At 46.2% G+C, this 210,619-nt stretch overlaps 4 protein-coding genes and 1 non-coding gene across 5 annotated transcripts; 3 read left to right on the top strand and 2 right to left on the bottom strand.

The window, feature by feature from the left end:
* Nucleotides 1-2,431: 2,431 nt before the first annotated feature.
* On the bottom strand, nucleotides 2,432-58,616 carry LOC119431448 (uncharacterized). The gene is made up of 6 exons (XM_049657351.1): nucleotides 57,331-58,616; nucleotides 9,118-9,268; nucleotides 8,258-8,504; nucleotides 6,533-6,716; nucleotides 4,394-4,511; nucleotides 2,432-3,381 (listed from the first exon to the last, which is right to left on the bottom strand). The coding sequence occupies exons 1-6, from the start codon at nucleotides 57,340-57,342 to the stop codon at nucleotides 2,984-2,986; spliced, it is 1,110 nt and encodes a 369-aa protein (XP_049513308.1). The 5' UTR covers nucleotides 57,343-58,616; the 3' UTR covers nucleotides 2,432-2,983.
* LOC119431039 (U-scoloptoxin(18)-Er1a-like) lies at nucleotides 20,201-23,197 on the top strand. The gene is made up of 3 exons (XM_037698507.2): nucleotides 20,201-20,406; nucleotides 21,283-21,472; nucleotides 23,077-23,197. The coding sequence occupies exons 1-3, from the start codon at nucleotides 20,299-20,301 to the stop codon at nucleotides 23,106-23,108; spliced, it is 330 nt and encodes a 109-aa protein (XP_037554435.1). The 5' UTR covers nucleotides 20,201-20,298; the 3' UTR covers nucleotides 23,109-23,197.
* On the top strand, nucleotides 43,586-65,411 carry LOC119431038 (uncharacterized protein DDB_G0272530-like). Its single transcript, XM_037698506.2, has 3 exons — nucleotides 43,586-44,088; nucleotides 55,243-55,417; nucleotides 62,916-65,411. Exons 1-3 carry the CDS (start codon nucleotides 44,050-44,052, stop codon nucleotides 63,044-63,046), a joined length of 345 nt encoding a protein of 114 aa, XP_037554434.1. The 5' UTR covers nucleotides 43,586-44,049; the 3' UTR covers nucleotides 63,047-65,411.
* Nucleotides 65,412-71,102: 5,691 nt separating this feature from the next.
* LOC119432071 (U2 spliceosomal RNA) lies at nucleotides 71,103-71,287 on the bottom strand. The gene has a single exon (XR_005188138.1). It is a non-coding gene; the product is annotated as a U2 spliceosomal RNA (small nuclear RNA).
* A 1,908-nt stretch (nucleotides 71,288-73,195) lies between these two features.
* LOC119431117 (complement C3) lies at nucleotides 73,196-160,285 on the top strand. Its single transcript, XM_049657862.1, has 42 exons — nucleotides 73,196-73,384; nucleotides 80,192-80,355; nucleotides 80,946-81,146; nucleotides 83,162-83,232; nucleotides 84,690-84,827; nucleotides 85,409-85,451; nucleotides 89,666-89,753; nucleotides 90,204-90,306; nucleotides 94,849-95,085; nucleotides 97,867-98,034; nucleotides 101,554-101,670; nucleotides 104,420-104,485; nucleotides 105,332-105,526; nucleotides 106,007-106,156; nucleotides 106,977-107,106; nucleotides 109,378-109,431; nucleotides 110,999-111,184; nucleotides 113,600-113,753; nucleotides 116,792-117,020; nucleotides 119,448-119,657; nucleotides 120,730-120,829; nucleotides 121,029-121,130; nucleotides 122,768-122,956; nucleotides 127,824-127,899; nucleotides 127,980-128,136; nucleotides 129,676-129,762; nucleotides 131,334-131,502; nucleotides 133,142-133,308; nucleotides 135,171-135,320; nucleotides 138,515-138,625; nucleotides 139,734-139,830; nucleotides 141,548-141,586; nucleotides 144,308-144,365; nucleotides 145,897-145,984; nucleotides 148,187-148,258; nucleotides 149,681-149,786; nucleotides 151,508-151,597; nucleotides 154,017-154,064; nucleotides 154,102-154,131; nucleotides 155,859-155,942; nucleotides 158,193-158,337; nucleotides 160,073-160,285. Exons 1-42 carry the CDS (start codon nucleotides 73,308-73,310, stop codon nucleotides 160,212-160,214), a joined length of 5,088 nt encoding a protein of 1,695 aa, XP_049513819.1. The 5' UTR covers nucleotides 73,196-73,307; the 3' UTR covers nucleotides 160,215-160,285.
* The last annotated feature ends 50,334 nt before the right edge of the window (nucleotides 160,286-210,619 follow it).

The raw sequence follows: 210,619 nt of genomic DNA on the forward strand, positions 1-210,619 counted from the left end.
TTGTGCTTTTTACTTAGAAAAATAATAAATCCTGTGGTGCTACGTGCCCAATTATCACAATGTTATTATTGAGCGCAGTGGGGAATTCAAAATAATTTCAATAAGCTGGGGTTCTTTAACGTGCACCTAAACCTACGTACACGAGCATTTTTGCAGTTTGCAATCATTAAATTCCGGCAGCCGCGGCCATGATCGAAACCACGACCAGCTCATGAACTAGAATTGTGCTATCTGCCTTAGTAAACCTTTAAAACTTTTTTGAAAGTGTTAGCTGAAACACCCCGTATTTATGGCCTCTGCATGCAAGAGGTGATGTTTCAATCCCTGTTGCGTAAATGTTGGAAATAATTAGAAGAGCTTTTTTTTTGTTGTTGCCAGTCGTAAGCATTGCCTACTAGAAAGAATCATTATTGAGACACATATCACTCACGTGCTTTTCACACGCCGTTGATAGAAGACTCTGCCGAAAGGGTCACTGAAGTCTGCAAGTTCTTTTCAGGGTCACAAAAGCACGCAAAGTAATTTGAAGTGAGGTGAACATACATCAACATATTCATTCTCTAGGTATAGGCTATCCAATTGGTTGGCTACCTCCTTCTCTTTAAAAAATACAATAAACTTTGTTCTGTGTATATATTAAAATATATGGTCTGTGCATGGTGTTCTCAGCGGGGGGGGGAACACATGTTGAAGTGAGGAAACACGGATGAGGTAGCCACCGCTGGTGCTTCTAATGAGCTTGTGCTCCTATTGTCAGGATTTGCCGAAATAAAGCGAAAGTATAAATTAAAAGCCGTGCACGTCCGCGCCAACAATGGTGCTGTAAGCTTTTTGCCACAACAAAAGTGAAAAATGTAGAGGCAACGCAAGAGAATCCTCAAATTATGTGGGTAACAGAACTCCGGTAATGATACTTTGAGGCTACGGATTGCCGGGGTGGTGCTGTATTCAAGGGCTTCAAGGGACACTAAAGAGAAACAGGAAGTTCAGCTGGAATAAAAGAGGGACCTTCAGGAATGCATGCAGTCTTTGTTGGGTGCAAAAATATGAGTTATTAGCGGAGAAATTCGTAAGCAAAGACCAAATATCTCTTCCTCAATTTCTCTCACCCCAGATTTGGCGCTGAAGCAGTGTCGTCCCAGATTTCATTGCTCTCAGCGAATCGGAATGCGTCATGATACGTAACCGCTTGCATAAACGGCTAAGGCGCTGGCTGCCAGTGCATCATGGCTGCATGGCCGCTGCGTTTGCGTTCGCCGCGATGGATACCGGTTGTTGCCGCTGAACCTTGCAACGAAGAGCTCGCCAGGGAAGTAGGACTGCATTTCAGCGATATTCAGTGAAATGGAGCGCGAAATGATCCTCCGCGCTCGAGCGGTAGGTGTTTCCGCGTGCAATGGCAGTGAGCCGCCGGCCGCGCCGGTGGAAAGCAGAGCTTCGTTTTCGTCGACGGAAGGCGAGGCGTCCCGTCCGCCAGGCGACGATGTTACCGACAGAACAAAAGTAGAAAGTTACGCACGTACTCGGTATAGTTATTTCGTGGCTTTATTTAATGTCATTCAGCACTCGTCGAGCCGCCAGTTTGCTGCTGCAGGGGAGTGCACCGGTAGGGGATTTGATGAAGGCCGCATTGAGGGAACAGCTGCTCGAGAAAGGACTAGCCTCTGGGGCCCGCCAAGATACTTTCCGAGGGCAGAATTATATACATAATCCGAGGGCGAGAAATGCAGAGAGCACACCATCGGTTTCTCTGGCTCTTTTGCCGTTTTATCATCGGCAGAGCACTGAGCCATTGCGAACGCCGGGGAGCCGGGGTTCGTCGCGCGGCACCACATGAAAGGACACAATCGGGTCAACACTGCCGCTGCCCCTGAGCAAGCGCCTTGGACCATTTATACAGCCCTCAACACTACACACACGAGGCATTTTCTGGCTGTGTCCCGCGAAGTCAACGTTTTTCGAGCCACGCAACACGCAACCAAACGAGCGGAACAGGCGCGCGCGATCATGCATGGAGCAAAAACGAAACTACGAAACTATCACGACCGGATGTAGCGCCATGCCATTTTTTCTTATTTATCTAATTTTGCGCTAAACTTCTACTTCCTCGCTTGAAACGGTTTAAAAAGTTGGCAAATGCTGTTTATGTACGTTTAAGGTGTATTTCATTTTGCGTTTTATTAACAGCGATAAATCGCTCTCGACCAATCGCGACCGGCCTGCGTTTGTTATCTCCGACGTCACGAACATGTAGTGCGGGAAATTCGAAGGGGCGTCAGCACCTATCCTTCAGTTTTTCGCTATTTTCTTGCTTATTAAACATCTGTTCGCCGTAAGAATGGTACGACTGTGATTGTGATAGGATAATCTACCATTAAAGCTCAACTTCCGGTTTCTCTTTAGTGCCCCTTTCAAGGAGATCAGAGGAGCCTAAACCGACAGCTGGGTAGATATCTTCGCATTCTAATAAAACATGTTCCATCGTTTCCCTAGCTTTAGCGCAGCAAGCACATGCTTCTTCTTCATAGGTGTACTTCGCTTTATAACTACACATTCTAAGAGGGTATTGAGAGTGCCGGTATTCGCCGAGCACCACCACGTGGTCAAAACGGGCCCCACTGCGTTGCGGAGAAGCCAAAACTTCGCAGGCGATCGCAGGTGGCTTGACCAGCAAAACGGTTTGGTGACAGGCAGGCCGTGAGACGTGGTCCTATCCGTTTAGTAGCGTATTCGCGTCAGCATCTTCGCCAGGTCTATCGTTGCCGGAGTTTCTTATATATGCGTAATCACTATTTCTCCCTTCCGCAATCACTTACTGGCACCGTACCACTCGGTTATCAGTAAGATGAATCTGCAACTAAAAGAGGCCAGTGAATGGTTATCCAGCAGCACAAGACCAGTGAACAACAGAATTAACAACAGGATGAATCGTTAATGTCACAGAACACCATAAAGGACTTAGGTTGTCCGCATAAAGTCACTGTCAGGCTCGATCCGATTCTACGAGTGGCACCTTCTCGTCAGCGTCCTTGCCGTCATCGGGCTCATCGCCTGTAACCGACACTGTCGTCAGGCCGAGACGCTGGAAGCTGTCATGATGGCAGCGGTCCAAGCAGTCGGGCAGCGTGAAGCTCTTCTTCTCGTAAAGGTAGATGGCCAGCATCAGCACGCCGAACGAGACGAGGTAAACCGGCGTGACGCGGAACTGGTCCGGGAACAGGGCGGCCGAGGCGATCGCGTTGAGCAGGCTGGATGTGGCCGACAGGTGGTACTTGACCACGTTGTCGAGCCGCGTCACAACAAGCGCCACGCAGAGACCGTAGGCGGCGCTGAACACCACGGTGGCGACCAGGAAATTCCGCACGTGGCCAGTCAGCTCGTCTGTGCCAAGGAGAAAGCAATTGTGAAATCTGTGCACAAGTACTGCATGCTTGCGAAGCGAAAGGGCTCAGTCAAACAAGTGAACTTGTCGCTGGACATGTTGGTTGACACATAACGAGCGAGCAAACAGAAGCAAGAAGAACGGCAAGAGCAAGTTCAAGTCTATCGCAGGATGAAGTCATTACTAAGATATTTCCAATTACCCGGCCCTGCCCTGTGTCAGCTGTACTCGTCGTATGACTGCGAACTTCTATCACTCATCACAAGCGAGCAAGCAAAGCAGCAACAGCGCATTTACGTCTACTGCAGGACAAGTTTTAAGCTATCTCCAAAAGACCTTGAATTACCTGTCCTGCGCCAGCCAAAATTTCATGCGTCGCCTCCGCGATAGGGTGGAGCGACAGCTGCCTGATCTCGGAGGTGATATTTATGCCTGCTAACGTCATCACTCACTACTAGAGCAAACTCTGGCGCTAGTGCGTCTGGACTCTGCTACTATGGCGACGGCTCAGCAAGCATATAGGAATGATGGGTCGCACATGGATTTGCCGAAACTTCGTCCTTCTTACTTCAAAGGACTTTGTGATCCAGCAAATTTGCCATATTCATCAATATATTCCATTGTTAGTGCAACAATTCCCAATGATTGTGCGAATGCGTAACCTATTTGCCGTCATGCGTTTCGAAGAATACGATTTCTTGGAAACCTAAAAAGATAAAGCGTAATAAATAACGCTTCAAGAACGTTCGGAGCTACAAGCACGAAGATTACACAAATACACGCCCATCGGTCTTATGATAGCCGAGCGATCGCAGCGCCGTTTTTTCTCCAGTAATTTTTTGTAGGAAAACTGCCGTCCCGTCCACCGAAATCGGGCAGTGGGCGCACTGCCCGTTGTCGGTGGCCGTGCTGCAGCAGTTTACTAGAAAAGTGGTGGCCTCCAAGTTACGCGCACTGGGCAGGCATTACAAGAGGCTGTGCGAGAACACAGGGGCGCGGACTCTTTGTTACCTGTGCAGACGAGTTGCTCCGCGGAGAACAAGGCAGCCGCGCCGGAGATGAGGGCGGTGCCGAAGTAGATCTGGAACTGCTGCTCCCAGATTGTGCGACTGTCGTTCTTAAAGTAGTACTGCGATGGAACACGCAGAGATGGCACGTTGTCATGACACATAATGGAGCGAAGTAGTAGTAGCTAATGCATAACTATATATTTGTCATTAGCGTGCGCAGGATTGTATTACGTTGGTTTTAGAGGGGTTTAGGCGGGTTTTGGATGTGTGGTAGACGTATTTTGTGGAGGCGACAGCTACGAAAAGGTTTTTTTTATTTAAATTGCACAGAGGGAATAGGATAAACGGTTTCTATGTTCATGTGATCACAAATATAATCATATCTTGGTAACCTGCATAATGAGGCACATTCACGAGCGGTACCAGGCACTGTGTTAAAGGTATAGCAAAGTTAAGGCTCACGAACAGCCGATAACCGCTATCGAACCCACCGCAGTACAGACGGTAAAAATTAAACAAAAGCCCTCCGCTACGACGACTCTTATCCTGTGTGTTATTTTAATTGATAGGTTAAGCGAAATCACTCACTCAAACAAATCAGCAACTCTGAAAGTTATGGAGGTGTGTGGACTGATTTTGACTGACAGGCGGCTGTGGTGATCGAAGAAAATGTAGGTCGTGTGAATTTTCATTTATTGCAAGGTGCTACTGATCACCACGACAATGTCTGTCTGTCTGGTGTGGTCTGGTCTTGTTTTGTCTTGTCTTGTTTTGTCGTGTGTATCACGGACAGACAGACAATCTTATGGAAACGCATTGTGCAGAGAGGAAAAGGAATGCATAGAAAAGGAAGGGATGTTAACTGGAGGTATTTCTTTTGATTGCATGAGGGATGGTGTAATGTCACAGAGAAGTGGAGCACAGAGGAAGTAAGCGGCACACACAATCGAAGAACTTCACCAAAGTTTGTTATGTAGACTTGTAGACCTTACATACTTCAGCAGCACAGATATAGCCGTCTGCGTGAGGTTACTTAGGTAGCATTGGCCTAGAACTTTCTGATATGAGAGTGGACGATTCTCCAATCTATTAAGGACCGCGCACATCATTTGTCGCTCGGCACTATAGTGTGAGCAGACACAAAGAAATGTGTTGGAATGTGTCGTCGCAGCTGCATGTGTCGCGCGTGGAGCTGTCGGCAATTCCAATAAGGTAGACGTCAGCGAATGCGACGCCGAGCCACAAACGGTGGAACATGTTCTATCTGGTCGCGTCGTGTTATCCCAGCCAGCAGATGGCATTGTAGATCAAGGGACAATGAACGTAGACTAGACATGGCTAATTCTGCCTTGTGACGCCAACAGGCGTACAATGCGGATTTATGGGAGATCGAACGTAGTTCAGCTGCAGCGCGAGTTCGCGAAAGCGGAACAAAAAAAATTATCTAGATCCAACGCATATCTTGGAATCGTTGTGATGCAAAGCTCTCGTCAAGCGGTTAATCAAATGTTGTAGGACTTATCGTCTTCTGCAACGCTTGTTGCTGCATGTAGATTACGTGCCTTTAGCAAGACGTTGAGCCTCCACCACGCGGTCCACGTGATCCATGCGGCCGCCAGTTATGCACCCGGATCGGACCAGTTTTCCCTATCTTTAGGGCCGGCCCACCTTACTCGGCAAGAAGACTACCGAGCAGACGTGCCAAACCCAGGTAAAAATGCATTGATATATTACCTTTTATAACGGAAGTGTGCGATTGAAGGCGCGTATTGTTTGCAATGAGGATAATTACCGTTTGTTGCTTCACCGCATATAACGCCGTAGGGAATGGAACCGGCCACGGCGCGTTCTTAGGGCTAGTCTAGACGTACTACATATATAATCCGATTCGCTGCGCTATTCGGCATGAGAGCATCAGCAGTAGCACTCAGCAGAAGTCGCGGTCAGCAAAGTCCGGCAGGGGGCGCCATTCGCTTCAGATGCATCGACTACTCCCACTTGTAGGTCGGGTGGCTTTGCCGGTGCGGCCATTCCCCACTGATACCGCACGGTCGCGGAAACAATGGATTCGATCACGCTCCTGGCTGTGGCCGAAGAGTGCATGTGGCTCAACGTTTTGTGAAGTGCAAATGCGATATACCTCTGTATAGACAGCCGCCACAGTTGATAGCGACCCGCAGAGCAGTGCCAGGGCCAGGGCCGTGGCCACTGACGAGGAGCGCGCATGGCTGACCAGGGCGTCCGCCTGGCTGCCCACCACGGCCATCACGATGAGGGCGCCAGCAGTCCACTGCGCTCGGGTCACGTGTCTCCCGAACGGGTACCTGGAAACGGCATGGCGCAGGCAGGCAGCGCCATGTCCATTAGTAATCTGGCCATTAGGTCGCCGTTAAGTAGCACCATGGCCATTGGTAACCATGGTCATTAATTGGGTCGCCATTAGGTAATCATGACCATTAGAAATGAAAAACTGGTAATCTTATCACATAAAAACAGCTTTTTCAAATCGGTAATAGTTGGATTATGTAAATCTGTAGCAATGTCACTAAGATGATTTAATGTACGAGGAATGATCTTGGAGAAACTGTGTTTGCCATAACTGGTCCTTCGGCAAAAACTAATGGCCACATCGCCGTGTGTCAAACCTGTTCTTCTTCTTAGACAGGTTTAGATACCTATTATCAGATAAGCGTGTAACAGAGCAGATGGCCGGCGGTCTGTCAGGATAGCGATTGACCACCGCATAGGAACGTTTGGGGCAATGTCTGCACCACCGCCAATCCCCAACGGAGTTCCCTCATGAAACTTTGTTCAAGTAATATGAAAGAAACCTTGCCGAATACAAAACCTTACTGCCAATAGCAAAATAGCAGAAGCATTTTCCACCAAGTGTGTGAAAGTAAGGGTTTTGAAAAGGTATAATGCCAGGCTGAACCAATTTATTTTTGCTATTTAGTGAGCCTTTAAGACATGATGCCGCAAAGAAGACTTAAAGCGGTTCTAGCCTGTCGGAGTTCTAGTCTCCTTCTTCTAGTTTTTGCGCGCTTTTACGCTCAACCTGATAATTTTAGAGAACTTATTCCAGCGCCAACACGCCACAAATGCGAAAAAAATACCTTGAAATCTGTGGCGTTACATGGACGCGTCGGCACTGGGGTTTGGGCGCGAAATCTAAAAAGCGAATTTGGGCCTTCATAATTTCTCTGTAGTAGCAATGAAGCCTTTTCTACCGGGTGTGTGAAAGTAATAGGTTCTGAAAAGATATTATATCAGCCTGAACCAAAATGTTCTTGCCATTTTGTGTGCCTTAATTCAAACATGATGTCGCCAAGACGATTAACACCACTTAGCCCGTCGCCGCAGTTTCGCCATGCCCAACCGCCTCCGAAATTCGAAATGGACGCTTAAGGGAAAGTGTGGTTCTGAAGTTATCTGTAGTCATCCGACAAAAATATGTAAGCGTGTCACAACAGCAAGTTTCTATCCTAAGTGAACTCTACTACGGATTTTATGGGCTGCATCCATTCAGGTGCGAAAATTGCCGTCGTCATCTCTGAAAATACTGACCGTTTTACTGGCCGCAGTAAGATGCGAGACGACCAGCCTGGTAATTTAGAGTTTCTGCAGTGTGGAATTATGTGGACATCAAAATATTTTTTGTGGCACAAATTTCGCCCCGGTTTCACAAATTTGTGGACTCCGAGATCAGAGTTCACTAGTATCGCTTAAAAGTAGCAAGTGGTGTGAAAATGATTTTGGATGTTCAGACTTCACATGAATGTATTTAAGTTCGATTGACGTGCCTCGCAAGAGACCCTCCGAAAAATTCGGGCTGTAGAAAAAGCATGCATCGTCAGAGGCTCACTTGTAGACGAGCAGCGTGAGGAAGATCCGGCACTGGACAAACACGAGCCACACTGCGGGCGTGACGTAGTGCAGCGCGAAGAAGAATATGTTGTTCGTGAGCATGTAGATGAGCGAGGGCAGCAGGAACTTGAGTGATGGGCGCATGCGCAGAGAGCCGCTCGTGACCACGTGCACGACGGCCACTAGCACGCACTTGAGCACCTCGGTCAGCGCCACCACGAGCGACTGGTTCATCGGGTACGCACCTGCGTCACAAGAAGGCGCGAGGAAGCTTACAGACCCCCCTAACGGTCCCTCCGCCCTCCCCTTTCGCAACACCGTGGGTGCATGGCACTTTTTCTTGGTGTTTCGCAGGCTTTATTTCAGGCTTGGAACGAAACTTTCAAGTGGCATGCATTGAGCAACAGAAAGCTGGATCAGGAATTTTTCAGGGTGGTCTAGAATTTGGTCATTGACGTTTTTACTCCGAATATAACGTGTAGAAGTTGAATAATTAATATTAACTAATTATGTAGTTAGGTAAGTATAAAAATTGTCCGAATTGCTCTAAGGTGGCGGCAAAAAAATATATTACCTTGGTTGTGTCAGTTACGTGCTACTCGCGTAGTTTTAAATTTTGACACAAGTTACGTGGGACATCCAGTATATAAACTTTATGCAGCCACAAGGACAAGTCTGTAAGTAGCCAAAGCGGTCTACTAGAAGTCTATAGGCAAATTAGGCTGTGTACATTCGTTTCTATGAGAGCCGTAAGTCGTCCCCATCAGATATAGGACATATCTCCAAGACATCGCTTAGTCTATAGCACCGCTTCGCCAGACTTCTCGTTCAAGTTTTGCAGCGTTTATAAGGGCTTACCGTCGTTGTGGTAGCGAAGCGAGTAGCTGCAGACCATCTTGCTGACGTCCGTGAACGTCGAAGCGGCGAACAGCCCCAGCACGACGGGCAGCGACGTCCGCTCGCGGCGCTCGAGAGCCGACTTCGGCGAGGCGGTCTCCGCCTGCGGCAACTGCGCGTGAGAGAGAGAGAGAGAGAACGCTATAGTGAAGAGAGTGTAACCGGAAGAGAGGATCCGGTTAGCTACCCTACATATTGGGAACCAAACGCCAACAGACAAGGGACGAAGTAAGAAAGGACGAACACTAGGGCTATTCGCAACTAACAAACATTTATTAGATGAAAACAGTACATACGTATACATTCATCTTGCCACGGATTGTCTTCGAGATGAATGTATACCTTCTTGCCCAGGTTTCGGTTCTTTTGCCACTTTACACTTGGGGAGCTAGTAATGGAGGAATAATTTGTCGCAGTTTCACCCGAAAAGCGAAGCATCAATTGCGATAGCAAATTAGTAGAGAGCTATATGGAGTAAGGATAGTAGTTTTATCAGCTGTATAAACTTGGACATGCAGCAGCACCAGCAACGCGCAGAACTGTTGTCGACGCCGTCGGCGTTTTGCCCGCGTTCGCATCGAACGAGCGCGGCGTTAGTGACTGTTGCCGGTGCCTCTGGGGGTGGCTCGGAGGTTTTCGACGAGATCAGAATGGGACACTAGTCGAGCAGTGTCGGAAATCTTACCCACCTTCTCGCCTCGCAACGTTTTTTTATATAAAAAATCACAGCATATCCACGGGGTGAATGATGATGAGTGGGCGAAGCTCCGGAGGGAATCATCAGCTAAACGTCACAAACGCGTTAGAAACGTCCCTCTAGTAAGGGGGAGCTCTTACCAGCCATCCATGCTCCCACGGCCCTTTCGCGCTCCTCGACGAACTTGACTTGCCACCGCTTTGGGCAGCGCGTTCGAAACGTTGAAGGTAAGGCGGAGAGGCCACAGTTTACACCAGCTTCTCACGGGCCGTAACGCGCTAGTATGGTGAATGTTGGGTATGTAAAGCCGCGCGCTCGGAGCGAAAGGACACAACTTCGAATTTTTAAAGACGATAGTCTTAATTAAACTGCAACCGATTCCCACCCGGCCAAAGTTCCACTTGCTTACCGGGTAGCACGGCGCATCAAAAAGAACGCATATCCGCGTTTGTATTAGGAGGTGTGTTCTTTAATAGAAAATACTCCTCTAAAGACCCTAGTTTCTTAAGCGTTCGCTATGCCCCGTGAAAGCCCTCTGCGCGTCCCTCGCGCCCTTTCACTCGCACATACAGCGTCCGGAGCGCGGCGACGATTTCATCGCCGTTGACGTCATGCGGAACCTCACGGCGACGGCGACGACGACGCCGACGGCAGAAATCCGCTTTGGAGTGTCCATATAATTGCTATCGCAATAAAATGTCCGAGATCTCAAGTGATGCTAGTAACAAGGGCCACAGCACACAGTAGTGGAACATGCAAAACCATTTTGTTGGTCCCTCTTTCAGAGGAATTGGTCATAACAGGAAAGTGAAACGTGTATTCTAAGAAGCAAGGGCAGCTTTGTTGCACATGCACAAATATAAGTCAATAAATGTGCACAGTCTTCACGAGCAGAAAGACGCTCAAATGATACGCGATCTGGCTTAATGCTAGGTTCCCTCAATTGCAGCGAGTGTAGCGCTTAGTACAGCGAGCTGTAGCGAGTGGAGCGCTTATTCCGCTGGGAGCGTCGCAGGTCAAAACCAACCTGCAGTGCCAAACGCGCATAGTGAGACTCCTATGATCGAACTCTTTTTCGTATAGCTTCCGCAGCGTTACCTGCTAAGTATGAAACGGAGCATAGGGTCCTCAAGTCGCCGGTGTGTGGGTTCATCTATATGCGCCAACAAATGGCGAGCACAGTTTCGTCACTTTTTCGGGGAACACGCCGACGCGCGCGCTGCAAGAGAACCAGCAGCGACTCACCTCATCTGTGGCTTCCATGCCGAGTTCACACAAGAATTGATTCGATTTCCCTGTGGGCAGTGAAACACTGATGATGATGATGACGAACCTCTGTCAGGGCTCGTACCCACTGAGGGGCATAGGCCAAGAATCGGGCGGCAGGGGTAGCTCAAGAAAATTATTTGACAACGAGAAACGCAAAGTTAAAGAAAAAAAATTCGTCGGCCCTTCCACTCCGTGAAGAAGGATGACAAGCGAAGCTTGTCCTTTGTACAACTAACCCTCCCCTTTGCCATCAACTTTATGTTTACTGGAATGTGCCCTTGTTTTTCATGCTGCCTTAGAATCTCTTCATTCATTCATACTTGTGTCGATGTTCGTCGGAGCGCACCTTTCAGTAAAGTTTTGCTATCCATCCATCCATCACACTGGTGAGGGACAATTTGTTGTCGAACCACAAACGCTTACGTTCGATGTCTAGAGTTTCATCGGCGGCGTGGTTAGCAGCATACGCCCACCATTGCCGCTTGCGATTCTTCAAAATTATATCTGTCCGTCACGTGAGACAATGAATAGCTCATACCCCCTTAAGCAATGACTCATACCCCCCTAAACGCGGCCTCCCCATTACGACGACAGAAGTGAAATTCTACGCTGGAATGATGAGCGGCAACAGAGCCAGCTGTGGAAGAAGACGACGACGCTCGAGCTATTGCTGATGATGATAGTTCTCTGCGTACACGTACGCCACCGAAATCTGCACCTCATAACAAGCTTCCCTTGAAAATACCAAAGGAGATATTGGAATGAGTAGACTTGTATGCGAGCGAGCAGTTCGTCCAACTGAAGGGGGAATTTTAAAATGGGGTACAATCAAGGAGAGAATAAATACAATGTTAATTAAGAATTTGGAGAAACCAATTTCAGTGAAATGAATGCTGATCTGTTAGTTAGAATAATGCTACAATAATTAGCAGGGTAATCGTTTTGTTTCAGCTAAAAAGAAATCAAAACACTGCGCAACAAACGTTTCTGTGACTATAGCCTGGTCTGGAGGCCCGAAATGATAATATTACAGGCGCACCTTATCCTAATCCAATTTTGCAGAGTGAAGCTTGGAGTATTATCTTTCTCTGGTTTGAATATCGTCGGCATGATAAAAAGTAGTGGTCAGTTATTCAATTTCCTTACAATTGTGGCATAGAGGGGACATCGTCAGACCAGCTCTATGTAAATAAATCAATTGCGGTATGCGACAGCGTAATCTGGTGTATGCAATTTCCAACTGCCGAGAAGGACGGCACTGTTTATTCCAGCAGAAACCGAGATGCTGAAAGCCTGTTAATGGTATCGGCGATAATTTGTTTAAATCATTTTGTAAGCAAAATTTTCTGTATCCCGATGCAGTGGCGTAAGCTGCATCCGGTAAAACAGCAATCAAATGTCCACTTAAAGACGTTCTGGCTAATAAATCTGCCATTTCGTTTAAGTAAGAACCGCGGTGGCCAGGAACCCACAGCAAATTGATTCTTTGTAAAGTTGCAGGGACTAAATTTTGGAACGCACTTAAAGGGGTCGAGACACCAAATTTTGAGGCTATAAAAGCCTGCTGTAGGCTTCCTGTGTATGCAAGGACACTCAACTTGAAGTGTTGGACACAGCAGCCGTTTAAAATATATCTTAATTTGCTTCCAAAGAGTGCCTAAATGCTCGTTCTCGCGATCGAGACCCATCGCTAGCGCGATTGACACTGACGTCACTGTGTTGGAAGCGTAATGGAAGTTTTAGTGACGTCATACCGCGTTAGAGTGACGTAAAATGAGCGGTGACCCACAGCAACGGTCAAGCCTAGAGAGCCTCGAGTATAGAGCTGCATCGGACGCAGACGTAGAGTCGGAATCGGAGCTGCCGCAGCTAGCCATGACAACTATATTAAATTATTTACTGATACTATATGAATCTTCGAGCGTGTATCATGCTTCCTGGAGCAATAAGAAACGTTTGAAACAAAGAACGCGCAAACCACAAATTTGTTGTCTCAACCCCTTTAAGATAGCTGTATTCGTTGCATGTGGAAAGCGACGCACATATCGACAGAGAATCTGTAACTATGACAGCTGACGACTGATTCGCGGAAAGTATGCGCAGCGCTAGAAAAAAAATCGCCTATAATTCTGCTATGAAAATAGGCGTGTAATCCGGAAGGCGTGCCACACAGGCACATAAAATGACATTAATTTGCTAATGTCGATGGTGGCTTCTACGGGTACGGCTTGCGTTTAGGGTACGAGCGTAATGGACGTTACACACATGGACAAACCTAATGCCATTTGCCTTAATGTCATTCGTTATCTAATGCGTTCGCCTGAACTCATTTGACTGAGAAATGCGTATCGTCGACTCCATAGCTTGTGCAGTGCAGTATAAGTGAAGTATTTGAAACAGTCTCTACCACGTAAAAAATAACTTCGACATAACTTTCAACAATAACGCTCCTGCAAGGAGTTGTACTTGGAATAGCCGAAGTTGCTATGGTCGGTTGCAACGTTGCAAATGACAGCAACAGACTCGAGCTACCGGCAACGGTACTATAGTATGCTTGCTTTTATGATTCACTATTCATGAAGGCGCGAAGTAAACTTGTAAATGCATATTAATTTTTTGTTTACTACCTTAAAATTGCTAACTTCAGAAGCTGCTGTCATCGGCATCACCACACCCAAATGTCATTAAATTTGGACGTGTGGCAGCTCCGCTGGAAAGTAAAAAAAAATGTCGTTAGCGAAATAAGGCACTAACGAACGAATGTCATTTTTTTGTGTCATTTTTGTGTCATTCTTGCCTCATTTTTGCTTAGGCCAGCCTTCTCGTTTCACAGTGAAGCACCAGTCGCTATTATATTGCTTGCTTCCATGTGAGAAAGGTAATTTCAGGCTTGCTTGTTTGCTTCCTATATTATGGCGCGGACCCACCACGGAGGATTGGCCAAGAAACCGGTGACGTCGCAAGGCGTATCCACTTGGAACGAATTCTCAGGACTGAACCAGCTTCTAGATATTAATTTTCAAAGTGTCCGACGAAATGCACGGGCGTTCCAGTTAACTTTGTGCTTCAATGCATAAAACAGCGCTTTCCTAAAAAAAAATTAACTGGAACGCCCATGCATTACGTCGGACACTTTGAAAATTAATATCTCGAAACTGGTTCAGTCCTGAGAATTCGTTCCAAGTGGATACGCCTTGCAACCTCAGCGGCTATAATTCGTAACATGAAAGATGTGCCGTAAAATAATTAATTCGAAAGTTAATTAGCGTAATTATGTTAATTATTCAATTAGGCGTTTTGATTTATCATGGAAGTAATGGCCGCCTCATCGAGTAGTTTAGATCAAGCATTATAATTGTGCTATCTGCCACAGGCAACTTTTTAAAATTTGGTGCAGCTAAAATGAAACATCCTGTATAGTATACTTGGTCGTACTGTATTGTCACGTTTCCTGCTGAGCTGCTATGTGAATACACTGCTCTGAGCGGAACGGGCAAATAAACGTCAGCCTAACGTTATATCTTTGGATGAATCTGGAAAAGAAAAAGGAAAAAAAAATATCACCAGCCCTTCCCCTGTCGAGAAAATGTTGGTAAGCGAAGCTTTTCGTGTGTGTATCTGACCTTCCTAGTGATTTTCTTTCTTTCTCTATCTCTTTCTTTCTCTGTCTTTCCTTCTCTCTCTTTTTGTCCCTGGTATGTGCCGTTGAGCTTGGACCCTTTCTGCACTACCACCAGGATCGGCCCACTTTTCAGCGTGACGCCACCACCACCGCCGACACTTGTGAGCCTGTAAAGCTTCGCTTAAAATGGAGTTTCGATCGCCGTTTTCAAACGAAGCGTTTCTCAACACATTCGGATTGACTGGCGTAAACTGTTGCGTGCATCGCTTTTGTGAAAGTGGTAATTGGGCGTGTCTCATTTTCACTGTGCTCAGCTCTAGCGTTACGGTCGTAACTGTAATTAAAGCGGATTACTCGCCGCGGTAACTCAATGGCTATGACTTGTGCACTATGTCGCTAATTCGATCCCGGCCGCGCCGGCCGCATTTCGATGCGCTCGAAATGCAATAACTCTCGTGTATTTATAAATGTAAAGGTGCACGTTAAAGAACACCAAAAGTTCGCTGTCTCGGACCCCTTCTATACCCTGTTTTACGATCTCGCATTACGTCGAATATGAGTTCCTAAAGCCGAATGGCACGAATGAAAGAGGCAATGAAGCCAGTTAGAGCTTAGGAGAGCGTGAATATTATGTTTGTTTGAAATAGTAGAAATAGTAATTGCGAGAGAGAAATGAAAGAGGACGAGAAGAACTTGCCGCAGGTGGGCGTCGAACCCACACCCTTCCGCATTACGCGTGTGCGGTGCTTTAGCAATTAAGCAGTGGCCACCCGTCCATGTTCTCGGGTATCGAGATGCGTGTACGAGATTAGCCCCGACAGTGCTATAGAGCCAGTGCCACATGCAGCCTTAGTTCATGAATGGGCGCTTAGTTAATGAATCCACTTGTCACGTGTTTCGTCGTGAAACAAAGCAGTTGTTAGCAGCGTTTTTTTCGCTCATGTTTCGTTTTCCGGTTGTATACATCTCACTAATACTGTGCAGCGCTGTTCCCCAACAATGCTTTTACAACTATAGCGCACACACGAAAGCCTGAATTCAGCCAGAGCTATAGCAAGTGTTGCGAAACGGATTTGGAATGTTCTGTCTTCCCAACAAAGTATTTCAAGTTCAGTCGAAATAAAATCACCTCCCCCACACTCCAAGTAAATAAAAAAAAAAATTGATGAGTTTGGTGGCTGCATCAGCGACAGGAAGAAAGAAAGAAAAAAAAAAAAGGTGTAATTCGCCGCATAGCTATTCTTTCCAGCGCTACGCGATGTTTAGGAAGGACTGTGTCCTCTGGGCACTTGCCTCTGTGGCTTGTAGTCCTCGTAGCATGTCATCCCATATACTGCGGTGTTTTTCTTTAATCCTCGGGAAACACGTATACTAGACGTTCAAGCGAAATCTGGCCGCACGCAGAAGACGAGCAGGCTCACGTATCGCATACTGGCGTTGTGTCGCCTCCCGCGAGCCGTGCTGCCGAGTCGTCGGTTTGCGTTCACAGGTCGAACGCGTTTGGCTGACACACGGTCGTCCGGTCGTGACAGTCGTTGCTGCGCGCGCTCGGCTCGCAGCGCGCATTGTGTGCGACCGTGGCTCTTGCTTGTTTCGATTTTGTGGTTATTTTTTTGTTTTGCGTCTTTGTGGTAATTCTATACCTTTCGTCGCGCGCCCGGACGATAGTGCAATAACGGAAACCGGCGCCGTTGCCGCCTGTTGAGGGTATTTGGTGACGAGGGAATGTATGTTGTGACGGGCGCGTTCTGTTTCGATTGACGCCCAGCGCTCGATGTGTCGTCGGCTTTGCATATAGTTTGTTTTGTTTTCTTTTTTTGTTTGTTTGAATTTGTTCCGTTCATTCTACTCTGCTTCTCGCGGCGCGACGACCGCGTAGTGACTAAAGTCCCTATATAAGAAAAGTACCGCCATCCTTAGATAAACGCCGCTTCTCTCTCTCCTCTATCTCCGATTGGACGATGATAGCGCGCGCTTTTCACTTCTTTATATATATATTTTTTTTCCGCCTCAGAGCCATGTTGAAAGTCCTCTGCGCATCCGCAGTCGCCGGCGGCGGCGGCGGCGGCGGCGGCGCGCGCCCGGCCTGAAAGCTTCAACGTAGACTTTCTAGGTGCGCCACCGTCGACTTGGCTTTCGCAAGCAAAAAGTAAAGAAAAAAGCAAGCGCTTTAGGAGAGGAGGCTGCGGAGGAAAGAGTAGATGGCGGTACTTTTCTTATATAGGGATTTTAGTAGTGACGAAAGCGAAAACGATGCAGGTGCCACCTGTCGACGCAGCCTGGCGGCAACTGAATGCATGCTGTAACGTGCGCAATCTGTCTCGCTTTCTGCTTCGCCGTATAGGCTGCACTGTAAAATAATTTACACCCTTAAAAGCTAATAAGGATCTAAATCGGTCTATAACTAACACCCTTACACCCTTTGTGGGTGTAAGGGGTGCGAGTTATAGATCGATTTAAACCCTTATTTGCTTTTAAATGTGTAAACTATTTTAAAATGTGTGTTTATAAACTGACGGATACCTTTTTGCGACAATGCTACGTTGCTTCGCAGCTACCAAGTACAATTCTGATCAAAAGTGCAGCGTGCATGCGTTTTAGCTCCGCGTAGAGCTCTATACGTATTGGTGACTGCTCTGAGCGATAACCGTGAGTCGTGGTGTTATGGGGGCATATTTGACAGAGGCGTTAGCACATGCCATTGCATTTGGCGACGAGAAGTTCGAATGTTTCCAACAAGGACGCTGGCTACGGATGCCAGAATGGCGATCATTGCATAGGAGCTTATTCGAAAGGATAATAGACAATAAGAGAGACAGTAATTGCGACCCTGCGGGTGCCATCACTGACCAACTGCCCAATAAACGTGAGCCAGGAAGCCATTTTAAGGCGTGGATTCTATTGTTCACTTCAATTGACGCAGTCTCGATTGTGTCGATTCAGTACGTCACTCACTCACTCACTCACTCACTCACTCACTCACTCACTCACTCACTCACTCACTCACTCACTCACTCACTCACTCACTCACTCCTCACTCACTCACTCACTCACTCCTCACTCACTCACTCAATCAATCAATCAATCAATCAATCAATCAATCAATCAATCAATCAATCAATCAATCAATCAATCAATCACAGCTGCTGCTGCACGAAATCGTCGATGCAGCCAGTCTATCGTCTACAGGCTACACGCGCAGACACACACACACACACACACAACACACACACACACACACACCACAAAAAAACATACCTTCAAGCCGACTTCTCATTTTTCCCGCACCTTGCTTCATGTACTTTGACGTGGAGTTTAAAAAATAAAAATAAAGGCAGGGAGATCACGAAGCGTTTTGATGAACGGGCGCAGATGTCCGTAGGTGATGAGGCAGGCGCACAGTTCTAAATCAGTCACTGTTATACATTGGACACGACAGTGAAGCGCTGATCTTGGCAATTCCCGCTTACTTCGTTGCAAAACACTTGACCTTCCATATATAGTCTCCGGGACACCGTCGAGCCGAGAGGATCGCACAAGTATACTTCGCGCAGCTGCTCATCACGTTTCGATGAGAACACGGCTGCTGGCGGCGCTAGACTCACGCATAAAGGAAGGAGATTGCTGACGTATGCACAAGATGTGTGGCTGCTGTGTGATGCAGGCTTCTATGCTGCTTCACATACATCTGCGAGAACGTATGTTCGCTGCTGCTAGCGGGGTGGCCGCCGGTGGACGATGCACTTTGACGCGGAACGCATCGCTTCCTGCACATTCATCCGTGTGTATATATACGTATAGTGAGTGCGGTGAGCCCGGCCGCTAACACACTGCAGGCTTCGGCAGCCTTGCAGTATACATGTACATGCATATGTACGGGTAGGATGTACGATCAGACGCGTCCGGCTGTTTAAATACGTGCTCTGTTTGTACTTGCTTTGTCGACGGAGTAACGACCGCCCACATGCTCCTGACGTTCAATGATGTGCCTGTCAGGTGTCCGTATACGACGTCGTGCGCTTGCGTTGGGCGAAAAAAATGCCGTGTCGCGCAGTGACTGCATGGACTGCGTCTGGCATGGAATCTGTCCCAGTAGCCACAGTGTGGAGTGGGATATATTGCAGCGTCGTACAGTCTTATACAACGTCCGGCTAAAGTATTCGTGATGTATCTAATATGCGCTGCAGCATGTGTGATCCAAGCGTGTTCCTTTTCCCCGGAATCCAGACAATCGTTTCTTTTGCAGCGTCCCGCTCCATTGTCGGAGCACACGGAGTGACCGTCACGTTGAAGCACATCGTAGCCAGTACACCGAAAAAGAAAAAGGAAAAAGACAAAGGAAAGAAAATCGCTGTAAAACACTTTTTTTCCAGGCCACTTGAACCGTCTAAAGTCTAAAGCTTGGGCCGGTATTTTGTAGCGATGCCTTATGACTTATTCTATACTAGCCTTCTCCACCGCTCATGGCCGGCTGATCCCGTTGATAACGCGAGCGGACCGTCGCTCTGACCACTGACAAAGCGCGATAACCGCGAAAAGGCATTAGCACCGGAAAGGCATCGCTACAAAATACCGGCCTTCGTTTCGTTCTTTCTTTTGCAACATCACGGAGGCAGCTGTGTATGTGTTATAAATGTCCCCAGCACGTTTCGCAACTGAGGGCACGGAAAGGGCTATTGTACACCGAGGTCCAGACAGGTGGTCTTGGACAACTGCTCTCGTATCTTTCCGTTCACTTCTTATCTCTCTTCTTATCCGTCATTGTTTTTTTTTTTCCAGCCCCGTTTTTTCATCTGCGTAGATAGATAAACAGACATGCAACGCTAATTCCTCGAGATATTACCTCATCGAGCTTGCGACCTTTTGATCTATAAATGTCTGAACATCCGCCTTTTCTTTTTCTGTTCCACGACAGAAGGACTATCGGCGCATCCACTATCGAGGTGAAGTCATGTCCGTGGAAACGCTGCACTTCTCCTTGCAACCTGATGCGAAATACAAGCTTCTTAAAGTAGTCACGTAGGCCATATTTTTTTAAATGGAAACCTTGAAATAGATGAGTCATTGAAGCAATGTTCGTCGACTGAATATGCGCATGTTTTACTTATTAATTTAACGTTATCGTGCTTTTGTTAGCGCGCGACATAGACTTACGGCTGAGTGAGCATCGCCGCTCGTTTTGAGAGGACCCGCAAACAACAACAACAAAAAAATAAATAATTATAACCAAAGAGAACGGCAAAATTACACGACCTATTCACAATCCTCATCGCAGGCAGCTCAGATAGGAACTGTAATTACCTCAGATAATATAACACCGCAGCGCCATATGACTTGCCGCCGGTCGAGTTCGGGTGATAAGGTGTTATCAGCGTTTCACGCCTTAGCGATGGGTAGACAATGAAACGCAGCTGATTAGGCTTTTTCGCCCACCTGATTGACGAACGGCGTATTTAAGTGCGAAGCACGCGACACAGTCATCAGGCGAAGGATAGACTCGTATTAGCGTCCAACCGGGGCGGTGTTTTCGGCGCTACTGAACTAGGCGAGAAAAATGAACAAGACAATTGCCACCGCCGCTTTGCTGCTACTTGCCGCTGCCGCAGTATCGTCAGCATCCGGAGAGGACATCGGGCAAGTCCCCGTGGGCCCGCTTGCGAAGGTAAGAAATCAGCTTCATATCGCAGGTGCGAAGCAATTGCCATGAGCAGATGCCAATCATTGAGCAAAAAGGCTGCGGCCGTTTTTTGCGCGAAGTATAAATGCGATATTCTTTTTGCCTACCCCCACTCACTATCGTGAAACTGGCTGTCTAGCCTCGTAGCTGTGCCAGCGTAACCTCCGCAATAGACTTCTCGTTAAAATAATTCACCTTCATTGGGAGTTCGACACATTTTTTTATGGAAATATATTTGAATTGCGATACCAAGTGCAAATGCATTTATTTGCGCATCACCGTCAACTTTCCTGAATGTGACTAGCTGTCGGGAGTCAAATCTGTAACCAACAAAAGGTGTGAAATTAAATATTCTCGCCATTAATTTGGGTCCGAACGAACGATCCACGTGATTGCGATATGGCGTCGTATGACTGCTTCACGGCGGTCCTGAATTGCTCTCTATGCTACCCATCGCCAGAACACTGAGCCTGTGGCCCCGAGAAAATATTGGTCGCATGCCATTTCAGTCTAACATGCCGAGAAAAAGCGTGTTCCTAATTTGATTCAACTAGTAGGAAACCTCGTTTTAAGTTTTTCAAATAAATGTTAGGCGCGTCAGTGCGATCAGTGCATAATTTCTCGCACATATTACGGCATAATTGAGTTGTAAAAGTGTGATTACCTGCAGTGTAAAAGTGTTGAAAATCTGCCGGCGTAATGTTCCTTGCTGCTCGCAGTTGCTTTTCTTGCCCATCAAATTAAGCTCGCAATTTCAATCAGCAAGAGCCGAAGGGCCTATGGAAAGTTTGAAATTGGCAAGATATAGCTCGTCGGTGTTCGTTTAATAATATCCAGCTCACTATCCCTTTCGCGAAACAGGACGTAGAAGTGGGCGGCTTTTGCCGGTTTAGCGGCGAGTGCCGTTCGAAGTGCTGCGTGAAGGTGTTCCCCAGGGGCGACCAGGCCGGCAGTCCGAGGCAGTGCCGGCACTTCGCTGAACCAGGCGAGCCATGCAGCGACGAGCAGATCAAGGGAGGCGTCTACGTGAACGGATGTCCCTGCCGCGTCGGTGAGTATCGGGTGCTATTTTCTACAAAATTTATCGCGCCCACAAAATTGTACACTTCTAAGGGCGTCTGACATGACATGACAAGAACTTTATTTGAGTCCTGAGGAACTGAGATCTAGGCGAGCCGAAGGCTCCCCCAGATTAAGTCGGTGGCTCCGCCCACGATGGGACCGGGAGACCAAGTCCCGTCGCGATGTCGTGGGCCCTCTGGACGTCTCTCTCTTTTCTTTTTTTTGTCCCGTGGCCAACACCCTTACTATTGCGGCTATAAAAACTCATTGCACACGACAGTGAGCTCTGTAAGTACATGTGCAGTGAGAAAAGGCATAGATGAAAACTGTGCACTAGTTATGATCACCTGGCGGGGACATTGAATATTTGACAAGATAATTTGACAGCGATAGTTACGAAAGATTTTCATATGCAGTTTCTGTGTCGTCTTTCGGAGCTCTCGCCGTGTTTACTTGGCACAGAAAGTCGTCAAACAAGAGAACTTCATTTTATCCCTCCCCACCAACGATTCGATCTGGCCCCTTAAACGTGAGGTTGTTAGCCATGGAATAACCAAACACCCTTTGTACAACCATAAATGTGTGAAAATGTTTAGTGACTATAGCGTGTTTAGTGTGCTATGTAATCTCATTGATACGATCTTCACGGGAACCAGAAAATAAAACGTATAATCTGAAAATCGTATTATCTGAAAATAATGGTATATAAGAAATAAAAATCCAATATGAGAAAAAAAAAAAACATATGCTCCCGAAAAACGTATTATGCAGAATCGTATCAACGAGATTCCACTGTATTTACAGACTTTACAGGCTGACTGGCAATATATATATATTGCCAGTCAGCCTGTAAAGTCTGTAAATGAGTACGTTTATCTAGCTCAATTACTCACAGGGGACCCTGATCATGATAAGGAAACTTACGGAAGAATAAAATTGGCCTGGAGTGCATACAGCAGGCATTGCCAAATCCTGACTGGGAGCTTACCACTGTCATTGACAAGAAAAATGTACAATCATTGCATTCTACCGGTGCTAACATATGGGGGCAGAAACTTGGAGGTTAACAAAGAAGCTCGAGAACAAGTTAAGGACCGCACAAAGAGCGATGGAACGAAAAATGTTAGGTCTAACGTTAAGAGACAAGAAGAGAGCGGTGTGGAACAAAGTACAAACGGGGATAGCCGATATTCTTGCTGACATTAAGCGGAAAAAGTGGAGCTGGGCAGGCCATGTAATGCGTAGGATGGATAACCGGTGGACCATTAGAGTTACATAATGGATACCAAGAGAAGGGAAGCGCAGCCGAGGACGGCAGAAAACTAGGTGGGGCGATGAAGTTAGGAAATTTGCAGGCGCAGGTTGGAATCAGCTAGCGCAAGACAGGGGTAATTGGAGATCGCAGGGAGAGGCCTTCGTCCTGCAGTGGACATAAATATAGGCTGCTGCTGATGATCCATTTGGGTATGGTTCTTCTAAAACTCCTTAGTGTCTCTAATGTGTGTCGGTTTTCTTTCACGCAGTGTGCCGGTCGCTACTTTTCCCGTCGTGTTCTTTCACCAACACTCTTCTTTTTTTTTTTTCATTTTCAAGGCCAGTGCGGAAGGAACGGCTACTGTCAATGAGATGGGCAGAGACGCTCTCAAGTTTCTTGGGGCAGCTGAAGGCGATGCCACAGCCTGTGCAGACTTCGAAATGCGGAGGTTAATAAACGGTGTGCTTCTGAAAGCGTGAAAAAGTGGAATTCACTGTTTTACGACGTGGACGATTCAGGGATGTACCTAATTTTAACGATATTAGAAATCTTGGCGAACAGGACGATGAATATTTCCATGTTGTGAACCATGCAAATTATGCGTTTACACGCTTAAATGGGTGACATTATAGAGATTGCCGGGATACGAGTGTAAAGTCGTACCATCACTCTTCTTTTTGCATTAGAGTATAGATCGGCCGACAGATTTGTTTGTCGCTTCTTATTTTTTTCTTTTTCTTTTTACGCGAGATAATATTAAATCAGTGATTACGCGCTTGCGTATATTTATAGCGGTTATCGCGAACGACCACTTTGTTTCCTATAGTCGCGCGCTGGCTTTAGTGAATGTCAACTTGTATTAACGCGATTAGCATTCTTTGGGGACGTGACACACTTTCTGGGGACTATTTATCTGTTTTCGTCTCGAACCGTTTCCTGCCAACTTGGTGCACCGTGTAGCCCATCGTCTGATGGGTACGCCACTTAATGCTGCGCTGAGAAAAAAGGGTTCGAAGCTATACCGTCCGACAAATTTTGGTGACTGCGTATGTGTCACTGGGTGTGTGTGGCACTTTAATCAACCTCTTTGACCCCAGCCTGGGTCCAATGGCTATGTGCAAGTGGATATTTGATGCTCTTCAATTGACAAAGAAGCATTTCAAATTTCTCCGGTGGTAGGCGTAATCGAGCCTGCAGCGTATATATCCAGACAATCTTGTCTGATTATCATGTCTAAATATATATTCACACTGTGCCTATATAGCACACCGTGTAGCACAGTGTGTTGCCTGTGTGAACAAAGACCGATGCACCACACGCTCTCTAGACTGTTTCGTGCACGTGCAAGAGGCGCGCCTCGCCGTGCTCTTGTTTTTAGCAGATGCTCGTCTACGCTTGCGACAGTCGAACACGTGTTATGCCGGCAGCCATAAAAAGAGCCCTCGTTGGAAAGGGCTTGCGGTCTCCCGCGTCGCAGCCGGTACCGCAAAGACGACACGAGGCATTCCGCTTGACATTCGCAGCTTTCTACTTTTGCATGCTCGTCCGTTTGATGAATATGTAAAGAAGGAGAAAACACGCTGAGTGAGCGCCGCGGTCTCCTGTCGGACAGAATATGCGGACCGACGAAAGGCGTAGGGTGTATACGTGCGCGAATGATTTGAGGAGTTGGACGTCCCGAAGAAACACTGCGGTAATGTGAGACGCCGTAGTGGAGAGCTCCGAATTAATTTATGCAAGCCGGGGTTCTCTGACGTGCATCTAAGTGCACGAGCGTTTTACAGTGAAGCTGTTTATGGCTAGGGTCCCGTGAAATTTTCCCGCGTGCGAGCAAAAACGCCGGTCTCGTGGGCCGATCGCGGAGATAGTGCAGAGGGGTCCAAGCGCAATGGCGCATACCCCTGTGGACTTCGGGTGGTGGGCTCCGGGACCTGTAACGCGCCCTTGAACTACCCTTGTCACACCTGGGACCCAAAGATGTCCCAAGTACAAGGGTAAGAACAGATACCAGGATCGGATATTAGCCCAAAATGCCGACCTGCGTCGGCCATGTCTACGTTCGCAGCGCCCTCTCTTTGTTGGCGTTCCGACCGCTTGGGTATCTAGATTCCTGTCCTTCCGCTCTCCCGTGGTGGCGGTGCCGTCGAAACGTCAAGCGGTTCTAGTTTTCTTTGTCTCCTCGGGACGGTGGTCCCGTTGTCCACGCGAATATATATATAAACAACCAGAAATACAAGTTGTCGTTCGCTTCACGTTTTGTGCACAATCTTCACCGGTGGTGTTTGCCGCCCGCCGGTGACGATTGCATTCTCGTCTCTGTTCCTGCCTTCGCTCTTCGCAGGCGCGTTGCTCCTCGGTAGTCCGGACCATACGCGAATATGGTGGAATTAATATAATAATAGCAGAGGTAATACGAAAATGTGTGTGCGTACCTATCGTTACGATGACAACCGATCGAAACAATGAATGTGTTCGTACCTTTGTTCAAAATCCTGTGTCACCTCTGTGTGGTGTGCTAAACAGCTTCGCTGGTCATCCACCTTCCAAAAGTGGAATGGCTCATGATTTCTTTCTTTTTTTTGCATTCCGCCACCACCGAAATTGGGTCACTGCGCACTGGAGTTCGAACCCGCGACCTCCTTTAACCGCAATGGTCAGCGATCAGTTTTAAACATGGCACATCAACGCATGCATACTCAACCACATTGTGCATGTAGCGTATGCATTTAAGATGACTGCTGTACGCCTGTTTCTTTTTGATGGTGTCGTTATTTGCCCGTGAACTTTATTAAATATACGAACAACTGTTGGCATCTTAGTTAGCTATAGCTTATCAGCGCAGCGACATTGCCTCTCGGTTAACCCGGCGGGATTACGTATAAGATGTATTGAGTAAGTGTAGAAAGGTTGCTTGGGCCAACACCTCGACGATACAAGGCTTCTACACTATTTCGAATGAATTCATGCCATGGCTGGCCCAACTCGCATAAGTTCAAATGGGCACGCTCGAAACGCAGCCACGCCAATTATTACGTCGCTGCTTTCGTCACGCTGCCCTTGGCAGTAGAGGCTTTTCAGTCAGGTAGCATGACCTCACGAAACGGAATGTGAAAGCCTGCTATCTAGGTGGTGTTGCTTGGACCATGGAGTAACATGTCATTAGCAGCGCCCTCTTTGTTCTTTCTTAGTTCCTTCGTTTCTTCGTCGTACTAATATGGATCTCCTATAGACTTCAATAATCTTGCCCAGCAATATCTTCTGCTAACGCACCATTGCGGCGATCTGCTTTGGAAGCTTTAGTAACATCCATTAATGAAAGTAATAGTGTATCCATGTGTGAAAACTTAGCAAGGTTTTTATTTATCTTACCTTATCCGACTTACTAGGTTATTTTTACTTGTGTTTATTTACAGAAACTACAGAAGGTGCCGTTTGATTTAAACTGCAGAGCTCGCCTATTTATTTATGTAAATATTTAATTATTTTACATTCCGACGCATTTACCCGCTGTGGTGCTGTAATGGCTTCGCCGTTACGTCACTAAGCCCGAAGGCGCTAGATCAAATTACGTTCGCGATGGCGGCATTTCCAATGGGGGCGAAATGCGAAAACGCCCGTCTGCATGTTAAAGAGCCCCAGTTGGGCAAAATATAATCCGGAGTCCCTCACTACAGCGCGCCTCATAATGATATCGTGGTTATGGCTCGTGAAACCCCAGAATATAATACCCCAGAATTAATTTCGGACGCTTTTTCGCTTAGCATTCATACGCCCAAAACAGATGATTTCTTTCTTTGTTTCGTTCTTTCTGCTCCACTAAGTGAGCTCACGATGCTACCTCATCGAGAACAAGCTAAAGAAACGTCGCGAAAAATTTTTCGCTACGAAGCACTACACAAAATATCACAGGGCAGAGGAGAGAGCGTGCGTCAGCACTTACATCAGAAACTCTCCGACGTCGAGCAGAAGGCTGTACTTTGACGCCACTGACGGGAAGTCTGCGCGATTGTCGAATGCGCGAACAGTGGACTTTGCGTACAAGTTACAACGATCGGTCCACGTAACGCTTTCATGAAGAAATGAGTAGTGGTGAGCCGTGTTGGAAAAAAATGTATAACTTTGCAACTGCCTCTTGAAAGCGTGGCAACTCTTTCTGTTACTTCTGTTGTTTTCGTTTTACAGGGATAGCTGTTAAAAGGAAGTACTGATGACTGACGATTGGCGCTTAACGCATATATCACATGAAGCAATGTTAATTATTCAACACGCAACAGAATTGGAGTTGCCTTTCAACTCCTAACCAAAGGCGACAGAGAAGCGAAGCTTCACGTCGAGGAAGTCCGAATGGAGGTTGGAGTTGCAGTGTGGGGTTTAATCGATGCAGCCGTGTAAGTCTTGAGTTTGGCGAGTTCCACTCGGTCAGTGAGAGACTGCGTGCCGGGTGTCGAAGCTGCCTTGCGGCGTCTATCCTCGAAAGCGCAATTGGAACGCTGTGCTCTTCTTGATGTGACGTGCGAGCAGCGGTATCTGCGGAATCATTGCCACTGATTCCACAATTACCAGGTACGCATTGAAAGACAACCTCGTGGCCTTTTTACAGCGTAAGCTGTTATGGGCTCCTTCCAGTAGCCGTTTCGGGTTGCGATGATGCCGCCGCCGGCGTCCGCCGCGTAACCGCTATCGCCAGAAACGCGAAAAAAGTACCCGATTCCCGCCGGGATCGAACCCAGGGCCGCTGCGTGGAAGCCGGATACTCTGCCACTGAGCCACGCAAGCGCTTGCTATCGGGCCGCGGAAAATACCAAACGCAGAGTGAGACGACTCGAACCTCCGCCAGTATGGTGGCGCCATCTAGGTAAAATGCCTGCAAACGCAGCGTCCGCAGGCGCCGACGACGATATGCGATTTCAGGTGAGGCGCGCAATCAACGCGCTCCCGAGGGTGCCGACTGTTTTCACAACAAATCCGTGCAGGGGCGGGGCCTCGCCTCGATGACGTATCACCATTTTCTTTTCTTTTTTCGACGAAGACGCGACGACGCTCGAACGCAATCATGTGGTTCGCATGAGTGCATGCTCCGGAAGCGTGGCTTATGGCCTTTTTTTCCTGGTATTTATTACATTAACATGTAATAAAATAAAACACACCAATTTTGCATACTCATAGAACCTCCACCATATATACTGGCGGAGGTTCGAGTCGTCTCACTCTGCGTTCGGTATTTTCAGCGGCTCGATAGCAAGCGCTTGCGTGGCTCAGTTGCAGAGTATCCGGCTCCCACGCAGCGGGCGCGGGTTCGATCCCGGCGGGAATCGGGTACATTTTTTCGGGTGAGGTGCTTAGCCTTACCACACTTTTAAAGCGCAACAGTGCCTCTTCTGTTTTTCTGTGTGTGACTCATTGCGCCCGCCATTCTCTGAGTATGCAAAATTGGTGTGTCTTATTTTATTACATGTTAATGTAATAAATACCATGAAAGAAAAAAAAAGTGGCTGCATGGCCTAGTGGTTACGACGCTCGCTTTGGGACCGGGGGTCCCAAAGCGAGCGTCGAATCCCGCCTCGGCAAGATGATTCTTTTCTTTCTTGGTATCACCATTTTCTTCTTTTTTCCCCTCTCTGTTTGGCGGCGCGATCGGTTGTGTCCCGGTGCCGCGGCGGAAGCCGCGGTGCCGGGCGCCGACGCGAAGCGGCGTTCGTTGGGGTGTTGCTACGCTGCGCTCCGCAACACCCCAAATAAATAAATACTGCTCCAGTCAGGTAGACTGCTCCCTCCCTGATAGTGCGATTATATTTGGATCATCAAAACAGTCATGTGTTTATTTAGGAATAGCATCGATCCCTTAACAGCAGCCACAGTTGTGCCTAGTCACCAACAGCCCAGCGTGTTCTTCGTTTCAACTGTACTTAGATTTAGGTGCACGTTAAAGAACCCCAGGTGGTCTAAATTTCCGGAGTCCCCCACTACGGCGTGCCTCATAATGAGATCATGGTTTTGGCACGTAAAGCCCCATAATTTAATTTTTTCTTCGTTCCAACGCCGCCAAACATAGAGAAAAAAAAAGAAAATAGGCATACGTCATCGAGGCGAGGCCCTGCCCCTGCACGGATTTGTTGTGAAAACAGTCGCACCCCGCTCCCGAGCTGCCGAGCCTCCGCCATTATGGTGGCGCCATCTAGTTAAGGTGGCTGCAAACGCGGCGCGCCCGAGATGTAAGTTGTAGTTGTAAGGCTTGATCGGGCTCAGCAGACTGCTGTGGAGAGAGCATTACAAGCCGCAGCTCGCCGTCGACGCCGGGCGGACAGTTCAGATCCTTCTCGTCAAAACGAGGTGAACAGACTGCCGCGAACATAGAGTTTCTCACTATAACACCTAGAGGGGTAAACTGGCGCCACCGTCTATGCGAGTTTCTTAAAGGGCGCCGTGCCCTCATGGGAATGACGGGATATGTGTCTGCGAGGCTTGTGTTGGCTGGTGCTGTACGAGGCTTCGTCTAAAACGTGGCTATGGCTACACAAATAACGCGTTCTTAAAATAAAATCTACATAAAAGGCTTTCATTCACCCATATTACATCTCTCAATAAAGTTTACTCACCTACAATGCAGCATCAAGCGAAGAAAAGCAAGAACAGACGACAAGTTGTTCCAAAGCGAGCGATAATCTCGTCGTCTGCCCTCCAATTTTAGCGGCCAGCTGATACTTTTTACGTTTCATATAATTGTGCATCCAATAGTAAGTCCTCAAAATTAAACAAAACATATTTTTGTGTAATAATAAAGCTTAAGCAGTTTTTTACGTGCTGTTTTAGCAGGAAATGAATCATTGTGACAGACGGAACGGTGCTAGCCAGGCGCGTCTTCAAGGCGTTCTGGCTCTCGAAGAAAGATGCCAATCCGAAGTCACAATATACCGGCATTCGCATGGATACCACAGCGCAGCAGCGCCAGTTTTCCCTCGGGGAGAAACTCCCTGGCCGCGAAGACCCTGTTGTGCGTGGTGCCCAAATTTAGCTACTCTTGAGCCGCTCCACCACCTTACGCTGTGACATGTCCTGCGTGTGCCGCGCAGGCCTGTGACTTTATGTTGGACGCGATGGTGAAGTTTCACGGTTTCGTATGTCAGCTGTTCATGACATCCGCGTCGGAGAACTGACTGCGTGCACTGTAATGCCGGTTTTGAGTCAGAAAACACAGCCCATTTTTCTAGGTCTTTCAGAATGAATGAATTCCAGTGCACGACGCAGAGCCGTTAGTTCTGCCGCCGTTGAGGTCGTGACATGCGATGTCTTGAACCGCAGTGTTATTCCTCGCGTTGGTATGACCACCGCACCACCAGAACTGGACGACAAAGAGAGTCCATAGGAAGGAAACAACATGGTTGGGAGTCTTGCATATCCAAATGAGCACTCGCAAAGCCTGAGCTACGCGAGAATGCGTGTTTGTTATGCACAAGTAGTTCATACATTGCCACACACAAGTTCACAAGTAGTTCATAGATTATGGTCTGAGCTGTCTTATTGAGTAGAAAGTGCAACAAGCTCTAGCCGCGCTGCGTTTTTTAAGCGAAGCTTTATAGGCTCACAAGTGTCGGCGGTGGTAGTGTCACGCTGAAAAGTGGGCCGATCCTGGTGATAGTGCAGAAAGGGTCCAAGCTCAATGACACATACCCCTGTGGGCTCGGGGGCCTGTAACGCGCCCTTGAACTGCCCTTGTCACACGTAGGACTCAAAGAGACAAAGTCACCAGCGCTTCCCCTGTCGAGAAAATGAAGGTAATTGAAGCTTGTCGTCCGATTCTAGCGTGAGGGCTTTCGAAGCCCAGGCGAAACGTCAGTGAAGAGCCGCGGACCCCGAGTTGCGGGAGCACGATGTTGATGCCAAACGTCAACGAAGAGCCGCCGACCCTGAGTTTAGGGCAAACGAAGCGGAACGCCTGCGACAGTGTCGTCTTGTCACAAGCTTCGCTTACCCCCATTTTCTCGATAGGGGAAGGGCTCTAAATTTTTTCATTCACAGCGAGATCTTCATATCAAGAGCATTGCCAAACAAAGAGCAAAACACAAGTACTGTTGAAATTACAGAAAGTATAGCGTCTTTTATACCTTTAGTTTAAATACAAAATGCTGTTATTAAAGCCTGCACAAAAGGTGATGAAAAGTTGATATCAATATTAAAAACCAACAATTCTTTTTTTTTTGTATGAAAATTGTCCGCGTGACGGCCGCACAATTATGGGTTGAGAAGAGTTTATGCTGGACATACATAACTGCTATCCTAGTCCTACGTAGCCAGTGTTACTCAGAATTAAATGTTCGCTGTGTCTAGCACGAGCAACTATAGGACGGATATTAAGCGACGTCTTTGTCCCTGATGAAGAAGACGTATTACGTGGACGGCTTCGTTAAAGGGACACTAAAGAGAAACCGGAAGTTGAGCTTAAATGGTAGATTATCCTTTCACGATCACAGCCATGCCATTCTTACTGCAAACTGATGTTTAATAAGCGAGAAAATAGCGAAAAACTGAAGGATAGGTGCTGACGCATCTTCGAATTTCCCGCACTACACGTTTGTGACGTCGGAGATTACAAATGCAGGCAGGTCGCGATTGGTCGAGCGCTCTGGACCAATCGCGAAATCGCAAAACGCAAAATGAAATACACCTGAAACGTACATTAACAGCATTTGCCAACTTTTTAAACCGTTTCAAGCGAGGAGGTACAAGTTTAGCAGAAAATTAAATAAATAAGAAAAAATGGCATGGCGATACAGCCGGTCGTGATAGTTTCCTAGTTTCGTTTTTGGTCAATGCATCGTCGCGCGCGCCTGTTCCGCTCTACGGTGTTTGGTTGCGTGTTGCGTGGCTCGAAAAACGTTGACTTCGCGGGAAACAGCCAGAAAATGCCTCGTGTGTGTAGTGTTGAGGAGCTGTATAAATGGCCCAAGACGCTTGCTCATGGGCAGCGGCAGTGTTGACTCGATTGTGCCCTTTCATGTGGTGTCGCGCGGTGAGCCTCGGCTCCCCGGCGTTCGCAATGGCTCAGTGCTCTGCCGATGATAAAACGGCAAAAGAGCCAGAGAAACCGATGGTGTGCTCTCTGCATTTCTCGCCCTCGGATTATGTGTATAATCCTGCCCTCGGAAAGTATCTTGGCGTGCCCCAGAAGCCAGTCCTTTCTCGAGCAGCTGTTCCCTCAATGCGGCCTTCATCAAACCCCCTACCGGTGCCTCTGCAGCAGCAAACTGGCGGCTCGGTGAGTGCTGAATGTCATTAAATAAAGCCACGAAATAACCATACCGAGTACGTGCGCAACTTTCTACGCTTGTTCTGTCGGCAGCATCGTCGCCTGGCGGACCGGACGCTTCGCCTTCTGTCGACAAAAACGAAGCTGTGCTTTCCGCCGGCGCGGCCGGCGGCTCACCGCCATCGCACGCGGAAACACCTACCGCTCGAGCACGCAGGATCATTTCGCGCTCCGTTTTTCTGAATATCGCTGAAATGCAGTCCTGCTTCCCTGGCGAGCTCTTCGTTGCAAGGTTCAGCGGCAGCAACGGTATCCATCGCGGCGAACGCAAACGCAGCGACCATGCAGGCAGCCATGATGCATCCAGCACCTCGGCCGTTTACGCAAGCGGTGAGGTATCATGGCGCATTCTGATTCGCTGAGAGCAATTAAATCTGTGACGACACTGCTTCAACGCCCAATCTGGGGTGAGAGAAATTGAGGAAGAGATATTTGGTCTTTGTTCACGAATTTCTGCGCTAATAACTCATATTTTTGCACCCAACAAAAACTGCATGCATTCCTGAAGGTCCCTCTTTTATTGCAGCTGAACTTCCTGTTGCTCTTTAGTGTCCCTTTAAGTGACCAAATGAAACAGTGGCTTGCGCCACTTCTATTGCGTGTTGAATTATTAACATTGCTTCATGCGATATTTGCTTTAAACGCCAATCGTCAGTCATCAGTACTATACAATTCATATCAACGCAAACATAAGCAATCAGGCTGTGCCAGATGTGTGTGCATTTAGGATGGCGGCTGTCCGTTGACTCGTATTTTATAGTGTAGTACTTTGCGCGTGAACGTTGTTGAAGAGACGAAAACTGATGTATCTTCAGTGGAACTTCTAGATTATGAGGTGAAATTAAATAGAAAGACATACTATGCAGGCAAAATTGAAAGTCAATAGAAAAACGTAAATTTACTTCAGAATTGTGTTATCGTTTCGGAGTACTAAACAAAAACGACATTCAAGAACACGAGACGGGCGCTGCCAGATATCCGTGCGATCGTGTCAGCACCCTTTCCTGTAGCAATACGCATTGCAAGGTGACTTGTCAAGTGACGTATCTGGTGTCAAAGCAGGGAGTCTTGCGAAGTAAGGTTGCTTACAGGAAACAATCAACATCGGACGCGAAATCGAGACTGGCCACCCACAACTTCCACCAAAGCAGTTTCCTTTCTTTCTTTCTCTCTCCCCGTCCCCCCTTTCCTCATAAAGGGGATGACGCCGACAAAGTGCGAAAAAAAAAAAAGAAAAGAAACGACCGACTACTACTCCGGATGTTGCTTTATATCAAACCCGTGCCCTCCTCTTTCTGCCATCCTCCTTTCCTTTCTTTACGAGGCTGGTTGGGAAAGGGACGTGGAAAGAGTTGAGCTGTTGCGGCTTCTCGGCGGCTGCACTTGCTGCTGGGCCCTATCTCGAGGCCCCACTCTTCCGTCGAGGAGGTGGCGCATTGGGGCGACCATAGCACTAGAGAGCGTGCCTGCCGCAACCGTATCCCCTCCTTGACCGCCAACTCCTCGCCTACCGACAACTCAGGTGTTTTGCGCTTCATTCTCGCAAATATAACACACGCTCATACGCCCGAGAAGCTAGTACGACCGGAGTGCGATCGGTCGGCGTATCGGTGTGTGGCGAATTCTTCTTTGCCGGGTAGCTTTGCCGGGTAGTCAGCAGCGATCGCCGGTCTGAAGACATCGCGGTTTATCGGCAACCCGATCAGTCTCGTCCTGAAGAATCGCCCGTCAGTATAGCAGCGGCGTTCAGCGATGGCAGCTGGTCCGTGGTCCGTGATCCTGATCTGTGCCTACGTGGCGTTGGCGGCTGCGTTTGCGGCGGAGCTGCAATTTGAAGTTACGCCTGACGACGAAGAAAAAGGCAGTACGACGTTTCTTACCGCCAGCCCCCGAACCAGGTGGGCACAGTGAATACTGCGTTGCTCTGTTCAGTTGCAGCAGGGGTAGCTTGATTGCTGTCGCAGTGGTGTTGGTGTCTTCGTTGTTTACTCGTAGTAGTAGTAGTAGTAGTAGTAGTAGTAGTAGTAGTAGTAGTAGTAGTAGATGACATGGTAATCGTAGTACTGGCAGGAGAAGTAGTGACATGAATAGTGAAAATTGTGTTGCAAGTCGGCAGATTACTAATTGTAGTGACCGCATTAGTAGTAGTTGTGGAAGTAGTAACAGTTGTAGGAGTGTTGGTTGTAGTACTAGGAGTGATTATAGCGACAGGATCGCTGTTAAGAGTAGTTACCAGTAGTAGATATGATAATAGCAGTATTGGCAGACGGAGAAGTTGCCGTATGTAGTAGTACAACTAGTAACAGTTTTAGCATCAGTAGTCAGAGTACTAGACGAAGAATTACTTCTAACAGTCGCAGCGGTAGTAGTAGTATTTGTACCAGCGGTGGCAGTGTTGGAATAATAGTGTAGCGCACGGTGGTAGTGGTTACAACGCTTCCAGCAACAGTAGAAGTGTTTGTTATAGTTATGTGTCGCGTAGTTCTGAGAACCAGTTTGCAAAATTGTGCTACTAAAGATAAATGTTATAAGTTGAACGGGCGGCAATTACCACGGCGCAGTGGCAACTTTCTACCAGATTGTTTCGACATATATCATATAGCTGTAGGCAAATACAGCGTGGATCACCTTTCTTCAAGCGCACATTACACATATCTTAATTCGATTTCTGACCTAGGATTGTGCAATACAGTCCGCATCATCATCATCATCATCATCATCATCATCATCATCATCATCATCAGTCTATTTTTATGTACACTGCAGGACGAAGGCCTCTCTCAGCGATCTCCAATTACCCCAGTCTTGCGCTAGCTGATATCGGCTATCCCCGTTTCCACTCTGATCCACACGCTCACTTGCTGTCTCTTAACGTTAGGCCTAACATTTATTGTTCCATCGCTGTTTGCGCGATCCTTAACTTGTTCTGAGCTTGTTTGTTAACCTACATGTTTTCGGACGATATGCTAGCACCGTTAGAATGCAATTACTGTACACTTTTCTTTTCAGCGACTGTGGTAAGCTCCCAGTCAGAATTTGGTAATGCCTGCCGTATGCACTCCAACCTTTTTTTTTTTGTTCTTATTGCGCAGTCAAGGAGTACAGTAGGCGTACGTAAATATCTTGGGAAATATCTACAAAAATTGCACAGCTGCCTCGCTTCTCCACAGGAAAAGTAGAAAATTACCTATCAAGAAAGGGGTCAGGCAAGTAGATAAAATGGCTCAAATTGTATTCTCTGCATGCGTAGAAGAAGTATTTATGCTATTAGACTGAGAAGCCTTAGCAGTAAGGATCAACGGCGAATATCTCAACAACCTTCGGTTTGCAGTTGACATTTTCCTGTTCAGCAACACTGGGGATGAATTTAAACACATGATTGAGGACCTTAACCGAGAAAGTGTAAGAGCGGGGTTGAAGATTGTCCAGAAGACAAAGATGATGTTCAGTAGTCTGGCAAGGGAGCAAGAATTCATGATCGCGAGTCAGCGTTTAGAGTCTGTGCAGGGGTACATTTATCGAGGTCGATTACTCACATGGGGCCCTTATCATTAGAAGGAAATTTACAGGAGTAGTTAGCGGGAAATCAAAGTATGATAGGCCAAGCCACTTCGCGTGCATCAGGGAAAGGTTCACTTGAGTGATGTGACAACTCGTCGCCTATACACTAGTTCCGCGGTTGCGTCGTGACAGCGAATAATCCTGTTTACCAAATGTGGTGGAGAGAGATTTTCACAACGTTACTTTTTGCGCGCTATCTTATACATGTCAATGTTAGCAGACCAACTTTGTTTCTCGTCCAGCTACATACGGACGCAACGGTTTGATGTCCACCTGCAGAACCGCTGCACATTAAAACCACGGTGTGTTCTTTTGCGGCGCGCTTGCTCTTCTGCATAAATTTATTTTCAGAGGGCATCAAAACGTTCTGAGAGACTTATTGCGAGTTTACTGAGTCTCAATCTCAGCGAAACATTAATTAAATGCTGGGGTTTTACGTGCCAAAACCAAGATATGATTATGAGGCACGCCGTATAGCGGGGGGCTCCAGAAAGATTTTGACCACCTAAGGGTCTTTAACGGGCACCCAGTGCACGGTACACGAGTTGTTTTGCATTCCGCCCCCATCGAAATGCTGCCGCCGCGGCCCTGGAATTCGATACCACGCCCTCGGGTTTAGTAGCTCAACTCCAAAACCACTATAGGCCAACACGGCGGGTAAGCGAAACATTCCAACTAAGCGTTAACAGGTAATGACGATTGCGCCCGTAAACGTTTGTATTTCTTAACGCGGTACAAAAACTGGGCCTGCCCGACGGCTTACTGCGAAACACGTGCCAAGAAGCAAATGTAATTAGCGGTACATAAGTATGCATACATTCTCGCAGAATGTTGTTCGTGTTTGCTTGGGAGCGGAGCCAAGAACGGTCGTCCTCTTGCAAGTGGAAAGGAAACGACCATAAATGACCTGCTTTTATTGTTATTACACGGGAAATGGACACAGGTGAATGTGGTCTTCTTGCAAACAAAACGCAATCTAGCACGTTACACTCCGCAGAAATTGCGAAATCAATTTTATTGTAACAATTCTTTTTGCGCAATGATGCTGAGCAGGAGAACAAAGCACGTTAGTAATGCTAGATGTAAGATAACTTGCTCTTTTTTACGAGATAAGCCGATAAGATGATAAGATAAGATGATAGCTAATAGAAGGCAACAGATGGCAGCCAATGAACAAATAGATAGCCAATAGGAAAACCGTATGGCTCTCGAGGTGTGTTCATCCGCGCCGCGTCGTCTGCTCACCGCCACAGTAATTCGCGGTAAACAACGTGCATACGCAACGATCCTAACATGCTACTTATCGCTGTAACGTATCATGTGCAGCGATAATCACCGAAAATCAGATGTGCGGGTCAAGCGCGTCGACTTTCATACATGACTCGTCGAAGGTTAAAGTGTAATCGCTTTTGCAGCTTGGCTTCTAGAAAATACTTGACAATCGCGTCGCGCATACGATCAGATTACAAAACAATCGCAAACCATGACAATCGAAACAAGCGCGAACGAGACTAAACCAAGCAAACCAAACAAGCGCGAGCTAAAGCTGACGCCAGCAGACGATAGTACCAAACGAGCGGTTCGGCGTAGGGCGCTCGGGCGGGTCCCGCGCGGACGTCACTGAAGGAGCTGATCGCATTGGTCTCCGCCGCTCGCGGCTCGCGGCTCTCATCAGCCGCTCCGCGTTCGCTCTTTCTTCTTTCGCCGTTGTGCTCGTTCGCTCGGTTACGTCGTCGCCAACGCTCGTCCTAGGAACGGCCCATTAAGAGCTGCGCTCTAAGTACAAAACTCTCTAATCCCGCCATTAATCATGCAATTACGGCCGGCATTACATTCCGCTGCGCAAGGTTATTGCCTGTGCACCTTCGTACTTTCGGCAGTGCCGCAAACGACTTGTGAGAGGGAGTATAGAGCAAGTTTTGCAGGAGCATGCACCAAGTCAGACTCGAAAAAATTTTGAAGACGCTTAAGCTTCGCTTTTAAGAGTGCAACGCGATAGCATTCAAAGATCCCTGACTGCTTTTCATGCTTCCCGGCAGCGGCAGCTTTCTTATTTTTTCTCCACCTTCGCCTCCGCGTGCCGCTGCTGTGGATGCGTGGAGGCGAGCGCCATCTGGATGGTGTTGTTGCAGGGAACAGAGCAGGGCGCGCCGCTCTATGAATGGTAGATATGCTAGAAAAGAGGTTTGTGCTTGAGTTTTCGCGTAACAGAATGATGTTTTCTCGTATATTCAAATTACAGTCCGACGCTATCATGCCTATAGGTTGTGGTTATATCGTACTTTACGATTTTTTTGACGCATTTTACTTTGAGACATAAATTAGTTCACTAACGCCTCTGCGCCACGTGGAGGGCTTGCTGGTTCGGTATACGTGGTTCGGAATGATTTTTCGCTCACAAGACGGTCGGCGCCGTACGCCGACACCGGATTTTTTTGCGACATGGGGGCCCTTAACGCTAGCGCGTTAATAGTTGTAAAATATCCCGAACTCGACGCGAAAGAGAATTATAGTCCGCGCGAATTTTCCAGTGCACACACAGTCATGACAACGCATTGCCAATAAAGTGCAAGGAACACACTGGGCATTTCGACGCGTTTCGGCGCTCCATAAGGCGCAGATTCAAACAACGTTCTGTTTGTCCCACGTACATACCACATAGATGACCATTTTGCTACGAGATAAGCTCCTTCAATATACAATACAAGTCATCTTGACTTTCATGTTCGGCATGATGATCATGTTCTATTTATGTTCACTTCAGGACAAAGATCTCTCCCAGCGATCTCCAATCGCACTTCTCTTGCACCAGCTGACCCCATCTTACGCTTGCAAATTTCATGATTTCTTCGCACCGTCTAGTTCGCCTATGCATGGTATAAATAAGTAAATAGTGAAACTTCAACATTGTGTCTGATTGGCTTCAACTTCAAGCATCCGATCGTCCACCTACGTAGGCCCTTTTCAATGCCAGGCAATCTGCAATAAACGCAGTGTAACAGGCCATAACCTAATATCCGAAGAACTCGTACATCACCATCTCGAATCGAGTTCATAATCAATATAATCATATCCGAAATTTTGAGTATTTTCCCTGGCGATGCAAAACTATCGGTAAGTTGACTATCGATAGTATCGAAAGTTTTTAAATCATCAATAATAATGAAAGCCTATAGATAGTACTGACATAGTTCTCTAATGCTTGCTGTCGATAGTTTTCCAATTGTTGGTTAGATGTATTGCCAAACGTTTTTATATAACTGAGTATTAATACCACTAAGTTCATGCATTCTCGCAACATTTTTTTGGCGAATGAATTCAATTATATATGCCTTCGCTGTCGAAATCTGAAATATGACTATCACGAATCCATACCCGAAACTAACGAGCGTTACGTCAGACCAACACAATTAGCTGATGTTTTGATTATTTCGCAATCTCAACATGCAGTGAAATTTCGACGTATTGCAGTTACGCTCAATTGTGACGACTTCCTTTCCGCACTAACTGACATGTTTTACGCTTAAGAATGCCACGTGTCAGCGAGGCATTCTAATGCACTATATTACTATCGATAGTACACTATCGGTTGTACTAAAGACACTTTTTATCATCGATAGTTTCATAGTGACTCAAGCATCGATCGTATTGATAGTATGCCATTGAAAATTTTGCAACACTAATTCCCAACCCGGAACCATAAGTGCCCCAACGCTGTGCAGGAATTTTGCGATGGCTTGGTGTCACGGAGCGGCATATTTTCGAATGGTTTGAACGCTGATTAACGACACGCCGAATTACGAGCGTCAAAAACGTGGGCTCCTGACTGCAGCGTATAATGCATTCGACATCGACACGCCGAATTACGGGCGTCAAAAGCGTCGTGGCCGCTCGGGCTGCCATCTCGATTCCAGACGCGACACGCCGATTACGGACCCCGAGGTGTGCGTGTACGGCCACGTGGTAGTGCCGGGCTCGACCTTGGCCCTTGACATTGGGAGAGAGGATAATCTGCGGTTCTTCGTCCATAGTGAAAGGGCGCGGCCAAGATTGTTGGGAGCTAAGAGCCCTGAATTCGGAGAACGCTACATAGCGGCAGTTTCCCTACCTAGGGAACTAGGGAAAGGAGAGGCTATTTAAGCGCATGTTTTGGGCCCTGCTGATTAGTCTAGAAGCTGAACCTATGCGCTGCTGAGAAGCCGTTGGGGGGCTAGTGCCGTCCAGTATCGCCTGGGCCGCCTGGCCACGTCGGAACTCCGAGGAACTTGTTGACGTACGAGACGTCAAACCAGCGTCTGCAACGAAGCTCACGGTAGTTCGCCTCAAGTTAGCTCAACCTGCTTGAGAGAAGACGTCCAATCTAGACTCCCGGGAAACCCAGCCCAGCAATTCGCATCCACCTCGACGGGATCGGCCACCGGCATTCTTCGGGAAAGCTTTGTGCGTCGACTTCATGGTTTATGGACTTGCTGCTGCTGCCCGGCCACGCGTATGACATCGTTTGTTTCTTTTTGTTTTCTTTTGAACTTTGTTTAGTGAATTACTGTTAAGTGTTATACTTGTATATTTGATCAGCGCCCTGGTTCATATGTATATATGTACTGTTAATTACTCGCATTTATTTGTCTTCATCATTGTGTGATATTAAGTCCAGGTGTGTTAGTCCGTTTTGTGTTTTTCTTATTATTTTATTAACCTGTGTGTATTTATCAGCCGATAAATATCTTGTTTTTTTTGTTTACTCCCGACTCTGACTCCTTTCACTGTGCTCGCTTGCGTACGGAACGACCAACCAGCTTGTCTACCCCGTCGATTGACTTCGCGCCGACGACGAATCGGGGACAGCTGTGACACTTGGCTATGGGTCGACCGAGGTTAATGTCCGAATACGGCTATATGGAAGAGATCATCGTCTTGTATTAGTAGTCGAGGACCGGAGCAGTGGTAGAGCGTGCACGGTTTGCTGCCGTATCTTCGACGTGGGCCGCTTGAGGGCACGCCGTACAAAGACAGCGAGCTTGCGTGCCGTGCTAGTCGTCGTCCGGCCCGTTGTCACTGGTTTAGGTGGTACTGAAGTCTTTCTTTTCAAAGGCCATACAATGTTTTTGTTTTTATTATCAGAAAACCAGTTACACTGCAGCTGGATACGACTGCCAAACTCTCCCGATAAGCAGCCGAAGTCTGCGGGAATCGCGCGACTGCATTCTGCCCCAACTGGTTCCTTTAAAACCCCAGACCGGCACCGTCGCGTCGGAGCAGGTCCGTCGTCGTGACGTATAGTATAGAAAGCGGGGGGAATTAGATAACACGGCGAGGCAATAAATGCTTTAGCCATAAACGCTTTGGCCAATAAACAAGCCTTTTCGAGCATGAATCTCACTTCCGGATTGAGGATCGAGTATCTCATTTCTCCTTCCGTCTTCGCTCATAACAATCCGGACTCCGACGTTGCGGAGTATCGTACTTCGTTGGTAGGATCGGAGCACTATCACGTTCCCTCGAAAAACCCGTTTAAGGCGTACTCGTCTTTCACCGCTCGGCGTGTTGCGCCTGTACCCTAGACCATTGCCACGCAGGTCATGGTTTGCGGTGGCTCGATAGGGGGCGAACGGGAGTCAAAGCCGCGTACGCAGTTTTGCGAGAAGGACGGTCTCTTCGTTGACCCGCTGGGTGAGTTATGGCTTGTTTGTTGACTCGTTGAGTCACACGACCCAACTGGAGTTATAAACTGATGCGCACACACGGAGGGGCGCTGCATCGGTAGCTGTGTCTAAAGCACCATTCAAAACATGCACAGGGGAGTGGAGTTGGATTAGCTTGAACGTACCATTTTCCCAGGGACAGAAAACCTAAACGTGCACTGAAGTCGGCGACAATCTAAGAATACAATGGAGAATGCCGTACGTGGTGTTCAGCTAATAGAGAACTTGTAGCAGTGGTGCGCACAGTCAATTACGTTCGCCCATTTACCCAACTACTCCGTAAAGGAACCCATTAAATACGTATGTTTGGTGCACAACATTAAAAAAAGAATATATATCGGGAATCTGTGGATTCCTTATAGAATGTGGAGCATACAACAGGCAGTCAAAATAAAGTTTGCAGAAAGGAATAAACAAAATGTGTTGCGTTAGCTTTGTAGCAAATCATGCACGTGAAACAACGTTCAAGACTGAACACCCCTCGTGCAATGATAAGTTATGCTCGCGTGCAGAATAAGTCTGCGTAAATAACGTAACTCAGGAACGATGATATTCACCAGCTGACACACAACCTTTACGACAATACCATGCATTGTTTAGTCTCGTCTAGTGGATTTGTATTTTCACGAGCTACTCCTTCAAGTGACCCATGTTCGGCCCACAAGTTGCAACGTTTTTGTTCAGTAGAAACTACAACAAACTCTAGCCGCGTTATTTAATTTTTTTCAGTCCAAACAAGATCTTCATATCAAGAGCACTGCCAAACTAAGAGAGAGAGAGAAAAAAAAACAAGTACTACCAAAGTTAAAGAAAGTATAACATTTCTTATAGCTTTAATTTAAAGACATTATGCTCTTATTAAAAGCTTCACAAAAGGGGATATAAAACGTGTTATAAGGATAAAAGCCGACAACTCGTTTTTGTTTTCTCTTTTTGTCTGTGAATCGTCCGCGTTACAGCCGCACAATTAAGGCTTGAGGAGACTCCATGTTGGACGGACACAAGTACATAACTGCTTTCCCACGTAGCCAGCGTAACCCAGAAATAAACGTTCGCTGTGTCTGGCACGAGCAATTAAGACGTATCTTACACGATGCCTTTGTTCTTCCTGGAGTAGAGGTATCCACGTTGGCTTCTTCGTTAAACGACCAAGTGAAACATTGGCTTGGACCTCTCTGTTCACTGACGCATCACGTAATCTCACTCAAAAAAAAAAAAAAAGAACCAAGTGAATAGTTTATAGCTAGTCAACGTACAATCGAGGAACGTTGTACATGTTTCCTTTCAAATCTTGGGTGCATGATCACGTGTTCAAAATTAGCATTGATCCGTGTGATACGCTGTAGACTTAATCGTTTGACTGATTGATTCAAAGGGTTTAACGTCCAAAAGCCACGCTGTGGCTATGACTTGACGCCGTAGTGAAGGGCTCCGGATCAACTTTGACCACCTACATTTTTTTACGTGCAGCTAAATATAAGTACAGGACCGCTTTTGCATTTCGCCCCCACGAAGATATGGCCGCTGCGTTCGGGAATCGAACCCACGACGATTAAACACAATCGTCGACGACGACCAGTTCTAGAATGGCACATCAACGCACACGCAAGCAATGACACTGAGTCTATAATATATGCATTTAGGATTACTGCTGCCTGCTTATTTCTCTATTATGGTGTCGTTCTTTGCCCATGAACCTTGTTAGGGAGGCGAAAGACTGTTAGCATCTTTACTGGAATTCCGAGATTCTCGGATAGAAGTAAGCAGGGCATAAAATGTACCGGAAAGCCAGCAGAAACATTTGAATTGATTTCAGAATAGTGTTTACGGAGTGCTCAACGAAACCGACCAAATAAGTAACGAGACGGGCGCTGTCAGCTATCTGTGCAAATGTGTCGGCGCCCTTTTCTGACGCAATGCGAGCGTTGCAGAGCGATTTGTCAAGCGGTGCATCCGCCGTCAAATCACTCCGTCTTGCGAAATAAGGTTGCTTACGACAAACAATCAACCTCCTATGCGCAATCCAGCTTGATCCACCAACGACTTGCACCGAAGCCCCACTTCTTTATTATATTTTTTCCTTCGCCTTCAAGGTGACGCAGCCGACAGAATGTGAAAAAAAACCTCCGACTGCTGCTCCGGAAGTGGCTTTATATCAAACGCGTGTCCTCCTCTTCCCATCGTCCTCCTTTCCTTTCTTTAATAGGGGGCTGAGAGAGAGAGAGGGAGTCGTGGAAAGGGTTGAGCAGTTGTGGCCCCTCGGTGGCTTTGCATGCCGCTGGGCTCGGTCCCAAGGCCCCCTTCTTTCTGCGAGGGGACTGCTTTCTGCGGCGTCGGTTTCGTGAGAGAGCGAGCCTGCCTCAGCCCCCTCTTTGGCCGTCAACTGCTCGCCTCCCCGTGTTTTTTTCACGTCTTTCTCGCCCACCCACACCCACGAAGGTACTACGTCGGGAGTGCCATCGTTCTGCGTGTCGGCGTGCAGTGCCGTCTACCTTGCCGGATCGCTTCGAAGTCCGCTCGCTCTCCTCTACGTTTGACAGCAGCGAGCGCCGGTCTGAAGTCAGCACGCTTGATTGCCAAGCCGATCGGTCTCATCCTGAAGGATCTCCAGTCAGTTGAGCAGCGGCGTTCAGCGATGGCAGCTTGTCCGTGGTCCGTGATCCTGATCTGTGCCTGTGCGGCGTTGGCGGCTGCGCTTTGCGGCGGAGCTGCAGTTCGAAGTTACGCCCGACGACGAAAGATTTATGCAGCACGACATTCTGTTCCGTCAGCACCCGAACCAGGTGGGCGCAGTGGATACTGCGTTGCTCTGCGCAGTTGTAATAGGAGTAGCTTCATTGCGGTCGCAGTGGTAGTGGTGTCTCCATTGTTTACTCATAGTAGTAGTAACAGTAGTAGTAGTAGTAGTAGTAGTAGTAGTAGTAGTAGTAGTAGTAGTAGTAGTAGTAGTAGTAGTAGTAGTAGTAGTAGTAGTAAGATAGTAGCAGCATTTACAAAGGCAATATTATCAGTAGTGATAGTTACAGTTTATTGTATTAATGGTGCTGGTGGTGGTCGTAGTAGTAGTTATTACTTTTAGTACTAGTAGTAGTAGTAGTCATTCTTTTCGTGGCACGAACAACTTTTAGAAGTAGTAGTAGCAGCATTAGTGTACAAGATATTCGTAGTACTAGCAGAAGTAGGAGGATGAATAGTAAAATTGTGGTGCTAGTCGTTGGAATACTGATCGTAGTAACAATATTAATAATAGTTGTGATGGTAATAACAGTAGTAGGAGTATTGATGGTAGTACCAGCAGTGATTGTGGCCATAGAACTGCTATAATACCTACTTAGCAGTAGTATACATGATAATCGCAGTATTGACAGATGGAGAAGTCGCCATATTAGTAACAGTTATGTCGCACTAGTAGTCGGAGTACTAAGCGTAGTATTACTACTGATAGTAGTAGCGGTAGTAGTATTTGTATCAGTGGTGGCAGTGTTGGAATACTAGTACAGTGCACAATGGCGGTAACAACACTGCCAGCAATACTAGAAGAAGTGTGTTGGAATACTAACGTATACAGTGCACGGTGGTAGTGGTAACAACGCTGCCAATAACGCTAGACGGGTTAACTGTAGTCGCATGTCGCGTAGTTCGGAGTGCTAGTTTGCATGGTTGTGCGACTAAAGATAAAAGTTAGTATTTGAACTGGCGACAATCACAATGGAGCGGTGGGTATACGTTCCACCAGAGTCATTGGTAGTTCTACCCAAATACAGCATGGGCCAACCTTCTTCAAGCGCGCATTGCATGTTTCTCCATTCCCTTGACTGCCTATAAGGTTCTGTAGTTTAGTTAGTGGGAGGTGAAAATGAGATAGGTGAAGCCATTTCGCGTGCATGAATGGGAAGGTTTCACTTGGCGTCGTGGAAACGCGTTCCCTACACGAACACAGCGGATGCGTCACAACATTGAATGCGTCACTTTACCAACTGTCGCGAAAGATATTTTCACAACATTGTCAACATTGTCAGTATACCAGTTCCGTTTTCTCCTGCGGCAATGTTAGGACGCAGCGGTTTGAGGTCTACCTGCGTAATGGCTGCACTTTAAAACCAGTGGCGTGTTTTTTGCAGGTGTCTTTGCTGCTCGGTGTATACTTATTGCAATGTAGCAAAATCTTCTGGTATCCTTATTGCTAGAGTACTGAGTCTCATTCTCAACGAATCATTCAGACTAAGTGTTAATAGGCGGTAATGACGATTTCACCGGCGAAATCTTGTTTTTCGGAACGCTATAAGAACGCTGGGACTGCCCAGCAGCTTACTGCGAAGCATGTGCCAAAAACCAAAGGTAATTACAGATGCGCAAGTACTCATACACTCTCGCGGAATCTCGTCCATGCTAGCATGGAGTGGCCACAGGAACGGTCGTCCTCTTGCAAGCGGAGAGGAAACGACCATAAATCGCACGCTTTCGCTCATATTACTCGGGAACGGACACCGGTGAATATTGCCCCCTCTTGCAAACCAAAACGCAACCTATAGCACATTACACCCCGCAGAAATTGCGAAAGCAGTTTTGTTGTAACAAATATTTTGCCAATGACCCTGAGCGTGAGAGTGAGGGGCGTTAAAGATGTCAGATTTAAGACAGCCGCTCATGTTTTTGATGAGATTAGACATGTGCGGCTAGCAAATCTTGGAATTGCTCACTTGTACAAGCTAAAGATTCTAAACCCGATTGCTGATGCACTCTTCCGCCAACTACAACAATCACTACAAGTGACGAAACTGCGTAAAGAGATAGTACCTAACGTAAGCGTTGGTGACATGGGTGTAAAGCTTTCGCGTGCCTGGCGCAAGTGGACAGCGAGTTCAGAGAATTTCCTCGCCTTACTAGACGTGGTTAATCGGTGTGTTGTGAGTCTTGTTCCTCTCACCTCACGTCGTAAACGTACTCCGTAGTCGCTACACGCGTGCTGACGTTGGGTTTGAAGTTGGTGGTCTTCAAGGAAAAGCTATACGGTGCACTCTGAACAAGCACATAATGACTTTGTCGAAATCGAGAGTGTAGTCCACGGTGCCTAGGTAGGCCTGTAGACGTTTTGATACGCGGGCCTATCTTCTTGAAATAGACGCTAGTAGGCGTTAGTTAAGCGAGTGTCTTCACTATAGGTGTTCGTTAAGGGACACTCAGTAGGTGTGTGGAAAATCACCTTGGCTTGAAAACAGAAGTGGGCTAGAATGTGGTGCTTCAGACAGTCGAATACAAATGACGTAGTCTCTATCTTTACGGCCAGTGTGATGTCCTTGTAACAACGCAGTAGATGTAGCACACTCGGTCGTCTCCCGCACCCCTGCCGTGAGCTCTCTACCACCCCCCGACGCGGCATGCAAGGTAACAGCAGTGCAAAAGTCGAAGGAAGAGGCAAAGAAAGGTTCGCTGTAAAAAGAAAGAAAGAAAGAAAGAAAGAGAAAGAAAGAGAAAGAGAGAAAGAAAGATTTCATTGACGCCGTTTTCATGCAGTCGTCGACCACTGGGCTGCTGTCGTCATTACGTTTGAGGTCGGGCTAGCTACCGATGTTTCGTGTGTCATACGAGTATGAGGCTTTCATTTCACACAGACAAACCTTTTGTTTGTTTGTGTTTGTAGTGGTGGCGTGCTCTTTCAGTATACGTAAGCGTTTATCGTAGGCCGCCCACTCATTCAGACGTGCAATCTACATTCACATAGGGAACCTACATGCAGCGCTGTTGCATGTAGGCTCCCTACATTCAAAGGCGTTCGAGGATATAACGCAAGCTTCTCTTTTGGCTGTTTTGTTTCAATCTTCGCTCTGAGCACACAGGAAAGAATTCAGCGCGTGTATCTCAGTGTTCGTAAGTAGCACGCAATGCCGCGACGAACGCGGGCGCCTTGAATGCTTCGAGAGTTGGTGACCTGACGCACAGCAAGGGTAACTCATCGCGGCTACATTAAAAACCCCGAGCACGAAATGCACAAGTGAACCCGCTCTTCTCACATCAAAACGACTAAGGTAGGCGTAGGACTTGCAAAGCGACGCCTGACAGATGCGGTTAAGGATTTCGCAAGGCCAGCTGCGGCAAGCGTAGAGCACCTATGTGAAAGAATCCCACATGAGGAGTTACTTTAATGCTCTCCGTATGGGAACACGGCAGCTGGATGTTTGGCCAGATGCGCGCGAGTGAAACAAGATGTGATACAAGCGAATAACCAGGCGTGCTTTGAAAGACGAACAACTTTCTTTTGACGCGTTTCATCTATGCTTTTTCTTACTACTCATTTTTTTTTCGTCTGCCGTGGCCCACTAAGTGGGAGGTTGAAGTGGCGTTTTGCCTCTTTTGTTCGCAACGGAGATCACAATAAAGGTCAATTAAATTAATTTACAAGCCCACAGCAGAGATGAGGCCAACACCTTTAATAGATTAGTAGAGAACGTTATGGCTGCCATCAGCAATACAACTTTGCAATGAAGGGTAATTGTTCAGCGCCGACTGGATTTTTCAGTGACTACCGGGACACTGAATATAACTGCGGGCGTCGCAAATTCAACTTTGTCCATGACTGCGCATACGGGGTGATCATTTTTAAGTTTTCCGGAATTTTGAAAAATCGCCTGTGGCAGGTAGCATAATTCTTGTCCTTGAGCTGAATTATTCGAAGAGGCGGGCATTACTAGCACAAGGAAATTAAAACGCATATTCACCTAATTTACAAAAAATCACTAATTAACTTCTTAATTTATTACGGTACGGCAGATATTGAAATTTACGAATTCTAGCCGGTGAGATTTGCCCCCAAGATGTGCCCACTTGAAATAAACCTCTAGGATGATACCAGTTTCGAGATATTATTACGCAAAGTGTGGAACGAAATACATGGGCGTTCCAGTTACCGTTGTGCTTCAATGCATAAAGAGACGTTCTGCTATAAAAGTAAGTGGAACCAATAATGCATTTTTACAGCGAGTTCGATGGCGCATACTTCCAAACTGCAGGTGTCATTCTGGAAATTAATTCCAAGTGGATACGTCTTGCAAGCTCACCGGCTACAATTCGTAAATTGCAGTGTGGGCCTTAAAGTAATTAGTCAGTTGTTTTTAATTAGTTGAATATGTGTTTTTTTATTTCTGCTGAGAAGAATGTCCACCTCTCGGAATAACCCAACTCAAGGACTATAACTATGTAATTTGCGACAGGCGATTTTGAAAAATGCCAGAAAGCTTAAAGATGATCACCCCGTATTCTGCGCAGAGTAAGGTTGGGGCGAATATTCTAAGTTTCAAATACGAACTGAATATTCGTCTCTGAGTATTCGTATGTGTATTCGAAAATGAACTATTTGGTATTTTCGAATATCGAAACCAACCAAATATTTTGCGGAAGCCAACTGGTAGACTGGTTACTGTTCTCCGTCTACAAAAAAAAAAAAAGTATGGCAAATTATCGGAAGGGAAGTAACGAGAAAAGCTTTTGAAGCAATGCAGAAAGAAAATGGGTATACATGGCAAGCTGTGTTCTTGCTTTCACGGCTGAAGCGTATACATGAAAACGTGATTCTAGCTTGTCTGTCGTTTAGTGTTTGGGGTAGTCTAGTCATTATCAGTTTCATCTTTTACGCCAGAACCAGTGATGTTTTCCTTTCAACTGGCATTATTACATGTGTCTATGTCACACAAGTCGTTCAGCAGCTTTTAGTTTCCTTTTTCGCAACTTCAAATGTTTTTCCGGCAAGCGTTTACTTCGCGTTTTTTTTTTAAAGCTAATCATACAGCAGCCATTCATCTTTGGTAAGTTGGTTTGCAACCAGGTTCCAAAGACGTTGAGAGGCTCTTGCTGCAGTTTTTTAACGACAATTAGTTATCCTGTGTTTGAAACTGATCCTAATTGTTCCTGATAGTTAATTTACTTTTTTGACTATAGTGAGGTGAAGTATGGTATCTAACTTTATAGAATTAATATTCCTTTTGTAAATATATGCGTATGTGTTTGACTAATCGATATTCGATTCGCTATTCGACATTTACTATTCCTATTCGATTCGTATTCGAAAAAAGTTTATATTCTCCCATCTATAGCGCTAAGGCATGCTAAGCATTTCCGCGCGCATTTGTGATGGCATGGAAGCTATCGGTCACATTCTGTGGCAATGCTCCGTAGTACGGTGTGCAATGATGCTCACTCTCCGTTGTTCGCAGCGATGCACATTCACTCTGAAATATACCCTCTAGGGGCACACCCTAAAGAAAGAGGGAGTACCGACATTCCCTTTCTACTTAGCGTGAGCCCCCAGGGGGCATATTCTCAGGTAATCACATCCGGGTATACGCCGAAATGTTAACACCAGAGCACATTCTAAGAAGAAATAAAGTACCAGCACGCCCTTTCTTCTTAGGGTGAGCCCTTAGAAGTTACATGAACATGTATTTAGAAGCCGATTCACGCAAAAATATAACCTCTAGTAGTGCACCGTAAAGGACGGGAGTACCAGCACTCCCTTTCTAGTAAGGTGGGCCCCTAGAAGGCATATTTCGGTGCGAATATGCTTCCCACACGCAGGGCTTCAGCCATGTACCTTTAGTAGCTTTAAACAGTAGTCATGACTTCTGCCCGAAGCTCATTGACGCTGTCGGCGCATGGGGATAAGTAACGCTTATGCGTTACTTACAACGAGAGCGTCCTCCGTCACTCCGTTTTCAGGGAACCGTGTCCCAATAAAACCTTGTGGAGACCTTCAAGTCTGAACACGTGACTGTCGGCTGTGTTAGTGCGTGTTATTTCTGTGCGCATCCTTTTTTAGCTTAGCTGTCTACCTGAGGTAGGGTAGCGCTGTCCATACCTGAGGCCGATCAAACTTCTCTAGCTTCATCAGTTGAAGACATTTTTGTTTTTCCGACGACATAAGTATATCACATTCTTAGAGAGACGCTTCGAAGCTTATTGTCTATTGCGTGTACGTTCTCTAGCGTTCTTTTCTGGCCTTGTTCTTGTATTGATATTGATATGATATTGATATGATATTGGATCCTACACATCGTCCCACGTCTATCTCAATTTGGAACAACCCCGTTTATTCTCCTTTCGGCAATTGTGTCAGCGCGAAAGGTGTAAAAAGAAAATCCCGACGTCGCCTCCACTTGCATGCGCGTCACGCAGCCTCCCAATGAATAAAAGATAAACATTGACGAATAACAAGTCAACCTCAAGCTGCCCCTGAAATGAACATCACAGTGGAACGTCGAGTGTTCTGCGAGCATCAGGTGATGCGCAACATCCGAGCGGCATCCATCAATCACGAAGATTTATGCACCGGCGGCTACAACATTCGAAGGTGTTGCCTCGCTCATTAGGCAGCATTTTTTTGTGCGTGCATTTGCTTTCTTTCTGGCAGTGGGTCCTTCAAGGACGACGCGTCAATTATCGCCGTTTTATGCAAAAAGTAGCGCGTGCGGCGTATGAAGCGCCCGTACGTTTACACGCGTCTGTGTGGCTCGTGGCCTTACGCGAGCGCTTTCTGACACCTTCGCTGATTTAGCTGGAAGTGCGTTGGAGGCACGCAATGCACGAGCTTGACGGCGCACGTTCTAGCTCATATTACTTGGAGAGCAGGCGCTGCGTTGGCGTAGACACTTGGTTACACAGTGGAGATGCTCAAGGTCGCGCGTAACGAACACGTATAGAGGTAAGCAGAAAACCTGAGGTAAGAAAAAAGAAAGCTGTGCCACTAATAAAAATATCGTGGCACACAGTTACGAGGCTACTGAATGGAGCATCGCTAGGCCTGTACGTTTCCTGAACCGGTGTGTAATATTGCTTGCTACTAATGGTCTGCTGAATAGAACAATATACAGGGAGACGGAATTTAATCTGCTTACTTCGAGACGACAGTTGAGAAGGCTTCTTTTGTAAAAAAAAAATGAATAAAAGAAGTAAAAAAATATACTGCTGTCTTCATGCTACTCCTGAGCAACTTGATTTGGCAGAGCCGGTGGACACTATGCAACTGTCTACGACCCTATAGGAAATTTTATGTACTATCGGCCAAAAAGGTTTACGGACCACGGGATCTCAGAAAACGCTAAATATTCAAGCAGCATTTAAACGTAGCCAGTGAAACCGCACATCACAATGTTGTTCGCATATACCAGTAGAAGAAATGGAAAATAGAAGATAGATTGAAATGGGAATACCAGGCTGGCGTTTTGAGGCTGCGGAGATATTCAGCTTTTTGTCAGATCCTTTGGTCCGTAAACTTTCTAGGTCGATAGTACAATGCTGTGCGATTCCATAATATGTTATCCAAGTACAACACTCTACTATACATTCACTAAGGGAGCCTTACTTTTTTTCTCTTCTGGTTTTGTGCTGCCTCTTCCACGCCCTCTACATGCGTGAAAGCACAGCGCGGCGGTGACAATACTAGGAAAACAATACGAGACTTCCTAATTCAAACTGAGTAATAATTTTCATAACGTTCCTTTGGCTATGGGAAGTCACTACTTACTTCCTTTAATTAAGTGGTTTTGAGTTTTAATAACATTTAACTATACTAGTGCTTGTATGCAATTGTACATCTGTACCTCAACAAGAATTTTTCCCCCTTTTTTACCATGTGTACATTTTCGCATATAGGATGTAACCTGCAAGACATTTATAGACATCTTTATTTGCTTTCTGTGTTTTCGTATGTTAATGGCATGTAATATGATACATTTTTAACCTTCAGCAATTGAAAATAATTATGTATGTCTGTTATATACTGTATATTCATACATGCCATTTGTACTGAGTAAACACACTGCTTTGTAACACTGATTGTACATTTCACCATACACATTTTCACTTATACTCTGCCATTGGTCGTACATTGCACACATTAAATTGTACAAACTTTATTTTATTATGCCTACGTTGTCATGAATAGGGGCAAGGATCTTGTCAAGCTGCAAACAAGCAGCTTTTAGTTCTTGTCCCTGCGTTCATTTTTTGTGAATAAGTAATGCGAAATAATGATTGATTGATTAATTGATTGACACCTAACACCCCCTGAACGCAACAACGCGACACAGGCATCCGCAGCTGTCAAGAAAAACGCTCCAAACGCACGGGCCAATGTCCCAGTCAGTGCGTGCGGTGTCGAGGTCGATGAATCTTAAACGGAGAAAATTGATGTGTTACACCAAGAACGGTGTAAGGGTTGGGAGTTATAGACCCATTTAACTACGGAAAATTTGTCTGTCTGTCACCCGATTCAGTTGGACCACTTGCTTACCGACCCACACTACTTAAACTGGTACGGCTATACTTGTGAACGTTACGATCACAAAGTAAATATTACGCACTCTTACTAGGTAAGCCTTTATAGAATGATACGTAACTCTAAAGACCTTAGTTTCTTAAGCAAATTGCCGCTGACTGCTCTGCCATGGAGGAAGGAAACCCTCTGCACAAGCTCATGTTTCCCGATGTACGATGGCGTTACGCAACAAAGCCAGACTTCAACATAAAGTGTCTGAGGCAATAATGGCCGCTTGATGAAATAATGCAAAATAAATCTGAAACATTCACCACGGAAATGGTACTCACGGGTCTCAGGCACTTAACGGCCGGCAGAAGACTATCGGTTTGCAGAAGCAAGCGCGGCAATGTGCGCCGTGCTCCCTTATGAGAAGTTGTATAATCTCACATATGCTTGCAGCCCTTAGAGCACGGCGCAGAACGCGGTGTAAGGGTGGGAGTTATAGACCCATTTACCTACACACTAATTCACTTTAAGGGCATAAATGATTTTACAGTGCAATTCCGCTGCGCTCCGTGAGATAACGCTTAAACAAAAACTGTTAAATAATTTCAAAATAGAAACACTTTTCACACGCTTCTCGGACTTAATAGGTTGAGAACAAGCATGTATGAAAGTTGATTCTCAATTGCTTGCAAGATATTTTTGTTTGATGCTATAATTTGTCTCAAGATACCGGACCTGGCGTCTTCAGCGCTATCGTGACGTCACATGATGAAACAGGGCAACATTTGCTGACGTAGTGTAGCCATAAGGCTATGTATGATGCCTGAGCACGCGCGTGGTAGGCTTCAGCCGTGCCTCCGTTATCGCAGGATCAGAGCAAGCCGGTGTTTGATGACGTCATGACCACCGTGGTCACGACGAATCCGCTGCCTTGGCACCGAAACCTTAACTGGTTTCGTAGAAACGAGTATTACAGTAAATTATACAGGGTGCTGTAATGTACGCAAGTGTTCTTCTTTTCTTTTGTGTCATTTAGAGCTAGAAATTAAGTCGAAAATATCATGTCAGTACTCGTTTAACGTTACCGTAAGTCTCATGGTCGATGCATAACAGCGATACGGTGAATCTGATCTTATGAGGTCATGCCGGTTTGAGAACAATTTTTGGTGTCATGCGTACGGTGTGGTGGAGCTTCAATTCGGGCGACTGTGTGTCAGAATTGATGCGGATAATTTTGAAAGACAGCCTTTGCGTTAAACAAGCCGCCGTATCCAGCTGGTATCAAGAATTAGCGTAAGCACTGTGAACTACTCCTATCAACAACATGTCTTGGAAACCATCAGCATCGTCAGCCTCATTCATGTCAACTACAGGGCCAAAGCCCTTTCCAGCGACCTTCATATAGCCCTATCTATGCTTCGGATGGCTCAATATTTTAATTTTATCACACCACCTAGTCAGCCCTGTAAGGCTCGACTATGTTTCTCTATTCCCTTGCACCCATTTCTTACACAAAACATCGGCCACACCAGCTCTACGATTTACATGGCCGGCCCAGTACCATTTATTTCATCTTAATCTCAGCTTTATTATCGGCTACTCCAGTTTGCACTCTAATCCACCCCGCTGCTGGCCTGTCTCTTAACGTTACCCCTGCCATTTTTGTTCAATCATTCGTTTTCTGGTCCTTAGCTTCTTTTCAAGTGTCTATGTTAACCATCAAGTTTGTTTCTCATACTATAGGATGTCAAATAGCGCTCGACTAACAAGGATAGACATAAGAACAACAGCACACGGTACCGTGTGTTGTCATCCTTATGTATGTCCTTGTCATTCTAGTGCTATTTAGGTTCCCAGTATGACAAACTAGCCCACAATACCGCCTCTGCCACATAGGTCAATAAAAGCTTTCTTATCCAGGGCCGGTATTTTGTAGCGATGACTTTTCGATGCTAATGCCTTTTCGCGCTTTTCGTGCTTGGTCAGTGGTCAGAGCGACGGTCCGCTCACGTTATCAACGGGATCACCCGGCTGTGAGCGGTGGATGATAAGACTAGTATAGAATAAAGCATAAGGCATCGCTACAAAATACCGGCCCAGGATGACTGTAATGCTTGTCACGCACGACCTGAAGTGACCTGTCACATGGTCTCTAATCCATTCTTGGTCTTCGGTAAACTTCTTTCACATGATCCGTGTTCCACCGTGACAGATTAAGTGTAGTATAACCAGAAAAAAGAAAAAAAAAACAGATACCATACTCAATCTCACAAGTCGTTTGCAGCACTGTAGAAACTGGAAGACTCGATCCTTAGCCAATAGGAATGCCGAATGCCCCTCGAGTTGTGTTCATCCACGCCGCATTGTCTGCTCAGCGGCTGCTGAATTCGCGACATACGACGTGCATACGCAAATGTCCCAACGTGCCACATATCGCTGTAACGTATCATGTGCCAAACAAAAACCAAACCCTCTAAACCCGCCATTAATGATACAGTTACGCCCGGAACTATATTCCGCTGCGCAAGGATATTGCCTGTGTACGCCTCGTGCCTTCGGCAGTGCTGCACACGACTTGGGAGATGGAGCATAGAGCAAGTTTGTGTAAGCATGCCTCAAGTCGGGCTCGGAACGCTTTGTACACTGTACCGAACTATATTGTGTCACACCATGTTCTGTGCAGAGGAACGAAGTTGGCGGGCCGTGCCGCAACAGCAACCACTGCCGTCCACAGCTGTGCTGCCTCCTGGCTAGGAACCACACACGCACCTGCCAGCCACTGTCCAGGATCGGGGAAAAGTGCACCGAGGGCCAAGTAAAGGGCGGTGCCTACCCGGATCACTGTCCCTGTCTTCAAGGTATTACGTGCACCAGCACACGTGGCGAAGACGTATAATACGAGGGCGAATCAGAGAGTCGTTGCCCCAATTTTCTTGTTGGCCCAAATAAGGTACATAGAGGTAATTACAAGTATACGTACTATTCTGCGTACCTTACACTATTTTTTCCACGTAGTCCCCACACCGGTTCAGACATTTGTCCCATCACGTCACTAAATTTGAGATGCCCCTGTGGTAGAATTCGTCCGGCTGACTGTGGAACCACCGTCGGACTGCTGTCTTGGCTTCATCGTTGGACGTGAATCGCTGCACCACCACTTCACACTTCTGAAAGCGAGACACCTTTCCCCATAGGTAGACTGCATTTTAATGTGTTCGATGGGCCTTCGTCCCTCGCTCCATAGAAAACGAATCACACTTCGTTGCTCGTACGCCGTGGACGTTTCTAGTACAACCGCCACCTTCAACAACTGACAGCTGTGCCGTTACCCCGAGGGTATACCAGCAGATACGGCCGGGCCGGTCCAAGAAAGGTCCACCGCTGGAAATGGATATGTTGACTTCGCATGCACAGCCGTAATTTGGCTAAAAAAAAAAAAAAAAAAAAAAAAATAGTGGCAGACTTTCCGATTCGCCATCGCAGGAAAAGGCTGCAGAATTGCCAATAAAGATATTAACAGGCGTACGTACTATGTAGAAATATTTCATTTCACTTCTCAAGTGTACATCACGCGCAGTCGTAATAGCTATCTTTGGTTACGCAATCGATGACCGAAAGAGGTGTGAGTATGCGCCACTTAGTAAGTGCATGGTATGAAGTTTTAATTACAATAAGTGTGGCTGTTGGTACCGCGCTCATGAGAGTAAATTATTAGTCATTCAATGCATCAATCAATAAATCAATCAGTCAACTCGAAATCCTTATTTTCGCATTGTTACACAGGTGAAAAAAGCTGGCCGGTAATGAAAGCTGGTCAATTGTAGCTTGACGAAGCTCTGGTGCCCATTCATTAGCGACATACAGGGAACACTTTTGCCATAGCTTTATAACTGGACCTACTTTGAAAATTCACTATAATAGCGGGCTTGCAAGAAAGCATTATCACAATAACTGGCATATATTCTGTAGATAAATGAGCGAGATTGCTTTACCGTGAAAAATAACCTTTTTCAACCAACATTTTATCAAGAAAGAAAAGGGGAAGAAATAACAACACGACAGGCAGCTGTCGTGTCGGCTCGACTAAGTACGCTGACAAGAACTATTTCAAAAAGCTTTGGCGGCAAGATCTGATATCGCTGAGTACAAATATGATCGAACTGTAAAAGAAAAAAAGAAAAATTAAGCACATGTGGAATGTCGAATAGTTCAAACATCGTATCCACCTGTATTTCAGCAGATCTATCAGTAAAGAGGAAAACGAAAACAACCTATAGTAGGCACTCCGCAGCCGTAGTGTCACTTTTTGTGCTTGTGTAGCATAACTGTCAGAGTATGTGCGATAACTGTTCGACAAGTAATGCCCGTGCCACACGGGTATAGAAATGACACGAACTGCATAATACCTCAAACGTTAATGCTAATTATGTGGTGGTACATAGACATACGTAATTTTAATAAAACCTAATGCCATTCGAGGCGTACTGCGTTCTTCGGCCATATAAAGCGCGTTATTTCTTTTTTTTTAATATTAGGATTGCCAAACAAACTTGCAGCATTGACTTCAGCTATCGCCATCGCGATGTTCAATGCCATCAAAAGTGCGCATGAAGCAGTAACTTGAGATACAATAATATTAAGAAACGTGCGTCACGGGTATAACATACTGACTAATCAACTAAGAAATTTAGTTAGGCAGTTGTTTAAAGGTAAGATACCCAGCAAAGTAACGAAGTAATTAAAATTTTGGCGCGTTCCGAAAATTGCTTACCGCTCGCGGCATGTGGATCGTTGTTTACACGAAGCAGACGATGCCAGACGCAGCATCGAGACTCAACGGCAGTGGCTCCACCTCGCTGCGTTGTCGCGAACTCTCGGCTCGTTGGCGCTCACGGCGCGACCCACTTTCACAGCGTTGGCGGGAAAGTCCGGTTTGCATCCTCGGCTTTTCCTTTGCTTTTTACGTCGCACACTCGTTGAATGAAAAGCAACACGGCGGCTTTGCACACACGTGTACCATCAGAAAACCGGATTGGGGAGGTCGCACTCAGCTGGAAGCGGCGGTCCACCACGTAGCGGAACAACCGGTGAAGTTGCTCGTGTTTCAATACTGGCGCTTCCGACGGTCGGTTACAGACACTTGTAGCGCGGACAGGTGGTCGAGTGAAACGTCACTCACTCGCAGCTTGAAGATTACTTGGTTGCCGACTCCGCTCAAGCACTCATCGATTTCTTACACAGAGCATGATATGGGAGGCCCGAGCATCGACAACGAACTTCACAGTTCCGAAACCGCCTGTTGCCACAGTCTCAAATACTTCCCGTGTGTTTATTGGCGGCAAGAATCTTTCGAATCACGAAGCAGACAAACACAACGACACTCCCGCCTGACAAACTGTGTTTCGCGGTCAATGACACGTCCAGACTTAGCTCACATCAAAAGTCTAACTGGAAGACTCCGTTCTCCCAAGTAGAGAGGTTCCAGGGCAGGGGGCGGGCACGTCGACGACGATTCGACGCACTCGGCAGGCATTGTCAGGGAAAGTCGTTCATGGTTCAACGACACGCGGCAACGGAGATCACGCCTTGCACAGCGGCGCACCGGACACGCTCAACATTCAATAAGGATTCAAGCCTCGCTGAAATCAACTGGCGGTGCAGCTGTCACACGATTGATCGACGGGCGTTCCTTCGGTGGACTACAGCTTCTCGGGCGGGAACGTTGAAATCTCTTTAGCTAGGGAGGAGCTACCGTCTCTGTTGAACGCTCGTGAAACAGAAACAGTGTAGAAGCATGACGTTGCTGGCGGGTACTTGTCCCGGCAACTCTTGAGAAGTTCTAGCTGTTGTTGAAGTTAGGGACTCACGATAGGCGGCTTCGCGACAGTGGCGGCATAGACGCCGAGTGCTTGCATGGCGAGCTCTTTCCGCGTTGTGACCGGCGCCGTCGCGGCCACTGGAAATCCCGTTATACACCAACGCACGCTCCAGCGTGCGTGTGCCGCCCTTTAGCGAGGGTGACGACTCGGTCCGCCGTAGACCGTGAGAGACGCGCGGGTACCCTCCTTTCACAACTGGCAGCGCGCTTCGCTGGGCACATAATTAGTGCGGTCGCCTTCTATATGTACTTCATTTGCATTTTTATCTGTGTGAATGGAAGAGAGGAGGGGTTTCGTTGTTCCAACGGGACCCTGCTCTGGTGGTCGGCACGGCAGCTTCGCTTTGGGGACAGGTGTGGGAGGAAATGGACGTGAGTGCCGTGAAGTTTCGAGCGTAATTCGCACTCTTGTAAGTGCGACTAACACGAAGTCCTTATTCTTTTTTTTTAAATTTATTTCACAATACCCCTAAAGGCCCTTTAAAGGAAATTACATAAAGATGGAAGGAGGGGGGGGGGGGTACAAAACAAAAAGTGAGGTGAACTATATTTACAAAAGCTACAAGAATATATAAAATTAGGCGATAAAATGAGGTGCACAAGTGAAACAGATTGACAAATGAGGATGAAAAAGGTGCAAATGGGCAGAACTGCAACATACCAAGAACAAGCTGTGTACAAAATTGAAAAGAAAGATAGAAATATATGCTCATCAGCGACAATAATTATGTCATAATGGCGCAAACATACAGAATTTTTTTTAAAGTACAGGAAAAGTGGTAAAAAACACGATCTTACAATTTAGGCGATTGTTTGAACATAACAGTAAACCAGTAATTTATACACTCATATGTATGTGAACAAACGGTGAAGGTGTACATAATGAGCAGTTAAACTAATTCTTCGTGTAGGAGTTCTTGTAAAGATGGCAAATCTTTTTGAGTAGCAATGTGTAATGGCAGATTATTCTATTCGATTATTGTTCGGGGGATGAAGGAATTAGCATAAAGTGATGAAGGACAAGTTACACCTTTAATCTTAAGAGAATGACCTGTGCTGGGAAAGAAGGTTGTGGGTGGTTCGAAGATCCACTTAAGGTACGGGTGCTGATAACACTTACGGAGCAGCGAAAGGTGAGTGATTCCGCGGCGAAGTGATAAGTCGTAAAGCTGAGTGCGATCTTTTAGTGCAGAAATGTTATCGCAAGGTGAATCATTTATTTATTCATTTACAATACCTCAAGTACCCCCGTTGAGGGGGTTTTACATGAGGGTGGGCGAGCATACGAATTATCAGGACACAATACTACTGCAGTAAGCATACCTGCGGGTGTCGGACCGACTAAACCAGTTCGTTCGCAACGAAATCTGGATGTGTTTATTTTCTCTGTGAGGCGTTGAGCTGGGAGGGTGTTCTGTTGATCGAGATTGGCGCGTCGCTTGCAATCGCAGTTAATTGGATAACCACGCGTGCGGGAGCTACTGGTAACAGCAGAAACTGCTCTGACACACACACACGCACACACACACACACACACACACACACACACACACACACACACACACACACACACACACACACACACACACACACACACACACACACACACACACACACACACACACACACACACACACACACACACACACACACACACACACACACACACACACACACACACACACACACACACACCACACACACACACACACACACACACACACACACACACACACACACACACACACACACAGGCACGCGCGCACGCACAGCAAAAAAAAAAAAAAGAAAGAAAGCGCTGAACTCGCGGCTAGACACACAAAGCAGTGTCTATAGCCAAGGTCAGTAAAGCGTTCAAACACAATGAAGGGTTAAGTTATAATTGGAGTGGAAAATAAGCGGAAACGGGAACCTGCCAACCTTTGCGCACATTTGTCATGCGTAAGAAGGACGCTAATACGGGAAATGTACCACGAAGTGCGTGCCGTCGTGATCTCAACGTGGGCGCCCATTTATGTCTCTGAAAGGCAGGCGCGCAAACAAGGATGCTTGGCCGCGAATTAAAAAAAAAAAAATGGAGTTTGGCCTTGGTTTTCCCGGCTAATTACCAAACACGTTGCGCTGAAAATTTGTGAGATGTTGTAAAAGCAATCTCTCAGTCAAGAGTGGAAGCCATTTTTTCCTACAACTGTTTGGTTTGGGATTATTACGAATTTGGGAACATCTCCAACCAACATGTGGCGGCGGTGGCGCTGGGTACAAGAGGCTACTCTAATGCCGTGGTGTTGTTCTCTTCTCTCCTGAGGAACAAGCCGAGTTGGCTCCGAAACTTCGAATTTTCGTAAATCCACTATTTGGTTAGATACATTCCTAAATTCTCAATTTACCAGTATAGATTCACCATTTGTTATGTCTCTTCAGAGTCTTCTTGAATTGGAAAATTCTGGAAATTCTGGAAATCGTTTGCCCTGGCAAGATTTCAATTAATCTAAAACCTTTTCACTTTCCTTTTGAACCAGTGATACGTGTGATATTTTGTGTCATAGGTATATGTAACGTTTATGACCCTTTAGGACCTGTTCCTTTCTCAAACGTGACATTGGTACGCTGAGCAGTGGTATTTATGTAGACTTAGTACATGTTCTCTTTTTACCTTTGTGATGTTGTGTCACTTGGATATATATTGTTAAAGTGATTAGCTGGTGCAACATCCTGTGCCACTATGTCCTTTTTAGTCATGTCAAAAACAAAATGCTCTAGTCCACATAATACATTCTTTACCTGAAGCGTAGAGAGATTGGGTGTTGGGGATGGACAGGGTTGGTCCAAATGCGAGTACAAGGGAACTTGTCAGTATCACCGGCTACAATCGTTATTACTTTCTTATATCACACTCGTTACATGTACGACATGAAGGACTACCCGCACGCGACAAATACGGAGTGTACTGGGGCGACCCACGCACCATGTGCGATTATCGATATACTAAAGGCAAATTAAATGAAACCATAAAGAAAGCAGAACGTTCAACCACAAATACTTGAGGTGTGGTTGGCCGACTCACTGGCGAGCAGTGTTGTGGCTATGATTGGACTCATCACAAATCTCAATCTTGCGAAGGCCACATGTAGCCTGGCCACATATAGCCGGCTTAGCCACTGAAATCATCATCGTAATAATAATCATCATCATTAGCCTGTATTCATGTCCACTGCAGGACGAAGGCCTCTCGATCCCTGCGATCACCAATTACCCCTGTCGTGCGCTATCTGATTCCAACTCGCGCCTGCAAATTTCCTAACTTCATCACCCAACCTATTTTTCTGCCGTCCGCGACTGCGCTTCCCTTCTCTTGGTATCCATTCTGTAACTCTAATGGCGCACCGGTTATCCATCCTACGCATTACATGGCCTGCCCAGCTCCATTTCTTTCCCTTAATGCCAATTAGAATACCGGCTATCCCCGTTTGCTCTCTGATCCATACCGCTCTCTTCCTGTCTCTTCACGTTAGGCCTAACATATTTTGTTCCATCGCTCTTTGTGCTGTCCTTAATTTGTTCTCGAACTTTGTTAACCTCCAAGTTTCTGCCCCATATGTTAGCACCAGTAGAATGCAATGATTGTACACTTTTCTTTTCAAGGACAGTGGTAAGCTCCCAGTCAGGATCTGGCAATGTCTGCCGTATGCACTCCCGCCCAATTTTATTCTTCTATAAATTTCTTTGTCATGATCAAGGTCTCCTGTGAGTAATTGACCTAGATAAACGTACTCCTTTACAGACTCTAGAGGCTGACTGGCGATCCTGAATTCTTGTTCCCTTGTCAGGCTATTGAACATTAGCTTTGCATTCTTCAATCCCACTCTTACACTTTCTCGGTTAAGGTCCTCAATCATTTCTTGTAATTCGTCCCTATCGTTGCTGAACAGGACAATGTCATCTGCAAACCGAAGGTTGCTGAGATATTCGCAGTTGATCCTCACCCCTAAGCCTTCCCAGCCACTGATATATATATATATATATATATATATATATATATATATATATATATATATAGCTAAACTTACCATATTCCACATTAATAAACAACAAGAAAAAGAACAGGCAGATATCGACAGACCAGTACGCAACTACGAAATGCCAGTGAAGTAGGGCTTTTTACAAGGTATGAAAGATCTCGACAGGACTTTGAGACACAGGAGAAGAGTTCGAAATTAATGACGTTGCTTCTCTGTATCTTTCTTTCTGTTTCCTTTTTTCCTTTTTTTTTCTTGAAATTCGCGCATCGGGTTTTATCGCACACATACCTTTATCAGGCGCTCAGAAAAAAAGAAATCCTCCATTGCCATTAAGATCTCTTTTTTTTTCTCTCTTTGGAAGAGGTTTTCGGGGCGAACGATTTTCAGCCTTTCGCAAACCATTCATGTGCACGAAGGTTATCAGACTACTCACGTACAGTTTTTTTTTTTTTTTTGCAGGTATCTGCTCCCTGAAGCGTGATCGAGTTCACAACTTTGGCGACAACGGAGTATGCGTACCATCATCAAGCCAGGGTCAACGTCCCGTGACGTCGGGAACCCGCCAGAGGTCGCAGTTTTCTAGGCCCTAGAGGAACGCACCCAATCGAAGCGCCCATTACTAACTGGACGGGCTCTGAAGAGGCTGCTTGTCACACTGTATTCAATTAGATTCATTTTTGCATTTTTGTACTATCAGCTCCAGCGAACAATAAGACATCACTCATATGCCAGCTTTAATCTGTCCTCGCGCATTCATCAACAAGTGCTTACGACCGGTAGTTAGGTAACGACAATTTAGTGTTTTTTTCCCTCACAGAGTAATACACTGGGAACATAGACTTTAAAGGGACATTAAAGACAAAGATAAGTTGAGCTGTGTAGCAAATTACGCTTCTACAATGCCGCAAAAGCCACTCTTACAGCGAGAAGCGTCTTGTTAAGCCAGCAAACACGCGAAGCGCGGGAAACGAGTGGTGACGCCCCACACAAGTTCGCGCACCAGTTCGCCATTACGTCATAAATGTTGATGACGTTTGCTCGGGCTCAGTTCTCCTGGTGAAACGTAGAACACGTAGTATTCTGGGGGATCCACTGTCTGAATTTAGGAACTTTTGAATACTTTTAATGGCGCCGCAACGGGCCAAATGCGACAAAATACTTCAAAATTTATGACGTCACAGTGACGTACAGGCGGTAGGGTTTTGGCGGGAAATTCATAAGCTGCAAAGTCTGGCTTTCATTTTCTCTTTTCGTAATCAACCTCTCACCGTTCACATAAAAATTGTTTTTTTTTTTAAAAAGAAAGGACTTTTTAGATCTAAACTGACTCTGCGTTTGCATACACGTACATGCCCAAAAGAGATACAGTGGGTAAAATTAACTAATTTATGTACAATTGCGCTCATAATGTTTTAATAGCAAGACAAGTGAATGGAGTGGACGCAGTGGTAACAGAGCTACATTGATAATAAAATTTACAACGGTATAAATTTCGCCTCATATAATCATAAGCTCATTCATTACGGAAGTAAGATCGCGCACTTATTGTTTAGAACACGTCGCGTGAAGGTGCAAGACGCCTTGAACCAAGGTGAACCAGCACCACTTTTCAGTAGGTGGCAACAAAACTTTATTTTGAAATGTGTATGAGCCGAGATCGGTTATGGCAATGACCAAGTGTGACCGAATGAAAATAAAGGCACTAAGGCAAAGCCTTCAAACCTCGCAATATTACATCTAGACCAGCATCAACGTTGCAGGAACTTGAACAACTCCTTCGGACGGAGGCATATCACGCGACCTAGCACGGTATTTAGCTTGACTGACCTTCCATATATTTCTTTTATTTAGCGCTTATTTGTCATCATTTTATGCCATTACTAATCAGCGTAGTAGTGGTCCAAATAGCTAGTTTACGTAGTTTTTTGAGATTTCGGTACGCCGGAGATATCTCGGTGCAGTAGGAGCGGTTGCCTACTCTAGAGACGTGACGTCTGCTAGTGTACGGACAACCGCCAGCACTTAAAAGTGAGCTCTAGTTATCCGACTTTGCGGCAGGCTTATAAGGGTAGACAAAAACGCCGAGGACTTCAATCTAAGGTGTATATCTACATCCCAATTTGGAATGTTGGTACAGGATGAACAGTTTTTTTTATTTGGCACTTATTACCATAGATTTGATAACTGAAAAGCAATACGCTGTTCCTGAATATTCGTTGAAAAAAAATGAACAAAGCCAGTAAAGTTAAGTGTGAATAGCTCTATGGGCGCCAATTTTGTGTCATAATTTTACGTTTTGCACGTTTCGTGTCTTGGTTGCGCCTACTGCTAGATTTCAAGTTCTGCGACCTTAGGCCTCGCAAAGCTGGGAGCCCAATTACAGTGATTACGAGGTTTCACATATAACAAATAATTATTACGATTACAATACCAATGAACCATTTCGCTCACAGTGTTTGTCCATGAACTCACCAGCTCTCGTGTGCATACGACATATGAAGTGTGGATTTCGGCCACGTTTGTTAGCTTCCAGATGTGACGGGAAAAAAAATAGTTGTTGCTATGTCTTTATTTTCGTGCGCATCTTGTGAAGGCCAGACATAAGAAGAATGAAAAATGGAAGTCACGGGATATTCTAACTTCAATAAACACCAACTTCCGAGGTCTATACGCCAGCAGTCCTCCTAACCGTCCCGAATGAATTGGAAAAATTGACAGTTACATGTCACCCTGAGCAGTTCCTAGACAGCGTCTTCATCTATCTCAAGTCAGAAAACACCGCAGACACACACACACACACACACTCGCACAAACAGAAATTTGAAGAGCACATGACATTCAGAGTAACTTCACAGGCTCCGTTTTTCATTCTAGAATAGAAATCTTGCAGAGTGATAGCTTTTCCAGTGTTTGCCGTCTGTCATGCATCAATAAACAATTTTTTGTTTCTTTGTTTGTCTGGGTATGCTCAAGACCGGAAATTAGGGATATCGCTAAACAGCGCCTCTATAGCGGCCGCCACCTGCAGACATATTCTTCTTCCACGGAAAAAACGTTGTTCTTCGCGCTTAAGCAAATCACTGACGCAATATTGAAAAAAAATTATGCAGACTCTCCTCAGGGAGTTATCTGACCATAAACTCGTGACGCCTGCTACGAATGTGTAACCAGCGGCGCTAAGCGACCAAGCTAGCGCTGAAGTACGCTAGCTTTTTGTGTCTGGGGGCTGTCTTCAGTACCCGTAAAGAAGCCACGTTAAATGATAACGTCAAGAAAACCACTTCATTAGGTGTTTCTGAACACGCACAACTTATCAAGTAAACCATTTATGGCACAAGACGAACGTTTAAAATATCCATCATTAAACTTAATTAGCTGAAAAATAGGCACTTCGAAAATACTCTCATTACCTCAAGGCGACTACGAACAACATACTCTTGGTATGTAGCAAACGTTAGCTTTGCGCTGTGCAGAAGAAACATCGCCCTGGCAGCTATACCGGGCGTCTCACAACGCCGGCGCGATGAGGAGGCGCCGCCAGGGGCGCTGCAGGCGTCGCACGTCTAAAGCCCTTGGACTTTACGCACGTCGATCGTGCACGAGATGAGACCGATGGGCTAAAAAGTTAGATAACGTTAGCTTTACGTTTACTTCCCGTTCCACTCGTACAGCAGGAACGCGCACACAGTCTGCTTACAACGCTCGTGCCACCAACAGAAGGCAGAAGGCGCTGCCCTCGATATGGCATGCAGAGCCGTGCGAGTGGAGCGTGACGGTGGGTCCACTTGGCTTCGTCGCTTTTGCAGCCAAACGCGGTGCGCGTCTCTGGATACGCACGGGACGCGCATGCGCGTCGATACCGGGACAGCACGACGGCGAGAATGCGCCTAGAGCGTGCGTATAATTACTATCGCAAGATATAATTTGCGAATCAGTCCTTGAAGCCTTTTTTTTTTGTTTTCTCTTTGTTAGGCGTGGTAGGTATACGTCCTTCCTATTTTCTGCAACTGTTGTCTTATATCCTTGTTTTCTTTTGCAGTGTTATCTGTAAGCATGACAATTTCGGTGCGAACACTTTTAGGAGTCCACACGGCTTCACCGAAGATGTGCGTTGATGTTTTAGACAAAATTTATTTGGGCAATATTTATTCGGCGGTGAGATTAAAACCACTGACGTTGCTGGCTGTACGAGTGCACGCATACCATGCGTGCATACCATACCAATGCATACCAACGCAAACCGTTGCCAAATTTTTCGATTAATACATGGGCGTTCACAAATACAAACAACGCTAGCCCAAATTGAAATAAAGCCTTCTTATCTTTCCCACACTGCTGTGGCGTAGTGGTGCGGTAAATATCTGCCTTGTATTAGCTATACGTAGCTATGGTTTCGCAAAAAAAAAAGGACCTAAATGCAGCAACATGTATACTTATTTTAGAATCTCCGCAGCACGCCTGCAGGGCCTAGTGCTTTCACGACTATACAAGGGCGCTGACACGCGGCATCCACACGTGGAGCACGTATACGTTCATTTATATCGGCACTTTTAAGATGTCTGTCGCTTACTTTTCCATTCTCGCGGGGGTAGCCTCGCTGCTGGCACAACGGGACACAACACGGCTTCACCATTCTTGGCAACAAATTGGTGGCACAATTGACAGCGCGCGAGGGGGCCGCCGCGTTAGCGAAATGTCGCGCTATGTCACGTTAGCTGTCGCAGTTTGCGTCGTCTGCTGCCGCCGACCTAGCTAAACTTGCAGCGTTTTTCTTGTGGTTCGCATGTGCGGGAAAAACTGGGTCGCTATTACAGGTAACTTGTTGCAATAGGACGTGACGCGCGCGAGAGTAGGGGCAGAGTTGGCGATTATTCGCGCGTTCCACTTCTGCACCTGTGACCGTATGGAAGCTAGCGCGCGCGCAAGGGCTTTCGCTTTTCTATGCAAATTGTTGCCATTCGACGTGACGCCGGCGACAGTCGTCTCAAAGCGCTAGTTGGCGCTTGCACGAGAGGAGTATGCACCAGTCTGTGGCCTAGTACGGCAGCCCGGTGCTAATAGATAGAGCATAGCGCTTTTGGGCTGGGTATACCCTAGTTCAATCCCCCCGTCGGGATCATAACTTCTTCAAGGCGAAAGCCTTATACGCCCCATGACGCAAAAAATCCGGCGTACGGCGTTATCATCCGATGGTACCAGAACCCAAAAACAAAAGGCATTATGCAAATTATTCGCGAGGGTGCGCCAGTTGCGGCCTATGGTAAAGGTGGAAAAAAATTCTGGAAAGCGGGCGAGCACGTGACCACACAACCATAGGGCGCACAAGAGCTGGCGATTGAGAAAAAAAAAATGGCGGCCGAACTGGTGATAGCTGTGCGAGTAAAATCACGTTATTGTTCGTTTTGAGGGTGGCCACCTCGTCAAGCTTCTTAGTTCCGCAGATTTTACGCGGACCTCTTTCTTTTGTAATGAAGGAAAGAAAATTTGATTTGATTTGATGTGAAGACCAGGCAATGTGGCTGAAATCGCGGACAGAGAGATAACATCGATAAAGCCGCCTGGGGCCCAGTAAACAAGGCATCCATGTGCAAGAAATTACACAAGAGCAGACAAAAGAAGGCAACTTTCAGTTGTATATACACAATTGACACAAACAGTAATTATTATGCGACTTTAGATAAACTTCAACTATGGCAAATATTTATTATTCTGACTTATACTTTGGGCACGTTGCCCACCGAGAAATGGGCTAAACTATATTACCAAAACAAAATTAGACCCCGTTATCTTGACTTCATTCAGTGTTTCTGAATATATAATCTGCAGCTTATATTGCGATAGCAATGATATGGACACTCCAAGCGCAATTCTGCCGTCGTCGTCGCCGTCGCCGCGAGGTTCCGTATAAAGTCCAACGGCGATAAAATCGTCGCAGCGCGCCGTACGCTGTATGTGCGAGTCAAAGTGTAGCAAGGGTGAGCCGGCAATCATCGAAGGTTGCAGAGTAATCGCTCTGCCAGAAAGTACTCTGTGCGGCTCAGTGTAGCGCGAGGGAGGAAGGCAGGCCGGAAGCGCGCGGTCTTCGTTCGCGCGCGAGGCACGGGGACGGGGCGGGGCGGGGCGACGGAGAGGGAGGGGGGTGCGTTCTGAGCCGTCGGCTGCTGCTCACAGCGCGGCCACGCGGGCGCCGTATCTAGAAAGTGATCTGCGATGGGGACAAACTGCATGCGCCGAGTACCGGTAGCTTCGTGTGCGCTGTGCTTTCGACGTTTAGTTCGCGTTGAAACGAGACGAGAGACAGCACGATTGACAATTTGCCCGCTGCTGCTGGAGCGATTTCTCACTCCGGCGTTTTCACAGCGAGTTTCCGCGGTCATCGAGCGAGATGTGTTCATGTTTGCCGGTGCGTGCGTGACACTGTGCTTGTCTATTTAGTTAGTAAGTCGAATGTTTACAACTTTATGCTTTCATAGATTACGAAAAGGCATTTGATTCAGTTGAGATACCAGCAGTCATAAAGGCATTGCGTAATCAAGGAGTACAGTAGGCACACGTGAATATCTGGTAAATAACTGCAAATATTATTCAGCTACATTGGTTTTCCACAAGAAAAGTTGAAAATTACCTATCAAGGAAGGGGTCAGACAAGGAGACAATCTCTCCCATGCTATTCACTGCATGCTTAGAAGTATTCGAGCTCTTAGACGGGGAAGTGAGGATCAACGGCGAATATCTCAGCAACCTTTGGTTTGTAGATGGCATTGTCCCGTTCAGCAACAATGGGGATGAATTATAACAAATGATTGAGGACCTTAACCCATAAAGTGTGAGAGTGGGGTTGAAGACTAATATGCAGAAGACAAAGATAATGTTCAATAGCCCGGCAAGGGAACAGGAATTCAGGATCGCCAGTCAGCCTCTACAGTCTGTAAAGGAGTACGTTTATCTATGTCAATTACTCACAAGGCTGATCTCTGATCATCAGAAGGAAATTTACAGAAGAATAAAATTGGGTTGGAGTGCATATGGCAGGCATTGCCAAATCCTGACTGGGAGCTTACCACTGTCCTTGAAAAGAAAAGTGTACAACCATTGCATTCTACCGGTGCTAACATATGGGGCAGAAACTTGGAGGTTAACAAAGAAGCTCGAGAACAAGTTAAGGACCACACAAAGAACGATGGAAGGAAGAATGTTAGACCTAATGTTAAGAGACAGGAAGAGAGCGGTATGGATCAGAGAGCAAACGGGGATAGCCGATATTCTAATCGACATTAAGAGAGAAAAATGGAGCTTGGCAGGCCATGTAATGCGTAGGATGGATGGATAACCGGTGGACCATTAGAGTTACAGACTGGGCACCAAGAGAAGGGAAGCGCAGTCGAGGACGGCAGAAAACTAGGTGGGGTGATGACGTCAGGAAATTTGCAGGCGATGCGCGCTCGTCTTTGCGCAACCCGCGCGTGTAGGTTTAGTACTCCAGAGACGCGGAGTGCGCTTAGCTGCAAGAACTGCGAAGCTTATTCAGTGGACGCGCTCTTTCAGACTCCGTACGATCGGCTCTGCAGTGAAACCAGGGCAGCGTTCTGCCTTTGCACGAGCGTCGTGAGCGCAAACTGTAGCGTTCGTGCTAACCAGCTGTGTCCGCAACAAACCACGGCTGCCTGTAACGCTATCAGCCACGTGCGCCGCTGCTTTGACCTGAACAAGTAGCGTATGTCAGAAGCACCAACTGCCTGTTTTTTTTTTTCGTCTTTTTCTATGCCGGCACCGCTCGGCGGCTCGCCCGTCGTGCCATGGCGTTCTGCTACTCTTCTTGTCTTTATTAAGGCGAAAACCTTAGGCCTCTTGGCGAAACTGCGCCCTGACAAAAAATGGCTGACGCTGCAAAAAAAAAGAAAAGAAAAAAAAACGTCCGGTTTACATCACATTTCTCAGGGAGGTTCCGGTAAACAGAGTAAATTAGTGGCTTCGAAAAGAAAATTTGGTAAATTTCGTGTCTGGGTGGGAATCAAGCCCAGGCCTCCCGGGTGCGAGCCGAGCACACTTCCCTGAAGCCACGGCTACTTTTCCACGGTTCTGGCTTACTGAAGGTGTGCCTAGTGCTCGCGTGATTTCGCACGTCACGTTGCAACCGTCTCGCTGACTAAAGGTGCGGCCTAGTTCGTGCACTAATGTGTTGCACTTTAGGTACTACGGTAAATGTTCATATGTGGCGTTCAGGAGGGCACCTTAGTGCCGCACGTGTACTTCCCATTGCGACTCGTTATGTCTTGCAAGAAGTCTAACCCCGATTGTATAACTTCATGTATTACCAAATGTGCAGCAGCTGGGCTTTCGCCTCTTGTGTTATAAGAGTGTAACACCTGCCGAACGTTTTTTTTTATCGTTGTGCGCGATGCGTGGTTTTATTTCGCGTATATAGCCCACTGTTTGTGCGTAGACTGTCTTAGCAATTCCTGACATTCATGATAAAACATGTGCCAAGACAAAAACAATGAAGTCCAACTGCAGGCAAAAAACGTCAGTCGCCTTGTTTTGTGGACAAACGCAGACAGTACGAGATCAACACATATCGCCGGTTCCATACCTGCTTTTCAAATACACAAAATCGAAGCTGTACATGGCTAGTTTCCAGCGGATCGATGTCCGTAGACCAAAAATCCCGAAGACTGTGCAAAACCGGGAAGGCCCGCGACGGAGGGGAAGCAGGCTTCAAGCGCTCCGCCAACTTGCAAAAATAAGTTTAATATCTTGGGTCCAAATACAACCCGTATCAGATATTCAGCTGATAAGAACAGATACTACACTTTGACCATCGTCGGCCATGTCTACGTTCGCACCATACACGTGTACGCCATCCCGCGTATTCAAACTAGCGCCTACCAACCTGAGTGTCTTCTGTCTCCTGACGTCATGCTCTACGTAGGCTCCTTTCCTCAGTACTGCTCTGACTGTGAAATGGTAGGCTGCGTGTTGTACGGGCTGAAGAAGAACAGCGTGCCTACGAAGAACAACGGCGTGAACAGAAAAGGAAATGGGCGCAGCGGCGGCGGAAGGTGACCGCCGACGATGAGTGGGTCGCGGACGCCAAGCGTAAGCGTGCTGTCCGCCAAGAGCGCGAATTAAATGCGAACCGGCCATGTGGCCCCGATCCCGCAAACTTGGAACGTTTCACCGGAGCAACGGTAAATCATCACATACACAGCTTCGCTAGTCATCAACCTTCACGGAGTGGAATGGCACTGAATTTTGTTTTGCACAGCATCCATGACATACAACTAAACACACACAAAAAAAGTCACAGGACCTGCGCGGCAAAAGACTTTTATGCAACATGTATTTCGATTTCTCGTGCCAGTAATATCCGTCTCTCGACGGACGAGGCGGACATAATTTGCACAAGAAATTAAAATTCATAATGAACTAATTAAAATTAACTAATTAAGATTTAAACCTAATTACGTTATGGCACAGATTGCAATTTACAAATTCTAGCCAGGGAGTTCGCAAGGCGGATCCACTTGGAACGAATTCTCAACATGACACCAGTTTCGAGATGTCAATTCCCGAAATTTGCGGAGAAATGCATTGGCGTTTAAGTTACTTTTGTGATTCAATGCATTAAACGACGTTTTGTTAAGAAAGTAAGTGGAACGACAGTGAATTTTTATCGCAAGTTTGACAGCGCATTTCTCGTAAATGATGTCATCCACACAATTCTTTTCAACTGGATATGCATTGCAGTCTCACCCGCTAGAATTGGCAAATTGCAATATGTGCCCAAGGTAATTACTTAAAACATAATTACAGATTTTTTGTTATTTAGTCGATTATGCATTTCTATTTTTTGTGCAAGTAATGTCCGCCTATTCGAATAGACCAGCTCACGGACTAGAATTGGGCTATCTGCCACAGGCAATCTTTAAACATTTTTGAAAGTGTTCGCTAAAGCACGCTGCATATGTAGGGCATGTAGTGTACTCTTGCTGTGGAGCAGTCCAGCTCTCCCAAGTATAGGGAAGTAAATGGTGGGATGTTTGAGCGAGTTAAGAAATGTAGATAAGAGAGTGCATCCGGCCATTGCCAGTAAGTAAGGATTATGTTGGGGTATTTGCCACATGCTCGGCACGCGGGTTTGCCAGGTCTGTTCTCAGTGTGGTCTTTGACAGCATCGATGTAGTAACGTAAGTGTTTGTGCCTGGCCAATTAGTACAGTGTTATCTCAAGTGTTTCTTGGAGCCCCCCCCCCACCTCCCCCCATGAGTGACATATTTCAAGCACAAACATCAAGAACACGCTCACAAAAGCCGCGGAAACCAAAAAATAAGTCTGTAGTTCGGGAAGACTCTTTCTGTTCGACTCACAGAAAGCAATATCGGTAAAAGCAACGTTTGTCAACTTGGCCACGTCTATTACTCCTACCTGCCATAAAAATTCTGGCCACTATAAATTACCAACTTCATACTTCGCTGGCATGGAATGTGGCAGCAACGCCGCAGCACTTTCATGACGTCATGCCCTGCAGTTTGTCCTTAGATCGGCGATATACACTTTCACCATTCTTTCACTTCTCGGCAGTTGAAGGGTGAACGTATACGCTCCGAACGAAGGCGGAACTTTGTGTCCCATAAGATGATGCCCCAAGTACGGCTCTGCTTACATGGCTTGGAGGCGACAAGAAGCAACTAGATAACACAAAGCGGAGGAAGATGGAATGCCGACGTCTGCGAGATAGTGAGCAGAAGGCGGCGAGCAGACGGCTCGCGAGGGCCTCCAGAGCAACCATTGCCATCGGTGATGTCGGCCGCCTAGGTGAAACGAAACGGGTCGATCCTGGTGCTCGAAAAGATGATCCGGATTGGGTTTGGATCTGGCGCTTCACTGTGGTTCTACTGCATCTTCTTATACGTGCTGCAAGGTCTCACGTGAGTAAGCATGCATACCCTCGAACCCTCGCAAATTTTAAAAAAAGATTTTTGCTGGACAAGGGTCCGATCACAGAAAACAAAATTCCAGTACTCTGGTATTTGCGCGGAAAGCAACCCGAGCAGCTGTGAAGGCGCTGATGCGTTACCTAAACGACACCGGATTGCGCGACAAATGTGACTGTAAGACACTGTGCACGCAGTGCGTGATGTTTAAAGTCTCAGTGAAACTTTCACACTGTATGACTCGCCGTTGTAGCAAATGCATTGACCATGGCGTTGTGCTACAGAGCTGTAGATCGTGGGTACTATCCCGGCTGCAGAGGCACGCTGAAGCACTTCGTTTTCAGGAGAGTTTGCTCCTCTTGGGCTAGTTGATGCATGAAGTTTTAAAACAAGAATAACACTATAAATGGGACAAGTTCGTGTCTCTTTATTTGTGTATTATCGTTTGTTGGGCGCGTTGGTAAACTGACTTGAATAGCATGTTTAGTACCAGCGGACTAGGACAGAAAGCGAGACGCATTGTGGTGTCGTCTCCCGTTATGTCCTTGTCCGCTGGCGCTGAACATGCTATCATTTTTTTGTCCTGTTTTTATCGCTGTTTTTGTTCTAAAGTGAACTTTGCGTCACAACATGTCATATTAAATGTTTCGATTACTTCCCTTGTGATTCTATCGGCACTCGTACGTGAATTGTGCAGAAGCTTCTATTCGGAAAGGAAAACAACCGGTCGGAAGTCAGCGCGGTGCTTTTCGTGATTTTTTTTTTCTTTTTTCAAAGTTTGACCTTCACGTTCTTAATTTAAGCTCGAGGTCAAGGGTTCGAATACAGCCGCGGCGGCCACATTTCGAAGGAGGCGGAATGCAGGGACGCGCGTGTACTGGGGTGGTGCATTGGGTGCCGTCAAAGAACAGCAGATGATGAGAATCAATTCAGCGTGCCTCAGAATCAGATTGTTGTTTGGACATGTGAAACGCCAGATTTTTATTTATTTCGTTTAAGCTATGAGGTCTATACTGTATGTCAGCTAGCACCGAGCAAATTTTGGGGGAAAAAAGAAAAAAAAAAAGAAAGAAACCCACTGAGACATGAATAGCTAGCTGACAGATTTGGCCCGTGAGATCCGGTTTGAATTCGACCGACGATTATGTTCACTGCTATCATTGTTATTTTAGCGTTGCCTTCATTGCTTGGCAAAAGTTCGCCCAATGAAGAGTTAGATTCTACATATGCACTTTCTAGAAGTCTGATGCTGTACCTTCACTGCAACGTGAGAATACGCATGCGCAGTATGGGACCTATACCAATTTTAGCAAAGCTGAGTAAGCGTGACGTCATGCCATCCTGTACGATCTGCGGATCACCCTTTACGTCACAGCTCTGTACTCGTATCACTTCGCATGTGAAAAAAAAAAGAATTAAAAAAAAAAAAACACCAGCCCTTCCTATGTCGAGAAAGTGGGCGTAAGCGAAGCTTGTCGTGTGTGTACCTGACCTACTACTTTTCCTTCCCTTTCGTGCAACTTTTCCTTCCGTTGCGTTGCACAATTCTCTGCTCGTCACTGTTGTCGCTTGCGTTCGATGTCTCGAGTTTGCTCGGCGGCGTGGTTGGCAGCATGGTTGGCAGCACGCCGGATTTTCCGCTTCATGGGGCGCACATTCTGAAAAACGTTTGCACCCTTTAGGGCTTATCTTGTCCATAATGCTAATCGCCAATTGCTTGCTTGCGCTTCCTTTCTTGAAAACTCGGCGCTCGCTACTTTCCTGTCAAGAATGCTATGTCACGCTGATGACCTGAATGTCGTTCATGGCTTGAAAGTACCGGGAGCGCAGCGTTAAAGAAAGCAAAAACACGCAAGATAGATGACAACTATTGCTATGAAACAAGTTCAGCAGTAAAGGTGCACACCTTTTTAAAAGTGCATAATGATTGCGATAGGCGGATTTGATGTTTGTACCCGCCGTGGCTGCTCAGTGGCTATGGTGTTGGGCTGCTGAGCACGAGGTCGCGGGATCGAATCCCGGCCACGGCGGTCGCATTTCGATGGGGGGCGAAATGCGAAAACACCCGTGAGCTTAGATTTAGGTGCACGTTAAAGAACCTCAGGTGGTCCCAATTTCCGGAGTCTCATACTACGGTGTGCCTCATAATCAGATCGTGGTTTTGGCATACGATTTCACGTTTGTGACGGAGCCAAAGGTTTATTCCCAGTGAAACGCTCATCCCATGATACAAAACCTGACTCGTTCATCTGGGTGCTCGCGCAAAATTTTCTTCAGCTATTGCTAATATCTGGCGCGACGCTGACGGTTGAAAACCTAATCTGAAAAGCTTCATAGGCAGCGCATTCCTTTCAAACTAATGTTTTGAATACACAAAAAATCACCGCCCAAGCACTCCGTACAGATGGTTAACCAAGGAAGCTGAAACGTGCGGCCCCGGTGTTTATCACTGGGTGTATCCCGATGGTTCTTTAAAGTCTTTCTCAATTACTGGTTACGTCCGTGCGTTTCTTAATGAGGTTAAACCGAGGAGGCTTTAAAAAAGAAAAAGAAATATTTTATTTAGACCTCATTGGGTTACATGTTCGGCTCCGACGGAGAGAACAACGTCAGTGACGGTATACGCCCGCAGTCCGCCGTTGTCGGATTGCCGCTTGCGATTCTTCGAAATTAAGTTGTTTCAAAATTAAATCTGTCCGTTACGTAAGACAATGAACGGCGCATACCCCCTTACGCAATGGCGCATACCCCCTTACGCAATGGCACATACCCCCGTAAACGTGGCCTCCCCATTACGACGACAGGAAAGTGAAATTCTACGCTGGAATGATGAGCGGCAACGCAGCCAGCTGTGGAAGACGACGACGACGCTCGAGCCAATGCTGATGATGACAGTTTTCCGCGTACGCCGACCTCGACACAAGTGAGCCAATGCAAGCTTCCCTTAAAGAAAGAAAAAGAAACCGGCCATTATTTGACTGTGGGCGTGCTTACACCAATGTGATGTCCTTAACGTCATCGAATTTTTTACGTAGGTTTATCTGACTCGCAAACATCATCAGCCTGTTTTGTATTCACTGCCAAGACGAAGTCTTCTCCCACCAATCTCCAAATAACCCTGTATTGCGTCAGAAGACTTGATCACACCACTCAATGCCATCCTCGACACTGCTTACCTCCTCTTGGCACCGATTCTGTGGCTCTCATTGGCAGTTGGTTATATGCCCTATACTCATTACATGGCCTGATAAACGCCGTTTCTTGACTAGAATTTTGCCCTTTTCTTTCAAAAGGAACGCAGCACCAGGACCAGACCGCGTTACCAATGCGATGCTTCGCAATCTCAGTCACACGGCCATCGGACAGCTTGTGCATTTGTTCAACGATCAGGTCTGGAGGAAGGGAGGTCGGGTACCAGCGCCATGGAAACCGGCCAACATCATCATGATCCCAAAACCTGGTAAGCCGCGAGAGATCGGACAGCTGCGGCCCATCTCATTAACATCGTGCATGGGCAAGCTCTTTGAAAGAGTCGTGCACACCCGGCTGGAGAATCACCTCGAGCGTGACAGCCTTCTCCCCGACTCGATGTTCGGCTTTCGCAAGGGAGTCTCTGCACAGGACGTCTTCCTCATGCTAAAAGACGAGGTCCTCAGCCCTCCCCCGGGCAGCCTAGACAGAATCCTGCTCGCCCTTGACGTTCAAAAGGCCTTTGACACCATATCTCACTCCGCAATACTAGAAGGCCTTGAGGACGTCGGATGCGGAGAAAGAACATTTCATTACATTCAGGACTTTCTGCGTGACCGCACTGCAACAATTGCGCTCGGAGCGTCACGGTCACTCCCATATGAACTGCCGGGCCGCGGCACGCCTCAGGGTGCAATTTTGTCTCCGCTCCTATTCAATATTGGAATGCGCAAGCTCGCCCTACAGTTACAGGAAGACGAAGACCTCGGCGTGGCAATTTACGCCGACGACATTACGCTCTGGGTGACCAAAGGCTCATACGGGGACATGCAAAGCACACTTCAGCAAGCCCTAGACACGGTCGAATCATACACAAAACATGCCGACATGAAATGCGCACCGAGCAAATCAGAATACATACATATTCGACCACTAAGAACCCAAGCCAACAGAGCTCCGCCGTTACAACTACTTCTAGACGGAGAACCCATCCGAAAAGTCCAGTAGCTACGAGTGCTCGGAATGCATATACAGGAAACAGGCAGTGCCGGCATCGCCCTGTCCAAACTCAAGCGCACGGTTCGCAGTGTTACTAGCTTCATTAACAGAATAGCACCTAGCAGAGAGGGAATGACGCAGACAGACACCATGAAATTAGTACAGGCCTTCGTCATAAGCAGGATCACTTACGCTCTTCCTTTCCAAGCTGCGCGACAAACTGACATCGACCAAGCAAATCGACTGCTCCGGATTGCCTGCAAGGCGGCACTCGGCCTGCCCGAAAACACGAGCACTGACCGTCTCAGCGAGCTAGGCATGATGAACACATACGAAGAACTCGCCGCGGCCGCACTCATGGCCCAGCGCGAAAGACTAAACGCAACACCCCAGGGGCGCTCCGTACTAACACGACTACGATACCCTCTAACGCCACAGTTCTGCGGAGACGAGACCATACTTATGCCACCTGATCTACGAGCAAGAATCCATGTGAACCCCATCCCACGTCACATGAACCCTCACTTCCACGTGAAACGGCGACAAGCCCGAGCAGCCATCCTGCGCAAAAGGCAGGAGGACGCAGACACATACTTTACTGACGCGGGCTTATACCCCAGAGGTGAGACAGCGACTCCTACTTATGTGGCTGTCGCGACAAACCGGGGGAGACCGATCGTAGCAGCGTCCGTACGCACGACTTCAAGCGCCACGGCGGAATCCGCGGCCATAGCCCTAGCCATCCGAGACGCTGAGGCCAAGAGCCAGTCGGCTTATATACTCACAGACTCGCAAGACGCCTGCCGGCTCTTCCTTCGGGGAGTTCTACCGGCCGGGGTCCTTCGCATACTAGGACCAAGCCTCCAAATGGACCACGGGATAACCTGGTGTCCCGCGCACACCGGAGTGGAAGGCAACGATCGGGCGGATCGTCTGGCTCGAGGTATAACAGGCAGGGCCGCGATACATACCGCTCAAACGGACGCCTCTACGACACCCGGCAGCACGCCGAGAGACATACTTGAGGCACAACGACTAGGAAGACGAACCAAAGCTCCACCTCACCCCAAGCTCAATAGGCGACAAGCGAGGGACTGGCGCCGAATACAGACAAACACCTACCCACATTTACATAGACTGCACAAAATATTACCTAACAAACACAGCGACAGATGTCCATGGTGCGACTCCACCCCGACACTAGAACACATCACTTATCAATGCACGCAGCGTCCGGCAGACGCCGTCTCGCCGCTACTTAACGATACACTTAGCAATTGGTCGTGGGAGGCGCGACTCTCCGAACTGGACTTGGGAAGCCAATTGGCGACCCTCGACCAGGCCCGGCGCGTCGCAATAGCCAGTGGGGCCCTGGAAGAGGGGCTCCACCACAGTGACCAAGCACGATCTTAATTTAAATAAAGTTGTTTCTCTCTCTCTCTCTCTCTTTGATCTCGAGGATACACTGCTGTCGTTCCGTCTGTTAACGTTTCGCTATAATATTTTTCGTTCCAGCGCTTGTTGCGGTGGTGTTTAACTGCTATGATGCGCACCTTCGCCGTTCTTAGTTGCTTTGTTGCGTGACAGTATTGCTTGCAAGTGTCACGAGATGAGAAACATGAGCTTGTTCACCCTGTTTCGACAAACGTCGTAAAATATTAAAATATCGAGACATCGCCTTTTAACAGCGGAGCTGTTTATAATAAGGTCGAGGTTGATTCCCTACGGAGCGATGGTGTTCGCAGTTCCGAGCGAAGTGGAGAGAGTGAAATGAGGAGAGGAGGTGCAGAGAGAGAAGGAGAGACAGACATAGAGCTAGAGAAATAAAGAAATGATTTAATCATCATAAAATTTCTTGACGAGGCGGGATTCCAGCTTGGGTACCCACGGTCCGAAGGCCAGCGTCATAACCACTAGGCTATGCGCCCACGCTTGCAGAACATGCATTTATGGGAACCATATATGATTGCGTTGTACCGATGATTGTAGCAAAACTTGCTATGGACGAGAAAAAGAGAAAATGAGAGCAAGAGAGAGAGAGAGAAAGAAAAAGAAAGGAAGAGAAACACAGAGCTCGTAGAGCTCCGCTGTTTCACCGGATTTCGCAATCCTGAAACTGGCTGAATTTCTTTCTTTTATTTTTTTGAAAATAATCATGCTCTCCCTCCCAAAAGCTCTGTCATCGTGCAGAATGCTATCGTCCGTCTGAACGCATTTGTTATCACAAAACTGTGTACGCGACATAGATCACAAAACGGCGTATTTCGCGTCTCAACGGGACGATCTTTCTGCGAACGTCATCCTACGCAGCTGTGTTGCGCAATTCAAGACCACCATCGAATCATTATTGTGCCGACTAGACATTACCCACCCTCCACGTAAAGCCCCGAACACAATGGCGTCACTGAGCTATATATATATATATATATATATATATATATATAATTTATTTTTATTTATGGGCCTTCTGGATTACGAATTTCTCCTTCGGCTGTAAGTGAGGATATTTTATCATTGTAGAAGCGTAGTTTGCTAATATCATTTAATTTATTATTGAACTATTGGTGTCCATTATGGAGGTTCTTATTTATTCATTTACTCACTTTTTGGCAGTGAAGGGTGCATCGTGACCACTCCTAGCCTCGTCCGGCTGGGCGCTCAAGAAACGGTACTTGTCAGGAACACGGGAAACGCAACCAGGAATGTCACACTGCACGCTACCGACTACCCCGCTGAAGCTCGCCTTCTCTTTATGGAGTCGTTCCTTATGGGACATGGTAAGTGTCATCCCAGCTATAGGGAGACGCTTACTGTAACGAAACATACTTGGAGAGGACACTCCAGGCGCGCTGACGCCGTCGTCGTGCTGTTCTGCTATTCACGGTGTGTGTGTAGGCCGTCTTTCGAGTGCCACGTGATCTGCTGAGAATGTGAGAGCGATTGCACTGGCCGAAATTTGTGACGGCGAGAACTTTGTGTAAGCGAACTTTCTGTTTGCTTACAAACAGTTCCAGCATAAAAACGTTTTCTGTGAGGTGTGCGCTGCGATATATTTCTGCAGTGCTTCTTCGTGCGAAAACAGCGAAAAAGCGAAATAAACCTTCTTGCATCAATATTAAGAGTTCCGAGATGGGGTGTTCAGCTAATATCATTTTTGTCAGGGACTTTGCTTCTTACTCGTATTTTTATAACTATCTCTTTTCCCTTTGCGACGTCTATTTGATCATGAGGGTGTAGATAATAAACGTTATAAATGCTGTATTATTATAACTGGCTTCAACTGTACCTATCGCGCTCAGTATTCTCAAACATGAGGATTAACGTAACGCACTTCCACACACCGACGTTTGATTTTTCGTCGCAACAGGTGAGGAGAAACTCGTGTACCTGAGACTCGACGAGACAAAGTTCTCCAGCGAAGACCTCCAGTCAAATCGTTCGATGCTTGTTTCCCTGAGAGTCCACTGTGGTGACGCATTCAACAAGGCGGCAGTTTTGCTGCTGAAGCCAAGTTCGGGGTACATATTTTTACAGACGGACAAGCCCATCTACAGCCCAGGGCAGGACGGTAAGTGCGCATGTTCTTTAAGATCACTGCTCCCTTTCCACAATGTGTCAATGGACGTGTACGGAACCAGTAAGGCTGCGGCGAATATGTCCGGTATTTGGATGTTGCATGTACCTCGAGTGAGTGCGTGCATGTGAATGCGCAATAGTGTCAAGTGTGTTTGATGGATGGCATCAGAAAAAAAAATTCGGGGGGGCGGGGGGGGGGGGGAGGTGATTTAACGGTAAATGCGAGAGAAATGCGTCAGAATTACGACGCGACTCTTTGAGTTCCCGGATCGATGATGGAAATCGCGTTCACCACATTGCAATGTGTTGTGGCACGTCCTGCCTTTTCGAGGATGTAATGGACGGGGGTCCGGAGCAGACCACTGTCAGTTGCACTATATATATATATATATATATATATATACCTCTATCACGTGACCAGATTCCCACACACACCACTTTTTTGTCCAATTTGACACTCCTAAAATCGCACTAAAAGTTTCCAGGAAGCACTTCTACTTGGAATAAATTAAAGGCAATGTCAAGGTGGCATGAAATGAAGATTGGGTAAAGTAGTAAAAGTAGATAATAATAAAACAACATATAAATACACCAATTAGGTAAGGGCAAGATAATCTGTCACCTTTTTAAAAACAAAGCAATCCTCGCCTAACTCCGCGCACTGCAAAGGATGCTGCTGGCGCTGTCTGGCTCCGTAGTGCCACAGGGGGCCACAAGAGGCGCTCCGTGTCATGGAGCAGCTCTATGGGGAAAGGTGTAATGGTTGCAGGACTTGCATTTGGAAATGCCGTTGTTTGCTTCAAGTCAGGGGTACAATCAGGACTTGATGTCATCCAAAGGTCAGTGGGACTTCTCGCATTGGGCGCTCACGGGATGACAACCAATGAAGCTGTGCGGGGTGATATGGGCTCGACAAGTTTTGAAGTGTGGGAGGCTCAAAGTAAAATTGATTTTGAAGAACGACTGAGGAATATGAAAGAAAGTAAAGGGGTTGTGAGAGTGTTGAAGTATTTGTACAGAAAAAAGGAAAAGAACTAGGAAGCTTACCAGAAATACGCGACCGCTATAGTAAGCAACACGGCAAGAAAGAACGTAAAACTCAGAGAGGGTGAGACAATCTCCTGGGTGGCCGCAATGAAAAAAGAAAACCTGCTATGGAGTAACTACCTAAGAGGTAAAAACTAAATCAAGAAAGAAACAATCTACGATAACTCAAAGGGAAGCTCCTTACTTTTCGAAGCGAGATCAGGGTGCCTTGGAACGCGTAGTATATATAAAGCGAGGTACACCAAGGACGAAGACGCATGTGCTTGCTGCGGTAAAGCTAGGCAAATGATGAAACGTGTTTTATTGAAATGTGAAGAAAACTACCCAGCTGCCAGTCTAGTCTCTTCTGACCTCCTTGAAGCCCATGGGTTCAGGGATAGCAGAGGGACAGTGAACATCTCCACAATAGAGATTATTTAAAAGCGATTGGAGGTTCGGTGGCAGAAAAGTAGGGAAACCAAGAACAACGGTGGCGTACATAAACAAAGTCCCCAATAGTGGTTCAAGAAGTTTGATGCTCGGAATTCTGTTACTTTTTCTTAAAAAAAAAAAAAAAGGTACGACATTAGGCAAAATAAGAACAACAGCTTGGTGGCGCAACCCACCACCCCGTTTCAAAGGGGACACTGATAGCACCCATCCATCCATCTGCTTAGATATATTTGCTCAGTGCGAAGCAGGAATTGATGGCGTCGCGCAGAGCAGGACAGACTGTAGTATGCCGCAAGGCCTAAGGATGACGCGAGAGAATCGCGAAGTGATATTCGCGGAAAATTGTCAAATTCGCAGTAAACGTGGCTGAAGCCAGTAAAAGTATTCAAATACTTTAATATGTCACTGTTTTTTTCTTCGTAATGAGCGGCGAAGAATTGAATGAGACTGATAGGATGTTATCGAACGGCACAGACAGCTGCAATGGATGTATAGTGTGCGGCGATTAATTGTGCACTCATTTTTCAGTTTTGATACGAATTGTGGCTGTGGATGAAGCCTTGCTTCCTTCGACCGACAATGTTCACCTTGAGATTAAGGTATGGGCAATCATCTTGATACTTTACAAAAAGTTGTCTTATGTAGACGAATAGAAATATTAGCACGATCATAGGTCTTAACATTAATAAAGTATGTCACAAGAAATCTTTAATCATTGGAAAAGTGAGCGAAAAAGGCTTGCGTCGCCAGGTAAGGCTGATGAATTACACGTGTCGTTTAATAAATTATTGATCGGTATCAATTTCTGTTTTTTTAAGGCAAGTTTACTACAACTCTACAGGTTCAAGAGGCGTCGTGGTAGAAGGCGGTTGTTGAAAAAGCCTATTTAATCAGCAGTCAAGATAGACTGTTGACAAATGTACCGAAATTCCACGCTTTTAAACCAATGTGCAGCAGACTAGATTGAACGAAAGTCAAAGTAGTTGGGTGATCGTTTGTGTATATTCTATTCAGCTGTCGTAATTAGAATATTGAAAAAGCAAAATATAGTGCATTACATAACCTATTACGTATAGATTTACCTAACATGTTTACCTATTTACCTGTGATTTACCTATTATGCAAGACCAACTAGCCGGTTTTTTATTGTAGTAAAGTATACCTAAACTTGATATAGGGTATGCAGTAAGGTCATGCCGCGTTTTTGTCATGAAAATAATTGAATGACTTGTTCCAAGCACGCGTACAAGTTCATTATTGACTTCAAGCATTACGAAGAAAGAAGAAAACTTATTTCTTAATAATTGTTGACGGAACGCGGTACATCGAACATTCCGTCAAACACTGTTGTGCCTGCAGAATTGCAGTCGTGTGCATAAATGCACTGAAGTAGATTGGAATCACATTGGTTCAGCGCAGGGTTAGATTTACCGCAGCCTAATGTCCGCCGTTAGTGCCTGAGAAGTGCTGGGCAGAACTGGCGAAAACATGTCGCGTGCACATATGTATGTGTGCACGCTGGAAGAAACAAAAATAAAAGGAAGCACAGGTTGAAAATGACTCGTGAAACAGTCACTTACTGATGCAATCGGAAACGTTGGCAACGACACTGTCACCGGCTTCTAGACAAGCAACAAATTGTTGAGAATAAGGGTAAACGGAGCGAGTCGGTCCGTGTTCATGTTGAAATTTCAGTGCGCAAAAATACAGGGACGGATGAGAGACCACATGACGCGTGAGTGAGTGAGTGAGTGAGTGAGTGAGTGAGTGAGTGAGTGAGTGAGTGAGTGAGTGAGTGAGTGAGTGAGTGAGTGAGTGAGTGAGTGAGTGAGTGAGTGAGATAACTTTATTATGACGAGTTCGGGGGTGAGGGCGCGAACTCGTCGCGCACCCGGCTACTCCCAAGTCGGGACCGGCAGGCCTAGCCCACCGGCCCGGTCGCGGGCACGCCGGACACGTGTGCTTCTGTTCATTTTAAACAGTCTGTTCAACGTGACCTACCTCTTGACTGATTTGTCAGCCTCTACGCTTGCATATTTTCTTCAACGTGACGCAGAATCCGCAGGACATTGTGTCCTACACATGGGACGTTCTCTTAGAGAACCCGAACACCGGCCTGATCAGCCATACGTATCACCTGCCGAAGTACCCAATGCTCGGCAAATGGAAAGTCATCGTGACATATGGACGGCATGTGAGTTGGCTATTTTATCTCGTAGAGCAATCTGCTCGTCGATCACGGTCCGCACACGTTACGACAATAACTCATTGATTGGATGATTGATTCATTGCGAGGGTTCAACGTCCCAGGCTCCGCAGTTCACGATGCACTTTGTAATTCAATAATCATGTTCTTCAAGTGGTTGTCTCGATATCCATTGACAGTTGTACCTCCGACGTATCGTGTTATTTCCACGTTCCATTTTGCGCATTTTGCCTGTTTATGCATACATTTCTGCGTTCAGTATAATGAATAAGCTATTTAAAAACCGTGCCGTATTTCCTGTTCCTCTCTCTGTTTTGTTATATTGGCGGTGATTACGTACATTAGTTGACACCAACATGCCAAGGAGAGGTTATTCTGATGTGAATGATTTCTAGATTTTCTCGCATAAGTTAACCTGCCATAATATTGGCACACCGGTGCATCTTGATGTTGGTTCGTCTATAGTTCTCAGATACTCATGTGATCATCTATTCCTTTAGAATAATACGATTCATAGTCTTCAAATTACGTGTGAAATATGTCTGTGTGTTTTCTTTTTGGACGTGCAGAAGAATCTAAAATCCGAGGTCTCCTTTCAAGTGAAGGAATACGGTAAGGTTTCTGCAGCTGAAATTCAATTTATTCGTGCATGCTGCCTTCTTACGATAAATATTAGGAGATATTCGACCTCGAAACCATGTGCGGTGTTGCATGTTGGGGAGTTGTGAGGAATGAGCCCATGTATTAAACCATAGGGCAGCTGTAACACATTGGCGTAAAATCACTGGCATACAGGTGCATGGTCCTTTGTGTATGCTGGTAGTCAGTTTGAGTTGAAGGGGAAAAATGAATAGAAGGTCTTTCTGCAAGCGTGCTTCTACCCATCCTGTAATATCTAAGCTTTGCAGGTTTATGTTAAATTCGAGTTTCCTTAAGATAGGTCCTCCTATCGAAACGTTGGCCAGCCTTTCTGAGGCACCTTATCCCTGTTTATAATCCTTATTCCTTAAATTATGTTTGTAATTTAAGGAAACTCCTAAGGCAATTGATCCCAAATTATCTGCGTAGCTTTTTAATTGAGGTCATCTTCGGGATCATGCACTGACGCCGGCAATTTTACGACACTGAAACCCACTCCGCCAACTTGTATACGTTGTATTCCAGTTATTTGCCCACAAAGGAAGCCCAAACTCAGACAGTTAGCAACTTAGTTCAGCATGTGAAGAGCATGGCTAATGCGCTTTATAAACGTGGACATAATTCTAGAACGACGGGACGCACATATTGCTGGGTGTGTTTCGTCGGTTTACGCTTTTCTCCAGGTTTGTTTAGACTATCATGCGTCTCAAATGAAGCCCAAACAAAGACCGCAGTGCATACGCGGTCTCGCACGGGGTACTAACAATCGGCGGAGGCGACATGGTGCGACGCAGCAATCGAGACAACTGCCGCAGCCCAGCAGAAACAGCGTCGTCGCCGATTCCAGGCTTCTCACTGCGTGATGAGATACCAGGCTAGCGTGACGAGAAAAGCCGCCAGTGGCGTCAGAGGAGGAGGAGGAGGAAAGAGAAAAGCAGAAGGCAGGGAGGTTAACCAGAATAACGTCCGGTTGGCTACCCTACACCAGGGGAATGGGAAAGGGAAACACACAAGATGACAGGGAGAGAGAGAGAGAGAGGAGCGAAGGAAAGAAGGAAATTAGCGGTGAGTTCGCTGACGCGTGTGGTATTGCACCAATAGTCACAGACGTTCACACAAACCCCGTCGTCCTCAAGAAGCACAACAGTGCCTTCACCGCTTTATGGGCTGATGAGCGATGGGGGCGGTGTTCCAGCAGCACCTGCATGGAAAGCAATCGGATAGCAATCGGACAATCGGCAGTGGCGTCAGAGGCATCGCACTAGATGGTGCGTGAGGTGAGACCGACGGGAAACCGTCGGTGTGCGAGCGCCCAATGATAGTGTTACTTATATATTTAGCTCGACGTCTAATTTCCGTTCCGCTCAGACTAGTGTATGCAACACGGTGTGGTATGGACACAGCTGCTTACGCTAAAGCATGACGGTTCGTCCACTTGGCTTCGTCGCTTTTTCGGCCAAACGCGGCCGTGTATTTCTGGACACTTTCAACTCCCAAGTCGCGGGTTGAGCATGCGCGTAAATGCGGTTATAGCATGACGGCGACACCAACGCGCCCCGAGAATTCGGAAATTGTTATCTAAAAAAAAATAATTTAAAGGGCAATCTCAATACGACAGAAATCGCTACGAAGCATAATGCTAAGAAAGCACAAGTGACTTTTGTTTACGAATGGTTGTGCACCACCTCCAGCTTTCGCGCGATTGCTCTTAAATTGTAGCTATTTGGCATGATGAAAAACTTTAGGATACCGTGGTCCCGGCGTGCAGGTTGTATCGTCATTAATTAACATAACCATCGCAGTCATTATTGTTAAATTTGCCCATCTTGGTTTATTGACCCCTTAACCGTTTCGGACGAGCACAGCTCGTTTTTTCGAAACGGTCCCAAAACCGTTTTGCACTATAGTGTAGCTCGCCCGCTAGAGGTGATTTGAGCGTTTTGAACGAGAAACGCTCATTTGCGGGCTAATTGGTGTGTCGCTTCGCAGATGGCAGCATTGGGCAGATAATTTCTGTTTTTTTAACTGCCGTTTCACATTTCTTCGGGGGGGGGGGGGGGGGGGGGGGAACTCGTGTTTAAAGAAATGGTGTCCGGTGGAGGCGACGCATGTTTTTCTGGTCCGCCGTTGCAGAAACGAAGCATTGCGCCGTCGTCCAGCTCTTTGGACGATAATTATTCAGAAACCGAAGTTTACTTCATTTCTGGAAGCGAACCAATAGCGATGGCTTCGAAATTAGCAGTTCATCAGATGAAGAAGACTGCTCAGAAGACACTATCGCGAGTGCGCATCATTGGCGGCGCATCGATGTGAAGGACATCGCCACGAATGCTCCTCGTTTTCCGTTTTTGGGCGTCCCTGGCAAGGCGTTCAATATAGCATCACCTGATGACTTGATGAAACTTTCCGAACAGCCCTCTGGCTCTGTTTTTTTTTTATTGTTGATTACCAAAAGGTCCTCCTTTATCATGAGCTCCATCATGAGTACGTGCTTAAATTTTTTTTCAACACAGTAAACTTGATTTTTAGAACAAAAATATTCAATATCAAATTAAAAAAAATTAAGCAGTTTGGGCACCGAAATTGTCAAAATAATAAAACGGTTAAGGGGTTAATAAGCAAACTTGCAGAAAACTTATCAGCAGATAGAACACTGGCAAATCACTTCATCGAGAAGTTGTGCCTATGAACATAAAGCTTTTCATTCAATAAACAAAAGAAAGTTATCAGTTTGATAAGTTGCCCGATTTTTCCAGTTATACAATGAGCAGGATTGACGCTGGCCAAGTTGTCGCTACTACGAGCCGAAAGCGTGGTGCCATTTCACTAGTCAGTGGGTCTACTTTGTCTTCTCGCGATGAGCAAGAGCGAGATAGCGCAAGAATTTCGCTTTCCAAACGTTCGTTTGCGGTCTCGTGATTCGCCGACGCCGCACTTTCGTCAGAGGTCTTCAGCACGGCTGGGCAGGAGCGCCAATTGAACAACGTCTACTCAGTGACGTAAGAGGCAAAGTGACCGCTTAGAAAGCGAGATGCTTGCGCGATCTCGCCCCATGTGTAGCCCAAAACATTCACTGCTTTACGGATTGGCTTAGTGCGCATGCTTCAAGTGAGGCCCACCTAGAAACGTTGCGCTTAGTCGAACAAGCGCAACAAATGGTACGCATACTTCTACAAGATAACAAATATTGAATTCTGGGGTTTTACGTGCCAAAACCACGATTTGGTTACGAGGCACGCCGTAGTGGGGGACTCCGGATTAATTTTGATTTCCAGGGGATCTTTAACGTGCCCCCAATGCACGTGACACGGGCGTTTTTGCATTTCGCCCCCATCGAAATGCGGCCGCCGCGGCCGGGATTTGATTCCACGGACTCGTGCTTAGTAGCGCAACACCATATAGCACTAAGCCACCGCGGCGGGTATAAGATAACGAACATGTTCACATTATATTCCAAAAAGTTTGCCGCTACTAGGTAGTTAAAGTGCGGGCGGCAGGCTTTCCTATTCTGTGTCAACCATGCCTCTCTCCCTCTGAATGTGCAGTCGACCGCAAAAGGTTAGGGATACGGAATTAGTGAAAAAAGCTGAATATCACTGTGGCCTTACGACGCAGCCTGATATTCACGTTGCCAGCCTCTACTACTTTATGCGAACATCATTGTTTTGTACGGTTTCACCGGCTATACTGTTACAGGCAGCTCGGAAAACTCAGCTTGTTCTGATATCCCGTGGTCCGTAACTTTTGTGGTTGACTGTACGATTATATGCGAACCATACACAACTCAAAAATGCTTCAGAATACTTTAAAGCCTGTTTCGCATGCTGCGATTTTGCAATACGAAACGCTCCATAGAGTAACATAAGGACCGATAAGGGTTGATAAGGGTCGGGTCTAGTCCGATAAGGTTGACAACGACCGATAAGGGTTGATAAGTGCTTATACTGGTCGTCTCAAGTTTGATAAGATTGGTAATGATACCGACCTGCGTGGAGATGGGTAAGTGGCACAATGCTTACGCACACTTAGACAACTCCAGTGGAGTTTCTGCGTGATATTTTTTTTCTGGAACAAAAGGAGGTGTTCTAAGGCGATAGCTTTCAGTGGCCACTGAGTATCCACGACTCGGGGCACTACTAACACGTTCTATGTCCTTGTGTAAATGCTATATTTTTTGACAAACGCAGTTTTGCCAACGTTTTCTGTTCAACTGGGGATGCCGAATGTTATTCTGCCGAGTGTGAAAGGGGGCATCAGCGTCACCGTGAAAGCAAGGTAAATGACCGTCGGCCGACGCTTCTCTGCGAAGATATTTCAACTCTATATAGTATACGTTTTTGGTGTAATAGCGCACCCGTTAACGTTATTTCATGTGAGAGATTTAGCCTGCCTCTCTTGATAAATGATTGATGGCGCGCACAGTACCTTTAGTTTGCTCGAGCGTTCCTGTTAACACACGTGAGCTGTGTAGGTGCGTTGGCAATGTCTTCGCTAAGCAATGCAGGTCGCGGCGATGCATTAAAAGCAGCGAACGAAATTTTTAAATCTTCAACTTAAGCATTCATCTGTGCATTACTTGAATATGCAATTCGCTAATACCATGCAATTTGTTTGATTTTCACCTTCTAACACCTTGACGAAGTTGCCTTATACCTGCACACAGCTGTGATAACTTGGCTGTTATCGCCTACAACTGATAACTTAATCACTTTCTTAACGTTTCAGCTACGTTTACGGAAAGCCGGTGACAGGAAACGCCATTCTAACGTTTTCCGTGCGTAACGAAGTCAACCACGACGTGATGTTTGGTACCAAACTTGTGGATCAGGTAAGTGCTCCGCCTCGTAGTCATAATAAAGAAAATTAAATCTGCACGTCAAATCATGTTCCCGTTTACTGCACGCCGTAGTGGGGGACTCCGAATTAATTTTCTGACAACCTGTGGTTCTTTAACGTGTAGCCATGGCCACGGCACGCGAGGTTTTCTTGGAAACTTGGAGGTTAACAAAGAAGCTCGAGAACAAGTGAAGGACCGCACAAAGAGCGATGGAATGAAATATTTTAGGCCTAACGTTAATATACAGGAAGAGAGCGGTGTGAATCAGGGAGCAAATGGGGATAGCCGATATACTAATGGACATTAAGAGATAAAAAATTTGGCTGGGCAGACCATGTGATGCTTAGGATGGATAACCGGTTGACCATTAGAGTTACAGAATGGATACCAAGAGAAAGAAAGCGCAGTCGAGGACGGCAGAAAACTAGGTGGGGTGATGAAGTTAGGAAATTTGCAGGCGCAAGTTGGAATCAGCTATAGCGCAAGACAGGGGTAATTGGAGATCACAGGGAGAGGCCTTCGTCCTGGAGTGGACATAAAATATAGGCTGATGATGATGCCGTTCGTCAGTCACAATGTATCATGGGGTGCACCTGCGGCCGCTGCAAACGAAAAAACGACAATGCAGACAGGAGCGTGCTCTTCCAATGGCACAGAAAAAAAAAAGCGCAAAGAAGAAGAGGAACCGCGGAGTAAGTTATTCAGTGAGCATTATTCTTATTTCGTTTAAATCTAATCATCCGCTCGTTTGGTCTGACTTCTCAACTACACAACAGTCGTTCTAAGTTTTCACTTTCCCTGTTCCTCATTCGCTCTGGAATTAAATGTGCGTAAAAATCGCCCAAATCTTAGGCCCCTCGCCCACTCTGGGTATGTGCCATGTTTTGAAAGCTCATCAGCATCATCGTCGTAATCATCGCCGTCGTGATCGTCTCGTTGCGCGAGTCATCGTGAAATATTCTGTGGCGATTTAGCGGCAAATTTGTCAGAGCAGCAAATCGTCATACGGCAAATCGTCATACCTCTGACAACTGAACACCGTAGGTCTCACAATTGTATATTCCACGGTGTTTTTTAAATATTTTTTTTTCATTGATCAGCTCGGCTAACGTTATCTGGGACACACGGTATAAACCCATGCAATCTTATCGGGTAATTGTACGGGGGTTGTTTTCTTTTTACATATTTTCAAAATTTTTAATAAGGTGGCCTGTAGCTCCTGTTAAACGCCACGGTGTCTTATCGGCGGCTATGATGTTCTACTGCTGGGAACTATGACACGCGGCTTCAATTTTCGGCTGCGGCGACATAATTCTGAGGGGGACGCAGTCCACAAACCCACGTGTACGGTTCTTCGGCGGCTGTCGCAAGCGCTGGTGTGTATAGACACACCGCTGTAGCTTATACTCCGTTTCATACATAGCAGTTAACACTGTGAAAGCTACGCAAGAAGTTCGGTTCACTGCGCGCTTTCCGTCTGTGTTTCGCTGGGCGTTCCGTCCATGCTTCGCTGCGTGCCAACAGCGTTCGCTCGCGCGAGTATGCACGTGAGGCTCCTCGCGACGGGTTGCAAATAAAAAAAAAAACCCGGAAAGAACAACAAAAAATTGGAGGACGCTTAAGCTTCGCCTTTAAAAGTAGAACGCGATAGCGCTATCGGTACCCGTTCGCGTAGCATCGGTCGCATGCGGCAAGTAGGCTTCATTCACTGCAAAGCTGAACGTGGGAAAGCCAGCTTACAAAGATTAAACTTACACAGATCCCCTTATAATTGGCTTCACTTTTAAACTGAAATGCATTGCTGGAAAGACGTTTTTCCAGGGGCAATATGAGTGTTCTTATATTAAAACGTGAAGGCCCTAGCACCTTTTTTTATTATTTTATTATTTGTTTGCTATTGCACCGACGCGCGCAGGTCTCGTAGACATGCTGGAAAAGGGGTTTGTGTTTGAGTTTCCTCGTAGCAGAATTAGGTTTTCTCGTATATTCAAATTACAATCTGACGCCGATTGCTAAACAATCCGATGCGAATCCGATGTCGAATGGTAAAGTCGTACTTTACAATTTTTTCTGACGGATTTCACTGTGAGAAATTCAATTTTTGTTCACCAAAACCTTGCAACACGTGGAGAGCCTGCGCGGTCGATGTGGTTGGATGATTTTCTCCGCCACCTGCGATCACACGCCGGTTGCCGATGCCAGATTTTCTGCGACACCTAAACGCTATCGCGTTAAAATAAGAATGTTCTAAAATAACGCGTTAGCAGCCGTATACTACAGTGTCTTTATTTCTAAGGAATTAAACATGTTTCATTCAATGCTGAGACTATATAAAAAACAGTTGCGCACAATTGCAGAAAAAAAATCACAGCATATCCACGGGGTGAATGATGATGAGTGGGCGAAGCTCCGGAGGGAATCATCGGATCTCCCGCTTAAGGGGACGCTAGCACAAACGCGTTAGAAACGTGCAGTACTCTCTAGTAAGGGGGAGCGGCCACAGCGTCTTACGCAGCCATTTACACATGCCGGAACGTGCACCGCGTTTGCCGACGCCATCACATGACTTCTGAGAGAGTATACCCCCCGTATTCATAAACGCTCCTCGACTTGAACTTGACTTGCCACCGCTTTGGGCAGCGCGTTCGAAACGCGTTGAAGGTAAGGTGGAGAGGTCACAGCGTCTTACACCAGCTTCTTACACGGGCCGTAACGCGCTAGCACAAACGCGTTAGAAACGCGCTAGAAACGCGGCCTTTCGTTAATGTTGGGTATTTATAGCCATCGTGGTGCGTTTGTCCATGTCCGCTTCGTGGCGTAGTGGGCTAACGCCGCGCGCTCGGAAGCGAGGGGTCCCTGGTTCGATTCTGCGCTATGGACACAACTTCGGAATTTTTTTTCTCATTTTTCTCAGACTGGTTACACACTACTACTACTACTACGACGGGGACGGAACGGGTGCCGCTATAAGGAGCTTCGCCCCTAAAACTTGGAGCCTTTCCACTACTTTTAAGCTGTGACTATGGAGGATCTGCTATAGTGAATATTACTATAGTGTGTTTATGTGTTATCATTATTGACTATATTGAGCGTCTTCGGCATGTTCATCAAAAAGCAAAGACACCGGTGTCTTGTTTTCGCCTGGTGCGATGACCAAGTAATGCGTTTACTGAGCCAAGTCTGCCCCATCGTCATAGCCTAGCGTATGAGCCACAGCGTTCATAGCCACGGCAGACTGCACGGCATCGTCAGGATCCTGGAAGGTGTGGTTAAACGAGCGTCCGTCCCACAGCGAGTCCAAAGGGCAACTGCTGATAGCAGCGCTAGTGCGATCTCTACGTCATGAGAAAATGGGGCACAACGACTGGTGGGACGTGCCGCCGCCGAGTATCGCGACACTTGTGAAAGAGGCACCGGTGGAGGCGAGGGATATAACAGTGACTATCCATCATCCGTTTTGACACTTGTGCTAAGCACAGCTGGAGAAAACGCTACGCGCATGGAGCCAAACCACCACGCATATGGAGCCGAAAATTGATCTACTTCCGGTCTATCTGTGTACTTCCGTTGCCGGACGCGATTTCCTGGAACCTAGCCTATAACAGCTTCGCTATAAAAAACATCAAACTATACGCAAGTGCGAACGAAGCCACTTTAGAAAGTCTCTCTAGCCTCCACAACGTTGACCGCTTTGTATGGACCATGCAGGCGTTGCTCTGTGGACAGCTCGAGGTCGCGGGATCGATCCTGGCCATGGCTATGGCGTTTCGACGGGGGCGAAATGGACAAACACTCGTGTGCTTACATTTAGGTGCACGCTAAAGAACCACAGGTTGTCCAAATTATAGGCCAACTACAAGGACATTTCGCTTTTGCTAAATGGGTTTTAAATGAGTAGTACATACTACTGAATCAACCTTGGCAAAGCTTCAGGACTAGTAATCGTCTAATTTCCTTATTGGCAGCTTTTAAGTAGCGCCTATAGGCAGATGCGTGCACTAGCGGTTGGTGGGTAGGACGTAAGACCACACACACGGAACCATAGCGGCCATCTTAACGCGTATTTGGCAAGAACGTTTCGCAGTAAAAAACAAATAAAAAAAAGACACTGCATACGCGGTCGTATAGCGCAGAAGCTCTACACTGGTAATGCATAAGTTGCCTTACCAAGGGAATAAAAGCATGATGATCAGTTTTCGCGGAAGGGACTGACTGCTACGCCTTTTTGTAATGTTCCTTGTTATTTTTTTGCGGCATGAACTAACTGGTAATAGTGCCTTTTAGGACTTGAAGTAAGGTAGTTTGTGCTCTTAACTGTAAATCTTGCATGCCATACAAGTGCGCTAGAGAAGTGCGCATCCAGTGTGCTTGTTTTTATTTTTTACTCATCCCATTATTCCAAAATAAACGTTTAGTTGTCAGCCATCGTATCAAACAGTCCGCTTTCTGTCGTCATCCAAATTTGTTGTGCCGAAATCTAACACGAGTACGTACAAACTAAGTTTACGCTTCTTCCAAAACAATTTATTTCAGCTGGTTGGCGGAAAGGCATTTTTCACGGTTCCCGTTGACGAGCTTAAGAACGGAAGCGAGTGGAAAGACTGGGTCGATGGCAACAGACTTTCGGTGCGAGCCGTGGTGGTCGAGGAAGCGACGGCGAAGCAGGAAGCTGTGCTAGATGACTCGTCCCTCTTCAGCAACGCAGCTTACACTGTCAGTCTAGAGAACACTCGACGAGACTTCAAGCCTGGCACGCAAGTCGCGGTTGTGGTAAGTGCTCAGCAAATTGAGCTGCGTTGAATTGGTTGCGATACGAAGGACATTGTAGAATCGAATTGAACTCTTACTGATATAAGCTAACTGTGGCCCATGTTTGTATTAGCCTTTTGAGGCCAAGTGCTTCGAGGACAAGTGGGGGTGTCCGAATAGTGACATTTTTGATTTAATTCGGGTACAAATGTTCGTGAAGCCATGGCTTCAGATACTGAATCAAATACTAAACATTTCGTTTGGAACGGAAGAAGGAACACGCCAATCTATAGCGAACGTAATAATTTTCACTAAAGAATGTATTGCTTAACGAGATAAAATAAATTTGAAGGCAGCTTAGCGAAGAAATGTACTTGAACAGGTAACTAACAAGATATCATGGGGAAAAAAAACAACAACAAACAGAAGCGCTGCTTCACGAGTTACGGCCGTGTTAACGCTCGCTCGCTCGCTCGCTCGCTCGCTCGCACGCACGCACGCACGCACGCACGCACGCACGCACGCACGCACGCACGCACGCACGCACGCACGCACGCACGCACGCACGCACGCACGCACGCACGCACGCACGCACGCACGCACGCGCGCACAGACAGACAGACAGACAGACAGACAGACAGACAGACAGACAGACAGACTCACTCACTCACTCACTCACTCACTCACTCACTCACTCACTCACTCACTCACTCACTCACTCACTCACTCACTCACTCACTCACTCACTCACTCACTCACTCACTCACTCACTCACTCACTCACTCACTCACTCACTCACTCACTCACTCACTCACTCACTCACTCACTCACTTTTTACCAAATTGGCACTATCAAGCTCCATCACTGCATACTTTTATTTCACGGTAAAAGATAGACAGTTGTGAATGCGAAATTCTAGAACCAAGTGCGACTCGACTAACGAAGACCATATGATTAGCATTCACAATTGTGAATATTTAAACGCCCTAACATGACTGTTCTCAGCCAAATGAAATAACAGACACAGGTACCTTTTCAAATGAGTTGTTACTGACTAGTCGTGTACGCTCCTAGAAAACCCAGTGTTTGCGCAAATCGCATGGCTCGGTACACACGGCAGTGACGAGATGGGGGGAGCATTGATATGTTCCTGCTGTATCCAAATGTTCCACTAATATCACGGCGTCTAAAACTTCCTTATCAGCCGTGTCTCGTTGTTGTGGACGAATAATGAAACGTATCTGTGCTTTTGGTACAAATGGCCTGTTTTACATTCCAGAAGTGTACCTTCACACAACTACATTCTTTCATTGCCGTTACTTTAGAATGCTGCCTACCGGGTGCTTATTGAGCAAGTATCTCATCGTACATTTTACTGGTTCCTCCTATCCACTCCGACTATGACTGCGATGATGCGGACTCTGTTTGATATCGGAGCCAGAGGAAACGTAGCCAAGTCAAGCCTTCAGCCACATGCCAGGGAAATCGGAGACCAGCAGTGGAAACGCTCCAGCGCTGCCTTGTTGCCATAAACAGACATAGAAGAGGCATACAAACGCAATTCTGAAAAAAAAAAGTGCTCGCTCTTCTGTTCTCGGCAGTTTCCGCTCATGAAGCGGAAACTCCGGCGGCGTTCCCGGAGATGGTACAAAAAGTCACGTGGTCACAGCCGATCAACGGGAGGCGTGCGCCGCGTGGGCGCTGGGCTAGCATATGGCGTCTTTTGCTGCCTGTGGTGTTAGAAGAACAAAAGCGGTTGAAGGCGGTGGGCCGTCAACCGCTTTTCTTCTTCCGACAGTGCAGCGCGCTCAACGTCTGTCGCTACTTTTTGTTCTTGTCGCGTCGAAGTGGTCGGCTGCAAATGTGCGGCCAACTCACGGACCGCTGGCGTTGAAAAGAGTACAGGCAACCCAGTCTCAGCGCCAAAAGATGACACTCAAGTGTATGGTGCCCTGTATCTGCCTTTTAAACGTCACTATTGGAAATGACAAATAAAACTTAAGCGTACTAGGAGTCACAGCTTGAGTGATATTGTGAACAAACATTTGGAATAAATCGGAAGCAACATTTTTTTGTAACTTGTTTGAGCAGTAACTGGCGTATGTAATGCGGTCTTGAGCAAGGGTTGGGGGCCAGAGACTGCGTTTTCTAAAGTTTTGACTGGTTGCCCGGATGATTTTGTTTTGTTCTCGGAACGATGCCCGGGTGTTCTCGTTTGAGTGCCCGGATAACGGCTCTGGCTTATGACTCAATGCCACTTGAAGGTCGCCGGCAACCGGAGCTTGAAGCATTTCATGCTTAATACCGCGGCAGATGCTGACAACGGATGTTACAGCATGCACGTGACAAAGACTCTGTCACGCTACTGGCTCTAAGGTGCGAGGGCCTTCGGGCGCTTTGAGCTGGAGTGCGGCGTTCCGAAGGACGCAGGTGAACGTGTTCCGAGCGTTCAGTTTTGATGAGCCGAATTTGTAGCGCTGCTTTAGAGTGCTTGAAAGAGACCAGTCGGATTTATCATTCGTGTCAGCTCCGTATGTAGTATTTCTTTTCGTATTTTTTGATAAAACGCATGCGAAGCACCACTGTAAATTTATCGGTCAAGCGATCACCATAGCAGGGGAAGGACGTGAGCAAAGTAAATTATTTATTAAAGTGACAGTTGTTGCGCTATGTGCTAGTAGATAAGTGACGTCGAGTTGGGGTTTTTCACGCAAAAGTGACTTGTAGCTATGATGCAGACTCGAAGTGGCAACATGTTCACATGTTCATCGCAACATTATTGTTCCTTCTGTGCACAATCAGGCAGACATTCGCCATGCGGACGGCCAACCAGCCAGTGGTGTTGATGCAAGAATAACGGCTACCGATGAAAATGGCACTGAGGTAAGAGACCAGAAGAAAACGAATAAAGAGGGCAAGGCGCTGTTTGTCATCACGACGCGTCGAGGTCAGCAACGACTGAACATTGCGGTGAGTCGCTATCTCTGCTCTACTTCGTCTCAAGGGATCGCGTAGTCCTGAATCCACTGATGTACGAATTTTCCACAGTCCATACGACTTGGACCCTCACTGTTCTGTGCGAGTGGCATCACTGCAGCACTCGTGATGCCTAGACGCTGCTTGCTCGCTTATGCTTGTCAGTCATTAATGCGAAAGCGTTGCATGGCTCATGAAGCGGAAACTCCGGCGGCGTCCACGAAAATGGTATAGAATGTCACGTGGTCACAGCCGATCAACGCGCCGCTTGGGCGCTGGGATCGTTGAAGCACCACCAGATTGCGCTCACCTCGGCGGATCCGCGGCAGCGGCGGCGCCGGCCGTGCGGGGAAAAGAATAAAACAGAACCAGAAAGCCCGCCTTCGCGCATAGCGTTCACCGCAAGTGTTTCCCGGTAAAGATTACTGTTACATAAGCTCGGTGGGACTGGTCTATTCTCTGCTAATTGAAAAGCCTCTTGGGTGAGTCTTCATCCTCGCCGGGCGACTAGAATAGGATGATGATCACGATAATGAGGATCGGCGACAGCGTAAATGAACTGTTAACTAGGTTGACTCTTACAGAATACCCCCTCTCTCCCATAACTGACGCACACGAGGAACACCAAACGCAGCCTCCCTGCTGCTGTTCCCGTGTGTTGCTCAGCGCCGCGAAGCGCGGCGTTGTCAGGCGGTGCGGTGATGTCCTTTCTGTGAGTCCTGTCGTGCGCTCCGATAGACGAATCTTCGACCTCGAGTTCTCAGTATGCAGCTGTGCCCGGCTCCTCTAGAGGCCCACGCAAGTACGTCAACGAGGCCGAGGCGTCATCAAAGAGACGTCGCAATGCTTTCGCATTCATCCACGTAGGGATACCTAAGTGCCATTGAATTTTTACGTAACCTTCGTTGAACTTCAGGTTCAAATTGTCCTTCATCGAGCGGTCACTCCCAGTGTAGCGATATGAACTATTGTACGGTGTTACGGTCTTGCTTGGCTATCCTGCTAGCTGGAGACATCGGGAACAATAGGGGTCCGTCTACAAATAAAATGTTGAAACTCATTTTCGAAAAGCAACTACAGTGAGAAAGAATATTCACTCTCTTCGACGGGAAGGTCGGAGGGGTCGCACATACATTTGCTAAATTATTACCTCTTGAAACCACTGTGCGTAACTTTGAACATAAAGTACACAACAGCAACAATAAAAATTGAGTTAAGGGATTGGCATAGGCGCAAAAACATAGTTGTCCTTGGGGTTTTACAAAGTGGAAATAGTGCCGCCGTGCTCCTGTGGTCCATCTCGGCTGGCGGAGAAAGTTGGCTGAAAATCACGCTGCCGCCGGTTTCCCATGGGTGCCCGCATGGGCACAGTTGTCCCTACACTTGTCTTTCCTTAGGAGTGAATCGTTCTGGGGAAGGAGCCCGCACCATGCAAATATCGTCCAGCACTATGTGTGCAAGAAAACCTTGTAAAATGAGTCGCCTTACGTCTTTAAAAGCATTTGATTATCGCTTTCATGTGGCAGTGAGGTCGGCGAAGTGGATACCTAAAGTTGTTTAACGAAGGTCTTGCGCCAATGCAACCCACTCTATGATGTACCCTAGTCCATTTGCCTTTAGTTCTTTTTTATGAGCGTTTATAATGATTAAACCAGTGCAATGGGATAGCTACGGTTTCATTTAACAAGTTATCGACAACGAAGCCATTAGAAAATTACCATAGGTGCAGAGGAAGGCTCAGCTGCTACAGCTTTTAGGTGACCCATGGCTGTGGCAGTGAATTGCTAACTACGGTGCAAGGTGACAGTCTAGATCATACCAGTGCTGTTATTGGCATCTTTAGTTCGACAGCAGTTAAGGGGTGGAAGCTTATTCAGCTGCGTCCGTCCATTCACCATTTGCGTTATGCAGCCGTTATGGTTGTCGTCAGGCAACCTCCTGATGTTTAAGCTTTCTTTTTGCCGTATGGCAAAAACAAAGCTTTGCGTGCACCCTTTGCGTGCACCCTGCCAAACATGACAAAACATGCCAACACTTTGCGTGCATCCTGCCAAACATGAGCACCAGCCCATGTAGGGGCTCGAGCTCATGCTACTGCGTCTGGTGCAGTCAGAAACTGAACATGCCAAGCACTGCGCTGTCACTCAGCTTTGAAACTTACCAATTTGTGCGAGCTATTGTTTGTTACGCCGACTCCGAGACTAGCGGCACGTGCGCACGTATTTCGGGGGCCACAGCAGGTAATCGTGTAGCGGACAAAGATGAGCACTCTGTGCCCTTCATGAGCAAGGCGTTCTCAAGATAGCGGTGTTCTCTATAGCAGCCCGCTGCTGTCACAGAAATGCGTTCAAAGTGGGTGAAATCGCCGAAGTCCGTTGACTTGCCCTTTTAATTTCGGAAACTTAACATTCTTGTAGCATTGATCCTAATTATCGTGATCATCATCGCATTCTAGTCGCCTGGCGAGGACGAAGGCTCACCCAAGAGGATTTCAATGAGGAGTGCTCACCGTCAGGCGAACACGTTCACGTGCAAACCTGCATGAGCAGCAAGCAGCTCTTCCCTAACGCTTGACGCGGGTGTTCATCAGCGCTGTTTTCCATCTTCCCTGACCAACGTGCGCGTAATTAAAGGTGATGAACGACAAAACTGGCCACAGAGTACCGGGTCATGAGAAGAAAACTCCAAGACGAATAAATAAAATTGGGCAGATACATATAAGACTGCTTACCTGTGGGAATGCGAAATCATTGTAGTCGCTTTGGTGAAACGTTTTCGCTTAGGTATTCATCAGCATCTTGTCGTGTACGCTGTAAACTTGCACCGCGTTCTTTTTAAGACGTGATGGCGGTGGTACGCCTCATTTTGTACTCATAATTGGCGTCGAGAGTGCTGTTGTTTTTCTTTCCTGTCACGTATGTGACTATGGTGACATACACACATTGCCGTTGTGTATAATATTGGCCAAGAAATGAATACGCCGAGTGCAGCGGTGCCATTTCGTATTGAAGGATCGTTAGCGCGTGATGGAAGACTGGCTTTGATCGTAATGCTAATAAATTTAATAAATATGTTGTTAATGAGTTAAGAAAATATACGGTCATACTAAATAGAAGCGTAAACAAGGAAAACAAATTATATCTGGACGCTTGTCTACGCGTCTACATTGGAGTGCGATTTGCAGTACTCCTTAGTCGCTTTTGAAGCGCGGTGTATATTCTGAGGCATACTTTTTGGAGCCCAAACTGCACTACGTTTACAAACGCAGGTGAACCTTGAAACGAAATGATGCACTCTATTTATCTTCGACCTGTTCGCGTTTTAATTTACGCTGATAGCAGGTATGAGTTTGGCAGACGGCTGTTATCAGCCCACATAAGCATAGCCACCACGGCTACTTTCTTGGAAGGAGAACGTCCAGCGATTAGCCCCTCACTATCATTACTACAATCTTCCCGTGGTTCAAGGTAGCAGTGTCACCTGCAGATGTACACACATTACCGTTTGATGCAGGTTCGCACACTCGAGGGCCGTCAGTCGGAAGCCTCGGCGACATTGGTTAACTACACGTCACCGGTGAACGCCTTCATCTCTATAGACCACAAGTCCTACACCAAAGATGACCTCCAAGTGAGTGTGTCAAGCAATCCTGTTTGCTCGCCAACAAGGAGGAATTTAGATAGATTGAAGCTTCTCACCTGATGTCCACATAATTCGATGACTATAAAATTCAAATTACTAGAATTTAATAACCATAGATTTTGGTATGTTCGGTCATTTTTCATGAGCTGAAAACAACGGAAAGAGAGAAATCGGGACAAAAGAGATACGCGCGCTAAATAGGAAATAAGGCAGCTGTTGTAGATTATATTAGCGTGGTGTCCCAAGTACCGGCTGCGTTTTCCGCGCGCAAAATTGTCGAGCCTGTGCAAGTAGAGCCGGCCTAAAGGTCAGGGATGACTATAAAAGCCACTCCAGAAAATCGAGAATCATGTTTTATGATTGTGTTGTAGCTGCAGTTGACCAGTCTGTATGTGGGACAAACTGCCAGTTGTATTATTGAAACCTTTAGAGAAGGCAATAAAAAAAATGACGCTGTTGCTTTATGCTTATGGAAAATGCGCATAGCAGCCACTTATTTCATGCAGCAGAAATTAAAGGAAAGGTCTGCGTGAATCAATCGAAGCGAAAAAGGTCTACGGGCTAGGCGCGCAGCTCTGCATTTCCTATACTATAGGTATGATAACGAACTTTCTTTTTCGATCAAACTTCGGACTCTGAAACCCGATTATTGTGTTGACATACTCAATGAATAGTTTTGTCATTAACATGTATATGTTGCAACGGGCTGAAATGGCAAATATACGGTTTGAGAAAGAAGCTATGGGGAGGAAGATAAAAGATAAAAAAAGACGCGCTCGAAGATAAGGAAAGGTGTCTAGTATGCAGATTAACGCAATGTTCAAGGTGGCATGACATGATCTGTTGCACTTTGGGGGCAGCGGTGGGATTCGAACCCATGGCGTCGAAGACCCTGATGCTACGGCGTGCTTCACAAATATCGGCAACGTTTCGTTTGCTGGTCATGCGTGACAGTTACTTTTCAGTCTCGCTTCTTCCTCTCTCTTCACTGCACGATAGCTCCCGTTCATGCATGTTTATCTTCTGCTCCAGGACAACCCGTAACCATATACGTGGGGTCTATTTTTAATTTTTACGAAGATTTTTAAAAATCACCTGTGACAGACAGCATCATTCTAGTCTTTGATGTGGATTATTCGAAGAGACAGACGTTACTAACGCGAGAAATCAAAATCCATACTCATTTAATTAAGGAAAATTCACTAATTACCTTTGAACTAAAGGAGCGGTACATATTGCAATTTACGCATTGTAGCCGGTGAGCTTGCAAGACGTATTCACTTGAAATGAATTTCTAAGATGACACCAGTTTCGAAATAGTTTTTTCCGAAGTGGGGGACAAAATACATGGGCGTTCCAGTTACTTTTTGTGCTTCAGGGCTTAAAAGTGCATTCTTGATAAAGAAGTAAGTGGAACAACAGTGCATTTTGACGGCTAATTTGATGGGGCATATCTCCGAACTGATGTCATTCTGGAAATTCATTCTAATTGGATACGCCTTGCAAGCTTACCCGCTACAATTCGTAACTTGCAATATGTGCCGAAGAGTAATTATTCAGGAAATTCGTTAGTGAATTTTTGTCAATTATTTGAATGTGTTTTGATTTCTCGTCGAAGTAATGTTCACCTCTCTGAATAATCCAGCTCAAGAACTAGAATTATGGTATCTGCAACAGGCGACTTAAAAAAAAAACTTCTGTAATACATGAAGATGATCACCCCGTATATTGCGCTGCTATCAAATAAAACTATGCTGTGCTGTCGTGTGTGTCCCCATTCTTATGTGTATGCTGTTTCTCCTCCGCGTTTTAGAGGAGGCAACAACTCGAAAGAACGAACTCCATCTTGCCTACTCAGATCCATGTGGCAGGAAAAAAGCTGTCGTTGGACAACTACTTAACCTACTTAAATGAAACTTTGTTGCACTTTAGTGAGTAAGCGGAATTCGACTGTTTGAAGAATTTTTGTTTTACGGTCTCATAGTTAAAAAAAAGAGTATTGCCGAGAATCCATAATCCAAATTGAGGATAAAAGTTTACGAATAGGCAACACAGTACTAACACAGATATTGGAGTTTTGGAAACTGTACTTGTCGGAGCGTCTAAAAGGCATAAATTTGGTATATGAGATTGCAGTTCACGGGAAATTGTTACAATATTCTCGAGGTTTTCAAAAGTTCGACTGGTAACTTAGTGTTGAATGCCAAGTTCTGCGTAATCCAACGATTGGTGCAACGAAGCTGGTGCAACTAATAGAGTTGCTAACCTATTTTTTTTCGATTTCTTAATTCTTGACAATTTTTGTAAAACAGCAATTGCGGAATTTAAACACCTGTTCCCTATAGTCGGCATTGTGTGACATTTTTTTTGAACTGCATCAAACATTACTAATTTTGGTGCAGGGTATGCCGAGTAAAACTTTTTCTCATCCTCATGTGTCCAGGTAACAGGTCATGAGGTAAAGATTCCTTTTAACGCATGGCATGGTCCTACCCTAAAATATCATCTGATTTATTTGTTATCGCACTGCACGCTATTTGGGCAGCAGTGGAACTTAAGTAATGTGTTACATTACCTTCATAGCACTACCAAAGTGCTCTCAGAACGACCAGTTGAATATGCCGTTGGATTAGACCCAGTTATCATGTTTCTTTGCTAACACCCTCTATCTGTCTGTCATTGATTGATTCACTATATATTGAATTATGTCATTCATTTATTCAATGGACACTTCCAGGTGGACAACCACTTTAACAGGTACCTAACAGTGGACCCAGACGATTTCTCAGCAGTGTTTTACCAGGTAAGGCGCGGCTTGCAAGATAATGGCTTACGGAGCCGCATAGAAGTACTAAGTAAAATTTGTGCAATTACAGTGATCCTTGCTATTTAAAGCAAAGTAATCTTGTTTTAGTAACCGTTGATGATCCTGGCGCGCAGTCTGCCAGCTCTGGCGTGAATGCCGTTCATATGAGCATTTGTCAAGAAAAATAGTTCGCACTTATGACACAAATGTTTTTTTTTTCATATCAGATTTCGGATAAAACGTGTTGTCATTTTCGATCGGGCGGTCAGCTTACCGGCAGATCTGCTGAGATATGCTGCTGGGGACACCTGTTGTTTATCTCTACTGGCTAACGCTGTTATGTCCGCCTCTTCGAAAAAATCCAGCTCAAGGACAATAATTATGCAATTTACCACAGGCGATATTTAAAAATTCCATTTTTTTACGTTTTTTGTTACAGAGAAAATGTATAAATGGAGCTCTGTCTGCTTGCAATCGCACTCTTGATGAAGGCCGGACCCCGGGCGAAACGTCGAAATTAAATGTTTTTGCTTTTCTACGTGCGCCTACACTTCTATATATATATATGTCGGTATGTTATCCATAGTTCCACGGAGATACGGCGCATGCGCCGAGGTATCACGCAACGCATGACGCAATTAGCCAATTCGACAATTTCCAGAAATGCACACACTGTCTTACCACGTATTCTAAGGCCCTGTTACGCTGTTCTAGTCCAATCCGAACCAAATGCGAGGTCCTGCATATGCAGCTGCAGTGCTCCATCAGGTCAACTCGGTTACTACGTTAGCAGCCTTTTACAGTTACGTTAAGGTTATTTCGTAATGGTGTTCGGCCGCGCAGGTCATGACACGTGGCAAGATTGTGGCGCACGGAACAGCGCATCACCCGGGCCAGAATAAATATGAGGTGAACTTTAGGCTCACAGAAGCAATGGCTCCCAAGTTTCGGCTGCTGGTCTTCGGCTTCCGCCAGGGACACGTGGTAGCCGACTCGGAAGACTTCGAGATCGGGGAGCACTGCTCCTACTTGTCTACGGTGAGTCTGCGTCCGTTCAATATCGCCTAGGCAACGCAAGGCTCTTCCAAAGGAAGCATTTTATTGAAACCAGCGTCACTTGCCGCGGTAGCTGATCGGCTATCGTGTTGCGGTGCTGAGCTCGAGGTGGCGGGTTCGACACCGGCCGCAGCGGCCTCATTCCGATGAGGGAGGAATGCAAAAAAGGCTCGTGTACCGAGCTTTGGGTGTAGATTTTGAAGAAACCCCGGAGGTCAAAATAATCCGCGGTCTCCCACTGCGGCAAGCCTCAACTCAAAGCGTGGTTTTGGCAAGTAAAACCCAAAAAGGTAATTTATTTGAAATAAGTGTCAATGAGAAACTTGCGAGGTGAGACGGTAGGCAGACAGACAATCAGAAAACCAATAGTCCCCTGAAAGTGCATGAAGTTCCCAAGCTGTGCTAATCGCCTCTAAACAGCGCTTAGTCGAGATCGTCTTTTCCTGTCTGCTGCCCGTGCAGATAAAACTGTACCCCAGTGTGGGCCACGCGGAGCCCGGTGAAGTGAAAGAGATTGGCGTCCAAGGACAGACGAGCACGATAGTTGGTCTACTCGCCGTCGACAAAGCTGCGTATCTCCTCGGCGACACCAGCCTGCTCACTCGCAAGAAGGCAAGTTGAAAAATCTACGCAGAATCATACATAGATAGCCAAATAGAAGCCTGACCCAGCTATTATTGTCTCTTGCAGCTGTCATCGATAGGCAGCGAGTATATACGCAACTAGTTCCAAACTAGCTTGCTCCATCTAGCACGTTTATTCTCGTCACGGTGTTAAATTGAATAAGGTATGAGAACCGAAATATATCAAAAGGATAGGAGAGATTAACATTAGAAGAAGCGTGGATAAAAAGAAAATTATATATAAGGCAACCAACCTGTAACTGCTGAGCATTGCATGCTGAGTCGCAGTATAGTGGTAGCCAGAAAAACGCAACTGCCATAAATGGGTACTAGGTGTAAGATTGAGTTTGACAAACAAGTACATATGCTCAGCCCGCTTAGCCCGTAAAGGACTGAACAGCTAAGCGTCCCACAATAGTCTCTTCACTAGCATCATCATCAACATAAAAGTAGTCCGAAGCTGTAAAGAATGAACTTATGATGGTTTCTCAATAGGAAAGTTTTGAAGTCGAATAATTTCGCTATGGTATCGGGATTAAACCCGGCTCACCATTTTCACGGCTCTCACGCAGAGGCTTGAGCTAGCAGACGATGCGAGTAGAGAGAGGAATAATTAATCACCAACTTGGAATGCAATATAGCTGATTAACCGGCATGTGTTGAGCCGAAATGCGCAAAGCCAAATAAAGATATCCTAAAGTAGGTCGTCATCCGGCGAATGGAAACATATTGTTTGGCCAATCTCTTTGCATCTGAAATGATTTCTGCAGAAAATTTGCTAGCAGAGTCTATTCGCACCTGTTTGACAGCTATTTGGGGCACTTCGCTCACACGACCCAAGTTGCGGCCCAGGCGGAGGTGTCACGGCGGAAGAGGTTCTCGCTAACGCTGGCGTCGTGATAATCTCGGCAGAGGACTCCACCGACAGCATCACTTCAGGTAAGCGAAAGAGAAAAAGTGCTCGCAGTTTCGCCTAAAGTGCGATGCGGTCACAACAACTAGCTGAAATATTATAGGGGGGCTTTTGTAAAGCCTGTAACCCTATGGTAAGTCTGGTTTGCGGCTGCCATTGTGAGGAATAAGCTCGCGTAGGCTCTAGTAGCCAGTCGCGTACCGCCATCACGTGCTCGCATGTCTTTTGCTGTTCATCCAGGCTACATTGATACACTGACCTTAATTCTCTTGCCGCTGTGCAAACGATGCATCTACGCGAAATGTTCAGGCTGAAAAGTATGCAATAAGCGCTCAACATTCAGTGCGGCATTCGATGCACTAACCTCGAATTTGAACCTGGCCCCTGCGCGGCTGTTCCGAACGCTTGTTTTACTCTAATTGTAGCATATAATTGCAGCTGCTTTGTTTCAGTCTCACTGTTTAATGGAATGTGTATAGTTCACGCATGACAAGTTGTAGGTTTTTTGCATTCGTTAGCTGCGTGGTGGATGTAGACGCAGCATTCACACTTGTTGAATCAAGGATGAGATACCGGGCAAGAGGGGGTCAGTAAGAAACTGAAGCGATCGTGTGACCTTATAGTCTAACGCTTACGAGGCCGCACATCGGCCGTCCAAAACGACCACGCGTGATAGCTGCACCAGTGTAGAGACAGCATCGCAGCATGACGCGCTTCTTGGTTTGCTTCTCCCCTTTCCTTGTAGTTTACTCCGTGTTGGAGTCCGGAACTACCCAATACTTGACGAAGAAGATCCAGCTTCTGTCAAGACCTCTCCATGTAACCATTTTCACTTTGCAGTAGCCCACGACGCGTTCATCGCGCAGGCGCCGTCCTGTTGCAGGGAACCAAGTTTGCATTTGCAGGGCCATATTAGGCGGCGAAGATGCTATAAATACGCACTGTATATTCTTTAAATCGGCTGCAAATGCGTAACCACAACTGTTCTGTTAAAGCTCTGTTTCGTACCGCAAATTGCCAAACCCTTGATCGAGGTGAGCTCTGCTCGCTGTTCATAAGAAGGCGCAAACACATCAATTCCTGCTTTTCACAACAGGTAGTCAGAATGACTTTATGAACTAACTACCTGTGCTAATGTTCCCATTGTTTACTGTCATTTAGAAAATTTTGACTTAGCTCAAACAGAAATTAGCTACATTACGACTGACGCTTCATCCCTATGTCTGCATTTTCTGCAGTGCTTTAGATGCAGAATGCTCAGGAAAAGAAGCGTGCATCATGCATCTATATATATGATATGTTACCTTCGATGTGTCCAAGTAATTGTTTTATTAGTGTTCGATATATATGGAAAATAGCGTAGCTTGCAGTGGAGGCGCAATGTTAGAGACAGCGGAGTTGATGGGCACCTGGCTAGTCCTGGCTTTTGGGCTAGGCTAAGCACTACCAAGTCACCCCCAGGATTTTCTGAAATTTATTCATTATTGATTGATTATCGATTAGCTATTGATTGGCTATCGCAAGGTATTGGCTACATATTTGAGCTATGCTAAGCACTACCAAGTCATCCCCAGTATTTTCTGGAATGTAGTGATTATTGATCGATTATCAATAAGCTATTGATTGGCTATCGATTGGCTATCGCAAGGTATTGGCCACGTATTTGGGCTAGGGTAAGCACTACCGAGTCATCCCCAGCAGTTTCCGAAATTTATTGATTATTGATCGATTATTGATTAGCTATTAATTGGCTATTGATTGGCCATCGATGACTAACTAAGCTTAAGTAATGCCAACGACGCTTAGCTAGACTTACCCCCGTATTCAGAAATGCAACTTCGCTTCAAGTCCGTGCTTGACTTGAGTTAAGTGACGTCTATTGTGAACGTGCCGAAGCAAACGCAATGAGTGTCCATGGCATGTTCACGCCAGGCGTCCTTTAAATCAAGTCAAGCATGGGCTTCAAGCTAAGTTGCATTTCTGAATACGGCGGTTAGCCAGGCTCAGCTTCGCTTAGCCAGGCTCAGCTTCGCTTACCCAGGCTCAGCTTCGCTAGTTCACAGGGGTGTGAGCCATTGCGCTTGGACCCTTTCTGCATTACCGCCAGGATCGGCCCACATGTTTTGTGGGCGACTAACGGAATTACGGCCGGTTTAAACAGCTCCGCTGTAAATATAGACTTCTACTGCATTTTGACGCATTTGGGCGTGTGGCTTGCTTGCGATGCGTTGAAAACAATCGCCACAACACTACACTTCACTGAGATGACTGTTTTCTCTCCTCTCCATCTGTTTCAGAAAACAGCTGCGCTGCCAGGGTTCATCGTCGCAAAAGAGACGTCCGTGAAGCACGTAAGAGCATCATCGCATGCGAGAAATGTTTGCGTATAATAAACTTTTCAGAGCAATCGCCATCATTATGAACAGGCGCCAAGTATTTGTACGTTGTTGAACATTCAACTTTTGAAAGTAGTTGGCTTCAGAAGCACGCCCCACAAAGTCGGGGGACGTATTCTGAAACGATCCACTTCGGCGAATGGGACGTGGCACTGCCTAGTTTTACATAGTATCGCTGGTGCCATCTAAAGGCAGGTGTACCTATCTGCACCTGTGAGATAAGGAAAGTCATGATCAGTCTCTGCTCTAATATTTCCACTTCGAATGTGTAATTATGACTGCCACTGCTTTTGTCACACCCGGTGTCCTGGCTTCGTCCGCCTCTTTCATCCCCTGGTGACGATCGCCGAGAGCAGTGGTCGCATCTCTTCAAGGAACTCATCCACGTTTTATCACTACCACGACCAGTACGCTATCGTTGCTCCGGGTTAGTCGTCAATTTCTCGTTTCTTACGAATAAAACATGACTGCTACGGCAATTCTACTTGTGAATGTAGTGTGAAGCTGGAGGAATTAAACATACCATTTGAACTAACTTATTCGCCCGCATCTAGTTGAAGGGCTAATTTAGACAGCTGCAGTTTAGGCAACTCTAATAGCCTGGTCGACATTGTCCTTGTTGACCTTAAATTCCGTGGCGCAGACCACAAACGAGAAATGGCCAAGAATCAGGTGACTATAACAAATGGTCACATAAAATAACAATTTAGATGGTTAACAACAACAAAAAAAGTCACAGGCCTGCGCGGCTCACGCAGCACAGTCACAGCGTAAGCGGGAGGAGCGACTACATAAGAGCACCATTTTCGACACCACGCACTACAGTCTTCGCGTCGTTTTCACGAAAACGATCTGAACTGTGCACCCGGCGTCGACGGCGAGCTGCGGCTTGTGCTGTTCTCTGCACAGTGGTCGGCTGAGCCCAATATTCTCACTGAAATAAAGCAGATGAATGTTCTCGCATGGAAAATGCTGTCACAAGACAACCTTCTGGCTGAAATTAGGCACCCGAAATGTACTGTAAAAAGAGCGAAGTTGGGCTAGCTAGTTGAAAGCCGCCGTTGTCACCTAATGGTTATGGTGTTGGGCTGCTAAGCACGAGATCGCGGGACCAAATCCCGGCCACGGCGGCTGAACCTCGATGGGGGCGAAATGGGAAAACACCCGCGTACTTAGATGTAGGTGCTTGATACAGAATGCCAGGTGGTCCAAATTATTCTGGAGTCTCCCAATACGGCGTGCCTCATAATCAGATCGTGGTTTTGGCACGTAAAACCCCCTATTTTTTTAAGCCATTTGAACGGAATTCTGAGAAAAACAGCGCAGCATGCAATAAGAATATTGACCAACACTGGCTGTGTTGTTTTGTCTTTCATTAGCGCAGTTGCTGCGCTGTTTTTCTCGGTTGAAAGTTTGCGCTGAGAATCGTGTCAAAAGATGGTCCTCTGACAGACTAGCATACCACCCATTTAACCACTTCGACTTTGCTTAACCTTTTCCTGGTTTTCTCTTCTTTCTCCAGGCATTCAATTCGCCACTCCGCTGATGCGACTCTGCTGTGACGTGGGCACATTGCCGGACAGACTGCGGAGGCACTGCTCTACTAGGGAGGACATCATCCGGCGCCACTTCAACAACCCAGAAGGCAATGAATGCGCCGACGCATTCGCGTACTGCTGCGCACGCACATTTCAATTCAAGGATGGCGGTATGTAGTGTTGGTTGCACACACACACACACACACACACACACACACACACACACACACACACACACACACACACACACACACACACACACACACACACGCACACGCACACGCACACGCACGCACGCACGCACGCACGCACGCACGCACGCACGCTCGCTCAAAAAAGATACACTCAGGAAGGCGGAGTAAAAAAAAATCGACGCGCAGCTAAATATCAGTGCTTCAAATGAGAGAAGCATGCATAACGAAATAATCAAAACCTGTCCCGTTTATTTATGAAAGAGACTGTCACTAACAGGAAAACTATACACCAATAAGTAGACACGACGGGAATTTGGGTATTTCACTAGATCGTGACGCCGATAGTAGACGTCTATCTTAGGAAGTGTAAACGACTGCGAAAGATGCCTTGATGCTGGTCGTATGCTGACATTCTATGGGGACGTGCACAGTACAAACGGCTGCGGTGCCACAATGAGAGACGTATAGGCTGACTGGATACAAAAAGTAATCGTGGGCATACCATATACCAGGAACCAAGCAGCAGATTGTGGCCTCTTGGAAATACAAGTCCTTTTTGCCACCAACGCTATCTGTTTTTTTTAAACTTTCTATAGTGCGGTAAATAGTCGCACGAAAACAAGATTTCAATTTATGTGCGACGAAGCTGTACTTTGGTTGGTGGTGTTCAAACATCACACTGCAACACACAGCTTATGAGAGACGCAGCAGCGGAGTGCTACGAATAATTTTGACAACCTGAGATGGTTTTATGTGCCTAAAATGTAGTACAAAAGCGGTCGTGCATTCGGACCACACCGAAATGCAGCAGAAAAACCCGAAAATTGAACCCATGACCTCGTGCTTACAACACAATGCCCTAGACAATGAGCTACACAACCATGGCGAGTAGGAGTAAAACCTTCGTTTTGGTATGACTCTAACGTTCGCTTCTGACTGTATATAATAAATTTAAGGCGTTCGTTTGTTCCTGAATAGAAAGTAACACTAACAGGTTCACATTTTATCAACGTGCATTTTACTCTGTTAGTACATATTCATCGTAAATGCGCTCGCTATGCCTGGTTTGAAGATAAATTTTATAGGATAATCCCCGCTAGGCTGAGAAGACACATGAATACGCATACAAAAAAATGGCCGCGTATCTGCGTGCTTCGCTGCAAATGTCGTCGAAAGACGATAGTCTTCTGCCGGCCGTACTGCATGAGTGCTGGTCTGATCCGCGGCCACCCGTGATGCTGTTCTCGTACCATTTCCGTCCTGGCATGATTAATGCAATGGAGGTTTGTTTGAACAGATTTCATTTTACCGCATTATCACTGCTGGCATGCCATGTGTTCGTACCTTGACGATATGTCAGCAATGTTTCGGTCGCGTGTGGTATACTGTATAGCATGATAGTTTGCAAAGAAGAACCATTTGTGAGACATGAATGTATTTTATTGCGTGGAAGGGTCAATGGCTGTGCGCATGTACTACTGGTGCGCCGAAGTAGACGCCTTCCCGTCTCCGGTGACACGAGCTTGTGCAGAGGGTTCCCTCCCTTCGTGGCAGATGTCGTTCGTCGGCGCGCATAGCATGGCATTTTCAGCGCAGCTTAAGAAACTAGGGTCTTTAGAGTTACGTATCTATGTATTTTCTATTAAATGAACACACCTCCTAATACTTACCTAGTGATGTTGCGCCTCAGATATGCGTAATATTTACTTTTTGATCGATAACGTTCACAAGTATGAACAGCCGTACCAGTTTAAGTAGTGTGGGCGGTAAGCAAGTGGTCCAACTTTGGCCGGGTGGCTGAATCGGTTGACAGACAGACAAACAGACAGGCAGACAGACAGACAGACAGACAGACAGACCAAATTTTCTGCGTTTAAGTTCCCCAAGAAAGACTATCGTCTTTAAAAGAAACCGCCGGACTTGAGGATTTAGCCTGGCTTAAGGCCAGCCGCGCGCGCCACTGCTGAGTTGGGTCAGCCGCGTGACACATGCAGCACAAACCCGTCGTAGACAGATGTATTACACGTCGCCTGCCGCCAAGAAAAAAAAAGAGAGATAGATAGGTGCCGTCGCTAATATGGCGCGTGCCCGCTAGTGCGCCAAAAGGCAAGAAAGACGTCGGAGCAGTTCCCTTGCTTCCCTTAGGACCCGTTTCTGTCACTAACGCAACCAGCGTCTATCCTCGACGAGGCGTGTGTTGCGGCGACTTGTGTGTGATGTAGATCTAACCCTATCGAAGGCAAATGGCCTTAATTGAGCGTGAGAGATGAAGGATGCTCAAGCCATCAAGACTGGATCTATTACAGAGAATGTAGTGCAGTTAGCGCGGAAGCGAAGAACTTCTCTCAAGGTGAATGAGAAATGGTCAATGTTTTGTTGCTTTCCCTCCAGGGCCTTTGTTCATGGACAACACCGACCTACCAAGGGCTCGCGGTGGAAGTAATCAGCTCAGCGTGCCGGGTGGTCCTGAAGAGGAAGGTTCGTCTGACATACGGCTGAGGAATGACTTCCGGGAGGCGTGGCTGTTCGAGCAAGGAACAATAGGGTAATCGCAAAGCATGAGGTTTTGTACATAGAAATTGCTGCTGAATGAACTCGGGTAAATTAGGTTCGACTATCACCAAAGGTCGTGGGTGTGAGTGCCCTAATTAATTCTATCTCAATTAGCCGTGCCTTATTTAAATCTGCCTGAATTAACACCACAGGTCGTGCAATCGACTCCAACCAAAGGTCAGGGGTTCGAGTGGTTCGAGTGCCTTAACTTCGCCTTAATCTACACCACCTTAATCAACACCAAACGTCGTGGCTACGAATCCAACCACGTCGTGGCTACGATTCCTACGGTTCGACTCCCACCAGAGGTCGTGGGTGCGAGTGTACTAATTAATGGTACCTTAGTTAACTGAGCCTTAATTACGTCACAGGTCAGGCTCACGCTTCTTCTTCGCCTGGGCTTCACGCGCTCTTATAAAGAAATTGATGGCCGAATTCGCCCTAATTAACACTGGTGGTCCTGCGTGCGACTACCACCAAAGGTTGAGGGTTCGACTCCCTATGAATTTCGGTGCCATAACGCTGGACGGCGCTGGACAGACATCGTATTTTCTCTGCCATGAGCCGTTTAAGGCTTTCGCTTTAAAACAAGGTCAAATCGTTGGCACTCAGGACCGTAAAGCAAATATGCTTTTCATCGACGTCATCGTGGCCGCCATCTTGGGATACTGGCACATCGAGAAGCTACCAAAGCGCCTGCCAGCGTGTCTGTGATATTTTGCCGGTCCGTTGCAAAGTTGTACTGGTTAGGGAGCCTACATGCAAGCGCCGTTTAAAACGGCGTTGCATGTAGGCGTTGCATGTAGGCTCCCTGGTACTGGCTGACACAAGGCCCCATAAGAGAACCACAGGGCGTGTGCTGGTTTGACCTGATTGAGCCCTTCAGAATTTCCTGTATCACCGAAAAAGAATTTCTGTTTCATTAGTAATTAAGAAACGCTTCTTCAGTTTCGCCCAAAGTGCCAAGCAGTGACAGCGATAGCAATATTTAACGTTGCGCTCGAACTCCTGAGACGGTGTTCTAACTAGACACGAGGGCGACATGATGGCACAATGCAGCACGCTAGGTATATGATGCTGGGGAGTAGAAACTGATAAGACCGACAGAAAATTGACGGGGTTAGTCAGTGCCCAGCGTCTTTCTTGCTCATTTTTTTTCTAAGTTAGTCTCTGCAACATACCTGTAGATGCAGTTTGCATTGGACCAGAAACGAGCCTCATGGCTATCTGTTAAATTATTGTGCAGCCATTTTCTATGTTCAACTAATAAAGCTGATTGACTGATTGAAACGTTTTACTGGTGTCACATGGTAACTTCGATCGCGATCGGGCCCGATCCAGATCGGATTTCGTGATCGTAATTAAAAAAATTTGTCGCAGTTTCACCCGAAAGGCGAAGCACCAATTGAGATAGCAAATTAGTAGAGAGCTATACGGAGTAAGGATAGTAGTTTTATCAGCTGTATAAACTTGGACATGCAGCAGCACCACCAACGCGCAGAACTGTTGTCGACGCCGTCGGCGTTTTTCCCGCGTTCGCACCGAACGCGCGCGGCGTTTTTATATAAATACGTATTTGGTGCCGCAGCTAAACGTCGCCTCCCCTCCTTCTTTCCCGTCCCCCCTACAGCCTTTCGCGCGACGGAAAAAGTCGCGTTTGCTCTCTATATATGGAAAGGATGAAAGAGACGCTTAATTCTGCAGCCCTTCAGGGAGCACGGCGCAGAACGCGCGTTTGCTCTCCGACGTGCGTTCGGTCCCCGTGAAAGCGCGCGTCCCTCGCGCCCTTTCACTCGCACATACACGCCCGGAGCGCGGCGACGATTTCATCACCGTTGACGTCATACGGAACCTCACGGCGACGGCGACGGCAGAAATCTGCTTTGGAGTGTCCATATAATTGCTATCGCAATAAAATGATCGCTACTACACGGTCCAAAGTTTCGGATCTAGTTTGGGTGAGGTCAAGCGCACGAGTTGTCTTTAGTGTGTCCAAAGAACTTATAAAATTTGTCTAATAAGCTCAAAAAGTTGTATTATAAAACTACTTATTTTAGCAAGGAATGATTACTTCGTTTGCCATTCTGGGTGAGGCTATTATCGTCTGCTGATCGTCTGCAACTCTGAACCACATGGTCATTAGCCTACAATCACGATCAAGAGTCTCGATCGCGATTCCCGGGTCCCGATTGTCTATATCCGGATCGAGCAAGATCGCGATCGAAGTGATCATGCAGCAGCATTCAATCCTGATTGAGCTGAACCGAATCGGGCCTGATCGCTCTCGAAAGTAACCATGTGACATCGGTATTAACGTTAGCATTGCGGTTACTGACCGTTCCGCTCAGACCAATGTATACGTACAGTAGATAAGCAGAAACGGCAATGTGCTTATATAGTCAGTAACAACCTAAGAGTAAAGGAAAATTATATGTAAGCGGTCCAACTGAAACACAGTATCCATATACTATGCGCCAGCCAGGCGGGTTCGGATATTTCCATGACTTCAAGCGGTTTTGCGTGTTTAATTAAAGCGACTGTTGTATCCGCATATATCTGTCCTCGTGTCACAAAGATTTAGAATGAGATTTGGATGTCGTGGCAAATTTTCTGGGGATCTTGACACAAGCGCTCAGTCAAAGTAGCTTGAAACAATTAGCTTCTTGTTCTCAAATTAGTTTAGCATTTACTAGTGCAGAGCAATGTCATTAAGCTGTGAGCGGAGTCCATCTGGCTCAGCTCTCATCCAGAGATAGAAACAGTGCCTCATGACTATATTGTGGTTTTGGCACGTAAAATCTCAGAATTTAAAATAAGGAGGTGAAAAGCAGATACATTGGGGCATTGCGGGTGCAGCTTAGGTTGTCACCGATTATAGCGTGGGCGCGAACAACGCTATTGCCAGCTGCAGAAACCAGAACGCTTTGTATGGCCGCAAGACCAGAGCGTTAATGGTATGTCCACATCACATCGTCGTTTTTTTACAGCCGAACACACTCCGCGTCTCAACATCGCACTCTTCTTTCGCAGGGACAACGGCTGGTACAACTTTTCATCCTCTTTGCCGCACAGCATAACGACGTGGTCTGTTCAGGCAATGGCCGTGTCTCCTGAAGGAGGCGTTTGTGTCGCCGAACCTGTCGAGGTGGTGGCTTTCCGGAAGGTGTTCCTCCAAGTCAGCTTTCCCTCGACGGTCGTTAGGAACGAACAAGTCGAGATAGTGGCAACCCTATTCAACTACGACGATGAATCGCAGGACGTAAGTGCTGACCGTCTATATGCGATTATGGCTTATTTTAAGCTGTCGCGTTCAGAATTCGTTTAATCGCAATCGACAGTGTTTCCTCGTTTGGCGAGGTCATTTTCCTGCCTCCGGTTGAACTTCAAGCACTTGCTACGAAGAACTGGACCGGGCGGGCGCCAAGCACCAAAGAGATCATTTACATATGCTCGATATTCTCCACTGTAAGTCTCTTTACAGGGAAAGTGAGCCGCCTTACACCATGGGGCAAATTAAAACCAGTTGGCGTTGCAAGCCGGATGCATTGCAGACAGGAATCCATCGAAGTGCACTAGATGCACTTGGATGGATTCATCCTCGTGAGTTTATCGATGTGTTCCACCTCATTGGAAACTGTCTGTTTGGTGTTTTTTTTAAATTAGAATAATGACAGGCTTACATGTTCTCAAACAATATACATAATGTAACAATATACATTTCACTCGCTGAAACGTCCCGCCAGCCTGTTGGGCATGTTGCAAAAAGTTGGGAAGGTATTCTGTAAGTGTCCATCTAGTGGACTGTCCATTGCGGCCGCCGCTGATTAGCTGGAGCTATACTAGCGAGAAATAGACCGGCTGGGGTCGCAAGCTGCCTTCTCACTGGTACCCCAGCTTAACACAGTCAGCACATCAGCAGTAGCCGAAGTGCACACTTACAAAATATCCCCCCCCCCCCCCCCTCTCCTGGAGAACTATGTAGCTAGAAGATCTTTAGGACAGAGAACAATTTGACACGCACGCTCCTGCGAGCAATCGGGGTCGAAACTGTGAGAATTGGCAATGCGATTCATGCCTGCATCTTTAAGCGTTTTGTAATAGTACTTGATTATTTCTATAACACATGCAGTGGCGCAAAGTAATCGAGAACAAAAACACATATATCGGTACTTGTAGTAATCATTCCATACTTCCTTGAAGAACGCGCCCTGAACGAGGGACATTTTTTTTTGTTTTTGTTGTTGTTGCATGTATTGAAGTTAAGGGTTCTGACGCGTTTTTATGCCTCAATGAGTGTTTCACATGGTTTCTTTTTTGTGGGCTTCATTAGTTTTAAGGCGTAAGCTGCAAAAGAAAGTGTGTACGCTGCGTGAAGCCATACTAGTCAAAGTGGAGCCTGCGCGCATGGCAACACGCCAAGATAACACCCGCCAAAATCGCCTAATTAATGCACGAACTTCGCTGTCAAGGATAGATGAATAGTACTGAAAGTTTATACAACACTATTCACTTCACGCGAAAGGTGCAAACGTATCAGTAATAGTAGTGGGTTTACCTTGTGTGGGCGGGCCAGGCCCGAACATGCCGGCACAATAAATATTTTCCGTTGTATTCTATTGCCAGAAGTGTGCAGGAAATCTACGCATAAACCTCTCCTGCAGCAAAAGTCCCTGCAGTATCTCAGTGGCTACGGCGTGCGCATCGCGGCAGAGCGCGAGGTTGCGGGTTGAATCCAGGCCGTCGCTGCCGCATATCAGTGGAGACAGAATGGCAGAACGCTCTTGTCACGTGTTTTCAATGCACGTCATGACAAACCACAGGTGGTTGATATTGATAGGAAATGATCCCCTAGCGGTGTGCTTCATAATGATATCGTGGTTTTGGATCGTAAAATCCCAGGACTTAGTGTATTTTTCTGAGTCCGCCGTGGTTGACCGGCTCGGTGAGATCTATAAACAGTTTCTCAAGTGCCGTGATGTAGGGTACTTTAGTGAGGAGCCATGAGACCCGTGTTATAGCTAAAGTGGAAGTGTGGGGGCGACGCTAATAAAGTACGTATGCACTTGAAGCCGCTTATTACAGACATACCTATGCGCTAAATAATGTAGTTTATATATCAGGTAATTCAATATACTCACCTATATTGAATCCGATAAGACTTGGCTGATACATTCCTTATATACGGATTTATTATATCCAGTGGACAAAAGAAGAAGGAAAGAACTTTGGAAAACAAAACTACGCGTTGTAGGTGGCAATGAGGGTGCGAGCATTGGATAGTTTTTCGGTTTCACTAAGAACGGTGACTCGACTGGGTCATGCTTTGATACGCTTCTCGCATGCTTTCGAGCACTTGAGCATGCCAGAAACAAACAAAAGTACAATAACTCGCATGAGCACTACGCTTGCAGAATGCATGCTGCTTCATGGCGCTGGCTGCGGACGATATATCCAATGTCGAGTTCGTTATGACCAATTTATTTTACTTAAGCACCAGTCGGTATGGTTTGCGTGTTCGATGTAGAAAATAATTCGCTTTATCTGAGTTATATTCGGGTTCGACTGTATGTTTGTAAGCATATTTCGGTTTTCAAGGTTGAAACTCTGTTGAAAGTGAGGTATTGAAGAAGATTGCTGTGGCCCGATTCTAAACACTCACGATTTATTTCCTTTCTTCGAACCATAGGCAACAATATCCTTGCACGGAGGTCCGGACTTGTGCATCGCGTCGAAGCATCCTCGGCTGCCAGACACGAAAGGGCTAAGAGTAGAAAAGAACTCCGCCAGCAGCATCAGCTTCCCCGTGGTTCCCTTGCGCCAGGGAAACTTGCCCTTTGAAATTCACCTCCGGAGCAGAGGTCATGCCGACCGTGTTGAGAAGACCCTAACAGTTGTGGTAAGCATGTTCTTTCTCAATAAATAATACGTGTACAGGAAATGAGTGAGAGCGGGAAATTCGGAATGAAAACATGTGCCTTTCTGTGGCGCATTGCAATGTACTGAGGAACAGAGTCGTCAGCTGGGAGCACAGAAGTACACCACATGTGTGTGCGTGTGTGTGCGTATGCGCAGTATGCATGCATGCCTGCATTGGTATGTATGTATGTATGCATGTATGTGTGCATATGCTTGTAGAAAGAAATACACTTTGAAAGACATAAAACATCTATTTCGTGAACTTCGTTTCCTTTGACAGCCACAAGACCTCTATACAGGGAAAAAGCATTCTTTACAAAAGGCGTGACCATTTATTGCCGTGAATGTGCGTTTTTTCTTGAATGACTTAATGAATGAATGAATGAATGAATGAATGAATGAATGAGTGAGTGAGTGAGTGAGTGAGTAAGGGAGGGAGGGAGTGAGTGATTTATTCAATTGACATATACTCGCACATTTACCACAATTTGCATTTCATCTGAGCTCTTGAGATGAACGCTAGTCATGGTGCCTGCAATCGGTATACAGAAGTACTAACTCAAGCATACATTTTGGAGCAAAAGATATCGAATGGGTAAAAACAAATTGGCAATTTCCTCATACGTGTAAGTAAACTCAAAATTCAAGGGTACAGGATAGGCATAACATAAATGCAACATTGCAATATTAGTGTAACGTAACCAATAATGCCTTAATGAAGTTTTACGATAAGAAATGTAGGTGCAGTGTACGATTCATGTATTTGACGGAAAGTTTCTACATTTTCGGTCATAAAACGTGCCAAATGCGCAGCGTCCAGACTTTCTCCTGCTCAGGTGCACAGAACAAAATTGAGGTTATTATGAGATTTCCATGTCTTATTTTGAAATGTTCGTAAAACTGTAATTGGTGTTCACTTGAGACATACACGCAAAACTTAGCCGATGGAATGTTATTCACAGGCTATTTCTTACTTTTCCAGTCAAAAGGCTATATGTAATGGGTAGTGAATGTTACCGCGCATGAATAACATGTGTCTTATTATTCCTCAGCCTGAGGGGACACCCGATGAGCAGAGCTTCTCAGTGACAATTGACCCGAGCAATGAACAACGCCGGAGGAAGAGAGCCATTTTGACCAGGGCGTACAGAGGTCAGTGAACCGCGTGCAGTTGCACTTTGGAAGTGCATGCGTGTCGAAAGGGTGCGCCAACGATGTAACAGTTTTTTGCACATCTTAAAGCGTCCAATGTACCTGTTTTGCACTTTATTATATGCATTAATCAATATATGCACGTGTTTGACATCAATAGGCCGTATTATAGACAGTGTGATATGTTTTATGCCATCAGATATTTTGGAGGAAGACGATGGACGACAGGTTATAACTATAATTCCACGCTATCCCTACAACACAGTCCCGGACACTGAGTCGTGCTCTGTTTCTGTCATAGGTGAGTGCATTCGATTTGTATGTACAAATACGCGCGTTGAATAGGTTAAGAAAAAAGGCATATATATTTATATATATTTACCTTAACTTTTAAGCTAATAACTTTACGCCACATGCTGCAATTGTAGCCTGTTACATTTGAAATCAGACCCACTTCGAAACAAATCTGAGGATGACACCAGTTCCGAGATATGCGTTCCCAAAGTTTCTGACTAAATGCGTTGGTGTTCCAGTAACCTTTGAGCTTCAATGCATAAAACGCGCCGTTTAATGTAACTGGAGCAACAGTGCATTTTACGGCAACTTTGACTGCGATCCTCTCAGAACTGGGGCTAGTTTCCAAATTTGCTCCAAGTGGATCTATCTTATGAAATCACTGGCTTCAGTTTGTGTATTGCAATATGAGAAGTGAATTAGCAAAATTTGTTTCATTAGTCAAATATTTACTTTAATGTCATTGTGCAAACATGACCGCCTCTGAAAGTAATGGAGCTCAAAGAGTAGAATTGTGCTACATGTCACAGCTGATTAAAAGAAAAATCTGTTAACGTTAAAATGAAACACTCCTTATATGACTAGCCCTTGAATTCGAGCTGTCTCGTTTGCACAGAGGGTTTAGAAAGAGGTAGCTAGCTCACCGTGTCTCATTGTCGAGCCGAGTTATACTACGTTCATTAAATAAAAAAAAAACTGTCTTCACGATACTCCTGAAGGATTAGTACTGGCGGAGTCGATGGGTGCTACGGAAATGTATGCTACGCTGTGCAAGTATGTACACAGTCATACGCTGCGTAAAAGTATGCAGCATTCAATGCCATGCGAAGAAGAACATGCTTGGCACAGTTTACGATGCAAGGTCTTCAAGCAAGGGAGGAAACCAAGGAAGCGCCCTGCGTATCTCTTCCAATGTCTCTACTGTATCTATACTATATGTCTATACTACGCCCTCTACACTTGCGAAAGCACTGACGTCAACAACTAACGCGCCCTGGATACAACAATCCGAAATCGCCGCCCGCCGTTTCCGCTGTCAAAGAATGACAATGTTAACTCATGTTAACATTGGTTAACATTAACATTGTTACCTAATGTTAACATTGTTAATGTCCCGCGGCAATATTAACCCAGCCTACCAGGCTGGGTTACCAGTACCTTGGTTAACCCAGTAATACCAGGATGGCTCGGAGTGGTTTTCGTTAAGTACTATTAATTGAAACGTTTTTTTGGACTGTTTTATTGCGAACTGTCTCATTTATATGCGTATTTGGTTACGACGCAACGTCTGACTTGTAGGTACATGAGCTATATGCGCGTAGTCACTCCGCTTCGTTTTACGTGCTGACTCGATCACACGACGTTAATCCCTTGAACAATAAAGATATTCGTCAGCAAAACTTACCTCGCATTGAAATCGTTGCTAAACACATAAGCACAATGTATAAAGAAATTGCACAAGAAAATCTGAGTGCATGAAATCAAACTCGATCTCATTGCGCATATAAGCGTGGTTGAAAGATAAGTAGTAGTAGTAGAAGTAAAACTGTTAAATGCAGAAACCGGACGGGCTCCTAACCCAGTCCCCCAGAAGGGGTAGGGGGTGAAAAGCGGAGTTTTCTTCACCATTTTCTGGTGTTGCAGGCAGCGAAGCGGCTTCCGTCGGAGGAGCGGCTATAGCGAACGTGGAGTCGCTGATATCGATGCCCAAGGGATGTGGAGAGCAGACTATGATGATTATGGCACCAGTCCTCTATTCGTACACATATTTAAAGGTGAAGAATATGCTCAACGAATCTGACAGAGTCGATGCTCTGAAATATCTTCTCGAAGGTAAGTCAAACACCCGCGTCATTACTTGACGAGAAATGTGAGGGAAATTTGCAAATCTGCGAATTATTTAGCACGGCTGTTTATTGGGCATGTTGGTATTCTTGTTGGTAGTAGTTAACTAAATTGGATAACATATTTAGCGCCAGCGAACGAGGACTGAAGGGAGACGTTGACTACACGATGCGCTAACTTCAAAAATTGATTCCCAGAAACACAAAGCACAAAAGTATTTTTTTTTCAGCTCCAGAAAAACTGTGTCGATTGACAGACCCGTGCCGAAAATCTGCGGTTGAGTTTTCCAAGAGGCATCGAAATCCTTTTGTAGATTGTGTAGAGGCAGGGGTGTACGAGTTGCTGCTGTCCTGTGGTAAGGAGTACATAGGACAGACAGGACGGTATGTTAATGATCGCTTAAGAAAGCATAGTTTAATTGAGAAAAATTTTCATGACCGTCATCTTTCTACTGCCAGGAATGTGGTTGCGCTCCTTTGTTTGGTGATGGTTTGGTTCTGGACAGGCACAGAGATAAAGATGTGCACGAAATTATTGAGGCACAGGCTATCAACCGGAGTGGTCAAAGCTGTGTAAGTACCCCGTCTATCGGCCTGTTGGAAAAAAAATTGTCGCAGTTTCACCTGAAAGGCGAAGCATCAATTGCGATAGCAAATTTGTAGAGAGCTATACGGAGTAATGATATTAGCTTTATCAGCTGTATAAACTTGGACATGCAGCAGCACCGGCAACACGCAGAACTGTTGTCGACGCCGTCGGCGTTTTGCCCGCGTTCGCTCAAAATGCGTGCGGCGTTGGTGACTGTTGCTGGAGCCTCTGATATAAATAGGCACTTGGTGCCGCAGCTAAACGTCGCCTCCCTTCCCTCCCCCTCCCCCCCTCCCCCACGGCCTCTCGCGCGTCGGAAGAAGGCGCGTTTGCTCTACATATACAGTGATTGTAAAGGAGGAAAGAGACGCCTAATTCTGCAGCCCTTTAGTGAGCACGGCGCAGAACGCGCGTTTGTTCTCCGCCGCGCGTTCACTCCCCGTGAAAGCGCGCGTCCCTCGCGCCCTTTCACTCGCACATACAGCGTTCGGCGCGCGGCGACGATTTCATCTCCATTGACGTCATACGGAACCTCACGGCGACGGCACAAATCTGCTTTTGAGTGTCCATATAATTGCTATCGCAATAAAAAAACAGCCATTTTGGAAAGCGGAGTTTGACGTATTGCACATGTTGTATATAAATCGGGTCGCGCGGTTCTGGAGAGCCTGAGGTGTGCTGTTTAATTATGCTCGATGGGTATCAAAATTAGCTCAAGCGTATTAAACTTTTGGTCGAATGATATTTGTATAGGCCAGTAACTTTGCAGAATAAGCTGCTAGGAATACACTGCGGTGCAAGTAGTCAGGCGAGTGGTTAGCGGATTTTTTTTTTGTGAGTCGCATCAGGCTAGGTTAGGTCGCGAGAAATCTTGACACCTAAATACTTAACACAGTAGACCTGTGCTATAAGACAGCTATTTAATACTACATACATTATTTATTAGTACCTTTATAGGGCTTTTATGCATATAATATCATGGTAGTTTTGGTTGAATATAACCAGGTCTTTTTTATTATATGGTATTCAGGAGATGTTGACGCCTTTAATTGGCGCCGGCTACTCCTTTTCACATAGAGGTATGAAAGAAAAAAAAAGAATTAACTTACACGCATTAAAATTAAATGTCAGCTCCAAATCACAATAACACAAAGTCCACTCACATAAGTGCACTAATACCACACTAATACTGAAAGTCAACTCAGAAACACAGCAACACAAAGTTCAATCACAAAGGCGCATTAAGTTAAAGACAAAATCCAGTCACATAAGTACACTAATGTCACACTAAAACTGAAAGTCCACTCAGAAAAACGGCACACAAATGTTCAGTCACATAGGTGCACTAAAGTAAACGCAAAGTCCGGTCACGTAACTATACTAAAATCACGGCACATAAGATAGCATGGATTCGATTCAAATGAAAGTACATGAACCTAGGTGTCGAATTGACCATAGAGTGAGTTTATCACAGATAAACACTCTTTTCAATAGTTTCCGAGAATATTGCTCGCGTCTAGAAATCTTTGGAGGGCCATTATATAACGCTCGTCTTTGCAACGAATATGTTGGCCAATGACCTAATATCTTCCTGAGGCTGAAGGGCCTGCGGTCTAATGTCTCTAAATCGCGTGCTAAACGTTGTCTGCGTGTGTCGTGTCACGGACATTCTAACAGAAGATGCTGTACATCCTCATCCGCGTGGCCACAAGTACGTTCCGGACTATCAGCTCTTGAAATGTTTTGTAGAAAATGTTTTGTGTACGTGGTGCCGAGCCGCAGACGGTGAATGAGTGTTTCGAAGGCTCTGGTTGTATTTAATGTGGACGGGATTTTGAATTGAAGTGCAGGGTCAATGTGAAGTAAATCTGAAGATTTCGAGTTCTGATCAAACCATGTCACTTTGCAACCACGGACTGAGATCGGTCTTTATATGTGCCGCAATTCTCCTTGCGTTAGAGGGAAACCCTATGTGGCGGTATTAATATGTGCTTGTCTAGCAGCCATGTCTGCTGCAACATTCCCAGGGATATTGCAGTGGCCAGGTATCCATTGGAACATGATTGTGCGAGTTTTTTCACTTGCCTTTGTGAGCTTTTAGTGTCTCATAAACTAACGCCATGTTTTGGGAATTGCTGATGCCACCCCGAAGTGATGACAAAGCTGCTTGTGAGTCACAAAGGATGACCCATTGGTTCCCTTTTTGCGTAACCAGGTCTTCTTCGATTAGAGCCCCTTCGTCCTACCTCAGCCTATTCCACTCTACAGACGACAAATTCTGCCTAAAACGTCTTCATGAATGCGAGCTGGACCCTTATGTTTGAATGTATCCTGTTTAAATTCCAGCGGATGTGCCTACAAATTATTTTAAAGGGCGCTAAGGCGCTGCGTCATATTCTTTGCAGAACTGACGACAATGCATTGTAGAGTACCGATCAGTTCTGGACATCCCGTTGAACGATCCCATACATTGGCAGGGTGTGCCAAAGTTTGCACCAGTGGTCATAAAACAGAGCAGTGATGGCGGAATGTTATTCACCAGCATAATCATTAAATCAATTCTTTTTAAACGAAGCAGCACTATGAATAACGAGTTTCTGTAAAAAAAGTAATTGCGGAATTTGATATCGTGACATTCTGGCATTGTATCGCATAATTGCGACACTGTGACAATCTGCTTCGTTTCCTCCTTTGCTTTGGTGACCACAGGCATGAGATAGAAAAAAATGAAGATTGTTACATTGCAGCACGTATTGCAGTATCGAGAAGCGAGAGCTGGTCGCCTGAAAGTCACCGAGAAAATGATCTCTGCAGGATCACACATGGTTTATAAGTATATGAAAATTTCGTATCGGCACCAGACCTGGTTCTGTTTGCCAAAAGCTGTTCAACTGCATCAATGCAGAATAATATTTTGTCAATTTGTGTTTGTTAACTATTTCCATACCATGCCTGTTGAAATCGATCAGTTTGATCGATAGTTTTTCTACACGTTGTTAAACATTTCAATTCTTCTACTAGAAACGTCATGCACCGTCCGAAAGGATAATATAGCTTTTATTATCGGTGAGATTTAACAATTTTCGGCAGATAGGGGAGCCGAGAAAAACAATAATTTGACTTCAGGTATCTCCGAAACGACGCAAAATTAGTGCTTCGTTTGACCCGGCAGCATAATTTTTAAATGACAGCATCAGTGAGGACAGAAAAGCTACGGTCGGGTTGTATAATTTTCCGACCCGATGTCTTGGCTGCTTAAACCATGTTTCAAACAACGGTAGATGTTTATGACTGTGTATTACTTCGGTAATTGTGTTGCACTAATATCAAGTGCATCTTCATTTTTCCCACCGTGGGTTGCTTTTATTCATGAGGGTTTCCACAGCATAGGTACAAATTATTACGAGCAACCCTTCCCGTCATGAGGGGTTTACACTCCCACAAGAGCCCATAGTCCATTTCAAACCTACCTTCGACCGCCGCTGGACTAGCAGTCTTAACCTTTTATTTTTTGAACACCACCTGTGCAAGTGGCTTTATTCAATACTGTACAGTAATGCGCAATACTGCACTTTAATGTTAAGTACTGTACAATAACTGAACAAAGCCCGTGGAGGCTCCCGCACCAGTGGAACGCGCACTAGACTAACTCGATTGCGCAGGAAAACTGATCGTGCGCAACAATCAAGTATGTTGAGGTTTCTGCATGCTCCCTGACCTGACAACCATTGCTTCGTGAGCCTAAATAATGCAGTAAAGAACGAACCAGGTGCCTGCTGCAAAGAATAAAAACAAATGCTCCCTGCACAATAAAAAGTAACCCACCTTCACGTTTGCAAAGAGACTGCTTTACCGTATAGCATGACCATCATTATGGCTATTATTGACACCAAAAAAATCTGCATAACACATTTTTTGTGTGGTCTGACCTACAAAAGTCGGGATCTAGGAACCAGGGACATATTTTGTAGATCTCAGATTTTTTTTACCCTTAGCAATACTAAAAAGAGCAAATTATTACTTTCATTCATGTGTTCCTTGAGGTGATTCTTTGAAGCCTCAAAAACTGTCAGAGCAATTGGTACTGCCTTACATCTATTTAAAACACCTGGGATCAATATGGCTATAATTTTATGCATCACGCTGTGCGTTGCGACCACTACGTCTTGACATAAAACACTAATACATAAAACCACTGAAAATGAGCATGTCACTGGGAGTAAGAAAAGTGTTCACTCGTTCGGTGCTTTCTGCGCCATCTACACAGGATACGGGCGAGAACTGAAGTTTCGAAACGAGAACGGATCGTTTGCCACTTTCCAGAAGAGGCCTGGGAACGTATGGTAAGCCCACTCTACTTGCCAATGTCTTCGTTTGCGTTTACGCAGATACACGCCATGTTAAGATCCACTGATCTTGGCAGGTTGACCGCCTTCGTGCTCAAGGTTTTCTGCGAGGCCCAAAATGTTATCGACATTAGCCCTGACGTCATAGAAAAAGGATTATTGTGGCTTTCGAGGCAGCAGCAGCCCGACGGCAGCTTCGAAGAGCTTGATCCCATTGTACACCGAGAAATGCTGGTAGGTATTTCAAAAGTCACAGTTTCGCCCCAAAAGGCGAAGCATCGATTGCGATAGAAATTAGTGGACAGTTATACGATGTAAGGATAGTAGTTTTATCGGCCGTATAGACTTGTAAACATTGGCATACTAACCAAATGAAGAAGCATGGTGACATGCACGCACAAGCAAACATGAACGCATCTCACTCCATGACCGCGGAATCTCGCTGTCAAAACGCTGGAGTGAGGAAGCGCGGTGACAGCAGCGAGTGAATTGACCTTCGTGCTGCGACTCGCATCAACGCGAACTAAGCCGAGAAAACACAGCGCACGGTGGACTGTGTCCCCGACGCTCATGGCTTTGAAGATACAGCGGCCCAGGCGGGCGCGCGTGGCCGCCTGGGCCGCCCAGAGTAGGATGCGCCCCCCCCCTCCCCCTTACTAACCGCCTCACGAAGCGTTGCACGCGACGCAAGACCGTGCGCTTCCTTTCCGCTTCCCTTCCTTGCGTGCGCGAGATAAGCTGCGATCGAGGGCTCACCGTCGCACGCTTTCACTCGCACATAAAGCGTACGGCGCGCGGCGACGATTTTATCGCCCTTGGACTTTATACGGACCCACCTCACGGCGACGGCAGTAATGCGCCTGGAGTGGCCACATAATGGCTATCTCAATAATACACCATATACGAAACATGTAGCATTACCACCACTACACGTCACTGTAACTCAGTGGATATAAAATGCTTCTGCTGATAACGAGATTGCAGGTTTGAGGGTTCAATTTCCGGCTGAAATGACCACACTCGGATGGAGGTGTGCAACTGCTGTCATGCACCAAAGCTTGTACTCAAACATGCACCTAAATCTTGTGTACTAAGTCCTGGCTTAACGTAGAACAACGCTAGATAACCAGAGGTCATCTGTAAGCCTCCATTCTGGTGCTCCTCACTGTCGTTTAGCCTATTTGTGAGGGTAAACCCTCTCAATAAATCAATCAATCAATATTGACAGAGAATTTCCACTATATATACGTACTTTTTTGTCATAAATAATGTTCATAGGGACATGAAAAATAAGCAACAGCGCAGCAGTAAAAACGAACACGAAGGAAGTTGTAGACACAGCGCAACCTTCGTCTTCGTTTTTAGTGCGCTGTTGCTTATTTGCCATGAATCAATACCAACTCGCCCAGTCTTCCATCCTCTTATTAGGTGTGCTGGGCCTGCCTATGGGTTCTAAAGACGAATTGTTTCAAGCTGTGCTTTCCAAGTTCAGCATCACCATCATCATCAGCAGCAGCCCATTTTTATGTCCACCAGCGCACTAGAAACGAAGTGTTTTCCAACTTTATGCAGTTCTAAACATTTTTAGGAACCAAGTGCTATCTTTTATAAAGGGCCAATGAGGGAGCGCGCTTTCATTAAGGAAGCTTTCGTGAACCAGAACGAAGCGTTTTTGTCTTTCGTATACATTTGAAGCAGTGTGTTTTTTCAGGTTCAGTAATACACTATATAGGGTTATCTAATTACGATTCTCTTTCCCCCACCAATGCTCAGGGAAGCGTTCACGGCAAAACGGCGATGACAGCGTTTGTTCTGCTCACGTTTCAAGAGTGCGCGGCTGCATCAGCTTCAGTGTCTGAGGTGAGCTTCATATGCTGTTTTCTGGCTCATTCGGCAGGAGCAAATGTAAATTTAGAATTCAGGCAACGTTGAGCACAAGCACAAAGAAAGGAAGGAATAAGTTGGAGAACTGCTGTCCATGTGGTGTTGCGGGGTCTGCGGAATGCGGAGTGTAATTATGTTTGACTTAAAAAGAACGTGGCAATGTCGCAAAATGCTTGGGTTGCCAACAGTTTGCTTCCGCATTTTTTGGCAAGTTGTTCCAGTCGTTCTTCGCAAGTATCGAATTTTAGGCTCGTGGTTTATGTCTTCGAAATATGACACTGTCTAGCTCGTGCCATTGTTCGTGCTAATGCCATACAAGTAATCAGAAGCTTTCCTTAGGACCTTCAAAGGCTTCAAGATCTGTGAACGGAGTGAGTCTGTGAAAAAACAAAGATATAACCTACAGCGGAGCATGTTAATCACACCGTTGCGGAGTAGTGGAGGCGTATATCAGCAACGTCAGTGAAATTGTAGTCGTTTTATGTAGCACATACAGCCACGAGAACCTAATGTTTAACGGTTTTTCATGCTAGTCGCTAAAGCATCGACAATATCTGCGTAACTGTATTTTTTTAATTAATTTCTTAGCAGGACATTTTTTACGCTTAGTGTTTACAGTGGGCCTGTGCATCTGTGAATGCAGTAGCCCTGCGCATGAGACGTCTTCGACTTCATAGTGAGAGCTGTCCAGTGCTGACGTTGCTTAAGCATTCCATCGAGTGCTCGGTTTAGCAGTACATGTTTCTCAATTTTTCGTCAAGCATGTGCGTATTTTAACGCGAGAGAGAAGTCTTTGAACACCCATGTTCTGAGAGCTTTTGACTGAGAATACAAGCGTAGCCGCGATGATATATCTGCATCATCATTGAAGTACTTTACAATGTTGCCTAATGACTACGTACTCGCGTTTTTTTGCGCCACTGGTGCAGGCATGATACGTCACGTATTTGCACGGTCGGCTACATAGCCGTAATGCGGAACCCATGTCGAATTATTTAAAGGCATAAGGAAACGCTTCAGTGAGGTATGTCAGGGGCGGCCAATTCTCCTGGCCGGACAGCGAATGTGCCATTACACACGTACGTGTTTCCGGCGCGCAGGTATGAACGAACATTAATTAGCTTTTCGTTTCACATGCATACGCTTACTCGTGCGTGATCTGATCAATGATCCTTTTCATGGCCTAACACGCTATGTTATTGCTGTGCCCTGATTTTATTTGGTATAGTCAACTTGTATCTGTGTCTGTGTGTGCTTACGCAGTGTGTGTGCAATCTCACGTGCTTATTCTAGTGATTATTTCTTTTTTTCTTTAGTGTCTGATACGTTCTGGACGTGAGAATGAAAAGTTCATTTATTTCAGCGCCCTTTCTGTTGTTTTCTTGATTGAGGAGCTTTATTTGACGCATTTTTTTAGGTCACAGCTTTAAATGCAGCAGAATTTTATGACTCAGACCTAGCTAGCGTGCGTTAACCATGGCGTGCCTAAATGCAACTTGGCTTATTGTAATCTGTGGTCGTGAGTGCTTCATGATACCTTCCTGCAGGGGATCAACACAACAATTGCACGGGCTCAATTTTATATGAGGGAACGCCTGGATGCCATCAAGTTTCCGTACATAGCGGCTCTGACGGCGTATGCACTGAGCTTCGCTCCCGGACCCGACCGGCAAAAGTCGATGGACGTCCTAAGAGCTCACCTGCTCGAAGACACAGGTATTCTTTAAATCAGACTGATTTTATTAAAGATATTCCGGCTTTATCACGGGACTGCCTAAATTCTTGAGCGTGTGCTTGGATCAATTATTAATTTTGTACATTCGAATATTAAAAAAACAATACATGACAGAGCGGGTACAAATCAGCACGCTGAAGGGATAGTGAAAACCTATAACGCTGCACGAAAGGCAATAAACTCTTACATGGATCATTTATTGCCGCTGATAGCATGTATGTATTAGTATAAAATGCACACTGTGCCATCGCGTGTGCATGGACCTATTAATTCAACCACATTTGACATAAATATACGCAGAGACTGCCTTTATTTTTGGTGCAAACCAATTTTACCACTTTAATCGACGAGGGTAGCTACTTGGTCTTGTATATATGGTGCCTTCTACTTTCTTGTAGCGCAGGCAGAAAGAAAGGGACACGGAAAGACAAATTAGACAAACACACAGCGCTAACTTTTGACAGATTTATTTCCAGTGATCGCAGGCGTACTTACACTCCCCAAAACGCCATAAGACACGTGCACATTGCTCGGCAAATACGAACAAAAACCGGGAAAACCACACGCGGTCACTTTCGTGGCCACAGTGATTATTTAGAAGGGTGTGCGTTTAACGCGAACAGAGATAATCGAGCGCATTTATTGAGAAAGAAATTGATGGTTTACTGGCGTATGCGCTTGAATTTTGGTGCCATGACGCCGGATGGTCGTCAGATTTTTCGTCCCATGAGCCAGCTAAGGCTTTCTCCTTAATAAGCTCTCTACAACGAATATCCGCTTTCATGCGCATCATTACTTTAGGAAGCGAATAGCCGTCTATAAGAGGTTAGGCTATTTGTGACATCAACGATTATCGTCAATGGTTTCTGCACAATTTGAGTTCTGTGCGCTGATTTGTGTCTGCCAATAAGTATTAACAATACAACCCCGCTAGTTGCGGTCTTATTGAAAAAAAGATACTGCTTCCCGCCGGATCGCCACGCCAGTTCTGAAGCGCATCCTGTGGAAGTGTGGCTATGCGCTGTTAGAGCTTCTGGTTAAATCCGTGCCTAAACAGTGCAGCCAGCGAGAGTGATTCAGCTGCCATGCGAGATTAGAAACGATCTCTGGGAAACGCAAACCCACTGTGAAATGAGTTGCTGTAGGAAAACTGACCGCCGCGAAGAAAAAGTACGCCGGATGTAATGAACATCTTGGAATGCATGTGAAGCAGTGTTTTCTTGAAGTGGCTAATTAAATGCTATAAAACTGTACATATTCAGCACCACGTTCTGACGTACAATGCTTACGTGCCTTCCAGAGACCCCTACCATGTGACTTAATTGACCGATATAAGAGGGATCGGGCTAATTTTGAGATCTGTATGTCCTGGCACGTTATTACTGTTGTGATGCACAGGCGTGAATTAGGTGAAGCAGTTGATAACAAGAGATGAGTTTCACTGTTGGCTCTTGATAATTTCTTTTATCATTCCAAGTTGATCGTATCTTTCTTTGCAGACTTTATTGCATAACTTTTCCGTTCATAAACAGCGCTTGCCCTGTGTAAGTTGTTACAGTTCATCGTCCGTTCGTGCGGTGCCATGGTCTTTTTTCTTTTTGGTCGTGTTTCCATTTTCAGATATGAATTCACTTAGCACGGGAGACGAGGCTACAGGCATTGACGTGGAAGGCACCAGCTATGCCCTGCTCGCTCACCTCAAGCATCATGACATGGACTCAAGCAAGAAGTTTGTGAACTGGCTTCTTCGGCACCGGTCAGCTTCGGGGTCTTTCGTGTCCACCCAGGTTTGTTTCACGTCGTGAGATGTCTTTATTTGACCCCAGGTCATCGCGAAATCATAGTGCACATCATATATCAGGCTCCTACAATAGTGGCGCCATCTTCTGTAAGTAGTGCCATTACGGAGGCCTCCCGGGTGATGGGGCAGGGCGTGTCCTTGAAACCATACTCTTGCGCCTGGTCAGTGAATTGCTGATGTCCACTGGTCATTACACGTACCCTTAGTCAGCTTTTCAATTTTGTTTTCCCCGCATTTGCTGAATCATGCAAATAAGTCTCATTAATTAGTTACTTCGTTGGGTACATAATTAAATTATTCATTGTCGAATTTTTAAACTTACACTCCTGATTTAAGTTAGCTTTTGGTCAGATGTACTTATTACGAGAAAGCCAGATTTCAAGACCGCCTTTACAAATTAAATTTTTTGTTTAAATACCGCATAATATAACGATATCGAATATATTGAAAATGCAATATTATTTGGCGCACTTGTGCTACGTAAGCAGGATGAGAGGCTAAGGCATCTTGTAGATTGATTGATTTATCTATTTATATATTTAAAATTAAAATATTTATTTATTACTGCAATGCAAAGGAGGGGGTATTAGCAGGTACATAATCAAATTTTAATGTTCTGACCCTCTAACAATTTTGTTAAATGTTGAAGACTGTCTAAACTACATGGTACTGTTCAACGAAGCCTATAATAAACTTCAAACATGAAACTTAGAATCATAAAACTAAAACAGACAAGTTGCAGGAAAATTGTGAAACCAAGGTGGCTAATACCTTTAGGAAGCGCAATAAAGTCAAACGGACATAAATTTTACAGTCTGAAGTAATTAAAAAGCAAAGAACGAAGGTAGCAGTAAAATTAGACATCGGCAAACGTTGTGGACATCAGGAAACGGTTGTGGAGTAGTTGTAAGAATTCACCCCCCGTGAGTTCATTTTCCAGATAGTCCTAAGGAAAAATGAATACTTCAAACAGTTATGCATGGGCGAAAAAGAGTTATGGTCAGGTTATGAAAATATCTCTATAAGTGTACTTATCAGGAAAGAAAGTATATTTCGTCTGAATATCTATCTTGTTTTTCCCTTGGACTATCTGGTGTAGTATTTGAAGACGGAAGACAAGATCCTTTCATCTCTTTCTGCTCGAGTTAGCAATTCCAATAGTGTTTTTCGAAAACAGAAAATATATAAATAAAACGAATGGCCTGTTCAAGTAGACCGCCAGTGATTGATGTCAGTCTGTGTGAACAGATGTCAAATGCTGGCGTTGTACTTATAATTTGTCGCGACCAATTTATAGGCAAATAAACGAACATAGGAGCGGCAGGTTACAGAGCTGGCCCTAAAAACAATTTAATGCTATCCTTGGCTGCTACCTAAATTATATCCTTATCTGAAATAAAATTGTTAGTAATCTTGAGTACTAGATAATGCAGTGCGGTACCTCGCAAAATAAAATAGTGATTAGAAAAAATTTACACATTACCATGTGTCTTATACGCATTATATTTAAATACAAGCTTTTGTTTTGGAATGTTGATCTTTTCTAATGTGATAGTTTTTTTGCTTTCTCTATTTCTTTATTAATTTATTTTCATGAGATGTCGGCATCGTTGTCGATGCTGGTTAGACTTGCATATTTGCCTATCTTTACACAAACAGCATTGAAAGTACGCACTCTCTCATTTAAGTTTGAGTCTTTGTCTATGAAAACGCGTGCTCGAAACGAAGGCATTTTGAACATAATTTAGCTGTGACATCTTGTTCGTGCTTCCCTGGTGTTCTTTCTTTACCCTTGTTTTTGCACTGTTCTTAAATCTTCAACTCACTGATGTGTCTATTCTGTCTCAGGACACCGTCGTAGCACTCCAAGCCCTATCGGAATTCTCAATACAAGCTTCTAATGCCGCTCCTGACATCTCTGGAGTAGTCCTCACTGATAATACTCTTCAGGACTTCCGCATTAAACGAGACAATGCTGCTCTGTTGCAAGAGTTTCAGGTAAGTACGATAACCACGCTTGCTTTTTAGATGCGAAGCAGCTTATGGCGGGGGCTTTGTCCGTCCTGCGTCCCGCGGCGTCCCAGACCCCCACAGCGCATGCGCGTCCCCTCCCCCTCTCTCTCCTTTCCTACGCTCCCCCCTTTCTCTCCTCTAGGAATTCTCTACTGTACGGAGCGGCGCCCGCGTGCCACACCCCCAAAGCGCATGCGCGTCCCCTCCTCTCTGTCTCCTCTTCTACACTACCCCCGTTTCTCTCCTCTAGGATACGGAGCGGCGCGCACGATAGGTGATGCGACAGCTGCATACTCCGCTGGGGGCGCCACGGTAGTTCCGCGGTATGAAAATGACGGAGCGCGCCTCATTCTCTCTCCTGTGCAGCGCCGCGATGAGCGCTCGGGCCGCTGCCGCGAAACCATCTCCCGCTCAAGCTAACCATCTCCCCGCTGCTTCGCATCCACACATGGTTCCCTTTAGTGGGAGATGGAGTAATTTTTTTTCTTTCACCGGTCCTGGGTGGGTATTCTGTAAGAGTCTTCCCTAGTGGACTGTCCACTTCGGCTGTCGCCATTGGCTTCAGCTTCACGAGCGCGACGGAGACTGGCTGGCACCTTCGCGCTCGTGAGGCTGAAGCCAATGGCGACAGCCGAAGTGGACAGTCCACTAGGGAAGACTCTTACAGAATAACTCCCTCCCCTGTACTTCGCAGACTCTGCAACTGTTTAAATAGGTACGCTCAGAATTCAGTTGCTCTCCCTGCCTCTTAAACTAGAAACATGGCATCACCCCGTCACCATATCTTGCACAATACTTACAGTATGTTAATAAACAGACCGCTGTAAACCGACTATCGGACTTACTAATCCCCCACTTCTCTAAAACTGACAAACTGAGACCTACAAAATCCTTATTCTTTATTGATTAAGGCGTGCGTCGGGTCTAGTCGGAATAGCGTAATGAAGATACAGCTGTGCAGAGATTCAACATACACACAACTAGAATTACTTTCTATGTACAAGTAGCTTGTTTCCCCTGCACTGTATCAAACTCGAATTAATCGCTGCATCTGTTAAGTCACTGTCAAAACAAAAGTGCCACGATTGTCCCACCTGTGTTATTCAACCCCTGTTATTACACAAACCAAGAATCGAATTTCATCGTTGCTCTTGTGCAGCTTATCATGTCAGAATTCTGGAGTTGCTTACTGCCTTGATCCAGTGATCTGCAGTATGTAGTAACTAATTAAATTCACCATACCTTCATAGGTACGCAATAATTTGGCATTACAATAACATGACTTACCAACAGCAGTTGTTCAAGAAAGGCTCAGAGTGCGGCCACCGCTTCAACAAAGGGACTTTATTCAGTCGGGGGTGCTATCGCCTTATTTAAAAGCGTTTGCTTAGGTCCCTACACCCTCCACGATGATTTACAGTTAACTTCGAGGCATCAGCAGTAGTACTATATGTCGGTATAGACGTGAAGTACATCAATACATCAATTATTGATGTTTTAAAGCCCGACTCATTGAAAAGAAGTAATTGGAGTGTATTGCAAGATAAAACATTTATCATATAGCTAAATTCTTCAAAGCGCAGGAGAGTGTTTGTCTCTGTCTCATTGCAGTGCTGCTAATTCGGCCTTGATATTCGTGCCAAAGAGCCACAATTGTAATTGCTTCCGGCGTTCCGACACGGGGTGTCGGAACGAAATGATTTTCGTTCTGGTTTTAGTTTCGTTCCCCTAGAAAAAAGTTCCGTTCCGGTTCTGCTCCAGAAAAAAAAATATCCCGTAACGGTTCATAACGGTTTTAGTTCGCATACAAAAATTTTCGAAGCAAGGTAACGATAAAAACATGAGTGAATGATCAATAGGCGTATTATCAATTCTGAGATCATGCTCACTGCCTTCACGAGCACCACCTAAATAGCACGAGGCCTATGCACTCTGATCCGTGACGTCATGCTACCCGGCCCAACTGCCATATAATCTAATGAAGACGCTCCCAAGTAAGCAACGGTGATTTTGACGCCACCTATTTCGTCACTCCAGTCTTTACAATGGAAATTTCGGGCATAATAGCATGACGTCATAAAGCAAAGTGGACAAGCCTTGTGCCATATAGGTGGTGTTGCCTTGACTCAAGGCCCTGAGTATAATCTCGAAAGCAGCATGTCATCGAGTGTGATGGTCGAAATGTAAGGCCACCGTTCCATGAAAACTAATTAAAATGAACAATAAAAAAATTATAAAACTTCGGTAACGAAGTGTTGCACCCGTAGAAAACGAAACGATAAACTCTCCAGCGCTCAAGCTCTGGGTTTTGCTATGATGCTGACCTGCTAGTGCACCGAACGGTAGGCGCAGATTAAAGGAGCGCTCGACCGGCTATCGTTCGCACAATGCCTGCCCGAGATACGCGCTTATGCGGACCCCTGAGATGCGCCCTAATGCTGATATTGCCTGGCGTCGGTTGATTCAGATTGCTGACTTTCCTCTTGAACTAAAAACCAGTAAAAAATATCTCGGTTGCAGTACGAAACAAAATAATAAATAACATTTCGGTTACGTTTTCGTCCTGGTCAAAAAATTTTTTTTCGTTTTTGTTTTTGTTTTCATTTCGTTCTGACCCACTGGTTGTGCAGCTTAAACTACTACTGCACGTTAAAGAACCCCAGGTGGTCAAAATTGATCTGGAGCCCTCCACTACGGCGTGCCTCATAATCAGGGCTGGTTTTGGCGCTTAAAACCCCAGAAAGAAGAAGAAGTTTACACTACAAATGTAACCCACTCCCATCTAGGCCCTGTAAGGGGCTGATAGTGTGTTCAAATAGATAAATATATAAATAAAATTGAAAAAAAAGGTCACAGCAAGCACCCTAGTCTTGATAGAACACGTTTGTAGGATGTCACATTCGGGGCTCATTTATGAGCTAAGCCTTGAGCGGAAGGAGATGTGACGAGAGGGTCACAACCTCTCCAGTCAGTGGTATTTTCCTGTCGCATGTATCTTAAGCGGATCGACAGGTTACCCCCTCGCTCTTATAAACCGTCTCGCCCTCGAGGTGTGACGTCTACACAAGATCGAAAGTTTCTCGAACTTCGATCGATAGAGAATACTGCTTCAAGCTCGCGAAGTGCTTGCCCCTACACAGACTGCGACAAACTACGAAAGGTAACGCGCGTTCTCGCAGATTGTCAACGCCAAAGGAAAAATTGTCGTGAACGCATCGGGAATAGGCACTGCAGCACTGAATGTGAGGCTGAGATACAACGTTCTGGTTCCATCTCAGCAAGGCTGCAAGGTATGTATTTTTTTCCCTCTTCTTCTTGGGTCGGCTGTAAAAATGCATGTCGCCTCTACCCTTTTAACCGTTCATATATTTCAGAACAGTTCGCATTCTTTGGGGCGTATGTTTGTCCCACAAAAATATTCGCTATCTTGCTTGCGTTTCCATTTTGAAAACTCCGGGCTCGCTACTTCCCTGTTGAGAATGCTATGTTGAGTAGCTGGCGCAACACGTTAAACAAAGGAAACGGCACGTAAGATCGATGATGATTTTTCTTGTGGGACACAGATACCTCCCCAGAGGGTTTAAACTGTTTTTAGAGTGAAGCAGATGGCGTCAAATAAACTCATTCCGAAGCCTTCCTTAAAATTCCTGGCATGTTCGAGTTCCTTTATGCGAGGTGGGGAGGGGGGAACAGCTAACTGACAAACGCGCCAAAAGTGGGTAGTAGCGTAGCCGGGAGGGGGAAAAGGTAAACCGGGCTAGTGTCCCCCCCACCTCCCCAACCTCCTCCTCCAAGGTTCTCTGTTAGTATGCGGCCTACCTACACCCCCTAGAAGGTTTTGCGCCTACCCACACCCCCTCACCCACTCCGTCCCCGCTCAAGTATGCCTCCTTTACTCCTTCATTACACAATGCCTCCATGACTGCTGGTATCTCTACTGACACCCATAGTCTTCCACAAAACTCATCACCAGAGATAACTCGGGCGTCAGTGTCTATGGGGGCACACCGGGAACGTTCCCCTCCCCTCTTTCTGGTGGCGCAACCCACCACGCCTTCGCAAAGGGGACGCTCACAGCATCCATCCATCGATTCTAAGGCAAGTGTGGTTCAGTCAAGATGCGAACGATGGGAAAGACGTGGAAGTGCTTAAAGTTCATTTTCCTGACTTGAAATGACTTTGTCATTTTGCGAATGCCTTATCTTTGATCAAACACTGCGTTATAACTGCAACAATCTACAATGTGCATGTGTGCGTGCAGAAACCGATCGCGTTCGTATGTTAAGAAAAAAATACTTCTTTGGCGTTTGGAACGATAAAGCATTAATATCCTCGTTTTAACTCAACCTCTACTTGTGGAAGCCACATTTACATAGATAAACTTCTTTCTTTTTGCAGTTTGCTCTTTCTGTTGCAGCCGAAATATACAGAGAAAGCATCGAAGGCCCTGGAATACTTCCCGACATTCTCGTACAAAAGCTGGGTGTACAGTGGTGTAAGCAAAGTTGAAAACTCGCTTGGACTCGCTTATTCACGTGCACATGGTGTGGCCTAAGCCAGCTTCGATTAAGCTACGTCAGCATATAGGTATAGAGGAAACGTTTGCTTTTTAATTTTATGCCACGTTGATATTCGCTGTGGCTACTAAACAGCAATGGGAAGTCGGTTTGGACTGATAAAGTACTCTTCGAAAAACAAAAAAAGAACTATTTTTTTAGAAGGAAAAGGTTCAAAATAAGTGGACAAAATGAACACAAGAAGTTCCCGCCCTCAAATTTTCCGCGGAAGTCTATAGGCGCCGGTACTTCAGTGCGATGGGACACAGTTCAAGGCATTTTGTCATATTTTAGCCGTTTTTCTTTGAGAAAAAAAAAGATAGGAACACTTGCTAGGTTTAGTGTCACGTTTTTTCAATAATGCGAGGTAATGCTGTCTTACTGACAAAAGCACAAGTAGACACTATCCAAATCCATGACATCACTGTGACAAGGGCCGTAAAGCTCTGCCCCGCAATGAGACATGTTCACTTTTGTGTTTGCTCTGGCTTACCAAGTTTCCTGCCATCTTAAGAATGACCACTTCAGCAATCCAGGGGGGCTATTGTGTAAGTGTCCGGGACATGCCCATTTCGTCTGCTTTTTAAGTGCTGAGTGGCTGCAGGCACCTGTCTCCTTCTGATGCGTGTCCCAGCCCAGACAACCAGAACTTCAGCAGTAGACGAAATGGACATGTCCACTAGGCTGATACTTACAAAATACTCCCCCCCCCCCCCTCTCCCTTCCTGAAGCATAATTTACCGAATAGAGCCTAACCTAATAGCATACCGGCCAACAACCTTGGAGCGTTGAAATTAGTAAAATCTCGCTCACCGGGGGTTGGGGTTCAGGGATACATACACACTTTCTCAAAGGTGACTTAGCTTTCGACGGAGCGCTCAAGCAACGACAAACTTGGCACAGGTAATAGTTAAAAGGAACACATTGCTTTCTGGTCACAGTGACCTCTTTCGCGACCGGGTGATTCAGTAACTCATCTGCACAAACCTTCTCGAAGTAACTATCCCCCTTGCATTCTTTCACCATGCATCGGAAGACTTCCACTGGAGGGTTCGGGGACTTACGAACCAAACGATTTCGCGAACTGGATTTATATTTCATAAAACATCACGCAACATTCGTAAATTTGTAAAACGAACCCAAATTCGTAAGAAAATTTCGGGAGAGTTGGCCGGTACGCTAATAATAGTCTTCTTCCGTGTTTATTAAAACTTCTACACCAGCTTACATTCGTGTACATACTACAGTAAGCAAGTGATTTTTTTGTGTGTGTGACTGAAGGATTAGGTGACTGATCACGTAACTAAATACTGGGTTAGTGACTCAAATGTACAATCATGCTTTCGCTTGAGCAGATGTTCTTTTTTTTGTCAGATGCTTGATTTCATGGTATCCTTATAATAATGCGCCCTTTACATTAACGCTTTAGTCTAAATGCTCTAGTTTTATATTTAGCCGTTTCTTAAAGGCGCAAAAAAAAAAAAACATTCACGATGTGTTTCGTAAGTCATGCAGTGTGCTCTTAAACATGCCAAATGCTATAACGATCGATATCGATCGCTTCTATGGGCAACTGTCGTTTTCATTACTTCACATCTGTGACTTTCATCCAACGTCTCATTTTTTAATTAATGCGTCATTTTGGGACTGTTGCAGCGCACCTCGCATCGAGGCATCGTGTTGGACGAGCGCAGGGTGAGAAAAATACGTGCATTGCGATCACGACCACTTCCTGACGTTCTAGTTTTCTCCCTAAATTACCTGATGGTGACTGTAGGAAAAAAAAAAACTCTGGAGTGCGCGTACAGTGAAATTATTCGTGTTAGTGAGCGGTAAGCATAAGGGATGCATTCGTGTACAAGACTTGCGCAATTGAAATTTTGTTCGCCATTAAGATCAACTGATGGAAGGAACGAATAAACAAAAGCTAGACCCGTCTGATGCTAACTATAACTGTCTGTCTTCTGTGTGAAAAATGTTCTGCTTACTCAATGTTGTTCGGTCGCAGAAATTCTGGATCTCCTCTCTAAACGTTTTTTTTTTGACACTCGTTTTCTAAACACCCTTCGCGGTGTCTCAAGTATCCACGCAGTAGTGATGCTGAGCCCGAGGTCGCGGGTTTCACTCCGGGCCCTAGTGGCCGAATTCCGATGTGGGTGCAATGGCGAAACCCATGTGCACCGTGCCTTGGTGCACGTTAAACAACCCCTGGTTGTCGAATTCAATACGAATTTACTCCAATACTTCGTGCCACACAGTCGCATTGCTGCTTCGGGACGTTAAATCCCCTAATTTGATTTGAATTTCTTTAGTTTCTATGCTTTGGCCGCGGGCTTGTTCTATTTACTGTACTTGTGCAGTATTAACTATTAACGGAAGTTGGGAGAAAAGTGTCATGAAAGTAATCAAATGCGTTTTAGTGATGGGCTCAGGTACTTACCGTAATCAATTAAATTTCGGAAGGAAGTAATTGTAACGGATTATTTTTTTCTCTAACGTGTTCAACTCTGCCTTTAAGAAAAGGGAAAACTAGTTTTGCCGCACTGAACAAGTGTTCAATATATTGCAGGAATAACATTTCAAAATTTTCAAAAAAAAATCTTAAGGTCGCGGACGTGTCCCCGCGGTAACTTTAGGGGCTATGGCGTTGCGCTGCTGCGCTTAACGTCGTGGGTTCGAATCCGGCCGCGGCGGCTGCATTTATATAGAAGTGACATGCAGTAACGCTCGTCTACTTCGATTGAAGTAGACGTTGAAGAACCTCAGGTACTTAAAGTTTATCCGGAGTTCCCCACTATGGCCGTCCTCATAATTATATCGCGGTTATAGCGCATTCATCCAATAATTTTACTAATTTTAACTGGGCAGCTGGTGGCATTGTTAACTGCTTTCGCTAGTGAATTGTTTGTCGCACAAAAGTTGCAACAGTGATACCGGCTGCCTTGTGATCTCTATTTTACACAATGGCATGGCTGTCATGTAGACTCTTTTCACGACAATCCGCCATGTTTGATCTCGTGGTGATGCATCCATCGATTGCACCAGCTGCCTCTGTTTCCTGTGTGTTTAAGCTGGATGTGCATGACGCTGGCGCGGCTCAGAAAACCACTGCTTCGGCGGATATTTTAGACGGTGACCGGGTGGACGACACGATGCCTTGGCCACAGATTTCAGAGGACACGTCAGCGCTTTCCGAGCTCATTACGCCCTGTCCGAACGGCACAAGCAGCGTAGACGGTGCTTGCGGCAAAAACGTCACTAGAAATGTATTCCAAGCTATCCAAACTTTCCGCTTATGAACTGAATCAGGATCAGTGTGTTTCGCTATTCGCTATTTATTTACTTAACACTTTGAAGCAGCGGCTTGTCGCGTTTCTCACTCAGTGAGGTTCCTCGGTGCGGTCACTATCGAGTTGTTTACGTTCTGCCTAATGGCTCGCGGGTGTGGTCAGTTGCGATAGATTTGTTCTTGCTGCACACCAGGCTTGCAACGTAGATGTTCTGTACTTTGTAATAGCTTGTGCCAAAAACGTATTGTCGCTATGGTCACTCGCTTACAATGTGGACCGTCACGAAACAGTCGGCGGGTTGTCTCATTATGCATCTTATTATGTCAGGAAACGGTGCTACTCTCTTTGTCACTGTGTAACCAGCGGTACTCACTCTTGCCGTTGTTCCGAAGTTGAAGTCCTTTCTTTAGAGGTCAGTGATACAACGCTGACGGATGAGTTATTTTTTTTATCCTTGAGGAAAGCCGTGCATCGCGAAGGGCTGGCAGTGCAGGCAGTCCTTAAGTAGGAGCGGTGCGTCAACTTGGCCACACAGATTCATTTAATTCCTTAATATGCCGGCAAATATTTTTGCAGCCAACCGCTGCACACGTCTACCCTCTACAGCTCCACATTTTGCAGCATGAATGGAGCGCATTGTGTTGGCGAACACCGACTTGCATTTCCGACAGGCGAGCGCACAGTAGCAGGGCAGAAGCGGTAATGATTTCGTATTTGTGCGCTTTCGATAAGGCAACGTTAGGATAAGGCAAGCGCCATCCAGTTCGTCTAGATCAAGCCGTTCCACGAAAAGGGTCTATATCGGGAAGTTATGCATAGAGGGGAAGCCAGCATGGCAATTAGAGTTAGGTCTACACTTGGTTTACTGCTGCTACCTTTTGTCACAACTAACTTGACGGAAGCAACGCTTGATTTTGGATTTGGGAGAAATCCTCTAGTGTACTAAAAACCAAAGTCTCAAATCAATTCAGACTAACATTGTGGTATTTTATTAAAACTGGCGCGCTTATCATAGCCACGTTGCCTTTTGTTGCGGTTGCCTGTTTTGTTCCGTTTGCCTTTATTCGCTGAACGGTGAATAATGAAAATGAGTCGGCACCTCGTGTTTACTTCATGTATTTTTCAGAAAAGCCAAGAAACAAGCCTGATGATGAAAATACGTATCAGATCAAAGTGTGCACCAGGTAATTATTGTATTCTTTTCGCCCGTGCTTTTTGTTTATTCTTGTATCTACCTGCCCCCTCCCTTCAAGTAGGATAGCAAGCCAGATTTTTTTATTCTGGTAAGTGTTTTCATTCTCTTTTTATTTGTTCCTTGCTCTCGTTCTGTCTTGTTTTTTTAATATCATATTACGCCTTGCGGTGCCAGTCGGCTTTAGACATCACGTGTACGACACTTGTGCACTCCAAGGTACTGCAATAAATGCAAAAGCATTAGGGAAAATAAGGCTTATACCGTGTTGCATAGAGCTTCAAACACTTCCGATTCCAACTTAGCTGCAAATTTCAATATTTTTAAAGTGTTTTAGTAAAACAATTTTGAAGGCAGACGGCTGGGCTTTGCATGTTAATCCGTATGTCGTCATGTAACGGGATAGCAGTGTTTTACATCCGGCATATTTATCAAGGGGCTGGATAGATGCTTTCCAAGTATGCCGTCGCGTGAAATAGTTGATTTTCTCATATATTACGTTTCTGTAGAGTCGTCGCACGCAGTCCACATTCTGTGCACTTGACAAAACTCATTGAAGAAATAAAAATTCTTCAACCGATTTACAACTGTCAACTTGTTATGGTCCTAAAGATATGCGGAGAAGTAATATTTATTGGACAAAATTAGTTGGAGCTTGACAGGGATATCAGACGTAGATCCGTGTCTAGTTTGCACGATGAAGTCCAGTAGGAACCTCCAAAGTACTGGTAGTTGGACCGGTTCATATTGATTTGCCGTTAAATTGCAGTGGCTACAGAGGTGTTTGCAGCTGTTGCATATGGATGTTTTTTTTAATTCCAAGTGCAATGAATTCTGAGTCAGTGTGTGCTTCTTCACTTTTCTTCGGACCTTCGTCATTTGTACACGATATAGTTTATTACAGATCATTGTGGATCTGCCGTGGTAATTATAAATCCACGAGAACGCTCATGGTACTTGCTTGCATCCCAACAAAAAGTGTATTGAAGGCAACAATAATAAACAGAAAAGCAGTAGAATTTGGACAATTTTAAGTAAGAACAATTGTCTCGATGTTTGAAGAACAGGCTGGTTTGAAGACTCGGCTGGCACGAAAACCGAACCGTATGCTGATTATAGCTCAGCTAATACCATGTGTTGCATTACACGCTTTAGACGTCACTGCCTCGATGAGTACATTGTATGGCGAAATATTAATAGATGCTTGATGCTTCGTTATCAATGATGCAAATGCATGCTTTTACTGCCTCAGTGTTTTATGCATCGGCGGTTCATCGAACAAGAAGTCTGCTTTAATACCAATGGAGTATTTGGTACCGCAATTGCAACGGGCTTGAAGTTTGTGCACGGTATCCTGAATGTAAAAAAAGAATGCGTTAGTGTTCCTTACCTTATCGGTGCATGATTGCATTGCAAACTTTAAAAGTATTTGTTTCGTCCCTAAGGCTTCTAACACTGTATTCAAAATTCCTTGCTTGCACTAGAAACATGTACAAACACGCTTTTTTAATTTCCAATTGCAGGTACTTGGGCGGAAATGAATCGAACATGGCTATTGTAGACGTTGGAACCTTCACTGGCTTCAGGCCGATTAAAGATGACCTGAACAAAGTAAGGAACCGTTGTATGTTTTCCAGTACGAATATTTTTAAAGCAACAAGCGGCGCAGCTGATCATTGCGCGGGAAGTCTGTGAAGCAGGAGGGGTTACGTTTGTGAGATGTAATAGTCAAGGTAATTTTATTCGCATCGTTCTAGATGAAATTGGTTAGACATTTCACGCTCCCAAATAAGCAATTTTAATTGTACGAACTGACTGAATGAATCTTTGCGTCTTTTGCACTTTTAGATCTGTATATATGCAAATAGATGCAGTGTTGTGATGCAGCTAGCGGAAAGCTTGCGGCAAACGAAAACGTTTCATGGTTGAAAGTTCCACGAAACGTACACAAGTTGTTCTAGGTTATTTTCGAATTGAAATTAAGTATTTTTATAGGTGTAAAGTAATTATTTAGGAAAGTGATAACGCGCTTTGATGGAACACAGGAGCAAAGCAGTTAACCGGCAAAACGTTGACACGAGCCGAACATAAATATTCGAAAAATGTCAGCGTCGACTAAAAATCGAACCCCTTTTCTTTCTTTGAAGGGGAGGGGGGGAAGCAGGGGGTTGCTTATGTATATATATATATATATATATATATATATATATATATATATATATGCAGAAAGACAAGCACTGAAGTGAATAATCCTAGTAAAGACTTTGCTTTTTTCTTGAGAACATGTAATGCTATATCGAAGTGTTCAAGCTCGCAGATTGAGTATAACTGCGTGTGAAGTGTCACCGTAGATCCTAGCTGACTTAGAACAACTTGAGCCTTGCGGTGACCAATGTGCATGAGACAGTTTTTCATGGCGGCAGGTGCCTGCAGTTGCAATAAACACGTATGTTCTACCATGAGATATTACTGAGCAAGCACAATTCATTATTGAAATTTCCAATCGAGTACTCTGATCAAACGTTGAAATACGTAGAATTCTTGAAATTTTGTAGGAACTGAATGATTTCATTGAGAACAGAAATCGAATGCTCTACTGTCCCTGGTTGGAAACGCATAAAGGCCACAAGGATTTCACTTGTATGCGGAATTTCGATTATTTGCCTACACCCTACAAAGAATCAAACACGTTGCGTGCATGTTAACAAAGAACCACATTATCTTGCCTAACGAGGAATTGTCTGTCAATTAAGTACACATATAACTTATATATAGATATGAGAGGCAGAAATTGTCATAGGCTTTTGGAAGTTGTGCCTGTGTCGAAGCAGTAGGCAATCAGAAAATATTTTTCTACAACTAGCTGATTTTTCATACATTTACAAACAATTATGCCCATGTTTGAAAACTATTGCAATGCATGGATACGTGAAAGAAGCGCCGACACCCCTAGAAGAACAACATTCTTTTACCATCGAACGCACGTGCTTAAAGTATGCTACATGCATGTACGTCGCGTAGCCTGAAATTTTGTTCGGGGGGGGGGGGGGGGGGGGGGTCACGTTGCAGCGTGGTCTCCTCCTTAAAGACTTTGTCGAGGGATCTTATACATGAATAATATAACTGCATTGCCATTGTGTAGAAACGTTGTGTATGTGTGCCAATGCCATGCTGCAAACGAATTATTGAACACTACGCACTGTCAAGACAAGTAAAATATGTATGTTTCATAAAAGAATATATTTGTATGTCCCAAGCATTGTCGCATGCATACATACATACGTACATACATACATACATACATACATACATACATACATACATACATACATACATACGTACATCATACATGCATACATGCATACATACATACATACATGCATGTAAACGGGTGTGCATATGTATGTATTTATGCCTCGTCAACAATTTGAAGAGGAACACCGTTACTTGTATCCAAGGTGCAGTAGCGGGACACCTTCTGCATAGCACATAAAGTTGCTTCACACGAAAAAATGAGTAACAGGCAGTTTAGTTCGTCCACGCGCACACATAAGGCCCGAATTTACGCTTCAGAACAACCCCTTGATCGAAAAAAAATTGAGGTTCCTTCACATATTCGGGGTCAAAGGCGCAGAATTATTTCTTTAATTTCAACAGCTTGCGTTGCGGCTTATACGGGTATTTCAATGAAAGCGTGGAGACCCACCTCTGGTAAAAAAATGAATAAACACTGTAGATAAAGCTCCGTGAATGCCTTCAATACGTGGTTCCTGTGCATTGCGTTAAGCAATTCAATTTTCTCCTCTGTTGCAGGTTGTCAACGACACGGCAGGGGTGGACAAATACGAAGAACGGGAGAATGGAGTCTTCTTTTACCTTAAAACGGTAGGCGCTCCACACTGTATGCCCAGAGAAAACTTGCTGTTTTTTAGGTTCGAGATTATTGAAGTTTTCGGGTAGAAATTTCGCACACACATACGTTAATACAGAAGAAGGACCCAAAGTCACATTGTCTAGGGGACCTCCAATTGGAGAGTGTGCAAGGAATATGGAGATTTAAGCAGCCAGAAATAAAGCAGTACCTTCGAATCAGGGAAATACAAATACCAATCAAATTTTGAAAATACATTATCAACTTCTTTCCAATAAAAATGGCCATAAGAGCGAACGAAGTCTGGAGTAAAATAAGAAAACACAATACCGGCAGTGAGCATTTAAAGGGGCCATGACATGGTCGTACGATGGTTCTCAGTATATCATTGTGACTCACGAGCAATCTCAATAGGGTTACATAAATGAAACTGTGCCTTCAGCAAGCATTTGATCTCGAAATGACAATTTAAATCGCTGCCTCTAAGCCCCCGTCATTGACAGTCACCGCCATTTTGGTATGGACTGTGTGAGGTCGAGAAATGCGGAGCCACCGTTGTGCACATCTGCTATGAAACATTTCGAGGCCGCATCTGAAGTTTTTCTCGGCACGTTCTTGCACCCATCGGCCTGGCAAGGGCCTCGTCGTTCAATTGTGCCTGCAATTTCCCCACTCGCACAACGTAAAGCAGCCACAGATAGCCGAGACGCACATGCACGAACGAAACAACGCATGGCGGCCGTGGCGCAGTTCCCCGCTCCTGAAATCGCTTCCGGTATACTTGCAGTGCGCAGATGCATAGCCTTCGAGGTCGGCATTGCTTACTCCGACGGAGGTGTTGCGGAGGTGCGATTTCATTTCGTCACCGCTTAGTGTTTCGGGACTGCTGTGCGGTTCATCTGCGTCACAAAAAAAAAAAAAATCAAATAACTTCTTTCAATTGCGCCGGATGCACTCAAATTTGGTTAGGTTGCTTTGGGACGCGTATGGCCTAACATGCACCGTATAGTTTAGGCTCAAGAATTTCGTGTCACGGCCCCTTTAACGAATCAGCGAACAATTTTACTCTTGACGCTCCGTGAGGCAACTTGAGCACGTAGAACAAAATTCACATTTCACAGTCGCTAAGCAAAAATGCCCCAGAGCGAGTACTCTTATGCAGATCAATCAGGTATTGTTGCAGGGAAAAGAGATAATACAATGTCAAACAGTAGTAAAGAAAATTCCGTCACATGTTATCGTTTCAAATCGAGAAACAACTGCTTTGATCACTGTAAAAACGCCGCGGCGTTTGATCATACTCGACTTGCTACATACATGTTCCCAGCAATACTAAAAGAAAACTGAGAAATGCTTTTTGCACTGACGGGCATATAGCCTAATGAATAGCTACAAGAGAGATCCCGTAATTGATAATGAGACATTTTATTCTTAAGGTCAAAGCGGCGACGGAAACTTGCCTAAAGTTTCGGGTTGAAAAGGAATTTGCAGTAACAAATCTTCAGACTTCCACCGTGAAGGTGTACGACTACTACAAGCCGAGTAAGTGTGTTTCTTTCATAGCCCGATGGTTACTCATTTAAGTATGTCCAGTTACTTTTTATGACGATAATGCTCGCCCAGGTCGGAAACTGATCTTCACGTCTAGTGCGTTCCTACGTACACAGTATGTGAGACCGCAAAATGACGGATTTCTTTCTACGATAAACCCATACTTGTATAGCGGAGTGAAGAATAAACTCTAAACGCTTATCAGAGGCAATAGCAACCATCGAGCAGCTTCTATATACTCACCGTATGTGGCGTCAACGCACTGTAAACCCCATAAACGCGTTGTGAAGTGATTGGGTGAAACGCGTTTACTAGTGAAAACGTGTATTCTTAACGGTTATCAGCGTTACGTCTGCTTCGCGCTCAAAAGCACATAACCTCAGAATTATAAATGCGAAGCGTTTTTTCCCTCGGTCTTACCAGGCACTTTACAGTGGCTAGGTAGCAGTAAGCAGCGCAAAACAGGCGCACAACAAGCAAGTAAACAGCACAAAAAAATCAAGGAAGAAACGGCACAATAAAGACAAAACGACAGTGTTGACGAGTTGCAAAGCAGTGCTATGTCTGCTGTTCTTTCTTTTTGCACTGCGTTCCAGGTGGCTCAACATCCAAGTAACTTATAGTTGGTTGTGGCTAGGTTCCTGGTTCGCCTCTGTTGAGGCCTCCTATATACGTAAAAAAAGAAAAAAAAATTGTGTCCGGTGTTGGGATTCGAAAAAAAGTGCCCAAGAGTCATATCAGGATACTCTGCCCATTAGGCCAAAGGTGCTGGCATGGATTTAATAATTACCTCTCTCCTTCTCCAATGGTAGGTAGCGCATTTAGATGAACGCGAGGGTCACGTCACTTAACAACGATTTGGGCATAAAATGGAGAGCAACAGCACATGGGCGACAGTTTCCTTCCATGTCTAGGAGGCGACAAATTACTGCTGCTAAAATAATGGCAGAAACCATCAGCGATGATTGTGAATGTCAGCGAATAGCCCGGACGAAGAAACGCACGAATGAACAAACAACAGAACGAGCGACAGATTGAAAGAGAGAGACAGAGAGAGATAGAGAGAGAAAGAGCGAGTGTACGAACGAACGTTTTTCTTGCCGAGCCTGACCACTAACCGTCGATGGACCGACCACCGACCGAGGTAACACTGACCACCGACCAACCGCGAAGACGGCTGAAAGGGCCGAAGAAAGCTATTCGTTTTAAAAATACGTACCAAAAAAAAAAAAAAACACAAAAAACAGGCAAGCAGAGGAGCGGGAGCGCGTCTCAGCAGAGAACCGCGAGGTCTAGTCCTTAGCCCCTGTAATGCTGAACGTATGGTTAAACTTATGTTTATTTTGAAACCTCAAAATTTTTATTTAAGCACGGGAGACGTGCTTAATTAGACAGTTGCAGCGTTTTTGATGGGCAGGAGCGAGTTTTCATATCCGGAGAGTATGGCAAACCAAGTACAAATTGTTATACTTGCTGCTATAATTAGGTTTTGCCTGAAATATAGTTTCATTTTTTATACGCAAGTCCTTTGTGAAGGTGAAGAAGTTCTAGTTTTCCTTGATACGTAATTTTGTTCGGGCTTTACGGGGGTTAACTCGGGTCAAACGAGTTGGACCTGTGGGATTTTCTTTCTCTACTTTTCCTGAAAACGAAGTTTAAAATCTTCACTAATACATATCGCGCGCACGATTTGCATTCCTCCTCGTGTCCAGACGAGCTTTGCAGCCAGTCCTACAGACCAGAGCCAGCGAGCACTTCGGTGGAGCTCTTCTGCGATGGAAACATGTGCAAATGCGCTACAGGTACGAACGGTGGGAGCTTTTAGCCGTCTGGTAACAGATTATAATTCGTTGTAATGAGTGTTGTTTTTTAATCATGCCAGTCAGAGAAATTTATTTTGTCAGTATATTACTACCTTTTACGAAATGCTAGTACAACGCAGACCTAGACAGCTGCTGGCGAAACCTTATGACAATAACATCGGCAGCTAAGTGGCACAGTGTTGGCGATTGCAGTGTAGTAGCTGTGTGTGTTCTGGTTAAACTCTGTGTCACAATATGGCGCCAGCAAAGCAACTGAACTAGGGTGAGTCGATGTGCACCTCCTCTCCTAGTGGTGGGTGAGGAGGAGATTGAGGCAGACTAAGCTGAACGAGGGGCATTAGGTTAAACCACGGTCTAAGAAGCTACTTCCTACATCGTGGACTATACATGTCTCTGTCTTCGTTAACCGGGGATCCGGAAAATCGTAATACACTTACGGACTGGACAGAACTCTCTGAAAACCACTACGGACCACATTAGGACTCGAGAATGTGATATTCAATTGTTTCGAGTATTCTGTGAATGATGACTATATACAAGCTGTACCTCTATTAATGGATCCTGGTCTACAGTAAAAGAAAACGTGCCTGCTGAAAGCCCTCCAGAAAATGTCAACTTTCTTGTTTTTTTTATAGTTCGAAGCTTAATAACATACAAAGGCAACTTTTTAAATAATACAATTAGTCGTGCCTAATCTCCGCAATTGTTTTTGACCATTTTTACGGGGTGTGGGTCTTGCACGAGGCAGCTTTGTGGCTACTCACTGAAGCCTCGAACTGCGTTGGCGGCCGACTAAGAACACATGTACAGTTGCGAATCGATTTTTTCGAACACATAATAGTGCCATCTTCTAGCGGTCTATCGTAATTGACACGTAATATTTTGCACGCTGTTTGCTATATGTCCGCGCAGTATGAATTGCGGCTTTTTACGTGGTTCAATATTTTGGTGCAGTTAATCTTTTAGGAAAACATGATTATTCTCAGGATTTTATATTCGACACATTTGAAGCGCGCGGATGTTTTCATTAGACAACTACTGAAGCAATTTCAATGCAGTTTAACTCATTACAAAAATCGAATAACCTTTTAAAAGGTATTTTTATTCAGACCCCTATTTATTTGCCATAATTGAAAAAAAAACAGAGCAATTGTGTGGTAATCAGGTTTACAGCTCAGTCACTCCGGAATCAAACTAATATTGCAGTTTCGTAAACTGCGTCTGCTGGACGGTGTCATGCTGACGAAGCGCATGTAAGGGTAGAATAATGCATACTTTCGTAAATTATACAGCCATAACGTTTGCTTATTTGAAATAAGAGCCTAAATAAACTGTAATTTATTACCGTGATTTTACCTGCTTCGAACAAATTGCCCGTTATTGTCTAAAGAACCTCGATAACCATATTCTAATGCAAACTTGCTAACTAAACGCTTCATTTTTACAGTTTGCCGATTCTCGCACCTACTACAATTGTCGCCTGTCGTGTTTTTCTTTCTGTTTTTACCACGCGTATAGACGACCTTGATAACGGTCCATGGGCGCCGCCATCTTTGGCATACATGAACAATTTTTCAGTTTTGTGCGCAGTGGCGTTGAAGTAACAAGTTCGAAAAACACCGAACGATGTCGAGAAACAACTACCGTATCTATGTGAGCTCATTTTCATACAGACAAGTGATCCCTTGCGCCATGTTACCATTAGAAACTATTACAAACCATTACCGTTAGATAGTGGCGCTCACAAAGTTCTAAAAACATTGTATATGTCCCTTCTGCTTGGACCCCCGCGGTTTTCCGTGTTGAATGAATAAAATTAAGTATTACTCGTCATGAAGGTAATATATCGCGAAGTGTCTTCGCGCTCTTTTACCCGGCGTGTATATATATATATATAATATATATATATATATATATAAAAGAGCGAGATCTGGTGATAGCATGCAGGTATAGAGTGCATACGCTTGTTAAATCTATTTAGGTGTTACGTAGGGTCTGAGCGGCACTTGCGTATCGTGGGGCTCGACTGCAGTATGATGCTTCCTTAACTCCGTAATACCCAACTTATCTCATGTACGCTCCAAATTCTTACATAAGCATAGCAAATTTCACTCATAAACCATAGTGCCGTTTTTCGTACGCTGAAATGAGTTCGAAACTATGAATTGTTCAACGAACCAACCACTGAACATTCTTTACTGTACAAATTAAGCTTTAACTCGAATAACACTTAATCATTCTTATTTGCACAAATGTGCTCCCCGTGGCCAGAGAAAGAGATGCAAGAAGTTCAACAATCATTGATGTGGAACTGTGTTCGGACATTGAATGTGCTTCGTATTACAAATTTCTTAGATATCGATCTGACCTCGAGTCTTGCGTTTCCTTTCCCGCACAGCGGAGTGCCCCGTGAACGAAACTTTCATTGACGTCATCAAAACAACTGGCAGGGAATGCCAGGAAGTCGAACAGGATGACCCTCAGAAAGATCGCCTGTGACGACCATGACTTCGGTTGGTATACGTACGTACTTGTGCGGTCGGTAATACCTTTTGCAGAAGAAGATAAAAAAAAATCAGCCAGCAGTTAAAAAAATTCATCGATGATTACGATACTCCCTAATGCGAAATTTGAGCGCAGATCTATACGTGTTTTCATTTGGCGATATATTGGCTGGCGTGGACAATTGGTCTCGCGCGGCACGTTGCAGACGGAGCGAAGTGTGGCGCGACTGCCTCGGTAATCTGCAGATCGTGAGAGCCAGCGCGTAGGCGACGCGTGGGCACGATTGACAGAAGCCGCCGCTGACGGATTCTCCCAGACGACGCGCGCTACTGTGGCGCCATCTCGTAGCCATCGTCACTGCACTCCGCGCTTCTTCTCACGCTTTCGCTATGCCATCCAGGATTTCCTGGAATTTATTGATTATTGATCGATTATCGATTAGTTATTGACTGGCTATCGATTGGCTATCGATGACTGACTAAGCCTAAGTAGTCCCAACCGTGCTTAGTTAGACTTAGCCAGGCTCAGCTTCGCTAGTTCACAGTGGTGTGTGCCATTGCGCTTGGACCCTTTCTGCACTGCCGGCAGGATCGGCCCACATTTTCTGTACACGACACACCGGCTAACGGTCGGCTTAAACAGCTCCGCTGTTAACAGCTTTTCATAAAAAAGCAATATGCGTTCTGACATAAAATGAGAGATTTCGAGATTCTATAGTGAACATAAAAATTACCGACAATCCACTACTGTGAAGGTGGTTGGTCACCGAAGCTGTATAAAAAGGCATATTGCGTCTAATGTAAGACAACTTGTCAAACACCGATCCCATGATGTGCACCCATTAAGCAAATTGCTCTTCAAAGTGATATATAACACAAACACACGTTTCAATGCAGTTTGCGAGATCTTTATTTTATTTTAATTATTAATTGGAAATTGCTGCTTTAACTCCTTTGTGGTCGCTATGATACGCTGATGTTTTCCGTTCTTATTTGCGAAATGTTTTTCGCCAAAGTTAAATCGATGCATGCAGTTGGTTGACTCGGATCGTTGAAGTAACCGAGACCAAACTTTTCCACGAAGAGGGTGAACCACTGCTTAGTTTCCGGATTTGAGATGCCTAGTCTCCGACAACGACCACCGGCCAGGGAATGGCGGCAACGTACGTTGATCAACGCGGATGTGCGCGCGTCTCGTCATCAATCATGTGGTTTGACAGCTTTTCTAATTTGTGCGTTACATATTCAAACGAAGGCTGTTCTGTATGTTCGTTTGAAATTGCTGTATGTTCGCTTGACATGGCCAGGAGACATTGCTCCTGGCCCTGCACTGCCACCGGGATCGGCCCACCTGGGTTTTCTGTCGACGTGACGGACGCGAAAAGCCCGAGATTCTAGCCATCGACAGCTTCGCGCTAAAAATGATGTCCAGATTTTTATGGAGGTTCTTTCGCTCATTATGAAGCGGCCATGAACAATGTACGCTTTCAAGCCCGCTCCAGAAACATTGACGTTGCGGTCAGCCCCACTATTATGTCTGAAAGAATAATAAATAAGACCGATTATGAAAGGTGTACAGCTGAAGTGGATACACCATCTGTTTCCTTTCATGACAATATGCGACTACAGCAAAGGTTCGTGAACTCTATTCTACAGTTATTCAAGAAAGAGGAGACCATATGTTCACGATAAGTGCCTAACACTGTATGTCCTGCTTTCGCTTTCACTTCACGCAGTGTGGAAGGGAAAAGTTTCTGCAAACTACGTCCTCGCAGGTTACAGGCACTTGGCGTTCGACATCGACAAAGTTATAAAAGAAGGTAAGTGCACTGCGTACGCCAGAAGGATTTGGCTCGAGGAGGCATTGATAGAAATACGATGGAGATACATATTACGTTCGACTGGAGAAGCTGTTGAGGGCACTTCCCCATGGACGTTGAAGCGGTGTTGGCAAGGTCTTGAGCGCACAAAATAAATGAGAAGATCAATATCTGGTTCCTCAAGTACGTATTTAGCCAATATGAATGTTCTGGCGTGTTTTTAATAGCCCATTCACTTATTTATTTACTTGTTCACTGGGTTTTAAGGGGGGCTTAAGAGAAACAGTAAATCAGTTTAAGCTGATGGGTATGGTTTATATAATCTGTGTTCAGTAATCTTGTGATAACAGTTTATTAGAAGATAAAACGATTATCTAAGTTGAATTTTTTGTTTATTATCACGCCAAAACCCCAGTGCCGACATGTCAGTGTGACTTGGCAAAGATGTCAAAACTTGTTTTTTCATGTAATGGGGCACTTTGTGTAATCAGTAAAGGTTCCTTAACCTTGCTAAATTCAGTCTTAGATTCTTTTCTGAATAAAATGTAGCCTATCTTTAGTGATAAATATAGAGGTCCGACCGAATGCCGTCAGAAGCCATGACGTCACGGCGAGCTGTAGTGCCGGAACTTCAAGGTGGTAGCGCCACCTGTATTTAGTCTTCACGTCTTTTTCCCACTTGCCAAGCTCCCTCTATCGGTAAGAGCGGCCCTTTTTGGTATGATAGTAGAATAACTTATTCATTATCATAATCATCATTATCAGTCTATATTTATGTCCACTGCAGGACGAAGGCCTCTCCCTGTGATCTCCAATTACCCCTGTCTTGCGCTAGCTAATTCCAGCTTGCGCCTGCGAATTTCCTAACTTCATCACCCCACCTAGTTTTCTGCTGGTCTCGACTGCGCTTCCGTTCTCTTGGTATTCATACTAATACTAATAATTTAGGATTACTAATAATTTAGTATTAATAATTTAGTATTAAAAATAGTTTAGTATACTAATAATTTATTAGTACAGCTCAAAACTTTTTCTCTTTGGTTCCCTTTGACGTCTCGACGTAACAACAATTGTACGGAGACCACGTGGTAGAGGGTTCTGGACTAAATTTTACCACCTGGTGTTCTTTAATGTACGCCTAAATCTAAGCATCTGAGCGTGTTTGCACTTCGCGCCATCGAAATGGCAGCTGTTGTGGCCGGGAACCAAAGTACATACGTCGTGTTCAACAACAGAACGCCACAGCCAATGTTCCATCGCAGCGGTTAGAGTAACTATTGAACACAATATTTTCGTATAGAAGAAGACGCATGCAGGAATGGTAGACGCTATCAGATGTTACAATAGCTGTAGGGGCGGACACATCAGAGGACTCGACTCGTGCGTAGCAGCGACAACATCATGGCATTAGGAGTTTCTTTCGTTAGGACAATAAGAGAATCTTTAACGTGCCTGCGTTCAAATAAGTCAGCAGTGGCGTTTTATGTCTGTGTCTGTATAGGTCTTGTCTGTCTGCTTGGGCGCCAAAAATAATTGTTCATACCACAGGATATTTAAATATTTAAACTTAGTCCTTAGATAGACTACTCGAAGGGGCTGTCATTACTTGTACGAGAAATCAAAAATGCGTAATGGATGAATTAACGAAATTCAAGTAATTAAGATTTAAGCAATTCTTGTGCGGCAAATTTTCGACTTTCAGCAATTGTAGCCTGTGAGTTGTTAAGGCGTACCCACTTGGAAGGAAATGTTTCGAAGAATTCATTTCCAAACTGTGACATCAAATACATTGGGGGACCAGTAAGGTTTCTGCTTTAATGCATCAAATGGCGCTTTGTTAAAGTAAAGTGAGTAGAACAACAGTTAATTTTCGCGGCAAGTTTGGGGGCGCACATCTTAAAAACAGGTGCCAACATCAGAATTTGTTTTTGTGATTATGCGTATAGCAAGCTCTACAATTCGAAAATGACACTACGTGCCTAAAAGTGATTAGCGGGGAACTTAACTAGCGAAAATTTGTCCGTAGATTAGTATGCATTTCAATTTGTATGCAAGGAATCTCCGCCTGTTCGTGAGATCCAGCTCAAAGGCACTAATTACGTTATGTACCACACGTAGTACTTTATTTACGGGTTTAAAAATATCTAGTTTAAATTTGGCCGTTGTTTTCCTCTGCATTTCGGTTTTTGTTTGAAACACAAGTCGTGCTGTTACATCTAGAATAACGTGTTTCTTAATTTTAAATTTTAGGTGAAGAAAACACCGAGACTCTTGAAGGCCACACGCGACTTTTCCTCGGCCGCCAGTTGTGCAACACGTCAAACCTCGACGTCGGACGTGAGTACATCATATTCGGCAAGGACAGCGACGAAGACATCACGGATGGGGGTTTAAGGTAGGTGTACTGCGCCCTTACTGTGCGTTTCTTGTCACCCGAGCAAATTGCCCTTCTTTTTATAGAACCTAATGCCTTCTAGCCTGCTATCGATTTGGCGACGCACCGAATCTGAGCTTCCGTGTGTGAACGGTACGCTTAAGCGAGAGAAAACGTGATTATGACGTCATGTGTAGTCATCTTACAGAAACACGTCTGCGTGTCACTATCGCTGCTTCTGAAAAGAATGCTCTGCGCGCGGAGTTTCTACCGAGGGTCCGCGCTCCGTGAAACTTTCGCCGCTCCATTAATTCTGATGCAAAAGTTCCAGTCGTCATACCTGCAATAATGAGTGTTTTAGAGGCAGCCTCTAGCATGCTAGCAGGTAAACCTGCCAAGTCAAAGTTCGTACGAAGCGAATCATGGGCAGATATAAATTCATTCTTTTGTGCCAGGCGTCCATTAACTTTTTTTCGTGATGAACCCACATATTTGACCCATAGGTGGCAAATTGCGTGGAACTAATTTTGAATTCATAACGTCACAAAAGCAATAAGTGCAATTCAAATATTCTTATTCAGGCACATGTTTATCAAGCGCTAAACGCAAGTATACAATCTACATAGGGATATATGACGTCCCTTGAAGTCTTTTAGCGTTTGTCATGATCTAGTTTTGATCATTTCTCGCGTGCGTCACAGATGATGTAATGAGCCCGATTACAAATTAGAAGATTCCCCGGCAAGATTCGAAGTTGTCCTCTGTTGGCCAGGCCGCACCTTCATTCGCAGCGGACCACTGATAGATCATTTGACATGTCTTATCTTCATCCGCGCCAGGCCCCTACACATCCGTTTGTATCACCGCTTACTTAACTACCGTACTTTATCAATTACCCCGTTTACTGTCGGCTCCATGCAATTCTGAAATATGTATCGACCAATCTTACCGCATGACTGAATTTTTGGTATTAAACCTGCACTTTGATCAAGGCTCCCAAGGCCTCGTGATTTAGAAACACTACCATCGGATACGAATGAACGTGGCTTGCACAGCGGACCAGGCCTCCCCTACCACTTTGGCCAATTATAAGCCCCTGTTTGTGACAACTGTGGCACTGTGGAATCAAGGAATCGATCGAACACATTGTACTACACTGTGGAGCGTACAATGTTGGCAACAACCTGTCGAGACCCTCTGACATTTAGGCGCATATTAGGTGCGTGACACTATCAGTGCTACGCGAAGGACTCGATTCTTTGTTTGATTGCCTCGAATCACACGACTGTTTCTAGACTGTCGCTTGTTCGGACACTAATGCACATCAACAAAAAAATTGGAAGTGAAACCAAGATGACCCATATATTCGAACAACTCGAACCCAAACGTGAAATTAAGATATTAAGTTGCGTTGCTGTGTTATCCTTTCTTTTCCACTTTTTTTGCCCTCAATTGTCTGTCGCCTTGCTGTCCTCTCTCCTCCACCATGGCAGACCTGCATCTAATCAAATACGTCTACATCGGCAAACCATCCTGCTTTTAAATAAGCAGTTGTCTGTCTCTATTTTGCTGAAGTTTCTGGCACTCGGATGACACATGGCGAAACTTGTGCACTTTCGCTCCAAGCTTCTTTTTTGCCTGGTCATGGCGGGAACCAAGCCAACTTCTAAGTACTGCCGAATCTCTCTCTCTCTCCGAAACACGATGACGCTAACTAATCTTTGTTGTCTTTTTTGTTTTCGTTGTTGCTTTTCAGCGTCAGGTACCCGCTGAATCACAGAGTTCGAATCTACCATACTGCAAGTGCTTCCAAACTGCGAGGAAAAAAGACAACCGTTCAAACGGTCGTAGACTGGCTCTCGAATAAGTTTACCAATGAAGGTGGCTGTAATGAATAAACTTTTCAGAACAGCCAATTGTCCTTAGTGCTCAAGTTTGTTTTTACGAGCCGGTGAATGAACGTCGTTTTATGTTTAGCCCCCCTGATTATGTTTATATACCTACAGTAGTGGTACATATTCGCTCGCTATGTTCAGTAATGAATGGTGTCAAGAAGCGAAAGTAAGCGTTGTCTAAAAAGAAAAAAAAGAATTATTGGTAGAAAACACATGGTAAATAACAAAGTGAACTGAGGATTAAGCGAAGGAACCGCTTCTACCAACACTTCTCAAGGGCAGAGGACACAACGCTATGCCAGTGTCAAAAAAAGGTGGATGATGCCTGAAGAAAAAAAAATCGTAGGATACAAAAAATTGACGAACTTCTGAAAACCGTAGTTCTAGGATATATTTTATTCCTTGAAGACCAGAAACTTCGGTAGCAGAAGAAGACATTATCGATTCAGCGTCCCCAGTAAAATAGCACAGCTCAGGTAAAGGCGTTGCACCAGCCCCATATGAAGAATATAGAATTTCAAAGCATGCATACTGCATTGTGTTTTGGCCTTCAGAGCGATGACCGCGTACATCTGACCTTTCAAGCGTTTGAGTGGCTACAATCCTGGATGCAACACGATGTAAACACCTTATACCATTTGTAACCTATTATATAAACACCTTACACCATCTAAATGTATTTACGTTTTTGCTCCCAAGCGTAAGCGTTGTCCATATAAAAACCGTAAACAATGCCTCGTTGGAAACCATTCTGTACAGTGTGGCTTACCGATAAAATTTAGGAGCTGCAGATGGAAGCCGCATGAATCCTACAGGACATGGGGCTTTGAGAAGCAGGCTTCTGGCTCATACATGAAAACTAAAATACAGTATGCAAAACATGGCTTCCATATAAAAAGTTCCAAAGTGCCACGATTACAGAAAACAGCATTTTATTAGAAGCGAAACGGACGTAAATTTAGGACAGAATTGGTGCAGCCACTGCGAGGATACCCTTACAGCGTCCATTACGTGCTGCAAAAAATGTCCTTTTTTATAAGTGTCTGTTAACCTGCGAAATGTCTGAGAAGCGTCTATGAACACTGGAAGACGATTTTGCCTCATTCACAAGTCAGACTGCGAGGAGTGTGGTATGCATAATCTATTTGCCATTTAGTTTATTAAATGAATTGTATTGGGTTTGAGCGCTCCCTGCTTGGCTGCTAACTGCTATTAGGAGAAATGTTTCTCTTCACAAATTATTACCCTTATTCATTTAACAATCTTAAGTTGTGACGAAGCGGGTCAGATATTGTGCTCACTGGGCTTGATGCAGAAGTTTCCTATCCACAATCAACACATCAATCAATCAATCAATCAATCAATCAATCAATCAAAGTCAGGGTAGTGATTCGGGAGGGCTGCTTGTTCATGCTGAACTTCTTTCAGTGCTGGCAGAAACGAACAAAACCCCAGTGCCAGGTCGCAGCTGGCACTGGCGAAATTCACGGTTATGAAAGAATGATGCACCCAAATTGGTGTATCACTTGTCTGTGGAGTTTCTACTGCTCGTCAGGAGGTCGCCAATTCGTTTGCTGACTTCGGCGGCCCCACTCACATGGGGAGAGGGAGAGCGTGCAAAAAACAGTGGAAAAACATGTACTCGCCTCACAGCTTTGATATATTTACTCTGCTTTGTTACTGATCTTCATACGCTAACACTTTAATCTATAACTGCTTTTTTACCAACATTGAGGTTTTGTAGGATGCATTGCATGCGTGACTGCATCCTGTTTATCACGTTGATCACCTATTTTATATTACATGTGTTTACTAGTTTTTTCTTGAATTGGTTTGTTTATTTTGAGATTTTTCTAGGTTATCGTAAATTGTGCCCATATCTTGAATCTGTGACGGTGTGACTAATTTAGTTGTTTAGGTAAGCAAAAACTTTTGCAATAACACTCTTTTGGTTATATAATATACATGTACTTGATTTTTGCTCGCAAGTACTACCAGTTGTACTTGCACAATTCCTGTAATAATCTCATGAGGAAATGACAGCGAGTCAAATAAATAAATAAATAAATAAATAAATAATAAATAAATAAATAAATAAATAAATAAATAAATAAATAAATAAATAAATAAATAAATAAATAAATAAATAAATAAATAAATAAATAAATAAATAAATAAATGTTTAGATATTCGCAGTCATATTAGCAGTAGCTGGAAGCACCGAGAGCGCCAGACCATATAAACAGGAGTGTGTAAGTGAATGAGGTATTTCATTAAGACAAATCCCTCGGTGGCCAGGTACCCATACTAAACAAACAAAACGAAGCTAATGTATAAAATAGGTTGAAAGGGGCCTAAATTACACACTAGTTAAATGAGCCGCATTCAGGAAAAGGATCTGCGACAATAACTAATCTTCCAGTATTTAGAGACATATTTCGCAAAACAAAAACTATTGTGAAACGTTCTTCCTGAAGAATGGGTGTATAATATGGAAGAGGAAGTGAAAGAATACCTGTGAATAATAGTGTGAATAGATTCCAATGCCAACCTTTTGCTTCACAAGAAGCGACACCAGTCACTATGACGTTCATTTAGGAAATGAGGCAAATAGTCTTCCAAAAAAGTGTTGAAATTCAAATTTCGAAAGTTTGACATAAGGAATTCATCCATTCTAAAGAACCAGAACCGCTTGTTCCTGAGTGTTCCATTCACCTACAAGGTGGGGGAAAAAGTAAATTTTTAAAACGCTAGTGCTTGATCAAATCAGAGTGATGATGCTGGGTTAGCCGTGATACTAATCGACCGACCTACGGGCCAGGGTGCAAAAAGATTATTTTTATTTGGTACGAAAACGAAGCTAAAGCCCGCGAAACTTTCTGCTCAAGTTGCATAATTAAAGCGTCGCTAACACTGGCTTTGTTCAGACCGGCATGAGCGAGTTCAGAACCGGCATGTTTTCTTGTAGTCCATCGGCTTTCTCAGTGAACAGGTGATCTGGGAAAAAGAAAGATACAGATTACACCGCTGCATTTATAAGCTTTGGTTGGTCTTCCACAATATGTAAAAGTGTACTTACGTGTGACGTATAATATACTGTCCCTCCAGAGTAACAGGGAAAGGTGAACAGATAACTTCAAAACCTGGTGGGTTGTGCGATAAGAATACCCAATTTGGCGTCAAAAATGTTTCAATAAAGAGCGGCACACATACAGGGAGACATACCCAGTGGCACATATGAGACTGCAACGGCTCATTGACACGTAGACTGCTCTGTCTTAGAGATTGGCCAATGTTTTTAGACTGTGCTATCATTGGGATCGGCTCATGAAAATATTCAGATAGTCGACTGATTGTCTGCAGATAGTAATTCCTGAAAACTGGATTGATCTCGCCTTGTTCGCTGGGCGCTACGTCTGCAGGAATTTCACTTTGCCATCCGATAAAACAACGGCCGTCATCATCCTGACCCTGACTGTCTTTTTCTACAACAACATATTTGACAACAATTTCAAGGCCTCCATCGACATTCTTTTTCCAGAACTGGCCACTTTCCGATAAGAGCAGTGCAATGACCGCAGCCTGGATGCCATATTCGCCCCCGCTGCTCAGCAGACAGGTAGCAATTTCTTTGTTGCTTCATTCCAAAATGCGCATTCCTTACGCGTGCCACCTGGATCCAGCGCAGATGACCCGCGAGAATCCGAGGAGAGAGTCGGATTACGGAGCTGGAATGACCGTGCAACGAAGCATCATGGCATCACGAACGCCAGCATACCTATAGTGTAGTCACCAGCCCATGTTAGCAGACAACTTGGTCCACTGGGTCGGCATGAGTTCTTGTCGTGGTACTGTCATGCCGTGCATGCATGTCATGAATTTATCTCATTCTTGTAATGCATGTCATGACATTCATGGAATCGTGTCATGGCTTGACATAACGACCGTGGCATTCATGCCGGCCATACAGTGACGCACATGGCATGACATGCTATTAATGCCACACTTGAAAACACGGGGAATGCGAGAGATGGAAATTCAAGACGATGAGCAACACGAGATCAAGGTGAGAGCAGGAGCCGACGTTTCGGCAAGTGGACTTGTCTTCTTCAAGGCGCATACACATACATATGTTCAAGGAACATACTGACACGTATAGATGTTTATCTTTCACCGGTGGCCGCTTTCCACCGGCTAACAAATGTTAAACGTTATCGCTCGGCGCAGGACGCGCCTGTATCGGAAGTTTCTAGAACGTTATCGATGCTTCTTTCCATTGCCTGTTTTCACCGACGCTTATGTTATCTGATTGCATGACTGACGCGAATACTCTAGAACTTTCTGGAAGACACGCGTGCATCAGGGATTAATCTAGAACCTTCGATGACTCAGGTATAAAAGCCGACGCGTTTCGCCGCTGATCAGATTTTCGACGATCGCCGACTGTGTTCGCCGTTATCGTTGTGCTTTGAGTGTACCTTGTTTTTGTGGGCACAGGTTCGCCCAATAAACAACCAGTTTCGTTGTACACAGTTTTACGACTGTTTTCTTCAGCGTCACTACTACGTGACATCTGGTGGAGGTGCTTTTGTGTCCATGCAGCGGACACCCCCGCAAAGCCGCGGCCCAAGCCCGAAACCGGAGGACGAGACCAACATCGCCAAGGACCAGCGAGCTAGCCGTAGGCAGCAAGGTCTTTTGCCAGAATACGGACTTCTTCCCGAGAAGACCACAGCGATCAAGGCCAAGTCAACGACCTCAATGGCAGCCCCAGCGTCCCCCATCCTGCTGCAGCAACCTCGGGAGCCACCGACCTTCCGTGGATCATCAGCTGAAGACCCTGAAACATGGCTGGAGACGTACGAGAGGACCGCGACATTCAACAAATGGAGCGACGATGACAAGCTGTGCCATGTCTATTTTTCGTTGGATGACGCTGCTCGGACATGGTTTGAGAACAGGGAGACCACCCTGGTGACTTGGGACCTATTTCGCGAGAACTTCGTGAGGACCTTCACGAGTGTCGTACGAAAAGAAAGGGCTGAAGTTCTCCTGGAAACCAGAGTTCAATTGCCGAACGAGAGCATCGCGATCTTCACGGAGGAGATGACTCGCCTCTTCCGCCACGCCGACCCCGACATGTCTGAAGAAAAGAAAGTTAGGTTCTTGATGCGGGGCGTCAAAGAGCATCTATTCACTGGATTGATGCGCAACCCGCCCAAGACTGTGGCAGAATTTGTTTCGGAGGCGACAACGATCGAGAAGACGCTTGAAATGCGAGCCAGACAATACAACCGCCGTGCGCTGACAAACTACGCCAAAGCTCAAGCTCTAGGCGCCGACGACCTGCACGAGACGATCAGAGCTGTTGTACGGGAAGAACTGCAGAAATTATTCCCAAGGTCGCAGCCTCAGGTGACTTCAATCGCCGACATAGTTAAAGAAGAGGTTCAGCGATCTTTGGAAGTGCCAGAAGTTCCGGCATCGCCTCAACTACAGCCGCAAGCGATGACCTACGCCGCCGTCGCCCGTCGTCAAGGCCCCCCTCCGCGCTCGCGCCAGGGCCCCGTAACGCCGCAGTTCCGTCGTCCACCGCCGCCGCCGCCAGCACGCCCGCCCGTCGCCCAGCGCAGCTACCAGCGGAAGACGGACATTTGGCGCGCCCCCGACCACCGCCCGCTCTGCTATCACTGCGGGGAAGTCGGCCATGTCTACCGCCGATGCCCATACCGCGAGATGGGCCTACGAGGTTTCGCCGTCAACGCGCCACGTCCACAGCTTGGCGAGCGACCACGCGACATCGCTGACTACCTCACCGGAGCCCAGTGGCAACCACGACGACCCTCACGCTCGCCGTCACCAGGACGTTACCTGTCGCCGCAGCGCCGACCATACACTGGCCCAGCGCGGGGCCGGTCCGTGAGCCCCTATCCGGGAAACTAAAGGCAGCAACCGATGGAGGTGCGGTTGCTGTACGACGCAATACCGAAGATCCTCCGCCGCCACCGACGACGACAACTCACGCATCATCACAACGAGGTACCAGCACACCGCCTAGCAAGAGCCTTGACGACAACACTTCGCCGCCGAAAGAAGACCTACCGACGCGACGTAGCAGCAGCGAAGCAAGCCGACGTAGCCGTGATCCGACGCCACGACTTAACCGCAACGCCAGACGACGGTCTACCGACTTAGACGTGGTAATCGATGGTCATAGCGTCACCGCTCTCGTCGACACTGGAGCTGACTATTCCGTCTTCAGTGGCCCGTTCGCCGCCAAGTTGAAGAAGGTGAGGACGGCCTGGCAAGGACCTGATATCCGGACAGCGGGAGGCCACCTAATAACGCCGGCTGGAATCTGCACAGCGCGAGTCACGGTTAACAATCGCACTTACCCGGCGAGCTTCGTAATCATGCAGCACTGCTCCAGGGACGTCATCCTAGGCATGGACTTTCTAAACCAACATGGTGCAGTCATCGATTTAAGGTCCAAGTCAATAACGCTTTCAACGCACAACGCGATACCACCGGATACAGACATCAGTTACCATGCCTTGAATGTGCTAGAAGAACAAGTCACCGTTCCGCCTCGCTCCAGTGTAATGATTTTCGTCGGTGCCGAAGTGCCTGCAGATATGGAGGGCGTCATCGAGGGCGATCCTCACTTATTGCTCGATCGTGAAATTTGCGTCGCTAGAGGCATAGCTAAGCTACGTGAAGGGAAAGCAAGAGTGATCCTCACGAACTTCAGCGACGAATACAAGCACATTAACAAAGGCACAACGGTCGCCTACATCGACGAAATAGTACAAGCCGGCAGTGCTTTTGCCTTCACGGATTCTAGTGCACCTGCAACGAAGACTGTAGTACTTGAACCAACTTTCGACGTCAATCAGAACCTTCCTTGGCATAAGAAAGAACAGCTAAAAGCTCTGCTCCTGCAATACAAGGACTGCTTCTCGTCGTCGTCAAAAGTTCGACAAACCCCGGTCGCCAAGCACCGCATCATAACCGACGAATATGTCCGCCCACTCCGTCAGGGCCCGTACCGAGTTTCGGCGCGCGAACGCGAGGCCATAAGGCAAGAGAGAGAGAGAGAGAGAGAGAGAGAGAGAGAGAGGAACGTGGTGGGAAAGGCCGGGAGGTTAACCGGAAAAGATTCTGGTTTGCTACCCTGCACTGGGGGAAGGGGAAGGGGAAATGAAAGGTGGAAAGAATAGGGAAGAGAAAAAGCAGTCACGAAAAAAAAAATCAAGGAATTAAAAAAAAGAAAAAAAAAGAAAAGGAGGAGGTTGGAAACGTCTGTGAGAACTATAGTCTGTCAGATAGTCCACTCGATCGCAAAAACTTCAAGAGTGCCTTGACTGACTTATTGTGTAACAATAAGGCAACAAGTCGACGAAATGCTACGCGACGACATCGTCCAGCCGTCCAAGAGTCCGTGGGCGTCCCCCGTGGTGTTAGTGAAGAAGAAGGATGGAACCCTACGTTTCTGCGTCGATTATCGTCGCCTCAACAAGATCACGAAGAAGGACGTATACCCTCTCCCACGGATTGACGACGCCTTGGATCGACTCTACAACGCAAAGTATTTTTCGTCGATGGACCTCAAAACCGGCTACTGGCAAATCGAAGTCGACGAGAGAGACCGGGAGAAGACTGCCTTTATAACACCAGACGGACTGTTCGAGTTCAAGGTCATGCCGTTTGGTCTTTGTTCGGCACCTGCGACTTTCCAACGGGTCATGGATACAGTACTGGCAGGCTTGAAGTGGCAGACTTGCCTCGTCTATTTGGACGACGTCGTTGTGTTTGCCTCAAGCTTCGAGCAACACCTCCGGCGCCTTGAAACAGTTCTTCAAGCTATCAAGACCTCCGGACTCACGTTGAAGCCAGAAAAGTGCCGCTTCGCATACGAGGAGCTCTTGTTTTTGGGCCATGTCGTCAACAAGTCTGGAGTGTGCCCTGACCCACAGAAAACCGCGGCCATCACTGACTTTCCTCCGCCCGCCGACAAGAAGGCAGTGCGTAGATTTCTTGGCCTGTGCGCCTATTACAGGCGCTTCGTCAAGGACTTTTCACGGATTGCCGAGCCACTGACATACCTCACGAAGGCCGACGTCGAGTTCAAGTGGGAGACGCCGCAAATCGAAGCATTTGAAGAACTGAAGCGACGCCTGCAATCGCCGCCCATTCTTGCGCATTTCGACGAAAACGCCGATACCGAAGTCCACACCGACGCAAGCAGCGTAGGACTCGGCGCCGTGCTTGTGCAGAGGACTGACGGACTAGAAAGGGTTGTAAGTTACGCTAGCCGGTCGCTATCGAAGGCGGAATCAAATTATTCCACAACAGAAAAGGAGTGCCTCGCCATCATCTGGGCTACATCAAAGTTTCGCCCCTACCTCTATGGCAGGCCCTTCAAAGTTGTAAGCGACCACCACGCCTTGTGTTGGCTAGCTAACTTGAAGGATCCTTCAGGTCGCCTCGCACGATGGAGTCTGAGACTTCAAGCATTCGACATCACCGTCGTCTACAAGTCCGGCCGAAAGCACTCTGACGCCGACTGCTTGTCTCGTGCCCCCGTAGAACCGCGGCCACAAGACGACCAGGATGACGACACTTTCTTGGGACCCATCAGTGCCGACGAATTCGCTGAACAACAGCGAGCCGACCCGGAACTAAGGAGCCTTGTAGACTACCTAGAAGGCAAGACCGTCACTGTGCCGAAGGTGTTCAGGCGAGGATTGGCGTCGTTTTTCTTGCAAAACGACATTCTCCTAAAGAAGAACTTTTCGCCTCTCCGAGCCTACTACCTCCTCGTGGTGCCCTCAGCGTTGCGTCCAGAGGTTCTGCAAGCTCTCCATGACGACCCAACGGCTGGACATCTCGGTTTTTCCCGCACGCTCGCGAGGATACAAGAAAAATACTACTGGCCTCGCCTCTCTGCCGACGTCGCCCATTACGTAAGGACATGCCGAGACTGTCAGCGACGCAAAACACCGCCGACAAGGCCAGCCGGACTTCTACAGCCGATCGAACCACCTCGCCGACCATTCCAGCAGATCGGGATGGACTTACTTGGGCCTTTTCCGACGTCGACGTCCGGGAATAAATGGATCGTCGTAGCTACGGACTACCTCACCCGCTACGCTGAAACAAAAGCCTTGCCCAAAGGCAATGCCGCCGAGGTAGCCCGATTCTTCGTTGAGAACATTCTCCTGCGTCACGGTGCTCCAGAAGTCCTCATCACCGACAGAGGCACGGCCTTTACGGCAGAACTAACTCAAGCCATCCTGCGATACAGCCAGACAAGCCATCGCCGGACCACCGCCTACCACCCGCAGACGAATGGCCTCACCGAGCGCCTAAATAAGACCATCGCCGACATGCTGGCAATGTACGTCGACGTCGAACACAAGACGTGGGATACCATCCTTCCGTACGTGACCTTCGCATACAACACGGCCGTGCAAGAAACGACGCACATGGCGCCGTTCAACCTGGTCTACGGAAGGAACCCGGCAACGACGCTTGACGCCATGCTACCGGACGTCACCGATGAGGAAAATCTAGACGTTGCCACCTATTTGCAGCGTGCTGAAGAAGGTCGACAGCTCGCCCGCCTGCGCATCAAGAACCAGCAGAGGACCGACAGCCGACATTACAATCTTCGACGACGCTACGTCGAGTACCAGCCCGGAGACCGTGTTTGGGTCTGGACTCCGATACGCCGACGAGGACTTAGCGAAAAACTCTTACGTCGCTATTTCGGACCATATAAGATCATCCGACGTATTGGCGCAGTGGACTATGAGGTCGTGCCAGACGGCATTTCGCAATCACAGCGGCGCCGCGCACGACCCGAAGTCGTCCATGTGGTGCGTCTTAAGCCTTTCTACGCCCGCTGACGAACTTAGGTACTTTGTTACATTATTTTTTTTTCTTCTCTCTCTTTATTACGTGTGGTTTTGATTTCGCTTTCACATTTGTTTGTAGCATCGAGACGATGTTTTTTAAGGGGAGGGTATTGACACGTATAGATGTTTATCTTTCACCGGTGGCCGCTTTCCACCGGCTAACAAATGTTAAACGTTATCGCTCGGCGCAGGACGCGCCTGTATCGGAAGTTTCTAGAACGTTATCGATGCTTCTTTCCATTGCCTGTTTTCACCGACGCTTATGTTATCTGATTGCATGACTGACGCGAATTCTCTAGAACTTTCTGGAAGACACGCGGGCATCAGGGATTAATCTAGAACCTTCGATGACTCAGGTATAAAAGCCGACGCGTTTCGCCGCTGATCAGATTTTCGACGATCGCCGACTGTGTTCGCCGTTATCGTTGTGCTTTGAGTGTACCTTGTTTTTGTGGGCACAGGTTCGCCCAATAAACAACCAGTTTCGTTGTACACAGTTTTACGACTGTTTTCTTCAGCGTCACTACTACGTGACGCGAGACATGTATGTTATGACACGGAAATCTATAATAAATATCCTATTATAGACGTAAATGCATGTGATGTTACCGAGTACATTATAGTCATTTCATCGTGACATGACATGCATGGCATACATGGCATGATATGACTGTCATTTATGTCAGTCCTATTTTCTAACGGCATGTATTAAGATATCCTTGGAATGAATCAAAAGTCAAGCATGGATGTCATGAAGCGATTGTCATGGATGACATAAATGACACGTGATGACGTCGTGGTCATTTCTTTAACTGGAATTGTATCAGGATGTGTGTGGCAAGACATGCGCGCATGACATGACAATAACATGGAATGACATGCTCATTCATGTCGCGACATTAATGTCACGTCATGTCTTGCTATTTACGGCATTCATGTCATGACACGCAATACATTTATGAGATTACATTTTTGTCATGTACCGTTTGTTCCCCGATCGTCATGTTTTCGCCAGTGTGAATGTTAAAATATATATTACTATGTAGCGTGACTGAATGCATCACTCCTTTACCAACAATGTCATTCATATCAGGTCATGGACGTATGCCGTCATTCATATTCAGATATATATGGAGTTAAAAATGACTGTGACATCATGTCCATTACAGCATTTATGTCGTCATACATGCTATGACAAGCATGAGATGTACTTGCTGACATGACATGGCATGCGCTTATATGTCCTGTCATTCATGTCATGACTAGCATGACATGTCATGGCATTCATGGCACTCATTTCATGATACACGTCATTCGTGTCATAACATTTATGTCATGTCATCCATGTCAGGTTATGCATTCATTTCATTCATATCCTGGTATATATTGAACGGCCACGACGGCATCATGTCATTCATACCATTCATGTCATGACATACATGCCACGTCATTGATATCATGACATGTTATTCATGTTACGTATGCATACACGTCATGTCGCCGCAAGGCTATTCTGATATATATCCAGTTGAACATACCCAAGCGGCGGGATCGTGATGGAGGAGGCAAGATAGATGGATAGATAGTTAGATTCAAAACGCCTGAAGTTCGCAAAGCATGCTTCTCATGAAAAGCATATTAACTCGTGCACGTCTTTTTTGACAGAATAAGGGAGGTTAGAGACGAAGACAACAGCGCTTTCAACCCGAGACAAACAGAAAAACTTCGCTAAAGGGACTGTGTTAGCAACATGGTATTTCCAACATTTCAGTCCCAAATATATTCTTTACTTGTGAGAAAGGCCAAGAAGGTAATGTTCACGATAAATATCTCTACTCGCTAAGTCAATTCACACAACACAAAATAAAAAAATCAAAGGAAAAAGCAAGTTCAATAAAGCTAGGTATAGCGCGAACGATGTAACGTGCATCTTCGCGCACAGTATTTTTTCGAAACTTTTAGAAGGACACTAGAACTCCGCTGTATTAGCTTTCATTTGCGAGACACATCACCGGCAAGACAGTGACGTGGGTTCCTCGTTGAAGTATTGCTGACGCAGCCGAAGGATTCCGCGAAATCTTCAATATACATCATGGGCCCGTTGATCTCGAAACTCATTTCTGGCGACGGTTCCCTCGGACATCGGTGGTGGCTGCTGATGATGTAAAAAAACTGCGCTTCAGACAGTTTCCACAGGCTCCAGGCAGGCTTCATAACGTGCCACTCAGTCCAGTTCAGCGCCTTTACAACAGTGGACAGTCCGAGCGCACTGAGAATCACAACACCGGCATCAATTTCGTCCAGGGGGCCCTTTAGGTAGTTTTGAGCGAAGCACTCTCGTAGCCTTTCAATCTTGGCAACTGTCTTTGATTTCCTCTTCATAATGTTTAATGCCATGACCCAAAGGCATTCCGCCAGCAGCTCTCCGAGAAGAGCCATGTTTGGAAGATTCGACTCACTGGCCGGGCCGGTACGAATGTAACTGTACGACGTCGGTGATAGTAGGATGTAGCGGTCTTCCACGATGAACACATCACGGTAGGACGACATTCTTGTGGCACTCAGGATGGACAGTCGTGCGGCGCTAACGTTAACTTTGAAAGCATGGGCTTTCAATAGGTTCTCGGCGAAGTCAAGCGTCGCCTCTGGGACCGGGATGGGAGCTTTGTTTACCGCCGTAGGTGTCACTAGGTCCACTTTTTTGAAGAATTCCTCTAGCTCGTCAAAGTCTTCCGCGTCAAAAAGGGTGCTCTCCGTGAAGTGTTTGTGAGCGGTGTCCTTTATGGTAGCAAATATGCTTCTCGCTTGAGTGTCCTTCTCCTTGCTGGTGAGGAGCTCCACCTTTAACAAGTCCCAGACCGCCTCCAGTCTGAACAGGCTTTTCCTGCAGGTTTCAAAGACGAGAGGCGAGAATTCGCCCTCAGGGACGTTGAACTCTTGGACGCCGCTTACCACGGCATGCCATAGTAGATAGGCGGCTTTAGAACCCGGACTCTCGTCGCCGTTGAACATATCATAAAGTAGGCGAATTTCCTTGAAACCTTGAACATTTATAACTTGCACGTCCTTTAGTGAGTAACCGACGGCGTTCATTGCGGCTTCAACGTCTTCGATATTCCAAACTTCCTGATTGAAAGCACTGCTGCCATTGGCTGCGACATGGTACCTTGCCTCCATATTACGAACCTCTCGAAAGCGGCCGCACAGCGCTGTCACCAGTTCAACTGTGTCGCTTAATGTCGCAGTTGTGTTCATAGTTCGCATGATGGCTTCCGTTGCAGCATCCAGAGCTCGGTGATAACGGCCGCGCATATCGCAAATAGCCGCGAACTCTAAACTCACTTCTCTTTCTATATTGTAAGACACGTCGATGACCGCTGAAAAAGAGTATCTCATCGACACGATCGCGTTAAATGTCATCGCCTCTCGAGAGCTCGCTTTCATCAGAAGGTCGCCCGTGTCGCGCAGAAACGCATTCGCCAGGGAAGAGGCGAAATGATCGTAGCGCCCGATAGCCCGTACGCACGTCTTGTAGTAGGTGGCGAGGAAGTGTCCCACATGGCTCATTGGTACGTCCGCCGGCATCACACCGGTTATCACTAAAGCCCCTATATTTATAAAAGTAGCGCCATCCACTTCTCTCCTCCTCCGTTCCACTATCGCGCTCGGCGCGACCAGCGCGATCGAGGCGAGATATCGACAGTGGCGCCGCCTGCGTCGGGCCTGCCGTGGCAGACGACAGCTAACGCGCTACCAGAGGAAATCCGAGGAAAACTTCGATCGCGCCCTGCGGAAACGTTTTTGAAACGCGATTTTGCTTCGTCCGTCAGTAACTGGTCTTAATAATGCCGTTTTGGAAGTAGCAACGCGACGATGCGAGACGGCGCAAATATCAAGTGTGGAGCAAGCGTTTGCGCACGCCGGATGGCAAACAAAAAAAGCCTTTTGCCCTCGCCTTGTCGGTTGCGGCAACTTAAGGCGCAGCAGCATGCCATCACAACGAAGTTCTTGTCCCTAACACGTTTGATCCGTTTGTGCGTACAGAACTTTCGTCGCACAGGCCCGAGAATGGCAGTCGGAGCGCGCTGGAAAGAAAAAAATATACAAAAGCGCGACGCGAACTTCCACGTGACACGGATTGGCCAATGGGGGAGCGGAGGAGGCTGGGGCGACAGGAGGCGGCTAAGAGAGGGCGAGGAGGAAGCGCCGGGGTGAGCGCAGTGGCGGCAAGATCTAAGAATGGCGCTACTTTTATAAATATAGGGGCTTTAGTTATCACGGCTCGCTGAAGCTCAGAATATTCGACGGTGTCTTCCGAAAGTCCGCCTTCTACGCTTGAGCAGACGTAAGCGAAAAGGTCTTTGCAGGGGCTTACGGTCGTGTTGACGATCCTGGCCATCATTTCAGCCTCGTGTGGGCAGCAGAACGGCGTTCCTCCGCCGGAAGACGGTACCTCGCTTCTCCTTTGACGTTTGACCAAGTACACACCGACGCACACAATCACCGTGGACAGGACCAGGATTGCCGTTATGCTGCAGGCAATGAGGGCGGTGCGCCAACGGTTGTGCGGGGAGGAGGCGATGCTGGTGAGCCTAGAAGCTCCGGGATCGGTGCGCCCGGGTTGTTGCGCGGCCACCGGGCGGCTGGTTTGGTTTGCTGCAGGGAGCGAATCAACCCCGTCCACCATGGCTTTCTTCTTCTTCTTCTTGGGTTCCGCGCCTTCGCTTTGAACGTGCCGCAATATAGGGATGATAATGAATAACAAATCATGACCTATGGTTCTTATGAAGGATATTGCGAATTGCCAGGAGAAAAATGGAATTTAGGTGATTTGCGTCCGAAAGTATTGTGGCTGCTGCTGGATGGCGTTGAAATACTGAGCTGTTTGTTGTGTATGGTTTGTTTTATTACATGTTGATATTCTGGACATTTCGTTCAGCTTCGTACGTCACTCCACCGCAGGACACCTACATGACATGATCCGCCACAAGACGTCGCACGGTGTATTGTGTAGCCTTTGAAACCTAAATCCTGAGAGGATTCACTGGATACATTAAATTCCGGTCTCTAGAGCTTTACAGGGTGGCTAAAGAACATATTAACAATGAAATGTTTTTTAACAACTTCAAGGGGGGATTGTGGGGAGGGGCGTTTTGAACGATCGAAGACTAAAATGACCTAGTCAGGAGTTTGACATTATACAGTAGTAATTGCCACTGCGTAATGAAAACCGGGGAAATGACTAACCATATTTTTCATACACCGTGAGCACTACAATCAGAAGGACAAGCAGAGCAATAACGCGTGGCAGCCGTGGGAGTTGACGAGCTTGGTGAGCGACAAGCACTACAAAATTATCCACAATCAAAGGAAACATCACATAAAGCTTCGCTTACATCGATTCCCACAGTGCGTGGGATCGGCATATTTTTTTGTTTACTTTTCTCTCTCCCTCATTGCTAGTATGAGCGTCGTGCTGTTCAACCGACGACGCTTAGTTGAAGTCAACACCACGTTGAGCAAAAAAAAAAAAAAAAAACTCCTTGAAGCACGAACCTTTGTTGTAAAGAAATTATTCAGTCTTCGGTTTGCTCAGTTAGCTCATACATTGACACAGGCATATTGAATGCAAATCACACTTATCTGAAGTTTTGCTTTTCGAATACTTGGAAACCCGCCATGGTTGGAAACTTGGAAACCCGCCAGTGGCTATGGTGTTGGGCTGCTGAGCACGAGGTTGCGGGATCGAATCCCGGCCACGGCGGCCGCATTTCGATGGAGGCGAAATGCGAAAACACCCGTGTACTTAGATTTAGGTGCACGTTAAAGAACCCCAGGTGGTCCAAATTTCCGGAGTCCCCCACTACGGCGTGCCTCATAATCAGAACTGGTTTTGGCACGTAAAACCCCATAATTTAATTTTTAATTTTTTTCGAATACTTGGAAGCACTACTCATTTTAACAAGTGTCGCTCGTTACCCGGCCACGTGTGCAATGTTTCATCGAGTAATGCGTGTATATTAAAAAAAATAATCTTTGATCTCTTAGTGTCTCAACAACAACAATCACAATGGCTGTGGGGCGATCGCCTGACCACGTTCAGAGACCTCACACAACACTACAGACTCGAAAGACGCAAATTCCCGCCACCGCACATTAAATTAAACAGGAAAAAAGGCCGTAAACTTAGGCTTACTACGAACATACAGTTACCCAAGTCCGGCAGTCTTTACGCCACTGTTACCCTAGCTTATATCCGACTGATGTGTGTAAAGTGTGCGGACTCAGAGAAGCGCTGCGGCACATGCTCTGGGAATGTGCCGGCAACAACGGTACTGAAACCGCCGCCATCCGCGACCCGCCCATAACGGCAGGCATTCGTGGAATAAAGGAAGCCTCGAGCTCGCTCATTCCCGCCGTTGCCCCGGCTGCTGGGGCCGCCGAGGACTTTCTCCGTAGGCGTCGCCGCCGCTGGGAGGCGGCCCTGAAAAGTTCGGAGCTGGAAGACCAGCTCTGGGCCGTCCGGCAAGCCGAAGATGCCGCCCGAGTCCAAGGACTTCGTGCCGACACCTGAGGCCACTAAAAGCAAGGTGCCGGCTCTTTAAATAAAGTTTATGTCTTCTTCTTCTTCTTTGATCTCTCGAATTTTTGATTGCATCCAAATGTATAGGACAACTACGACTGTTGTAGCATGTCGGCCATGGCAACCGCTCAATCGTATGGTGCATTGAACTGTCCAATCAAAGTACCCGCTGGAACCAGACAACGTTTATAATGAGCATTCACTTCCCGTTAACTTCCAAGTTGTTGGATTGAATAGACTTTCAAGCGACCTTTTAAAACGAAGCTTGCTTTGCCTCCTGTACCGACTTTCCGGGCGCTGCTGCTGTTGTGAACTGGCTAGAGCGCGCGCTGCTCGGTCTCTTGCAACACCACCAGATGGCGGTCGCCTCCGCGCATCCCGGCAGGCGCCGCCACTGCACCGTTTCACAGTTTGTGTGTATGGCACGTGTTGTGCTTGCTTTCCTATGCGACCAAAATTCAGATGCTGGGCTGTAGAGGTCAGGTGTTCCGTTGCGATAGTGTAAATATTACAATCGTCCATAGCCTGAAGAGAACACTTGGAGCTGGCGTCTCAACAGCGTGCTGGCCACGTATGCGGAAGGAGCACGTAAACACGCGCCAGCGAAATTGCTACAAAGCGTGCACTCAGCATCGAGGACACCCTGGCCCGAAAGAAACGTCGCGCGGAACAGGAGTGTCTTCGATACGAAGCGAAACGCGGTGCAGACCGAAAATGTATGCTGGCGCGAAGACGGTAGGCAAAACTACGACGGGTGGCAGCCATGAAAGACGAGGAGCGTAGCGAGCACCACGACCGGACGCGACAAGCAGAACAAAATTATCCTCAATCAAAGCAAGCAGCATATAAAGCTTAGATAACATCGATTCCCATTGTGCGTGCGATCCGCATATTTTTCTTTAGACAAATTAAATTTCGACAAATAAATTTTTTCAAAGAGCATTCTCGTCGAAACAGTTTCGAAAGCAGAACCCTAAGCAGATGCTCTAATTTTGATTTCTGGAACTTCTCTAGGGACTGGAGCGATGTGTACAGTCGGGTGAGTTGGCTGACGTTAATTGATATCTGAAACGGCGAAAGCGGGAGGTTGTTAGGGCGGTCGTTCCAATAACTGACCTGGACATGTTTGCAAAAGCGGTTCACTTAGGGTCACTCATCTGGAACAAGATTAACAGTGTATGTTTACCTTTCCGGGAAATACATGGTAGGACAGCTGTTTCTTACGAGAGGCCACCAAAACTGTATTGCGAAAACTTTTCAAAATTACAAAAAAAAAAAAACACACTACGTGCTCTGAAAGAACTCGTAGTGATCAGTGCCTTCATTTGAGCCCGAATGAAGCCTTCCCATTTTATCTGCACATGCAGGTAGCGACCAAAGGCAGTTAAAGGCACCGATACTTTTCACAGGAGGTGTCGCTGTCACTTATTGTAATCCATACGCCGGACCCTATGATTCTCATATTCAATTAGCGCCACGGAATCTCCAGACAGACTTTCGATTATAAAAACACGCACGCCCGGTTTATTTATAATCATTCTTTACGAACCAACTTTTATGCGCCACCTCTTGGAATAGCTCGAAACAGTACACAAGGTGTAGACATTCTTCTGCGTCAGTTGAATTTATGTACTCCGCATATCCTATTATGCACTACAGAGCTTTTCACACTTCTTTTTCTTTTTCGAACTTTGACATTCATCTGAGTTTGTCTCGACAGTTAAAACGATGGGAATCCCACCCAGAAGTGAATAGCGCCACTGGTGCCAGTAACTAAGTAAGGTTTTGTAACTAAGCAACAAAAAAAATGCGATGGTATTGGGTGCCCAGAAACTTTCTCTCACGCATTGTGCACTGGCCTCTATGCCGGCGAATAGCCTGGATTTTGTGAGGCCGTTGTACTCCAGAAAGACATGAGCGAGCTTACGACATAGATTCTATTCAGATGGACGCACAAAAGAACGGTCATAAATGTTAATGAAGCCGCCAACACAGGGCCTGCGATTTATATCACTAATCTCAGCCATGTCAGTGTACCATTACGATGGGTTCATGGGCGCATTCAGCCAGTTCAAATCTGGCTTATTTGGCGGTGGATTGCAAATACCCCGGTAACAAACTTTTCTCGGCCACAGAAAGTTATAGGGTCGTTGATCCGGATTGGTTTCTTCAATTAGCACCGATTTTGAACGGTGTTTGGTCGGGCAGACTTGTGAGTGTATACGTTTTCGTGTCCTGGGCATAGCGACACGTGACTACGGCACGATAGGGGCTAGGTGTTTTGCTTCACGTTGCAATGTTCCTATTCGAGATGCAGGTTAGAGCTGAAGCGGTCCGTGGCGACAATGAGTTTTGTTGAGCGTGCATGAGGAGATAGATCTGATGTTCCTGCATGGCAAGGCATTGGAGATGTCGTGAAAGTGCCGTGCGTGAAAAAAAAAAAACGCGTTCAATACAGCCATCCATGCTTTGCGTTTTCTGCCTTTTGCTTTTGTTTTCTTAATATCTTTGCTATTAAACTTCCGATCGACACAGCCGGTTATTGTCGGTGGCGCAAGCAGGGCTGTGTTAATTAACCCTTATTAACGTGAACCTACAAGATCTGTGTGGTATACCTAGAAGACACGCTGCCCTTCTACCTGTGCTTTTGTCTATATAAAATTTATGACTGTGTTCATTGACGACTGTGCGTATGTTAACATTTTCGAGGTTCATGGCCCACTGACGCTTCAAAACGCTACCGTTTAGATGATCTATAAACTATATTTGCTCCAAATTAAAAGGCTACAATTGCACAGTGTGCATATATTGTATAAACTTAATAGAAATGCCCATATATGCTTTAAGCAGACCATGTTCATTGAACTCTCCATAATTAGGGCTATACAATAAGTGCAGTAGAATGGTCTGCTAGGCAATGCTAATTTCGGCGTTCTTTATGCCCAACGCGAACGCCCCTGTTTAAATGTATTCCACCAGGGTGCCCACTTATCGAGAGGTAAATGGATAAAACGGATTACCTTGCACACTCACAAATGCTACTCACTTTAGTGGGCTACTTACTTTTGGTGTATTTCTTCTCCGTATAAAGAAGAATGTGCTACTGCTATATGCTAACGTCTGTGTTGTCCGTGCCACTCCCTCTACTCCGTGCTGTCTTAGGCATGATTCGCACAACCGTCATCCACCCCCTCACGTCACCGTCACGTCACCGTCACGTCACCGTCACGTCACCGTCACGTCACCGTCACGTCACCGTCACGTCACCGTCACGTCACCTTCACGTCACCTTCACGTCACCTTCACGTCACCGTCACGGAACCGCGGTGTCGGCGAAGGTAAGAACGTTTTCTTGGCGGATTATGCTCCAAGGACTCTGGATGCTCCATTTTATTTCATTTTACATTTTTTTAAATGAGGATCAATTTACTCGGCTAAAACCCGACCACCGGCCGACCCAGGGGAAACCATGGGTTGGTGGGAAAAGAAAGCTTCGCTTTAAAAAGCTGCCGCAAATGACAGCTTTAGGGGGCCGCGGACAGCACGTAAAAAATAAATTTGAAAAAATAGGTGATAACATTGAACTACGAGACCGGGGCAACATTTGCTAGGATGCAAGAAGCGTGTAAAAAAGACTTGCTTCGTATAGTTCTACTACATTTACCTTGATTTCAACCCACCAAAACTTGTTAGCTTTGTACACAGCCGTACGAGCAAGACGCGCATTTGTTGTGTATGCGTGGCGATAGATATATAGCTTGGTGCAGTGGTCTTAATTGTGCGACAAAGGAAACTATTTTAATGGCTACTAATTATATGGCTCACGAAGCGGAAACTCTACCGGCTTTTCCCGAGATGGTACAAAAAGTCACGTGGTCACAGCTGATCAAAGCGAAGCGCGCGCCGCGGGGTCCGCTGGGTAGGGTGCCTCGATGCCAGCGCCGCCGTTCAGGGTGGTGCCATCCTTTGACCGCACCCGCGCCGCCGCTTTCTCGCTGCGACGCCATCTTGAGTCACAGCGAGCGGTTGCGAGTGCTTGGTGCCGGTGCTTAGTTCGAGACACAGTGCGCGCGGATGCTTCGCTGACGATTCTACTTGCTGGACAGTGTTCAGCCGCATGAATGACAAGCTTGTCAAGTGCATCGAGTCGACATGACGGGCTGTTGTGTTCCCAAGTGCACCGGATCGACTCGTCAAGAGCTTGGTTGTTTACGCTTCCCCCGGGACCCAGAGCGAAGGAAGAGATGGGAAGCCCAAGAAGTGGTATCACTGGAAGGCAACGGATAGCTCCTACATTTGCGAGGTAAGTGTCAAGAATATTTTGACTATCGCACCGTGTTTTTCATTTAAATAAGAAAGTACTCTCTGATCCTCGCTCACGAACTAAGCACTGCACCGATGCTGTCTGAGTAGCCTATATTTTGCGAGCGCGCGTCGCGTAGACTTTTGCCGTTTTGATCGGCGCAGTCTATGCGAGTAGTACCCTTATTTTAAGGACTGACGAAAATGCTTCGCCGCGAAATAGCCTTACATTAGCTACAAATCGTCATGTAAACCACCTATTTTACTTTTTCACGGGAAGCACACATCGTGTGTCTCTTGTTTCTTTTTTTTTCCCTCAGTTTCTTTTTTCGCTACTGGTTATTTGGGACTAAAGAACGCAGTGCTTCTTCTGGGGAGAGCGGCTGTTGTGTACGTGGCAAGCGAAGCATTGTGATTTTCTCTATTCTCAGCAGATATCTTGCGGATCTCAGGTTGTTACGTTATATAGCTGATTTTTTAGACGAATATATTTGTAGCGTGGTGCTCGTAAGCCGATGGTCATTCGTACTCATTCCCGATCGTAGTAGGTACTGTGACGGTCTTTTAAATGCCTGTGCACGGTATGCCCAGGTGTAGAGAGTTAAGGGGCATCATGGGACCAAAATGTTTCGGCGCTTTCTGGCATGGTGTCTGTTGTAGCCTGCGCATTTCTTCGAAACGTGTGAAGCATTACTTCTGCATTACATACAGCATTACTTCTGCGAAAATTTATTTTTAAGCACTGTAATGGGTTCTCTAGCTGTATTTACAAGGCAACTTTTCATATCAATAATCACTTTTGTTGTTTGACTTGTACTTAGAAACACTTTGAAGAGGACCAGTACGAGGGAAATCGGCAGGATGGGCGCCGTCTGTTAAAGTCAACAGCCTTACATCATCATGGACTATATTTTCGAAGTGAAAAACATTGCTAATCTGTATTTGACTGTCTTAGTTTCATTTACGGTTTTTGTACGCGATATGTATTCAGTGTTGTTTATTTTTTCAATGTAGTTATCAGTGTTCTAATGGTTATTTATAAAATGTTCTGTACTCGCTATCGATGTGTTTGGCTGATGCGACGTATTCGATGGTAGCTGATGTATTCTGGCTGGATATCTTGATTAATATTACCCGCGGTTGCGTTTTCTTGTTTGCATTCTTGTTTTCGATTTATATTGTGTGTAATAAGGTTGATGTACTCACTTGAACCCTCCCCCCCCCCCCCCCCCATGTAATGAATAAATAATTAAAAAAAAACTCTCACTATCCCGAATTGTGTGTCGAGCCTACCTTGCGAATGTTTTTTTATCTCGTCTTTCCACATAACCTTCAGGCGCCACACAGTACATATAATTTTTCATGTACATACCTCTTTCATGATTGACTGTACTAGACATTATAAGTAAATGTATTTTGTGCATCGTTTGGTTTCTTGTGTGTACTACGCAAGATTGACACAGACAAGTTACGTTACATGTTTCTCTACAGCACTAACTAAACCTTATTTTCACATCGCAGTTATTTTTACACCAGCTTAATCCTGTCAGCACACAGTTTTGTGGGGAAAAAAAGCAAAATTGCGCGTAGATATCGTCAAATAATTGCAACGAACGCGAAGAGCACGCTCAACGCAAGGGAAACTAACCGCCGTGCGCGAGTGGCTGGCTACGGTAAAGGAGGCGTGACGTGTAAACCAAAATACAACAGCGAAAAAGAAACAATTCCACACACATGGGGTCGCAAACCTTATATACCAAGCATCGATGCGCAAAAAAAAAATAGTGCGTATTTCAAACATACACACGGCATGTTAAATGTAAATTGAATTAGGCAACTTGGGGCATGTTCCCGGCGCCATACATTTACGTCTTGGACCTTCGACGAGTTAACGGCTATTGGTTATAAAGATGTGCAGATGCGATACCGATAAAAAAAATCCTCATCAAGGCAAAGCACTTGGAAGTGCGCCGCGAGTAACACTATTTATGAACGCAAGCGTAGCTGAGTCTCAGCTCGTGTGACTCAATATGGCGGCGCCAGCGGGGTTGTCTCCACCCTGGACGGCGGCGCTGGGCATCGAGGCACCCTACCGCTGGGCTCCTTGAAGCGTCCCCTGGTGGCGCTCACCTCCGCGCGTGCGAGTTGCCCGCGGAAAGTTTCCCGCCTCCGCGGACAAGTCTTGGAAGTGAGGGAAGCTGAGACTAAAATTGATAATGAAGAACGACTCGGGAATATGGAAGTATATGCGCTTAGGGAGAATGTTTAGATCAATTTGGGTCACTATGCGCTCCACCACGTACGCCCTGTGTAACAAAGCGATTTCGTCAAGGGGAAGCCTCAGTTCTATATTGAATAAGGACAGGATCTGCTTTGTACACCAGCATGGTTATTTAGGACGGGGCGTATCAATTCTCCTAACTGTGCGGCATGCGACGAGGCAGGAGACATTCAACACTTTCTTTGGTCGTGCTCGAAATTCCAAGATGAAAGGGAAGCTCTCATGCAGAACCTGTGAAAGAAGGACCTTCTGCATGCATGCCAACAACACCTTGTGTATTGCGAAGGATCACCTATAGCCCACAGAGAACCTTCACGTCTCCTTATAGCATTATTAAAAGAGACTGGTTTGATGGACGTGTGGTGAAACACGCAGGGATAATTAAGAGACGCTTGGGCTGACCAATCGCCAGGCTAAACCCGCCCGTTGCTACAATCCACCGCCACCACCACCACAACCACCACCACCTCCATCAGATATTTGTACAGAAAAAAAATTGATCGCAGTTGAGGAAAAGAACTAGGAAGCTTACCTGCAAGTTTGCGACCGGTATAGTAAGCACCATGACAACAAAGAATGTCTAGAGATAAGTCAGAAGGGCTCAGACAATCTCATGGGCGGTGGCAGTAGAAAAGAAACGTGTTATGAGTAACTACTCGAGAGGAAAAAAAACGAAATCAGGAAAGAAACAATTTATGATAACTGAAGGGGAAGCTGTTTACTTTTCGAAGCGAGATCAGAATGCCTTAGAATGCGCACCTATAAAGGGAAGTACCAGAAGGGAAAAGCATGCGTTTGCTGCGGTAAAGCTGGGGAAACGGTAAAGCATGTTTTATTACTGTATGAAGGTGTTTGCAGAGCGGTCGATTTAGGCTCCCCTGGCCTCCTTGGAACCCTTGGGTTCTGCGAGAGCAGGGGGAAAGTAAACATGTCCTTAACATGTATTAGTAAGAGGCGATTGAAAGTGTGGTGGAAAAAAAGAAGGTAGACGACAAACAATGGAGGTGTAAAAACACAGTTCCCAATTGGGGCTCAGAAAGTTTGGTGTGGAAATTGTTCGTTTTTTTTTTACATAGGTAGGACATTAGGCAAAATAATAACAAGAGCTTGGTGAAGCAACCCACCGCGCCGTGACAAAGGGGAGGCTTGTAGCATCCATTCATCCATCCGCGGCAGTGGTGGCGCCGGCCCTGCGGGGGAAAGAAAAAAAAAGATCCAGAAAGCTCGCCTACGCACAAAGTGTTCGCTGCAAGTGTTTCCCGGTAAAGAGTATGGTTGCATGAGCTGCAGTTGCCGGGAATGGGCAACTGTGTGTAGGGATACCTAAGTGCCCTTGAGTTTTTAACAGCGGAGCTGTTTAAGATTACCGTCAGTCCGAAACGCGTAAACAGAAATTGTGGGCCGATCCTGGGAGTCTTGCAGAAAGGGTCCAAGCGCAATGGCACACACTCCTGTGAACTAGCGAATGTGTTCAAGCCTAGCCCAAATACGTGGCCAATAACTTGCGATAGCCAATCGATAGCCAATCAATAGCTAATTGATAATCGATCAATAATAAATAAACTGTGGAGAATGCTGGTGATGACATGGTAGTGCTTAGCCTAGCTCAAATACGTGAGTACCTTGCGACAGCCAATCGACAGCCAAGCAATGGCTAATCGATAATCGATCAATAATCAATCAATTCCGGCTAATGCTGGGGATGACTTGGTAGTGCTTAGCCTAGTTCAAATACATGGCAAATACCTTGCGATAGCCAATCAGTAGCCAATCAATAGGTAATCTATAATCGATCAATAATGAATAAATTCCGGAGAAGCATAAACCGTAAGACCAGGACCAGTTAGGTGCAGATCAGCTCCACTGCTTCTTTAGCCTTGCGCCACTAGTGCAAGCTACGGTAATTTTTTAAAACCTCCTCGTGTGAGGCTAAAAGCTTATTCACACTAGCGACTTGCAGAGCTCCCGCGAACAAGATGGTCGCAAAGCGCCCGGTCGTATACATGTGGACACAAAAGGCGCTTTTGGTCGAAAATCGAATGTTTCGGGTCAGACACTCGGGCTGCCCGAGCGCCCCATCACTACTCGCCCTTTAGGACAAGATGGTGACGAATCGGTAACGCTGAATCCCGCTTTCTGTCTCTATAATTTTTGTTCTCAAAACATTAGTTTAAAAGGCGTACGCTGCTTATGAAACTTTTCATGTTAGGTTATCAACTGTTAACGGTGCGCCAGCTATCAGCAATATCTGAAGACAAATTTCCGTGAGCCCCCAGAAAAACTAGTGAGGCTTTGTATCCTGGGATGACCGTGTCAATGGCAATGAAGGTTCGGCTCCATCGCAGCAATGACCGATGGGTAAGGTATAGTGCTGACACCCGAGATTTTTAACGTAGATAACTAGATGGATTGTGCCAAATATTGCTATGCTATCAATGCGAAAACATTATATGGCTCATGAAGCGGCAATTCCAGCGGCGTGGTCCGAGATGGCACAGTGTCACGTGGTCAAAAAGACGCGTTCGGGCCATGTGCTCTCGCGTTCGTCGTCGTCTTCCACAGCTGGCTCCGATGTCGCCCATCATGCCAGTGTTCCCATGCTTCCCTTCCCTCTGCGAAGGCGCTGACGGCCCTGGCCCACTGCCTGTCCTTGAGGCACTTTCGGTGAGTTCTGTCGGGCGCTCCGATGGACGGACCTTGGACTTTTCAGTCGGTAGCTGCGCCAGGCTCCTTTGGACGCCCACGCAAGTACGCCAAAGAGGCCGAAGCACGTGATCTGACAAATGATGCAAGGCAAGGTGAAAACACTACCGTTACGTTTCGTAAAACGAATTGTCATCGGGACGTACGCGCAATGCTTTCGCACTCGTCTACGCAGGGACCCCTAAGTGCCCTGGCCTGTTTGAATAACTGCCCTGCTGTCACTTAACCGTTGTCGACACGGTAATGCTAACAAATCATAGTACCTTAAATATCTGTCTCGGTTGGGATGACGTTTATTAGGCCCGGGAGCTCGTCAGCGAACCAGTGCAGCACACAGGCGATGATGATGATCACAGATACAGGCGAAGAGGAGGATAGGTAAAAATGTGAGGACGATGATGATAACATACAGATGAGGAAGATGCGCGCAATAAACGCCCACACTAATCTCCCCCCGACGTGAAAGCGGCCATTCTGGCCGGCCGTCAAGATGTCGAGGCACGCCGCGTGAAGGGCTTCATGGGGAGACGTGGACAACCTCGGTATTGCGGCAACGGCGGTCTGTGGGGGCGTCAAGAGGAGTGACGCGATAGTTGGCAGGCAAAGTCTGTCCAAGGACTATCTATGTACGGCCCGATGAACCGTGGCTGGAATTTTTCACATAAACCAGGGGTGCGAACAGGAGTAAGGAGCAGAACCTCATCACCACGCCGAAAAGATGCAACGCGATGGCATTCGTCGTAAATATTTTTCCGGTCTTGTTGTCTGGCCTCTGTGTTCAGGCGGGCACGCTGGCGGCAGTGGTAGAGTCGGGAAACGTACTCTTCGCACGATGATAGAGATGAATTGGAGTTGAAGAATGAAAAGTACAGAAAGAAAGTAGGGGAGCGTCCATAGACCAGGTAAAATGGCGAGTAGCCAGTTGTGCACTGCACGGCCGTGTTATAGGCGACAGTGACGAATGGTAAAAGAACATCCCAGTTTGTGTAGTCCTGTTGAATATAAGCGGCGATCATGTCGGCAAGGGTGCGCTGAAACCATTCGGTCAGGCCGTTAGTCTGGGGGTGATAGCTAGAAGCTGTCTTGTGGGCAGTGCCGGAGGCTCGAAGAACTTCGTTTAGCAGTTGTGAAAGGAACGCCTTCCCAAGGTCACTGAGCAGTACACGAGGAGCACATGGCGTAGAATAATGGCTTCAAGAACGAAGTGAGCAACTTCCGAAGTAGACCCAGTAAGCACAGAAGCTGTCTCAGCGTAGCGCGTCAGATGGTCGACGGCAGTCGCTATCCATCGATTGTCAGCAGTAGTGACGGGAAGGGGCCCGTAAAGGTCGATCCCAACAACCTCGAACGAGGCTGTGGGGCACGAAATCGGCTGTAATTGGCCGACAGGAGCAGATGTTGGGAGTTTGCGACGCTGGAAGGGAGAGCAGGAACCGACGTATCTGGCGACGCTAGCAGAAAGGCCAGGCCAATAGAAACGACTTCGAATGTGGTCATAGGTTTTATAGGTTTATAGGCTACAAGGTAGATATAGAAGTCTTGAGGATCAATAAATATGATTATATGATGTATAAATATTGATGTAATGAAACACACCTATGGCATACCTGATTAATTCAAGCGGGCTAGGTGACTGTCACCGTCCCGATTCAAAGGGAATGCCATTATATCATAATCGTCATCGTGCCATTTGACCCGCCATGTGACATGCGTGCCGCGTAGCTTGGCTACGTACTAAATTTGCCTTGCAGTTCGGTAATATTCCATCACGTGTCCCGACATGTAGCAGTTGCATACTGCATGTAGCTGGACCTTGTTAACTCAAGTAGGCTAGGATTCAAGTAGGCTGGTTAACTAAGTAGGCTAGGACTAGGATTTGTCACCACCCGTTTTGAAGATGCCAATAAACCATCATCATCGTCAACAACAACAACACAGTACTGTGCCACGGGTCAAGGGATGTGAGATGTGCGCCACTTATTCTGGATACCTCTTCGGTACACGTTATGGCGCCTCCTCACAAGGTAGTAGCCGCAGCTGAGGAAGCGAATCGTAGACATACGTGCGCGGCGGCAACCAGGCACCATTGGGCTCAGCAGACTGCTGTGCAGAGAGCAATACAAGCCGCAGCTCGCCGCTAACGCCGGGTGGACAGTTGAGATTGTTCTCGTGAAAACGAGGCGAAGAGACTTCGCCGCGAAGATCTTTTTGTTCGTGGTGCCGAAATTGGAGCTACACTCCTGAGCCGCTCATCCAGCTTACGCTGTGACTGTGCTGCGCGTGCCGCGCAGGCCTGTGACTTTTTTCGTGCCAAAGTCACTCTTGGAAACTTCTCGCGCATGCTTGACGTGCGAGTTCCTTTATTACTGTCTCCCTTCCTGATAGGCCTATACTTTAGGTCGGGTAAACACACGTATTTACCACTTGACTACGGCTTCGCTTCACACAGATTTCAGCATGTGGGTTGGATCTGCGTGTTTTCTTTTTCCACCTTTTGTTTCGCTTGGTCCCAAAAATAAATTATATATATATATATATATATATATATATATATATCTGCAGAGTTTCTGTTCATTCGGGAGCATCACGTGATCACGCGCGGCGCCTGCCGAATCGAGCGTCAGTGCGTACGATTCGGTTTCACACGCAGCGTCGAATTTGCCACACACACACAAAAAAACAAAAAAAAACATGTGCTTCTCTTTATGGGTATACCAGGCCGCAAGAATAGTCAAACACGGTCAAAGAAACAATAATAAAAAATGAAACACCGAAGAAAGCATGCCTGTGAATGTGTCACATCGAGCGCTCTGCGAAAAATCTTCAAGCCTCGAAAAGCAAAGCGCAAGCTTCCGTGTGTCGTGACGTGAATAACGCAGAGCTTCAGTCGACGAGGCGTGAGCTTGGATAAATTATGGCCCGAAGGCACCGATCTCAACAACCATTTCTCGCCTTCTCCCCAGGTTTTTGAAATCTGAAGTCAGATGCTGTCGAAAACGCTGCCTGGACTCTGAAAAAGAAATATCCCGCTTTCCAGTTTTTTGGCACCCAGCTTCATCTGCTTCGTGGTTGCGGCCAGACGAACGTTATAAACATTGATCGGCCTGTGTGAACGCCTGTGATTGGGACGCCTTTCCTGTTACCTATCCCCGTTTTTTATCCTCTCCTCCTCTCCTTGCCGTGTTTTCAACCACAGGCCGTCACTTACAGACAGTTGCAGATTAGGACATACATCAGACCAACAACACTAAGCAGGATCAATCCTGACCTTCCTACGGAATGCCCACACTGCGGCCACGAATACAACAACTTCGAACAGATGCTCTGGCTGTGCCCTGCCAACGGGGGCACGGACTTTCCTGGCCAGTCCTCCTGGGACTCAGCGCTCAGAAGCACAGAGCTCATCACACAGCTCAAGGCTGTCCAGATGGCCCGGGCCGTCGCCGAAGGACTCTGTCTACAGGCCCCGACCTGGGTGGAGCCACCGGATTGATTGGCGGAGCCTCCTCCCCCGCTTTATTTCTTTCTCCTCAGGACCTCAATAAAGTTCGTACTCACTCACTCACTCACTCACTCACTCACTCACTCACTCACTCACTCACTCACTCACTCACTCACTCACTCACTCACTCACTCAACCCCTATATCCCCCACCCCAGTGTAGGTACAGCCTCTGGCTAAACTCGGCTCTGGTTAACCTCCCTGCTTTTCCTCACTCCCTCTATTTCTCTGTCTCTTTTGCCCTGCTCAACTCTTCGTAAGACATGTATTTAATGCGATAGCATTATACGAGGACTTCACCAACTCGGCATGCATCACATTCCTCTGACAAAAAGCATGCGCGTGTCCCCCGAAGGCAGTGTAGTCTTAACACAGCGTCCCCAAGCTCAAGCTGGCAAGAGGGGAGAATGCGAGAAACAGACACGTGAAGGTGTTTCCAAGAGTTACTATGACACGCCTTCGATCATAGCCTAATGGTTAGAGCACACGGCTGTGTCGCTGAAAGACAGCTACCTGCAACATGCTTCGCAAGCGATCAGGCATCTGTTATGCTTCGCGTAACATTGAATGCCGCACGGCAGGGGATTTGCATAACTTTTGGTATCGCTGCCTTGTTCTCTTCCGTATGTTGTAAAAAAATTAATTTACGTTAAGTTCCTGCAACGCTGCATTCAGTGTATGGGGGTCATGTGCCTCGAGCTGTAGGCTTTGATGTCATCGACCTCTTGGCCCTAGTGTTATAAGCGCAGTATGTTATGCATGAAACATTACTACAGCCCTCTCTTTACCTATATGTTCGTATTAAGTAAGTGGAGCAGATTTTCAAAAAAATGTTCCCATTCAACACTGGTTCCAATACCTAAGTTTGACATGCTTACAAAAGCGGTTCACTTAGGGTAACTAATGTTTAACAAGGTCAAGTTTATTATTTAACTGAGCGGATAATATATGGTATGAAAGCTGTTTTTTACTCGATAACACCGAAACTATCACGAAAGCGTTTCAGAATTACTCACCAAAACCACTCTGTGCTCTGAAAGAACTCGTAGTGGGCGCCTTCATTTGAGAAGGAATGAAGCCTTCCCACTTTATTCGCACATGCAGTTAGCGACCAAAGCATTGGAAAGGCTGCGAGACTCTTCAGAGGAGTTGTCGCTGTCACTTATTGTAATATGTACGTCGGGTGCTAAGATGCTAATATTAAATTACCGCTACGGAATTCCCAGGCAGACTTCGGATAAGAAAAAGCACGCCGAGCACGGTTTATTTCCATTCATTGTGTGCCAATCAAGTCTTTAGCAGCGAAGCTGTTTTCGTTAACCGTAAAAAGTGGTGCCTGCTGTCGCAAAACCTCGCCGAGCTATGACGTCACTGCGTTGCCTAGCAACCACCTCGCGGAGTGGCGTGTGCCTCGCCTCCTCTCGGTGCCGTGCACATGTTGCCTTGACATGGGACGTTAAGGAGAGGGAAGGAGAGCATGCGTGCGGCGCGCGCAGTGGTCGGGAGAGGGAAAGAGAAAATGAGAGCGAGATAAAGAAATTGTAGCAGCACCAACGAGTCAACGCGCACAGCTGCTACCGACTCCGCCCGCGTTCCCCGTTTCCCGCGTTCGCGCCGGGGAAACGCGGGCGGCGTCGGCAGCAGCTCGGCAGGTTTCGACCAGCCACGCCCCGGCAAGTGTGGACGCGCAGCTTGGCCGTGACGTCACCGGGGAGATAAAGTTCGGAGCCGCCGCGACGGTGGCACAACCAGGCGGTGGACAGTGGGACTAGTTTCGGTATTTTCAATAAAGCGTCGCCATGACATTGGTAGCCAAAGGAAAATTCAGTAACTTTCGCATTTGTGGCTGTATCTTTTCAACCTACATAGCAGTAAAGTAAAGTGACGCAATTATATGTAGAAATAAAATCTGTTTCTGGATATTTGCTTTTTTAGCATGCTATAACTTTATTTCGTCGACTCACCTGTTGCACCAACGGGCGGCGCTTTCACTCTTATCGCTTCGGCTGCCATTCCGTTTATCTCCTCCTGCTACTGTCTGCACACATGAACGCCTTTGGCTTCTACTGTGCACTGCAGTATTTTTGTTTCTGTATCGGCCAGTGCTCCAGCGATGTGTCAAGAACAGAAGAAAGGCCACAAGGCGTTCTGCGCGGCTCTCTGGTGGGCCAACACGGGAAGGGACAGCAGGGCCACTTTTTTCCGCTTCCAAGAGAATGAAACGTAAGCACGCTTTTTATGCAGTTGTTATGTAGCGAATAGCCGCTAACCTTATCGAAACGACTGCAAGACGAAAAGAAGGGTATTCCGTACGCGGTATATTTCTCTGTGGTGTGTAAATACACTGAAGCTACGTATCGACAGCAGCTCCTGATACGAGTGAGTGCTAGTTGACGCGCTGACGGAAGTTGTGTTTCGTTATATCGGCGACTGCCGTTCGCTTTATGGAATAATAATAATAAAAAAAACTGGTAACTTTGCTGAAGATCCTTAAATGCTTGCTGCACGGACGAAGAGGTTAAGTTAGAGACTTGGTGGTTCTTGGTTAGACATTGCAAGTCACCTAGAGCTTCACAAGGCGCGGAAACCAATTAAAGGAGCGCTGCGCTAGTGCAGAAAGGGGGCACTGCAACACTGTTCGCTTATCTGCTACGGCGCCGGCTGCATTTTATGTGGCGCACCGAAATGGGTCGCGAAAAAAAAAAACGAAAAAAAAAACGCCTGCTTGTATGTTCTTCGTTATCGAATATTCATATGCGATGTGCGGAGAACGCCCCCAGTGCTCGCTCTGATCGGACGTATTTTTCCGTAGCTCCGGATTTTCGCCCGTCTGTTGGTGTTTTCCCTGCCACTCCATGGAACGCTGTTCTTGTGGACCGCTTTGGCGGTCATAATCACTACTAGCGCCTATTTACAAAGCCCGTCGGCATCTACACCCTCCTGCTGCGGCGTCCAGCCCGAGTTATAGGGCGGCCTTGCGCGTGCGAGTGCCCCGCGGCACTCGCCGCCTCAGCACAGAGCATCGAAGCTGTCGTCCGCTGTGTCAAAGGTCCGGAACGTTACCGATGCAACTGTCACTCTTGCCAGGAGCGGCTCCATCTTGGGGACGAGTGCAAAGTGCGAAGAAAGTAACCTGAGGATGTATACCACCAGCACGGAGCACAGCAGCGCTGCAGTCACGGCGCACACCTAGGCCAAGAGAATGACGGAACCTAGTAGCCTTCCAGCGGATGGAAATGCAGCTGCAGCGGCGCCAAAAAGATTTCGCTCATCGCAAGGCCTACCCCTCCACCGACACATATGCCTCCGGTGTCACCAACGACATCATGGTACAAAGTGGTTATCAAGTCTCTTGCTAGATACGACATGTCCACTCTGCCCAACCGTACCATTTAAGCGGCTCTGGATGCCTGCCTCGAGAAGTCCAGATTTCAAGGGTTCGCCCGAGACAAACCTACCAATACTGTCTCAGTATGTGTGCCTGCTATGGTACTAGTTTATAAGCTCCAAGAACTGCAACAGATCCAAGTCTCAGAAGAATGCGTCCTTCCAGTCCAGGCGTACCTCGCCAGTGGTACTGATTTAAGGCGCTATGTGGTAAATGATGTTGACCATGACGAAGAACCTGAAAAGCTCCTGCAGGAACTATCATGTCCTACGAACAAGGTCGTCACTGCTCGCTACCTAGGTAGCGGTCGTACGTGCCTAATCACGCTTCAGGGTCCTAATTCCCCACCTGAACGTATCCCGTACTACGGCTGCGTATTTCGCCCGCGCCTATTCAAACCCTCCGTTATGTACTGCTACTCCTGCTTTAAACAGCGACACATGAAGTCATTGGGCCCCTTTCCACCTAAGGACGACACCATGCAGCCTGACCCATCAGCATCCTTTCGATGCGGCCTGCGCCAAACAAATGATCATGACATCACTTCCCCGACATCCCCTACGAAGTTGAAAGCTACTAAGAAAGCTCGACAACGCCGCTCTCGGCAGCAACCAAGCATCTCTCAAGGTCCATCGATGAAACAAGTCCCTGTGTACAACCGTTACACCGTTCTAGCATCGCTGGAAGAAGACGCTAGCCAGGTGACAACAGCGAGTACAGCGACAAGTGATGCAGCCAAACCTACATATAGCGCAGCCGTTAGGGCGTCCATTTCGCGATCACAACGGCAACGGGCATCACAATCGATAAAAGACACGCCGCCTCCCTGGGCGAATGAAGAATTCCAGATTGACGCTCACCTCGCCACTCTCGAAAAGGAAATCCAGCGTCTCAAGGAATGCCGTACACTGCTCCAGCGTCGTCATGACGGAGCGGCACTTCAGGATGGTGGGCGGTTTTGGCGAGGGTATCCGCTGCCTCATTACCGGCTATTCCCACATGGGAAGGCAGCCAATGAAATGAGATGGTAAACCCCGCGGCAGCCAATGCCGAGAACTTCGAGCTGAGCAGGGCCCCTGTAAGCCCTGATCGGCGGTGGTTGATTAGGCTCTGGAGCGCTGGCTTCGAGTCGCAGAGCGCTGCCACCGGTTGCCCAGGAGGGTCCTCAGCCAGGACATCGGCGGCTAGGTGGAGCCCCGCTAGTTCTGCCGCGGTGGAGCTCGCGGCAAAGGGGATCCGACATTGTCTGTGGACCGCCCTAGCCGGGATGGTGCAGGCTGCAGCGGCCGATCCGTTCGCCAGGACTGGTCCATCTGTGTAGACCAGCAGACTTCCTTCCAGATCCTCGTGGAGTTTGCAGGCAGCAGCCTGTTTCAGTGCTGCAGCTGGTGTCTGTCGTTTATGCGCTCCACTGAGCGAGAGGTGGACGTCCGCTGGTCGATGGTGTGGTGTAGGCAGCACGATTGTCACAGGAGGGTCCGTGATCATCTGCTCGTACAGCTGGCACAGACCTCCCATCCGTGAGGACGGCTGGCTGTGGAGTCTAGCCAGCAGGTCTCCGCCATCCGGAGCACGATGAAGGCGGTCAATGTGCCCCAGGGCGCGTTCAAGCATCCTCAGCGAGAGTGGCCATTCACCAGCCTCTGCCAGCGTTGCAGCGACCGGTGAATACTTGGGAGCCCCAGGATGCTCCTAATAGCACCTCTGTGCAGACCCTCCAGCTGCTCTCTCCTGGCCGGTGTGAGGTTGACCAATGGAAGGGCATACAAGAGCACGGACGTTGCTGCGGCCTGGTTCAGCCGCAGCGCCCACTTTGTGTTGCAGCCACGGCCATGTTGCTGCAGCTTGCTGACAGCTCCCTGCACGCGGCGCACCTTGGTAGTGGCGGCTTTGGCTGCAGGAATCCACGTGAGCCGGTGGTCAATGGTGAGCCCCAGGTAAGTGACCATTTGCTGCCAAGGTAGGGCACGGCCAGCAATCTTCAGCTGCTTTGTGTAGCGTCGAGCTGAGGCCAGTGGATGGATCAGCATGGCCTCGGTCTTGGCTGTGGAGACGGTGAGGCCTATGCTACCAAGGAATGCGGTCACCGCATCTAGCGCCCGTTGTAGCGAGCACCGAATGGATGGCATGAACTTCCTCGGCCCCCGGGTCCAGAGTGCCACGTCCAGCGTCTCAAGGAATGCCGTACACTGCTCCAGCGTCGTCATGACGGAGCGCGGGCATCACAATCGATGTCGACCGTCCATTCCTGCTCACGTGGTTAACCCAGCATCTAGGTCACAGTCTCTTTCACCCCAAGAACTCTTGCGCTTCGTTGCGCAACAGCTCCAGCATCTCAACTCGATTCGAGTGGCGAACCTCAATGTGATGGCTGCTACGTCTTCAAGTGCGCCAGAAGGCATTTTACAGTGGAACTGCCGCGGCATCGCCGGGAAGGTCAGAGAGCTGCACCAGCGTCTCAGGTATGGGAAACTGCGTGTTTGGGCTCTACGGTTCAAGAAACTAACGCCCCGCCAACCATTTCAGGATTTGTGGCATACTCATCGCCTTCAATACTGGGCCGTATGAGTCAAGTCTGTTCGTGTATTTTTGATATGCTTTGTATTATGCCTAAGGGCAAGCTTTCGAAATTAAAAAAAAAGCTGCAGCCCTTAAGGGAGCACGGCGTAGAACGCGCATTTTTTTTTTTTAATTTCGAAAGCTACACGCCATGTATCCTATGAGCTATACTCACAAATGCACCTTCTTCTCTGCGCCCAATACCCTCTACCACATGGTATGGGAATGTCGACAAAACCCATCGACACCACCCATCACCGGACCAACCGTCGAGCAGTGGGAGGCCCAGCTGACAAGCCCGAGCCCTGAAGGCCAGCATCGCCTGGTGAGCAGGGCCAAGCTATCGGCTCAGGCCCACGGCATCCTGGACTAGGGACGCCGCCCACCTCGGACGATCTTACCGTCTGCTCATTTCTCTAAATAAAGTTTATTCCTCCTCCTCCTCGAAAGCTTGCCCTTAGGCATAATACAAAGCCTATCAAAAATAGACGAACAGATTTCACTCATGCAAAAAATCTTCAAGTGAACGATGATACGGTCCATGAATCCAACGTTCAAGGTAGGGTGGGAGGCCAGGCCGAAGACCTGTTGGCCTTAGGTGGCGGAGACGGCTTAGGTGAAGTCCTGGGCACGTCCATAATAGGTGTGTCACTGTCACATTTTGAATCGTAGTGTCACAAAATGGGCACGATGTATCATAGGGACCGTGGTACTGTTGTGCCCAGAGAGCGGTCACAAACGGGATGAGTGCGACCCCGAGACGCAGCCTCCGTAACGTAACATTTTCTCGGCGGGTTAATCCACCAGGGAGGTCTTACCCACACGGAGGTATAAGAGCTCGTGTGGCACGTCGGAGGTTTTCTTTTTCGCGGAGCGGTTGTCCGCAGGCGTCTTCAGGAAAATGCGGAAGTGGGTACGTTATGTTCAAAGGGTGGGTTGACAAATCTGCTTCAACTAGACCCGGCAGGGCTGCTCGAGGCACCCACTGAACGCGTATCACTAAATGCGTAGTGGCAACAATACGGTGAATGCTATCCAAGAGAAGAGAGGACCGAGATACCCTACGTATGTCGTGGATGGATTGAGTCGAGTCCGTGCGAATGATGAGCTGAGGATATCAAGCAGCTTGAACAAAGGGGACCAACGCGGCCAAGCCGTCCCGTATGGCGGCAAGCTCGGCAAGATAAGCCGGTGGTGCAGGATCGGCAACATACGAGCACGTCTGGCCTGCCTCTGGTATCAATGGGCACACGAGAGCTGTGTGAATCGTGGTACCATTAACACTGGCGTCAGTGTATGCTAAGAGAGTCGAATCGTCATGATTATCATCGGTGCGACGAAGTCGGGAAATTTGAGCGTTCGCCTGGCGAGGAACCGGGCTATGCAGACGACCAAGAGGCTTATTGGCACTTAATTGTACCCTGTTCCAGGGAGCTACATCGGATGTCGTAGAAACTGGGTTGTCTATTTCATGTCCCGTGTATCGGGCAAGCGCAGCAGCCGAGAATAGCTTCGACGGCTTAAGGGCGCGTGCGCATCGACGCTGGTGCACCAGTTCAAGAGTGTTGAGTTGGGACTCGGCTTGTAGGGTTGGCAGCGGAGTTAGACGTGGCAGTCCCGTTATGGCGCGCATTGTTTCATGATTAATGGCCTCAAGGTGAGCCCATTCTGTTTTCGTGAAGTGTTGAAACTGGGCTCCAGTAGACGAGTCGTGGTTGCAGTACGGAACGGACAAGAAGGCGAGCCATGTCGGTGCGCGCTCCGCTAGATTTCTTCGCAATCCGACGTATCAACTGTATCGTTTCTGCGGTTTGTTGCTTTGCCTTCTTGACCCATGGTCCCGCAGATCCGGAGGCATCCATTTCAAGGCCGAGTATACGGAGAGTTGAAGCCTCGTGTAGTGGCTGCTGATCCAGATTTAACAGAAGAGGCCGGAGTACCAGTAGACGGCGCCGATACTTGTTCGCTACTGACATGTACGTTGTCTTGTCCTTGGAAATTTCAAGCCCTATCTGAGCACATCAGTTGTGTGTTACGTTCAGGGCCTCTTGAAGCGCTTGTTCTTGGTGGTAGATTTCAGGATGAACTGACCAAACGGTGATGTCATCTGCATACATTACGTATTGTGCGTTACGTATGTTTGCTCTCCACCGTGCGTTCGCTCCCCGTGATAGCACGCGTCCCTCGCGCGCTTTCACTCGCACATAAAGCATACATCGCGCGGCGAGAATTTCATCGCCATTTGTCGTCATACGGAACCTCACGGCGACGCCGACGGCAGAAATCCGCTTTGAGTGTCCATATAATTGCTATAGCAATAAAGATACACGGCATGTAAATGAAGGAAGTGTGTTCATAAAGGAAGTTGGTTCACGGGTCAACAAATGAAGCCATTAGCGGGCGGGACCTTATAATGAAAGCGGCGTACTTCCGATGAGCTCCACTTCATAGGCATGCTTGCTGATGATCGTCTGCGGCAAGCACTTGGCGCGTATGGTGACAATGGTGCCCCAGACAGCCGTGACGTCAGATACATGCCCCAAGGTCAATCCACATAGGTCGCGAAGCTTCGGGCGAAGAGCGGTTCAGAACCAATTGTCACTGACATCAGCCAGGGTGGTTATGGGAGCAGCGATTGAAGCGCGACTATGTTTGGAGGGAATAAACACTGGAAAAGAAAAAAAGCGTTTTTAAATTAAAGCGAGACGCAGTTAGATTCATTCAACGAAAATAAAATTCCTAATTCATTTTATATATGCATGGCGAGAAAAGATACAACTGTATTTTACTAGATCATTATCAATATATACCTTTTTTCAGGGTCCACCGTGAGAGCGCCCATCGATAGCGGCGGGCGTTCACGCCGCTATCACTTGCAATGCCATGCAACTCTTGGAATGCGTGGAAAGGTGCGCTCGTAAAGTTCACCTGTTACAATACGCCCCCGGACGAGCACTCTACGCAATCTACGCCCGAAGTGTTCGTCGGCCTCTAAAGAAAGTATGTTCTGTGCAGCGACGTGATTTCGACACCCGTACGGCTGATCTTTTCCGACATCGCTTTTCGCGCTGAAAACTCGGAAAGCCCATGAAGTCGAATGACGGGGCATTTGAATATACAGCTCTAATGGCAGGCCTCCGAAAACAGATTTCGCGCCTATGAGAACAAAATGACGTCACTTTTGTTTTTGACGGATATGACGTCAAACTATTTTTTCTTCCGCCGGAAGTGTTCCCTTCTCACACAGATGGCGCTAAGCCCCATGAACCGCCCGTAAGCAACCATGTTTTGAACGTATGGGCTTCTATGGAAGCTTCGCTACCAGGTATATTTACCTTGCATGCCCACTCTAACAAAGTGCGATTTCATAGCACTGTGTAATACTGCGACTTTCATTGCACATTCGGGCAAAACAATGAGTTAATCATGCCTTCTTTGAAAACAATGAAATAAAAGGCATTTAGTTCCGTCAAAGTTCCTTACTGAGGGTTGGAGAGAGGTAAAAATTACGAATATCCTGACAATATTGGTAAAAAACTCCTGCGTGATAACCATGAAAACTAATGAGAACATGTAAGGTGGTAAATATGTACCGCCACCTTCGCTACCGGCTCCAGCAGCTGTAGTGAAAATAATTCTGCGCACAGAACTGCAGTATGTGACGGCTGCGCGCTTACAAAGCCAGCTTGTGCAAGTAAGGAATGCAAAGTGGCGTACGACACCAGTTACAATTGTAGGCTTTGTGAAATTATGTGTGAGACGGCTTAAAGTCCCTAGATTTTCTGCACTTTTATTGCGATAGCAATTATATGGACACTTCAAAGCAGAATTCTGCCGTCGCCGTCGCCGTTGCCGTGAGGTTCCGTATGACGTCAGTGGAGTTGAAATCGTCGCCGCGCGCCGAACGCTGTATGTGCGAGTGAAAGGGCGCGAGGGACGCGCGCTTTCACGGGGAGTGAACGCACGGCGAAGAAAAAACGCGCGTTCTGCGCCGTGCTCCCTTAAGGGCTGCAGAAGTCTCTTTCCTCCTTTACAATCACCATATATGTAGAACAAACGCGCCTTCTTCCGACGCGCGAAAGGTCGTGGCGGGAAGGGGGGAGGAGGGGGAGGGAAGGGAGGCGACGTTTAGCTGCGGTATCAAGTGCCTATTTATATCAGAGGCTCCGGCAACAGTCACCAACGCCGTACGCATTTTGTGCGAACGCGGGCAAAACGCCGACGGCGTCGACAACAGTTCTGCGTGTTGCCGGTGCTGCTGCATGTGCAAGGGTATACACCTTATAAAGCTACTATCATTACTCGGTATAGCTCTCTACAAAGTTGCTATCGCAATTGATGCTTCGACTTTCAGGTGAAACTGCGAGAACTTTTTTTAAGTAGCGACATCTACCCCAGTCGGCCGCCGTGTTCTTCCTAACTTCCTGAAGCGGTGTATCTGTGTAGATATAGCATCTGACTGTGAACGGCTGCTGCTGCACCACACAAGTGAAATATACGCTTCAGACATGGGACCAGACAACCAAATAGGAGCCCAAAAAACGGTTTAGTACTGCGCTGTTGAGGCCAAACGCGAACGCGTCTTTACGGCGACGGCTGTCGCGTTGTATTGCGGTCGCGCAATACGACGCCTGCCGCCGCGTTTCTAGCTGCGGTCGCGCCAACCGCAGAAAATCCTTCGCACAAGGAAAAGACATAAAGATAAACGCGCACACAAACATAATGCGTCTTCAGCCTGCCCCCAAGTTTGCTCACAGCAGCTTGCAAGTGACTGCGGGGAACAGCGTTAGGAAGAACATGGTCGCCGAAATGAGCGCCGACCAATGAGATTCGTCGGCGGTGCTTCAATGCTTGTCGTTACTTAATGAAAGCAAAAAATATCTAGGGACTTTAAGACGGCTATGCCTCCAGGGACATCTACTACAAAAATTGGAGGATGCTGAAGCTGCACCTTTAAGAGTAGAACGCGACAGCGTTATCGGGACCCGTTTGCATCATCGCATCGTTCGCATACGGCAAGTAGGCTTTGTTCACTGCAACACTGAACGTGGAAAGCCAGCTTACAACGATACCCTTAAATTCGGCTTCATTTTTAAACAGAAATGCATTGCTGGAAAGACGTTTTTCCAGGGGCAATATAAGTGGTCCTATAATAAAATGTGAAGGCCCTAGCATCTTTTAATAATTTTTTTAACTGTTTGCTGTTGCCCAGACGCGCGCACGTGCCCAAAACGAATTAGCAGGCGACGTCCCAATTTGACCTGCCTTATGGAGCCTACATTCAAGCGCTGGTTTTAAAACGGTGTTGCATGTAGGCTCCCTAACCTGCCTAGGATGCGAGCGCCATCTCGATATCATTTTCGCAAATAACGTACCCGAACGCGCGGCTGTATAGGTCTCGTAGAAATGCTGGAAAAGGGGTTTGTGTTTGAGTTTCCTCGTAGCAGAATTAGATTTTTTCGTACATTCAAACTACAATCTAACGCAGATTGGTAAGCAATCCGACGGCGAATGCGACGCCGAAAGGTATAGTCGTTCTTTACTATTTTTCTGACGGATTTCACTGTGAGAAATTTCATTTTTAGATTCGAAGCAGCTTATGGAGGGGGCTTTATCCGTCCCTCCTCCCGTTCCGCGGCGTCCCACACCCCCACAGCGCATGCGCGTCCCCTCCCCCTCTCTCTCATCTCCTACGCTCCCCCCCCCCTTTCTCTCCTCTAGGAGTCCTCTACTCTACGGAGCGGCGCCCGCGTCCCACACCCCCATGTCTGTTTTATATATATGCTTTATATGTATGTCTGTTTTTTATATATATGTTTCATTTCATTTGTTTTTCTCCTCATATTCAGCGTTCACACACAGACCCCACAGACTCCACGCAGAACTTTCTCATATTACCAGGTTGTTTTTATCGGGGACCTTATTTGAGGCCACGCAGCCGGAAGCCATTACCGCGTCGGATTTAGGGGCATGCCGCAATTCTTTATCGCTCATAGGAATAACGGTACCTGCGACACGCGAGAAAGAAAATGAAGGAATGACACATAGAGAACCCGTGAAGAGTGACCTCAGTACTGTTTACTGCTACGTGCAAGATAAACAACAAGAAATTTTAAAGCGTATCTTTATAAGGCTAGGCGAAATCGCCTGTCCACAGAAAACTATCTATAGCACCTTTGGCTCGAGCGTCGTGGCTCGAGCCAATGGCTCTATGCTTTTCTATGGCTATATGCATTTTTAACGCGACGCAAGCCCTTGCCCCGCACACACAACCATCCTGGTGAACATTTTAAATAGCGCAACTGAAACTAAACACCAAGGTTCACAGGAATGGAGGTTTGAAGTGATCAATAGAGATCGAACACGAAATTGCGCGGGGCTTCTGTTTCCACAAGGCGATTATTCTTTGTCAAAAAAACTGACGAAGACAGTACCTCTTGTAGAAAACGTTAACTCCAATGAAATTCCTTCTTTGACCACTGTTAAGCAACTGCAACTTATTAGAAGGTCCGACGCGAGAAGGTACGGTAATGCCGACATACGAGAACCCGAATCACTTCCGCCACACAAAGAAAGGAGCAATATTTTGCAGCGAGGAAGGAATTATATGCTTTATTTTTTTTTTTTCGTTTCATCAGCCTTGCCACATAATAGGAAATGCGCCGCACACCATAGAGTGTCAGAATGAATTTTTTTTTCTGCGGGGGGAGGGGGGCTTCTTCCACAGAGGAATACAATTTTCTACATATACTGTCCGACTAACATCTATCCTATGAATGAGTTCTCTTGAGCCTGGTTATATATCTGGTCGAAAGTTCTTATAGTTCTTATTCAACAGTTTTTTTTCTCACTTTTTGTCGGCATTCGCAACGCAAATGGAGATCTTGAAGCCTTCAAGCATGATACGTTGAATTGCAGCTTCTTTGGTTGTTCTTGTCGTAGGACGAATCGTTTCACTGCATCTATCTCTGAACAATATAAGATTACCTTACCACACTTGAAAATTACTTACTCGTTGTGCTTCTGAGAGCCTTCGGTGCCGCGAAGATTCTCTTTTTCAATCGATTCGTTCCTTTGGCGTTATTGGGTTTCCTGTGTACACAGAAGAGCGAAAAGAAATGAGGCGCGGTAATCACAGAGACGGCAGCGTTACGTTAAGCAAGCGTCCCAAACTCCTTTTTTTTCCCCCTCTGGCGAGGTAGTTCAGACTTACACAAGTAAATTCTTTATTTTGGTGTACCATTGGATAGGCTGGCTGCAACATCCCATTTGCTGCGAGAGAGCACCATCACGAGCTGTTTCTTTTTTTCAGGAATGAACTAGAGAATGTTAGCGTTACTGAAAAACCAACTCTCACTTCAATGTGGTTGCAATTTTAAGCAAGTAAACGTATGGCGTTTCTTTCTACAATAGTACTTCGAAAATAGACGGCCAAAATAACAATAGGCAAATGTTTTTGAACTCAATCTAATGTATCAACGTTTCCGGGAGAAGTGATGCATTCTTTCGATTGTAACTTTTGAGCACATTTTTTCGCAGAAAACGCTATTGGTTTCTCATCATCCTCAGCTTCCTATATGCCGTCCGACGATACAAATTAAATAACAGAACTTTGCTCGTCATCGCAGAGTAAACAATGTGCCTATACAAGCCATGCTCAATAAGCACGTTCTCGAGAAAATGGCGGTGGAAATGTCCACTGCGACAGCCAGTTGTTGTTCGAAGAGATCGCTGAGCTCTGGTATGTGTGTTCGCGTCTGTCTCTTACTCTCTGCTGTGTGCTCACAGTGTGCTTATTGGGACGATGCACACACAGAATCGAAGAAGAAACTTATGTCATCACTCACCCGAACGTCGTTATACATTGTGGTTTGGTGGAGGCACATAGAAAAAGGGGGACGGTACACTTCGTTTTCCTGAATGCAAATTAGGCACTAGGGTTGTCTTGTTCAGCTCTTTCCGGATTCCATTCTCTCTGTCCAGTGTCCACAACAGCTCGCGTGTGCTTCGATGCCAAACTTATTTTGTCATTGTTGGTAGACACGGGCAGCGTGTTCGCGCCACTCTCGGCTCGTTTTGTATGCAGGGCACAACCAGGCAGCGTGCCAGTGCCTCTGGGGTTTCTTCTACGCCTGAGCAGCGAGGGACCCTGAAAGACCGAGAAAAACATCGTGGCAAGAAAAGGGACCATCTCCTAGAATGTCTGACTGCGATCACCACTTTGTAAAGAGTGTAGCCCTTATGTAGCTTGCAAGAGAAGCCTATAGAGTTGCACTATTCGCACTAATCTAAGTCGGTTGGATGATGAACAGCTCTGAGGCGAAAGAGTGCTTGGGATTCTGAACACGGAAGCTGCTGGGCTGTCTTACCTAAACGAATTTATTCTGGGATCAATCTAACGTTGCTTCTGAAGAATGAGGGCATGGTCAACGAGAGTGCATGCCGGCCTGTTTTTATACATGTGCCGGATAACGCACCTGAGATAGCCGTTGAATATCTCTGGGGGGCTTGTTTCTATCGCTTATGATGCTGCACTCCATTTAAAACTGGTTATAATTTACGTTGTCGGCAAGGCGTTTCAGGGAAGCACCTCCCGTATGCAGAAACCATTCGTAGCTATGCTGCATTGACCAATATACTACTAATCCGGAGTCTGCGACTGTAGCACAAGGAGCCGACCAGTGTTGGTCCAACGTTAGTGCATATCGGTATTCCACTGGACAACGTCCGTAAACGGAATGTTTCGTTTTAATTTCATATATCCATACTCCAAACTATAAATGACTATTACAGGAGCGCATATTATACGAGCACGGTGCAATCCACTTATCTTGGTTATTTTATAGCGAAGCTTTTAGCCTCTATCAATATTGTATTTAGAAACTACGTTGAACAGAGTATCTTGTGTCTCGGGCCGCCAAAGCAAAATTTGAATAGCGCCAAAGTTCACAGTAACAGTGGTAGTTTGATACGCACGTGCACTATTTACAAGAACGTTCGCACAAATTCATGCAGTGCCACCGATAAAAAAAGATTTCTTCGGAGAAACACATCACTTTGGACAGTGAATGAAGCTTACATAGTGGTCTTTTAAAGCTGCCTATTAAATTAAAATGTTTACACGCTCTTAGGAATTCGAAGCTGTCAAGACATTTTTGAAACTTAGAAGATAGATGAAAGCTTTGCGAACGCTGTTTCGCTTCATCCGGAGTGACGAGAGCAACAGTGGTTACGAAAAACTTTCTTTTTCACAAAATGTGCCATCAAACACCTTTTAACGTCAGGCACCAGACACACAAAACACCGTGCCGTAATGTAATAATATACGGTGCTTAGAAAACGCCAAAGAACGCTCAACTGTCGTGTATTTCATCAGACATTTATGACCGCACATTTCAAAAGAAACAATTGTCTCGAGTGTACCGCTAAATGAATAGGCCTTGAGCATAGATGGAGCTTAATCGTCCAGCGCAGCATTTCCCTTCATGTTGCAAGTAAAGGTAAACTCTGACACAGTATCGCGTAATCGAGTATCAAGAGTTGAACTTCACTTCTCATTGAAAAAAATGCTGGCTAATACTGCCTCAGAACATAGTTATGTAGGCATCTAACCGGAAACCGACTGACGTATTTCGTGCGTGTTGGTATGGAACTCAATTTTTTTTATGTATAATTTTGCGGAATAAGCTCGGCCGAAACACTGCATCAGTACTCTACAGCGAAATGTATGCTGTTTTGCCTCATTAGGGCATGCAAAAAGATTTTTTTAAACAAGTAGTTTATTCAGGAACCACGTGATAAATTTTATAGTTGTACGTAGCAAAACTACGATATGATGAGGAGGCATACCGTAGTAGGGGACTCCGGATGACTTCTACCATCTGGCACTCTGTAACGTGCCCCCAAATTTAGGAACCATGTCACGCTTAAACAATTACATGATTTAAATGCTGTTCTGGAAGATCGAAGTGCGTCGTGCCGGTGCGTTCGTGGTACAAATTACTGGAATCATGCATTTTGGTTACTCCTGTTCCTCAGCGGTCATATGTCGTGTACTGAGGGGCACCGGATCACAGTCGAGCTATACTTACTGTATCGCCTTTTGCCTGGGGTCCCTACCAGATCTCGGGAGAGTAACGTCTGATTTCTGTTACTGTACCTTTTTCTCAGCCAGAGTAGTCACAAGAAGAAAGAAAATTGGCCACGTTCCATAAAGCGTTAGTGAAATGTCTGTGAACACTAAGACAGTTGTCTATAATGCGTACATGTGAATGTGAGGAATGTGATACGTCTAACGTATTTGTCGCTTATTCATTTTTTTATTTCATTTGAGTGCCACGCGTTTCTGTGCGAACTGCCACGTAGCTTAAATGTATGACTACTGCAATTGTTATCATCGTTCATTAATTTAACAATTTATAGTTATGGAATCCCGCCGTGGTAGCTCAGCGGCTATGACGTTGCGCTGCTGAGTTTGAGGTCGTGGGTTCGCTCCCGGCCGCGGCAGTCGCATTTATATGGGTTGAAATGCAGACATGTTCGTGTACTTTGATTTGGGTGCTCACCAGTGGACCTCGGGTGGTGAAAATTATTCTTGAGTGCCTCATTTTGACGTGCCTCGTAATTGGATCGTGTTCTCTTTTAAGGCACGTCAAACCGCAGAATTAATTTCATTGAAATTAGTTTATGTGGAGAAGCACGCAAGTTTATTAGGTTATTGCCATCACTTCCGATCCATAAATAACGAGAATTTCCCGCAGAGCCTATCTCACGATTAACGTCGTCGTTAATGCGATTAGCGTCGAAATAATGTATCGACACTAGAGCACTGCACGGGCTGATTTTTGCAGCCCGGGCCCGGCCCGGGCCCGTTTTTTCATTGGGCGGCCTGCCCGAGCCTGATAAAACTTTTATGGCGAGACCTGGGCCCGGCCCAGGCCCGGAAATAATCTACGTTACCCGCCCGGCCCGCGCCCGGCCCGAGCCCGGCCCGCGCCCGGCCGGAGCCCGGCTCGAAACCGGCCCGCGAACCCGGCCCGAGACCGAAAAATACATTACATGTTTTTCAGAGTTGAGACGCCCGAGAATAACTCGCTGCACGTTACATGCGCACCACCAGAAAGCCCGAGCCAGGCCCGGGCCCGTGTCAAAAAATCCCGAGCCCGGCCCGGGCCCGGGTCAAAAAGCACACGCCGTGCCCGAGCCCGGCCCGAGCTCGTGAAAAAAAACTGCTCTACTCGGCCATGCCCGGCCCACGGGCCGGGCCAGGCCCGGGCTTTCGGGTAAGCCCGAGCCCGTGCAGTGCTCTAATCGACACATCGATACATGCCGCAGCAGATGCGCGTCATGGATGAGGCGTGCATGCAGCCTCATCCATCACGCGCCTCTGCAGCCTCTCTGGCGCTTCCGGCTGAACATGCTGCGTCATTCAGCGGTGGTACCGAAATGTGCGCGCGTGGCGCTTGTGTGAATAAACAAACATTCACACAAGTTTGCCTGAATATATTGGACGCGCGTTCGATTCCATCCAAACACCGGAACGTTTTGTTTTGCTATTGAATAGCTGCAATGTTTATAGTGGCACCAAAATATTATTATATTATTATTCTTATTATTACTATTGTTTGTTTTGAAAACAAACACCCAATTTGGCATGAAAGAGCTTCGTTGAAAAGCGGCACATAGCTGTACATGCCACATATCCACGGACCCAATGGTTGGCTTAGCACCCGAAGAATGCTAATAAATAAATAAATAAATAAATAAATAAATAAATAAATAAATAAATAAATAAATAAATAAATAAATAATAAATAAATAAATAAATAAATAAATAAATAAATAAATAAATAAATAAATAAATAAATAAATAAATAAATAAATAAATAAATAAATAATAAATAAATAAATAAATAAATAAATAAATAAATAAATAAATAAATAAATAAATAAATAAATAAATAAATAAGCTTAACCGCAGAAATTATTGTATCATTTTCATTTTTATCCTATATGCATGGCCTCTTTACTTATCAAAACAGTCATTTATTTAGGCAGGAGCAACGTGTGGCCAATGCATGATTACTTACTGGTCGCGAATTCCTAGGATCTTTCTAACTCAGCAACTTTTGCTAGAGTCAGCCAACCAATTTCATTATTATAACTATTGTCTTCAAGCTACATATGCCTTCGCTATGAAAGGAGGACAATTTTGCTGCAGGCGTTATGAAAAGTGCAATTCTGTTACGTGTAACTATCATTTTGCTGAAAACTGAAAACGTAAACGCAACAACATTCCTGAAGAGAATCGTTCCGGCTAAGGCTATGGGCTAAAAGAAACGAAAGGAATTAGCAGACAGGGGACCGGAACTTTGCCATCATTCGGGACGAAAATACACGAAGTGCTCTTGCGCTGCGCCGTGTGTGAGAAGGATTCTTGCGGATTAGAGCTTCCAAGCGTAGCTGCGCACTGTGCTCAGCAATTAGTAGAGTGTCTATTACGAAACAAATCGTGAAGGAAAGTGACTTCGGTCGATGAAATGGGGGCGAAAGAGAAGCACGAAATCAGCTTAAACAGACAAGGCATGCTCTTATTACCTAGTTCGCATTTTGCTAGCTTATAGATAGTTGATGGTTAGCGAAGAACACGAACACTTCTTGTTTTTAGTTAGGCAGAACGAGATGAGTGAGAAATTTGTATTTTCGCAGGTATCGCTGATATTCCTGCAAGAATACATTTCCGAAGATGCAAGTTACGGCTTCCGTTTCCTTTGAGTATGCGCTTTAAGATTGTAGAAATCTCATATACATATTTACATTCAAATAGGAGCTCAAGAAATCATAAATAGTCTTGAATAGACGTATAGTACAGGCAAGAAGTTCGGAAATGTCCAATAGACAACGGATTTTTCTTTATTCCCTAAAATAAAGCAGAAATGTACGAGACCTGAAATCAAACGTCGCTCACGCAGCTCTTAATAACTATGTTGGCAGTTCATTCATTCTTTAGAGATGATTGGTGACTTTATTGCTATTAGTAATCTATCTTATAGTTCGTGGGTAATTGTTGAGTATGTGCTTTATATAGTTACTATTGTGAAAGGTGGCACATGCGTAGTCATACACAGCCAGTGATGCAAGTTGGCATCAAATATGTTTATTACTCGCGCGTACTCAGTGGCCGACACCCTGTGGACTAAGTTGGGGTCAAAACCTGGTTCATCGAAAAGCGGCGCATACACCGCGGCACATAATCAGTAACACGTCAGAGAGATTCCTCGAGGAGCACCACATACCCATAATTACTTAACCAGAGACTCGAGTAGGTCCGATGATTGTTTTTCAACTCAGTTCCCCCAGTGGGCCACAGCAGTCCGGTGCTCAACCTATTAGACCATGGATTACCTAGTGATCCAGGTTGGCTAGAAAGAGGTCAGGCACGGACATTGATATATAATTACATAAAGAAATACCGCCAGCCGGAGTAAGTGCAAAAGGAATGCTAACAGCATCAAATATTTTCCGCCACTGCTTCAGGCATTTTTACTCTCCTAATAGGAGGCCAACACCGAACTGGATTGCTCCTAAAGTATCTCAGCCACTTGTAATATCAAACACGCACAGAAATATTTCGTAATGCAACACAATGAGTCGACTACAAGGCGCCGACTCGTGTGCGAAAGAATCAAGGCAGCCCGAGGGTAGTATAGGTTGCTTTTGTGAATGCAAGGCTTTGGAAGTTAGTAGGAGGCTATAGTTAAAAAAAAAGTTGACAACAGCAAGACGTTCCGAAAACAAACTGCGCGCAGCCTCCAAATTAAAAGAAGGTAAGGCCAGTTCATATTATAAGAAACACCTGAGGGTAATTCGCTTGCGGATGTGTCAATATACTGCTACCACAAACGGATAGTGTGAAAAGGCCCATGGTGATTCTAGCACTGGAAGGAAAGAAAAAAAAAAAAAAAACTGCGAGAAGGTGCCTCTACACGGCCACTTGTATCTCCTGAAAGAAACAGGAAAAGTTTTTTTTTTTTTCGCGTCTTTGTCCTCAGCGTCTTTCTGATTCTCGGTTAAAAAAGACATCTGTTAGACCTGTTCAGGTTGTAATTGCTTGGTGGCGGGCTTGCTTTTTTATCATTGCTTTTCTGTGGGCTTCACCTCCACATTCACAGTGCTGCGGGGAACTACAACAACAGAGTATTGTGATCAGCGTTCTTTTGTCTGGTGTCTTCCATTCCAAACGTTCTCGTTCATCCAGGCCTCTGTATTTTGAGTGAACAGAACTCGACCGTGGTTAGTGCTGTCTTGCTGGTTCTGTAACCGCTCTGTGCAGCCAGGTTACGTTCGCCTCACGATTGCTTCATGAAAATGTTAGCGACCTTCCACCCGGTTCGTCTGCCAACTTCCATAGTGGCCGTTGTGTCTTCTGAGTAATTCAGTGGCATGCCAGTCTGAAACGATGGAAATGACATGCACATTTCGACGAAGAAATCGTGAAAGCGAGTTACTTTGACATTTCAACGCTTTGACCAACTCATAATGGCTGTCCAGTTTCTTGATCGACGAGAACTTTCCAGACCAGTGTAGTAAGTGGTCAAAATTGAAGGAGGGTCTCTCCTAAGAAAATTGTCGAAAAAAATGTTTTGTTTTATGTTTCAACCTTCTGTTTGGTGACTTCTCCTTCCACTTGTAACGAATGTTTTACTGATTGATCAATTAGTGTATTTTACGATATTGTAAACGTTGGCACTTTTCTCGCCACACTTTGCACAACGCTCGATTGCCAAGTAAACCGACCGAGAGGCAAGGTACGTTAAATAGGTAGACGAAGGAAACAAACGCACTAGTAATATGGAGCAGGTAGCATTAACATGTTCGAATTTGCGTTAAATATAATGGACGCTTATGGATACTTCGGGCAGTGCCCACATAAATACACAGCCAAAGAGCGACAAGCATTTGATGAAATGATTTTAAAAAAATAAAAGAAATGAACCACCAATGCAGACACGCGTTGCATTAGTTGCATAGTGAAGGCTGGAATGAACAAACCGAGAACAAGCCATAGATACTGGAAAATATGTATAAAATAATTAAGTACATGGCACACAGGTTTTCTTGAAACAATATTTTTCCGTAAGAACATGCCGCATAAGCAAACTTACTATTATT

Source organism: Dermacentor silvarum, chromosome 10, assembly GCF_013339745.2.
Source record: "Dermacentor silvarum isolate Dsil-2018 chromosome 10, BIME_Dsil_1.4, whole genome shotgun sequence".
In the NCBI taxonomy this organism is placed as follows: Eukaryota; Metazoa; Arthropoda; class Arachnida; order Ixodida; family Ixodidae; genus Dermacentor; species Dermacentor silvarum.

Coding starts and splice junctions, on each gene's coding strand:
- LOC119431039 (XM_037698507.2), top strand. CDS start 20,299: ATGAACAAGACAATTGCCACCGCCGCTTTGCTGCTACTTGCCGCTGCC. Junction 20,407..21,282: donor CCGTGGGCCCGCTTGCGAAG/GTAAGAAATCAG, acceptor TTCGCGAAACAG/GACGTAGAAGTGGGCGGCTT. Junction 21,473..23,076: donor CGGATGTCCCTGCCGCGTCG/GTGAGTATCGGG, acceptor TTCATTTTCAAG/GCCAGTGCGGAAGGAACGGC.
- LOC119431038 (XM_037698506.2), top strand. CDS start 44,050: ATGCAGCACGACATTCTGTTCCGTCAGCACCCGAACCAG. Junction 44,089..55,242: donor TCCGTCAGCACCCGAACCAG/GTGGGCGCAGTG, acceptor TGTTCTGTGCAG/AGGAACGAAGTTGGCGGGCC. Junction 55,418..62,915: donor TCACTGTCCCTGTCTTCAAG/GTATTACGTGCA, acceptor TTTTTTTTGCAG/GTATCTGCTCCCTGAAGCGT.
- LOC119431448 (XM_049657351.1), bottom strand. Junction 6,717..8,257: donor CTCACGCTGCTCGTCTACAA/GTGAGCCTCTGA, acceptor TGCCGTTTCCAG/GTACCCGTTCGGGAGACACG. Junction 4,512..6,532: donor TGGCGGCTGTCTATACAGAG/GTATATCGCATT, acceptor GTTCCATCGCAG/TACTACTTTAAGAACGACAG.
- LOC119431117 (XM_049657862.1), top strand. CDS start 73,308: ATGATCCGGATTGGGTTTGGATCTGGCGCTTCACTGTGGTTCTACTGC. Junction 90,307..94,848: donor GTACCAAACTTGTGGATCAG/GTAAGTGCTCCG, acceptor AATTTATTTCAG/CTGGTTGGCGGAAAGGCATT. Junction 121,131..122,767: donor GTGCTCTGTTTCTGTCATAG/GTGAGTGCATTC, acceptor CTGGTGTTGCAG/GCAGCGAAGCGGCTTCCGTC.